This window comes from Monodelphis domestica, chromosome 6 (assembly GCF_027887165.1).
Source record: "Monodelphis domestica isolate mMonDom1 chromosome 6, mMonDom1.pri, whole genome shotgun sequence".
Lineage (NCBI taxonomy): Eukaryota > Metazoa > Chordata > Mammalia > Didelphimorphia > Didelphidae > Monodelphis > Monodelphis domestica.
The window spans coordinates 297,427,269-297,715,626 of NC_077232.1; the positions used below are offsets into that span (position 1 = coordinate 297,427,269).

The following is a 288,358-nucleotide window of genomic DNA, read 5'->3' on the forward strand; positions in this document are numbered from 1 at the left end:
TGCTTAGGGTGTGTTGGAGCACAAAAGACAACACGGCCATCCAATGCAGCTGAGGAAGTCTCTAGGTGTAACGATTTTTCATGCCAATGGACCCAGGCTTCCAACACTGAAAGAGTGGGACTGTCTCTGTGCATCAACTTTTCCACTTAAATCTCCTTCATGCACAAGTGTTTTTTGTGCACATTCATCTGCATCACAGATGAAAGCGCACAAAGACAAACATCATCCTTGGTTACCGAGAGACTACTACCACTGTTAATTTGGTTTTCTTCTTTCCTTTTTTATTAGATTAACCAGTACTTTATCTATTTTATTTCTTTTTTCAAAGTACCAACTACTAGTTTTATTTATTAGTTCAATAGTTCTTTTACTTTCAAGTTTTTCAATTCCTTCTTTAATTTTTATGATTTCCAATGTAGTTTTCATCTGGATATTTTTAATTTGTTCTCTTTCTAGTTTTGTAATTTGCATGCCCAATTCATTGACCTCTTCCTTCTCTGATTTGTTGATATATGCACTCAAGGATATAACTTTTCCTCTGAGTACTGCTTTGGCTGCATCCCATAGATTTTGATATGATGTCTCCTCATTGTCATTCTCTTCAATGAAATTGTTAATTATTTCTATTATTTGTTCTTTAACCAACCAGTTTTGGAGGATCATATTATTTAATTTCCAATTAATTTTTATTTGCCTTTCCATGTGTGCTTACTAATTATTATTTTTATTGCATTGTGATCTGAAAAGGTTGCATTTATTATTTCTGCTTTTTTGCATTTGTTTGCAATGTTTTTATGCCCTAGGGCATGGTCAATCTTTGTGACTATACCACATGCTACTGAGAAGTTGTATTCCTTTTTGTCCCTATTTATTTTTCTCCACATATCTATTAACTCAAAATTTTCTCTTAAGATTTCATTCACATCTCTTACCTCTTATTTATTTTTTGGTTTGATTTATCTAGATCTGATAGAGGAAGGTTCAAGTCTCCTACTAGTATAGTTTTACTATGTATTTCCTCCTTAAGCCCCAATAGTTTTTCCTTTAAAAATTTGACCAATATCATTTGGCACATAAATGTTGAGTTGGCACATAAATATTTCCTCATTATCTATACTGCCTTTTAATCAGGATGTAATTACATTCCCTATCTCTTTTAATCAGATTTATTTTTACTTTGGCTTTGTCAGATATCATGATTGCGACTCCTGCCTTTTTTTTTCTGTTGATGCTCAATAAATTTTGTTCCAGCCTCTTACCTTTACCCTGTGTGTGTCTACCTGCCTCATGTGTATTTCTTGTAGACAGCATATGGTAGGATTTTGGTTTCCAATCCACTCTGCTATTTGCTTCTTTTTTATGGGCGAGTTCATCCCATTAACATTCAGAGTTATGATTACTACCTGTGTATTCTCCATTGTTTTGATTTCCTCTTTTTAGTCCTGCCCTTTCTTCTTTCACTATTTCCTTCTACACCAGTGTTTTGCCTTTAATCAGCCCCCCCCCCATTCCCCACTCTTATTTTACTTCCCTTCCTACCCCCTTCCTTCTTATTCCTCTCCTATTTCTCTTTAAGGTCTTATTAAATTCCCTCCCCCTTCTCTTTCCCTTCCTTTTGATATGCCCTGCCCCACTCCCCTCTTTTATTTTCCCCTCTCAACTTCCCTTTGTGTAAAGGATAATTCTATAATTATGACTTAAAATCTAAATTAATTGGTCACCATGGGATATCCCAAATAATAAAATACTCAAGTCAGCTGGAAATTATGGTAATTTTAATTAATATATAGAGAAGGAATTAAGGAGAAGAGAGAGGGAGAGGAAAGAATTAATTTAAACTGCTCTAGCTCAGGCTGAGCCAGGCAGGAGTTAAAAGGCCTTGGCCAAAGGGGCCTCCCTGAGTCCAAGGGAAAAGGAAGTCAGTCTTATCACTCACCATGAGACCGTCTCAAGGAAGCTGTCTGAGTGAGCTCCTCCAGGCTGAGTTCCAGGACTGAACTGGAGCCCAGGCTGCTCACAGGAAGTGATCAGCCAGATCCACCTCTCCAGGGAAATAGAGTGTTCTCAATCAAGAACTTCTTGGAGACAGCAAGGGAACCAAATATATAGACCTTTCATCCTTGTGATTCCTCCTCTAAATTTTCACATCTACCAATCACATCAAAGTCTTTCTCCAGGACTGCCCATACTTTTACTTCTCACCTTCTTTGATTAGATTTTTGAGTTACTTAACACTTCTTTGTTAAGTTCACCTTTTGTTAGTTAATGGACATTATTTTTTTTATTTAACCTTTATAGTTACTTAACACCTTTTTGTATTAAGATCTAAAAATAGACTTAGCTTAACATTCTAGCTTCACTATAAGGTGAGAACTAAGTACCTTCATTGTTCAATCAGGAGATTACAACTTTATCTTCCCCTAAAGTAAGGTTTAAGTAGGGTGGAGCAATGTAAAGTTCCCAAGACATTCCTGATCAAGTATTTCCATTGTTTCAATCAGGAAATAGCTAAATCAAATCTTCTAAAGTATGGTCTGAGTAGGGTGGAGTAGTTTTAAAATTCACAAGGGTAAGATAGGATTCTATTCCCAAATGGATCTAGATGCTCTTCCCTCTCAGAATTGATTCATTGAAAATAAGGTTAAAGTATTACCTATTAGCACTCTCATCCTCTCCTTCTTATACTAATATTCTTCCCCTCTTCCTCATGTGCACCTCTTTATGTGGTATAATTTATCCTATTTTTCTTCTTCTTTGTTTCTCTTGGTGCCATCTTCTATCCCCCTTTTTACATATTATCATAACCTCAGCTTATGAATAATTTTTCTATCTACTATGATAGTGAAAACAATTTTTGAGATTTGCAAATATTATTTTTTCATATAGGAATATAAATAATTTAACCTTACTGAAGATCTTTAATAATTTTCCCCTCTCTTTTTTGTTTACCTTTTCATGTTTCTATTGAATTTTGTATTTGGACATCATATTTTCTCTTTAGTTCTGGTTTTTTCTTTAGTAATACTTGGAAATATTCTATTTTGTTAAATGCTTATACTTTCCCCTGTAAGTATATAGTCAGTTTTGATGGGTAGGTGATCCTTGCTGTAGAACCAATTCTCTTGCCTTTCTGAATATCATATTCCAAACCTTATGGTCCATTAGTGTGGAAGTTGCCAGATCCTGTGTAATCCTGACTGGGGCTCCTTGATATCTCAATTGTCTCTTTTTGGCTTCTTGCAATATTTCTTCCTTGGCCTGGAAGCTCTTGAATTTGTCTATTACATTGCTGGGGGTTATCTTGAAGATTTAATGTAGAGGGTGATCTATGGACTCTTTCAATGTCTATTTTGCCCTCTTGTTCAAGAATATCAGGGCAGTTTTCTTGGATAATTTCTTGTAATATAATATCAAGGCTCCTGTTTTTCCCCCTAGTTTTTCAGGTAGACCAATGATTCTCAAATTGTCTCTCCTAGACCTTTTTTTGCAGGTCAGTTATTGTTATAATGAGATATTTCATGTTTCCTTCTATTTTTTTCATTCTTTTGATTTTGCTTTATTAATTCTTGCTGTCTTGTGAGATTATCAGCTTCTACTTGCCCAATTCTAGTCTTTAAAGACTGTTTTTCAGCTAAGATCTTTTGATTTCCCTTTTTGGTTTGGTCTAACTTGCTTTTCATAGCTTCCAGCAGGTCAATTCTGATCTCCAATTTGCTTATTACTTCATGTGATTTCTGTGCTTCTTTTTATAACTAACAGATTCTGTCTTTTAAACTGTTATTTTCTTTTTTAATTACTTGCATTTCTATTTCCCACCTTTCTTCCCAAGTTTCTTTTATCTTTCTTACTTGGTTCTTGAACTCCATTTTGAGTCCCTTGAGAAATTTTTTTAAAAGTTTGGATGTATTTGCTTGTTTGTCACTCTTTGCTGTCACCTCTGTACTTTGCTCCTTATCTTGACAGAAGTTATCCAATGTCAAAGACTTTCTCTGTGGTATCTTATTTCTTTAGGTACTTGTGGATTGTAGTTCTTGGGTGTTGGTGGCCATTGCTGTGTTAGTTTTATCTTTCCTTCTCAGCCAGAAGCCTGTGTGAAGAAGGCTGGCAGCTCTTGGTGTAGTTAGCTCCAGAGCATTTTTTTTTACCTGAAGCTATCTTCCCCGTTTCCTTGCCATCTGTGGTGGGCAGCCTGTCTCTGTGCTATCTCTGCTCCCATGCTCTGAGCTCCTCAGCCTTGGGTCCCAAGTCTTGCTGCCAAGGTTTTGCACTCTCCTCGGGGTATGACTATGGTGCCCTCAGCCAGCCCCTGAAAGTTTAGAGATTGCCCCAGCCCTTGCTCTGACTCTGGCATGGTAGGTGATGTGGGGGAGGGGTGATCAGCTCTTGCTTTAGTAGGTATAATTTTACCCCCTTGTAGTGTGGAAATGCCCAAACCTGCCTACCTTCAAGGCTGAGCCCCTTGGCAGAGCCCCTTCCCTTATCTGATTTTGATTTTTGTCCTTTTGAAATGTTTGGTGCGATCGGTAATAGGGAGAGTGAAGTTCTTTTTACTTTTTACTCTGTGGCCATCTTAGCTCAGTAGTACAACAACATGTTTTTCTAATCAAAGTCAATGCCCCCTTTTTTTTCTCTTCTTTCTTTTGGTACAGGGTCTTGTGAGAACAAGCTCCATGTCTCCTCCAACAGGACCCCATTGCAGTATGAGCTCATCAAGGGCCAGGACTGTCTTTTGTATTTCTTGGTATCCATGCCTGGTACATGGTAGGGGTTTAATAAATGTTTCCTTATTTCTTTCTCTGTACGAGCCCCCCTCCCCCTCCCAATAGTTGCTACTAGATTCTGTTAGACTTTGTTACATGTGATGGTTTAATGTCATATTGGGCTGGCATATGTCCAGAATTAATTGGGATGTCTAAATTAAAGGCATTGATACAAACTGTTTTAAAAATAATTTGATGGGCAGCTAGGTGGCTCAGTGGATAGAGCCAGGCTTAGAAATGAGAGGTCCTGAGTTAAAATTAAAATGAAATAAAAAACATTTCCTCGCTGTGCGACCCTGGGCAAGTCACTTAATCCTTGTTGTCTAGCTGTTACTGCTCTTCTGCCTTGTGTAAAAGTTAAATTTGTTTCTAGTAACAGAAATACTATATTTTTATGAGTTTTATTAAGATTATTAGAAATCAAGGAATAAAGAAAATACAGAATAAGAAAAGTACATGCCTAGGGCTGATTAGCCCATTCACAATTCACTTACTACATCTTGCATGCTGAGTAGAGAGATGCGTGTGCTTAGAAGCAGAAGAAGAGAGTTTGGGAGGCAGAGAGTCCTTTAAATACTAAATTGTGTTCTTGCACTCAGGTCAGGACTCAGGTGAGATTATAGGGAATTCTGGGAAGTATCATGGACTTCTGGGGATTGAAGTCCAGGGTTCAAATCTCCATTTTAAAATCACCCCTGTGATCGTATTGGAAAACCAGTTTCCCCAAAAGGATCATGGAAACATAATCAACTTAAAGATTACAATAGTTTGAGGATAAGAGGAAAAGAGAACAAAACCAATGATTGCTAGGTGCATTGATAAAAAGCCAGTTAGGGGGCAGTCCCCTTTGGCATAAGAGTATACATACAAATTAAATGTTCAATCAACCACACCCAGCATTCATTCTTGATCTTTCTCATGCAGCTTGTGGTCTGTGGAGGCATTGTCATGGTGTCTTCTCCAAACAGTTCAGTTTCTGGATTTGGAGAGGTAGCATGTTTCTTAAACTAAAATTTCTCTCTCAAGGAATTTAAACTTTGCAATTTAAAATAATAATAATTATACATTCTCCCCCCTGAAGAGAGTGATTGAAAAACACAGGGCTCACTTAGGGATGAATGGCTGAGTTATGAGGTATATGAATCAATTGGTAAAAGAAATGAAAAACATTAAAATATCCAAATAAAAAAGATAATTTCTGGATGAAATATAGACTATCAAAGTCTTATGTGGAAAAATTCCAAGTAAAGGAAAAATAAATCTATAACAGGTCCTTGAATCAGGGTCCAATTAAAATGATTTGTTTATATATATTTATATATATATATATTTCATATATAATAAAAAAATAAATTAAGGAATTTAGCATTTACCAAGTCAGTAGCCAGGACTACAGAAAGCTGCCACATTATGAAAGACAGAAAAGGGACTAGATTATAGGAGCCAGGTAGGAGCCAAATTTGAGATACTTGTCTGTAAGCATTTTCACGAAGAGTGTGGCTAGAAGGAAGGCCTATGACTTAACATATGTCAAGAGTCCACATTAATATTTTCTGTGTGCTCTTTTTGGCACTATCCAGGTTTAGCTTTGGGCTTCTTTGGCCCTGTGCAATGACTCTTTTGTATATTTTGTCTTGGAATCGGACAGAATCATTTAAGCAAACTCCCATAATTTTTAAAAAACAATTAGTGGCATCATTTTTATAGTTTCAAGCTTTCAGGGCATGCATTGACATTATAGCAAATATATTTTAAACTTATATTATTGCTAAATCAAAAAAATAAAGAAATCTCAATACTGGTGACATGTGCTTCAAATATAAAAAGGAGAGAAAAAAAAACCTGAAATAGTATATTGCACATGCAAGAAAAATATAATAAGAGTTTTTAAATTCAAAAATAAAACTTATAATCCTTGACACACTTGTGTCAGCTAAGAAAATATATAATACAAGGCTTTCTCACCAAAAATGAGATCTATTTCCTCTTCATATCTGGCCATGATCCACTGTGAGTACAAGCAAATGAATTTTACAAGGTAACAGTTTTTTTAAAAATAAAGAACAGTAGTACAAATATGTAGGTATCAATGTCCCCAAAATTCTCAATAGCCCAATTAATTACAATAGCAAAAAAACCCACTATCCTATTTTACATAAGTTGTTGTATGACATTTAAAGAAAATGAATACTTGTCACACATTTTTCCAGGTGTAGCAATATTTCAACCTTGGCAAACATATTTTTAAACAAAGCAAAACTTATTTGGGTCTAGAACATCATTAAGAAATCTAGATATCATTACAAAAAATGTGGCAGAGGAGTTTAGGAAAAACCCAAACCCCTGTACTGTTGATGTTGGGTAAAGTGAGCTGAAGAGTTATAAATGAGAGATGCTCTTCTTTTGGGAGTCTTCTAGGGGCATAATGCCCTGGGATTAACTTCCCAGCTCCTTTGGTACGAGACTGTGATGTCCCATCCATTCACATTTTTATAAATGTTGGAGGTGGGGATTAAATTTGTATTTCACTTCAGCTACTAAAATGGATCTTACCTTCTGTTAGGGGCAGGCAAAATGACCAGAAATTGTTTTAAAAATTCTAAAAGTTATATCTAAAGGCCCATTATAATAAATTTGAGATATTTAGCTCATTAAATTTTCCAAAGGTTGTTATACAATTGTAATCAGTTCTGATGAAGTCCATATATCCTCTTTGTGACAATTTACAAAGTCAAAACAGAAAAAGCTGTTTTTATATATTAGCTTATTCAATAATATTTGTTCAGTATAGTTATAGAGGAAAAGCAACAGAATTTAACAGTATTTAAAACCCAGTACATTAAAATGATTCAGTGTAACAGAATAGTATTGAATATATTAATATATGAACTTAAAATGAACAAAATTAAATCTTAAACAAAACAATCAGCAAAATGCGATAAAATACAGAGATTTTTATAAAACATTGGAGTCTGAAATGCCTTAAAAATATAATCTCCAGTCTCTTTAAAGTTCCTTGATTTTTTTTATCCATTTAGATGCCTATTGTTAGAAGGCAGAAGATTGGTAAGGGGTAGGCAAAGTGGGTCAAGTGACTTGCCCTGGGTCACACAGCCAGGAAGTGTCTGAGGCCAGATTTTAACTCAGAACCTCCCGTCTCTAGGCCTGGCTCTCAATCCACTGAGCCACTGAGCTGCTCCCCCATAGTGAGGGTGGGTTTTTGGAATCTCAAATTGGGCCAAAGAATTGCAGGGAATTGAAATTCTCTCCTGAATCTCAGGTGAGATAAATAGAAGGACCAGTGAACTCAAAAGATACCCTTTGAAATAAGCCATGCTTGTAACTTCCTGTTTGGAAAAGTCTCTTCCTTCTCCTCTTTCTCTCCCCCTGTGGTCCCCTGCCATCACATGGAGGCAGCTGGTGTTTGATTCCGAAGACAGACACAAAGGGCAGCTACCGGCAGCCTGGGGTGATGAGCGATCTGGGTCAGAGGCCAGAGTTGCTGGGGCCGGGGATCAGCTGGGCTAGGTGAGCGAGAGAGAGGCCAGGAGCCTGAGCTGGAGCCAGAGCCAGAGCAGGGGCAGGAGCCAGAGCTGGAGCTGGAGCGGGGGGGGGGGGAGCAGGGCTGGGACCAGATGAGCTATCTTGGTCAAGAAGGTGTGAAGAGGCAATTAGGGAAAGCAGGAAGCAAGAGCAGGTAAGCAGGCAAGCAGGCTCGAGCTGATCAAGAGGCTTTTCTAAAAAGCTTTGGAGAAACGTGGCTTAAAAAATCATTATCTAGGCTATCTTTAAAAAAAAATTTTTTTTAGAAGTTCTCATCCAATCTAGTGGTTGCCATTATCTGTAAAAGTTAAATTAGTTTCTAGTAACAGAAATATTATATTTTATGAGGTTTATTAAGATTATTAGAAATCAAGGAATAAAGAAAATACAAAATAAGAAAAGCATGTGCCTAGGGCTAAGTAGCCCATTCACAATTCACTTACTACATCTTGCCTGTTGAGTAGAAAGACGTACTTAGAAGCAGAAGAAGAGAGCTTGGGAGGCAGAGAGCCCTTTAAATACTAAATTGTATTCTTGCACTCAGGTGAAGACTCAGGTGAGATTATAGGGAATTCTGGGAAGTACCAAGGACTTCTGGGGATTGAAGTCCAGGGTTCAAATCTCCATTTTACACTTGGAACCAATACACAGTATTGATTCAAAGATGGAAGGTAAGGGTTTAAAAATAACAATAATTATTATTTAAAAGAGAAGGGAGATATCACTTTCACCTTAGAGGGTCAGAGAAGACCTAATGAAAGAGGTAGCCTCTGAGCTCTCCATTGTCCAAAGGAGGGAGAAAAAAAATCAAGAAATGGAACTAAAGTGGAGTCCATTTCTGAGGTGAGGATGTAAAAATGTAAAAGTTGGTGAAGTACTAAGACCTGGGTTCAAAGCTTGGCTCTGCTGCTAACTGCTCTTTTTGAGATCATGTGTAAAATGAAAGCATTCTTCTTCAATCTCTCACTCTCTGAGATAGACATTCCCTGTTTCTTGAGAACGTGCCCCAGTCTTATTGCTTCTATTTCCTTTCCTCTCTTGTTTCAAACCACTGCATTCTGGTTTCTGACCTCAGAACTCAACTGAATCACCCTCTCCAAAGTTACCAATCAGTGTGTCAAAGTGAATTCTGGAAGCCCCACATTTTGCTCATTTCCCTTGGGAACTTGCCTTTAGGAAAGTCTCAAACAACCTTTGTCTTAGACTGAACATTGGATCTCCAAGCATCCAGAAAGTGTCATGAATAGAAGTAATAGAAATGCTCAAATCCTCAAGCACCCGTTTTGTCTCAGAAGTTTTCCCCATTGTATCAGAGATCCTTTCCCAAGAAGATCAACACCTGGCAGGAACCATCCTTTTTGTACCCATTGTAAATTAGACTACTCCTTGATATCCCATTCTCTAGCTACAGCTTCTTTCCCATGCCTGCTTGTAAACTATCAGTGTATGTTTGCTGTACTTAATTCTCTAGAAGGCATATAAGTCCCCAAGTTCTATTGTTCTTTGGAGAATTGTCTAATACAGTGATTCTCTCAGAGACACTGTTCCCAGAGTCCCAGAGCCTTTGACTGTGTGGTTTTTAAGCACTTGCTTCTGGTGGCAAAATATTGAGCACTGTCTCATCCTGATTAAAGATTTGATTTTATGACTACTTTAGTAGTTTTGTGTTTTTCCAAGTTGACAAGTGCTGAATCACCAACTCAAATGGCATCTATCTATCTTTCTTTTCCCTTCCTTCTTTCCCTCCCTCCTTCCTTTCTTTCTTCCTTCCTTCCCTTTACCTCCCATCTTAGAGTTGATACTAACTATTGATTCCAAGAGAGAATACTGGTAAGGCCTAGGCAATTGGGGCTAAGTGATGTTAAATTTTATATGATTGGACTCTGAATTATTTAAATTGGTGATCACCAGGGATTTAATTTCTAATTTCTAAATCCCAAATGAATTACTCAAGTAAATGGAATTTAGGTAGTTTATTTTACAATAGGGGGAAGATATTCAGGAATGAGAGAGAGAAAACTCCAGCTTCCTCTGAGCCAGATAGAAATTCTAAGGCCCTAATCAGGGAAAGGAGTCTCAATATGATGGTCCTTTTCTGGAGGTTCATACCTCCAGAAAGGACAAAGAAACTGTCAGCCTTTCACTCACCACGGTGACCGTCTCTAAGGAAAGCAATCTGAGGTCTCCTGCAGGAGTTCTTCCAAGGGTCCAGTTCCACAGCCAAGTCTGAGTGTCTGTCTTCCAGTCTCTCCTCAAGTAGCTATCTTCTAGTCTCTCATCCGAGTGACTCTTCTTCACTCCAAGCTCGAGAGAATGATCCTCTAGTCCAACTCTGAGTCAGAGTCCTTTGATTTATCTCCTGGCCTCCGTGGTCTTCTATTTAAAGATCTTTTTCTCTTGTTTCACCTCCCCTAAATTTCAGGTCTACCAATCACAGGATGCTCCTCTCCAGGACTGCCCACTCTTTCACACATGGGTCACAGACCTCCCACTGAATGCATGGAGTGGGTGTTTACACCTTTTTTGGTTAGTTCACACCTTTAGTAGTTAGTTCGCACCTCTAGTGGTTAGTTACTTTTTTGTAGACTAAAATGGATAGATCCACTTCAAATACTGAGTTAACACTTTTTGGGGATTAAAATCTAAAAACAGACTGGGGATTACAATTCAATCTTCCCAATAAAGGAAGAGCTAAGTACCTTCATTGTTACAATCAGGGGATTACAACTTAATCTTTTTTTTTTTTAAATCCTTACCTTCCATTTTGGAGTCAATACTGTGTATTAGCTCCAAGGCAGAATAGTGGTAAGGGCTAGGCAATGGGGGTCAAGTGACTTGCCCAGGGTCACACAGCTGGGAAGTGTCTCAGGCCAGATTTGAACCTAGGACCTCCTATCTCTAGGCCTGACTCTCAATCCACTGAGCTACCCAGCTGCCCCCTTGCAATTTAATCTTCACAATCAAGGAAGAGCTAAGTATCTTCATTGTTACACTGAGGGGAGAGCTAAATCCAATCTTCACAGTGACTTGCCCAGGGTCATGTGGCTAAGAAAGGGTCTGAGGCTAAATTTGAACCCAAGAACTCCTGCCTCTGGGTCTGACTATCTATCGATCCACCTAGCTGCCTCCAAATAGCATTTTCTTGACCCTCATCTTTGTTTACTTATCTGGAGTATTTGACAATATTGATCACCCTCTCCAACAGGATACTATTTCTGTTTTGGTTCTTATAACACTGCTCGTTCCAGGTTGTCCTACCTTTCTCACACTACTCAGTGTACTTTGTGGCTTCTTCCAGGTCACATTCATACTGGGTGTCTCTTGGGCTCTCTGTTGTCCTGGTCTGTCTATGGGACATTTCAAACTAGATGCCTCTTAAGTCATCAAATAGAAGTTGACCAAAACAGAACTCATTATTTTCCCTTTAAAGCTACCTATCTTCTGAACTTCCCCATAACGAACTCATCTTCAACTGTTTTCAGGTTTCCAAACTGAAGTATCTTCCTGACATCCTCCCTTTTTGTTCTACACTTGGGCACTGGAATCCTTAGACTTAAACTCAAGCTTTGGGGACCATGGAGGCTGGTTTCCTGGCCATATGTTCAGCAGGCCCAGCCAGCAAGGAAACCCTGAGAAGCCAGTGCCTGGGACTCAAGCCCTAGACAAGGCTTTAGACAGGAAGCTCAGTGGAACTGGGCAGTGTGGGAGCTGAGCTAAGCAGGGATCCTGAGCCCTTCCCCCTTCCCAGAAGAGGAGCTGCTGCAGGGGGGATTATCACTGTCCAGGTGTTGGGAGGAGGGATGCTTGCGTTTTTATTCTCGCTCTGCCTTTGAAGTCTTTATTCCTTTTCAAAAGCTAATATGACTATTAAGTGGTTAAACTGACATGCTAGCTGTTCCCAGTAACTGGGGGAACACCATTGGTTGGGGGTTAGAACCAAGGGTAGAGTAGACAGGTATCCCCAAAGTCCTTTAAGAGTATTGGAACCCCCTGAAGAGGGGTTGAGATGTTACATTTCTTTTAGGCAGTGAGGGTTACAGTAATCACTGTTATACTGGACCTAACAAGGGACCTCCTACAATTGGGAGAACCCTTCGGGTGGATCCTGGGGCTAATGGCAGAAAGATAGGACCCTTCACTTAAGTATACTGGAACAGCCTGGGGAGGTGGGGAAATGTAGCACATTGCCCTTCAGACAGTGGGCTCTGGGGTAGATCCTGGGAAGCAGCTACCCACTCACTTTGGCCAATTCTACCTTTGCATCTGTCCCCTTCCCTCCAGCTTAATTCTAACTTTTCCCATCTCCCACCTGGGTGATGACACCAGCCTCCTCACTGGTCTCTGGGCCCAAGTCTTTCCCCTTTCCAATTTGTTTTCCTAAGTTAGTTGATAGAATGACATTCCTCAAGTTTGGGTCTGACCATGTCACTCCCCTGCTCAATCAACTCCAGTGACTCCCTGTTAATTTTGGAATCATATACATGCCCCTCTCTTTGACTTTCCAAGTCCTTCCCAACATGCCTTCAAATCTACTTTCCATCCATATTCCCCCTTACACACTCTAACGGGGCATGCATAAACATTGGGTCTTCCATCCAGGGAATGCTCTTCCTCATCTCGTGTCTCTTAGTGTCTCTGGTTTCTTCCAAAGCTCAGCAACATGGTGCTTTCTACATGAGGCTTTTCTTGGGCTTTCCTGTTGCTAATGATTGGGGACTGTCTTGCCCAATTACCTTGTACGAATAAAAGGCTTTAGAGTTTGCTCTACGTATTATAGGGAAGCTAGGTTGGGCAGTAGAAAGTGCTGAGTCTAGAGTCAGGAAGACTAGAGTCCAAATTTGGCCTTAGATACGCCATAGCTGTGTAACCCTGTGCAAGTCACTTAATCCTGTCTGCCTCAGTTTCCTTATCTATAAATGAGAATGATAATTGCACCTACCTCCCAGGGTTGTTATGAGAATCAAATGCCATAATGCACGTAAAGAGCTATATATATGTTAAGATACCATGGAAATGATCATGTTTATTATTATTATTAACTTTCAGATCCACCTATTCCTTCCTATTTCGCTGTGGGCATAGTTATGAAGAGGCTGTCATAGACATAGCAGCCTGATACCTGTTAATTCTGAGAAGATGGTTATCCTCAGAAACAATGACATATTTTGGGGGTCACCTTCCATGGGCAAAACACAGTTTCAGTTGCACGGGGTGGGCACACAGATGTAATCTTGATCAGCACTGGACAGCAACTTGGGCAGTCAGTGCTGAGGGCCAATCTGAGATGGGCATGTGAGAAGATGAGAGGGGCTTAGGCCTGAAGAGAGACAGACAGATAGACAGAGAGAGAGAGAGAGAGAGAGAGAGAGAGAGAGAGACAGACAGACAGACAGACAGACAGACAGACAGACAGACAGACAGAGACAGACAGAGACAGAAACAAATAGAGACAAAGAAGAGAGAGAGATGGAGGAAGGGAAAGAGAGATAGGCAGAGAAGCGGAGAGACAGAGAGGTTAGAGTATGGTCATATGTGAGTGGGTGTGTGTTGTGTTATTCAACATTTAAAAGAGAAAGGACAATGAGTGCTGCCAAAATCTTTTTTTATCTGGGTTGGCCAAATGATACCTTCCACAGAATAAATGAAAGATCTAGGGGAACCTACAGGGAACTGGGAGGGCCAATTGCATCACCTCTGTTTCTCAAAGATAACCTTTGCAGGTATGGTCAGTCATGCGGGAGGTCATTTGTCCAGGCCTGACAAAAGTCCTGGCATTCTTCCAGGTTTTGTTGGGGCAGGTTCTGGAGGGGAGGCTGTAAGTTTCAGTAGGGATGGGGGGAAGGGAGTTTTGGTCCCATGATCTATTGCAGTTTTAATTGTTTGGAAGTTTTTCTTTATGTCACTCATGTTTTCAGAGATAGGGATCTGAGTTCACTCTTGGGGGCTGACCCCAAAGGGATCATTTTTTCCTCTTTGGCTCCTTGCTTCCATTTGGATTTGCTTCAGGAGAATCTCCTCAATAACTCCTAGTATATCATGTGTCTAGGCTTCCTTCCCTTTATGTAGAGAAATAAGGGATCCCCAGTCCTGATATAAGCATTCAAGGTATCACATGCATATCAGGTATAGGACAACCTTTATTTCCCTACACAGAAGATATAACTAATACACCTGTGCCTCCACTAAAGTCACCATCAACTGCTTCTGAGAGGAGGAGGAATTCTTTTTCTCAATTCTTCCTGCATTCAGGGTAAAGAGTGTCCTGAAAAAATGAGAGAGAGTAAAACCAATCAATGAACAGGTATTTCTCAGGGTCTTCTGGCTGTGGAGCCCTGGGTGAGGCCCTGGAGAGACAGAGACATCACAGGACATGATCCATGCTTGTCAAGAGGTGACATTCTAATGAAAGAAATAACAAGGATATATCTATATATACACACAGACATATCCATGCCTATACAAACATTGTATATATGCATATAAATGTATATATTGACTAAATATAGAGGGAACAAATAAAAGTACATACAAAATAATTTACAACAGAGACATGATGGGAGTGGTGTACTAGCAGTTGGGGAAGCCCCCTATAAAAGATGTTTGCTTGAGGGTTAGAAGAGCCTCTTTGAGATGGACTGGGGAGGGAGGGAGTACATTGCCAAATATAGGATCAGCCAAGGAAAAGGCACTGAAGTGGGAATGTCATGTCTGAGAAATAGAGTGAAGACTAACTGAGTAGAAGCACAGATTATGGATGGATGGATGGATGGATGGATGGATGGATGGATGGATGAATAAGTTGTATAGGGCTGTAAAGGTTAGAAAGAACAGTTGATGTTTTACCCCAGGGGCAACAGGGGACCACTAGAGTTTACTGAGCAGAAGGGTGACAGTAAAGTAGAAGGCTAGGCACTCAGCAGAGAGTGAGCAGGGAAGAAGAGAACAGGAAGGTTTTGGAGAAGCATCTGAAGATAGGGATGACATGCTCTATTTAGACTGTGCCCCTGTTGCTGAAGTTCTGTGTGTGACTTCCTCCACCTCCATTCAGCAGCTAGTGAGAAGTGGAAGTCAAATGATAGTGATACTCTAGAGCAAGAAAATAGTGGTGACAAGACCAGGACACAGGATTTCAGGGCTAAGGACAAGCTTGACCTAGTTTGCTATGGGGTAAGTAAGACTGGAAAGAGTGGAAAGCCAAGGGCAGAGGGATTGAAGGCTTCACAAAAGGAGCCAGGCACAGGAAGATATGGAACGCTGAGGAGATTAGACTCAGAGACAGGAGTATCTAATTACAGGAGTAATTAGAAAAAAAGGGAACATTTCTGGAAAATGGTGAGATCCTCTGTGTGTGTGTGCACGTGTGCGTGTGCACACACTTGCATGTATGTGTGAGTGACTAAGGTGGATGTGGAGTCATTCATAAGATTTAGAAGGTTGAAGGAGCCTAAGGGAGCACCAACATAGATGTCAAAATCTCCTAGTGGAAGGGCAGAGTTAAGGAGGGGGAAATGGTGAGCCCAATACTGAGCTTTTTGAGAAAAGGAGGGAGAATGACCTGAAGGCTAGGATGGTATACAACAGCTGGCTGGCATCAGAAGGAAAAAGAACCCAGGGGATTTTATAGCTTGTGTGTGGTTATCTCTCTCTCTCTCTCTTTCTCTCCATCCATCTATATTCATTAAAGAGATTGGTCTATCCATCTACCCATCTACCTACCTACCTATCTACCTATCTATCTATCTATCTATCTATCTATCTATCTATCTATCTATCTATCTATCCATCTCTCTCTCTCCCCCCCCCCCCAGGGATGGAATCCTACCATGAGAGTCTACCATGCTTAATTTCAGCTAATCTTGGGGCTTATCAACAAGACCATTAGTGGGGATGCCTCTACTGCATGGAGTGGATGGGTAGGAGTGCCAATGATAGTGGTGCCCCTTAGCTGCTTCGACAGGCTGCCCATCTCTCATCAGGTTGACTGGGAAACCCTAAGCTTCCCTAATCTGTGACATTATATTTACACTGCAGCCAAATCTACCTCCCTTTCATTATTAGAGTTATTCCTCTGGGGCCAAACAGAACAAATTAATCTCTTTTCCACATGAGAGTCCTTCAGATTCTTAAAAGCTAAGACATCTTTGATTGGATGGAGGAGGTGATTTTCCTGAAATTACACAGGTAATAAACTATAGACCCGGAATTTGAATCCAGATCCTAGAACTGAACACTCAGCCCAGCCTTCTCTCCAATGTGCCATACTCACCTGTTATTTACTCATGGGTGTCTACCCTCTCTTGGCCTTAGACACGTGTGAATAAGTGGGAGTGAGTAGGAGTCCCAGGCCTCTTGCATTCCAGAGACAAACACAAGTAACTCTGGCTTATTTGCTCTTTCTCTCAAGTGCCAACATTGAAAACTAACTATTACTGATGAAGGAAAGCACCAGGATGTTTGGAACCTAAATGAAATATTTCTCCTCCAAGACTAGCCTTGAGAGACAAGGAGCCGTAGAGCCAAGCTCTCTGACTCACACTCACATTTTTCTTCTGGTGCCCCTAGAATGGTTCCTACTGTCTTAGGATTTGTTTTTGTTTTGGGCTATTTCCTTCCTTGTCATCTGCTCTGAAAACAAGCCCAGGGCCTTGTGACTTTGCCCAATGACCATATATTAAGCATCTATTCTGCAAGGTCCCTTTGGTTGAAGAATTACAGCACAGATTGGGATTACCACAGATTGGGAGCTGAAGAGTCACAGAGACCTTTTTCTCCAACTCCCTCATTTTCCAGTGAGGAAACTGAGGCCCAGAGGAGTCAGGGAATTTTAGGGGCAGCTGGGTGGCTCAGTGGATAGAGAGCCAGGCCTGGAGGTCCTGTGTTAAAATCTGGATTCAGACCCTTCATAGCTGTGTGACCTTGGACAAGTCACTTTACCCCCATTGCCTACTTCTTACTGCCCTTTGGCCTTGGTCCCTATATGGAGTGTCAATTTTAAGCTATAAGGTAAGGTTTAAAAAAATCATATATTTTGACATGTATAGCCCACACTGAATCAACTGCCAGCATCAGGAGGGGGAAGGGAAGGAAGGGAGATAAGTTCAATCATGTAATTCAGGAAATTTGTTCTGACATGTAATTGGTAATACATAAATCAGATTGAGTAGAAAAATGATATATTTTATATATGTACCTACAGACAGCCACATCTATAGGTATGTGAGAGGCTCAGCAATTGGAGGTGTGCAAAACACCTGACTTCATTATCTCCTTCGATTCCCATACAGTGAGAGGGGACAGCCATGAAGCCCGAGAGCTTGTGTCCATTCCCTGGAGTCCCAGAACTATGGAGTACCAGACGCAGGATTTGAACCTGGGTCTTCCTGAGGCTGTCTGTGCTGGGTCTTTCTGCCCATCTGGCAGAATCCAAATGGAAAGCAAGGGGCAGCTGCAGCCCCTGGGAGAGAGGAAGTCCTGGAGCAACAGAAGGTTCAGAGATTCCCCCTTGGGGTCACAGTGCCAGGGGGTTCTGTGGGTGGTGGGCAGTTGGCCTGTGGCTCTATCCTCTTGGCTAAAGGGAGGGGGCAGGGCCCCTTGTGTCCAAGTGGCCCTGGCCAGCAGTTTCCTCCCTCTGGGCCTGGGCTTCTCTCAGTGCCTCCCTCGAGCTGAGGGATGAGGAGTAAGTAGGTTACTAGGGTAGAGGAGGAGGAGGGCTCCTAGCTGGGCCACCATGATTAGGGACAGATAGATGAGCAGGATAGTTCTGGACCCCAAAAGGCAGCCCCTCTGTCTCCTGACTCCACACCTTTGTCTTCCAGGCCTGCTAGAAATGCTCTCCTTCCTCCAGGTTTCCTTTAGATCTCAGCCTTCATCTTTCCTGGGTCTCCCTCAATTTCCCTTTGCTGTGGCATCTTGTTTGAACTCAGTTGTCTCCTGCATGTGTGGGGCAGGGGCTTTGAAGCTAGGGCCAGGGACCCCAGGGGCTCCCAACTCTATTCATAACAATACCAAGACATTTTCATTTCCAAAAGAGTAAAGCCCCACAGCCTGCATTTGGTGAGCCAGGCCCCCCATAAGGGCTGAGGATACAAGAAGGGCAGGGGGCTGTGCCCTCATGGATACACAGGGGTCAGCTCAGAGGGAGGGGATCAGGATCAGGATGTTAGCTGGGATCTGAAGGAGGGAGCACATCCCAGCCATGGGAGACAGCCAGGGAAAATGCCCTGCACCCGGAGACGAAGGCTCTTCTGTGAGGAGGCCAGTGGGGGTGGGGGTGTAAGAAGCCTGGAAACATAAGGGGGGCAGGAGGTTATGGACTTTAAAAGCTGGTAGGCATGACCCACGTAAAGGAAAGCTCTTTGGGAGAGATCCTCCACAAACTCTGGAGTTAAGCAGGGGGAACGGGAGGCCAAAGATGTTTTGCTAGTCCTGTTAAAGGAGGACCGGCAGTGCCTCGCTTCCTAGGTGACTGTGGCCCATGGCATCCCCTCTCTGGTCTGTGATGGAAAGTGAGGAGGGTGGGCTGGGCGGTGTCCAAAGTTTCTTCCAGCTCTAAGTCCTGATCTTTTGATGCTGACATGACAGGAGCTTCTTATCATAGGCTTTTTGGATCAATGATTGGGATCCTTCTGGGCACAGATGCTATCCTTGGTGGCAATGCCTCTTGACTTAATATGCCAAGATGATGACCCCTGATCTAGGGAAGACAATAAGTAGCTTAGGCTCCTGATCAGTTTTATAGTTTGAACATGCTTTCCTCACACAGCCTTAGGCTTTGGCATGCCCATTTCAGAGATGAAGAAACTGAGTTTTGGAGTATTTAAATGTCCCAATTCTCTTTGGTTCCTCAAAGAATTTCCTTGGCTTCAGATCAGCAGGCTCTCAATTGGCCACAAAAGGCCCACTTAATTGGATTAGTTTTGTTTTAGTCCCAAAGCTGCATTTATCACACAATCTCATAATATAGTGAGAGCATGAACAGTCTACTTTAAATAGCATTCATTGTGATCTCAAGAAAGCAGCAGAAGATAAACTACATTTCGTGTGGCCTGATGGTTAGTTGTCCTTCCCCAAGCCATCCTCCTATCTAGGACCTGGCTTAGTGTGGCATGAAGCCTTGTTTCCCTTGGCCTAGCACCTGGACAGAGGGGCTATCCAGGCCATCTCCCTGTGGTCCTTCTCCTGGCTCAAGTCTTCCTCCTTGTCCTGAAGCTCCATAATCTTTTGGGAAGGACCCAAGGATGGAGTACTTAAATATCCCAATTCTCTTTGGTTCCTCAAAGAATTTCCTTGAATTTCGATCTGCAGACTGAGGATGCCCCATAGCAGTCATTACTGTATGTTCAGTCAAATTTTGGCAGGGCAGCAGGAATTGGGAAGTTGGCAGGAAGGATGGAGCTTATACATGTCCCTAAATCTCCCTTGAAAATGATCCTTGACAGATTCATGGCAGATCTCAGCTAGTTGGGAATCACTGGGGCAGGGACTTGAACCCAGGTCTCCAGAGCCCATTGTTAGCATGCTAGACATTCTAGCCCCCCTGTCCACTCCAGATTTGGAGCCCCATCCTTTGAGTACAAGGTCTTGGAGAGAAGGAGACTGTTTCACTTCCTCTGTGACTACTCACAGAGATGCTATGGGACAGAGAGCTCTTAGGGAGTATCTGGAAACACCTACTCTGCCCATTCTGGATTTCTGAAACATGCATGTCTTGGACAAGAGAGATGGGAAAGTGGAGAGATGGAAGAGTCTCTTGGAGATACATTCAGGTCAGTTATTGGAAATTGGCATGTAACCAGGATTTGGGGGGACATGGATTTAAGTGGTCTTATGACAAGTCCTTTTTTTCCACGAGGAGTTGTCTTATAAAATGAGCTGCCTCCAGTCTACCTGAGGAGGTCCATCCCCTGGGCCAAGGGCCAAGGCATGACTCCCAGAATAAGAATTTCTGTCTATCTCATGCCCAACTTGTTGAGAAGATGAATGATCATAATCAAAGATTTGAGTGGAAATTCTGAATAATCTATTCTTGCATTGCCAGATTTTCTTTTTAAAATGGTGTTATTGAAGAACTTTTTCCTTCTATCTCCATTTCCCCATTCTTTCTCATGTTAGTGAATGGCTAAAGGGCCAAGAGATTTGAGAGTTGAGGGTAGTATGGGAAGAATAGGTTCACCAAAGGGCTGAAATCGAGGGCTGAAATGGTGGAGGTGATAGTCTGGGAAAGAACTGAGGGGTAGAGGGACTGGTGGATATATTCATAGGGCTAGGGGCTGTAAGGCAGAGGATAAACTGCAATGGTTAGGCAAAGGACAGAGGAGGAAGAAGCTAGGGCTAACCCTAGTTTGGGTTTGACAAAGTGTGATCCACAAGATAGAGATGAGAGACAGAAGGGCAGAACACAGTGTGATTGATGTTGGACTGAAGAAAGGCAAGTGAAGTGGGAGCAGGGGTGATGGTCGGGGAGGCAGAGAGTGGACACAAGAAGTTTGGCATGGATAAGCACCATTATTGTGCAAAGCAGTGCCTGATGCTTGAAGGGGAATTGGGAGCAGTTTTAGTGCCATGTTTGTGGCTGTAGTTTAAAGAGGCTGAGGTGGGGGATATGTGCCTTGGGACAGCTAATTATGAGGAAGTTTTTCCATGTTGTGAGTCTAAAACCATGTCTGTATCTTTCCCCACTTCTTGGGCTGCCCTCTAAGGCTTAGCCAAAGATGAGCCAAAGGAGGCTCATCTCCTTTTGATCTTCTTATTAGAAGAAGCTCTGTGGTCCTGCTATACCCTTCACCCCTTAGCCTTTCAGTCCCTTTCTTCAGCTGGTTCCCACATGGTGTGGGTGTCATTCCTTCCCCAATCGGGACTTCTTAGAACATCAGCTCCTCCCTAAAATAAGGACTCCTAAGGCCATTTCTCCTCTAGCATTCTACGAGTCTGAGACTCCCACTGAAGTGTCCCCCTCTTACTGACATAATAGCCTTAAGTCTTGAGAAGAGAGAGATAAAAGCATTTGGTAAGTGGTTACAGTGTGCCAGGCACTTGGCTAAATGCTAGGGATAGAATTCAGGCAAGCAAGATAGACCCTACTCTCAGGGAGTTTACTTTCTAATGGACCTGAGAAGGGAAAGGAGGAGAGAAAAGGGTACCTGAATTGGTGCAAGGAGACGGAGAGATAATGATAATATTCATGTAGCACTTACTGTGTGTCAGACACTGTGCCAAGTACTTAACTTATTCAATCCTCATAATACCCTAGGAGACAGATGTTGGTATCCCCATTTTATAGATGAGACAGAGGTTAAGTGATTTGTCCAGAGTCCCATAGCTAGTAAGTGCTTTGTGTAAATGTAGTGATTAGCTAGTAAGGGTAGATTTGAACTCAGGTCTTCCCAACTCCAGGGCTGAGGCTCTATCTACAGCACCATCCTTTGAAGAATGAGCTACCCAGGCAGAGAATCACCCCCACCCCCAACAGGAGAGCAGGGGTTCTGATGGAACGATGCCTGAAAATGCTGCTACTTCCTGCCTTGGGTGGCAGCCTCCCATTATCTTGCATCTCAAACATGGAACCCCCATCTCTGATCAGAACCTTGCTTGCAGGTGCCTTTCATCCATCCATCCAAGTGCTCTGATCTCCCTCCCACCCTAATCCTCCAATTTATTTAGACCATGAGCCTTCTTCTGAACTGGCAGCTGGAATGGTGCAGCTCACAGAGCACTGGGCCTGGACTCCAGAAGACTGCCTGCCTCAATTTCCCTGTCTATAAAATGAAGATAAGAAAACTCCTAATTCCCAGGGTTGTCATGAGGATCAAATGAGATTTTTGGAAAGTGTTTACCAAGCACAGGGCCTGGAGTATGGTAAGCACTTAAATGCTCATTTCCTTCTCTCTCTAAAGTCTAGAAGCCCTTTGAGTTGGTTCAGTGCAGCCCTAGTGTGCTAGGCTCCCTCACCCCCATCCATCAGGCAGGCCACCAGAGGGTGACGAACACCGCAGGCTCTGCAGTTAGGGCCATTGTCATTAGCCTGGCACCTGCCTGTCCTCAACCCAGGAAGCAGTCTCTAAAGCTGAGGATTAATGTTGGATTTATGGCATGCACCGAAAAGACCTTAAAGGCCCCACTTACCTCATGCTTCGGCTCTCCAAAGGAGCCAGAGGAGGCAAAGAATCTCTAAACCTGTATGGTCAAGGAATGAGAAGTGTGGCCGATGCGGTGGGACATGTCAGGGAGCCCACAGACGAACTGGGGAAGCCCTGGGACTGCCTTCTTCCTCCAGAAGAGGCTGTCAAAGTCCCTGGGTGGCCTGGCTTTGTCCCCAGACCTTGTGGCCCTCTGGCAAGTACCTGGCCAGTGTGTTGGCACCATGGGATGATGTCATTCTTACCCTCATGCTGGCTCATGAGATGATGCTGGAAAGGAGGCAGGAAGCCTTTCTCACTAGAGAAAGAAGGGGGACATGCCCTCCCTGCCACCACCTGATAATGAACTGAATTTCTTGGCAAGTTCTGTCCCTCCATCCTGTCCCTCCCCTTTCTCAGAGAGAAGCTGGGTTGTAAAGGAGCAACCTAGACCCATGCTTTGGTTGGGCCTGACACTTGTGGGGTGATATAGGCCCTTGAGGAAGGTGGAACCCACTGGAGAACATTAATATGAGTCCTTTGTGGCATTCTTGGGTTCCATTCCTATTATTTGATGTTCTGTTTGAGTGTTTTCATGGAAGCTGAGAGGCTTTTTCTTTCTTTTTTTTTTGGAGAGACCTACACAGGAGGAAATTCTGATTTCCCTGAGGGAAAGACTGAGTCAGGACACAAGGCACTGAGACACTCCAATGAGACTGAATCCAGCAGGCTTGAGCAGAGGGGCATGGTTCACACTTAAAAGTGAGCATCCGAGATCAGAAATTCCACTAATTATAGTTGAGATTGGGATGCAGCCTTCCAGATTATTTCCTTGAAAGATACTTTTATAAAAATATAAAATAAATGAACGACCCACATTGCTTGACTACACAAGTAAGCAAATTTATTGTGACAGGACAAATATTGTGAAGAACAAGAATAAGTGAATTTGGTTGACAGCAGGGGTAAATGATTCCATTTCAATTAGATACAAATCTGGATATATAGATAGCGATCTATATTGATTTAATTCCCCTCCCCCTGCCCAAAAGCAGCTCATGTGTTCTCCAATAACCCCTAGGAGCAGATTTGATGTTGCATTAAGGTGACCACCCACAATCTCTGTTTTTCATCTGGCTAGTGGAATTATCTTCTATAGGTAAGCTACAATTTTTTATCAGTCCTTTGATCTTCTATCATTGTGTATGTGTGCTTATATGCACTCTTGCACCCATGCTCAATGCTGATAAAACAGTGGAAATAAAATGCCTTTAGGAGGGTGATGATTAGACACTCTGGATTTCTCATTTTTAAAAGCCTGAGTCAGAGAAAGAAATCCATTGTTTCTCTTGATCTTTTCTGTTTTGATGCAAGTGGGCAGGCTCTTACTGGTTATGGCTCCTCACAGTTCTGTTTGTGGTTTTTTTAGACCACTCTAAGGAAAGGACTATAACACTTTGGGGATATGCTTTCCATGGATTTTCCTGACCAATTCTCTGCATTTTTATTTTGTTTTGGCTGTATCTGGTGCATCACTTAAATGTCAGTCCTCATTTTGTTCTGAAGATCACTCTGAGGTCAGGTGAAATGTTACAAGTCAGTGCACAAATCATTCCACCATCCCCTTGCTTATTTGGGGACTGCCCCTGCCTATAGTGTACCTGTGTGGGTGCTGCCACACCTAGGCATCCTGACCCTGTGGGTTTTTCTACACTGACATAAAATCTTCATGGGTCTTTCTTGGTTATTTTTCTTGCCATCTTTTAGATGGATCAACTTAGGGCATCCCTCATGTCAAAGAGCAATCACCTTGTGCTGCCACCCCAACAGAGGCCACTTTGGGGAAGGGTTCCTGCTGTTCCAAAGGCTTCAGATGTGCTCTTCTCTTCCCTAGCTTGTTTCCCAATCTGAAGGATCACTGTTCCAAGATTCAGGGGGTAAATCAGGTTGCACCCTTAAGGCCAATCAGACTAAAGGACTTTGCAAAGGGCTCACCCTGAAGTATTCTCAGGAAGAAGAAGGAACTCAAACCTGGGCCAATCTCTTGCTGAGATGAAGGCCCTACCTTTATATTGGATCTGAGCTGCTTTCTGAAAAAAGCAATCCAACCCTCCCAGATCTCTCTCTCTCTCTCTCTCTCTCTCTCTCTCTCTCTCTCTCTCTCTCTCTCTCTCTCTCTCTCTCTCTCTCTCTCTCTCTCTTTCACACACACACACACACACACACCCCACTGTATTTGATTGTCAATGATACGCTGAAACAAATTCAAGTTTGTCATTTTGTTTTACATCATACAAACAGATAAATGAGAGAATTTTAAATTTCAAGCTCTGTTCCACAAGTACACAGTTAGCATCCACAAAAGCACCATTGGGTATGGAAGGAGTAAATAGCACCACAGAGTTTGAGGACCTAACTGTTCACAAGCATCACTGAAACACGTAGACTAGGGAAATGGGGGCAGAACAATGTCTAGAGCCAAGTAAAAACAAGACAAGGCAACTGATGCATTTTCTATCTAGTACAACACAGTCACTGATCAAAGAGAACCTGGATTTATTGTATGTGAGAGCTGAGAACTGGCAACTAGAAGAATCCCAGGGTAGAGATGTCCCTTTCCAGACGGGATGCCTCAAATGATTTCATTCCTCTTTGGACTGTCAGGTCCTATATTTACAGACTTCTTCCATAAAGTGTTTTCATATCTGTATCCCTCTCTACCTCTGCACTGCTAGGTATCCATTTGAAAGCTGAAATATTTGGTAGGAAAACAAAAATGGAATAAAACAATTCCCTCTGGCCCAGGCTACTTTGGCATGGTAGACAAGGCCTGTGATCGGTGATCACGGCCAAACTCAATGTCAACAGAGCCAATCAACTTGCCTTTTCTTGGGGAAAACTATAGGCAAAGTTGGAATGGGGGTATAATCAACTTTGGTTCCTTTTTCTCATCGAAGGTCTTTAAAACTGAATAGTAAGAGACCTGAGCCAGGACACAGTTATTCTGCTGAGTTCTTCTTTTCTAGAAAGGCTGTGGTCATTTTATTCAGCTTAGAAACAGTGAGTTAAAGGAGGGTGTAGTATTTTAAAGAGAGTAATATAAATTAACAGCGGGCTCTGACAACTTATACTTAATTTTATTGATAAAATTTCTGCCAAGAAATCTTGTGTGAAGCCTTGACTTGGTACTTCTGTCCAGGCCAGTTTCAACATATTTTAAGATTGGAACTGATATAAGATCATAGATTTAGAGTTGGAAGGAACCTTAAAGGACACAGAAGCCCATTCTCTTACTTAGCAGATGTGGAAACTGAGACCTTGGGAGGTTCAGTGCCTTGCTTGAGGTCATAGCTAGTAAGTGGCAGCAACATGATTCAAACTCTTAGTCCAAATCCTGGGCTTTTTTCCCCATTGTAGCATGCTGCCTCTATGAGTACAGATGGGTATATACTCCAGTCACAAAGAAAAATGCCAAGCAGAATATATTTGCACACCAAGAGAGGACTGACTATACCTTAGGCAGGTATGTGTATGTGAATTCTGCATCTACACTATAATTTTTGGGACAGAACAGGACTTGTTGGGAAAGAGTGTGAAGTTACAGGGCAGATGCATTCTTAGGTCCTAACTACATAGTGAAATACATTGCATGAAAACAAAATCGACTTCATACCCAAGTTAACAATATTTCTTCATCGTTTCTCTAGCATAACACATCATTTGGTTCTTGTCATTATTTAAGTTCTTTTTGGACCCAAACCTTCACAACAAATAAACAATAGACAAAAGTTCCTAAGGAACATGGGAGCCATCACAGATGTCTGAGGAGTTTTGGTTAGCATCACAAAGAATTCCATAGGTTTACAATAAATATCGATCACGCTGTGGCTTTACACCTTTGGCTAGCCCCTCCAAAAGGAACCAGAAGCATTACACAAAGAATGTTGCTACCAAACAAAATGGAGCCAGAAGCCAATGAATTTGCCTTCTGGGTAATAGGCAGGCTCCTTTGTGATAAAATTGACTAATTTCAGTGTCATTTACTAAAGCCAGTGACTACAATATGGTTTTCCCTTTTAATAGTGGAGTGAAGAAGTGCTGAAAGATGACTACCAGATAAGGGAAGAGTCACAGGCAATGAATGTTGTTTTCTTAGCCATTAATGATAACTTTTTTTAAATGACCACAACCAGAGGAGAATCAAGGGACAATCAAATTTTGTTCTTTTGAGCCATTCTTCCAGCAAGAAAATTCTTGGCTAAAAGTTAACTGTTCCTTCTGGAAAGAAGAGGAGTTTTTATGGAAGGGGGAAGCAAACAAATGCCTCCATGTTCTCCTTGAATGAAGCCAATCTCATACAAATTCATCTCATGGGCACCTGCCTAATTTCCTTAGCATGACCTTGACAGAAACTGCCGCCCACTCGCTCCTGCTGTAGCTCAGCAGTGCTGGCTGGGAGTCTACAACTCAAAATGCGTGCCTGTTTTGGGCTTGGTGGAAAATACAGCTCAGTGGTTAATGCTTTAGGCTTAACACTGAAAGAAAACCTCAATGGGAGTGAAAATGTCATTAGGCTGGGCTAGTTTGACAGCCCTACTATTTGGTGAGCAGCTAAAGACAGGATATCATAATTTTTCCATTACTGAATTTATTTTTTCTTAGCAAACAATCTAAAAAGGGTTAAAGTGATGAGATGCCATTGAATTTTCAGCATTTTCCTCTCTGATAGTCAGTAAGTCCCCCCAAACTCCCATCTCTCTACTTGACACACACACTTCCAATAGCTACCTACAAAGGAAGGCCTACACAATCAATTTGTATTATACCTAGAAGTTTTAGCTGGCCATGTGCTTCTATAAAGTGGCTTTAGAAAAATAGAAAATATGATAAAGCTATCAAAGAATAAAGAATACCTCAGTCGAATCTAGATGTGTTCCAGGCCAAGAGAAAGTGCCTTTTCTTCCTGGTAATTCATTTCATTTTTTTTTTAAACTCGAAGAGCATTTTAAGGCTTAATAAGAAACTAAACAATCAAATTAGCAGTCTGGAGGGCATCTACATATCAGACTAGCATAGCTTTGGAGGTTCTTATTTCATTTGAACTTTTGGCCCACATTAAAGTTATGTAAAATACTGGACAGTTTAAAACCTGATGGGATTGTAACTCTCCAAGAGATTTCTGGAAGGATGAGGGTATCTAGAGGAGGAGCTCGCTCCATCCGTACCCTTGCATGGAAAAGCAAACGTTTTCTGCTGTTGCCATCTGGGCCATCATTCCATTCATTTGAATGAATGACCTGTGGGAATGTTTTATCATCTGAAATGAATGTATCATCTTAAATGAGAAAGCCCAGAGAAAAGCGACATTAAATGTCTAATTGCAGGCACGACGAATGCTTTTTATTGCAACGGTGTGTGCAGAATCTCAATGACGATCTCAGCCTTGCTTATTCAATACTGATACCAGTTTTCAGCATCATCAGCCATGGTATCACAACAAAGCCGTGCCCCCTCCCCCTCCAAAAAAATCTTCTATTTTAAAACTTAGATTTGTCATTTCCCACCATAAAACACAGGGCCTATTATCCATCACCCTAGACTGTTCCAGTTCCCACCAGGGTCTTTATGGTTCTTTGGTTTTACTGGGCTTTCCTTCTGAACCAGACCTGTGGGCTTGGTTGTCTTGATGGCCCCAGAGTTCAGGGTAAACTGAGGCTGACTAGTTACCATCCACTCAGTTACAACAAATAGAAGCTACAGAAATGCATGTTTGGAGATTCTCTTCCCAGCAAGTTATTCAAGTCAGACTCCAGGAAGCGACTATTCCAGATCTTTTCTCATGGCCAAAGGATGAATTTTAAATATCTGCCAGGGCAAATGCTAAAAAAATGGGATGAGAGTGAAGGTAGGGACATATAAAAAGGGAGAAACATCTTGGTGCTAACAGCAAAAGGATGTGCAATCTTTCAGGGAATGGAGAAGACTGGCCCCACAATGGGGCATACCCAGAACACATATACATACACACAGACTCCCCTCTCCACCACCACTACCACTACCATCACCCAAGGCCAGCCTTGATTGGGGGTTTGGGCAGAAGGGCTCCTGGGGAGGAAGGAAGAAACGGGAACAGCAATTACATGTTCCTTAACCAAGGTGCCACAGTGCTCATGCTACATTTCTCTTATATGTGCAATGACAAGTAGGTGGTTTACACATTCCTTTTTTAAACATCACTGAACTACAATTTTACAAATCTAGCATAAGATAAATTACCAGAAAATAATTACAACTTTCAAAAACCAACAGTTTTTCATAACATTTAAGGATCTTTGCTACTGTGATTATTCAATCCTTAATTTAGCTCCTGCATCCCTGTAAGGCCTGAAAAGCATCATTACGAGCTGTTTTGGCAAGCTTTTTGAATATTTTGACATAAGAGTTTCATGAAAGACCTCTTTTTTTCATAATGGCTTATAGCTAGCCAATTTTTAGCAATCTGATTATGCATTAAGCTAGCTTTTGTACTCTTGCTCTCTTTCAAACTCTAAGCAGATTAGATATAATAAATAAATAAAACAAGGGTGTAAGATGCAAGGTCAGCCCCTTAACTCTTAACAGTTCCTTCTTAAAATTGGAAATCAAGCCAATAGGTTTTTGAAGACATTGATTCTTAGTCTTCCTACACAAGCATTTACATAGACACAGTCTATGCAAGTTACGACGAGAATATAGTCATAGGACATCCGGGAATGAAGCCCAAGAATGGGAACAAAGGATGATAAAATGTCACTTCATTGAATGAATCTTAAAAACTAGGGAACAGGACAAAAACGAAAGGTCCCTTTTTCATCAAGTTCTTATTGGCATTAGTAAGTATTTTGCAAACAGAGGGTGTATGGGCAGGAGGCTTCACTGGATTTAAGTGAAGTCCATAGTTTTCAAGCCAGGCCTACTGATTCCATGGCTGGAGAGGGCTGCCATGTGCTGAGGATCGATCCAGCAGCATTCCTTCTGAGAACATACCAAAGATTACTTCTTTCACATGAGCAACATTTGGATTTGGTGGCAGACACACTAATAGTGCCTGCAAGGTTCTAGGCGCTTTGGATATACAATTAAAAAGTATAGTTTTTAATTTAAATCTGACTGAGTGGCAAGGCAGACACCACAAAGAATAAGTTAAGTTTGCATGACAGGGCAAAGGAGGCAGAGCTAATATGTAGGGATGGGGCTGGGAGAAGGAAGGAAGAAGGGCAGGCTTCATTGAGAAGATAGCATTTAAGCTGGTCTTTGAAGGATTAGAAGCCAGTCAACATTAACAGATGGGAGATGTGGAGAGTGCTCTCCAGGCATGGGGGTGCTTTGTACTGAGGAAGAAGAAGATCAGAGACCAGCTTAAGAGTTTGGTCAGCTGTAGCCCAGGATGAATGATTGAGTTTGGAGAGAAATAAGGCTGGAAAGAAAGGTCACAGCTGTGCTCCAGAGGGCCTTAGAGGAACATGTCAATGGGGAGGAATGGGACTAGAGATGTACATTAGAAAGATTGTTTTGGGGGTTCTATGAAACATGGACCAGAGAGGAGAGAAGCCAGAGTAGGCCAGTTTGAAGGCTGCTACTCTAATCAAGGCAAGAGATCATGAGGGGTGACAATATTCTTCTCTGAAGTGCAATACTTGTATAGAACAATAAAAGCAGTGCCTCATAACCTTGCGGCTTGGAGAATAGCTACACTGCCACAAAGGAATCAGGTTAAACTGGGCCTAATCAATCACTTTAGTATCTTAGAAAATAAAAATATAGACACAGGTGCCAGTTAAATAGTCTCATGCTACCGAATCTTCATGACATTTCAGAGGAAGTTACTGAGGTTGAGAATAGAATAGAACCCCTGGCCTGTGCAGAAGAAAGCAAATGGACTAATTTCAACATGATAGTACTCCAAGAGTAATTTCCCAAGTATTTCCTGTCCTTCCTTGACAAGCTTTTTCATGCCCCCCAATGCAGCCCCTGGCCAGGAAAGCAATCCTCACACCCAACGGAATCAGAGTCTGGGGAAAGTCTTCTATAGCACAGAGGGCTGTCTTCCTTGCACAGGAAAAGCATTTGTTGGTAGGGGTGTTTGATATGCTTGGGATGATTAGCAATGCCAGTGCCTGGCTCTAACACTGCAATGCTCATGACAAATAGCATCGATTTCCTATCTCTGAAGGCTAAAATGAGGCTAGGAATCTGCTCTGGTGAATAAAACCTGTTCTGTGGCAATGAGAAGGACTAGTGACATTGATATGTTTGATATGGAGGACCATAATATTCACAATGAAATTCTGTCTTTTTTAGTAGATTTAGCCAGGGTTTACCAGGGTTTCTCCTTTCTGTTAAAGAGATGTAAGGATAGAAGGAGGTACAATGAGACTGCAGATACATACATGGATCTAGTTAATGTCCATGCACTGTGTTATGAATGGGTGTCTCTGGGGATGTTGGCATTAGAACTGATGGACAACAGAAGCTTGTCAAAAGCAAACGGACTCCTGAAAACCATACATGTAGAATAGCCCACAGTACTTCTCTGGTCCCCTTTCTCCACAACAGTTTTGTGATCCTATCTGTGGGCTCTCCTGCCAGCCATCCAGGACAAGTTTTGTCCAAACTCTCCCGTGAATCTGCCCCAGGTGTCCATGTAATATGCTGGGCTCATTCCCCTACTTCTCGTGATGTGCCATGGAGACCAAGAGTGCATGTGGACGCCCCTGGGTTGCTTTGGATCTGTACGCATCCATCTCTTTTCCTGGCAAACATTTCTTCAATGGCAACATCAGAGTCACTCCTTTCAAACATGTTGGGTTTGTAATGTGTTACAGCTTGAGGAGCCTGGCCTTTTTTAAAAAACTCCTACCTTCAGTCTTAGAACATTGGTTCTAAGGTAGAAGAGTGGGAAGGGCTAGGCAATGGGGGTCAAGTGACTTGCCCAAGGTAACACAGCTGGGAAGTGTCTGAGGTCAGATTTGAACCTGGGATCTCCTATCTCTAGGCCTGGTTCATGGCCTTTTAAATGGTTTTCTATTTCAATTATTGGAAAGGGCAGGATTCCATGACATCCAATGTCACTGAGATAACCCTGGGCAAGTCACTTGACCCCCCGTTGTTTAGCCCTTATTGCTCTTTTTAAAAAAAAAAGAAATATAGCAACCCCCTTCCCCCAGGGCAAAGACTGCTTTTCGCTTCCTCTTTGATCCTGGGTCTTCCTGCTGTTCACCTGTAGAGTCTGCCGCACTTATGAACTCTAGAGGCTGTCCATTCAGTAGCATTTCCAAGTTGGGATAATGGACATTTTTCAACTGCTTGGTTTTTCTTTTTCCTATGTGGATATTTACCTCAAACTTCAAGTCTCCTTTGGGAGCTCTGTTGGGTTGGTAATCTTGATGGAGTCGGCACAATGTCACCCACCAAAAAGCTCCGAGATGGGAGGACCTCACGATCAGTTGGGAGAAGCTCTTTCATTTTCAGTGTTGGGAGGTTCTTAATGACAATGTTGAACACTGCTAGGAGGCATACATCCCCATTTTATCAATACACAGCTTCAAGAGGCAGCTTTGGATGCCTCTTTGCATTATTCTATTAGACAATTTAAAATATACCCATCATTTTGCCTGAATATCCCATTCATTTTCTTTATAGTGAAGAAAAATGGCAATCTAAATTGATGCTGGTGTATGGTGTGGCTGGTTCAGCATTGTAGACAGATTACAATGATTCCGGAGTTGGAAAGGGTCTTCACTGGTCTTTATTCTTTTTCTCTGTATACTTGTATGTGTATAAGTTGTTTCTCCTATAGGGTGGGAGCTCCTGAGGTCAGGACCCATTTCATGGCTGTCTCTTGTCTTCTTAGCGCTTAGCATAATGTTTGTCACCTCCACTTAGGTTCTTAATTATGCTTGTAAATTGACTGTGCATCCTTGGAGGCTCCACCAACAAAGTTAAGGCTGGTGGAAGGCCAAGGAGTGTGCATCACTGATTCTATCCTTAGATAGAAAGAGCCTTTCTGACAATAGATCAGTCTCAGTGGCTGTTATGTTCACTGGGGAAGGTGATGGGCTGTCTTTTCCCTTTACAGAGTGAGTGACATTTATTGTCTGTTTTCAACAAAGAGGTTTGCTTTGGGCTTCAGTAAGGAGAAAGGTTTTGAAGCCAATATTTGAGCCCAAGTCCTCTGATTTCAAAGCGACTTGCTATATCATAGAAATAAAATAGATGAAAAATCTCAGAAAAAAACTATGGATTGGACTGGTGACTTCATTGACATAGGGAACTCCCAGTGAGGATTCTCCCTCTACCAATGTAGGCTGTTACTTTCTCTGCCACTTAGATGCAGAGAATCTTAAGCTGAAGTCAGTGAACTAGTTTATCAATATTTTGATAACAGCTTTATTTAAAAATATTTGGTTTTCTTTTCTATGGATTTTATGCATTTAAAAATACTTTGAGAAGGGTTCATAGGTCTCACCGAATGCTTAGTATAGTGCTTGGTACATAGTAGGCATTTAATAAATCCAATTTGTTGACTTGACTGGCCTGCTAGAGGGAGCAGGACACAAAACTGGTTAAGAACCTCTTCTTAGGAGAGTTGCTTTCATGGCTAATATGGATGTGTTTTGCATGACTGCACATGTATAATTACAGCAAATTGCTTACCTTCTCAAGGAAGGTAGAGGGGACAAAGGGAGGGAGAAAATTTGGAATTCAAAATTATTTTTAAAAAGAATGTTTAAAATGTTTGTTTGCAAGCATGTGCGAAAACTCCCCCAAAATCCCAAAAGAAAGTTGGTTAAAATACAGACAAGTCAAGTCACTTGTCTAGGGGCATGTAGCTGGATTTGAACACAGGCCTTTCTGACTGAGGTTGTGTCTTTATATAGTATGCCACACTATGGATCTTGTTAGAAAGTATTGGAAACTAGTGAATTAATAATTAGTTGCAAAATTTTTATTTAGAGAAGTGTAATCCTTCATTTATTTGATTCCTTTTGCAATTCAAGTTTGACAATAGTACTGCCATGTTTCTGTATGCTTGCCCTAATGAAACATGTCCCATCCAGTATTGGCTGCCTTTATTAACAGGAAATTCAAACAAAAGAGTCTTCTTTGAGGGCTGAATTGTGGCCATTTATTTCACTGGGAAAAAATAGATGAGTGTTTCTATAGTACAAGAGGTCTTGTAAGCTAAATTTTGAATTAGGTGGCAGCTGGCATGATATTATATAGGTGTGACCAGCAGTAAAGATTTGAAGACTGCAGACTAAATATGGCGTTTATATAAAAAAGGATCACCATCATTTTGCACATCTTTTAGAATATGAAAAATGGGACCGTGTATAAATCTTGTGCCCAATCACAGAGTCATATACAGAGCACCCCAGGCAGTGCAGGAAGGAATTACAGTGACAGAATTGTGAACAATTGGAGAGGAGCAGAGCCCACTACTTCCTGAGGCAGCCCACCCCACTGCATTTTTGCAGGGCTTGAGTAGGGAAGGTTCTCTGCCTTGCTAGAGCCAGGAAGAGGGAGCTTGATTTCCTTCCCACCCCCATAACAGCCAGCTAGCTTGATCCCCCTATGCCTCTTCTTCTGTGGGCCCAAAGTTAGCATTTTTTCCCAGTGACCCTTGCATGCCTTGGTCTTCAGGTCCTTCATTACTCTGGTCACCTGTTTCTGGACATATTCACATCTGCCAACATCCTACAGTTGTCTAGTAAGGTCTGGAGTACACTGAGACTGCCACTTTCCTTTCTGGATTCTCTAAATATAACACTGTTTGGTCTTTATGGGTGTTGGGCTGCATCTAGATGCCACGGGATCTCTTTGTCCATTTAATCCCCCAGATTTTTTCATTAAACTGCTGTTCAGGCAAACCCTGCCTCCCATCCCTCCACCATCTTTTGACTGGTAGAATTTTTTCAAATCAAAAAATTCCAAACTACAACTCACATCTATCAGATTGGCCAATATGTCCATAAAGGAGAATGGTAAATGTTGGAGGGGATGTGGCAAAATGGGGACACTGATGCATTGTTGGTGGAGCTCTGAACTGATCCAACCATTCTGGAGGGCAATTTGGAATTATGCCCCAAAGGCTAAAAACAATGCATACTTTGATCTAGTAATACTACTACTGGGTCTGTATCCCAAAGAAATAAAAAATAATTTTTTAAATGGGGAAGGACCCACTTGTACAAAAACATTTATAGCTGCTCCTTTTGTGGTGGCAAAGAATGGAAATTGAGGGGACGTCTGTCCACTGAGGAATGGCTGAACAAATTGTGGTATATGATGGTGATGCAATACTATTGTGTTATGAGAAATGATGAACAGGATGTTTTCAAAAAGAGCTAGAAAGACCTATGTGAACTGATGCACAGTGAAATAAGCAGAACCAGGAAAACATTGTACACAGTAGCAGCAATATTTTGGAATGATCAAATGTTATGACTTTGCTACTAATAGCAGTACAATGATCCAGGACAATTCTGAGGGACTAATGAAGAAGAATGCTCTTCACATCTAGCGAAAGAATTGTTGGAGTTGGAATACAGATGAAAGCATAGGATTTATCATTTATTTATTTGGATATATGATTTGGGGTTTCTCTCTACAAGATTATTCACTTACAAAAATGAATATTATGGGAAAAATGCAAACTAATTCTAATGGAGTAACAAGTAGAATGTCTATACTTTCCACAAGACTCATCCATCAACAATCACTTATTAGGCACCTACAAGCATACAGCATACTAATTTGGAAATTGTTGGTAATAGCTGGCCTTTAGAGAATATTATATGTTCTCTCATTTGATTTGTTTAAAAAGAAAAAAAAAATGGAATACAGCAGAAATACTAATGTTTTTGGACAAACTACTTTGCCCAGCCTGGAAAGTTGGCTAAATTGGGAACAAGAGGACCTGGTCTTGGAACTTGCCTCTGTCACATCTCTCTGGGCCTCAGTTTTCTCATCTGTAAAATGAAGGGGTTTGCCGTGATAACTTCTAAGGTGCTTTTTAGTACCTTTACTACTTAGTACCTTAGGAATTTAGGGTTGTTTTTTTTTTTTCCGGAACCAAAGGATAATGAATTTGAAAAACAAATTGAACAAAGAAAGACCACCCACAGGAAAAATACCAGGATACTGATCTCATCCCCAAAGGAAAATGTCAGATTTACAGTATCTTAGAAAAACCACGAAGAATTTTTCAGAACTTGCAGATTTGGGGCAGAGCTGTGATTTCACACATTTTAAGAGATCCTAGGGAAGAATTCCCTCCACTCTTGCAGAACAGCAGCTCAGGCGCTTACAGACTCAAACACCAAGAAATGACCTGAGATTTGCCCAGGGAGGGTTACATACTAGGAGGTGTCAGAGGAAGGACCAGAATTTAATTCTTCTGGATGCTTAAGCCAGTTATCTAGCCCATAAGCCATGTTGCTGCCTTTTCTCATAGATTGTTTTAAATAAATTCCATACTATTTTCCTAGAAGGATTCGTGGAGTACTCAATGTTTTCATAATGTCTAAAACAGGAATTATCACAAATACTTTGAAACCCATGATAAACTGGTGGGATGGTTAATGACTCATTGAGCTGAAATCCAGTAAATAACTTTCAGGCTGGGCAACACGAGTTAACTGATTTAATAACAGTGGCTTCACTTTGCTGTCTTTGTGGAGTGAACATGGTTGGGCCCTCTGCCCCAACACTGTCACTAGGGCTTTCCTCATATGAAACATTAGGGGAAAAGTCTTGAAGATTTTACCTCCGATTGGGGGAGGTGGGGTTGTTTGGTGACACTTGGGAAATGCCATTTTTTATTTGTGATTGATAAGCCTTTTCTATGCAAAGCTTGAGCAGTATACTCCCCACAAAGCTGTATAAAGCTCAGTCTGATTCAGGAAGAAATTGTGGAAGAGTTCAGCAAACACGGGCCTATTAAATCGTAGAGAATCTATCAATTCCCTCCATAATATATTAGAAAAAAACCTGAACCCCGGACAATATATAGTCTTGAGGCATTCTGGAACACTGAGTCAAATGGTGACCACATTGCTAACCTGGGCCCATTTTGTGTTTTGTGTGTACAGCCCAGTAGAATCTCTGCTGATGGGATCCCATATCCATTTCAGAATTCCAAGTACTGTTGGGAGATGGAGAGCACCAAAATGACAGGAATCCAAGGGAATCTGGGATCTCTAGCAGCCTCCATCCTGATGACACCAGAATCACACCTCCTTTTATTATAGACAAATTCAATTTAAGTAAATGTAGTTACTTTGTAGTCCTAAGTTCACATTGAGACAGAAGAACATGTCCACAAAACATGAATGGATCAGCATCTTTAAGACTGGATGGCAGGGGAGGCAAACTGAGAAATATGACCAATGAGGCTGGGGAAGCTGAAATACTAAGAAGAGGAAAAATCACCCAAAACACTCAAATCAAGTGGGGTGGGTATGAAGCCAATGAAAAAGAAGACACTGAATACTGGGACTACAGGAGATGGAGTCCGGAGATGCTGGTCAAAAGCACCAGTGTTCAGGAGATGGACGGTCTCAGTACCTACTGTGTATGCACCAGGCACTGGCCTGAGGACTGGGGACGGGGTGGCTGAATGGCTGCCAGGGAAACCATTTCAACTTAAACTTGTGGGCTCAGTTAAGACCTGAATGTTCTGTCAGAAAACCTAGAAGAAAAGGGCATTATATTTGCTGAGTGGTTTCCTTGCCTAGGAAGGCTCCATCTGTATGCACTAACCTGTACATGGCACATACGGCTAAGGAAATGAAAAAGCCTTTATTAAAAACCAGCCATGTGGGAGCCATGGGGGATACTGCCCGGGCCGAGCTTTGCCTTTGGCTAATTCACCAAGAAGGGAAGTTAGAGGACAAAGAGGCCCATCCCTGTTTCCAAGTTAAACACTTTTCATTTCCTTCAACCTTCTGGTGGGGAAAGAAGAAGAGGGAAGGGGAAGGAGAAAGGGAACCAAATGAACTTGGACAGCCTGTCTGAGGGAGTAACAGCCCTGGTCCTCTGGCCTTCTGGGGTCAGAGCAGGGACATGATCTAAAAAGAGCCAGCTGAACTGGGGCAATACACCCGGGCTCTTAGCAGGGCTCTGAGCAAAAGGTATGATCTGCTTGCTGGAGGTCTGGGTAATGGGAAAGGAAGCTATTATGAGAGAGAACAAATGGAGTGGCTTCAAACCAACGCCTTGAGCTCAATTAGGGCAACCACCAGGTTGGCAGAGAGGGACACAGGCTTGTACAAGCAGGTCTCTGGTGCAGGCCCTGGGGCTGCCCCTCTGGCAGGATGATGTTGGGATTCGTGGCTCTACCAGCCTCGGTAGGCCCTCTTAAAGTCTACAGCATATCAAACCGCAGCCCCAAAACGGAGGATGCGCACAGGGAACTAAATTGCAATCAAGTGACCGCAGAGATGAAAGAAAAGTGGAAAAGAAAAGCAGTGCAGGCTGCCTCCTGTGGAGCAGAAATAGCTCTGGGCCTTCCTTCTGCACATGCTGTTGTTTCCCCCACCCCACACACTGATTTTATTCTGCTGTTGTGGGTACTTCAGTTTGTACTTTGGCTCACCAATCCAGCAAGGTCCACCCACATAATTATGTCCGTGCAAATATCAGACTTACAGAGCTTTTATCTGAATTGCCGCATCTAAATTAGAGTTATAATTTGTAGGTATGTTACTATGCTCGAGAAAAAAAGGTGAAAAGGATCACCCACAGAGAACTGGAAGAGACCTCCAGGCTGCCCCCTAATTATATCGATAAGGGGACTGGGGCCCAGAGCTGCTAAATGACTTGCCCAGGCCACATAGGCAGTAAGTTGCAAAGCCAGGAATTGAACCCAGGTCCTCTTATGCTGACGCAAGGGCTTTTTGCCACTGAGATAAGTTCTTTTAAAAGAATTACAGAACCTCGAGAGGGAAGGGCGTTTGGTGCCCACTTATCCGTCTGCACCCAGCCAGAAGTCTCCGACGAGGGGCCCTACATGAACGGCATTCAATGTGGTGAACAGGAGACTCCCTCTGGAAGGCACCTTTCATTACTCTCGGCAGAAACATGACATTTGAATCCTATGTCCTTTGAACCTTTTGGGTACAGAAAGTTTCCATTTACTTTTTTCTTTCTGGACGCCAGTTGGTCAATCAGTCAGGTTATATCTTAGCCATTAAGTCTTTTACCATAACAGAGTCTAACCGCTCCAAAGAATGAACACCCGCCATAAAACACGTGCTTGTATTTTAGCATACAGCCCGAATTGAACTCCATAGCGTAAAACAATGAGTCCTAATGAGTTACAGGTTTCCCTTGGTGGAGAAACAGCTTAAAACTACCGATAAATGTCAGCCTTCAAGACAGGTTATGAAAACCTTAGGTGCTGGGACAGCTCTGTAGCCCAGTGGAGACAGTCCCAACCCTGGAGCAGGAGGGGCCGGGTTCAATTCTGGCTCCAGACACTTCCTACCTGGGTGACCCTGAGCAGCTTACTTAACCCCCACTACCGAACCCTTATAGCTCTTCTGCTTTAAAACCAACACTTAGTAATACTTCTAAAACAGAAGGTTAGGGAAAAAAGAGAAAACCGTAGGGGTTTCTAGGTCCTCTGATATTTAGTATCCCCAGTGATGGGCAGATTCTTTAGTCTATGAAGTCTTTTTAAACCTAAAGACATCATTTGGAGTAGGAGGGTAACAGTCATACAGAGTAGCAGGCTCTGGGCTGGGGAGAGTTCATGAACACACTCAAATGTGGCATTTTCATGGATGGATGCATTTATTCATTTGGTCAGCTCTGACTCATCAGGAATATGCACAGACTTAAGAGAGTACCAACAAGGGTCAATGAAGATGTTGGAATATAATTTCTAACAACTAGATCCCAAAGAGCGTGTTGATACCATGCTTCTTAAATAAAAATATTAAGAATAGAAATATGGATTTTTGTAAGATGATAAAACTTAAATGGAACCTGCCCTGCCTTTGGGGAAGATGAGGTCCATTTCTTACCTTCTCATGTGAGGCTCTTAGAAGAGGGCTGAACTCAATTTTCTACACTGTGGCTGGCCTGTTCCTAAAGCTGACCCAACCCTTTCTAGAGCTGTTGTAGCCTCTTGATGGGCCAAGAGTCAAAGTATTAGAGGAGGATTCCATTTCTGAGGTCTCCATGACTCTACCATGATAATGATTATAGACATGAGTCCTTTAAAGTTGTCAAAGTGCTTTATATCTATTAACTCTTTTGAGCCTCAGTTATTATAACTGTTCCTACTATCTGAACAGAAAAGTTATTTATTAAAGTTATTTTTAAACCCTTACCTTCCATCTTAGAATCAGTACTATGTATTCCTTCGAAAGCAGAAGAACAGTAAGGGATAGGCAATGGAGGTTAAATGACTTGTCCAGGGCCATATGGTGAGGTATCCAAGGCTAGATGGGAACCCAGGACCTCCCATCTCTAGGCCTGGCTCTCAATCCACAGAGCCACCTAGTTGTCCCTAGAAAGGTTACTTAAATGCTTTTAAGATTTAGACCTGAATATAAAAGATTACATCATAAAAAAATGGCAGGAGAAAGAGAAAAGGCAGTCTTGTTTTACATCTATGGAAGGCTATGGAAAGAATCCTTAAATAAAAAAGGGGAGGGAGGATAGAAGAACTCACAAGAGGCAGAGCAAAATGTGGATGGATACAAAATTCAAGACTGAGCAGTATGAATCAAAAGCTATATCCAGGAGTCTGACAGGGAAGCCTGGCCTACCAGTTTTAAAATTGATGAGGACCTGTTTCAGGATGCTGTCAAAAAGAAAGGAGGGAGGAGAATGTTCAGCATCAGAGGAAAACATTTTATGAGCAAAAGAAAGAAGTATTCTGGAAATGTTATCTAAATGCGAATGTTTGTCCATATCTTTCTGACTTGGATGGTCCTTTAGAAGAGTGGTTTTCTTTAACCAGGATGGAGAAATGTCTTCAGGGTGGTTGCTGCTCCTCTACCCTGAGGCATATGAAGAACAATCCCAACATCCCAGGGGAAGTTCCTGCAAATGTTCCAAACCAAAATTGCTTTGTCTGCTAAAGATGGACAGCCTAGCCTGTAGGAGTAAGGGGAAGGAGAGGAAGTTGGATGGACAATGAAACTGAGAAGGGAGGGCATCAGTGCAAAATGGGGACTAACTCCCCCAAATAAATGGGTGACCCAGGGAGGCATTAAGAGAATGGGGAGAAAGATAAAGAAATACAAAAGCTCTTTTCCATCCTGTTGGGCTCCTCTGGATTATGAAGACTCTGCACAAACTATGGCTTCCAAAGCTGAACACAGAATTCCAGATGTGGTTAAGGTCACCTCCCTAATCCTGGGAGCTCTGTCCTTCTTAAGGCCACACAACATCTTGATCATTTTTGGTGGCCACAACCAAGAAGCGCTAATCTTAGCAGCTTGCTTTTTCAGATTTATGATATTATCCCAGTACAAAACCAACAGAGGTCATTTCCTTCCAGTCCTATTCAATTGGGAAGTTTTGATCCTAAATACCATTCAAACTCATTTTGCAGCATTATCTTCATTTCTATGTTTTCCCAGAGAACGATGAAAAATGAGAGCCAAGCTTGATGAGTGTTGAAGTAAGAAACAAAGACTGACCAATCTTGAACACCAAGTAGAGAACCTATAGAAGTTACTCCTATAGCCTATAGGAATGATTTTTTTGAGGAAATAATCAGCATATGAAGCATCAAAAAACCAATATCACTATGAAAAATCCTTCCAAATTAAGAAAGTAAGCATTCCCAGAAAGTTTCCACTGGCCTATATTTAAGTAGTTTTCCCATGAAAGTGAATTTTCCCTCTTTCATATAGCTCCTTTAGCAATGAGGAATCACCCACGTAGAGAATCTGTGAGTGGGAAGGAACATCAGTGACCCTGGTCCAACCTGCCTTGGATGGTTATATAAGGTCTTGGTTGGATATAAGGAATTGCCATAAGCTACCTGACAGGTTCAGCCTCCAAGGATAAGGAGTTCACCTTCTGAGACAACCCAAGCCACTTTGGACAGCTATCTGGGATAGGTTTGTCCAGACATTCAGCTTCATCTTCCCTTCACTGCTCCTGGGGCCAAGTGGGCCAAATTCTACCCTTCTTCCACACAATGGCCCTTCAGTGAGTGATCTCTTTGCATCTTCTCTTTTCCAAGCTAAATACCCCCAATGCCCTCAACTGTTCTTCATTTGACATGGACGCAGACCTTTCTCTATCCTGGATATCTTCCTTTGGAGACTCCCTAGCTTTTCAACATTTTTGTTAAACTGTGGTGCTCAGAAATGAATGTTTCGGGGGCATCTGGGTAGCTCTGTGGATTGAGAGCCAGGCCTAGAGACAGGAGGTCCTCGGTTCAAATCTGGCCTCAGACACTTCCCAGCTGTATGACCCTGGGCAAGTCACTTGACCCCCATTGCCTAGCCCTTACCACTCTTCTGCTTTGGAGCCAATACACAGTATTGACTCCAAGATGGAAGGTAAGGGTTTAAAAAAAAAAAGAAATGAATGTTTCAGGGCAGAGGGCAGAAGGACTGTCACCTTTCCATGTCTAAAAGTCCTGTCTCTCCTAAGGTAGGCTGAAGTCATATGGCTTTCTTTTGTGGCTATCTGGGCACATCCTAGTACTGCCTGGTTCTGAGCTGCTAGTCCTTCTAAGCTTCCAGACCCTTTCCGGAATAACCCATTGTCCATACGGAATTAATTTTTTGTATCCAAATGGAAGACTTGATCAAGTTCACTCCTGCTGAACAGCATTTTATGAGATTTGGGTCAATGGCCTCACCTGTTGGGATCCTTTTGGATCTTGACTTGTCTGCTTTATTGCCAAACACATGGCTTAGGTCGCTTGGGATTGTCTTATTTCCTCTACTTTCATCAAGTCTGAAGAACTTGGAGAGGTCATGGGACTACTGAATCAGAAAGCCCTCAGAATAGACATTACTCAGTGGAGCCAGGAGACACTTTATATAACATCTTGTTGAATTCTCAAGTTTTACAGAGGAGGAAACTCAGGCCTAGCAAAGCCAAAAGTCCCTCCCTTCCTTTTTTTGAGGATCAGTGACTTGCCTCAGGTCATACAGGGAATTGAGAGATCCAGGATTTGAACTCATATCCTAAGCCTCAAAATCTAGCATACTGATAACTATTCCATGGCTGCCTTTCTGGAAGTATTATTTGTCTTCTAACATGCTCTTATTTCACAAAAAAGGACATCTTGCTCATAACTACAGAAGTATTTTAACATCTTAAGGGGAAAAAAGGCATTTGCTTCCTTTCTTTAAATTATAAAGAGTTTGATAGATTTTTGTGAAATTTCGATGCCATTTCATTTTCTATGAATACGGTGATGTATTCTCAAATTCTAGGCCCACCTTACAGAGACGTTGTTCTGAATGGATGCTGGGATACTTATTTACTAGACCCAAGTACAGACCAGTAACTCTTCATCTATGTTGGACACAGGAAGTTAGCAAGGCCTAGAAGGAGTGAGAAGAGTGATCTGGATTTAGGTCCCGTCTCAGATTCTTACTCCCTGGGGGACTTGTTGACTAGTCCCTTATCTTCAAGGCTCCTGTTATCTATAAAAGAGGGGTGCTAATACTTGTAGCATGATATATATCACATCACAGGATTCTTGTGAACAAAGTGCTTAGGGGCTATGCAAATGTTTAGTATTGAAGAAATGACTGGAAAAAAATCGCAATGTCTAGAGTCCTTGTGTTGGTAAATTGAAAGCATCCAGGAAAGCCACCTGGATTGGCTTTTATAGATAGTAACAGTTGGCCTGGTGAGGCCTTCTGCTGGTGATGAAAGATAATTCTGACTTAGTAGTCTCAGTGATGGGGTAGCTAGGTGGTGTCAAAGTGCCCAGTGCTCCAGGCCTGGAGTTAGGAAGACTCCTCTTCCTCAGTTCAAAACTGACCGCAGATACGTCTTAGCTGTGGGACCCTGGGTGAGTCACTTAACCCTGCTGGCCTCATTTTCCTTATTTATAAAATGAGCTGGAAGGAAATGGCAAACCATTCCAGTATCTTTAATAAGAAAACCCCCAAGTGGGGTCATAAAGAATCAGAGAAGACTGAAATGTGTGAACAGTCTCAGTGATAAAAATGGAGAGTCTCTTAATATGATGTAAAGCCTACAGCATGGGGCTAATTACATGTAGAGATCTAAAGCAGGGGAGGGCTAAATTCTCTCTGATTCAGCCTCAACCATTTTCTGAGTGATATCATTTAGGGATGATGATAAAAAATGGTGAATGAGTGATTTGGGCAGAAATAACAAGATTCCTTGAGTACTTTTAAATGGAGAACACAAGTCCTGGTATTTATACAAGTACTTTTTCTAAATACTTTTATATACGTGCTTTTCTTTTGAAAAATTATTAGGAAAAAAATTAGGGAATACATAGCCAATTTCACACATGTGCAAAAGTACAGTGTAGACAGGATCAACATCTTAGCTATATTTCAACTATACCAATGATAAAAAAAATGGAAATGCTCCTGAAGATAGTGCATCTAAAATAGAGATGATTTCGATGGTAATAAAGCCCCATCAAATGAGAAGGAACAATTCTGTATCTTGTAGTCTAAGTCAGACGTAGGAATCAGGAATTGAGTAGATGCTGGGGATTGGCCCGTGTGTGCTCCTCTTTCCCTACACCAAAGGGGTCTCCTACACTATAATGACATAATAAGAGTGAGAGAGGGGAGAATCATTTCATCAAGAAATGTTCTGGCACCAAAGGATGTCCAGCACCAAGTCAGCATCCTCTCCATGTCCCCTTTCCCTCGCTCCCCAGCTCTGACATTCCTTCCTTGACATCTCTCTACAATCCAGATACTTGGATGCATTCTTTATCCCTACAGCCCTTTGGTTTCTCCTCACATATTCAAGTAATGTGTAAATATGCTTTGAAAAAGGGTGCAATTATTTTGTTCTGGCAGTGACAAACGGGGAATAGAACTTTCTTGGTTTTGTTGAATTGTGTAGGTATGAAGCCAGTTTAAAACTCTGGTTTATTTTGGATCTTGAAATGATTTTATCCTGCCAAATATTCACAGTTTTTTAGCATATAAATACAGACTTGGAACAGTGTGGGGAGCTACAGCAAACCCTCATTTATAAAGCTAGGAAAAGGGTTTTAAAACTGTATTTCCTATGAAAGATATGTGGAGATTTAGTTTTAAAAAAACTCACTAAAAATTGTTTTTAGAAAACCACTGGGTTCCTTTTTCCAAATGCCAAAAGGAGTCCTATTTCCTCCCCTCCCCCAAATTACAAATAAACTACAAAAGAATTTTAAAGAGATGGAAAATGACATATGCATGACCTTTAGTGATATAAAGCTGTTTCCCCCCCTAAAAATGAAGTATCTCTGTCTTTCTTCATCTTTAAATTGTGCAGCTCAGCTAAATTGATTGTTTCACTGAAAAATTTGCAAAACTACAATATAAACACATAGAAATAGAGTTGAAAATAGTATGCCTATTCATAAATATGTACTTATATACACACATATAACAAACATCAGCACTCCAAGAAGGAACACTGTTTCTTTCTTGGAAACATACATAGCTGTTGAGTTACAATTATTCCATATTTCAGTCATCCATCTCACACAGAAATCAAAATGGAAGGGTGCCCTGGGGTTTCCCAGTGCTGGGAGCTGAAGCAAGGTCCAACTTGTGCCAATTTATAACAATCTGGGATGGATTTTGGCCAATCAAAGGTCTGCTTTTTGGGCTTCTTGAACATGCCCACTCATTTCTTCAGTTTACTGAGTGAGAATCTATTTTCTGGACACTGCCAGGCTAGATGAACAAACTTTAAGATCCTAACAAAGCACCCAGAGTACCTTTCCACAATCCCCTCTGGTTATGATCAATAGTACCATTGCCATGGACTTTGCACTTTGCATGGACCAGAAGGGGGAAAAAGGACAGCCTGACTTGGAATTACCATCAGCACTAGGATGGCTTAAAGAAAACCACCAAAACGAATTTGGAGGGAATCCTTAATGAGCAATGTTATACTACTAAACCAAGTAAGAATTTGTTTTTATTGAATCTAGGCCTTGATGAATACAGATGTGAAGCTTACTTGAAAGTTCACTATAAATGATTCTGAGATTTCTAATTTTCTTTCTTTCTTTTTTTTCTGTTCTCCTCTATAACACCAATTCACTGGGTTCTAGTGAGTACAATATCTCTAAGAAAACATCTACATGCAAAAGAACACTCTACATAGATACTGACTAGATATATTTACCAAAGCACATTCCACCCATCAGGCAGCAGCAATGTACATATTATATACAAAAGGTAAAGTGCATTATCATCATTATTAAATTATTAAATTAGTGAACTGGCAAACATTTCTGCCTGGACCATACAGTTTCAAAATAGAGGTGGGGGTGCGAATGTGAAATTTTCCCAAAGAACCAATTTTTTCAAGAGGTTCCAATTCCTTGTCTCGACCCTGTCCTAGTTTTAATTTCATTTTTGGCCACATTCTTTAGTGCAAATAAGCTTGTGTTTTACTCAAGTTTAAGGGACACGGAAGTTTGGGGTTTAAACAATGAAAACAATTTGAAACCCACCTGAAGTGGAATACTTCTGGATATGGCAATGCTCCTCCTTCTGCAGGCAAGTGACCACTGGGAGCATGCCATTGCCATAAGTGGGTAGGAACTGTTTCCAAATTTAGTCCTATCCACTCATGTTTTTATTACATTTTGAATTTTTTCTCCTTGGATTCCAATGTGCAAATATCAAGTGCTTTAGGAATGCACAGAGAACAAGTGGTTTTGGTTTTGAAAAAGAGTAAATGCAGCAGGTTATAAACATAAATGCGCTTCTGTGCCCCTAAAATCCAGGCACCTTTAGAACTGACTGTCCGCAAGGCAGGGGTTCCCCTTCTTTTGCACAACTCCATGTAAAATGATAAATGACAATAAATAAAATGTGTATTGCACATGCAAAAATAATAGCTCGTTTTAGGAGATGCATGGCCATAGGTGCCTTAGTATCTAAATTCTGAGTTGGATTTTGTCAGCCTATGGCTAGTGACTTCCTGGATGTCTTCCTTACAAAAACACCATTTCCCTTCATTTTAAAAAGAAGTATAAGTCATGGGAAAAAGAAATAAAAGGGTTAAAGTTATACACATTATTTAGTTTACAGAATATTCAACAGGTTGGCTATAACTAGACCACAACAGTTAAAACTCATCAGTCCAACTGAAAGCTCTCAGATGATTTTTTTCTCGTATAGTATGTATCCATGTGAGAATGTTATTCGCTTAACTAATCCATTATATAATTATTCTAAAGAAAAACCTGGTGCAAAACGATGCCAACACGAACACTGGTTACAAGCATTTGCATTGGGGCACGGATGCTTCCTCTGTATCAGACTAAAAAAACCAAGAGAGGAAGCATTGACTATCGACTGACGCCACACGCTTTAGACTGGAACATTGAAAGAGACGACTTTAGGTAGGAATGCCCACTGGGCCAGGTCACCCCCAGCAGTGGGAGCTTGCAATGTAACATGGTGGTCGTCCCACCGGCAAGGGGCCTTGTGTAGCCAGGGGTCCAAGTGTACGGCACTGGACTTTAAGCAAAGTCACAGAATCTTTCTACTCACATTTGCGACTTCTTGAAAACAGCCTTGCTTCTTGGAGTGCCTCGACCCCTACCACATGTGTCAGGAGCCCAATGGGCTATTGTTACCCTCGAAGAGATCCAGATGGTCCAGTGACATGCAATGAGCTCAGGAAGGTTCCCTTGCAATAGACCATATCTGTCCCTAAGCCCTAGTGCCTAAAGTGCTGCTGGGTCACAGAAAGGAGCCATCACCCTCTGTAATCTCCTCTTTCCATCAGGACCGTGACATTTTCTGATCAATCTTACTGAAGTGCATTCTGGAGCAACTTTAGTGCAAAACTTTTTTTGTAAAATATTTTAGACTTTTAAAAACAACAGATGCTAAGGGCCATGCTCTGTCCTCAGCCCCTGTAAGCAGCTCTCACAAAGATCCCGGAGAGCAGCTTTTGGGGACTGAAATCAGTGTTTGACTCTTAGGCGATGTGGGAGCAGAATAAAGCCAAGATGAAGGGCAATCATTTCATTCACAGGAAAATGCAGTGCGAGAGATGAAATTTCATTCAATTAGAAGAAAGTTGGCTGGAGCACGCGTGTATTGTGCTCACTTGTTGGAAAAAAAAAACAACCAATTAGGTGATGAAAAATTGCTGGGGCTTTCTAGAAATTAATATTAAAAACAGATAAAAAGATAGATCTTCTGTAAAGAAAACCTTTTAGAAAAAGCACCTATTTTTTGTTTTGAAATGTGCCTACAACCAAGCTTTAAATAACTTTCTCCCACCATGACACAGTCTGGAAAATCCTCTTTCTGGCTGTAGCCAGTCTGTACATTACACGTTTCTATTGGAAGTGTTGAGACAGCCTTATCAGCTGAATCATAAAGGTGCTACTCAAGTCCGTAATTACGGTGTATTTCTGTATCTATCTGTTACAACCCTTAACTACTCTTTCTAAGGAGAAGCCTAAATGATCTTCACTTGCCACCGTTAATGTCAGCTAACATCTGAGAAGAAAAGCCTTAATCTTCTCAGGTCTGGAGAACATGCTCCATGACAACATTCCCACCGCAAAGCCACTAGATGGAGTCTCCCTCACCTTTTCCCCTCCCCCTCACTCAACAAGGATATAAAAATAGTTTTCAAAATTCAGAAAAACCATTAAAATATCCATCTCAAATTCCAGTCCCCACAGAAGGGCATCCTTCTATGACATCCGTCCTGTAACTAACTACTGGGCTGATCTCTACCCACTTGGATCCTACTTTATCCTTCTCCCATGGCTTTGTGGTGGTGCATGTCAAGGGCATGGAGGCTCTTCAATGATGTAATCACAAAACACCATGGCATTTTTACTCATCCAATTAGGGTATGTCAGTGATCTTCCTAAGGAGTTGGGTGGCTCCCAAGATTTCTACCCTTGTATGGTATGAACATTTCAGATTCAGTAGCCAATGAAATGTTTTAAGATTTCTACATTTGCTTGTGAGCATCAATGCAGACGACGGGTAGTCCAGTATTGTTCTGGTGGCAGATTCCCTACACTTGATCCTAGCAGCTTTTCACTAACTTCTCCTTTGGGAAACCTGTCAGGTAGAAAGTCCAGCCTTCTACAGTAGGCTCAGGTATCTTCTTGGGATTGGGTAATAGTGCAATCAACGCAAACCTCGCCTCTAATCCTAAAGGTTAGAATGTCACCACTGGGCTGACCTGCCTGGGTTAAGTCTTGAGTGCTTGAAGCTGCTAATGATGCAGCTTTAGGAAGGCTGGAATTCCCCCACGACCTCCCAGGGAGGCTTCTACTGGGTTCTATGTAGTGTAACTAGGACAACTGGATTCCTGAAAGTGAAGGGACCGGAGCTGTAATGGGAAAGGGGGGGCCTCAAAGGAAGGAATGCTTCTCTAAATCACAACAGACGGAGGACAGACAGATGGGTCACTGGGGCTCTAGTCGAGACCTTCTTGTTCTTCACCACTGTCCCTTCTGACATCCATCCTCTGTTCTTTATGGCTGTTGCAAATTCTCCTCATCTCCTCTTCGTACTTGATAAAATTCTCCCCAAACCTCGTCCATGCTTTGTATGGAACAGTGACTGTGTTACGGTAAGGGGGTCTCACTTCACTTACCTTGAGGAAAACCCCATAGCGATTGGAGCCCACATCAAAGTAGAACCTCTTGTTGTCCACCCTGAAGGATGTGCCCTCGGGGAGCTCCAGGGGTTCCTCTTCCCCACCTCTGTGTGGTTCTTCCAAGTCACCATTACCATAGTCTTCAATGAGTTGGACCAAGGCATCTCTGAACTCAATCATTCCTTGGGCTGGGAGGACGATTGTTTGTTCTTGGCCCAAGGTGTGACCAAAGTAACCCATGCCTCCAGGGCCTCGGGTCAGAGTCTGTCTTATCCTGAGGAAGCGGCCCCGCTGGTTTTCCTTCAGGTCTAGATAGTATTTCCTATTGTCTCTTTCAATGTAGTCTGTCTTGAGCACACTGTGAGGGTGTTCTTCGGATACTACAGAGGCTGGGGGGGATGGTGCTGAGGACTGTGGTCGCCTCCTGGCATCATGTTCTTGGTCGTGGCCATGTTCTGGCCGGTGGGCTTTCAGGCCCAGGTGGGCATAGTGCTCAATGAAATCCCCGAGGCACTCCTTCAGCTCTGCTGCCACAGACAGCGAGAGGGTCAGTTTGCTCTTACGGATATTGTCCTGACGTCCTCTGCCTATCCAGACCTCAGCAATCTTGAGGAACCTGCCACGGGGACTCTGCTTGACATCAAGGTAGAACCTCTTCTTTTGGATGTCTACCCGCTTTGAGGCCAGCTCCTGGATTTCCACAGTGGCCCCAGTTTGGCAGACAGCAGTGCCTGCAGGTGGTGGGTAGTGTGGACACTGGGACTGCTGCTGGGCCTGGGGATAAAGGCTGCTTCTGCTGACACCAGAACCCCCTCCTGCATTCCTGCCTCCTCCTCCTTTCCCAGCTCTTTCCATCTTTAGCTGCAAGACACAGAGAAGAGAGAAGAAAGCAAAGACTTAGGATGAGAAAAGACTTCTCTAACCTTCTTCTTTCTCAATTCTTCCTGGGTTCTGGAGGCCTACTGTCCCCTCCATTGTCAGGGTTGTCCCTTCAGTTTCCTTTTTACAGTCAAGACTAGCCCAGACTCCCCCTTCTCTGTCTTATTTATGCATCCTTCTCCGTTCTGACATTGCCTGACATCTGGACAAGGTCTCATCACCTGACAGCTGAACTGTTACACTAACTACTGTGGTGGGAGTTGGGGATAGCTTGTCATTCTGCCACCAAAGTACAGGTCAGCCCATTGCCTCTAGGAACAAATATGAAAAGTTCTGTTTGGCATTCAAAACCTTTCCTCACCTGTCCCCACCTACCTTCTCAGGCTTCTTATGCCCTACTCTCTTACATGTACTCTCCAACCAGTGACTCTGGCTTCCCTGGCTGTTCCCTGAACAAGACCCTCCATCTCCATTTTTTTTTAAACCCTTACCTTCCATTTTGGAATCCATACTGTGTATTGGTTCTAAGGCAGAAGAATGGTAAGGGCTAGGCAATGGGGTCAAGTGACTTGCCCAGGATCACATAGCTGGGAAGGCCAGATTTGAACCTAGGACCTTCTGTCTCTAGGGCTGGCTTTCAATCCAATCTCAATCCACTGAGCTACCCAGCTTCTCTCCAACTCCATGTTTTTCATGGGTGATTCACTATATTTGGAAAGCATTTACATCCTAGCCTGGCGTCTCCAGTCTCCTTCAGGTCTCAGCTCAAATCCTAACTTCTGAAGAAAGGCCTTTCCCTAAGCAACCCTTGCCTTCCCTCTGAGACTCTCCCCAACTTATCCTGTCTATCTTTGGTGGGTGTGTACAGAGCAGTTTGCACGTTGTCTCCTCCAGAGATTGAGCTCCATCTGGTTGGGGACCTTTTTTTTTTGCATTTTTCTTTGATCTCTAGTATTTAGCACAGTGACTGGAACACCTAGATTGTCCAATGGTCAGAGTTCTCTTCCTGGAGCCGGGAAGACCCGAGTTCAAATGCGGATCTCAGATACTCAGTAGTTGGGTGACTTTGGGTAAGTCTTCTCCTCACCCCGTGCCTCAGCTTCCCTATTTGTAAATTGGAAGCAGTAAGGGACCCTCCCTCCCAGGGGTGTTGGGAGGATCAAGGAGTCAGCACAGAGAAGGATTCCCTTCATAGATGGCCCTAGCCACAGTATATCTAAGGAAGGCCAGGTTGATGACCCCTACTCTTTACCCTCATTGACCACCACAGCCCTACTCCTTCCTCTCATTGGCTACACCCACTCCACAGTTCTCACCATTGGCCCTCCTCACGCCCCGCCCCACCCATGTTTAGCTTCAGCCACACCCAATATGGCCCCTCCCCGCCCTCTCATTGGTCATCTACTCCCGCCCCTTAATCTTATTGGCTATATCCATCCAGTCTGTTGTCACCTCTTTTCCTCACTGGCCCTCCCCTACCTCGAGCACTCCCTCCCAAGGGCCACACCCATCCAACCCGGTCCTACCCTTCCATTCATCAGGCCTCCCCTCCCCAATACCCCATCTCCTCCCCAGCCACACCCACCACCCTGGCCCCTCCCCTATTGGTCCTCCCATGACAGCCCCGCCCCATGACGGCCACACCCACCTCCTCAGCCCCGGCCCCTTTGCGTTAGTCCTCCCACTCCCCTCCCTTTTTCTTGGCCCCTCCCCTTCTCTCTCCCCCTTTCCCCCCTCCCCCCTTTGCAAGGTTTTACTCACGTCCGTGCTACCGCCATGCCCTCCTCTGCGCTGATGCCCTTGGCCGCCACCGCTCCTCCGCCTCCGGGCGAGAGCATCCCTCGCCGCTGCTCCGCCTCCTCCGCCGGGGATGGAGGGATGTCGGGCGGGCCGGGAGCCGCCTCAGCCCCGGAGGGAGGGAGGGCGGGGGCGCGCACAGAATCTGCGCCAGGGCGCGCACGCTTGCGTACGGGGGCGGGCGGCGGGCTGTTCCGAGAGAGCTCGGGCGGCAAGCGTAGGAGGGGGCCTGCGTATGACGTTATAGGGGCGGAGAAGGCTCCACACGATGAGAGCGTGCCCATGACGTCAGCCGTCCTAGGTTTGAGGCTTCGGCTTAGCAAACTCACGGTCGACCTGAGGGGCGCGCGCGTGTGCGTGTGACGTCAGGGAATCAGGCACGTGACGTCGGCTTTAGGCGCGCGGCATTAGGCGCGTGACATTCGGCGGCCTGTGTCTGGGGAACCCGTGAGGGGGAGGCGCGCGAGGACAAATATTAAGGTCAGGGTCGGGTGCTGCGATGGATCCTGGGGTGACGTGGGTACTTTTCTGGGCCCCTGGAGGAAGATGAAGGGCAGATGAAGTTAGGCTCAGGCAGCTGCAGGAAGCCAGTGAGGGCAAGGCGCTCGTGGCTTTGGGACTACAGCTCCCGTCAGCGCTCGCGGCGGACTGGCCCTCCCCTGCTCCTCGGGTGCGCGCCTATGATGTATCAGTGCGCGACTCCAAGACTGGCCCCTATTTAGGTTGCGCTGCCTCATGCCCCTCCTCTTTCCCCTGGGGCGGCTCCTTCATTTCCCTCCTTGGAGACATTGCCCGGGCCTCCAGCTTCTGGATGACAGACCCCAACATGGGCACAGGGATGGGCCAGACCAGACGACCCTTGTTTGCTTCTGGGGGAAGGGGACCGGAGGCCCTGGCGTGAAAAGATTTCACGCGGTTGGAGCAAGACAAGATGAGGCCCAGACATGAGGGCGATGCTTGCTAGGGAAGAGACCCGACGCCCCATTCCGGGTGTCTGGGATCCACTGGACGCTTGAGAGCAGAGCAGTGACAGGGCTTTTGTGGTTCAGCCATTTCTTGTCTGACTCCTCGTGACCCCATTTGAGGTTTTCCTGGCATGGACGCTGGGCTGTTTTCAGTTTCCTTCTACAGCTAATTTGATAAATGTCAGTAGAAAGGTGATAGATGTTTGCCTATCTGGAGGCAACAGGATGAAGTGACTTGTCCAAAGCTGCACTGTTAGTAAGCGTGCGAGACCAGACTGGAACTGGGGAAGATGAGTCTTCCTGATTTCAGGTCGGGCACTCTTATCTCCTGCACCACCTAGCTACCCTAGGAAAGGAGTAGCCCCCTCTATAAGGGAGATCAGTAGAGCCCAGGAATAGAACCAGATAGGCCAAAGGGAGCTGTACTCTGATATCAGCATTCTTAGAAAACTAATAGACCATATAGAAGAAAGAGTTTATTCCTGCACTACAGAAGATTTCCCCCAGACCTTCTGGGAGGATGTTTTCATATTTAATTGGTAGTTTTCTGAGTAACTGTATTTACTTTGCATGTACTGTATTTTGGGTTTTATGTGTATACATGTTTCCCTTGACAATATGTAGCTCTTTTTTTCTGCCTTTGAATCTCCAGAATATCAGTTGACAAACGTGTATTGAGTACCTGTTTCTTGCTAGGCACCATGCTAAGCACTTGGGATACAAAGGAAGGCAAAAACATCTAATAGACCCCTTTCTCCTGCTGCTCACTCCCTTATAAGTGAGACAGTATGTGAACAGTTACACAAGCAAATTATACAATGGTAAATTGGAGCAAAACCAAAGGGGGAAGGCCCCATCTTTGAAGGAGGCCCAGTGAGACTTTCTTTAGAAGCCAGGAAGGCCAGGAGGGATGGAGATGAAGAGGGTTGGAATTCCATCTCTGGAGTCAGGTAGTGGTGTCTTGTTTTGAGGGAGAGCAAGGAAGCCAGTGTCACTGAATTGCAGAGAAGGCGGTTGGGAAGGAAGAGTAAAGTATAAGAATGTTGGAAAGGTGGGAACAGATGAAGCCTTTGAATTTCAGATAGAGCTAATGAGCTCAATTTTGGACATGTTGAATTTAAGATGTCTGCAGGACATCTGGTCCAACATGTCATTTATAGGCAGCTGGAGATGTGAGTTGGGATCTCAGGCTCTCTGTTCAGAGTTGGGTTTGGAAAGAAATGAGTTACTCATACTCTGTTGTAGGCTAATTTAGGCTGGTCTGGTGCTTCAAGCTTAGTATTGGAATAATATGAGAAAATCATATAGCATTTGTTCACACTTGGTTCTGGTTTCCCTGCCACTGTCTTAGCCTGTTGCTGATCAGAAATCTGAAAATGGAGCTGATGGTCATTGCATTGGCATTTTAATTTTTGGTCCTCATGCAAATATGTTAAAGGCACAAATCATCAGTCTCCTGAACCAACTGAGCTTTGAGGACAGTTTCAATATCTTTTAAGGATTATTATTATTATTATTAATTAATATTATTAAATATTAGCTTAGACTGCATGACCCATAGTCCTCCTAAGAATAGCTATTTACATAGCACTTAAAGGCTTACAAAGAGATGTGCAAATGTTTCATTCTGTCCTCACAAAAAAAGTCTGGGAGGCAGGTGCTATTGTGGTTATTATTGGTTGTTATGGAGAAAGAATCACAGGCAAGCAGGCAGTGCATCAGGCCAGATCGGAACTGGGATCTTCCTAGCTCCAAATCTAGCATCTTCTCTCCTATATCAGTCCTTTCCATCTGTCTGCCTCTCATGATAGTGGCCCAGAAAGGATATTCACCAAAGGGGCAGCATTGGTGCAGCTGGACATTACTCCCCTACCTCCCCATTTCCTATATTGGTACATTTGGCTAGAAGTGTGTTGTGTTTGAGAACCCCATTCCCCACTCTTTTTGCTCAGGCCTAGCATATGGATTGGAACAAGATACTACTGAATGATTCAAACCCAGGTCTTTTGAATCTGAGTTTGTGCAGATCATTTCCCCTCTTTGGCAGGGACCTTGGTCAATGTTGCTTCTACCCTGATTCTGACAGAAAGAAATCGTGACTAGTGTTTTTATGTCAGATTTCTATATCCTTCTCATACCATACTGAATCTTCCCTTGTAACAATTAAAAAAGACAAAATAATAAAACAGTGCATCTGACAGTAAATGCCATATTCCAAATTATTCAAGGCATTCTTTATTTCTTTAAAAAGTGTTCTGTAACTTTAGTGTGTAGATTGATTACCATTTTATGCATTTAGTTATTTTAAATGGAATTTGCTTTTTTACTTAATTGAATTTTCTTACTGCTATATAGAACTATGATGAAGTTAATGTTTTTTGTTTTTTTTTTTTGGGAGGGGTATCCATTTTGTTAATAATTTCTTTGCAGATGCTTTTGAGTTTTGGTTTTGTTTTGTATTTTTGGATTACCCAGAGTTTATTCAGTTGACCCTGTTGGGGAAAGGCATCTGATGAGGCAAAGACTCCTGGAAGTTTCAAGGAGTGAGGCACAGGGTCCCGTATGGGACAAAAAGTTGATTGGTTAAGGTCCCATTGCTAAGGGCTCAAGTTTGATCTGGTATAATAACCCCATTCCTCAGTTTCAGGGTTAGGGATTTCTGTATAATAAGATGGGGAGGGGGTAGAGGACAGGCTATTTCTCAGAATAGGTTTCACAAACGGATTCCATGGCACATTCTATTTTGGCTTACTTGGATTGCTAGTACTACAAATGTGAACAATGGAACTACAAATGGATCCACATAGTCATATGGAAATGGAGATGCTGATAAATAAGATATCTTTGACACCTTTGACTTAAGGAAACACTTTTTCCTGGGGGGAAGGACTTCTTTCTCTTTGCTGCTCTCTGTACTTTCAGACTGCTTTTATTTGTTTGTTTGTTTGTTTACTTAAAAATCATCTTGCCCTTCCCAGATTGGATTCTTTTGATCTCTTTTGCCAGTATTTATGCTTTCTTTTTATCTCTAGCATTTCCAGAACTGCCAAAATTTGGTGGAGAGAGGGGATAAACATAGTTTATTACTGGGTTTATCAAGTTTCTAATACTTCCCCATTATAAATAGTTTTTACAAATGGATTTTTTTTGTACAAATAGATATTTTATTGAATTAAAATGAATCTTTTCTCATTGATTTTAGGTATAAATAAATACGTTTTGAAAAAGCCGTTTATGAATCTATTGTAATTGTGTTAAACCACACTAGTGTTTGAGATTAGTCCCAATTTTCTGGATATATTGTCCAATTCTTTTTAATAGGATTTTATTTCAAATGTTTGCTTCTCAATGTTCATTGTGTAAAAGTAAAAGGCAAACTGTAAAATTAATAAAGCAATGGATCAATTCGGTTAAAAACTGCTTACTCTGCTTGCTGTCCTTACAAATATCATCAGTTTATGTAAGCGAAGTAAAGCTCATGAGTGAACTTCTCTTCAGGGTCAGGCGCAAGGATGCTAAGGAGGCTCTTGTTATAAGAAATAAAATATTTATTGAAAATATAAGAATAAAAACGATTTCTAACTCCACCCAAATAAAACTCCCTGTTTCCACGAGGAACCATTTCACCTGTGTCCACAGACTACACTGATCCTTCCTGATCTAACTAGTCCAATTTTTTACTATTCTAAACAAACTTAACACTATTATCCTTATAATTCTTTTTTTTTAATTTTTAATTTTTTTTTAAAACCCTTACCTTCTGTCTTGGAGAATATTGTGTATTGGCTCCAAGGCAGAAGAGTGGTAAGGGCTAGGCAATGGGGGTCAAGTGACTTGCCCAGGGTCACACAGCTGGGAAGTGTCTGAGGCCAGGTTTGAACCTAGGACCTCCCGTCTCTAGGCCTGGCTCTCAATCCACTGAGCCACCCAGCTGCCCCCCTTATAATTCTTAACTTCATCTTCAATTTATAAAAATAATGAAGTCCTGTTGGTTGAGTCTCAGCAAGAACCAAGTTAGGACAGTAAGCCTTAACAGACTCAGAGTACAAACTAAAGACCAGGTCTTTCTGTGGACTTAGATATAAACAATCCATAAAAACAGTAATAGATCAGTAGTGTTTCCCAAGTTGGAAAAAGAAAACACTTAGCTCCCTTAGCTCTTTCCCTTCTTTCCTTCTACCTCAGACGAGAGAGAGAGAGAGAGAGAGAGAGAGAGAGAGAGAGAGAGAGAGAGAGAGAGAGAGAGAGAGAGAGAGAGAGAGAGAGAGAGGTGCAAAGATGTTACCTCCTCTTTTAACTCCACCAATTGCCAGACCAACTGCCACACAGAAAAAACGTTGGATTTGTAACTGACACTGTAACAAAACCTAATTTCTAATATCATCCTTATAATTTCCCCCCTTCAAGCAGATGGAGAGATAAAAAAATCTTTCCCATATGCTCTCTACTCTATGTAATTCTAAACCTATACTTAACCTTATTATTATTATCTATTAAAAGTCTTAATCTTACACTTATCCTATTCTTATTGCTACACCTTATCTATGCTTATCTATACTTGCACAAATGCAAGTGCAAAACATACAATTACAAAAATTCAAAATGCGAAATTCAAACTGCAAACTTTTGAAACAATAAAATAGTTACAAAAACCAATTTAACTTGTTTTACAAAGAGTAAAGTATCTAAAATAACTGCAAAACTCATGCAAACTGCATCTTACAAATCCTATTTGAACAATTCATAGGAAACTTTTACTATGCTAAGACCATATCCTATCACTAATATAGAAAACCAAAACTAACTACATTAAAAATCAAAATCAGCTTGCTATACTAATAAAAATAAAAACCTTGCAACAATTTAACTATATACACATCTATGAAATATACAGATCTATATAATTTCTGCACCTATGTATATGTTATGTACAAATTATGTTAAAGACTACACAGTATTTACAAACTATTTACATGTTGCAGTAGGAAAATATGCGTTCTCCATTAAGATAATCTAAGAAAACCTTAACAATTTTCTTTAGAAATACATTTTTGTTCTCCCGATGTTATCTCCTAGGAACATATAAAGTGTTTCTGTGAGATAAGATCTTATTAATTAAATGTGTACAATCATTATTATCTTCCCAAGGTGATTTATCTGTATATATTTATTTCCATGACTCCTCATCACTTGGTTATAGTGTTGCAGAGTTTGTGCGGAAATGTGTCCTATATGTGTATGTTATTTTGTAGTGAATACTTACTAAATCTCTAAAGTCACCTCCTCTGCTACTGTCTTCTTTCTTTGTGCTGTTACTATGTAATGTTTGTTTGCAACTATAGTGAAAGTGTGTAATGTTAGAATGGTGCAAAAAATCTTATCGTTCATGTCCATAATCAGTCTGTGTTCCTCTTCTTTGTGTTGATTTTTTCTGCAATGTCTTTGTTATAGTTCAATCATCCTTTCCGCTGTCATCTTCTCTATTTCTTCTGTGTTGTCTTCTCCTTTGTCTTGATCTTGATCTCTGTCTCTTTTATTCTTATTGAATAATTTTTTCTTCTGACATCTTTTTGACTGCACCCTAGTTGTCTGATGTAATAATCTCTTCTGCTGTTGTTGCTTTTTCACATGTGAGCAATGCAGCCACGCACGATTCTTTCTCTAATACATAAACAGCTGAAGGTATTGTCAAAAAATAATATGGAAAGGGCCTATCCATAATGGTTGGGTTGAGCTAGTTGTATTAAAGTTTTTGATGTAAACTGAATCTCCAGGTTTTATCAGATGGAGTGCATAATCAATGGACCCTTGCCACACCCACAATTTCCATTGAACCCACTGCTTTACACTCTTCAGGGGAGTTCAACACTGATTTGGCAGCACCTGTGTCTAAGAGACAATCTTAAACTTGGATTCCTATTTTTAGGGTTACATGGAGTTCTGTGCTATTTTCTGGAGAATGCACAGGTTTTACAGGAGCTAGTATTGGTTCTTTCTCTCTCCCTAATTTAGCTATTAGAACCCTATTTGCCTCCTAAAAGGGACTTATTACGGTGTTTTGATCAATTTTTCACAGTTGCTGAATCACTGGCCTTTAAGCTGACTTCTGTTTCAGTCTGTTTTTTCCATTATAGGTCAAATAATTTTCCTAAAGCAGAGATCTAACAGTGTCATTAATTTACTTAAAAAACAAAGAGTATGAATTTCCACAGCCTCTTTTTCCTTGGTTATATCTTGTGGGGTTTTTCTTTCAGGAACATTTTTTTTCCTTCTAGAGTTCAGTATGCTTTGAGTGATCTTGTTTTCATTGTTATTGAGTTGATTTCTCATTACTGCTTGTATTGTTCTGCATCAGTTTATGTGGACCTTCCCATTTTTCTCATTTGATACCAACCTTTTCTAGGTCTTTTTCATATGGGATCATAGATCTAGAGCTGGAGGGGACTCCAGCTTAATTAATTAATAGCATCTTGTGGTACCAAAGGCACTCGCTTTATTTCATGCTTGACTTTTGTTCTTGCTTTTTCTTTTCCCAATGATAGTTTTCTTCTTTCTCCTTGATGTACTTAAGATATTTTACCTCGATAGATTATCATTGTAAATGTACTGTCTCCTCCTTGTACTCATTAGGTAGATGTCTGATCATGGTCTGTTGGGTCACCTGCAACTTTGATTCGAAGGTAATTGTGTTACGAGTCTTATGGTATTGCTGTGTGAGCTTGAGTGTAAGAAAAGCTTGAGATTATGAGAATCAATGAACATTTGCTGGGAAGTCTATTCCAGCTAAGTACTCTTTCTTCTTCTTTGTTCTGGGCTCATATCCAGGTTCTTCTACAGGATCTGCCCCTATTGATTTTAGAATCAGGGGATTAGTGACCCAATTGCATTTTGGTATATTGTTCAATATGCATTGCCTTGCCTTTTCTTTTTCCTATTGGATGATTGGGCTTTTGAGTTACCTTGAATGAGTTGAGGAAGTCTTGGGCTTGGGGGCATTAGGAGCACAGTATTTGAAGAACCTTCCTTCCTTGTTCCATCTGGACATTGTCCATGGTAAATAAGCATGTTTATTTAGTATCTGTTTGTTTTCCAGCCTCATGCCTCACTGGATAGTCATAATTGTTGGACACTGATCTCTGGTTGTATTAAGGAAAGTTATATGACTTATTTTTTACTTTAAAAAATATTTTTCAATTCTCAACTTAGACATAAAAAATCTAACTGAATTATGATTCAGTATGAATTGAGTTCATATGCATAGTAGAACACAAAAAGGGAATTATAATATAAAATGATTCTAAGACCTTTCATTTTTAGTAGGAGTAGAGATTCCAAGGATTTTAAATTTCTTTCTGTGATGTGTTTTTTGGGACAATTTTTGATATCAAATATCTACATTTTCTTCTAGTTAATTAACCCCATTTTGTTCTATTTTTTTTGGACTCTAGTGTAGTTAATTTGATGTCTCTTTGGTCTATTTTAGTTTTCAGGGGGATCTAATCTTGTGCAAAGTTTACCACTTACCTAACTTTTAAGAAATATATATTTTTAATCAATAGAACACTATTTTCTTTCCTACCTACTCATTTCCTACCCCCCTTCCCTGCCCCTGCCTCATTTGGAGAAAAAAAGGGAAAAAAACCATATTCCTCATAACTAATACACATAGTCAAACAAAATAAGTTTTCTTATTGGCCATGCCCCAAAATTGCCTAATTTCATGCCTTGAGTCCTTTAATCCACAGGAAAAGATAAAGAAATTCCATTTGAAATAACTTTGGAATGTATAAAATCCTTAGGGGTCAAGAGACACACAACTAAATGTTGTAATAGAAGGACTGAGAGGGGAACAGGGGAAATGGAAGGAGAGAGGGAAATGGGGAGAGAGACTGAAGGGATTCTTGTTCTCCTCTCTTTTCTGAAAGGTAGCTAAGTTTTGTCCCCCTGACAGAGGGAATATGTCTCCTCAGAGAATAGTTCTGGGAGATGGAGGACAAGAACTGGAGAGATTAGCTTTGGTAAGAAGACCCACTGCCTCCCCTTTGGTCCCAGCTACTGCTTTTTTTTTTTTTAATTTTTAATTAAATTTTATTTTTTTGGTTATAATACTCACTTGATTTCCCTCCCTCCCCTCCACCCACCCTTCCTGCAGCCTGTGTGCAATTTCATTGGGTATTACGTGTGTCCTTGATCAGAACCTATTTCCATGTTGTTGTTTGTACTAGGATATTCATTTAGAGTCTACATCCCCAACCATATCCCCATTGACCCATGTGATCAAGCAGTTGTTTCCCTTGGGTGTTTTTACTCCCACTGTGTTTCCTCTGGATGTGGATAGTGGTTTTTCTGGTAGATTTCTCCAAGTTGTTCAGGGTCACTGCATTGCCACTAATGGAGAAGTCCATTACATTCAATTGTACCACAGTGTATCAGTCTCTGTGTACAATGTTTTCCTGGTTCTGCTCCTCTCACTCTCACAACCTGGAGGTTGTTCCAGTCCCCGTGGAATTCCTCCACCAGCTATTGTTGAGAGGCAAGATGGATTCTTCTGCCTCTGCTCTCCTTAACGATGCCCATTGTCACTTCCCTTCAGAAACCTGGGGTCACCCCACTATCAAGGAGAGATGTTGTTCTTTGGATTAGGCAGTTTGGATCCCTGGGATTCTGAGCTAACCTTCCCCTTTGGAGAGAGATGTGATTCTCCCCAAATGTTCAAACCCCTTTCCTAGTGTCAGAAACCAGCCAGACCTAATTCTAAAGTAGTAAACAATTTATTTGAGTTCACACAGGGAAGGAGAGGTAAGGGTGTCGGACAAGGAAAATGGGGAGTAGGAAACCCAAACACTTGTCCCCTCTGGCAGACTGGCCCCCCAAGTTCTCGGGGTTCAAGGCACTTGAACCCTCTTCCGACCAGCTGCTGGTCGATCTCTATCCCTTTGCTAACTTCAGGAGTCCAGGAACATGTCAGAAAGAAATGTAGGAGATCTTTCACAGGAGATTTCTTGGTATATGGCTTCCTTTCAAAGTCCTTCTCTACAGTATTCACAAATGACTCTGTGCTGTTCTTGAGAATGAGGAAGAGGTGTCCAGGGGTTCACAGGGAAAGCTGTTGATCCCTGGAGAGATCCAGCTTCTTCCCAGCTTGAGGTTTTGCCTCCTTCCTCTGGCTCTCAGCTGAAGAAGTGCTCGAGTGACAGTTGGAGTTCATCCATCCCCACCTCTGCTCATCGACTGGAATCCTGAGGTTCTGCATTTTTTTCTTCTGCTTTGCACCTCTCCAGTGCTTTTAATTAATTCCTCCCTTACAATCCATACAACTACAAACTATTGTTTGCAAACATATACCTAAATATTTGGAGAAATATTCATTGCTCATTGATAGGATGAGTCAATTTAATAAAAATGGCTATACTACTTAAATTTATTTATTTATTCATTGTCCAAATAATCAAATTACTAAATGGTTACTTTAAGGAATTAGAAAAAATAATAAAACTCATCTTGAGGCAAAAAAAGGTCAGGAAACTCAAAGAAAATAATGGAAAAAAATGGAAAAACCAAGGTTTCTTGCAGTACCTGATCTCAAACCATACTATAGAACAATAATTTAAAAAACAGTTTGGTACTGGTTGAAAAATAGATAAACCAAAAATATAAAAGGTACATAGCATCCAGAAATGCAAACATGGTAGCCTTAGTGTTTGGTAACCCATCTTCTGGCGAAAGGACTTATTATTTGACAAAACTTGCTGGGAAAATGAGATGGTGGTATGGAAGAAACTGGATTTTGACCAACACTTTACACCTAGAAGGTGTGGACTTGGATAAGCAAAAAGTCACTTTGGAAAGAAGAAAAACAAGAAAAAAAATAGGGTGTGATGTCACTTTCAACCCCACCTTGCCTCACTTGGGTGGTAAATAGTCTGATATAAATTATATCTGTTTACATACAACACATTTCCACATTCCCCATGTTGTGACAGAAGACATAAATCTCACATATAATAAAAAAACTCATGAAGTGGAAGATGGCATATTTTCATCTGCAACCATTCTTTCTTTGGCTGTGGGCAATGTAAAATTAATAAAATTTCCCACAAACACATCCACTTTGCCTTCTAGGCTGTTTGTTTTATTGACTCTTTCCTTCTTCATTTCCTTTAATATCTATTGCTTCACTTCTGCTAGTCCTTGTGGAGACCCTATTTTTATCCATGGAGTCTCTTGTTCACAGTTGTGAGAAGGCCCCTGTCTGTCTCTAGGTTGGATATTTGGGTCTTGTTGACTACTATACTCGGTCATTCCAAGTCTTCTTTCTTTTTCTCTTTAATAACTGGCATTTCTATAGGGCATCAAGGTTTGCAAAGTGCTTTATGTAACGTACCACATTTATCCTCACAGTAACCCTTTGAAAAGAAAATGCTATTATTTTTTTTTGTATATTATTTTTTTAAAATATATTTTATTTGATCATTTCCAAGCATTATTCGTTAAAGACATAGATCATTTTCTTTTCCTCCCCCCCACCCCCCATAGCCGACGCGTAAGTCCACTGGGCATTAGATGTTTTCTTGATTTGAACCCATTGCTTTGTTGATAGTATTTGCATTAGAGTGTTCATTTAGAGTCTCTCCTCTGTCATGTCCCCTCAACCTCTGTATTCAGGCAGTTGCTTTTCCTCGGTGTTTCCACTCCCATAGTTTATCCTTTGCTTATGAATGGTGTTTTTTTCTCCTGGATCCCTGCAAGTTGTTCAGGGACATTACACCGCCATTAATGGAGAAGTCCATTACGTTCGATTATACCACAGTGTATTAGTCTCTGTGTACAATGTTCTCCTGGTTCTGCTCCTCTCGCTCTGCATCACTTCCTGGAGGTTGTTCCAGTCTCCATGGAACTTCTCCACTTTATTATTCCTTTTAGCACAATAGTATTCCATCACCAACATATACCACAGTTTGTTCAGCCATTCCCCAATTGATGGGCATCCCCTCATTTTCCAGTTTTTGGCCACCACAAAGAGCGCAGCTATGAATATTTTTGTACAAGTCTTTTTGTCCATTATCTCTTTGGGGTACAGACCCAGCAGTGCTATGGCTGGGTCAAAGGGTAGATATTCTTTTGTCGCCCTTTGGGCATAGTTCCAAATTGCCCTCCAGAATGGTTGGATCAGTTCACAACTCCACCAGCAATGAATTAATGTCCCTACTTTGCCACATCCCCTCCAGCATTCATTACTTTCCTTTGCTGTTATGTTAGCCAATCTGCTAGGTGTGAGGTGATACATCAGAGTTGTTTTGATTTGCATCTCTCTGATTATAAGAGATTTAGAACACTTCTTCATGTGCTTGTTAATAGTTTTGATTTCTTTATCTGAGAACTGCCTATCCATTTCCCTTGCCCATTTATCAATTGGAGAATGGCTTGATTTTTTGTACAATTGATTTAGCTCATTATAAATATGAGTAATTAAACCTTTGTCAGAGGTTTCTATGAAGATTTTTTCCCAATTTGTTGTTTCCCTTCTGATTTTAGTTACATTGGTTTTGTTTGTACAAAAGCTTTTTAGTTTGATGTAGTCAAAATTATTTATTTTACATTTTGTGATTCTTTCTATATCTTGCTTGGTTTTAAAGCCTTTCCCCTCCCAAAGGTCTGACATGTATACTATTCTGTGTTTACCCAATTTACTTATGGTTTCCTTCTTTATGTTTAAGTCACTCACCCATTTTGAATTTATCTTGGTGTAGGGTGTGAGGTGTTGATCTATTCCTAGTCTCTCCCACACTGTCTTCCAATTTTCCCAACAGTTTTTATTGAATAGTGGATTTTTGTCCCAAAAGCTGGGATCTTTGGGTTTATCGTATACTGTCTTGCTGAGGTCGCTTTCCCCCAGTCTATTCCACTGATCTTCCTTTCTGTTTCTTAGCGAGTACCAAATTGTTTTGATGACTGCTGCTTTGTAATATAGTTTTAGGTCAGGGACTGCAAGGCCCCCATCATATGTGTTTTTTTTTCATTATTTCCCTGGATATCCTTGATCTTTTGTTCTTCCAAATGAACTTTGTTATGGTTTTTTCTAAATCAGTGAAGAAGTATTTTGGTAGTTCAATGGGTATGGCACTAAATAGATAAATAAGTTTGGGTAGGATGTTCATTTTTATTATATTGGCTCGTCCTATCCATGAGCAGTTAATGTTTTTCCATTTGCTCAAGTCTAGTTTTAGTTGTGGGGCGAGTGTTTTGTAGTTGTGTTCATATAGTTCCTGTGTTTGTCTTGGGAGGTAGATTCCTAGGTATTTTATTTTGTCTAAGGTGATTTTGAATGGGATTTCTCTTTCTAGTTCTTGCTGCTGAGCTGTGTTGGAGATATATAGAAAATCTGATGATTTATGTGGGTTTATTTTGTATCCTGCAACTTTGCTAAAGTTGTTGATTATTTCAATTAGCTTTTTGGTTGAATCTCTAGGATTCTTTAAGTAGACCATCATGTCATCCACAAAGAGTGATAACTTGATCTCCTCCTTGCCTATTTTGATGCCTTCAATTCCTTTATCTTCTCTAATTGCTACTGCTAGTGTTTCTAATACAATGTCAAATAGTAGAGGTGATAATGGGCATCCTTGTTTCACTCCTGATCTTATTGGGAATGCATCTAGTTTATCCCCATTGCAGATGATATTAGCTGTTGGTTTTAGATATATACTGTTTATTATTTTTAGGAATGACCCTTCTATTCCTATGCTTTCTAGTGTTTTTAATAGGAATGGGTGTTGTATTTTATCAAAGGATTTTTCTGCATCTATTGAGATAATCATATGATTTTTGTTGGTTTGCTTGTTGATGTGGTCAATTATGTGGATGGTTTTCCTAATGTTGAACCAGCCCTGCATCCCTGGTATGAATCCTACTTGATCATGGTGAATGACCCTTCTGATCACTTGCTGGAGTCTTTTTGCTAGTATCCTATTTAAGATTTTTGCATCTATATTCATTAGGGAGATTGGCCTATAGTTTTCTTTCTCTGTTTTTGACCTGCCTGGTTTTGGAAACAGTACCATGTTTGTGTTGTAAAAGGAGTTTGGTAGAACTCCCTCTTTGCTTATTATGTCAAATAGTTTGTATAGTAGTGGGATTAACTGTTCTCTGAATGTTTGATAGAATTCACAGGTGAATCCATCAGGCCCTGGGGATTTTTTCTTAGGAAGTTCTTTGATGGCTTGTTGGATTTCAATTTCTGATATGGGATTATTTAAGAATTCTATTTCCTCTTCTGTTAGTCTAGGCAGTTTGTATTTTTGTATATATTCATCCATTTCTCCTAAATTGGTGTATTTATTGCCATATAATTGGGCAAAGTAATTTCTAATGATTGCCTTAATTTCATCTTCATCGGAGGTGCTGTCCCCCTTTTCATCTTTAATGCTGTGAATTTGCTTTTCTTCCTTCCTTTTTTTAATTAGATTGACCAGTACTTTGTCTATTTTGTTTGTTTTTTCAAAGTACCAGCTTCTTGTCTTATTTATTAAAGCAATAGTTCTATCACTTTCGATTTTATTAATTTCTCCCTTAATTTTTAGGATTTCTAGTTTGGTTTTCTGCTGGGGAGTTTTAATTTGATAGCTTTCGAGTTTTTTCATTTGCATTTCCAATTGATTGATCTCTGCTCTCCCTTGTTTGTTAATATAAGCATTCAGGGATATGAATTTACCTCTGATTACCGCTTTGGCTGCATCCCAAAAGGTTTGAAAGGATGTTTCGCCATTGTCATTTTCCTCGATGAAATTATTAATTGTTTCTATGATTTCTTCTTTAACTAAACGGTTTTGGAGTATCATATTGTTTAATTTCCAATTGGTTTTAGATTTGGTTTTCCATGTACCATTACTAATCATTATTTTTATTGCCTTGTGATTTGAGAAGGCTGCATTCATTATTTCTGCTTTTCTGCATTTGTGTGCTATGTTTCTGTGACCTAATGTATGGTCAATTTTTGTGAATGTGCCATGTGGTGCTGAGAAGAAGGTGTATTCCTTTATATCCCTATTTATTTTTCTCCATATGTCTATTAATTCTAATTTTTCTAAGATTTCATTCTCTAAGGTGATTTTGAATGTGATCTCTCTTTCTAGTTCTTGCTGCTGAGCTGTGTTGGAAATATATAGAAATGCTGATGATTTGTGAGGGTTTATTTTGTATCTTGCTACTTTGCTAAAGTTGTTGATTATTTCAAGCTTTTTGATTCATTCTCTAGGATTCTTTAAGTAGACCATCATATCATCCGCAAGGAGCGATAACTTGGTCTCCTCCTTGCCTATTTTAATACCTTCAATTTCTTTTACTTCTCTATTTCCTATTGCTAGTGTTTCTAGTACAATGTTAAATAATAGAGGTGATAATGGGCATTCTTATTTCACTCCTGATCTTATTGGGAATGCATCTAGTTTATCCCCATTGCAGATGTTAGCTGATGGTTTTAGATATATACTGTTTATTGTTTTTAGGAATGACCTTCTATTCCTATGCTTTCTAGTGTTTTTAATAGGAATGGGTGTTGTATTTTATCAAAGGATTTTTCTGCATCTATTGAGATAATCATATGATTTTTGTTGGTTTGCTTGTTGATATGGTCAATTATGTGGATGGTTTTCCTAATATTGAACCAGCCCTGCATTCCTGGTATAAATCCTACTTGGTCATAGTGAATGACTCTCCGCATCACTTGTTGGAGTCTTTTTGTTAGTATCCTATTTAAGATTTTTGCATCTATGTTCATTAGGGAGATTGGTCTGTAGTTTTCTTTTTCCGTTTTTTACCTGCCTGGCTTTGTAATCAGTACCATATTTGTGTCATAAAAGGAATTTTGTAGAACTCCCTCTTTGCTTATTATTTCAAATAGTTTGTATAGTAGTGGGATTAGCTGTTCTTTGAATGTTTGATAGAATTCACAGGTGAATCCATCAGGCCCTGGGGATTTTTTCTTAGGGAGTTCTTTGATGGCTTGTTGGATTTCAATTTCTGATATGGGATTATTTAAGAATTTTATTTCTTCTTCCGTTCGTCTAGCAATTTATATTTTTGTAAATATTCGTCCATATCGCCTAGATTGGCATATTTATTGCCATATAATTGGGCAAAGTAGTATTTAATGATTGCCTTAATTTCCTCCTCATTGGAGGTGAGGTCCCCCTTTTCATCTATGATACTGTTAATTTCCTTTTCTTCTTTCCTTTTATTAATTAGATTGATCAGTACTTTGTCTGTTTTGTTTGTTTTTTCAAAGTACTAGCTTCTAGTCTTATTTATTAGTTCAATAGTCCTATCACTTTCGATTTTATTAATTTCTCCCTTAATTTTTAGGATCTTTAATTTAGTTTTCTTCTGGGGGTTTTTAATTTGTTTGCTTTCAAGTTTTTTTTTTATTTGATTGTACAATTCATTGACCTCTGCCATCCCTAATTTGTTAATATATGCTCTCAAGGATATGAATTTTCCTCTGAGTACTGCTTTGGCTGCATCCCTTAAGGTTTGAAAGGATGTCTCACCATTGTCATTTTCTTCAATGAAATTATTAATTGTTTTTATGATTTTTTTCTCTAAGCAACTGATTTTGGTGTATCGTATTTAATTTCCAATTAATTTTTGATTTGGCTGTCCATGTACCCTTACTGATCATTATTTTTATTGCCTTATGATCTGAAAAGGTTGCATTTATTATTTCTGCTTTTCTGTATTTGTATGCCATGGTTTTATAACCTAGTGTATGGTCAATCTTTGTGAATGTGCCATGTGTTGCTGAAAAGAAGGTGTAATCCTTTTTGTCCCTATTTATTTTTCTCCATATATCTATTAACTCTATTTTTTTCTAAGATTTCATTCACATCTTTTCCCTCTTTCTTATTTATTTTTTGATTTGATTTATCTAAATTTGATAGTGGTTCGTTCAGGTCTCCCACTAATATTGTTTTACTATCTATTTCCTTCTTTAATTCTCTTAGTTTCTCCATTAGAAATTTGGGTACTATACCATTTGGTTCTCACATGTTGAGTAGTGATATTTCCTCATTGTCTATACTCCTTTTTATCAGGATGTATTTACCTTCCCTATCCCTTTTAATCAGGTCTCTTTTTGCTTTTGCTTTGTCAGATATCATGATTGCAACTCCTGCCTTCTTTTTATCAGTTGAGGCCGAAAAGGTCTTACTCCAACCTTTAATTCTGACCTTGTGAGTATCTACCCGCCTCATGTGTGTTTCTTGAAAACAACATATGGTAGGGTTTTGGATTCTAATCCACTATGCTATTCATCTTCGTTTTATGGGTGAGTTCATCCCATTCACGTTCAAAGTTATTGTCACTTGTGAATTCCCTGGCATTTTGATATCTTCCCCTAATTCTTCCCTTTCTTCTTTTGCTATCACCTATTAAAGCAGTCATTTACTTTAAATCAGTCCCCCTAGTCTCCTCCCTTGATATGCTTCCCTTTCCAGCCCCTCCCTTTTTGTTCCCTTCTTGTTAGTTTGTTTGTTTTTTCTAGGCTCTGTTAATTTCCCTCCCCCCTCTCCTTCCCTCCATTTTTATACTCCCTCCCTCTTGTCCCCCCTTAATTTTCCCTTCTCCCTTACCCTGTTGGATAAGTAGAATTCAAGATCCCAATGGATCTAGATACTCTTCCCTCTTAGAGTTTGCATCTATATTCATTAAGGAGATTGGTCTATAGTTTTCTTTCTCTGTTTTTGACCTGCCTGGCTTTGAGATCAGTACCATGTTTGTGTCGTAAAATGAATTTTGTAGAACTCCTTCTTTGCTTATTCTGTCAAATAGTTTGTATAATATTGGGATTAGTTGTTCTTTGAATGTTTGATAGAATTCATTTGTGAATCCATCTGGACCTGGGAATTTTTTTTTAGGGAGTTCTTTGATGGCTTGTTCAATTTCTTTTTCTGATATGGGGTTGCTTAGGTAATTTATTTCTTCCTCTGTTAGTCTAGGCAATTTTTGTAAGTATTCATCCATATCACCTAGATTGCCATATTTTTTGCCATATAATTGGGCATAAGTGGTTTTTAATGATTACCTTAATTTCCTCTTTATTTGAGGTGAGGTCTCCCTTTTCATCTTGGATACTGTCAATTTGTTTTTTTTTCCTTTCCTTTTTTAATTAGACTGACTAATACTTGGTCTATTTTATTTGTTTTTTCAAAGTACCAGCTTATAGTCTTATTTATTAAATCAATACTTCTTTGACTTTCAATTTTATTAATTTCTCCTTTGATTTTTTGGATCTCTAATTTAGTCTTCATCTGAGGATTTTTAATTTGTTCATTTTCTAGTTTTTTAATTTGCCTGCCCAATTCATTGACCTCTGCCCTTCTTAATTTGTTAATATATGAACTCAAGGATATAAATTTTCTCAAGTACTGCTTTGGCTGCATCCCATAGGTTTTGAAAGGATGTCTCATCATTTTCATTTTCTTCAATGAAGTTATTGTTTCTACGATTTGTTCTTTAACCAACCGGTTTTGGAGAATTGTATTGTTTAATTTCCAATTAATTTTTGATTTACCTCTCCATGTACCCTTGCTAATTATTATTTTCATTGCATTGTGATCTGAGAAGGTTGCATTTATTATTTCTGCTCTTTTGCACTTGTTTGCAATGTTTTTATGCCCTAATACATGGTCAATTTTTGTGAATATACCATGTGCTGCTGAAAAGAAGGTATATTCCTTTTTGTCCCTATTTATTTTTCTCCACATATCTACTAACTCTAATTTTTCTAAGATTTCTTTCACTTCTCTTACTTCTTTCTTATTTATTTTTTGGTTTGATTTATCTAGTTCAGATAGAGGAAGGTTCAGTGTCTCCCACTATTATAGTTTTTTTATCTATTTCATTCTTGACCTCCACTAGTTTCTCCTTTAGAAATTTGGATGCTATGCCTTTTGGTGCATATATGTTGAGTACAGATATTTCCTCATTGTCTATACTGCCTTTTATCAGGATGTAATTAACTTATCTATCTCTTTTTACTAGATTTACTTTTACTTTGGCTTTGTTAGATATCATGATTGTGACTCCTGTCTTCTTTTTATCTGTTGATGCCCAATAGATTTGGCTCCGTCCTCTTACTTTCACCCTATGTGGATCTACCTTCCTCATGTGTGTTTCTTGTAGACAGCATATGATAGGGTTTTGGATTCTAATGCACTCTGCTATTTGCTTGCATTTTATGTGTGAGTTCATTCCATTCACATTCAGAGTTATGATTACTAGCTGTGTATTTCCCAGCATTTTGATTTCTACTCCTGATCCTGCCTTTTCTCCTTTCACTATTTCCTTCTACACCAATGTTTGTTTTTAATCAGTTCCCCTAATTTCCACCCTTATTTTACTTCCATTTCAACCCCCCTCCCGTCTTGTTCTTCCCCTTATTTTCCCTGTAGTCTTTCTAAAATTACCCCCCCCCCCTCCCTTGTACTGCTTCCCTTCCCACCAGTCCGTTTATTACCCTTCTACTCCCCTATAGGGTGCAAATCTAATCTCTGCCCCAATGGATTGGATTGTTCTTCCCTCTTTGGCTCAATTTCAAAGCATGTAAGAGTTGAGTATTTCCTATCTCCAACCTCTTTACCGTTCCAGTGAATTGATGTTCTTCCCCCTCCCGCCATGAGCTTCTTTGTGACATATAAATTTACCCCCATTTGTTTCTTTTCCCATTTCTTTTATTATTACCATCTTTTTAGCTCTAGTTATATATATATATATATATATATATATATATATATATATATATGACATGGTCTTCACAGTGAGGCAAATGCAGGAAAAATGCCTTGAGCAGAACCTGAGTCTCTAGATTGTCTTCATAGACCTGACAAAGGCATTCGAAACAGTGAACAGGGACGCATTGTGGGTGATCCTCAGCAAGCTCGGTTGCCCAGCAAAATTTGTCAAACTGATCCAGCTCTTTCATGTCGACATGACAGGGGAAGTCCTATCTGGTGGGGAGACTCCCGATCGCTTCAACATCTCCAATGGCGTGAAACAAGGATGTATCCTCGCTCCAGTACTCTTCAACATATTTTTCACCCAAGTATTATGACATGCTGTGATGGATCTAGACCTGAGCATCTACATCAAATACCCACTGGATGGCTCACTGTTCAACCTTTACCGCCTTACTGCAAAAACAAAGACAACAGAGAGACTCATCCTGGAAGCTCTTTTCGCAGATGACTGTGCTCTCATGGCCTACCAAGAAAATCATCTCCAAACCATTGTGGACAGGTTCTCCACTGCAACAAAACTGTTTGGCCTGACTATCAGCCTCAGCAAAACAGAGGTGCTGTACCAACCTGCACCAGGCAGACCAACGAACCAGCCGTGCATTACAATCGATGGCATGCAGCTTTCTAACATCAACACTTTCAAGTACCTGGGCAGCACCATCACCAACGACGGGTCCCTAGACCACGAGATTAATGCCAGGATCCAAAAGGCCAGCCAGGCACTCGGGCGGCTGTGCTCCAAACTCCTCCAACACAGCAGTGTAAGCACTGCGATTAAACTCAAGGTGTATAATGCAGTGGTCCTCAGCTCGTTCCTGTACGGTTGTGAGACATGGACACTGTACCAGAAGCACATGAAGCAGCTGGAGCAATTCCACCAACGCTCTCTCCGGTCAATCATGAGGATCCGATGGCAGGACCGAATCACCAACCAGGAAGTCCTCGACAGAGCCAACTCCACCAGCATCGAAGTCCTGGTTCTCAAAACCCAGCTACGATGGTCTGGACACGTCATCCTCATGGACCCACAGTGAATACCAAGACAGATATTCTATGGTGAACTGTCGGCTGGACTCAGGAAACAAGGCCGACCAAAGAAAAGTTTCAAGGATCAGCTAAAGTCCAACTTGAAGTGGGCTGGCAGGACACCAAAGCAACTAGAACTTGTTGCCTCTGACAGAAGCAGCTGGTGAACCCACATTCACTATGCCGCCACCACCTTTGAAGATGAGCGACGTCGACGTCTTGCCGCTGCGGGTGAACGCCGACACCAGGCCACAACCGCCCCTCCCGTAACAACTGGCGTCCCAGGCCCCATGTGCCACAAAGTTTGCGCCTTAGCCTTTGGACTCCAAAGCCACATGAGGGTACATGCATATGTATTTATGCATGCATATATCTATATACCTATTTATGTCTTGTCCTTTTATTCTATACAGTTTGTCACTGTTCCCTCTAATTCTTTTAGCTGCCCAGGTGATAACAACAGTTTTTAAGAGTTACCAATGACCTCTTTTCTTATAGGGATACATATTATTTAAACTTGTGTCTCTTGACAAATGCCTTGTTTTGTTTTGTTTTGTTTTTCTTTTTTTCCCTCTTTTTTAATTACCTTTTGATGGTTCTCTTGAGTTCTATGCTTGAAAGTCAAATTTTCTGGTTAGATCTGGTCTTTTCTTTGCAAATTTTTGGAATGAAGAAGGCCATTCTCAACAGCCTACTTGTACCCTTCTCTTCTGTAAAGGTGCATCATTCTTAGAAAGGTGTGAAAGTAATAATGAATATCATGGATGAACTCTTGGTGGCTTTCATCAGCTAATAATATATTAGATTGTGACTTTTATTCCTCTTTATTTTGTTGTCCTCCCTGGATTCTTTCTATATTCGGTGGCCTCCAGCATAGTTCTCCTCAGTGTGCCTTGTTAGTTTCAGCTGCTGACCTTTCCCTCTCCATCTGTCAGTTCAGTTCTCTTTCCACTTCCTTATGTAGGAAATTGAGGGACTGAGGATTACTCTTGGTTTGGCTGCTATTGTAAGTGATGTTGAGAGATTGTCCCAGAATTTGTGGGTTTCTTCATTGTCTATTGTCTGCCCACTGGCTGAAATCCAAAATCCCCTTGGGAAGATGTAGCTCATCTAAATCTCAAATGAGGCATTCTGTTTGTAGATTTATTTTATTTTGCTTGTTTTGTTTTTCTTCCCTATTTCTTGGCAGTACTGCTTGGAATATTCTGTTGCCCAACTCCATTGTGATGCATAGATCCATCTTTCATTTTATGTGTGGCTAAGAGGCTGTGTTGGTTGGTTCAGACAACTCCTGAGCTCTTTTGGCCTGCTAGATATCAGGGAATGTCCTCTTGAAGGAATTGTAATGACCAGCATTCATAGCTTTGTCTTTTTCTACTTTCCACTGTAGATGTTTTAAAATAAATTTAATTGAAATTGATTGAAGTATCCTTCCTCTTCTCACCTTTTCTCCCTCTTGCTGAGTCTCTGCCTGGGGTCCTCTTGACCCTTTCTAATCACTTTCATGGTGACCTTATCAGCTCTCATGGATCTGACATGGTTGACTTCCTGGTCAGTGGGTCTCATCCTGGCCTCTGTTCTACATCTGTTAGATGTTAAAACTGGATTTCCTGTAGGAATCTCAAACTCAGCCTATCCCAAATAGAATTTATCATCTCTGGTCCTTCCCAATAACCCATTTCACCTTCTGACCTTGCCTCTTTCCATCAAGTGCTCCTTTGTTTTTCTAGTTGCCCAGATTTTCCTTTGTGGAGTCATTATCCCAGACTTCTCTTGACTCCCCATGAGTCCTATCACTCACTTGTTGTCTTGTTGTCTTTAGTCCAGTTTGAAAAAAAAAATAAAATGTGAAATGTGTTTATTTCTTGGATACTGTTTGATACTTGATGTTCTTCATGCTGTTCAATCTTTAGCTAATTAAGCAAGTCTGTTACCATGACAGTAATGGAGCTTCATTGCCTTGGCATAGTGATCTGTAAGTCCTTTCATTGAAAGCCATGAAACACCTAAAGGGGTTTCTTCTTAACTTAGGTTCTCCAATTCTAATATTTCTTTAAACTCCTACCTTCTGTTCTAAAAATGAAACTAAGTATTGGTTCCAAGACAGAATAGTAAGGGCTAGGCAATGGGGGATTAAGTAACTTGCTCAGGGTCACAGCTAGGAAGTGTCTGAGGTCATATTTGAACCCAGTATCTCATTCTCCATCCACTGAACCATCTAGCAGCCCCTCAAGATCTAAATTTAGAGTGGATTTAGAAGACAGTTGTACCTGGCTGTGTTTTCAACTTTAGCAATAGCTGGGACCTCCCTACCTCTGACTGATACTGCCTCATAGTGGTAATTATCTCTCTTGTCCTTGGAATGGTCTTAGAGCTTGGAATGTTATATAGTAATATGTCTATACAATTGGGATCCCAGCAAGAAGCATCACCCAGATTTAGGTGAAGAGATGCCTTGCTTGGCTTCTAGATACCAAGACAGCACTCTGTCCCCTGGATTCTGTGCAGGCTAACTTTTGGATCTTGACTAGTTTTGGTTTTTCTAATGTAACCTTAATTTTTAATCTATCTTTAAGAAAACCTTTTAGTCCTTTAGAAAGCTTACCCTTAGAATATCTTGAGGGAACAAATTTCATCTATGGGTTAGGTTTATTCCACATTTTTGTGTCCATAAAATAAAATTGAGATGGGAGGAAATGTTTTTTATTTCAAAGTGAAATTATAACTAAATATTGACATACTTTGCCTTTCAACTGTCAATACTTTCATATTATTTCATTTTTCAAGAAGCTGTGGCTTTGGTTATAAGGGGTAAATTTTATGGTTGGATTTAATATATATTTTTTATTTGGTCACCAGGGATTTAAATTATAAATCCCAATGAAATACTGAAGTCAGAATGGAATTTTGTGGCAGTATATTTACAATAGAAGGAAGAAACTAAGAATTAGAGAGAGGAAAAAGGGAAGGATAGCTGCCCCAACCTGGTCTGAACCAGGCAGGAGTTTAGAGGCCTCAGCCAATGGGTCTGTCCAGAGGCTAGTGACTCTAGAAAGCCAAGGGAAAGGGAGTCCCAAGAGATGGGCCTTTCCAGAGGCTATTGTCTCTAGGAAAGCCAAGGAAAGTGGAGTCAGCCTTATCACTGACCATGTGATTGTCTAAGGGAAGTAGGTCTCATGAGCATTGTTTCAGGTCTCATGCTCAAGCTCCTCCAAGGCTGAATTCCATGGCGAAGTCCCAAAGGCAGTTCTTTCCGTAACTTCCTTTGTCTTACATGTACCAATGATGGCTTCAACCTGGCTTTTGACCGCCCAGGGGGTCAGTCATTTGTTTCCGATGTGTCACTTGCTTGCCCCACACTTAATCCTTAAGTGGGGGGTGTATACATTTCTGGTTGCTAAAATTTTAAAGACTAATAAGCAAGGTGTAGTAAATCTAAAATTCACAATCCCCCCCATGATGATTGGGGGACTAATCTCCCCAATTGATCACTTAACATAATCATCTTGTACCTCTAAAATCTTCTAACTGCAAGTGCATACAAAATTTCACCTTCTAAGAGGAAACTACAATATTTAGAGATAAAGGGGAAATAGAAGAGAGAGAAAGCAAAACCAATGTTTTGCTGGGTGCTTTGACAAAAACAAATTAGGGGGAAGTCTTTTGGCATAAGAGTATATATTCAAAATAAATGTTCAATTAACCTTCAGTTCAATCAACCACACCCAAAGTTCATTCTGGTTCTTCTTGATGGTAGTGTAGGTTTTGAAGGCATCTTTCTGCAAACAGTTAATTCTCTGGAATTTAGGAGTTAGGAAGCTTCTTTCCTTGAAGATTTTTTTTTTTCATTCAAAAATTTTAAATCTTAGATTTTAATGAAAATACAGGTGGTAGTATTCATGCTTCCTTGCTGTAGAAAGCACAATTTCCTCATTTCCTTAGTTGAGTCTGGTTTTCCTGGGTTGCTGTAACTGAAAATGATTTACCTGCTAGTGACTTTGTGGTGATAACTGCTCTCTGACCTTGACTGTTATGATCATCTACTGACCTGGCCTTGAATCTTTCTTTCCAGGCAAAGAGTTTGTCCTTTTCTACTCTCAGAGCCTGAAGGAGCCAGGGCCAATTCCCTTATTTGAACTCTTGTAATTTTGAGAGGTTTGAATTGATTCCTCTCAGGCTACCCTTATGAGCAAATATGAGAGACAGGATATGAGTGACTGTGTGATTACAAAGATTTAGAATAAGTGGGAAAACTGGCCTTGGAGTCCCTTCATAGCTTGAAGACATCTTGGGATGACAACACTAGTTGTGCCCCTCAGGGATTGGTATTTGGCCCCTGCTGTTTTAGGTTATTTTTCAGTAATTTGAATAATATCATAAAGGCCTGCTGATTATTGGCTTTTGAGTTTAAAGGGCTAGTAAGTGTGGATAGCAGTGAATTTCTAAAATGGGTTAGTATATTAAGGCTCAATAGGTAAGATGAAATTTTATTTATTTAAATGTGTTTGTTGTATTTTGTTTTGATATCACCTTCCTTTTCAAATATCTGTATAAAAAAGTCTAAAAAAACAAAAACAAAAAATAGTTCAGTAAAACCAATTAGCACCTGAAAGCAAGATTTATGCAGTGGTCTATCCCCTCTGCAGAGGAGGGGGGAGCTAATTATTGGGGGGGGCTCAATTGGGGTGATTCCTTTTTTCCTTTTTCCTTTACATTTTAGTAGTGATGGTGATTATTCTTCTGACTCTGCTTACCTCACTGAGTCAAGTCATGGAAATCTTAATCTTTTCTATAGTTTTTGCCTTCATCATTGTGTAGTAATATTCTATTACATTCATATACTACAAGGTGCTTAGCCATGGACATCTCTCTTCTAATCTTTTGTTACTACAAAAGGGCTGATATAAATATTTTGGGACTAAATGGGACCTCTCTGTCTTGGACTTCCTGGGGATCACATATGTAGTAGAGGGATTTCTGGGTCAGAGGGTGTAGACATTTTCAACACTATCTTGACATCATTCAAAATTGCTCTCCAGAGTGGGTGAAAGTTAATAGCTCCACTGATAGCATACAGGAAGACTTGTCATTTCATACCCCCTCTACCACAGACTAATCCTTTAATAGGGACCATTTCAGAAGCTTTATACTTGGGTTCAGAAGTCACCTTCACAAGGACAAGAGGAAGGAAGGCTAGGCAAACAGGACTTTAATAAGCTGTGGGGATCCCAATGGATTCTTATCTCCATATGCATCACCAGTGTGATATAGCAAGTCCTTATCTCTCATGTATCCAAGCTAATGATGTCTCTGGCAAGGGGGCAGGCACCTTGCTTGCTCAGACCACATGTGTTCTGAGGAGTGTGTTCAGTTCCGACTTCCCTGCTTAGAGAAAGCAGTCCCTGTTCATGGGAGGCGAGTATGTAACTTGCTTTCAAGTTCATTGGACAGACCTAGAGCACTGGGTAGATTTTTGAGAAAGACACAATTCAGCTCAATATAAGAAAGAGCTTCCTAAAAATTGGAGATGTCCAGATATGGAAGGGAGGCTGCCTGGGGTCCAGGGGTGGGTTTCTTCTCACTGGAGGGCTTCAAGTGGAGGCTGGCTGATTAGATTTCATAGAGTCTCAGAGCTACATTATTGGAACTACATTTTAAAATTACTATTTTATGTCCAGTGTGTTTTACTCTGGCCTGTCTAATTTGCCTGTACAAGTGAAATAGAGAATTGGAACAATGGCTTGAATATTCTAGACCTCATAAACTACTTGGATTCACATTTATTAAGCCTCTGTGGAGTGCCTGGAAGTATATAGATATAAGTATCCAAGCAGTCAGCCAACCAGCAAGCATTAATTAAATGCCTACTAATGTTCCAGGCACTTGGTTAGTACTGAAGATTCAGAGACAAAAAGTGAAATTATTACTGTCCCCCAAAAGCGGATGTTTAATTCAGGGAGACATCAAAGCATATGCAGAATCAGAACAAGGTGGTTTTGGGAGGCAGGATGCTCCTGAAATCTGGGAATGGAGACAGTCTGGAAAGGCTCGAGAAGGTGATGCTTGGATTGAATGGATCTGAGAAAACCAGAGGGGATAAGAAAGGATGCTTCAGGCAGGGATACAGCCATTGCCAAGGTACTAGGTGGGAGATAAAGTGCCTTGTGGGAGGAACAGCAGAACCCATTTTGGCTGGACTGAATGGGAAGTGAAAGAGGGGAAGAAGGGAGGAGAGAGGGAGGGCCAAGCCAGCTGGAGAAAGTCTTCCCAAAGCCAAGGAGGAAGTTAAATTTCTCTCCAGGCTGTTGCACTCCTGATGTTCTGCTTTCTCTACCTTGGCCAAACCATCTTCCCCATTCCCTTCTTTTCTGTGTTCTCTTCTCTCATTAGAAGCTTCTTGAGTGCCAGCATAACTTTCCTGCTACCTTAGTTTGTGTTCCCAGTACTTGGTTCAGAGTAAGTACTTACTCAGTGTTTGCTATTTTAGGCTAGAGGAAATAGAGAGCACTGGGGTCTAGTCTGCTGAATTTTAGACTTCTGTAGTCTAGACAGGGCCTTAGAAAGTTGACCTTGTCACTTGTGTTGAACGTGGATTGGAGAGAGAAAACATTGAGGGAGAGACACCGAGGATGAAGCTTGTACTGTAGTTCAAGTGAGATGATGAGTGGCTGGACTGGAGTGATGTGTGTGTGTGTGTGTGTGTGTGTGTGTGTGTGTGTGTGTGTGTATGAATATGTGTGAATGAGTGTGTTGGAACAAGTGTGAGAAAATGTGTGTGAGTGAGTGAATGTGACTGTATGAAAGTGCCTGAGTAAATGTGTGTGAGCATGAGTATGTGTGAGTGAGTGTGTGAATGTGAGTATATGAGTGTGAGAAAATGTGGGTGTATGTGTGTGAAAGTGAGTGTGCTAATGTGAGTATGAGTGTGATGCTGAGTGTGTATGGATGTGTGATGTGAGAAAATGAGTGTCTGAGAGTGTGAATGTGAGTGAATGTGTGAGTTTGTGTATGTGTAAGAAAATGAGTGTCAGTGATTGTGAGTGCAAGTGTGAGTGCAAATGATTGTGAGTGTGTATGAGTGTGAGAAATGAGTATAACTGTGTAGGAAAATGTGAGTGTGAGTGAATGAGTTTGAGTGTCTGAGTGAGTGAATGTGTCTGAGTGTGAATGTGAGTGAATGAGTGTGTCTTGACTGTGTGATTGTGTGTATGAGTGTATGTGTGATTGTGAGAATGTGAGAATGAGTGTGAGTGAGTGGATGTGTGTTTGAGTGATTGTGAAAATGTGTCTGAGTGTGAGAGTATGTGTGAATTTGTGTGTGGGAAAGTATCAGTGAGTGTGAGTGTGAGTGTGTGAATGTGATTGTGAGTTAGTGTGAGTTAATATGTGTGTGAGTAAATATGACAAAATGTTAGTGTGAGTATGAGTGCAATTGAATCTGAGTGTGTGATGCGAATATGAGTGAGCATGTATGAATGTGAGAAAATGTGTCTTTTGTGTGAGAAAATGAGTGTCTTCAAGTGTTACTGAGTGAATGTATCAAAATGTGAGTGTTGTGTATGAGTGTGGATATGAGTGTGTGAATGTAAGTGTATGTGGATGAGAGTGTGAGAAAATGTGAGGGTGTGTGTGAATGAGTGTGAAAAATGTGAGGGTGAATGTCTTGAGTGTGTGTATGAGTATGTGTGAATGAGTATGTGAGAAAAATGTATCTGTGTGTGTGTGAGTGTATGAGTGTGTGTGTGTGTGTGTGTGTGTGTGTGTGTGTGTTGTGCACCAGTGGATGGGATCGATGTCATAAAAGTAAAAACAAGAACACTTGGCAAGAGATTGCTCCTGTGAGTTGGGGGTGAGGGAGGAGCTGAAGATGACATTCACACACTCACATTCACACTCATACACAACACTCACATTTTGACACATTCACTCAGTAACACTTGAAGACACTCATTTTCTCACACAAAAGACACATTTTCTCACATTCATACATGCTCACTCATATTCGCATCACACACTCAGATTCAATTGCACTCATACACTAACATTTTGTCATATTTACTCACACACATATTAACTCACACTAACTCACAGTCACATTCACACACTCACACACACACACACACTGGGAGAATGGTGATACTTGGAGGAGTAGGTTTTTGGGGAATAATGCTGTGGATGATGCAAAATATCACTTGGAGGGGCAACTAGGTAGCACAGTGGATAGAGTGCCAGGCTTGGAATTGGGAGGACCTGGGTTCAAATGTGACCTCAAACACTTCCTACCTTGTATGACCCAGGCCAAGTTATTTAACCCCCATTTGCCTTGGACAGAAGTAAGAATTTTTTAAAAATCACTTAGGCATTTTAGATTCAGATGATTTTAGTTACAGAATATGCATATGGTTACCTCAGTTTACCACATTGTTATGTCTAGGGTTCATTTAATCCTGCAGTTGATACTGTGGGCTGAAAACTTAATTGAAGGTCTCCAGCTTTACTGGCATCTTGGTTTTGCCTTATTCCCATACTCTAACTGAGAATTGCCAAAAGCTGTTTATATTTTTGTGGTGTGAGTGTGTACCTACATATGTTTGTAGGTTAACAGTGTGCAGTGATTCATACCAGGCAGGCCCTCCCCCTCAGTGATGCTCATGTTCTGTACCTGGATGAGTCCATACTGGAATTCTTCATGGTGATGGAACCCTTTGTTTTTCCTTTCTCTCTGGATGTAGGGAAACTGAAAGTGCCACGCAGTGATGGTGGCATATAACCAGAAGTCAGTAAGGTTGGCAGGAATGATAGTGAAGGAAGTCTGGGGAATTGTATCCTTCCCACAGTGGGAAATTTCTGTCCTATTGCTTTGTACACAGTGGTATGGGAAGTCAGGAAATAAAATGCTCTTGGGACCCAAAGGATTTTTTTTTTAATTTAGCTTCCCCCCCTCCCCTTTTTTTAAACCCTTACCTTCCATCTTAGAAGGCAGAAGAGTGGTAAGGACTACGCAATGGGGGTTACTTGCCCAGGGTTACACTGCTAGGCAGTTTCTGAGGCCAGATTTGAAGTCAGGACCTCCCATGTCTAGGCCTGATCTCAATCCACTGAGCCACCCAGCTTCCCCCCAAATTTAGTTTTTTCAATTGCCAAAAAATTATTTTCTCTCCTACCACCGGCCCTGGTGGAAGGAATGAAAAAGGAAGAAAAGTCAAAGCCTTCTAGGAAATGTACATAATTAAAGAAAATTTCAGCTCTGGCCACATCCCAAAATAGATATCTCAGTCTGTATACCCTGAGACTATCATCTCTCTGTCAGAAGTTGTGAGTCCTCTGGAATCATGTTTGGTCATTGTACTAATTAGAATTCTTAGATCTTTCAAGAGTGTTTTGTTGGTGCCTTTTTGTTCCCTGTGATCCTCCTCAGAGATAGGCCCCTCTGCATTTGGGGTGCTACTCTAGGGGATTTGTTGCCACTTAGCAATGGGCAGGTACCCCCACCCAGATTCCATCTTCTACAGCTCAATGGAAATGGCCAATGAGAGGAGATAGCTCTGATGATGGAGTTTTTCCTAACATGAAGCCTTGGTCTCTTGGCAACACTCTCTCCCTCCTACTTTGTTGCTTTTGGTTCCCTTGAGGGCCTAGCAGAACAAGGCTCTCATCCATATAATAGCCCTTCTGATACTTGAAGACAGCCATGCTGGTCCTCTCTTGCCATTTGTCCAAGCTAAACGTCCTTGATTTCTTCAATGGAACCTCATGTAGCTTGGTTTTTGAAACTCAATCAGAAGCATCTTTCTGTTTCAGTGGAATTATACTAGTTCTGCTTTCCAGAAGTGGAAGTAAGTGTCTTGGAAATGGAGTGGATTCCCCCTACAATGGTGTGTTTTTTTTTTAACATTTAAAATTAAAAAAAAATTAATGTATTTGTTTTTCAAATTTATCTTCTTGTCTTCTTACCTCCCCTTCATCCCCTTTTCAAATGAGAAAGCAAGAAAAACAACCCCCTGGTAAAAACATGTACAGTCAAGCAAAACAAATTCTCTCATTGGACAAAGTTTTTAAAAAGTCTTTGTCTTCTGAATCCATCATCCCTCTGTGGGTGTATCATCATGAGTTCTTGGAACTGAGGTGGATTACTGTATTTCACAAATGTTGAACCTACCTGAATCACAATGCGGCTTCTGACCAGATCGCAGCACCATCGACATGGTCTTTATGGTGAGGCAAATGCAGGAAAAATGCTTTGAGCAGAACCTGAGTCTCTACATTGTCTTCATAGACCTGACAAAGGCGTTCGACACAGTGAAAAGGGATGCATTGTGGGTGATCCTCAGCAAGCTCGGTTGCCCAGCAAAATTCGTCAAACTGATCCAGCTCTTTCATGTCGACATGACAGGGGAAGTCCTATCTGGTGGAGAGACTTCCGATCGCTTCAACATCTTCAATGGCGTGAAACAAGGATGTATCCTCGCTCCAGTACTATTCAACCTATTTTTCACCCAAGTATTACGACATGCTGTGATGGATCTAGACCTGAGCGTCTGCTGTGATGGATCTAGACCTGAGCGTCTACATCAAATACCCACTGGATGGCTCACTGTTCAACCTTCGCCGCCTGACTGCAAAAGCAAAGACAACAGAGAGACTCATCCTGGAAGCTCTCTTCGCAGATGACTGTGCTCTCATGGCCCACCAAGAAAATCATCTCCAAACCATTGTGGACAGGTTCTCCACTGCAACAAATCTGTTTGGCCTGACTATCAGCCTCAGCAAAACAGAGGTGCTGTTCCAACCTGCACCAGGGAGGCCAACGAACCAGCCGTGCATTACAATCGACAGCACGCAGCTTTCTAATGTCAACACTTTCAAGTACCTGGGCAGCACCATCGCCAACGACGGGTCCCTAGACCACGAGATCAATGCCGGGATCCAAAAGGCCAGCCAGGCACTCGGGAGGCTGCGCTCCAAAGTCCTCCAACACAGCGGTGTAAGCACTGCGATGAAGCTCAAAGGGTATAACGCCGTGGTCCTCAGCTCGCTCCTGTACGGTTGTGAGACATGGACACTGTACCGGAAGCACATGAAGCAGCTGGAGCAATTCCACCAACGCTCCCTCCGGTCAATCGTGAGGATCTGATGGCAGGACCGAATCACCAACCAGGAAGTCCTCGACAGATCCAACTCCACCAGCATCGAAGTCCTGGTCCTCAAAACCCAACTACGATGGTCTGGACACGTCATCCGCATGGACCCACAGCGAACACCAAGACAGGTATTTTATGGTGAACTGTCAGCTGGACTCAGGAAATAAGGCCAGGAAATAAGATTCAAGGATCAGCTGAAGTCCAACTTGAAGTGGGCTGGCATTACACCAAAGCAACTAGAACTCGATGCCTCTGACAGAAGCAGCTGGCGAACCCACATTCACCATGCCGCCGCCACCTTTGAGGATGAGCGACGTGGACGTCTTGCCGCTGTGTGTGAACGCCGACACCAGGCCACAACCGCACCTCCCGTAACAACTGGCGTCCCAGGCCCCATGTGCCACAAACTGTGTGCCTCAGCCTTCAGACTCCAAAGCCACATGAGGGTACATCAATAGATGATAATGCACAAAGACAATAGTCATTCTCGGTTACCGAGAGACTACCACTATACTATACAAATGATAGACACAGAGAAGACTCGTCAAACCATGGCTATATGTAAATTATTTTTTGACGTAAGACACAACTGTACTGAGGCGTGGGCAGATAACCTGTCTGTGTTTTAGGTTTGGTACATTACGTGAATATGTGTCCATGAATATTTGTATATCTGTGGAGAGGTGTTAGTTGAGGGGGGGCGTTATTTCATTTTTTCCATTCCCCAACCAGGATGCAAAGGCCCTTGCTCCCTTTTCTCCTGGAAGCCTCTAATTTCATGGGTGCTGTTCCATGTGCAGGGTACCCTTGGGGGGGGGGTGTGCTTTCTCTAGTGTCTTCCCATTTTTCTGTTAAAGAGCAGCCTTTAGCTAGTTACTCCTCTCTTCCCTCTTCCACTGTCTCAGCAGCATCCTGTGTGTCACAGATATTAGAACATATTAGAGAAATAGGGCTATGTAGAGAAACAGTTTGCTTGAAACTTAGTTACAACTGAAATCTGGTTGAAATGATCACTAGTCAGGCCTGACAATCAGAGAGGCCCCATCACAGCTGGCAGGAGATTGGTACTGTTGTGTTTGTTGGGCTTCTGTTCCCTGACAGGCTCCAGGAGCTCTGACTGGACAACAGTTCACATGAAGAAGATCTTGGACAGATTAGTTTAGTGAGTGACCATCAACCTCTGCAGGGAGGTGTGGAATGAGGCATCCACTTGCAGACGAGGTCAATACGTTGATTTGTTTTGCTTGACTGTACTTGTTCCAAGGGAAGGTTCTGTTGGCAGGGGGGCATGGGTGGGTGGGAAGTCATCGAGAAGTGACTGATGTTAAAAAATAGCTTCAATAAAGCATTTTAAAAAAGCAAAAAAAAAATCAGAGTTACTAAGTCTTTCATAGTTGTTTGTCTTTACAGTTTTGTTGTGTTAGATTTAAAATAGTTTTGAGCATTAAATAGTTGTAGATAAGAGAGTGGAGCCATAAAATGTGATAATTAAAATGTTTGGGAGCAAGGGAAATATATAACAATTATGACCGCTGAAATATGTTTTCTACTGTGTCTTGGGTTTATATAAATATAAGATGGTCACCAGGGAATATATTCACAAAAATATAGACTATAATATAGAATATATAATATATAGAATATAGAATATAGTTAGACTGCATAAGTGGTTCTTTTGGTTCTGCTCTCTTCACTTTATGTCAGTTCATACAAATTTTCACGGGTTTCTCTAAAACTATACTCTTCCTCAATTCTTATAGTATTCTATCTGTGAAGGGTTAAAATTTTTGGGCAGGAGTTTGAAAAAAGTATGGAGAGTAGGTTGATAAAACATTAACACTTAGTTGATTCTGAGGAGAAGTTTGAATAGGAAATAGGAGGGAGGAAAGTGAGAGTATCACTCTAATATCTTATAACTATGCCTAAAATCCAAATCCTAACCAAAATTTCTAAGAAACCCTAAATCTAACTGCATTCATGGGCAAAAGCCTAGGCCATACCCACCTAAATACCTGCACTTTCTATATAAGAATTTACTACCTACCTACCTACCTAAGCTAATCAATAAGCATTAATCACTATCACCTCCTTAAATCAGTATTTCAATCCAAATTGTCAGAAAGTAACTGCCAGTTCCTCTTGACTGAGAGAGAAGACACAGAACTCCTCAGAACTCCTGCTCCCTAGGAAGCCAGAGAAAAGAAGCCCCTTCCCTTAACTGACTCTTCCTCATATACTTGGCCTTATCTTCTAGGTGATGGGATTGGTCAGCTCTTGACTAACTCTTACTTAGAAATTCTGTCTGTTACTGCCTCTTAAAGAGATAGAGGGAGAGATAAAGAAACTCCTTTTAACATATCCCTTTCATATCTCAACATATCCCAAAACATCCCATTGTTTAGCTATTCCCCAGTTAGTAGGCATCCCTTCAGTTTGCAAGTTTTTGAGACCACAAAAAGACCTGCTATCATTTTTTTTTGGTATTATATGGATCATTATACGCGTTTTTGTTTTATCTTTTAATCTCTTTGTGGTATAAACTTAATAGTGGAATCGCTGAGTGAAGGACCTGAAGTACAATGCCTGGTTTCCTTTTGGTTTGTAGAAGGATGATAACAGATGGTTTTTCTGAGCTTTTTGAGGATAGGTTAATGGAGCCAAACGATGAATGACTTGGTGATACTGAATTCCTAGAGACCATTGGCCATGTGTTTGCCTTCATCAGAGAAATTCTTTGTAAAGTCAACCGTTCTCATTGTTTATGAGTTGAATGCCATTTTTTGAAGGCAAACCTCTTACAAATTTAGACTTTTAGACCCGAAAGGGACCTTAGAGCTCATTTAGTCCTTTGTCTGGATGGAAATTTCTCATGTTACATTTTTGGAGACCCCCCCCCCCCCCCCCAACTCACGTTAACAGTATGTGGAGCAGGATGCAAGTGTTGGTTCTAGAGAGCTAGCATGATGGGTTCTGATTCCCTTCTTTCTGGGTCTGGCCACTCTTCTCTCAAACTCATGTTGGGAGTTTATTCCATGAATCACTGAATTTCAGCTCATAGATCAGGCAGAAATCTCTGAGTCCCATAGGGCAGATACTCAGCCTTCATCAGAAACCTCCAAAAGTGTCCCTTTGCTCTGTCCACACTAGTGGTTAGGGATTGTTTTTCTTCTGTTGTGCCCAGATGTTTCTTTTCTGATGCTGCTGACTGCTTGATCCATTTGGCCAGCCTCAGGGTTATAGAAAAGGGGTGTTCTCCCTTGTCCATGTAATTGTCCACCTGGATGCTGCTCCATATAGGCTAAGGTTCCCCAAGATTTCTGACTGAATTATTACTTTTTCTCATTTTAAGAACTAGAGATTTCTTAAGATGAATGAGAATGAGGTGTCGAAGACTCTCCAAGCACGAAAACTCCCTGAGTGGATGTCTGCACTGCAAAAGGAACCTGATCCAGAAAAAAAAAAGGTTTGTTACTTGTGGAGATTGACTTTCATGTGAAGTTGTCAAGGGCTTTTTTTCTGCTTGTATTTTCTCTTGTGAGTGTGCCATGTTCAGTCTGGACAACTTCTTTTTCAGTTTAACAAATTGCTGTTGACTTTTATCATTGTCATTGATAACCTAGGCTATCTGTTACCTAGGTGAACTGGGAGCATGAAAAATTTGTTTGATTATCCATCAAAACATCCATTTTATTAGCCATCATTCACTTGTAATAGTAGGATCATCTGTGTGATGACTGAGGAATGAAATTTAGCAAGGTGTAGTTTATAAAGAATTCTTTTTCCTCTTAATGTAGTCAATAATTATCCTTGTGATAGTGAAAGTGACCATGAATCACTTAAATTGGCCCTGATTGTGCTTACTGTTGGAGCGGTGAGTCCTAGGATGGGAGTGTGAAGATGGTGAGATCTTTCCGGCCTTCAGAGGCCTTAGATTCATTTTGTTTTTTGTTTTTCATCATCATCTTTTGTTTTATTTTACTTATTCAATATTATTTTCCCTGCTCCCACCTCCCACCCCTCCCTTTGTAACATAGAATAAAATAGAGGGGAAAAGCCTGTAGCCATTCAGCAGAACTCACCAAATGTCAATGGAATCCCAGCCCAGAGCTCCCCATCCTACCTAGAATAGAATGGAGGGAGGCAGGGAGAGAAGTTCATTTTCTTCTCTCCTCTTTGGGGCCAGGCTGGGTCATGATAATTCCACAGCATTCAGTGGAATCTTTTCTTTCCATTGTTTTGATTATTGTAGTCTTTGGAGTATGTTGTTTTCCTGGTTTTAGCACCAGGTCATGTAACTCTTCCTTTGCTTCTCTGTATTCTTTATGTTCTTTGCTGCTTTAATGTGAATTCTGTTTCATTTCTTGGTTCCCAAATTGTTAAGGCATTTATTTTGCTTCTGGTTCTTTGCTCTTACAAAAATGGGTTGCTCTGCTCTTTGGGCGAATAGAAGGCCTTTTTATTTTGATCTTTAAGTTCCTTGAATTGGGCTCCCCTGGTCAGAGGGTATGTGGACTTTAATAATTCTCTTAGTGGAATTCCAAATTACTTCCTAAAATAGCTGGGATAATTCACAACATTCTTCTGAGGAGATAAAAGAGAGAGTTAGCTAAATGTAGTATAAGGAAAATTAAGGAGTAGAAGGCATTATTAATGAGTGGAGAGGTCTAGGAAAGTGTCCAGGGAGCCCAAGTTAAATCTTGAGGGAAACAAGTTTCTTAGCTATCAAAGTGGAAAAACGTTTTGAGAACCACTTGTACAAATGCATGCAGATAGGAGATAAAAGATCAGGTTTGGGCAGGGGGTAATAGTGTATTTGACTTGAACTTGGTGTCTGTTGAAAGGTCCTATAAAAAAGGCTGCCAACATAGACCCGATCCTATTGTGGAGAGCCTTAAATTCTCAGGCAGAGTTTTAATTTTGTCCTCTAGACAGCCAGGAGTCAGTCAGTCAGTCAGCATTTGTTGTTCATTTATCTCCTTAAGGACTTTACACAGGGGAATCCTGGTGAAACTAAGATTATCCTGGCATTTCTGTGGAGGATGGATGGGGTCTCAGGGAGGCCAAGTAGGAGACTACTTGAGTAGATTAAGGAAGAGGATCTTTTGGAAGGCCTGGAGTCTGTGGTGGCCATTTGCCTGGAGAGAAGGGAAGGAAGACAGAGGGTCTGGGAGGCCCGGGGAGCAGCAGCCAGGACATGTTTGGGAGGCCCTGTGGTGTCCTGAAGGAAGGCAGGGTCTTAGCAGGGAAAGGGAAGAGGGGGAGGGGGCATCTGATCTGCTGTGGAATCCAGCAGGTGATTCATGACGCAGGACTAAGATTGAGGAGTGAAGTTAGGCCTTGTGGTAAGAAAATGGTGTTGTCTGTAGGGAGATGGTGCTGGATGAGGGAGGTGTTGTGTGCTGGAGGAGAAGAGTAGGGGCCCCAGGCTGAGAAGAAATTGAGGAGGGGTATTCCCTCCTTTCCTCCCCTCCCCCCTTCCCTTCTCTTTGAGTTAGTGGCACAGCAGGTCTATGAGGGCAGACCTTGATTTTTGTCTCTGAGCCTCCCTTGCCTGGCTTACTGGGATGTGTTTGGGCTGTGTTCAGAACGTGTGGGCTTAATTGTCTGTGTATGGTCAGAGCTGGCCAGAGGAAGTCAGCTGAGGAAATACATACTAGATGTTTGAAGCCCTTTTCTGATTTGCATTTCCCCCCACACTTTCTCTTCAGAGGAGTCTTCTGGAAGATAACCTTCCCTTACTGAAATTCCCCGGATCCATCGTTTACAGCTACGAAGCGAACGACTGTTCTTTCCTGGCAGAAGACATTCGGTAAGAGGCATGGGTGCCTTAAGGCAGCTACATCTCTGCTCCTGAAGGACAGCTGCTAATGGGCAGATAGAGGTAGGAACTGAGCCTGCAATTTCCTTGGTCAAGTCCTTGCTGTTGGTGGATGTTGGTCAGAACTTTCTTTTCTCTGGGGAGCAGAGGAAAGAGTCGAATCCAGGGCTTCCTGACTCCCAGGCTGGCCCTCTCCATTTGCCACACTGCATCTCAGGGTGTCTGAGAGAATCCCTTCTCACCTTCAGTGCAAGTGAGAGCCTCTTTTAAAGATTTTATCATATTTTAAGAATTAGAGTATAGTTTTTAAATAACCCAAATCAGAGAATGAAATTTGAAAGACTTTTCTTCAGAAGGTGATTGCTTCACGTTGGGCCCTTGTTTTGTCTTTATTGTTAACCCTTTGCTTAGAACTATTTGTCAGCCTGTTTCGAATTAATCAAGTTCAGGAAGAATAGTTGACTGTGCCCTAAATGGAGGGGTGACTGTGAAGGGAATAAGAAGGAGGCTGGCACTGAGGAGATCACGAGACCAAAAATGAAGCATCGAGGTTGCTGAGATCTCAGTTGATCTAGAAAGCCAGGTTAGAGGAACTCTGCAGGCTCAGAACTCAGTGAGGATGGGCTGTTCCCCGTGGGTGGGGCTGAGGCACCCCAAGCAGGGATCAAGAGTCCCTCCTGGGGTAAGGAGGGGAAGTGTGGGGGGCAGTGGGGAGTTACTCTCTGTCTCTGGGGGTATCTGTGAAGCCTTGGGAGGACTGGCAGCAGCAGGCGAGTGAGACACGGCTGGGGGGCTGGTGCTGCGGGTGCTGTGACTGTCAGGGCAGGGAATGTCCATTAGGATGGAAGCAGGCTCCTGTACCACCTCCAGGCTTAGAGACTCTCTCCAACCCCCAGAGATGGGCCAGCCTGCCTGGGGTTACCTGTACATCTAGTCTATGTGAAAGGCTATCTCAGGTCCCTGCCTCCAGGACTTCCCTGAGGTTTTGTCCGATCTTCTTGTGTCTACCAGGCCTGTGCATTGTGTCTAGTTAATGTATCAGTCTTGCTATTTTTTTTACATCTGTGCAAGATTATAGGTTCAGTCATAGATTGAGTGTGGTGAAGGTGCTCAGAGTCATTTTTTAGGTGAGGTACCTGAGACTGGGCCCAGGGATGGACCCTGCCCAGGGTCACCCAATTGAGGTTTGATTTGAACCCTCCTTTGCCTCAGTTCAAGGGTAGCTCCTTCCCCCTGCCATGCTGCCTTGGCCCAAGTGTCCCACAGAACACCAGGATGGGGAGACCCTGGGGGGCTGTCATTCCCAGTGTAGCCTGGGTCTCCACTTGCTTAGAGACCTTTTTAGAGTCAGTTTATTTGTCACCCTGTAAGCTGAGCCAGGGTTATGAGAAGGCTCGGCCCCAGCTGTTCCTCTTGGGTGCCATATCACACAAATTCTAGCTCAAGTTTGGGCATCTTCAAAGGTAGCTTGGGCATCTCTGTGACTGACTGGAGATTACTGAATTGAAAAACCTCTGCTTTCCTTGGAGTAACAGGGTGCAAATGTTGGGCTGCATCATGTGGCATTTTTTCCCCTTCAGAATGAGCTTATCTGATGGAGCTGTGATCGGCTTTGACATGGAGTGGCCACCACCATTTTGGAAGGGCAGGCCAGGCCGGGTTGCCCTCATCCAGTTATGTGTCTCTGAGAGCAAATGCTATTTATTTCACATTGCTTCTATGTCAGGTTGGTACTGCTGTGTGGAATCCTTTATACAGTGAGTTCTGTGGCCTTCCCTCTCCCCTGCCCGCCTGCCCACTCTCTTCTGTCCCATTTTCCTGCTGCCAATCCTATGCCCTGCCCCAGGGAGTCTGGCATGTTGACCTCTCACTTCTGGCCACCCCAGGTATCCTCGGGGGCTCCACCTAGTGTTGTTGCCCACGGGAGCCCTTTCCTGACTGCTCCCTGGCTGCTAGCCACCCATCCCTGCCAAACAACCTTGAATTTCCTCAAGGTCTGTCTCAGGTCTCCTTGTGGGCATGTAGTTTTTGCCCCAAGGGTGGGAACTGTTTCCTTTCTTGTTTTATATACACCCAGTACCTAGCAGAGTGCCTGGCCTGTTGGAGGTGCTTAATTAATGCCTGTTTAATGATAAGTGACCTATCATAAGGACCTCATGCCTCAGGGCAGTGTTCTCCTGGACCAGGTGATTGCTGGTCCAGCTGGGAGGCTGGGGAAGCATGGGGACTCAGGAAGCCAGGGGACCAACCCCCGAGTCTATTTCAGTTTTCCCCCGGGGACTGAAGATGTTACTGGAGAGTGAAACCATTCGGAAGGCTGGCCTGGGAACTGGCGACCAGTGGAAGCTCCTCAGAGACTTTGATGTCCATCTCAGGAGCTTTGTGGAGCTGGCCAGTCTGGCCAATGAGAAGGTACCTACACAGCTGGGCTTGGAGGTTCCTCCTTGTGGGGAACCAGAGAATGTCTGATCCTGGGGCCAGCACCTTTATAGGGAGAGCCGAGAAAAGATCTGGGCTTCAGAGGGCCTTGTAGAAACCTCTCTTCCCAGTATTCTCTCCTGACAGCTAATTCCAGCCACGACCTCCTCCTTCTTCTTAGTTACTTCCTTTTGGGGGGTTGTATATTATTTGGTGATTTTACAAAAATAATTCCTACGGGATATTTTTTTAGGGGTAGTTCACTTATTCTCATCTCTGTGTGGCCTGTCCCCTCCCAGTGTTATTTCAGGAAGTGTGCCACAAACCCCATAGCATCTAGTAGGCTTTGGATAAGCAGGCTGTAGACCTGTAGGGCTGTCATTCTGCCTCCTTATTCTCCACCAAATAGTTTATTGGAGAAAATGAACCACTTATGAATCTTTCCATCTCATTGTCATGAAAACCAAATTTTAATGCCTTCGAGAAATCTCAGAGTTAGAACTGGTGACAGTGGCTAAGGCCTGCATTTGAATCCCACCTCTCCTCTCTTCACTTCCCATGTGGTCTTAGGCAGATTCCTTCCCAGCTCTCAGGCTCCATTTCTCTCTCTGTAAAAGGATGTCCTAGGAGCTCCAAGCCTTGGCTCCTGGGCCTTGAGTGATTGGGTTGGGCTCTGGCTAGGATTATCTCTCTGGCTGGACTCTTGGAGGTGCCTCATGGACAGTTCCAGTCCAGGGCCTCTAGCAGGTATGGTCCTCATCAGATTAAATCTGTACATACTGTTTTGTGCTCCTTTTCTATGGCTTTCAGCTCAGGTGTAAAGAGAATTGGAGCTTGGATGGTTTGGTTAAGCATCTCTTCAGGAAGTGTCTTCTGAAGGAGCAGTCCATCCGCTGTGGGCGCTGGGAAGACTTCCCACTCACTGAGGACCAGAAGCAGTATGCTGCCATTGATGCTTACGTACGTATGACAGATGGGTGTAGGGGACACTTTCTGGTGACTTGTCTTAGAGCCAGCCACCCTGATCTCAAGTGGCAGCCCATCTCGGTGCTGATTAACCAAGTAATGCCCGTGCATAGATCGCTAAATTCCATTAATTGTTGTTGCCATAAAGTCAAGGGAAAGTTCAGTTGGAGCCTTAGTCTGTGGATCTTATCCTGTGATCTTGTGATGTGAACATATCCAACCAGCTTCCCCCCCCGGCTTGCCCTTGGGAGCCACACTCTTACAGCAGAAGCTCTCGCTACTACTGCTGGTGTATTCTGTAAGAGTCAGCCCAAAAGCAAAGATGTCTCCTGAACTAGGCTGTTACAAATGATGATAACAAAGGAAAAGAATAGGCACATATATATACAGAAAACTAGTGGAGATACATGAAAGGGACCTTTCTTTTCTTCCCTATATCCTCATACTTTTCCCTTGGACAGCCCTACCTGCTGGTCAGGTTTCTACTGGGCTCTGGGGGTCTACTTTTCTCGTCAGCTGGACTCTCCAGCCCCCTGCTATATATACTCTGGAAGAAATATGAGTGGAGACAGGAATTTCCTTTCAGGAGCTGGCTCTTCTACCTTTGCTAGCTTGCTTCTCACCTTCCAGGGGTGTCGGATTCCTCCTGGTCAAGTCAGTGGCTGCCTCTAGAATTCTATGACGTGGCCAGCCTTACAGACTGAAAAGGTACCCCCTTCTCTGTATATGTGGGCCACTTGGAGTCAGACGGGGGGCTCTGATGTCTCCTTGCCTGCTCTCTGCCTGTATATCCAGGTTACATCCTGCAATTTGGCACTAGTTAAAAAATAGATTGACTAGTGGAAGAAAATAGATATGTCGCATCCAGATGTGCAAACATACCTAAGGACACAACTTTTCATTGTCATTTCTCTAGTTGGAATGTTGGAAAAATTTGAATTTCTCTTAAATGCTCCGAGATACAATAGAAACTTTAGTGTTTCTCTGTGTTCATACTGTAATGTTTGCAAAGACATGCACTTTCTGCATGTGAGCAGTTCCTCCATTGACACTAGTGATACCTTTTCCTTGTCTGCATAGACGCAGGAGTACTTGTGTTCCTGGGTGACTGTTCCCTCTGAATGTTTTTAGAGTGGTCCTGGGGCATCACATTCTTTTTTTTTTTAAACCCTTAACTTCCATCTTGGAGTCAATACTGTGTATTGGCTCCAAGGCAGAAGAGTGGTAAGGGCTAGGCAATGGGGGTTAAGTGACTTGCCCAGGGTCACACAGCTGGGAAGTGTCTGAGGCCAGATTTGAACCTAGGACCTCCCATCTCTGGGCCTGGCTCTCAATCCACTGAGCCACCCAGCTGCCCCCCTGGGGTATCACATTCTGATTAGGTGTCTGATTAGGTGGTGCAGTAGTGGGTCTTGACCAACTTGGCTTAGAGTCTGGCTGAGCTCCTGTTCTGGCATAGCCTCTAAGAAGGCTGAAGAGAGGGGTCACACCTGGAATCTAGTGCAGCTGAGCTGGGGGGGGGGCGGCGAAGAGCAGGCTTGGACCCCTGGGCAGGACTTGCCTCTGAACCAGTTGGGGTTCCACTCGGATGACTCTCGTTAAGCCCCCTTCCTTTAGCAATGCCTTAGGACAGCCTGCAAGTTCCCTGAGCCATTGTAATGACAGCCGCAGTCCTTGTTTCTGTGTCCACATCCAAGGACATAGATGGGCCTATGTGCTGTTTCGGTGTCACAGAATTGGGAATTTTTTAAAAAGGTTTATTTCTTTATGGTAATTTCACTTTGTTTACCTTGTGGGTATCTGTCCTGGAGAAGATGATGTTCTTGAGCCAGGAAATAGGTCACTTCTTTTCCTGGGTGTCCTTTGTGGGAAATCCCAGGCCTTCTCAGTGATCCTTGAAGGACAGTACTTGGAGACCTGGGAGTGAAGTGGCCTGCTGTCATGGAAGCAGAGTTTTTGTCAAGTTGGAGTTAAGCATGGCCTGTTAGGAGATCCAACCAAGACAGAATATCGTGCTGCTGATGCTGGGCAGAGTACAGATCTGTGGTCTGATGGGACCCTAAGTAAAGGACCAGACAGAAAGAGAAAGATTTTGGAAGATTTCTGTAATTCTTTTTTGTTGTTCTTGTAGGCTAGTTTCATCATTCACCAACAATTGGAAACCTTGAGTGGAACTGACCAGATGCTTCCAACAAAAGCCAGTGAGTTGTTTGATGATATTCTGAAACTGGATACTGACAAGTCCACAATGGTGAGGGAAGACCCACCGGAAGTCCATGAGGCAGCTAGAGATAATGTCCTGCACATGGGACTCACCTCGTGCAAGATTGGAAGAAAGTGTTGCCGTCACATCAGTTAATTAGTCAGCAAGTAGTTATGGAGTCTTGCTCCATCCCAGCCTCTGGAGACACAAAGACCACCTGATGTCACAACCCCTGCTCCTGTGGAGCTTGAGGTCAGATGGGGAAGAAGCCAGGCCATTCGTGGTTAAAAACTCTGGCCTGACTGCTGGACAGGATCTTAGGGAAAATCCCCCAGAGCCACCGTGGAAGGTGCCTGCTTTTGACTTCATCCAATTTGGAATGATATACTTAGAAATCCATTCCTTCCATGTGCTAGGGACAGAGGTAATTGGTTCCATGTGGAATTTCTCCCTAAATCCTGATAGCTAAAATGTTAACCAGACTCAGAGGTTTGGCTGCCTAGACTTGAGCTATTCAGGCAGGCATCTGGTGTGACTGACCTGACTGAGATGTTGCTGGCATGGCACTGGGGTCCATGTACAGATTCTTCTTCTTCTTCTTTTTTTTTAAACCCTTACTTTCTGTCTTGGAATCAATACTGTGTATTGGTTCCAAGGAAGGAGAGTGATAAAGGCTAGGCAATGGGGGTTAAGTGACTTGTCCAGGGTCACACAGCTGGGAAGTGTCTGAGGCCAGATTTGAACCTAGGACCTCCCATCTCTAGGCCTGGCTCTCAATCCTTTGTCTCTTGTGTTCCTTGTTTTAAAGTGATATTTTCTCTTTATTTTGAAGACTATAATGTAGAGACAAAACTTAGAAAATGAGAACTTATTTAGATCCAACTTCTAACTTTTAAAACATGCATATTGACTCTTAAGAAGTAGATCATGACCAGGAAATTACATTAAATTAGCTGTAAACCTGAAGCTCTCATTGATTGGTCTTTCTGACCAAAATTATTAGACTTAAATTTGAGATGAATTGATAGAGGAGGATCCTTGGTTTAGTATTCTTTTTTGGTTTCGTGTCTGTGGAATTGACAGAAAGTTGGCTCTTTGTGTAAGGAAGACTTGGGTTCCATGTGAATGAAGTGTTGGGGATATAGTTACAGAGGAGTTCCTGCTCTCTGGCTGCTTTCAGTCTAAGAGGGATGATATCACATATATAGGGCAGGGTGGCCTTGGAAGGGTGAAGTCATAGGCAGGTGAATATAGGAAAATAGGAGCCGTGGTCCTATTGATCCATGAGGCCAGAGCCAGCATGGGGTCATTGGAATGCTGAGGTTAGAACGCCACTGAAGTGTGCTCATGCTGGGTGCCATGGTTAGTAAGCTTGGCCAGCCCCACAGGCTACACCCCCAGACTCAGGAAATCCCAAGCCTTGTCCAAAAGCCACTGACCCAAGCAATAGCCATCCCCATATGTCTCAGTAAGGATATCACAGAGGTTTGTCCAGTTGACTATATCATGGGACTCTGGTGACTGTTGTTGCATCTTGGGTCTTGGGGTCATTGCTGATTCTACAAAGATTTGAGCCAGGTTTGCTGGGACCTCTCTGAGAACATTCCTTCCCTTCAAATGAGATTGCCTAAGAACTGGGCTCCTCTTAAACTGCTACAGTCGTAGAATTTTTCTAGGTTAGTTGGTAGTCTAGGTGAATGAACAGTCCTTTAAGTTAAAAAAAAAATTGAATCATACGTTTTAAAGACTAAATTGCAGACAGTAAGAAGTATATCCTAAAATTGTATAAAAATCTATAGAGAGAATATTTTTTCTTGCTTCTGTCTTACACCTTTTGCACTCATCTTGTTCTGCCATCTTTACCATCCTTGCTGTTGTATTGGAGGGGGAAGAGGGCCATGAGCGTGGCTTGGATCAGTGCAGAGATACCATTTGTGGTGACAGTTGTGATGATGTTCTGGCTGGTGAGTGTAACCTTGATTTTTCCAGCGGAGGACCAATTTCCTGAGAAGGTAAAGAAGCAGTTGCTGTCACTCTCTGAAGAGATGGTGGATCTGACCAAGCGTTTTTCCCATCCTCGGAGACCCTCCCAAGAGCCACAGAGGCATGTCCTTTCTTTCCTACTTATCTTGCTCTCTTTGTGTTGGGCATGATTGTGCTGCTGACATAGGAGTATACTCATTATAAGTGTATGTAAGTTCAAAATGATATGCCGCTGAGCCTGCTCATTGGGCTCTGATTTCTGAGGAAATGAAAGATAGTCATCTCCTCATACATGTCTTTAATTGGTGAGGGTGCAGAACCTTAGTCTGTTCTAGAGGACTTCTAGGAAACATAGAGACTGGGAATGATTTCCTTAAGCTTTAAGGGTGCTAAGAAAGCTTATTGAAGATTTCTGTGTTCTGATCTAGAATAAGGAGCTTCTTGGTATCTGGTTTCTATTGTGTTTCGTATGCCATTTTTTTCCTAGAAGGAAAACAGAAAGCTGAGAATCTTTTTTAGCTTATTGCTATTTTATTTTTTCCCAGTTACATGTAAAAACAATTTTAAGTGTTTAAAAAAATTTTGAGTTTCAAATTCTCTCTTCCTTCTTCCCCTGCTGATATAAGCACTCTGATATAGATTTTACATGTGTAGTCATAGAAAGAATTTTTCCATGTTAATCTTTTTGTTGGAGTAAATGCAAACAAAAGAAATTAAGAAAAAGTGAAAAAAGTTTGCTATGTTTGGATTTAGAAGTCATCAATTCTTTTTCTAGAAGCAGATGATGTTTTTTTTTTATCATGAATCCTTTTTTGGATCATTGTATTGTTGAAAGTAGCTAAGTCGTTCACGGTTGTTCATCCTACAATAATGATGCTGCTGTGTACAATGTTCTCATGGTTTTGCTTACTTCACTAGGTATTAGTTGATTGAAGCCTTTCCAGGTTTTTCTGAAAACATCTTATCATTTCTTATGAAACAATGGCATTTCATCACAATCATGTAATCATCATTCCCCAATTGATGGATATCCCCTTACTTTCCAATTCTTTGCCCCCCCCCCCCAAAAGAACTGCTTTACATATTTTTATACACATTGATCAGTCTCCTTTTTTTTTATCTCTTTGGGATACAAACCTCGAAATGGTACTGCTGGATCAAAGGCTATGTACTGTTTTATGGCCCTTTAAGCATAGGTCCAAAATGCTCTCCAGAATGGTTGAATCGCTTCACAAATCCCCCAACAGTGCATTAGTGTCTCAATTTTCCAATATCCCCTACAAGGTTTGTCATTTCCCTTTTCTGTCATGATAGCCAATCTGCTAGGTGTGAGGTGGTGCCTCAGAGTTTTTTAAATTAGCATTTCTTTAATTAATTAATAGTAATTTAGAGCATTTTTTCATAGGACTATAGGGAGTTTTAATTAGTTTGTCTCAGAACTGCTTTGTGTGCTATTATTTGGTTATGATTATTATTAGAAGCTAAGTGGCCCTGGATCTGAATCCAGGAAAACCTGAAGTCAAATTCAGTCTTTTACACTGATTAGTTGTATGACCCTAGACAAGGCATATCACCTCCACCTATCTCACTTTTCTCATCTGTAAAATGGGGGTAGTAATAGTACTTGTTCTCAGGGTTGTTGGTGAGGATAGAATGAGATATTTATAAGACACTTTACAAACCTTTCTTATTTAAGAGAAAATACATTTAATTTTTATTTTTTCTCAATCACATGTAAACAAAAATGTTTGACATTCTTTAAAAAAAAATTTATATTCTATATTCTTTCCCTCCTTCCCCTCCCAGATCCTTGAGATGGCAGGCAGTTTCATATAGATTATACAGTTGCAGTCATGCATCTCCTCTCTTTATTCTGGTTGGCCCAGTGAGGAAATAGACTTTACTGTCCCTCTTGGCACTTTTTATGGGGCTCAGCAAAATAGAATGATTTCATATTCCTGGAGAGGATGGGATTCTTAGCAAAAGCTAAATTCTGTTCTCATTGTCCTGGACTTTGGATGAGCCAAGAGTCCCCTATCTGATCTGTGCCTCACGCTTTACCAGGGATCTGACCTCTGCTAGCCCAGGCAGCTCTCAATCCCTCAGGCTGTGTGGGAGGCCCATCTGCTTTCTGTTATGGCCTTGTGGCCTCCTCTCCATGCCAAAGTCTCATTCTTTTATCCATTCTTTCAGAAGCATGGGCTGGTTGGTGTCACTGGTTGAGAGAACTTAATGAAAAATACGGGGTATTCCTTTGTGGTCTTTGGGTTGGCACCTTAAATATTTAAAGAAGAAAACGTGGGGCAAGGAGAACTTTGACAGAGTCACTTGTTAGCACTGAACCATGTCAGTGACTATGGGGTTAATCTTGTGCCATTTATCTCTCCCCCACCCCCTTTAGGGTTATGGAGTTGCTAAAGAGCCTTTCAGAAGACCTGGACACGTTAAGGACCACGCTGCTTGGGGTTCCAAGTCCAGAGAGACACCTTGGGGCCCACAGTGGCTCACCCGCCCCTTCAGAGGCTCCCTCTGTGCCTGAGGAAGGGGCACAGGCTGCATCCAAACACAGTGGATGGGACTCAAAGTCTGGCAACTTACTTGGACCTGGAGGAGGAAATAGGATGGACAGTACAGTGGAGTTGACTGCGGCTAGGTATGAAGGGAGAAGGGAGGACCAAGGACCCCAGGAAGATGAGAGAAGAGTCTGCTTGATGTCGTTGGATGTGACTGAATATGAGCTTCAGATGTGGGAGCAACAAGAGCAGGAAGAAAGGAACAAAGCCACCTATGTGTCTGACCAGGTGCTTCTTACTCTCTTGAGGTCTTACTCTCCTTACTCACCCCTCTATTAGGGAAAGGGGAGAGGAGATGCAAGGCCCTTTCCCAGATGGATTCTTCTTGTCTGCCCACAGGAAGGGAGGGGATGGGGCATATTCCTTTTCCCTCCCGTTTCTGCCAGAGTCTAGTCATGCAAATGTAACAACCCCTGCTGGGACATGTTGTCTGTCTTCTTTGAATCTTTCTGATGTGATGAGCCTTGGATCATCTCCCATCCCTCCAGTGATATGAAAACACATCATCCCTGCAGAGACCCTTTGTGTCATCTACCTTTATTTGAGGTTCAGTCATTTCAGTTGTCTCGTGACTTCATGACCACTTTTGAGGTTTTCTTGGTAGAGATCCTGCAGTGGTTTGCTGTTTCCTTCCCCAGTTTATTTTACAGACAAGGAAGCTGAGGCAGACAGGGCTAAGTGACTTGCCCAGGGTCACATAGTGAGTAAGTGTCTGAGGCTGAATTTGAATTCAGATATTCCTGATGCCAAGCCCAGTGCTCTCATCTACTGGGCCATGTAGCTTCTTATAAGTATTTTGGCATTTCTTTTAACTCCAGTGTCTAGATTTCATAGTAGTTTCTCTCTTTTCCTTAGGAATGTCTCTGAGCAATGGGACTGTGGGGGTAGTGGTCCTGCAGCCCTGTGGGCTGCTCAGATGGGCAGCAGCTTCCCTGGCTTTTGAGCTCAGTTTATACAATGCACTTGATGTGACTATATCACTTAAAGATAGATTCTTTGTTTTAGTATTGGGAGACTTTTCTTGCACTGACCTTGGCTTTTTTAAAGTTTTAGATGAAACATTCTGGCTGCTTTGTCCTGAAAGCACACATGATTTCATAATTTAGTCTCATGGTAATTGCCACCTAGACTCCCCCCCTCTCCCCCCCAAGGAATTTAATTTTCTAGGTAATTTGGTTGATGAGATTTTTGCCTCCAGGGACCACAAGCCTATCTTGTGAAATTTGGGCTCTAGAAATCCCATTGTAAAGGCAATCTGATTTTCTATTTTTTCCTCCAGAAGTTTTTTATTCCTAGAGCTTCTATTTTCTTGGGTTTTTCCCCCTTCCTGCATATTTTGTCTATTAATATTTTCAGGGGTTTGGAAAATCAGTAGAATTTTTCTAGGTACTTTGTACTGTATTTTCCCCTTCAGTTTTCTATTAAAAACTTAAACTTCAGTGAGCTTAAACTCTATTATAAGTGGTTTGGTAACTACAGTAACATCTCCTATTTGTCATATTAAACTGCATGAGCTTTCTCTTATTTTCAAATTTTTCCCTTGGCAGAATTTCTACAATAGTTCTTTGGGAGCATTCACCTTTTAACAGAGTCCCTGCCTCTCTAGTTAACCATGTGTTTCTTATTTTAGGACAGATTTTAAAATGCCTCTCCACTGTGGTTTGTATAATTATTTATTGGCACTGATTATCAAAAAGTGCACTAAAAATTGCAAAGGAGCCTTCCTATTCTCTTGTAAAAATGCCTTTTATTTTTAATGGATCTTTTCAAGTCCATTCTGTCATCCTTCTGAATACGAGCCTCTCTAGATTTCTCTGGATCATATGGAGGATGTGATAAATGTGTGATTCTGACAGGTTCACTTTAATAAAACCTAATAAGGAATAATGAGGGATCTATTTAAGATGCCAAAGAGGGCAAGATATTGAATGCTTGGACTTGTTGCAAAAGAGATGATTAAGAGTTTCAGTAAATATTGACCCAGGTGCCAAATCTTTGTGAATGAGCTCCACACATCCATCAACAGGCATTTATGAAGTAGCTGTGTGCTCAGCTCTGTGCCAGCTACTGGAGATGAAGTATAGAAGTGAAGTCCTAGACTCATAGATTAGATCTGGAAGAGGCTTCAGAGGGCAAGAGCCTCCCCCTCAAGGAACTGAGGTCCAATGAGTACCAAAGCCAGGATATGAGCCCAAATCTTCAATCTCCAAAATTAGTACTCTTTAGACCTAAACAAGGTACATTTAATCTCAGGCCCTGAGTCAGTTTGCCCTCTTTCTTTTTACCTCATAGCTGAGGCAGAAAATTCAAAGATGCTAGTAACCCGAGGCCTCTTCTCTTTAGGAGGGTTCTTAGTCTGGGGTTCATGGAGATGTTCAAGAATAGATTTTAGGAGGTCCATGAACTTGGATGGGGGAAAAATTAGATCCTTGTTTTCACTAACTCCCAAATGGAAACTTAGCATTTCCTTCATTATTCTAAGAAAAGTTCCATAGGCTTCCTTGGCTTACCAAAGTGGATCTTAAATGGGTGAAGAACCCTTGGTCATATGTGTATGTGGGCCTCCCTTTTTACAATATTAAAAGGAAATTGGCAGCTTTTGGCTAGGGACATTTGACTGAGCAGAAGACGTCTGAGTTGTCAAACAAGTCCCTTAATGGTATGGAGAATATAAGCTCCTACTACTGTAACAACTGCTTCTTGATTAGGAAAAAGCACTTGTTTTGGGAGAAGGAATGGTGTCCTTTGAGGCTTTCCTCTTCTCATACATGTGTTGGGATCACTATCTTTCTTGTTTGTATTCTCCACTCACCTTCAAAATTTATTTGTATTTACTCTGTAGATATTGTGAATACCCTCACCTAAAACTCCTCAGTTTATTCAATCAGTTAATAAATTTAAAACTTTAATTCTGTGGCACTGTGTTAAGCACTGAGGATAAGAAAGGCAAAAGACAGACCCTGTCCTCAAGGAGCCCCAAGTCCAGTGAGATAGACCACAAGGAAACATATATGAATACCACACACAGGATAAAGAGGAATACAGGTTTGTGAGTGACTTGTCATACAGGGTTAGAAGAATGATAGCTTAGAGTAAGTAAATCCCCATCTTTTCTGGTTAAGACATAACTAGGCAGTATGCCTTTGTAATCACAGTAATGACAAAATACTTCCAGAGTTCATAGTTCCTCGGTTTTTAATGCCAAAGCTATCAAACTGCTTGTGTGTAGATTACCTGTGGCAGCTTGCAACATTAAAACAAACTTTGTTTTCTGTCCTTGTGTCCTCAGGAGAATCATCCTGGCCTGGAGAGGGCCAGCCTTTAGTCTCCACATCGGGAAGAACCGATGTCTAACCCTGGCTCTGGTGCTCAGAGATTCTGAGAGCCTGGGCAAGTTACTGAACACTGAGCATTGCTCTAGGCAATATTTTCACATCATGAGTTGCAGAGCTGTTGTCAGACCCCTTTGGGGGAGGAAATTTCCTCCTGTGGCCTTTTCTACATTAATGAAATTGCTCGTTCAGATCCATTTCATCTCTAGTGCCTAGCAAAGCGCCTGCATGGTAGAGTAAAGTGTTTGTGGAATGCAAGAGTTAGTCCCTTGTCATCCTGCTGACCCTTTAGTTACTGCTTTATGCTAAGGTATAAGACCATATGCATCTACATTTTTAAAGTAAAATCAGTAGTAAGTGGGTTTGGGTGGTAGAAAAGGAAGAGTGCTTTAAATTCAAACCAGTTATTGATTATTATTTCCCCCCAGGACCTAATTTCTGCAGTGGACACTCATGATCTTTCTTCTGTTATTGAAAGTGATGAAGATCTGGAGATGGAGATGCTCCAAGTAGGTTTGCGGTTCAGGAATTGTATCAGCAAAGTAAATAGATATTGTTGTGAAAGATGTTTGGCCATGGGGACGATTGTCTCCAAGAGGTCCTAAGAGGAGGCCAGCTGGCTTAGGAGAAGCTGTACCTCATTTTATCTCTGTCCTTATTCCAACATTTTCATCTACATTTTTTCCTTCTTTGAGGTAGTGTATTATTATTATTGTTTTCTGTTTTTTTAATTTTAAAATATTTTCCCACGTTCACATGATTCATTTTCTTTCCTTCCCCTCTTCTGTGCCCCCTCCTAGAGCTGACAAGCAATTCCATTGTGTTGTACAAGTGTTTTATCCTTTGATACCTATTTCTATATTCTTCATTTTTGCAATAGAGCAATCTTTTAAAACCAAAACCCCGACTCATGCACCTATATAAACAAGTGATCAATCATATGTTTTTCTTCTGTGTTTCTCCTCCCACACTTCTTTCTCTGGATGTGGATAGCATCCTTTCTCATAAGTTCCTCAGAAATGTCCTGGATCATTACATTGCCATTAGTAGCAAAGCCCATTACATTGGATTGTTCCACAGTGTTTCACCTTCTGTGTACAATGTTCTCTTGGTTCTGTTCATTTTACTCCACATCAATTCATGGAGGTCTTTCTAGTTCTTATAGAAATCAGGCAGTTCACAATAGTATTTCATCACCATCGTATACTAAAATTTGTTCAGACATTCCCCAGTTGAGGGAAATGCCCTCATTTTCCAATTTTTTGTCACCACAAAGAGTATGGCTATGAATATTTTTGTATAGCCCTTTTTTATTATCTCTTTGGGGTACAAACCTAGTAGTGGTATTGCTGGATCAAAATTGCTTTCCAGGATGGTTGGATCAATTAATAAATTATTTTTTAAAAGATGAATTGGAACAAACAAAATATTTTCCAGGTTCATCAAAAACAAAATTTAGTTTCAGAAAACCAGTATTTTAGCTTCCCTCCGGGGGTGTTATATAGTCATCATATTTTACTAGTCATTATCTATCATTTGTAGTTGGAATTATTCCTTCTTGGTGGCTCTGCCTTATAAAACTGACTGAAGTCTGTGATTGAGGGGTAGCCCAAGACTTTTAGGAGTCAGGGCTGGCTTGTGCAAATATCTTGGGACAAGCTCCTTTTGAGGTGTGAGTGAAAATGAGATGGCCACATGAGTGGTTTGCTTTGCCTTTTTCAGACTTTGGAAGAAGTAGACTGTGACAAGTTGGAGCAGAGTGTTTCAGAGTCACCAGAAACAGAAAGTGAGGTGCGGACTGACATGGCCGATGAGGGTGATGAAGAAGCTATTGAAGAAGAGGACGATGAATGGGGTAAAGGATAATGGGTGGGGCAGGAAGTATTATTCATGACATCTACTCCAGGTAGTGTCTGGGTGTGTGTGTGTGTTTGTCCATGTGCCCGTGTGTATGTGCCTTTGCCCATGCCATGCAGTAAGAGGGCAGGATTCCTACCTTAAATCTTGTGGTTTGAGAGTCAGTTGGAAGGTTCTCCATCTATAAATTCCATGATGTAAAATCTACTCAGCTACATTTTTTTTAGACAAAAAATAAAAGAGGAATATGGCAACAGGAGGAATCACCTTCCTGAGTGCCGAGTGCCCTCTATAACCATTCTGTGAGCCAGGCAGTACTGCTTTTGGCTCCAATATGGACCAAGTACAGGGACACCTGTATTCCAGCCTGGGATTGGAGCCTTGGTCCTTCTTCCTTGCTCTTTCTTCAAGGCCACACAGACCCTCTGAGCACTGAATGAGCGTGGCAGTCGGGGTGTAACCCACTGTTCTGTCTTACATATTTGTCTTCCTAATTATAGTCAGAAGAAAGATTTTATGCCCATTTCTCATATATATTTTAGGTGGTATAGAGAGGGAGTGAGTCTTGCTTTCCACAACCTTGCTTTGATCTCAGACATTGGCTGGGTGGAGTGGGGCACAAATCCATTTACATACTAGACTTGTGGGGAGCATGAGGGCTGCATTTGTAGTTCCCTTAGACTTCTAGCTTTCCCTTCCTTTTCTGTGGGTGACCTGGGCTGAGTTAATGCTCCTTTGGGGAACCCTGATCTTTCATCTGTAAAGGAATCACACTGATATTTCTCAGGTCCCTGGCAGCTTTAACATCTTGGGATTCTAGATGAGAAACCTTTCCTAATTCAGCTCCATGGACAGACTGTGCACAGGAGCCTAGGAAGTTGGAGGACAGAATCCCCAGGGCTCCTCACATTGTTTTCCTGAATGGTATGGGCTATACCAGATGCATGATCCATGTTCAGAGCCACAAGTTGGATGCCCATGCTGTCCTGTACCTCTCCTGAATGAGAATGAGCTTCTTGCTTCTGGGTTGGGGCCAAATGAAGCAGAAATTGTAGAAGAAGCTCCTACAGGTGCTCAGTAAGTTGAGGGGCTTGTTGCCTCTTTGGAGGCCTGGCTGTGAATCAGGTATCTAGAGATATCTGTTGATTCTTGAGTCACTTTACCAAAAAGGCATCTGCTCAGTGCTAAGCAGTGGGAGTTAGGGGGCATTCAGCGAGTTCCAAAGTGTTACCTGGACCTCAAGTTTCTCATCAAATTGGGGGACAAGCCACACAGAGTGAAGGATAAACTAGCAGAAAAGTAGCCTTTCGGTGTCTGGCTTCTGGCCTTGCTCTCCTGCTGGGTCTGGCCTCTTCCTCTACTTGATATGGAGGAATTATACTGTTTGTGCTACAGGTCCTAGACTTAATGGCCTAGTGAGAGGAAGAAGAGGAGGAGGAAAAGAGTGAGTGGGAAGGATTTTGAGGAGGCAGTCAGCATCATAAGTGTCAAGCAGCAAGTGTGGACCTGTGCCAGACACTGGACCATTGTTTGGGTCTGGAGATGGGTAGCAAGGAAGCCTTGAAGGTTTGATTGGTCTAGGGTCAGTAGGTGGTTCAAGGCCTCTAGCTGTGGTTGAGGAGGGATGAGAGGACTACTTAAGCTGCACCTGAACATTTTGGGGAAGGACAGTGGGAGAGATGACTGGAGAGTGGCCAGAACCCTATGGCAGAGGGCCTTAGAACATGGGGTCTTTGGCCTGAGGGCACTAGGGAGTGTCTGAAGAATTGGATTAGTTATGTGATCAGAGCAGAATTTGGTTTAAGTCATCCATTGGCCACTAGGGTGTCAGGTCCAGAAGGAAGAGGGACTTGAAGCAAGGAGGGAGATTTTTCTTTCCTTTAAAAAAAAGGGGGGGGGGATGTAATAGGGACAGCTAGTTACCAGGGAAAACTTGTTACCAGGGAAAAGGTGAAGGTTTAAAAAAAAAGGATATAAGATTCATTCCCTCTCCTCCCTCACATTAACATATTCTTCTGTTTGAACTTACATTCAAATATTTTGTTTTAAGACCCTTTGTTACCAGCACCTACTGCAGAGCATGTCATTTGCCTAAAGACCTACTTTGGACATTCCAGTTTTAAACCGTGAGTAATTTGTTGCTTAACAAAGTGAATTAGTTTTTCTTAGTGAGGAAAATGCAAAGACAAAACCTTAGCTATGGTTCTAACACTGTGATGCGACTGATTTCCTGGTTTTCTGGCATAGTTGGATTTTGGCAATGTGAATTACTGTTAATAAGAAGATAGGGTAGACACAGACACATTTAAATAGAGAAGTCATTTCACATCTCTTTTATATATACCCCGGATCACTCCAAAAATGTCTTTTTTGGAGCATCTGCTGCTGCTCTGAGTGGTGATTAGAGCCTGGACTTAGGAGTCAGGAAGGCCTGAGTTTAAATTCACCTCAGACACTCACTGGCTATGTGATGCTGCTGGCCAAGTTATTTTCTCTCTATGGACCTCCATTTCCCTCATCTGTAAATGGAGGGCATTGGACTGGATGGGCCCCACTCTAATATTAATATTAGATATATTCTGTCATCTTAAGCTGCTAAGCATACCAAACATACTGTCCCTGCCCCCACCCCCACAGCCTGCCTCTGTGACTTAGGAGAGAGGGCCTATTGCTTACCATACCCTGCTGTGGGGAAAGACTGTGTGAGGGCCCACTCTGGGCATTTGAGGGCTCTGTGTGCTGGCCACTCTCAGCATGTCCTGCTCTGGGAACAGTGACTGTTTCCCACTCTAGACTTGCACTTGTCTTTATTGTAGGGTTGTTCTTCCCAGGGGAGGTAGATGTGGGATGGCAGTCACCTCAGGGTGGGCTCAAAGGCTTACTGTCAAATACATTTATTTACTGTGCTTCTCTACCACTTCTTGCACATATTACGAGGGAAATTCCAGAGGATGTAAAAGTTTACCCTGAGGTTATGTATTGAGTTCTTTACAGGCTCCATTTTTCTCTATTGGGAGTGATTCCCAGAAAGTGATCCATGAATGAATTTTACAGAGAAAGACAGAAGATTCTCCACCCCAGTCTGTTTCCGTCTCAGCCCTGTCTATCTATTCTTACCTGGGCCTCAGAATCCTCAAGACTTCTTCCCTAAACTACAGCGGGATATTCAGTTGTCTTGAATTAAGATTTTGCTCAATGACAATCCAATAAAAAGAGCTTTCAATAAGAAAATCTCCTGATGATGAATCTTGCTTGGGTGTAATTGCTTTGCTAAATGAGCTAATTAGATAAGATCATCAATGACCTTTGAAAACACGTGGGGATGATGAGAAGTGACCTGGCTGTTAAGTGGTACCTTGAGGTTCTTATCTGTTAAAGTCTGCTTTCCTCATTTTTTTTCTCTCTCTCTCAAGGGTCCAGTGGAAAGTGATCCATTCTGTTTTACAAGAAAGAAGAGATAATCTTGTCGTTATGGCTACTGGTATGTGAGTGCTGAGCAGCATAGCTGTATTTAACTATTTTTTTTAAGTGCGGTAAGAACTCCTTCTCCATGAGGTCTTTAGACTTGAATGCTTAGAAACAGGGCATCTGCCCTGGGGAATAGGAGACTCAAATGCCAATGAGGGCGTTCCCTTAGCCTGGCCTCAAAGGGAGTTCTGGTTCTGGGTGACTGCTGGTAAAACATTGTGCATTGGATATCCATGTCTTTATGTGTCTCCGTATGCCATTTTCATCTAAAGGGTATGGCAAGAGTTTGTGCTTCCAGTTTCCTCCTGTGTTTGTTGGTGGAATTGGCATCGTTGTCTCTCCTCTGATTTCTCTGATGGAAGACCAGGTGCTTCAACTCGAGTAAGTTGGAAGTCGGCACTCAGCAGCCTTGTTTTCCTGCCCTTCTCAAGTTCTGTTTTCTTCCAGGAACTTAGCATCTGAACAGAATGAGTTGGCATTGAAATCCAGACCTTCCACAAAGGGCAGTCCTCTCCATTTACAGTAGAAAGACAGCTTTTGGGTGGACAGGCTCTCCTTGCTTCCCCAGGCCCTACACCTTGGGGCCTCTTTGAGGAGTATCTGGTCATTGCAGTTGTTTAGTTGTGTGTCAAAACGCATTTTAAGAACTGGATGTGCTAGGTTTTCCTCTTTCTCATTGGTCTTTTCCTTTGTACTCCAAAAGGTGGATAGAGAGTGAGTATTCACATAGTAAGGTTTTGGAAAGGGGAAAATGGCATCCTGGGTAAGTGCCTCTGAACTCTTTCTGTCAAGGCCTGTCTAAAGAGAACATAGATTCCTCTTCCTTTGTATCTTTAGTAAACATGGCAGAGAACAGGAGCCATTAGAGAACCAGTATAACAATCTGAGATTTCGGTTGTTATATAAAGATTTTCCTTGTGGGTTATAACTTGAGAAGGAGAAGGGAGCCGGAGGAAATTGGATGATACATGAAGACTCAAAGACAAGTTAAAAGTTATGGGGAGCGGCACTAGCTCCTTATAATGTTTTCCCTTGAAGATTAATTAAAGGAAAACATGAGAAATAAGAAGACACGTGGAAGTAAGAATTCCGAGATAGAAAGCATGTGGGCGACAGTGTCTTTAGGAAAGGTAAGGAGAGAAAAGAGGAAGAACTCCGAGGATGCAGAAATCAAGAGAGAGAATAGCGCTGCTTACCCCAGCATTTATTGTGGATTGAGAGGTGATCAATGAATACGTAACATAGCATAGGTCTTAACATTGGTTGAATAGATAATGACAAGATCAGAGGAGGTGGAGATTCACCTGACATACGCTTTTCAGAGGAATGCCGTTTGACCAAGTGAGAGCTAAGCGTCTGTGTCTTAGGCTCAGGAATTCTGTTGCCCTTTGGACTGTAACTTCTTATACAGAGATCATTAACTGATCTGACCAAGTATCTGATAAATGAATATATGTAATACAATATCAATACATTAACCATACTTCCCAGATGCCAGCATGCCTGGTATGCTACAACCAGGAAAGAATGTCAAACAAGATATCTTCCATCTTGCTGGTTGCCTTCCCTGTGGGTGGCTTGGAAATAGGATTCTGGTCATTTCAGGAAATGTTATCGCAACCTTCCTAGGCAATAGCACTGCAGAGGCAGACTCCAAAGTAAAACAGCCCCTGCCTTCATGGAGCTTCTTTTCTGTTGCAATAGATGGCAGTACATTTTTTAAAACTTATTTTTAGGTGAGCTATGGCATTTAAAAATGTTTCATCTTAAGAGTGTGTTCTTTTTTGAATACATAATCATTCTCTACCTAGCACCCTTTTTTGATCTGCCTTGCAGCTCAGAGGACTTTTTTGGGAAATGGATTGGGGGGAGGGGAGAGGCTCGGGTAAAATTAAAAAAAACAACAAACAAAGTAAACTTTGAGTCCAGGGCCCTGGCATATTTCCAGTTTCCTGTTCTTTCTATTGTAGTCCTCTTGGCGAACCTGCCTGCTTCCATGTCTCCAACCCTGAGCCCTCAGCTCTCCTGAGCCCCCATTCTGTCTGTCCTCTTGGTTCCTCAATTGCTACAGATTCAAAATGGAATGGATCTTCTTGCCCTTAACCCTGCCTCTCCTTCAGAGTTTGATTTCTATTAGAGTATGACATTTTCTCAATCACTCATCTTTGTGACCATGGAGGACAATGTTACCTGTCTTACCTCCAAAGAACCCCTTTTCCCTCCATTTATAGAGCAGAAATCCCAATTCATTTTCTGATCTTCTCTCCCTTGCCTATTGTAAGAGCTCGTGAATGGACTTTTTCTTAATTCTGGAGTCCATTTTTCAGGCAGCTGCCAAAATCATCTTTCTGAGGCATAGATCTGACTCTCCACATGATAGACTTTCACTGGCTCCTTATTACCTCTCTCATAAAACAGAAACTCCTCACTGACCTTTAAGGCTTGAATTAGCATTACTCTCAGTGACTCACTTGGTTGATATATTTTACCCAAATGAGACTGGCTTTTCCTGAAACTCACCACCAGTTCCATTTCCTGTTTCCATGCATGAGACCATGCTGTCCCCTTCCCTGGAATGTATTCATCCTCTTTCCTGTCAGTGAGAATTTTTTATGTCTCATGGCCAGTTCAGGTGCCCTGTCTGCTCTGATCTTTTTCCTCACCTTCCCCACTGTCACTAACTGTTAGTACTCTGTTCCTGTGAACATTGCTCCTCCTTTCTTTAGCTCATTGTTTCCTCTCTCTGGAGGACAGGGACTGTCTCCCTTTGTCTTGGTAGTCCCAGCACCTTATTCAATGAATGGCACAGGTAGAGCTCTTGACAAATGTAGGATTGAGAGAGTGAATGCACAACTCACCAGCTACTGCTTACATTTTTTTCTCTTGGTGCCCTTCCATAGAGAGGATCCCCCTGTGGACATCCCTGCAAGTAAACTCAGAATTTTCTTCTTTTTCAGAATGTCCAACATTAAGGCTTGTTTCCTTGGATCAGCTCAGTCAGAAAATGTCATCAGTCGTGTAAAAGTGTAAGTAGCCTGCCTTCTGTCCTGAGTTCTCGTATCTGAAAAATCATGAGAGTGTAGAATGTGCTCTGTGTTCCTAGACTGTTGAGAATAAGACCTCGTTAACTTTTGAAGTGCCCTATCCATGGGAGCAGAGCTTTAGCCCTTCAGCTGCCCCTTTTTTTGTCCCTATTTCCTTTGCTTTCAGGCACAGGGCTGCACCTCTCTGGAGCTGGTATGGTGAACATTGTTGGAACCCAGATAGTTCTTGAGGCCTTCCTGGCTTAGGAGCTGGGCTGTGGGAGCCTGGTAACCTGTGGGGTCCAGGGCACTGCCATAGAGAGATGCCAGTCTAGCATTGGGATGGCCCTTGTGTGATTTCTTCTTATTAGGGTTTTAGTCCAGCTCTGAATTCTTAAGAGTTTTAATATTTATGATATCAATTCTCATGACATCAACCCAGCCTCATTCTTTCACCCTCTATGAAGGTGAGAAACGACATCTCCAGACTTCTCATCCATTGTTAATTCTACTAAACCATCTCCCTAAAATTAATAAGGAAGATGATCAGAAATATGAGAGCCTTCCTATCACTAGTGAAACTGGAGAACCACCTTCTGGGTGATGGGATGGGGACAACTTATAATGTTCTTAATTGAGACTGCTTTCACTGACTTAAAAAACCAACCAACCAAACCAGGACAGAAGCCTACAGGGTGAGATGAGCACACGGATTGGAAAGATCAGAGTGACAGCCAAGTTAACTCAGTAGGTGTTTATTATGTGCCTGACTTTGTGCCAGGAGTGATCCCTGGGAATGTAGATGATATGTAGGGTGCTCTACTCTGAGAAGGCTGACATCTGAAGACGTTAGGGACCAAAGAGCTTGGGACTCCTGCCTTGCATGCATCTCTTGTATAGTTAATGCTACTTTGGCATCTTCATTCTTGTCCCTTCAGAAGACTGTGTCCATTGTCAGAGATTCCATCTAGTACTGTGTCCCCAGTGTTCCAGAATGTCCCACAATGTGACAAGGAAATCACTTTAAAAGACTGATATATATTAATTTAAGGTCGCCAAGGAATTCAGCTATGTAATTCCTAAATGAAAACTTAAGTCAGCCGTCAACCTTTTATAGAGTTTAATTACAAACAGGAGGAAGAAAGGAATTAGAGATAGAGAGAGAGAGGGAGAGAGAAAGGGGAGAGAAGGGAATAGGGCTTAAATACCCCTTCTGTTTAGGCTGGGCCAAAAGGCCCAAGCCCTTAGATAGCTGGGGCAAAGAAAGGAGATCAGTCCCTATTACTCACGTGACCAAAATGGAGAAACAGTCTCAGGGGCCTCCACCTCCAGCTTCCTTCAGAGCAGCACCACCTCTCAGAGCCAAAAAACTCTCCAACCAACCAACCTTCTAAGTCTCATCTGGCTCCTTGCACGTGCAGCTTTCTTACCAGTTAATGACTTCTCTGAGCATTTGTATTTAGATACTCTATGTCAGTCCTGCAGGCATTTACATAATATCTACTTCAAACAAGGCACCATTTCAGATCCGGGGTTTTATTGAGGGCTCCTTTTTTGAAATTGATTTTCTGCTTATTTTGCTGGTTGTCTTTTATTTTTCTTACTCAGTATCATTGAGGCTCTCTCTGCCTAATATACCACTCTTCTGTATTCTCAGTTATGAGCTAAAAAGAAAAACCTATCCTTAGACCCTTCCCAGTGGCCTGGTCTCTCCACATTCCCTCAAATTCAGGCATTTGTAGTGATGAAGATGTGTCCTAGGCTTTAGCCTAGGACTTTGTGACCCTTAGTGGCACTCTCTAGGCTCTTTCTGGGGCCATCTTTGTGCCCTTCTCAGGTAATCACCAGTTGGACCAGTTTTGAGAGGCTCTCAGTCTTTGCAGGGATCTATACCCAGGAAGATAATGGTTTGCCAGGCCAGCTGCAACCCAGAAGATCTAATTTCCTCTGTGGCTTCCTCCTTGCTGTTGATCTCCAACTCTCTCCTGGTTCCTCTCTGGATCCTTGGTCCCCCCTGGGGGATAAGGTATACTACCTGCCCAGCTCCCCATGGTTCCTGTCCACTGTTTGGAACCCATCCCTACTCAGGCTTTGGGGACTGTCTTATTTTTGCTTTTGTTCCTTCATATTTAGTTGTATTTTCAGCTCTGAATTCTCTCCCTCCCTGTCCTCATTGAGAGGTAAGAGAAAGAGAACTGGCTGTGAATCCATGTGGTCTGTGAGGCATCTCCTAGGGCAGAACCCTGTGATTCTGAGCACTAGATGACTTGTCTCAGTCAATTCAGCCTTGGCAGACTCTGCTCAGTTGTTGGGGCCAGATGGGGCCAGATGGGGAGAGACCCTGGCTGACAGAACTCGTCCTCCCAGGTTCCACTTTGTGGTCTGGCAGGTGCCTCGCTGGCTGAGTTGGGTTTGTTGCTTCCTTTCCGTCCCATCCTTAAACAAGGCGCTGTTGTGGTGCCCCTAGGGGTAGGGATTCCCAGATTCTTGGTAAAATTTTTTGACAAATACTCTCAAGAGTGAAAGATGTACTTACCAATGGTACCTTAATAAGTCAGTCACGGATGATGCGGTGAGGTGAATGCTTCTAGCTTCTTGTTCTCTTTTTCTCTTTTCTGTTCCAGGGGAGAGTTCAGGGTTGTGTATATGACCCCAGAGTTCTGCTTGGTGAGCTTGGACCTGCTTAAGCAGCTTGATGCCACTTTGGGTAAGTGACCGAGTTGGCCTGTGCCCTGGGGGCTTATGTCATTGCTGGGGGCTCAGGAGGTTAGGGCTTTCTAGGTAGGAGTCCAGGTGATGTGGATGCTTGGGTAATTTAGCAGTTGACACCTCACCATGAGAAAAAAGCCCACTAAGACACCATGTTTCTGAAAAATGGATTTCTTGGTGTGGATAAAATTGTTTAAAACCTCACATCTCTGTAGGCTCTTTTGGACTCCACAGTTTTCTCCCTCTCTTTTTTTTTCTTTCTTTTGGGCATTTTTGATCAAGTTCCCAACAAACTTTTCTGGTCAAGTCTCCCCATTGTTAGTTCCCATACTTCTGCGGTGATGGATGAAAGTTGACTGAACACCACATTTTCCAAACTTTGTGGATGTTTTCTGTGATTGTGAGGTCTTAGACCAGAAGGTAGAGGCTCCTCAAGGGCAACCTGCTCATCTTATGGATTAGGAATCTGAGGTTCAGGAGCTCAATCATTAGACCAAGTCACTGTGGCAATGTTACAGTAGCAGAGTTATAGTTCAGTCCTGGCTTTCCAGATGCAAATGTCTCCTGCTTTATCATCTTGTCCCTTGCTAGAGGAATTTTAGATGCAGAGAGAAGTCTGTCCAGAGGGGTCCACAGTTATGTAGCACTCATGGGGTGATGAGACCTTTTTCTCTTCAGCACATGCAGGAAGCATGGACCACATTATCAGTGGTCCCATTTTATATATGAGGAAAGGGAGGCCACAGGTGGCTTGCCATCTTGCTTCTACTAGGGCCCCTGTTGCCACTTGCCAACTTCTAGGTATTTGATGGTTTTCTGGGTATAAATTCTTTCTTTGATTCAGTAGTTCAAAGCCTCATGAGATATGACCTGGGACTCCATCTTCTGTGTGTCTTTAAGTGACCACTTTATGGATACGTATTGACTAATAAGAAGCATTCTTATTTTTGCATTGATAAAGTTTTAAAGAAGTTTTCACTAACTTTGATATGGAATAACATAATGTCCAATTAAAATAATTTTGAGGGACATATATAGGTAGCACAGTGGCTGTAGAGTTAGGCCTGGAATCAGGAGGTCCTGGGTTCAAAAGTGGCCTCAGACACTTCCTAGCTGTGTGTCCCTGGGGCAGTCACTTAACTCCAATTACCTCACTCTTGTCCCTTTCCTGTCTTAGAATTGATACTAAGACAGAAAGGGTTTCTCTTAGGAAAAAAAATGTATATATATATATATATGTATATATATATATTTTTTTCCAAGCTATAAAATGAATGCATTCCAAATATTCCATGTGTACTGCCCAAATATTTCATTAATTTATCATTTCAACGATATGCAAAATTATTTAAGTTCTCCAAGTGTTTGTAGTAGAAGTAACCCAAAAAACCCAGATAGAAATTTGTCAGAACTGAGCCTCCTGAAAATTTTATTTAGAATTTGAGTGGTTGAACATTTGTGAATATTAAAGATTAGGTGAAGCATTTTAGTGCTTCCTCAGTGCTACTTCTGTGCTGGGGACACTGATATAAGCAGCATCGAAGGCAGATGTGCCTTTGAGGAGTTTCTGTTCCAGTGGGGGAGGCAGCATGGGAAAGTGGTTGGGAAGCAGGGACTGGAGAGGTCTGGAGCAAGTTCCCCATCCTCCTCTATCAGTGGCTGGGGGGCTACCTGATGAGAGGATACTTGTCTGGGTCCTTGTAGCCTTTGAGGGCTCACCTGGAGGTCCCATGGAGGTTAGACCATTGTTGACCAAGAATAGTGAATGTCATCAGTAAATATTGGTTAAATTCTGACTGTGTGCCAGGCACTGGTCTCAGTGCTGGGATACAGAAAGAGGCCAAAGACAGGCCCTGCCCTTAGGGAGTTTGCAGTCTGCCAGGGGAGATGACATGCAAACAAATACATACAAACAAACTATAGTCAAGATAATTAGGAGAGGACCCAAACTTGATTGGATTTTCAGGTCCTTCCCCTGCCTCTCTGCTCCTCTGCCCTGTGTATTAGGAAAACTCATTCCTAGGCCTGGGGCTCCTTTCCTGCCTCTCAACCCAGCAGTCTCTCTGGATGTTTGGTTGTTACAAATGTAATGTTTGGAGGAAGGAGCTTCCATGTTAGGCCATAGGCCTCCTTTGCTACTCATTTATATGTAAATGTAAACTAATAAGGATTTCCACTTGTAATAAGAAAATTATTTTCTGGATCTCAGATCAAGAGCAGGAAAAGACCATTTATTCCAGCACCCTCAATTAATAGGAAACCGAGGTAGAGATTCCAATGGAGTTGGGATTTGAACCTAGGTCCTCAAATTCCAGATCCATTGTTCTTGTTGCCAGTAGTTTGTTATTACCCTGGCCCTCACTCTGACTGTCGAAGTAGGTGGTGTGGAGGAAGAGTGATCAGCTCCTGCTTTGATAGGTATAGTTTTACCCCCTTATAGTGTGGAAATGCCTCCAAACTTCCTACCTTCAAGGCTGTGCCCCATGGCAGAGTCTCTTTACTTGTCTGATTTTGATTTTTATCCTTTTGAGATACTTTATATTGGTCAATTATGAGGAGAGTATGCCCCTTCCTTCTACTCTGATGCCATCTTAGCCCAGAAGCATTACCAGTAGTTTGAGAATTTAATGTACAAGCTCATGGGGCCTCTGTTCTGAATTATCCAGTTTGCATTGGGTGGCTGCAGCCTGTCTGGTGGGTGCCCTCCTATCACCCCACTGCCCTGGCTGGCTTTGTGTTGGTCTCTCAGACCCACCTAGTGTCCCTAGAGGTGAATCCCATTGGGCTGTGTGGTGCTGTATGGAAGAGGCATCCCAGAGGCTGTCTAAATGCCAGGACCATGTTACCAAGCTGGGATCTAACAGCCTGATGGTGTGTGCAGAGGGTGAAGCTGGAAGAGTCCAAGAGTATAGGATAAAAGCTCCATTGGGGAAGGTTGGTGACTGTCCAGGCCAGCTCACCTTGCTGCCCTACTTCTTTCCCTCTTCTAGATCTGGGATCATGATTCTGTTTTGTCTGAAACTCCTTAGGCTTGAACTGTCTCCTTCTTCTTCCTGTCATGTTGATAGCCAAGACCCTGATTTTGGTTTTCATTTAATAGCTAAATGGCTGGCCCATTCTGTGTGGGGGTTCACTTATCGGAGGATTTCTCCCTTTCCCTAGGGATCACCTTGGTTGCTGTGGATGAGGCCCACTGTGTGTCAGAGTGGGGGCATGATTTCAGAAATGCATTCCGAAATTTGGGCTTACTGAAGACCACCCTGCCATCGGTAAGCTCCCCTCAGCCTTGTGACTGAGAAAGGGCCCTTCTGCCAGAGAGCATGTCTGAGGGAGACTCAGCCTATGGTGGGCTGGCTTCGATTTGAACACCTTCTCTGTCGCCCTTAATGGTTTTCTCAGGAATTGTTTTCTTTGGTCGTAGAGCCTGCAGTTTGGCTGCCTGGTGAGGTGCTGGTTTGCCAGTTTTGATGTTGGGCATGTAGGATGCTGTGGATTTTAACTCAATCACAAGGGTACAAGCCTGAGTGGTTGGAAGACTCACTGTCATTGCCACTCCTAAGGGGAGCAAATGAGTGGTGAAAACTGAACTTGACTCTCTCTAAAGGCAAATAGGAAATGGGTTTTGAATTTCAACCTAGGAAAAATGTTACTAATGATCTTTCTCTTTCTTTAAAAAAAAAAATCTCTTACCTTCCATCTTAGAATCAGTACTGGGTATTGGTTCCAAGGCAGAAGAGCAGTAAGGGTCAGGCAGTGGGGGTGAAGTGGCTTGCCCAGGGTCACACAGCTAGGAAGTATATGAGGCCAGATTTGGACGCAGGACTTTCTGTCTCGGCTCTCTATCCACTGAGCTGCTTAGTGTCAGGTAATTTTAGGGTTGTGACTTTAAATCTAGATTTAAATGGTTGCCAAATAAAATTCCCAAGTCAGTCTGGAAATTTATGGTAATTTAGTTAATATAGAGGGAAGGAATTTAAGGAGAAAGAAGATATAGGATTTCTCCTACTTGACCTATGCCTCTAGGTCACTGAAGAAGATTAGAGGCTTCTGAGAGGAAAAAGTTGGAAAGTAAAGGAGGAAAATTCAGCCAGAAACTCACCACCGAACTGGACAATAGCTTGTAGCCACGCTAAGATGCCGAAAGACTCAGCACACACCTCTCAGCTAACTCTCTGCCACCAATCAGGAAAAGAGAGAGAGAGTGTGTCCTTGAGGGACACAAAATCTCAAATATATAGACCTTTCATCCTTGTGTCTTGTCCTCTAAATTTTCACATCTACCAATCACATTAAAGGCTTTTTCTCCAGGACTGCCCATACTTTTGTTCTCACCTTCTTTAATTTGATTATATCTTTAGAGTTACTTAACACTTCTTTGTTAAGTTCACCTTTTGTGAGTTACTTGACCTTTTTGTGATTAATTTAACCTTTGTAGTTCCTTAACACCTTTTTGTATTAGATCTAAAAATAGACAGCTTAAAGTTCTAGCTTCACTATAAGGTGAGAACTAAGTACCTTCATTGTTCAATCAGCTTTATCTTCCCCTAAAGTACGGTCTAAGTAGGGTGGAGTAGTTTTTAAAGTTCACATTAGCTTCCCCCTAATGATCTCATATGTGTCAAATCTAATGGCCTTAAAAACATTCTCATCCTCCTTCTACCTCTCTGACCCATGATCTCTACCCTCTCCTCTTGGACGCTCTCCTCTGGGTTATCATGACGTGGCTCTCTTGTTTTTCCTCCTGACTTTCCTATTGTTCCTTTTCAGTCTTCATCAATCAGAGCACTCCATAAGACTCTGTCCTGGCTCCTCTCCTCCCATTTCATTATACGTTCAGCCTGTCTATCAGAATTTGCTCTTTTTGCCCTACCCTCTTCCCTACTTCCTCTTTCTGTCAAAGGTCCCACTATCCTTCTAGTCACTGATATCCTCAGTTGGTATGTGAACTGATTCTTACTCTCACTTGTAAGGAATTTTAGCTCCTGCTAAAATCTCTTAAAACACACTCACCCCCTATATGAATCTTGTTATTTCTGCTTCCACAGCTTCTCTCCCATCTGTCTCCTCATCACTGGTCCCACAGCTCCCTGCTGGGACAGGCTTCCCCCTCCCCCCCCCCCCCCCATTTCTCACTCCTCGCTGGATCACCTTGGACAAGTAGGTTCAGCTCCCTGAGACTGATTAGTCAGGCAAGGTGACAGCAGGCCTTGGTAGAGAGGCTTTCTTATCTGAGGGGGCTTTCTCTATTGGAGAAAGCCCAGACTTAACTTCTGTCTTAATGTTACATTGGACAGATGTGATATCTCCTCTGGCTAGTCTGGAAACTCCTTGAGGGAATGCCTGAGAGCACACTTGTCTTTTTTTGCCTAGGACTTGGCCCAGTGCCTGGTACTTGATGGGTGTTTAATCAGAGCTTGTGAACTAATGAAGTGTTAGGACTTGGCCTTCCCCTGGAAAGAAGGGTTGAATTTAGATAGACCAATTCAAGGAGAAGAGAGAGGGCACTGCAGGCCATCGGCAGGATAGCTGGAGCTGGGCAAAAGCAGTCTGGGACACTTAGGTGGGCTGGTTTCACATAAATTGGGGAGGATAATAGAAGGTGGTTGAAAACTGAACTTGGTGTAGACTGAGGCGCTGTTGGGGAGTATCTTCAGTGTTCAGTTCAGAAAGACCCAGGTGTCTTCTAAGTTAATTTTTAGTAATAATACCATATCTGTTGTTGTCTGATTGACTCTTGAACCCATACCACCTCCTTGGACCTACTCAAGTATCAAGTGCATTACTTCCCTTCCAAGTCATGGTTTCACCAGCACATGGGGCCTCCCTCCCCTGCTGGACACTGACTTAGGTGACTTGTGACTGCTAAAAGGTACTAACAGCCCACGTTGGGATGGTGAGCCTCAGGTCTGAATGCACTGGCTGGTTGTGGGACTGAAGAGTGCAGCCATGCCTCTTTCCTCATTTCTTCCCTCCTAGCCCCAGCCTCCCTGCCTCCAAAGAACCAGTGAAATCTTCATGGCTACATGTGATGCCCCTTCCTCACTCTTCATCCTTCTTGATGTCTTTGCAAACTTTGACAATGCTTCTTTCAATTAGCAAAGATTTATTATACACAGGCATAGAGAAAGAGGCAAAAGAGAGCCCCTCACAGAGCTAACGGGGAGAGAGCTCTCAGGCAGACACAGACATACACCTCTAGATGGGAATTAAACATAGAAGACAGAATATAGGCAGCTCTGTAGTAGGAAATAATGAAAGAGGGAAAGTGCTGGAATGGAGAGGACTGGGGAAGGCTGCCTGTTGAGGATGGGCTTAAAGGAAGCCAGAGAAGGGCAGGAGTATGAGTGAAGGAGAGAGAGGATTCCAGGCCTGGGGCACAGCTAGAAAACCCAGAGCTGTTCATGGAAAAGCCAGGAAATCACTTTCACTGAACAGAAAAGTATGTGTCAGGAGTAGTATATAAGAAGACTGAGGAGGTGGGAGGGGGAAGGTGGTGACGGAACATTTCGTATTTGATCCTAGAAGCACCAGGGAGCCACTGGAGGTTGTTGAGTGTAGGGATCATAGGATCAGACCTGTGCTTTAGGGAAATCTCTTTGTTGGCTGATTGGAGGACAGAGTAGAATGGAGGAAGACTACCCTATTCATCTCCCTGCTCCCACAGCTACCTAAAGTGCAGATCTGACCATGTTACCCTCCCCACATTAACCTCTAGAGGTTCCCAGGACCCTGTGGTATCAGGAATGGTCTGCTCCCAACAACCTGACCACTTCCTGCCTCCCCATCTCTCACACTTTCCTCCCCTTCCCATGCTTGGCAGCTTGACCACAGGGGCTTTCTTCGTCCTCTTGGACACTTCATCTCGTGACTCTGCCTTTGTCCCCTGACATGCCACCTCTTATCTCTCTGTGCCTTTGTTCTTGCCATCCTTCCTGCTGAGAATACCCTCTCTCTTCTCGTTCTGATCTCCTCACAGGCTTTGCGAAGCCCCTCCTTTCCCCGTGCCTGTGTCCTTCAGGGTCTTCTCTGTGAAAGTCAACCCTGGAGGGCCAGGTACATCTTAGGAATTGGTGATGCCATCTGCGTTTCTATCCAGGTGCCTATGCTGGCGCTGACAGCAACAGCGAGCTCCTCCATCCGAGCTGACATTGCACACTGTCTCTATCTGCGGGACCCTCAGGTCACCTGCACCAGCTTCGACCGGCCAAACCTCTACCTGGATGTTGGACCAAAGACGGGGAGTATCCTTCGGGATTTGGACAAGTTTCTTGTGAAAAAACCAGGGTGAGCAGCTGTCCTACTGAGTGTATGCATGTGGCTTGTGGGATGATCCATAGAGAAGCCGAATGACTTGCCCAGATTTGATCAGATTTTCAGCACAGGCTTGCTTGTGCATGTCCATCAATTCAGCATTCTGCCCCATAGCCACAGGAGAAAATGGCTGTCTGAGGCAAGGAGATAAGGATTCAGGGATCTCAGCAGTGGCCAGTGCCTCTTTGCTTGACCCAATCCTGATTTTGTGCTCAGCTGGACATATAGTATAGGTATCCTAATTCCTGAGAGACACTCAGCATGTTTGGCCGATTTGATGCTCACCCCAGTCCTGTGAGGCTCATGGTACAGATTGCATTCCATTTTACAGATAAGGATAATGAGACCCGAGGTGAGATTACTTAGCCAGAGTCTCAGTGTTAGATAGAGGCTGAGGTACAGTCTGAGCCCAGTCCTCTGACTGGGATGATACACAGCCTCTTTTGGCCAGTAGATATCTAGTCTGGATGAATTGAGAGGAACCTGGGAAACTTCCCCTGGGTCCCCCTCTAAACACCAGCTCACAAAGTGTGTGCCTTGCTCACTTGTTAGAAGAATAAAAAAGACCATTAGGTACCAGGGGCCATTTTTCTTGCCATATTCCCTGGTTTCTTGGCATGCCAAAGGCTCTAGAATTTTGAATGACTCAATCCTTACAAACTTTGAGAGATGTTACAATTCAGGGTCAGAGTGATTGTAATTTGCTTTCTCAAGTCATGTCTGTAATTTAGCTTTTACTTTGAAATGAACAGTCTGTCCCTAAGCAAGGAGGCAACAAAGTTCCTTGTACTGCAGCCCCCCCCAGTGCACTGCCCAGAGGAACTGGTTCCCTGCTTCCTTCTCATGCTTCTTAGATAGTGGTGGTGACCTGAAGGCTCTAACTGTCCTTTCAGGGAAGCTTTTCAGGTCTGTACTCTTCCATGTGAAGGCACAGCATGGCATGGGAGAATCCTACCAACAGGTGTGGGAACTGAGGAAAATACCGACTTTTTTGAGCCTCAAGGTCCTTCCAGTAAAATGAGGAAATTTGACGAGATGATGTCTGAGACCCTGTCTCAGGGATCTAAAGGGTTGTCTGCCCTTTAGACCTTCTCTGCTCATTGGCTTTTGTATTAGTGAAGGGGTCATGAGTATAGTAAGAAAATCAGAGCAGGTGTTTCTGTGACTTGTTAGTTTGAGGCTGAGCAGAAATGGAGGCTGACATTTCATTTCCTTTGCTAGAGTGAAATTTATTTTTGGTGCAAATGGAAGTTCTTTGGCTTTTTCAGCCATACTTCAGTCAAGGAGTTATATTTCAGAGCTTCTTTTTCAATGTTAGTTCAGATGTTTTATGGGATATGTGTGTGTCTGTTCCCTATTCATATATTTTTTCTTCCTTTATTTTAGATCGTGTTGGGAATTTGAAGGCCCCACTATCATCTATTGCCCTTCTAGGAAGATCTCTGAACAAGTGACTGTAGAACTCCGGAAACTGGACTTAGCATGTGGGACATACCATGCGGGCATGGGGATTAAGTCGAGGAGAGAGATCCATCATAAATTCATGCGAGATGAAATCCAGGTATGTGGATTGGATCCTTTTCCTCTGAGTAGGTTGGGGAATGTGGAACGTGAAATTCTTGGGGGTGCCTGAGGTTACCTTGGCCTTTCCTGACATCTCCAGTTAAAATTGAATGAGGCTTTAGACTGATGCCAGTGCTTTTTGGATAGGGAATCCAAATCCAGTGAGAAGTGTGGGGATTGGTTTTGTGGCCTTCTTGGACTGGCCTGTGGTCTTTGGTGAGTCTGCTCATTGCTGATGTCTTCCTGTCTGGAGTGTTTAGAAGAAGGAGCAAGAGGCAAGGGTCTCTGAGTAGGAATGGCCACTGTGGCCAGTCCCTCTATCCATTTCAAGTTTAGCCCACCCCACTGGCTCCTTATCTTACATGCCTCTCTGTCCCAGACCTGACCTGGAACCATTTTGAGAAAGGTGTTTTGGGCCAAGGATTCAGGTGAGGTCCTGGGGACAGGATAGAAGAGGTCTGGGTTAGGGAGAAGGCCTATACCTTTGGATAGCAGGACCCTTTATTCTTGTTGACCACATCAGATAGAGTCTGGCTTTTCCTCTGTCTTTATGGAGGGCTCATTTTAAAAGTGTTTTGGGGACAGCAGTAGTCTCCCAAAGGGCAGCTTTGTCCCAGGAGCTCTCAGCTGGAGCATACATAGCCTGAGACATGTGACAGAGCATTTGTGAGGTGAGGAATTGGGGGCCTTATGATTATGTTAGCTTCTCCCAGATAAAATAGTACTCAGCACCCTGGTAAGACATGGCAGGACCATGGACTTTGAGATTGGCTGCTAGTTTGCATAATTCTTGCTGGTGTTGGCCTCCCCCTTTTCATCTTTCTCCTCCTCTCCTGTTCATTTACATAGCATTGGGCTGGGTGTCCTTTCCCTTGGTTCCCTGCTCTTCTTTCACTAAAGGTCACTTAGGTTTGGAGTTTGTACCTCTTTTCCATCTGTCCCTGGTGGGCTCCAGCGTAGGGGGGCTGTCACAGATTAGCTGCTGAATGACCTGGGGTAGAGGATTCAGGGTCTCTGGCTGTCAGTCTTCCTTAGTAAAGTGAAAAGCTTTGGGGTATTTGGTCTCTCAAGTACCTTTTGGGTCTTGGCATGCCAAGGTGTCTTGGGATGGGTTTGAATCTGTCACCGAGGTCCTGGTATTTGGGTCCAACACCCCAGTTCATTTCTTCCTTAGACTTCTCTATAGATAATTTCTGCCTCTCTGATGGCTTCCCTTTGTGTTGGAATTGGGGGTTCTATCATTTTCCTCCAGGAGTTTGGGTTGGGCTTTTTGGGAGGTGCTAGACTTCCTGAGGGTGTCTTTCTTCAAAGCTTTGTCACCCCAATAGGAGAGTTACTTTTCCTCCTCCATTATTGAGCACAACCCCTCTGAAACAAGAATTTTGAGGAGGGAGCTCCTGTGGGGGAAGAATTCCTCAAGGGTAGCCCCCCTGGAGAGGAAGCCCTCTGGGCTGGGTCCTTGGACAGTAGATATCTAGCCTTCCCTGCATCTCTGGGTGAAGCCCTTCCAAGTCTTAGAAACAAATAAAAGTGGATTGGGGTATTGTGGGCAGGATAGCCTGTTGAGTCCTGTAGGTTCATCTTGGTGTTCTTTTCCCCTGTGCATGGACTTGGGTGGACTACCTATTCCTCCTGGGTTTGGCAGACAAGATCCACTGTTGGCCTGCAGAGAGCTCTGAGTGAAGAACATCTGGGTGGTAATTAAGGACTGGTTCTTTGTCTAGGGATATTTATGCTGCTGCTGCTGCTGCTGCAGACTCTAGAGGTCTGCCCCTGAGCTTTTGACATTTTCTTTGTCATTCAGGCTCTATTTCTCTAACAAAGCCAGAGAAGAGACTGGATGCTCAATGTCTTGTTTTAAATAGATGATGTGGACTCATCTTTTAATCATTAGCCATTAATGGCCAACCTGGCCAGTAATAACTTTTTCTCAAATAATTTCTTGTTCTGGCAGCTATTTAGCACCTCCATATTTTGTGTGTTACCTGGACCTGAAATCTGATGGTGATCAGGGTCCCCCAGTTTGCTTATGGCTATCCTTAATTGAAATGAAAGCTATAACAATGTTTCAGGGATGAACAAAAAAAAGCCTTTATTGAACTTTAGAGGCTAAGTGCTGTGCCAAGGGCCTGGGGATTCAAGGAGAAAAGCTAAATACCCTCTGTTCTCAGGGAGACTACATTCTGGTGCAGGGACACAAGCCATACAGTAGAGTTAGATGGGAAGGTCCTATGGTCCTGTGGTATGTGGTACCAGGGCTGGATGGTGGAAGGTGAATTTGCTGAAGAGAATGTCCTGAGGACTCAGCACTTAGCTGTTAACATAGAATGTATTTGGTTTAAGAAAGAAAGAGAGAGGAATTGGCCAAAAGTCATTTGTTCAATTCTCTTTGGCTTTCTCTAACCACATATGACTGTCTCTGTCTGAGGTACCCTGTGAGAATTATAGGTGAGACCACACATCCCTTTGTCCGTATAAGTCACTCCTGGTTCTTGGAACCTTTTCCAAAGCCTTTTCCCATCTTAATATGCCTTTTTTGGATCCATCTTTTCCCTTAGACAGTTTTTCCCCTTCCTACTAGATCTCATTTCCTGGTAGGTCTCTTGTAGGAACAACTTGTGTCATATTGCCTCATTATACATTTAATTTCAATTCCTGAAGGTCACAACTCCATCCCCAGAATCATGTGTGATTCAAGTCAATGAATAGGTAGCGTCCCCAGGGCTGTCCTAATCTAGACACAGTATCTGCATTCAAAGGAAGCAATCCACTTGCTATTCCTACATGGGGTGAGGGGCAGGGAGAGTGGAATCTCCTGTTGGCCTTTGATCTATCAGTTGGACAGAAACCTGTTTGGACACCTAGATACTTGGTTTAAATGAGTGATTTTAAGTTTACTTTGAACTCTTCCAACTCTACTCATGAACATGTTAACCAAGAAGCCTAGCTATATGATTTTAGAAAAATTCATCTCATTGCAACATTACTCTTACTCTCAGTGTGTCATAGCCACAGTCGCCTTTGGCATGGGGATTAACAAAGCAGATATCCGCAAAGTCATCCACTATGGTGCTCCTAAGGAGATGGAGTCTTACTACCAGGAGATTGGCAGGGCCGGTCGTGATGGCCTGCCCAGTGCTTGCCACGTGCTCTGGACCCCTGCGGACATTAACTTCAACAGGTAAAAGGGCAAGGTGGGAAGAGGTCTCTGTGAAAGCAATGTTTGTGTTTTTTTTCTTTTAAAAAAATTAATTAATTAATTTACAATATTTTTCTGTGGCTACATGATTCATGTTCTTTTCCTCCCCCCTCCCAGAGCTGACAAGCAATTCCGCTGGGTTATACATTGTATGATTGTTCAAAACCTATTTCCATATTATTAATATTTGCAATAGAGTGATCAGTTAAAGTCCAAATCCTTAATCATATACCCATTGAACCATGTGATTGATCATATATATTTTTATTCTTCGTTTCTGCTCCCACAGTTCTTTCTCTGGATGTGGGTAGTGTTCTTTCTCTTAAGTTCCTCTGGATTGTCCTGGATCATTGTATTGCTGCTAGTAGAGAAGTCCATTATATTCAATTGTGCCACAGAATATCAGTCTCTGTGTACAATGTTCTCCGCGTTCTGCTCCTTTTGCTCTGCATCAATTCCTGGAGGTCTTTCCAGTTCACATGGAATTCCTCCAGTTCATTATTCCTTTCAGCACAATAGTATTCCATCACCAACATATACTACATTTTACTCATTCATTCCCCAGTTGATGGATACCCCCTCGTTTTTTAATTTTTTGCCACTACAAAGAGCTCGGCTTTAAATATTTTTGTACACGTATTTTTCCTTATTATCTCTTTGTGGTACACCAGTGGTATTGCTGGATCAGAGGGTAGGCAATCTTTTAAAGTTCTTTGGGCATGGTTCCAAATTTCCCTCCAGAATGGTTTCAATTCGCAACTCCACTAGCAATGCATTAGTGTTCCAATTTTGCCCCATCCTCTCCAACATTTATTATTTTCCTTTACTGTCATATTGGCCAATCTCTTAGGTGAGAGGTGGTCCCTTAGAGTTGTTTTGATTTGCATTTCTCCAGTTGTGAGAGATTTAGAACACTTTTTTCATGTGTTTATTGATGGTTTTGATTTCTTTATTTGAGAACTGCCTATTCATATCCCTTGCACATTTGGGGAATGGCTTGATTTTTTGTAGAATTGACTTATTAGCTCCTTATAAATTTGAGAAATTAGACCTTTGTCAGAGGATTTTGTTATAAAGATTTCTTTTCTCAATTTGTTGCTTTCCTTCTAATTTTTTTTGTGTTGGTTTTGTTTGTGCAAATTCTTTTTAATTTAATGTAATCAAAATTATTCATTTTTTACATTTTGTGATATTCTCTATTTCTAGCTTAAATTCTTTTCTTTCCAGTAGATCTGACAGGTATACTATTCTATGTTCACCTAATTTACTTATAATTTCCTTCTTTATATTTAAGTCATTTACACATTCTGAATTTATCTTGGTATAGGATGTGAGATGTTGATCTAAAACTAATCTCTCCCATTCTATTTTCCAATTTTCCCAGCAGTTTTTGTCAAATAGTGGGTTCTTGTCCCAAACTCTGGGATCTGTGGGTTTATCATACACTATCTTGTTGAGGTCATATTCCCCAAGTCTATTTCATTGATCCACCCTTCTGTCTCTTAGCCAGTACCATATTGTTTTGATGATCACTGCTTTATAGTACAATTTAAGATATGGCAACTGCTAGGCCCCCATCCTTCACATTTTTTTCCCAATATTTCCCTTGATATTCTTGATCTTTTGTTCTTCCAAATGAAACTTGTTATAATTTTTTTTCTAATTCTATAAAAAGTTTTCTTGGTAGTTTGATAGGTATGACACTAAATAAATAAATTGATTTGGGTAGGATTGTAATTTTTATTGTTAGCTCATCCTACCCATGAGCAATTAATATTTTTCCAATTATTTAGATCTAGTTTTAATTGGGTGGAAAGTGTTTTGTAGTTGTGTGTTTGTCTTGGCAAATAGATTCCTAAATATTTTACATTGTGGAGGGTGATTTTAAATGGAGTTTCTCTTCTTAACTCTTGCTGCTGAGTTGTGTTGAAAATATATAGACATGCTGATAATTTATGTGGGTTTGTTTTGTATCATTTCCACTAGCTTTTTATTTGACTTCCTATTTCTCTCTCTCTCTCTCTCTCTCTCTCTCTCTCTCTCTCTCTCTCTCTCTCTCTCTCTCTCTCTCTCTCTCTCTCTCTCTCTCTCCCTCTCCCTCTCTCCCTCTCTCTCTCTCTCTCCCTCTCTCTCTTTCCCTCTCTCCCTCTCCCTCTCTTCCCCTCTTCCTCCATCCCTCCCTCCCTTACCTTCTGTCTTAGATTCAATACTATGCATTTAATTGGTTCCAACACAGAAGCATGGTAAGGGCTACACAATGAGGGTAAAGTGACTTGCCCAGGGTTACACAGCTGGGAAATCTCTGAGGTCAGATTGAATCCAGGTTCTCCTATTTCTAAGCCTGTCTCTCAATCCACTGAGCCACCTAGATGCCCCTTAAGTTGATTTTTTAGGATTCTTTAAGTAGACCATCATATCATCTACAAAGAGTGATAGTTTAGTCTCTTCATTGCCTACATTAATCCCTTAAGTTTCTTTTTCTCCTCTAACTGCTATCCCTATCATTTCTAGTACAATGTTAAATAATAGAGGTAATAATGGGCATCTTTGCTTCACTCCTGATCTTATTGGGAAGTCTTCTAACTTACCCCATTGTAAATGATGTTTGCTCATGGTTTTAAATATATATTATTTATTATTTTTAGGAAAGGCCCATCTATTCCTATACTTTGTAGTGTTTTCAATAGAAATGGGTGTTGTATTTTGTCAAAGACTTTTCTACATTTATTGAGATAATAATGTAATTTCTGTTGGTTGCTTATTGATATGACAAATTGTGGATGATTTTCCTAATATTAAACCATCCTTGCATTCCTGTTATAAATCCCACCTGGTCATAGAGGATTATAATCCTCATGATAACTTGTGTAGTCTTTTTGTTAGAATTTTACTTAAGATTTTTGCATATATATTCATTAAGGAGATTGGTATGTATTTTTCTTTCTCTGCTTTTGGTCTGCCTGGCTTTGGAATCAGTTGTGACATAAAAGGAATTTGTCAAAACTCCTTCTTTGCTCCTTTTGTCAAATATTTTATATAGTATTGGCATTAGTTGTTTAAATATTTGATAGAATTCACTTGTGAATCTATCTGGTCCTGAGGATTTTTTCTTAGGGAGTTCCTCTATGTCTTGTTCAATTTCTTTTTCTGAAATGGAATTGTTTAAGTATTTTATTTCCTTGTTTATTAATCTAGGCAGTTTATATTTTTTTAAGTATTCACCCATTTCACCTAGAATGTCATTTATTGCCATATAATTGGGCAAAATAGTTCTTAATAATTATTTTAATTTCCTCTTCATTAGAGATGAGGTCACCCTTTTGATTTTTGATACTATTAATTTGATTTTCTTCTTTCTTTTTTTCATTAGATTAACCACTACTTTATCTGTTATTTTTGTTTTTGTGAAATCAGTAATTGTTTCTTTGATTTGTTCTTTGACCCACCAGTTTTCAAGAATTAGATTATTTAGTTTCCAATTAATTTTAAATTTGCCTTTCCACAAGCCCTGATTGAGTATGATTTTTATTGCATTATGATCTGAAAAATTGCATTTATTATTTCTGCTTTCCTACATTTGTTTAGTGTTTTTATGCCCAAGTACATGGTCAATCTTTGTGTATATGCCATGTGCTACTGAAAATAAGGTATATTCCTTTTTATCACTATTTATTTTTCTCCAGATATCTATTAGCTCTAATTTTTCTAACATTTCATTTACTTCCCATGCTTCTTTCTGATTTATCTTTTGGTTTGATTATCTAGTTCTGATAGGGGAATGTTGAGGTCCCCCACTAGTATAGTTTTTCTATCTATTTCCTCCGTAAGCTCCTTTAGTTTCTCATTTAGAAATCTGAATACTAAACCATTTGGTGTATATCTGTTGAGTACTGATATTTCTTCATTATTTATACTCCCTTTCTTCAAGATGTAAATACTTTCCTTATCTCTTTTAACCTGATCTATTTTTGCTTTAGCTTTGTTTGAGAGCATAATTGCTACACCTACCTTCTTTGTCTCAGTTGTAGCCCAGTAAATTCTATTCCACCTTCTTTCCTTTACCCTGTGTAAGTGTGTTTTTTATAGATGATATATGGTAGGATTCTGGTTTTTAATCCATTTGTTATCCACTTCCTTTTTATGGGTGAGTTTATCCCATTTACATTCACAGTTATTACTGTCTGTGTATTCCCCTCCATTTTGACTTCCTCCTTTGATTCTACCTTTCCTTTAATCCCTCTTATCCTCCCCTTCAACTTTTCGCTTTAAGTCAGTCTCTCCCCTTTCCTCTCCCAAATGTTACTCCTCAACTCACCTCCTCCCTTTTTATTATTCCCCTCTTACTATGGTGCCTTTCAAAAGACCCCCCAACCTCTCCCTCCCTTGTATTGCTCCCCTTATTACCTGCCCATTTATTATTACCCTTCTACTTCTCTATAAGGCATGATACAATTCTCGGCCCCAATGGATCTGACTGTCCTTCCCTCTCTGAGCCAATTCCAGTGAGTGTATGATTTAAGTATTACCTGTAACTACCCTCTTCCTCCCTTCCATTGTATCGGTCTTCTCTCTGATGGGGTGTTCAGGGAGGGGTAGTATCTCTGGTATGGAGGGCTTGTTGTGCCCTCCTAGAGCAGCTCTCAGCCTCTGACCCCCACCTGACACCCAGCTCTCACTTGTGGCTCCCAGTAGCTGCTAGCATGCGGCAGCGGCCACACCCCGGGCAACGGCTTCGACAGGCCGGCTAAACCTTGTGAGGGTAGCCATCGGGTCGTCGACCCCTGGTGAACCAGGGCTTTGCTCACCCAGCATGTGAAGACTGCTTCGGCTGAATAGACAGAAGAAACCAATAAGAAGGTTCAAAGGCTGAGAGGGCGACGCAGCAAAGCACTGTGGAGTGCTGAGGGTGTATTAGAGCACAAAAGACAACACAGCCATCTAATGCAGCTGAGGAAGTCTCCAGGTGTAATGACTTTTCGTGCCACTGGACCCAGGCTTCCAATGCCGAGAGAGTGGGACTGTCTCTGTGCATCGACTTTTCCACTTAAATCTCTTTCACGCACAAGTATCTTTGTGCACACTCATCTATCCTAACCCCGTCCATCTTCTTCAAGACCTGCGGAGATGGGGGAGTGGCGACGCAACAGGTAGAGGTGACCACTGGCAGTTGTAGTCACGATCCTGCACGTAGGAGGCCCACGGACCAGTGGTCGCTCGGCTCTGTAGGGCAGCAGGGACATTCGGCAGCATCCTGGGCGAATGAGCAGCCCTCTCTAGGACAGCACTGCTCACCCTAATCAAGGACAGGGACTAGAAAAGGTGTCCCAAACATTGCCTGCTCTACAAACACCTGGTCAGCACACCGCAGCTGGCGGGTCATCCCTTTAAGTGGTCGAAATCAAAGAAAAAATACAAAGAAACTCCTACTAGGAGCATGGGACATCAGGACATTACTTGATAGAGAGAATACCCCAAGACTTGAGAGAAGAACCGTTCTAATCGGTAAAGAACTGGCGCGATATAACATCAACATTGCAGCCCTAAGCGAAACACGCTTACCAGAAGAGGGATCGCTCAGTGAACCCACCACTGGATACACCTTCTTCTGGAAAGGTAGAGCCACAAATGAAGACAGAATTCACGGTGTTGGCCTGGCCATCAAGACCAGTTTGCTCAAACAGCTGCCAGTCTTGCCTGTGGGCATCAGTGAGAGGCTCCTGAAGATCCGTTTGTCTCTCAGCAAAGACCGGTATGCCACAATCATCAGCGCATATGCCCCAACACTGACCAGCACAGAAGAGACCATTGAGCAGTTCTACTCTGACCTGAGTGCCATCCTGCACTCAGTGCCCACCAATGACAAGCTGATACTACTGGGAGACTTAAATGCCTGCGTTGGCCAGGACCATGAAAGATGGAAAGGAGTGCTCGGCAAACATGGTGTGGGCAAAATGAACAACAACGGCCTACTGCTACTCAGCAAATGCTCAGAGTTCGAACTCACCATCACCAACACTGTATTCAGAATGGCGAACAAATATAAAACAACATGGATGCACCCACGATCAAAACAGTGGCATCTCATTGACTACATCATTGTACGCCGGCGAGACATCCAGCATGTACAGATCACCAGAGCCATGAGAGGAGCTGAATGCTGGACAGACCACCCATTGGTTAGGGCGACTCTACAAATGCGCATTGCGCCCCGCCATCCAAAAGGCACCCAAACAGTTTGCGCATTTTACAATGTGAGTTGTCTTAGAGATCCATCTTATTTGCAAACATTCCAGTCCTGCCTAGACAACAAGCTGTCTGCCAAGGGACCACTCACTGGAAGCTCAACCAAGAAATTGAACCAGTTCTGAGATGCAGTGAAGGAAACATCAAAGGCAGTCCTAGGCCCCAAACAATGCAACCACCAGGACTGGTTCGATGAGAACAACACTGCTATTGAAGACCTATTGAGCAAAAAAAAACAAAGCCTTTATGGAGTGGCAAAATAACCCAAATTCTGCTCCTAAAAAGGACAGATTCAAGTCTCTCCAAGCCACTGCGCAGTGTGAGATCAGGAAGATGTAAGACTGATGGTGGGGAAAAAAGGCAGAAGAAATCCAGTGCTTTGCTGATACAAAAAACTACAGACAATTTTTCAGTGCCCTCAAGACCGTCTATGGGCCATTAAAACCCACCACCACTCCCTTGCTATCCTCTGACGGTGACACTCTCATAAAAGATAAAAAAGACATCAGCAACAGGTGGAAAGAATACTTCAGTCAGCTTCTCAACCGATCCTCTTCAGTTGACCAAAGCGCCCTTGACCAGATCCCCCAAAACCGCACCATTGAACAACTTGATGTCCCTCCTTCAATAGAGGAAGTCCAAAAAGCCATTAAACAAATGAGTGCAGGCAAGGCACCCGGTAAAGACGGGATCCCAACCGAGGTGTACAAGGTCTTAAATGGAAAAGTGCTCCAGGCATTCCACATAGTGCTGACCAGCATATGGGAAGAGGAAGACATGCCCCCAGAACTCAGAGATGCCTCCATCATAGCCCTGAACAAGAACAAAGGCGCACGAGCAGCCTGTGACAACGACAGAGGCATCTCACGCTCTACTGCCAGAAAGATCCTCACCCGTGTTATACTCAACATACTCCTATCATCTGTTTCAGAGCAGAACCTGCCTGAATCACAATGTGGCTTCCAACCAGATCGCAGCACCATCGACATGGTCTTTATGGTGAGGCAAATGCAGGAAAAATGCCTTGAGCAGAACCTGAGTCTCTACATTGTCTTCATAGACCTGACAAAGGCGTTCGACACAGTGAACAGGGATGCATTGTGGGTGATCCTCAGCAAGCTCGGTTGCCCAGCAAAATTCGTCAAACTGATCCAGCTCTTTCATGTCGACATGACAGGAGAAGTCCTATCTGGTGGAGAGATTTACGATCGCTTCAACATCTCCAATTACGACATGCTGTGATGGATCTAGACCTGAGCGTCTACATCAAATAACCACTGGATGGCTCACTCTTTGACCTTCGCCGCCTGACTGCAAAAACAAAGACAACAGAGAGACTCATCCTGGAAGTTCTCTTCGCAGATGACTGTGCTCTCATGGCCCACCGAGAAAAGCATCTTCAAACCATTGTGGACAGGTTCTCCACCGCAACAAAACTGTTTGGCCTGACTATCAGCCTCAGCAAAACAGAGGTGCTGTTCCAACCTGCACCAGGGAGGCCAACTAACCAGCCGTGCATTACAATCGATGGTACGCAGCTTTCTAAGGTCAACACTTTCAAGCACCTGGGCAGCACCATTGCCAATGATGGGTCCCTAGACCATGAGATCAATGCCAGGATCCAAAAGGCCAGCCAACTCAGGTGGCTACGCTGCAAAGTCCTCCAACACAGCGGTGTAAGTACTGCGACGAAGCTCAAAGTGTATAACACAGTGGTCCTCAGCTCGCTCCTGTACAGTTGTGAGACATGGACACTGTACCAGAAGCACATGAAACAACTGTAGCAATTCCACCAGAGCTCTCTCCGGTCAATCATGAGGATGCGATGGCAGGACCGAATCACCAACCAGGAAGTCCTCGACAGAGCCAACTCCACCAGCATCGAAGTCATGGTCCTCAAAACCCAGCTACGATGGTCTGGACACGTCATCTGCATGGACCCACAGCGAATACCAAGACAGGTATTCTATGGTGAACTGTCGGCTGGACTCAGGAAACAAGGCTGACCAAAGAAAAGATTCAAGGATCAGCTAAAGTCCAACTTGAAGTGGGCTGGCATGACACCAAAGCAACTAGAACTCGCTGCCTCTGACAGAAGCAGCTGGCGAACCAACATTCACCATGCCGCCGCCACCTTTGAAGATGAACGACATCGACATCTTGCCGTTGCGCGTGAACGCCAACACCAGGCCACAACCGCACCTCCCGTAACAACTGGTGTTCCATGCCCCATGTGCCACAAACTGTGAGCCTCAGCCTTTGGACTTCAAAACCATATGAGGCTACACTGTAGATGAAAACGCACAAAGACAATTGTCATTCTTGGTCACCGAGAGACTACCACTTACTTACTTAGTATTATCCTATTTTTTTACCCCTAATTTTTAATTTTTTTCAATATATCGTCCTATACAGTTTACTACTGTAACCTCTAAGTATACTTCTTCTAGCTACTCCAATGATGATAACAATTTTTAAGAGTTACCAATATCATCTTTTCATATAGGAATACAAATTATTTGAACTTATTGGGTCCCTTAAATTTTTTTTTCTTTCTTAATTACCTTTTGGTTATTCTCTTGAGTTCTATATTTTAGCATCAAGTTTTCTGTTTAAGTCTGGTCAGTTCTTCAGGAATGCTTGGAAATATTCCATTTTATTCAATGGTCATACTTTCCCCTGAAAGAATATAGTGAATTTTACTGGGTAGTTGATTCTTGGTTGTAGACCCAGTTCTCTTACTTTCTGGAATATCATATTTTATGCCTTCCCTTCCTTCAGTGTAGACACAGCCAGGTCCTGTGTAATCCTGACTGGGGTTCCATGATATCTGAATTGTTTCTTTTAAGCAGTTTGTAGTTTCTTTTCCTTGGTCTGAAAGTTCTTGAACTTTACTATAACATTCCTGGGCATTGTCAATTGGGGATTTAATACAAGAGATGATCTGTGTAGTCTTCCTATCTCTACTTTTCCCTCTTGTTCATGAATATCAAGGCAGTTTTCTTGGATAATTTCCTGTAGAGTGATGTCCAGGCTTTTTCTTTGGTCATGATTTTCAGATAGTCCAATAATTCTTAAATTTCTCTTCCATCCTTGGTCCTTCTCTATTCCATTTGTTCTTTGTTCATTACCTGAATAGAAGGTATCAGTTGTAATTTCTTTTTTCTTTTTCTGTTGTTTAACTCATATTTTTTCCTTCTTTCCCCCCTCTTTATTGGCTGTATTCTTGCTTCTCTGTTTATTCTCTGGATCTGTGAGTTTGAACTTTTCTGTCCTGAAGGAGCTTCTTCTCTGCTCTGCTGATTTAACTGAATTACACTGATGTAGCTGACCTGTTGTATTAATGTGCCCTGAGGCCAGATATTCCCCAGCTGCCAGCAGAGGCTCAAGGTAGTTATCCTTTGTCCTCCACTTTTCTCCTTTTTGCCAGCTTCCTCCCTGCCAGAGCTCTGAGCTTCCTGTGGTGATGGTATCAAGGTACTAACTATGGAGGTTGCAGCCTTCACCCTGGGATCCCAGTTAGCTGGAGTCCTACTGTGGGTCTCAGTGCAGTAGGTGGGGGAAGGATCTTTCCTTTATACTTGAGAATTCAACTTTATCTGCATACCTTTCAGGTTGAATGGAGTAGGAGAGACCTGTGGCTCTGTCTTGTTGAGTTTGATTTTCTGTCTATTTTGTAAACTTGCTCTTCTGGTTGTTTCCTAGCTCTCTTGGTTTGGCATTTTCTGCCCTCAGGATGCTTCTTCTCCACACTATTGATAAACTGGATTAGTCCAGTTGAGCTAATCTGGAAAGCTGAATGTGCCCTGAGGCCAAAATTTCTAGGGGCCTAGGCCTAAAATGGAGGTGTGGTGTCTGAAGACTGTGATCAGCCTGCCCTCTTTTCTTCTTCTATCTTTTAGCTGCCTCCTTGCCAGATGTGGTCAGAGCCCTGAGCTTTGCAAAGTTGTGGTAGCAAGGCACTCTGTCCAGGTTGGAGCCCTTGTCCTGAGATCCCACCGACCACCCAAGTCTCTGAAAAGTAGATGGGGAAGGGATTTTGGGACCTTTCTTCTTTTCCTTAAACCTGAGAATTCAACCTTGTCTGCATCCTTTTAAGTTGAATCAAGGAGGAGCTTTGTTTTGTTTTGTTGTTGCATTTGGTTTTCTGTTCCCCTTGAAGTGCTTTGTTTTCAATTGGTGTGGAAGGGTTTTCACTGAGGAATCTTTTGCGGCTTCTAAGCTACCATCTTGACTCTGCCTCTCCAATGTTTGTGTTTGGTGGATTTTATAATGTGTATTTTCCCAGAAGGATAGCTTACAAAGATAAACCTGTTTAGGGTGATAGGGTAATTAATGATAAGAATAAAAAGAAAACTACTTTCTAATGATCTAACCAGATGTGGTGATTATATTTGGAAAGAAACTGCCTTTTTTTCCTGATAAAATGCACCAAGTTCTCGAAATCAATGGTCAAGTTTGGTTCTTTTATTCTTTCCCTTTCTATTCTAACCAATAGGCTTCTACTTAGTGACATACAGAATGATAATTTTCGACAATACAAATTGAAGATGATGAGACAGTTAGAAAAATACCTTCAGTCCAGCAATTGCAGGCGAAAGTAAGTGGCTGGGGTTCTAGGGGAAGTTCTTGTGCCTGGTCTGTATGCATATGGAAGAGCCTTGGCAGGGAAGGGAGGGATGACCAGGCTCGAAGCTGTCTTGAATTAGAGTCTGATTATCACCATGATTCTGTGTGTATATCTGAATCTCTAAAAAACAAAAAGGCCACCTTGCTGGCTTCTGAATTCATTAGAGCCCAATAATAACCTCCCCTGTGAATCAGTTGGTGATGATTTCACTTCATTTTTAGTAATGAATTCAACATGTCAATTTCTGTTCATTTATTGAATTCTCCATTTTCTCTTGGGTAGAATCATCTTGTCTCATTTTGAAGACAAACAGCTCCGAAAGGCCTCCTTGGGCATCATGGGAACAGAACAGTGTTGTGATAACTGTCGGGCCAGGTGAGTGTATGCGTTTGGACCACTTTGGAAAGGGTATTCCAGGGGCAGCTAGGTGGTTCAGTTTATATAGCACTGGACCTGGAGTCAGGAGTCATCCTTTTGAATTCAAATCTGGCCTGGGACACTAGTGATGTGACCCTGGGCAAGTCATTTCACCCTGTTTGCCTCAGTTTCCTCATCTGCAAAATGAGTTGGAGAAGGAAATGGAAGTCTAGTATCTCTGCCAAGGAAATTCCAAATGGGGTCACAAAGAGTTAGACATGATTGAAGGGGCAGCTAGGTGGCTCAGGGGATGGAGAGCCAGGCCTAGAGGCAGGAAGTCCCGGATTCAAATTTGACCTCTGACAGTTCCTGACTGTGTGACCCTGGGCAAGTTGCTTAACCACCATTACCCAGTCCTTATTGCTCTTCTGCCTTAGACGGAAGGTAAGTTTAAAATAAGAAAATTTTCTTTTTAAAAGAAAGTGCCATCCCAATTTGGAACTATGCCCAAAGGGCGATGAAAGACTGTCTGCCCTTTGATCCAACCATAGCACTGCTGGGTTTGTATCCTAAAGAGATAATAAGGAAAAAGACTTGTACAAGAATATTCATAGCTGTGCTCTTTGTGGTGGCCAAAAATTGGAAAACGAGGGGATGTCCTTCAATTGGGGAATGGCTGAACAAATTGTGGTATATGTTGGTGATGGAATACTATTGTGCTAAAAGGAATAATAAAGTGGAGGAATTCCATGGGGACTGGAACAACCTCCAGGAAGTGATGCAGAGTGAGAGGAGCAGAACCAGGAAAACGTTGTACACAGAGACTGATGCACTGTGGTACAATTGAAGGTGATGGACTTCTCCATTAGTGGCTTTGCAATGTCCCTGAACAATCTGCAGGGATCTAGGAGAAAAAACACCATCCACAAGCAGAGGACAAACTGTGGGAGTGGAAAAAGCAACTGCTTGACTACAGGGTTTGAGGGGACATGTCTGAGGAGAGATTCTAAATGAACACTCTAGAGCAAATACCCACAATATGGAAATGGGTTCAAATCAAGAACACATGTGATACCCAGTGGAATCGCGTGTTGGCTATGGGATAGATGGTGGGGGGGGGGTAGGAAAATAAAATTATCTTTGCCTCCAATGAATAATGTTCGGAAATGACCAAATAAAATAATGTTTAAAAAAAAAAAGAAAGTGCCATCCCCATCCACCCAATAAGAAATGACTTGTTCATGTTTGGTGGTTGGTATCCTGGATTTCTTTAACAAAGTGTTAGTTTTGGGGCAACTGGGTAGTTCAGTGGATTGAGCGCCAGCCCTAGAGACAGGAGGTCCTAGATTCAACTCTGGCCTCAGACACTTCCTAGTTGTGTGACTCTGGGCAAGTCATTTAACCCCTATTGCCTAGCCCTCACCACTCTTCTGCCTTGGAACTGATACACGGTATTGATTCTAAGAGGGAAGGTAAGGTTTAAAAAAAAAAAGTCCAAGTAGTGTTAGTTTTCATTTCCTTAAAAACCATCTAAACTCCTCAAACTCAAAATAAGCAAACTTAGCATTTGAAAACAGATGCAATGACTATATTTTGCAAACCTTGGAGTGGTGGATAACTGCTCGCTATTTGAAAACCCAGAATTTCCTTCCTAAGCTCTTTCACTTTTTAAAAAACTTCACAAACACCAGATGTGATGTGAATTTTTTCCATATATATAGTAGATCAGAAGGGGGGGGGGTTGGATATGAAATCATGAATCTCTAGGATATAGCCTGCTTTCAAAAAAAGTGCACATCACTTGAAGTGCTGGCCTGCTTGGCCATGATTCCCTCTGCTCTTTTGGTTCCCTAAATGTTGGCCGTTGAACTCCTTTACCCTTTCAGTGCAAATTAAAATCTCCCATTGGTAATACAATTATGATTAGAAGGGAAGGGACCTGAGGAACATGGAACCTAATTCTTTTATTTGATAGATAAAAAATTTGCCCCAAAGAGAGGACTTGATTTCTCTGCATCACAAAGGAAGCAAATAGCAAAACTCACTCTAGCCCAGATCCTCTAATTACAAGCCTGCTGCCTTCATCTCTCATAAGGGAATGTGGTCAAAGGCAAATCAGAAGTAGTGATGGCCACAGGAATGAAAAATTGTTGGAAGAGGATGTTTTCTTTTTATTTTAACTTTCTTTGGTTCTTACCTTCATTCTCAAAAAGCTCTCTCTCCCTTCCCCAGAGAGCTGCCCCTTGTAACAATGGGAGAGGGGAAAAATAGCAGATCAGTCAAACCAAGAAGCCAGGTGGGCAGGGTCTGCAGTGCTCTTGCCAGGAAGGATAGGCAGAAGTGTGGGCACATTTTCTCATTACAACCTACTTGCCCATGGTATCAGATGCTGTGGGTGGGAACCAGAAAGTTGTCATTGAGGGCTTTTCAGAGCTGTCTCTGATCATGGAGACCAAGGACACCATAGCTGCCTTTGAAGGCCAGGTCTGTTTGGAGGCTTTTCTCTGAATCAGATTGTTTGAACCTTGACTTTCCTCATAAGAGCCTCACTGGTGGCAGGCCAGAGAGGGCAGGGGAATTTTGTCTCCTGATGAGGGGGGGCTTCAGCTGCCTAGGGGGAATCAGAGACACCTTATTTTTTGGAATGACAGTCCTGGGGCTACCTCTGTCCCAGGATGATTGTCTGGGAGGTGCTCTGCAAATCCAAGTCCTCTGTGAGGGAGAGTCACCATCATTCTCATTTGTCTGTCATATAACATGTGCTGCCATATTCCCTTGGCAGTCATTGGAGTTTCTATTGTCCTTCCTGATTCTGTTTGAATCTAGTTTTGCTCATTGACCGCTGCTGGGTTTGCTGTATAAATTCACAGAGCATGCTCATTTCTCTCTGCCTCTGTGTTTAGACTCAACAACCCTCATTCTGGTGATGACTCGGAAGAGAACTTAAAGGACTTCGGACCACAGGCCTATAAATTGTTGTCTGCAGTATGTGTCTTAGGACAGAAGTTTGGAATTGGAATGCCAGTTTTATTTCTTCGAGGATCGGTGAGTGTGCCTACCCTTTGGGCCACTGTCTCAGGGATCTTTTGCCCCATCTCAGCCTCTCCTAGTGAGACTTGGTTTGTTGTCACTGGCCTAAACTGTAGGATCCTATTCTTCTTCAGGGAGAACTCATATTTCTGGCCAGGCCCCTGCTTTCCCTTGGCTTCAACCCCTGGCCCTACCTACTTGGGGCCTGTTTGCCATCTTGATCTGTGACTGATGGAGAAATCCCCAGGCCTGGTCTCCTTGGGACCATTAAGAAAAGTTCACTTTCAGGATGTCAGAGGACAGGAGACAGTCTATGAGGTCAGCTGGAGAACTGCTAAAAAGGCTTAATTTGTGGTCTCTCATTAGTCAGTTTATCTGGAAACATTTATTAAGTGCCTACTACATGCCAGTCACTTTTTTAAGGAAAAATTTGATTCCATTGTAAGGAATTAAGATTAAGGGTTTGACTAAATATATGAGAATTCTAAGATATTACTGTGGTCACCAATTTAAAAAATATTATAGCTCAAGTCAAATTGACTTTCAGTAGCTTTATTTACAAAGAGATGGAGAGAGTGAAAGTAGAGAAATGTGAAAGAGGATAGAGTAAGAAGTCTAGCCTATTACCCCAAATGTTGCTCAGGTCTGGCTCAACCCATGCAGGGCTCGTTAACCCCTCAGCTGGAGGACTCGGTGGTGAATTAAACAAGTATTCAACACACAAAGCCTCCTCCAAGAAGGGGAAGCCCTCTCCCAAATTAATCTCTCCAGAAGCCAGGAAAAGAGGGTCAGATTCTCACTCACCCAAGCTGAAGTTCCAAAGGAAAAGATCCAGGAGCAGTCTTACCAGAAGTAGTCCAAGAGCCAGGTCCAAGTTTCAAGTCATAGCTCCAAACCAGAGTTCCAGTCCAAGATCCTCCAAGCCCAAGATTCAGGCTGAAGACCCCCTTGAACAGGAGGTTCAGGACTTTTATAGTTCTTTTTCCATGTCACTTCCTGTCCCTTCCCTACTTTACGGGAGCCAATTGCAGTCTTTAAATTTGCTTAGCACTGCCTAGGGCGTGGTCAGTTGCTTCTGGAGTTGACACACACTTTTAGCAAGTGGTTTGTGGACCTCCCCTACTTAGTGTTAGGTAGAGTGTTTTCAGTTTTTGTTGAGTAATTTCAAAATAGGTTAGAGGAGAGTTAATCCTATCTTCACACCATCAAATATGGTTTTGCCATTGTTGGCATCTCTGAGGCTGTTTTTCTCCTTAATATGTTATTCCTTGCTATGCCTGGTCTGATGGTTTGATTGCTTCTCCTATGAAGTGTTCAGACTCTTAAAGAGAGGACTGTATGCTTTTCATTTTTAGTAAGTGAACGTTTTGTGGGAACATTTGTGGGACAAATAGACTACAGCCATTTGTAGAGTACAGCTCGACAAATTATTTGTGGGTCATGGAATGGGATAAGAGAAATGAGATTGGGATCAGGAGGGTCAAAAGAGATTTACAGATAGACACAAGGGTCTCAGGCTGATCAATGACAAAGTTTAATGATTTGGGGTAACATACTTATAGAGAAAATGACGTAGGCTAAGGGATTAGTTAAGCCTTTTGCAATGACAGTGGTTAGTAATGATTTACGAGATAGAGATAATGGATGTAGATTACTTCAGTGGCTCTAAAGAGTTTTCTATAGGTGATAATTCAATATGTCAATGTGTAACCATCTAACAGTTTCTCATAGAATTCCTGCACAGTAATTTTTTGTAAGGACATTTAGTATTTGGTGAGGAGTTGGATTGAGTTCTCATGCTGGGGTGGCAAGCTACGTGTCTGACTACTTGTAAACTATGGCTGTGATTTTACTGAGACCTATTCTCACTACTGGGAACTACATCTGCTCCTTTTTTTAATATAAATTAAACAAATGAAAGCAAGGTAAGTGAGTGTATGATTTGTATGAATTGTGTAAGGCTAGAAAACTAAATTCCATTTGCTTGGAAATGGAGCTTTTGAACCTTGGACTTCTTACCTTATTTTGATTGGGTCAGTGCTAGGCAACCAGATGGTCGTGTGGAGAGAATGCTGGGATTGGAGTCAGGAAGTCCTGGATTCAAATGCAATTTTAGACACTTACTGGCTCTGTCTGCTTCAGTTTCCTTTTCTATAAAAGGGGGATAATAATAGCACCCACTCCCAGAGTTATTGTGAGGACCAGATGAGATAATAATTGTAAAGCACTTCGCACAGTGTCTGGCGCATGGGAAACACTACATAAATGTTAGCTATTATCATCACCATTATTGTCATCATCTCCAGAATCCCAGGATATCATGAAGCCAGATGACATGAAATGCCACTGCCTCATGCACCTTCCAGATCTAGAAACGTGAAGTGCTGGTTTGGCTGTTCCTCACTGGTGTCAGGGGAAAGCAGGCAGGGAGGGGTTTTAGGGACCATCGAAAACCATCCTTCATGGTGCAGAGGAGGTAACAAGTTCAGAGAAGAGATGGGACTTGTTTCTGGTCCCAGAAGGTAGCCACATGGTACAGTGATAGATCAGTGGATAGTCAGGAGGACCTGAGTTTAAATATGGTCTCAGACACTGCCCAACTCTGTGACTCTGAGCAAGTCACCTAGTCCTGTTTGCCTCAGTTTCCTCATCTGTAATATGTAGATCCTAACTGCCATGTTTTGTGAGGATCATGTAAAATGAAAATTGTAAAGCCTGGCTGTAGGGGCTTACTACATGCTTATTCCTCTCTCCTTTCCTTCCCATAGAAAGTGAAAAAGAGAACTTAAGATGAGGTGGTGCAAGGCAACATATGTGGGAAATACAAAGATAGTTTTAAAAAATAAACTATTTTAAAGCCCTTGCTTTGATGTAATACTTTCTTTTTAAATGTTTGGGTAAGGATTTCTGTGAATTTGTAGATTCCTTAATGTGACTGACTAGATGTCAGAGTTTTCTCTCCTTAGAGTCCACAAAAATGGGGAGCATGCCATCCCAAGCCGAGTCTGTTTGGGTACTGGTCCAGGGAGCTCTGTGAGGTGTTGGGCAGTGTAAGAGGGTCAGATTTGTAGCTTTTCAGTTTTCACTTTACTTGTTTAATGTAAAATCCATCATCTCCCCCCTCCCCTTTCCAACTACCAATGTCATTAAGATGCCTGAAAATTTTGAATGTCTCCGAAAAACCCTCTTAAATGGCTCACTTACTCTTCCCACCCTTAGAGCCTGTGGAGCCCAGTTAGAGGCATGACATGTTAAATTATCTTGGTTTAATTTGGTATAATCTGGTCATGTCCTTGATGAACATAAGTGGGCTCCTAGACAGAACTGAAGGGACTCCCAGGAGAGATCAGATTTCACCTGTTATTTGAAAACTGAGTCAGACAAGTCCTTTGGGGAGTCTTCAATTTAAAAAGTTATCTTTCATGAAATTTTATACCACCCTTGATAGACAAAGATTTAGAACCTAAAAAAATCCTCTTATTAACTAAGGCAGATAGCATACCAGTAAGGCACTGCCTGTAGCAAAACCACAGCAACTTGAATTTCTGTATGAAGAAGTGTCAAGAGCTTGGATGATTTTAAAATCATAACTTTTAACTCTGGGAATTCACTAAGTTGTCCACCTCATTGGAATAAATACAAATGTGTAATATTTATGTATTTTGATAGACAAGATCACATCTGTCTTTGTGGCTCTCAATAGGGGAACTTAGGTTAGTTGTCAAGCCTTTTATATTTATAGCATAACAATGGCACCAGATGTTCATTGTTTTGCTAGTGGTGTACATTCCACTTCCTTAGTTTACACAAAGATGTTTTATGTTGGGAACTCTATTGGCCTTTAATCCCAGGATTTAATTAATTTGCCAACTGTGTGAATCTCTTTTCTTTCTGATATTCTTTCAGGATTATCTGTTTATTTTTTGACTTGTTTAAGAAATCTTTATTAGTACAGTTAAATTGAATCAAATCTGCTTCATATACTGATCCCACAAAATAGTAGGAAACTTTTTTTGTAGGGCAGGAGTTCTTAACCTTATTCTGTGTCTCCTGGATCCCTTTTGTCATCATCTGGTTAAGTCTCCAAATCATGTTTTTAGTGCATAAATCAAAATGCATAGGTTTATAAGGAAAACCAATTATACATATTGAAATGCTGTTTGAAAAACAAAATAAAATTCATGAGTCCTAGGCCAAGAACCCCTGTTCTGATGAATTGCTGCAAACCTCTGTCCTTGGTTCTCTGTTTGGTTTAGTCTTGTCATTGGTCAAATGGATAGATGACCCAAGTCTTGGAAGAATCACTAATAAGCCGGATGACAGAATCAGGATTTAGAAAGAACTCAGTAGGTGCAAAGAGTGGACTGATTCTAAAGGTGATATTCAAGAGGGGTTTGTTTCAGTTTCTACCTTTAGGGAGTTTTGTGCTCTAGAATCATATGCTTTTTCATAATACACAAATAATTAGCTGAGGGGATTCTTCTATTCTTAGACTGCTTTCATATAATTGTGAAGTGGTCAAGTTGTAACTTTTGTTGAATATTGCTTGGGAATGCCTTCTTGCTCCTGGTGGCTATTGTGTCTACATGAGAAGGTAGTCATGTAAGTCACGTGGGTATTGGGAGAGTTTGAGGTACATCATTGCCTTCTTTATGATGGATGATGAGACTTGCCCAGAGAAGTTTAGGCACATGCTAATAGTCACACAGCTAGTTAGCATCTGGGCTGGAACTCCAGCCTATATCATCTGACTCAAGAGTCCAGCGCTCTTTTCTTTGTTTGATGTTCACCCCGTTGATGACCCCTGATGTCTGTGTGCCATAGCACAGAGCACAAGTTGAAGGTAAAGTGATATCTTCAAAGTAGTCCGCCTGGATGCTTGGCAGTACACTCATTTGGTGGGTCAAGGTGGTACTAATAGGAGAGGGAGAAGTGACGACCACTGCATGAGACCCAGAGATGGAGCTGGGCCAAGCATTTAGAAATAAAGATAATAGGAGAACTTCCAGGCCTAGGAATCCCCAAGGCCTTTCCTTCAGGTGGTCTGTCATCCACAGTGTTTTGGCAGTGCTGGGACTCATGTGCTAGAGGGGGAACTCTGCAGGAGAGTACCCATTCTGGAACCAGAGGCCTTGTTCTTGAGGAATGCACGGGTCAACTAGGCATGTGGCAGAGCACTAACATGAGCTGAGGTGATAAGAAAAGGCTTTCTAGTAGGAGCTGGAGCTGAACCCAAAGGAAGATCATAACAGGCAGAGGTGAGGAGTTATTGCAAGCAGGGGAGGGGAATGGGGTCTTCTTGCACATAAAAGTCATGGAAGCAGGAGGTGCAGTACCAGGGTTAGGAAAGCTGTGAGATAGGCTTCGGAGAATGCCCAGCATAGGAAGGGGAGGAATATGAATGGGGAAAGAGAGGATGAGGCCAACTTTGAAGGGTTTTCAATACCAGAAGGAGCATGTATTATTAACTAGAGGCAAAGGGAAGTTGCTGGGTCTTTCTGAGTAGGAGAATGACCTAGTTAGATCCACAAATTAGTGAAGGAAGGAGAGCAAGTGGTAGGCTTGCTAATAGTGTAGGCAAGAGGCAGCAAGGGCCTGTAGGAGGGTGGGGGCCAGATGAGGGTGTGGGAAGGGTCTAAACCGTAACCCTAAATTCGTGCTAGGGGCAGATTTTAAGGCCCTGGTCATGCTTGATGGGGAAAGTAGATGAAGGCAAAGTTTTGGGGACAACATTTTGCTTTTTGAGTTCTCTTTCCTGGATCTTTTCAAGATCATTGACTACTAGTGGTTCAGCACTCACGGCTTTGCTGTCTGAGGCTGATGACTTGGTTTCATGCAGGGCATCAAAGTGCTCTTGTTTGTTATATCTCCTTACTTCCTCTTGTTCAGCCCTTTTTGTTTGTAGTCCAAAGAGTATTCTCCTTGGCAGGGAAGATAGAAGAAAAGCAGGAATTTGGTCATTCTGCTTTGTCTTTGCTTTCCTTGGTCATTGTCCCAACCTAATACATTTTGGATCCACCTTCTTGGGGGACAGCTTAGAGCCCTGTTGGTTTGATCTTGGCATTTTATGATCAGCTCTGCTGAGCTTCTTCTTGTGTAGTTCTCACAGATCTTAGGCCTTGGTCAGATTGCCCATTTACCCTCTAAAGACAAGAAAAAAGGAAATGTAATGTTGTAGGTGAGAACTTTAGACTTCTTGGCCTGGGCCACATGGTGGGTTTGCATCATTTCCTTTGTGTGTCCCAAAATGGGCCTAATGGTGAGATGCAGTAGTGTTGGGTTGTGGGGTTATGCTCCTGGTGATGGGATCTGCTGTCTACGTGTCATAGATTTATTTTAGGAGGAACAGCTGCTTGCTGGAGGCCCAATGGAATCTTAACTTGTTTCTATGGTTTCTTCAGTGAAAAGAGTACTTTGTCCACTTTTAAGTAAGGAATGACTTGTAGATAATGGCTTTTTCCTTGCTTCCAGAATTCTCAACGTCTTCCTGATAAATTCCGCCGTCATTGTCTCTTTGGTGGTGGCAAGGACCATTTGGAGAGCTGGTGGAAGGCTTTGGCTCGACAGCTTATTTTGGAGGGATTTTTAGAAGAAATGCCAGGATACAATAAATTTGCCAAATTTTGTGTTCTTTCAGAGAAGGTAAGAAGTGAACTTTTCTGTTATGTTTATATTCTTTTCACATGCAGAATGTATTAGATAGACCTCTTCTCTCATTAGATGTGAGCTCTTGAGGGAAGACTGTCCTTACCATTATTTTAATCAGTATTAGGACAAGACATTGCATGCAGTAGGCACATAATAAATGTTTATTATCTGATTAAAGATCTTGTGTTTTATAGGGTAGAAACTGGCTGGATCAAGCCACTGACGAGTCAGCCCGAACTCTCCTCCTTCATGCCAGTGAAGACTTGTGTCCAAGGAAGTTACTAAATCTAAGGTTTAAAAATTTTTTTATTGGTTTTCTGTTTAATAAGTCTTTTGAATATTATTGCTTCTCAGCCAGGATATTTATAAAATTTCTGCTTAATGTTTTAATCAGTACACTTGTTAGACTCTTGTAGATGGGGGCAGCAGGATGTGGGTCAGGACAGGCAGCTGGATGAAGTAGATGCTGGAGAACATCTTTTCTTTTCTTTTTTTGATTATTTATTTATTTTTATTTAGAAAAGAAGTCCATTACATTCAATTGTGCCACAGTGTATCAGTCTCTGTGTACAATGTTCTCCTGGTTCTGCTTCTTTTGCTCTGCCTCACTTCCTGGAGGTTGTTCCAGTTCCCATGGAATTCCTCCACTTTATTATTCCTTTGAGCACAATAGTATTCCATCATCAACGTATACCACAATTTGTTCAGCCATTCCCCCAATCGATGGACATTCCCTCATTTTCTGATTTGTTGACATCACAAAGAGCACAGCTATGAATATTTTTGCACAAATTTTTTTCCTTATTATCTCTTTGGGTTACAAAAACAGAAGTGGCATGGCCGGGTCAAAGGGCAGACATTAATTTAAAGGACTTTACACATAGTTCCAAATTGTCCTTGGGAACATCTCTTCTGGGGACAACTGACTGAGCTCAGTTCTTACACCAGCTTCTTTCTGTTGGAGAAGCAGAAGGTAGGGGCAGTTAGATGGTGCAGAGTGGTACACACTGAGCCTAAACTAGGAGTTCAGATGCAGTCTTAGATACTTACTGGCTTGTGTGATCCTGGGCAAGTCACTTAACCCTGTTTGCTTAAAAAATAAATAAAAATAAAGAAGTAGGGAGTAGAGAAGCTGCAAATGGTGAGTAAGCCATATCTCTCCTCTTTTTGTTCCATAGGGTGAAAATTAATACATTTATTACTATCTTTTAGCATTTTTGCCAGTTCTAATCATTTGTTCACTTCCTTCTATAAACTCCTTGAGTTCTTCAGAGATCTGGATGAATAGGCTTTTCAAAAGAAAACCAAAATGGCAAAATATCTTTCTTCATTGAAATCTATAAGCTGTCATCTAAGGAGCTGACATTGAGGTTTGGGGCTCTACTGAATTTGTGAAGATATCAAGGTTGAAATCAGAGAACTATTTTAACACTTCATGTAACTTATTTTATTTTTTGGACAGTCTTCATAGAATGTACATAAATTCAGAGAACAGTGTTTCTCTATTAGGATGCTGACTATCAAAAAAATGTAGATGGGGAGGTCTTTCTCTTTTTTGCTTTTTCCATGTGATTAGCTATTGTGAATCTTAAAAACTGCTCAGACTGTACCTTAGAAGATTTGGTTAAACTATTCCCCTATTGTAACAAATGGAGGTACTTGGTCAGGAATGTATTGAGAACTTTAAAATTACTCCATCCTGCTCAGACAGTGCCTTAGGGGAAGATAAAGTTGTAAAATTCCTGATTGAACAATGAAAAGACCCCAACTCATATTTATAGTAAAGCTAGAACCTTAAGCTAGGTCTATTTTTAGATATAATACAAAAGGGTGCTAAGTACCTATAAAGGTTAAATTAATCACTAAAAGGTCAAGCAACTTACAAAGGGCAAGTTTAGCAAAGAGATGTGAAATACTCAGAAGATATAATCTAATCAGAGAAGGTGATAACAAAAGAAGATGTGAACTAAGAATGGTCAGTCCTGGGGAAAATGTCTACTGTGATTGGTAGATGTGAAAATTTAGGGGAGGTGACATAAGAGAAATTTCTCTTTAAAAGGAGCTCTCTGAACTGAGTTTGGGGAGTTTGCCATGGAGGTTGGAGTTTGAAGTTAGTTTGGAGGAGCTGGGTCTCTGAACTTAGTTGGAGTTTGGAGTTAGTTGGAGGAGCTGGGTCTTTGAACTCAGTTCAGGAGTTGAGGATTTCAGTGAAGAACTAGAATTTGCTTGGGATGATCTTGTGGTGAGTAGGCCATTCGGCCTAGGCCCTTCCTACTATTTTCTCTCTTCTTTCTCTCTCTCTCTCTTCCCTTAATTCCTTCATTTGTATTAATTAAAATCTCCATAAAGCCCAGCTAACTTGGGTATTTTCATATTTGGGAATTTTCCCATGGCAGCCACTTATTTTTGATTTAAATCAAGACACTAAAAATTATCTTTACAGTTTTGGCAATTCACAGTTTTGAAAACCATATTTTTGTGGTTACACTATAGAACAAAATGTGTAACTTTTCTTGGCTGGAGAAGGGTAACATGAAATACCTAAACACTAACTGAAGGGAGAACTCTCCAAATTTGGGTTTCTGTGGCTCGGTATCTTCCCTAAGAAAGTGGAGGATATGGTAGTGATTTGAGGCAAGGTGCTTTAAGGGTTTGGCTTCTACTTACCTTAGAGTCTGGGAGAGTCTCTGTGGCCCATTATTTCCTGAGTGTTATGATTATTCAGGGCAGAAGAGAGCCTTGGGATTGGAGGAAGGTTCAGCCTGACTTGACTTCTTGCTTCTTGTCCAACCTTCTGTAATTTTCCTTCCCTCTCTGTTCTGTGCTTCCATATATATAATGTAAAGTGTGAGGTGATCTCTAAAGACCCTTCTAACCCTAAATTCTATTATCAGAGATTTATGGGGTGAATAAAACTTTAGAAGTCCCTCAGTTAATGAGAACTGAAATTGCTTTAAAACTTCACCCTACATGCTGAAAAGCTGTAGGCAGGTGTTATTAGATTTACAATTAATTTAAAGTTATACAGATTAGATTTTTAGATTTTTCTGGGAAAAGCCATTTTGCCAATCAGCATTGTGTTTCTATTGTAACTTTTAGAACTTAATTTAATAATAATGATAATTATTTATAATTATTCTATATTTAAGTATAGAGCTTAATTTAATTATAGCCTTGATTAACTTGAGTGTGAGACCAGTGAATTCTTGTGGTCAGTTGAATTTTCTGCTTAATTTATTCTTCACTAGAACTTTTATTTTTTTCCTCTCCTTTGCAATTCTTTCCATAGTGTAGTAGCAGATTTTGATTAATTGAACTCATGTGCTTGGCTTGACTCTTGTACCCATGGCTGGTGGTGTCAGTTTTCATGATTAGGCCAGTCTTGGAGAGAGGTTCGGCTGAGAGGAGCTGTCCTGAGTGAGGTGCTAATCCTATTGCTCTCTCCTTACCTAGAAAGTTGAGACTACAAAGAGAGTTTGTCTAATGGGAGATGGCCTGAGGTGGGTAGGGAAAAATTATCTAACTGATTATATTCTTTTAAAAAGTTAAAAAGTGGTATTTTCTTCAAATTTTGTAATTTATGTTTTTAGTGCAATTTGTATATATTTAAACCAGGAAAATTTGCAGAAGATGTATTCATATAAACTCACTGATAAAATTTATTCTGGGAATAATAGCTCTAATAAAAGATATAGTCTTTTAAAATAAATCCTTACTTTCTGCCTTGGAATCAATACTAAGAGCTAGGTATTTGGAATTAAGTGACTTGCCCAAGATCACATAACTAAAAAGTATCTGTGGCTAGATTTGAACTGAGGACCTACCTCTAGGCCTGGTATTCTATTTTCTGAGCCACCTCATTTCCTCCTAAAATAGGGTTTGTGTTATAGTATGGGTTCCCTTCTCTCCCTCCTTGGCATTTATTTCTTTTTCTTTTTAAGAAGAAATGAGGGTTTTCATATGGCAGATATATATCATACAATGGAGCGTCCAATTCTAGGGTTAGTAAAGTGGTCAGTGTACTTAGGAAATAGGAGAATGGACATACAGGGTGTTCAGAGTCGTTTTAGCTCATAGTTGGTTTGTTGATGGAAACACTGCTTGGTAGAGTTCATAAGATAGGAAATTGATTGGCAAGCCAGAAAATAGGACCAATTTAATTCAAAAGGTCTTTGATGAAAGGTTTTCCTTGTTCAGGTTAGGCACCTAAGCATCAGTGGCTGCCCCTCCTATCTGGACACTTGGTGAATGGAGGTTGCAAATTCATGGGTGAGGAGAGCACTTTTTTCAGGCAATCAGGCAGGTTCCCTTGATGGGGTAAAGCATTGGGACTAGGAACCATGAATTGAATCTTCATTGCCCATGCTGACCAAATGCCCCAGAGGGTAGAGGGCTGGCTGCTGAGGCAGAACCCCCCAGAGGCAGCTTTAGTCTAGGGAGGAAAAGCCTCCAAACTTTGTTTCTCTGGGCCCTTGGCATGTGTTTTGGCCTTACCACACAGTGACTGTGTTCAAGGACTGAGAGAAAGGAAATGGAAGCCCAGTGATATTGGGCCTGGCCTCCAACCCTGCAGGGCCTGTGACAGCACTAAGGTGACATTAGCTTTGGCATCTGGGCTTCTCCCTGTGAGAGTGGAGATGATGGGGAGGTGGAGCCTGGTGTTATGGTCAGAAGGATTGCCAGAGAGTGTCCAGGCCAGTACTGAGTTCTCCTTCGTTGCTTATCACATCACCTCATCCTGTGCGGAGGAGGATGAGGTGGACTGAGGAGATGAGCCATTAATTTGAGAAGGAGGGAATCTGACTGTGGATAGGTCTGGGCTGTGATGGGGATATTTGTGTGTGGGAGGTAGGGAGGGTGGGAGGTCAGGGACCACCAAACTGAGGGGGGAGGAGCAGGGAGAGAGAGGGGTCAGCAGGTGTTTGTTTATATTCACAGTTTCAGACGCTGGGCCTCAGAAGGCATCCCCTGCTGTGATGGACCCTACTATATCTGTGCACCCTAACCTCCAGTCTCGCTACTCCAACTGTCTCTTTGACATCTCAAACAACATGTCCAGTAACTTAAACTAAGCTCTGAGATTGAGCTCATTATCTTTTCCCAAAACTCCCCTTCTTCATAATTTGTCTGTTACTGTAGAGGAAACCACCATCTTCCCAGTTCCTGGGGCTACTGGACTTTATGTGAGAGTCATGTTTTGTCCATTTGCTGAGGCCTGCTACATTCACCTCTGCAGCATCTCTCCAATATGCCTCCTTCTCTCCTCTGACACCATTACACCTGGAGAGCCCCAGACCATTGTAATAGCAGCTGGGGTGCTCCTGCCTGCCTCATGTCTCCCCACTTGAGTCCATCTCTGCTTGGCTGTGTTATGGGGATTTTAGGAAAGGGGAAAGAGTTTATACACAAGGGAAAAATCACATTTAAATAATTTGAGTTTATTAACAGAGATGGGGAAGATGTTGGGGAAGGAATAGCATCTGACTTTTACACACTATATTTGATTTTCTAAGCTTACACTGTCTAACTATCTTAACTAAAGACTATTAAGAATAGTAAATCCTATAGTAAATCTCACACACACAGAGTCAGTGGTTGGTCAGATATCAGGAATCCCAGTTGTGGTGTCCTCAGATGGTCCCAGCAAGATAGAGGTCTTTTCCCTAGTCAATCTGTCCACCAGGAAGATTGGAGGTTTTCCTCTCACCTCAAAGGTCAGTTGCTTGATAAGTGGTTTGTTCAGCAGTCTCAGCTATACACTGTCCTTCACTTTTAGCACCAGACTCGGTCAGTTGGAGACTGCTCCTTTGGAACTCTGACCCAACCAGCTCATGAAAGAGTCTAAGTCTTAAGACCTGTCAATCATTCTTGCAACTTCTACCTTCCCTTGCTACAGCTGTCAGATTAATCTTTACTGAAGCCAAGCTCTGGCTGGGTCATATTGCCCTCTCCCCCAACTCAGCTCCATATGCCTACCTCTAGGATCAAATATGAAATCTCCTTTGGTTTTTAAAGCTTTTCATAGCCTGGCCCCCACCTTGCTGTTTCACTTTTCTTGTACCATCCCCTCCCCTGCCCCCATATACTCTGGGATCCAGTAATACTGACCTCCTTATAATTTGTCTCAAATTCCAGCTCTGGAGCCCAGGTCTTTTGTCTGGCTTTCCCCTACCCTGGAGATGCTCTCCTTCCTCATCTCTGCCCCAGCTAAACTTGCACCTTTTACAGGAAGCTTTTCTTTATGGAAGCCCTAGTTCTAAAGCCTTCCCTCTGGGAATGATTTCCATGTTCTGCCATCTGTATCTTGTCTGTGCAAGTTGTTTCCCTCATTAGAGCGAGAGCTCCTTGAGGGCAGAGACTGACTAGGACATTTCCTTGTCTTCGTAGACTTTAGCCAGAGCTTGGCACAGAGTAGACACTTAATAAATGCTTGTCAACTTGATATTAAGGGTCGACAGTCTCACAGATCACTCTTTGCTTAGCTATAACTTTTATTTGCTTTAGCACCAAGTTCTATAGAATGTTTTCTTCTTCATTATCAGTCTCTTCTTCTGTCCTTCTAGTGTGAACCCCTCAGAAGTCAAGATGGGGGGGGGTGAGATCTTCCCCTGACTTTATTTCTTCCATGGAGAGGCCTAACACTGAATTGGGAACCAGAGGATTTGGTTTCAAGCCCTAACTTTATCCCTTTTGTCACCCCTGTGATCTTGGGCAGGACACCTAGGTCTCAATTTCCTCATCTGTAAAATGAAGGGGTTAGATTAGATGGCCTTGGAGGCACCTTTATGCTGTGTCTGTGATTCTATGAACAGCATCTCATAGACTAAGGACTCTCTAATTCAGGAGCTGAGTCCTCTCTGTTTGACAAACTAATTTGGATAGAAATGATAAAATATTTTTTATGTTGATTGGTCAAATCCTATTTCAGTGAAAACCATTATACTTTGCTATTTCTGATCTTGAGACCACTGATGTGCCTCAGTTGAGAGCCTGATCCTATTATGACTGACTCAGCCCTGTTCAATTTCCTAGAAGATTGCCAGAAATTGTGAAAATGAAACTTTCTGATCCCTTAATGAACTTACAGCTTAGCATGGGCTGTTGGGGGATGAAGGGGATGCAGGATGACAGGTCAGGACTAGCATGAATACAAGGCTGAAAGAGAGAGATCAGGAAACGAGTTAGGATTGGCAGGAGAGAAAGCCTGGAGGTGGGAGATGGAGTATTCCTTTCAAGGAACAGCAAAGGGGCCAGTATCACTGGGTAGAGTATGTGTGGAAGAGAAAAAGGTACAAGAAGACTGAGAAGATAGGCAGGAGCCAGGATAGTCCAAGGGAGGATTTTTATTTGCTCCTGGAGGTAATAGGGAGCCACTGGAGTTAATGAGTAGAGGGTGCCATAGCCAGGAGATCACTGAATGATGTACTGAAATGCCCAGAGACTTGAGACAGGGAGCCCAGCCAGTAGGCTCTATAAGGAAGGCTTGCACCAGGGGGAGGCAGTGTTGGGGCTTGGCTAACAATGTGGGGGCAAAATCAGGTGAGAGGCTGGTGGAGGCAGAATTGTAGGAAACCCCTGATGGTCCTGGGAGAGAGGATGATCCAATGGCTGGCCTAAGCAGCCAGGAGTATTCTTTTCTTGAAGCTGCTTCCCTCCAGATGCAGAAGGCTTGGGTGAGGCATGAACAGAGAGGATGGATTATAAGTAGGAGAAGTGAGAGCCAGGGACATCACTTAGGTTCTCAGAGTCATCCAGGAAGAGCAGATAAGGCCTGAAGTTGTGCTGTGGCGACTGACTGGAGTTTGAGTGAAGGAGGAATCAAAGATCTTGTGTGACCTCTCTTCTTTCCCCCTTTTAAGCTATAGTACCTAAAGAAGAGTGTTAGTTCCCTCAGTATCAGGGAGGAAGGCGAGAGGAGGCTGGCTCAGGGGATTCACTGTGGACCATGTGGTGTGAGGCAGGGGTGGGAGTCCAGTTAGAGAAGTCTAGTCCACCAGGCAGTGAAAGCTGTGAGAAGGACATCTGGGAGAAGGTGGGGATAGGAAGAGAAGTTGGAGACTGATTGAGAGAGGAGATAATTGAAGTGATGGGAGTGAACATAATTACCAAGAGAGGTTAGACAAGGAGCCCAAAGGCCATCTCTTGGGGTGTGGCCACATTTAGACCACAGGAGAGATATTAGTGAAGGAGATGAAGGAGGGAGAAGAGTTGGGGAGTGAGCAGTGTCCCTGAGGCCTAAGGAAACAAGTCTCTAGAGGTCAAGAACTGTGAGTACAGCCACCTTCTGTGTAATGATGGAGCAGAATACTTGGAAAAGGATGAAACCTTCTTGGCCAGGCTGCGTGTACATTGGGGCCTGATGCAATACCTTGTCAAGTAGGCTACACAGATCTAGAAAAAAAGAATAAAATTCATCTTGAGAGACAGGCTAGACTCTCAAGGGAAATGATTTGGGGAGAGGATGGGGGAAGAAGGAAGGTCTACCACAACCCAATTTCAGACTATATAAAATAACCATATCAATTAGTATTTAGTCGTCTGTAGGTTTCTCTAAGAAGACCATGATAGTGTCTGGAAAAAAGCAACATTTTGTTTTCCTATTCACCCTAGAATTCCTTTAATGCTATAAATCTTAAATTTAAAGTTCATAGACCATATTTTGGGCTTGCTATACTTGGTATTAGAGGTGCGAGTCAGCACTTCCCAACTACATCTAACATAAGGCATGCCCGACACTCTTCCTCCTTTATAAAATGTAGACCAGTAATTGCTGTAGAGGCTTCTTCCCAGGGACTTTTGGAAGGGCAAGTGGACTGGAGTGCTTAGTAAGCTGCTTGATACACAGCAGTCTAGAGGATGATTCAAGAATATGAACCTTGTTTAAATACCAGCGTCAGCCTCTCCTTCCTCTTGTCCTGATCACTTTGTGACCCACGTTTCTCTGCTCCTCCCTGGTTTTGTTAAGACATTTTCTTTGCTCTTTGGGGGAGCCGACAAGCTTGCGTTTTGGAGATGGGTGATCTTGAATATCAGCCACATGCCTGCCTGCTGGATTTCCCCAGGCCTAAAGAGGCAGTGATGTCTAATCAGGGCGTCCTGGTGAATGGAATTGATGGGACACTGAAGGCCTTCCCTCACTCTCACATCAAGTCTGTTTCTCTTTGAATTGTGTAGTGTTTTGCCAATGTCTCCAGTGAAGCCTCTTCCTGCACCCCTCAACTCCCCAGCATCTGTGTCATCCAAAGAGCAGGAGTTGCAGGTAAATTGGGGAGAAGGAAGTGGGGGTTGTTCCTTGAGACAAAATATTTGGGTCCCAATCTGGTTTCTCTTACTGACTGGCTTGATGAAACTGGACCCATCACCCTTCTGAGCCTGTTGGATAATCTGTCAAAAAGGGGTGATTGTGTTTGCACTCCTATTTTCTTTCATTAAGTCTTAAGGTCATGAGAGTCAGACCATCATTCATTGAGCATTTTAAGGGCATCTAGGCCCAGAGAGGTTAAAGGATGCTGTCATATTGGAAAATGTGCACTATTTTATTGTTTTCAGAGTGTGTAGGTAGTGATGTACACGTTGACATTTGCATTTCTATAGTTCAAAAGTGTCAGCCCATGATGAGGTTGGCCTCTTGGCTAGAGGTCTTTGGGCAAAGGCTGGGTGACCTTTTTTCAGGTGTGAAGTGGGGGGAGGTTGTTGGGATTCTTGCTCTGGTGGGTTGGCTCAGAGGTACCCTCTGAGGTGCCATCCCACCCTGAGAGTGGAAGCTTCTAGGACTGTGGCTTATCTCTAAACAGGCTGGGATCATGTGCTATCTGAGGCCCCAAGTCTATGCATGGGCTCTTTTTTAAATTTAAATTTAAATATCTCTTCTGATTTTCTTTGGCCCAGACTATGTTGTATTGTAAACTGGTAGAAGAGAGGCAGAAGCAGGCCAGTGAGAAGGACATCCCTCCAGCTTTATTAGCTACCAACAAGGTGCTGGTGGATATGGCCAAGATGAGGTGAGTGTGAATTTCACAGCATGGGCAGGGGTGTGTCCACACACGCTGGCTCCTTTCCCTCCCAGGCTGTAGTACATGGCACTCTTTATCTCTTGCCTGATCCTCTGGTTTCCCTGATCAACCTGTGATTCCCACAGTTGGGTCTCTAGCCTGCCTGCCAGAGATCCTTCGAGTACCCCATGGTTTCCAGGTCAAAAACAGGATTCATTTTCTACCTGAGATCATACTACCTACCATCCACGATTCTGATCTCTTTAGTGCCTTGTTGTGCCACCAGCCTCCCAATCTCCAGCTGGAAACCCTAGTAGGGCCTTGGATGTCTCCTTTTGCTGTTGTACCCATTTATTGCAAAGCCCTGCTCTTTGCTTCACCTCCAACTCTCTCTGCCATTTCTCCCTGTCTTAAGTATGCCCACCCAGCAAGGCCCCACAAATTCAGTCACCCCCCTCACTCACCTATCCAGATTAAAAAACAGAAATAAAATAGTTTGTTCCTGCATAAGGAGAAAAAAAATGTTGAATGTATTCAACCCTTCTTCCCATCATCTCTGATTGTTTCCTAGACCCAGGCAGGGCTCCAAGAGGTGAGTACTTCTTCCTCTCTGGGCCTGCTTTGCCTCTTTCTAAAATGAGGTATTTAGAGGAATGGCTGAAATGGACCATACCAGACAGCTCCCTTTGCCACTTGGTTTGGAGGCCACTTGGGGTGGGTGCCCAGGTCCACTCTCCTTGCTCATTCTTGCCCAGAAATCACCTTGTCCAGCTCTTTCCCTTCTGGCTGAGTGAGCCCCACACCTAGAATTGTGTAATGCAGTATTTGGCTCATCCCTGGTAGAGAAACACTTCTTAGACTGATGATCTGTAGTGGTAAACTATTTTTTTTAATTTAGAATATTTTATTTAATTAATTAATTTAGGATATTTTTCCATGGTTACAAGATTCATGTTCTTTCCCTCTCTTCCTCTCTTCCCCCCACCCCCTCCCGTAGGTGAGGCACAATTCTACTGGGTTTTACATGTGTCATCAATCAAGACCCATTTCCATATTATTAATATTTGCACTAGGGTGATCATTTAGAGTCTACATCCCCAGTCATATCCCCAAAGACCCTTGTGATCAAGCAGTTGTTTTTCTTCTGTGTTTCTGCTCCCACAATTCTTCCTCTGGATGTGGAGAGTGTTTTTTCTCAGAAGTCCCTCAGAATTGTCCTGGGTCATTGCATTGCTGCTAGTAGAGAAGTCCATTGCATTCAATTGTGCCACAGTGTATCCGTCTCTGTTTACAATCTTCTCCTGGTTTTGCTCCTTTCACTCTGCATCAATTTCTGGAGGTCATTCCAGTTCACGTGGAATTCCTCCAGTTCATTATTCCTTTGAGCACAATAGTATTCCATCACCAACATACACCACAATTTCTTCAGCCATTCCCCAATCAAAAGGCATTCCCTCATTTTCCAGTGTTTTGCCACCACAAACAGTGCAGCTATGAATATTCTTGTACAAGTCTTTTTCCTTATTATCTCTTTGGGGTACAAACCCAGGAGTGGTATGGCAGCTATGAATATTCTTGTACAAGTCTTTTTCCTTATTATCTCTTTGGGGTACAAACCCAGGAGTGGTATGGTTGGGTCAAAGGGCAGATAGTCTTTTAGTGCCCTTTGGGCATAGTTTCAAATTGCCCTCCAGAATGGTTGGATAAATTCACAACTCCATGTACTGGTCAACTATTAATTTGTTCCATCAAAACTGCCTTGTGTTCTCTGTGGAGGTTAATTAATAGTAACAATAATAATAATTGCTGGCACTTATATAGTACTTTATGGTTTGCAAAGTGCTTTACAGATGTTACTATCACAACCCTGGGAGGTGGGTGCCATTATCCTCATTTTACAGAAGAACAGACTTGCACAATGTGTGAGGCTACATTTGAATTCATGTTTGTCTGACTTTGGTCCCAGCATCACCCACTGTTCCTCCTCATAGCCCTGAAATGTTAGTAGAGTGACAACAGAGCCCAGGGTTATTAAACTCCCCCCCCCAACCCCCCAGAGGGACATTTCATCAGTTGGGGCTATTTTTTTTTAATTTAACAAGGATCAGCATGGAGCCCAGAGTCAGGGCTGCCTTTTTCATGGTTGTCTCATCTTTTTAATAGGCCAAGTACCCTGGAAAGTCTGAAAAACATCGATGGTGTTTCAGAAGCAAAGTGTACAATGCTGTCCCCTCTCCTAGAGGTCATCTGTAAATTTAGCCAGATGAACAACCTTCTGGTAAGATGCCCCTCTAGGCCTGTTCTTTGGCCCAGCCTCTCTCTGCCACCTGGCAAGTGTTCTTGGAGTCAGGTGGGCTTGTCTGGCAGAACTTAGACCAGAAAGAGCTTTCAGTACCTGGGATGTGGGCACTGAGTTCCTCATGCTTTGACAGATCTGTGCTGGGCTTCTCGGGGAGGCTTATTTCCTCTCCAAGGACAGATCACCAACTGCTCATTCTGTTGCCCTGCCCAAGTCACCTCTGCACGTTAAATACTGTCCCCTCTTTCCTCGGATGCTGCCCCCAGCCTAGTGCAGGCCCTCACCACCTCACATCTGCACTATTACAATAGCCACTGGTTGGGGAGAGGGGTCAGTTCTCTCTCTGCTCCAGTCCATCCTCCAGTTAGCCACCAAAGGGATTTTCCTAAAGCACATCCAGGTCTCACCTTATCACCCCTTATTCAATAACCTCCAAGGAATCCTACTATTTCCAGGATCAAATACAAAATGCTCAGTTTGCCATTCAAGGCTCTTCATCATCTAACTCTTCTCTGCTTTTCCAGTCTTCTTATACCTTCCTCTTCATCCAGTGATGATGACCTCCTGACCCCCCCTACCCTGCTCCAGCCTAGAACACTCCCCTGCACTTAGCCTCTTTGTCTTCCTTTAAGTTGCAAATCAAACCCCACCTTCTACAGGAAGTTTCTTCACTGCCTCTAATTCCAGTGCCTTCCTTCTGTTCATTATTACCTGTTTATTCTGTCTAGAGCCCATTTGTACATACTTGTTGTCTGATTGTCTTCCCCATTAGATTGGGAGCTCCTTGAGGACTCTTTTGCCTGTTACTGTATCCCTAGCATTTAGCACAGTGCCTGTCACATAGTAGGTGCTTAATAAATGTTTATTTACTTACTCAAGAATTCAATGGGTCATCTCCCTCTCCTCCAAAGGTTCCTTACCAGGCTTCATTTTTCCATGAACTTGATTTTTTAATATTTTGATAACATTGTTTCACTATCATAATTGATTTCCTCTGGGAATCTTCTGCATTTTACTTTTGTTTCCATTTAAAAGTCTTCTTCTGGGTAGAGTCCGTAAGCTTCATTGGCCTGCACTCCAGGGATCTGTGGTACTAGAAAGGCAAAGAAACCCTGCTCTGAGCTCTAACTTGGGGGAACCTCATCAGCTCCCTTGATTGTCCAAGTTTGTCTCCAGTGACTTCTGGGGCAGAGTATATTCAGCCCATCTCTCTCCTCACTATAGCTATCTGTTGGGCTTTTAGAACTATCTGTCCTCAATCCACCTCTGCTGATCAGAGGTGCCACTGACCTTCCTTCCAGTCTCCCAGGTTCCCAACCTCTAAATCTCCTGACTCCTTATACTCCCTCTCTGTCCTATCACCTGCCAAATCTTGGTTTTTCCTGTTTTTCCTTTTTCCTGTTTTCCTTTTTCCAAGTCAGTGTTTTTCCTGGTTCAGGACCACATCACCATTCTTCTGGACTATTAATATAATGAGACTCCTTGCCTCTAGGCTCCTTTTCAGACCAGTTTCTTTGCAGTCACCAAATGGATTTTCCAAAATCTTCAGAGTGGTGACCTCCCATACTCAATAAATGTTAGACTCCCTATTGCTTCTTAGATCAGAAATAAGTTCCCTAATTGTGCATATTTTTTCATATTCATAATTCATAGCTTGTACTCATCCTGCCTTTTCGGGGTTCTTACTTATTACTAACTCTTCACACACTGTTGTCCACCTATTGTGGCCTATTTGCTGTACCCTTACAGCTGCCTCCATCTCTGTGCCTTTGCCTTGCAGTGATATCCCCTTCCTTGCCACTTCTAGGATTCCCTGGTGTCCCTCAAAAGTTGGTTCTTCTGCAGCTTCTGCAGGAGGTTTGTCCAATTCTGCCATATGTGAGTACTGTTGGTTGATGTTGGCTCTTTTCAGGGCAGGGATTGATTTACTTTTGTCTTTGTCTCCCTGCCCTTAATACAATGCTTGCCCCTTCTGGGTACTTGATAAATGCATCCTGATGGATGTAGTTTGAGAATAGATAGGGCCCATGTTATATGTTCATGGTTTTTTTGTTTTTTGTTTGTTTTTTGTTTTAAGAAAAGCAAATCTTTATCCTCTCCCTTCCCACTTGCTAATCTTTCAGTTTCATTTCAGAAACTTGAAATTATGAATAATGCCAGGAGAAACACCTTATTTAGTCCCAGGGACTTCTGGGAGAATCCTTCCTTCAAAGCCTCTCTCACCTTGTAGAGGAATAGGGCTTGTCCACTTGCAAAGGATCATGGACAGCTGACTTAAGATTAATTTTTCTGCAAAGGTTTAGGACCGTATATATCCAGGAACCTAAACTATTTTCTATTTTGGAACATTTTTAAAGTAACTGTAAGTGATATTTCATTGTTTGTCCAAATTTCTTTTATGGAAGGAGAAAAAAAAGGGACAGAGTCTGCCAAATATAGAGAGAAACCTCAAGACAATGTTTATGCTCATACTACTAATCAGAATTCTGTAGCTGAGGATATGTTCCAAAGATTGGGGGAATTAGGGGGAATGGTTTACTGAATTTAATGAATGTAAATGGTAAGACTCTTTTAAAGTGTTCTCCAACTCGGGAGGCAGATTCTGTACTTCAAGGGGTCTCAGTGAGCTTCCTGTGAGGCAGAAATAGCACTTCTCATTGTGTGTGGAGCTCATTGAAATGCAGATGTTCAAACAGAATGAAGCCTGACAGACTTATTGAATGTTTGGGAGAGAAACATATTATTTCTGACCAGAACCCTGAGGAGCCTGAGGACAGAGTTATTTTTAACTCATAAGATTGTCAGAATGACATGATTCTATTGCTGTTCCCTAAACAGAAATGTTAACTATTGTTTGACTCATAAAATGCCATAGATCTAGTAAGCATTTTTTTCAAGCTTGAACTTCTTCCTCATAATTTGTTGGACTATCAGAGATAGCCATTTTTGGGGCCTGAGGTCTGGGATCTAGCTGGGCAGGGAACGGCTAGACCCAGCAGGACATAATAGTAATGGATTGTAATTGGACTGTCGGTGTTGACAAATGGAGCAGAGTAAACATGGCAAAGGAATGTTTAGGATGTAATGCAAGTCAAGAAAGGGAAATTGCCCAAAAGGCAAGGAACAAACACTTATTAAGTGCCAGGCACTGTGCTATACACACTTTATAAGCATTAATCTCATTGATTCTCACCACCATTCTGGCAGATAGGTACTGTCATGGTCCCCATTTTAGAGATGGAGATCATTGAGTCAGGGAGAGGTAACATGGTTTATCAGGGGTTATACCTATATTCAGAAGGTGTCTGAGACCAGAGTTGAAGGTAGGTCTTCCTGACTACAGGCCTGGTGCTCTAACCACTCTGTATTAGGTTTGAATACTGCCTCTGCCATGCCACCAGCTATAACCTAGGGCAAGTACTTTCATTTCTCTGGGCCTCTGTTTTCCATTCTGTAAAATATTGACCTAGATGACTTCCAAACTGCCTTTCTGCTCATAAACTATGATCCTTTGAGGGGAAAAGAATAAAAATAAAAAAGATGAGCCAAAGGAGATGTAAGCACCAAGGTACTTGTGTTCTCCTTCCCATTCCACAAGTTTCTTCCTTTTTAAAAACTTACAATAGAAGTAGTAGTGGGTTGGGATTGTTTGGCCTTCTAAAATCATTGCTTTTTAGTATTTGGAATAAAAGTAAGTGGAACCACTACCACTCCTTTGTCATGCCATCTTCACAGCTAAAGGGGAGGCTTAGACTTAGACTGGAGAGGCAGTATTGTCTACTGTAGATACTGGCTTTGGAGTCTTAGGGCCCGCATTAAAATTCTACCACTATCCCTTAAATCTTTTGTGACCTTGGCACAGTCACTTCCCCTCTTGAGGCCTCTATTTTCTCATCATGAGAGGGTTGGACCAGATGTCCAGCTCTCCTTTGTGAGCCTGCGTCCTTGCCTCCAAATCCACTTGCAACATGAGAAATTGTACATGCATATGCTAGCTTGATCCATCCCTTTCTTGTATGGTCCAACTTCCTAGAATCTTTTTGCCGTAAAGAATGTTGTCTATTTCTGGACACATGAAACTCAGTTCTCTCTTCATCTCTTGTAGACAGACTTGTTTTCCAGCCCTTCACCTGGATTGGAAGAGAAGAAATGTTGTCTCAGCCAACTGCCTGCATCAGTCTCCATCACTTACTCTTTGTTCCAGGAAAAGAACTTGTCTTTGGTGAGTCCAAAGGCTTTGTCCGCTTTGAGTCAGAAGGAAATTGTGCAGTGCTTAGGGTCAGTTATGTCACAAGGATGTTGAAGGAAGCCTTTGAGGTGTCATTCAGACAGCAGTTCCTTCAGCCATGCTCATCCTTGTCCTTTATATCCCTGATCTTTGCTCAGTGTTTGGCCGTGGGTCCCTATATAATTCAGTAGGGGCTGTCACAGGCCTCACTGACTACTGGTTAGGGCAAGTAGGTTTTTACAAGAAGGCTGCCAAGAGGCTGCATTGTCCAGATCCTTGTTCTAAACAGAGATTTATGGAAACTCAGACATTAGTGCATTAGATGCAATTTGAGAATCCTTCACCCTGCAAAGACTTCCACTGCTCATTGCTGACTTCTCAGTTTGCCCAGAGAATATCAGGCTTTCATGGGTATGTGTCTCCCCAAAAGAAATATTTATTTTTCTGACTTTCTTTTGGAAGGGGGCAAGATCTGAAATGAGGGCATCACCTTTGAGGGATTTCCTAATTGACCCCAGCCTGACTGTCTGGCTTCAGACTCTGCATGTTGGTGAGCCCAGTAAAAACAAGGCTGAACAGGCTCATAATGTATGTAAAGATTCTGTGCAGTCATCTTTCTGGTTGATTATTCCTACCTAGCATTTACATAGCACTTTATGGAGGGAAGTGCTGTTATTTTTCCTGATGTCAAGTGAGGAAACTGAGGTAGTCAGAGGTTGTACGAGTCACCCAGCTAAGAAACGTCTGAGGCTGGATCTGAATTCGGCATCTCCAAGTTCAGCCCTTTATCCAGTGTGCCTCTAGTAGTCAGTTATAAGGGATGACATCTTTTAAAACTCTAAAACACCATTGAAAATCTTTGTGGCCTTGAGAGCTATTGTGGTACATGTGGCCTATGCTGGTAAATGTCTTCTTTCACTTGACAGTAACAGCCTGAACCCCTCAGGGGTGACTTGGAGGTTTTCAGAGCACTTTCCCCTTATAGACCTGTGAGGTTAATGTTCACACAGGTCCTGTACCCTCTCAGAGGTCTCTTCCCAGCTCCTTTCTCTATGCAGTGCTCTCTGGCCTGGACTTTGAGGGTTGGGAGGCAGGCGTCTGTGCTCCATGGGGTATGGCCTTCCTCACAAGGGCCCCTTGCTATTATTTTTGGTGTATTTGGTTGTGTAATTAGCTTCCTTTCCCAAGAGGTTGAAATAGGGGGACTTGTCAGTTAACCACAAAATTAAAAATGTCCAAGGACTGATTACTGAGGAGCAGTGGTGCAATTAGTGGAAGGTAACTTGATGCCCCATATCAAATAACCCTGGTATTATTACTCACACACATGGTGCCCTGTCTAGCAGGGAAGGGTGAAAAGTTTATGGAAGTAATTTAAAACCTCCCTTTAAAGGTTTACTTTGCCTCTTCTGGGAGTAGAATGGCTTTCCTCTGAGCAGTAGGCCCACTAGAGACTTTGTATGGCCTTGAGAGGTTAGCAGGTCAAGGTGGGGTGAAAGAAACTACAAGAGAGAAGCTGTCACCCAATAACCTTGTCTAAAGAATGTTCTCCTAATCTCGTGACCCGAGCACCTAAGGTAATATGTTCAGTTACAGACCTGTATGTGTAACCAAGGACCACTAGGGAGGCCAGTGTGTAATAACTCCATTCATTTTCGTGTGGGGTGATGTGCTTTCTAAGATGGGCAGTGACTGTTACTGGCTTCCCCAATGAAACCAGTTTTCAGTTTCTCTGTCTCTGATGTCATCAAAGAGGACTTTTCATAATCTCTTCGGGTGGAATCTTGCACACCTCAAGACTGCTTAGAGACAGAGGCTGGGCTGATCATTTGCCCATGCTCTCCTTAGAGAGCCAGAGACGAGGTCCAAGGGAGAGAAGACATGAATGCATGTGGGCCTGTTTGTTCTTCAACCTTGACCAGTATTGAACCCTACCGTCCCAGTATCATTATTTTGAATAATAGTCCTAAGATTGCCCAGAAAATGAGGCTTGAGGCCTGCCTTCAGCAGCCACTTGCATCTAGCACTCTTCTTCTGTGTCTTGGCCACAGCTCATCTTTGTTGCTTTCTTCCCAGCGGAGCATTGCTGAGAGCAGGACAATGCCTCTCCCCGTGGTTGGCACTCACTTATCCCAGGCAGTGAAGGCGGGCTACCCTGTGGACTTGGAACGCGCAGGCCTGACTCCACACATCCAGAAGATAATCACCGATGTGATCCAGAAACCTCCTATCAGCTCCGGTGAGCAGCCCAGCCTCGGCTGCCTACCTGTCACCATAGGGGCCAAGGGAGCAGCCAGCCAGACCTGTCTTGCCCTCTGTGGGCAGCATCAGCCTTTGGTGCTTTGAGAAAAGGCAGTGACAACTCCCTGTAGCATGGAGGGAGATCCCTTCACTGCCTTCCTCTGTGCCCCCTTTCTGATGCCCTGAATAGGGCAAAGCTTGTTCCCCCAGGCACTTCCTGCTTCTCCTGGATGGATGCCCACCCATTTCACTGACAGATGTGTAGAATTTAGACTAAGAAGACAGCTCCTGTTCTTCCCTCTGTGTTTTCATGTTTCATCAGCTTGGTGCTGTGGTTTGTCCCTGAGTGACTTCTGTGTAGTGGGTATATCCTCAGTGTATATGAAGTACAGTGTAGAGGGGAGTGAGCCTCACAGGAAGGTCTAGGAGGAGATCTGGGCCTGGGGTCTGCCTCTGGATCCTTCTGGCTGGAGGACCCAAGTGACCCGCCCTGGGCTTATTGGGTCATGTGGGCAGTTCAGGCAGGGGCTACAGGTCTCTTGGGGAGGGTAGGCTCATGCTGGAAGGCTTCAGGCTAGATAGCCTGGATCCTCTCCTCCTAGTGCCTGGTCCTGATTGTGCAAGTCCTTGGAGCAGAGCCGAACTCCATGAGGCTAAGCTCAGAACTGTGTGCATTCCTTCTGCTGGAGGCCTCGGTCCTGTCAGCGTTCTTAGTGCTGGTGCTGGAACTCTCTGCTCCTCCCTGCCAAACCCTTCCTCTTGAGATCCGAGGTTGTCGGCCACTCCCTCACTGGTGTGATGCTGACCAGAGCCCTTCATGTCTTCTTTTTCCCAAGCCTTCTTTGGTGACCTCCTCCTCTGCGTCTGGAGGCCCCTTCTTATCGGGTGATCAAGGAACGCCCCCTTTCCTTCCTGATAGGGACTTGGCTCACCTTCTTTGTGGGCACTTCTGTCCTTGATGGTAGGTAACTCTTGCTGCAACTCTTGAGCCAGGTTCCCTGCTGGCCAGTGCTGGGAACTTGCCCCAGGAATGGCGGCACTCCTGCTTAGGAAGCCTTGGTATACACTTGGCGTTTTTGGCTCATAGACTCAGTAGGTGCTGCCCGCAGGGAGTCAGTAGCCTGGCAGGGCTGAGGCTCAGGCCCTGGGACCAGAGGCACATATTTGCAGAGTGACCTAGGGGGTCCTGGGAGATCTGAATGGGGGCAGATGGCTGGTACTTTTCCGGCATACACTCTCCCTCTGCTCGAGTAGTCTCAGCTTCCTGTGGACTTTGCTGAGTGTCCAAACAAAACTCCACTGACTTCAGGCAGAGACAGTGGTGTGCATGAGAGGCTGGGCTGTGTTCAGGGGAGCCTCATTGGTGGAGAAGAAGAGGGAGGGCAGTAGGGTGCTGCTGAATGTTTTGGAACAGTAGGGCTGTGGCCATGAGAAAGCTTGTTTTGCCACCAAACGTGCTCAAGGGAATCCTTGCCTTGTGTAGTCTTTCATTGAAGAACCCATTGCCTGGGCCTGGACTTATCAGACTGAGTTGGCATTATTCCGCTGATGTTAACATGATGATGTTCATACACGTTGGAGTCATTAGGTGTTACTTGTGAACAGAGTTGGTTAATGCTTATAGCATCACCTCATTGGGTAAGGAGGCTTACATGTCAGTCACTTTTACAGCTTTGGGGCCATCTTCATAGTCTCTGAAATCTGTCTTTCCAAGATCAGGAAGTTCTTTGCTTAACAAAGTGGCCAGGCCTTTCCCATGTGGCATTTGGAGATCTTGCTTCGCTTTTCCTTTTGTTCTTGCGACTTGAAAGCTGAGGGACCCCCTTCCAAAGGAAGGGTAATGGGCAGAGAGAGCAGAGAGCAGCCCTGGCTGTCTGCTTCATTCTCGCTTCCCTCTCATTTAGTTAGTTAAACTTTCATTCATACAAAGAGAGTCCTTTTTATTACACCTTTCACATAGTCACGTTCCTCTGCTTCCTGACCCCCAGCATGTGGTTCTCAATCAGGGAGCTGTGATTTCAACTTCTCAGAGATTGTCTTTTTCTTTGTTTGCTCATCTACAAAATGGGGGCAGTGGTAGCATCTACTTCCCAGGCCTATTGTGCATGGATATAAATTACAATGTTATAGGTATGCTAGCTATTGCAGGGAAGTAGCCCAATGGTTATTCCATAAGCAGGAGCATTTGGAGCCCCCTCCTCCCCCTTTCCACTTTCCCAAACTCCATGGGGAATCTGCTTTGCCCCAAGTACCTCCCCCGACAGCAACAGGTTCCTCTGCCCTTATTTTATGCCTTAATGTAATTTCACCAGCCAGGATCATCCTGTTAGTGCCTTCAAAGTACTGTTTGGTGAGCTTCAGGTGCACCCGAGAGATTCCTTGAAAGGGAGAGCCTTGAGGGCAGTATATTCTTCTGTCAAGGCAAGTGGATTTATATTTTCTTTTTTTTTTAAACCCTTACCTTCTGTCCTGGAGTCAATACTGTGTATTGGCTCCAAGGCAGAAGAGTGGTAAGGGCTAGGCAATGGGGGCCAAGTGACTTGCCCAGGGTCACACAGCTGGGAAGTGTCTGAGGCCAGATTTGAACCTAGGATCTCCCATCTCTAGGCCTGGCTCTCAATCCACTAAGCTACCCAGCTGCCCCATGGATTTATATTTTCAACAAACAGTAATTCAATATTATGTTGTCTTCTTGAGTTTGATCCTCCTCGAACCTCCCCATACACATCTAAGTGAAGATAGCTAAAGTCAGTGAGTTTAATTTTCTGGGTCACTCAAGATAATGAACTTTGCCAGGAGCCTATTTGCATCTTGAAAGGGGGCTTAGGAGTTCCTTCCTCTTGACATGGGCACCAGGTTGGCATGAACCAGAAGAGGACAGAAAAAACTTAGTTTTCCCTTTGCCCAAGCAGAGTTTTGCTTGACTGGCTGGTTCCTAAAAATAGGCTTTTAGGGCATTTTTAGGGCATAATTTAATTTGCCAGTTCCTTAGACAATACTACTGTTGTTTATGTTGTTTAAGAAAGCTTTGCAGATAGTTCTAAGAACCCAGTGAAGCAAGCCATTGAGGTTCAGTGCTCCTTTAACAGGCACATGATGTTCTCTGGGAGACCCTGTTGGATCAAGAGGCCCTGAAGAGACCCAGTGCAGGAAGGGGACATGCATTTTAGTTGCAGTTTTACACAGAACTTTGGACAAAGGCTCTGATGCTGTTCTTGAGAGATGGACAGGACAGACATAGATATGGGCCATGACCCAGACAGACTGACCACCTCCTACCTTGGGGTAGTATTCAAGAACTGTGGGGTTAGGGGGGTTGAGGAAAGTGTTGGGACCCAGCAACTGGGTGTTCTTGATCAGCAGCCCAGACAGAAGAATAGATCGTAATCTTAGCAGCTTAGCTGATGATACAGGACAGAGGGCTGAGAGGGGTGGCCAGGAGGCCAGGTGATGGGCTGGGAGAACTTAGGATGTTTAGGCAGAAGCAAAAAAAGCTACAAGGGGAATATGGTGACTATCTTCCAGCAATGTACAAAGACAAAAATGAAATAGTACTTGCCCTCAAAGAACTCACACTCATTTGTATTTGTTTTGTATGTACATGTACAAGCTCATCTGGCAGGTGAAGTGCCATCAGCTGAGGGCATAAGAGAGACCTCATGTCAGCAGAGTGAGCAAACAGCTTTGAAGGGAAGGAGAAAGAATATTACTAGGTAGCACATAATCTAGATTTTAAGGTTTGCCAAGAGCTTTTCTTTTATCTGGACAATAACCCTGGGGTGTTATGATTATTTTTTAAAATTAAGTTTTATTTTTATTGTCATGCAAAACACATTTCCATATTGGTCATTGTTGTAAGAGCAAACTCTTACATAACAAAAACCCCAAAATAGAATCATAAATATGCTGGTGTGAAAAATCATATGCTTTGATCTACATTCATCCAACTTCAATAGTTCTTTCTGTGGAGGTGGAGAGCATTCTTTGTCCTAAGTCCCTCAGAATTGTCCTGGATCATTGTATTCCCGAGAATAGCCAAGTTTTCACAGCTGATAATTATACAGCATTGCTGTTACTGTGTACAATGTTCTCCTGGTTCTGCTTATTTCACTCTGCATCAGTTCATGCAGATCTTTGCAGCTTTTTCTGCAGTCATTTTGCTTATTATCTCTCATAGCACAATAGTATTTCAGCACCAGCTTATACTGTGGACAAGAGAAATACAATATATTACAAACACTGGATTTTACAATGAGATCTCATGCACGAAGGAAATAGAACTTTGACTGCCAATGGGGGATGGGACTGGAATCTCCAGCTAAGAAAAGTAGGTGAACAGTTGAGAATATACTTCTTGTCCTTCTGAACTGAGGAGAAAAGGAACAAATCTCACTGATCTTATCTGATGACAAATCCCTTATTGATCTGAAGAGACCCAGGTTAACCATCTTTCTTTATAAGTGGTGGATAGAGACTTTTTCCAACCCAAAGAATTTCCTTCAAAGCTGTATCTCTGTCTCGGGAAATTACATCAACCTGAATCCACAAAGATCCTAAGGTCTTCTGGGACTTAGGTCCCTAGACCTGAGCCTCAACCCAGGAAGAAACTTTAGGTGGAAATAGATTAGGGACTTCCTGTTTCCCTCTTCCCTATCTGACCATTCTAGACCTATCAACTAATACATAGATCTTATAATTTACCGAAGAATTAGACATTGTTTCTTCAATGTACTAAGGGGATCACAGATAACAAATCATCCAAAGAAGAGAATAGAAACCAGAGATTGAAGGGGATTTCCCCTTACCTTTTAGCTCTGGGCATAGATTAACTTCAACTTCTCTGGGACAGCTCTGCCTCGGAGAGAAGTGGTGTTTCTCTTTATCTGTTCCCTACCTCTCAGTTACCTGTCAAACTTTGGTTCCTGATATTCCCCCCCCCCCCCCGCCCCTGTTACAGACAAAAGAGTGGTTGATATAAACTGTGACCACAAAAATATGGTTTCAAGACTTTGGATTGCCAAAACTGTAAAGATAATTTTTAGTGTCTTGATTTTATATTAAAAATAAAAGTGGTCGCCATGGGAAAATTCCCAAAATATGAAATACCCAAGTCAGCTGGGTTTTATGGAGATTTTAATTAATACAAATTAAGGAATTAATGAAAGAGAGAGAGAAAGTAAGAGGAAATAATGAGAAAAGGGTTAGGCCAGCCTAGCCCTAAGCCTTAAGAGAGAGATCAGTCAGTCTTTAATCACTCACCACAAGATTTGTCCCAAGTAAGATTCTAGTGTTCAGAGACCCTCCAGTTCAGTTCAGGAAGCTGAACTACGTTCAGCCACCGAGAGACAGAGAGAGAGACCCAGCAGCCTCCTCTGACTCCTGACCTCCAATTCAGCTTTGGCAAGCTGAACTTTTTCAGAGGCCTTTCTGTCCTCCTTTTAAAGAGAATTTTTTCCTATGTCACCTCCCCTAAGTTCTCACATCTACTAATCACAGTAGACGTTTTCACAGGACTGACCATTCTTAATTCACATCTTCTTTAGTTCTCAACTTCTCTGAGTAGACTAAAATCTCACACCTCTTGCTAAGCTTGCTTGAACTTTTAGTGATTAATTTGACCTTCATAGGTACTTAGCACCTTTTTGTATTAGATCTAAAAATAGACCCAGCTTAAAGGTTTTAGCTTTACTTTAAGTATGGGTTAAGTACTTTTCATTGTTTAAGAAGTTTACAACTTTATATTCCCCTAAAGTATGCCCAAGTATGGGTGGAGTAGTGTAAAGTTCTCACATTCCTCATCAAGTACCTTCATTGTTTAAAATGGGGAATGGTCTTAACCAAATGTTCTAAGGTATAGAGTCTGAGAATTTTTAAGATTCACAAGTCTGATAAATTTTAAGATTCACCCCCACACCTCCCAGTACAGCACCACAGTTTATTCAAGCCATTCCCCAATTGATGGACATCCCTGGGGTGATATTATTAACCCATTTACATACATGAGAAAACTGAGGCAAACAAATTATGCAATTTTCCCAGAGGCACCCAACTAGTAAGTGCCTTAGGCAAGATTTGAATTCAGGTCTTCCTGACTCTAGGCCCAGTGTTCTATCCACTGCACCACTCCCCATCCCCAGCTGCACCCGAAGCCAGACAAGAGTTCCAGCTGTGAAAGAGGGAAATGTCAAAAATGAATGGAAAAGACTGGATTTGAAAAGCTGTCTCAGAAAAAGATGAGATGGAATCCTGCTGCCATTGGGTGGATGGTATGCAACATTCCATCCAAGTTAAAGCTGGAGCAGTTGACAACTGCTTAGTTCTTTGCTCTCCTTAGCTTGAAGAGAGAAGGAATAAAACCCTTACTGAGAAGACAGCATATATCCATTAATCCTTTGCTGAGAAATAAAAGATCCAGCTTATTCATTGATGATATTATTAGGTTAGAGACTTTTCCCTTAGGGGAAAACAAGAGCCTATCCTGAAGAAGATTTTTACCAACCATATCTCTGAGACAAGAAATACCAACATCTTGAGCTCACCAAGATATTAAATATTGTCTGTGCCCAGAGTCCTGATTCAAACCCCTAAAACCATCTGTAGAAGGGAAATAGTCAGGGACTTCCTGTTTCCTCTACCCTTGTTTATACCTCAACCCTTTTACCCAATAACTAGATATTTTTGGTTCTACTGAAGACTTAATAATCTTCAATATGCTAGAGGGGGAATTACAAAATACATCAAATAAGAAGAAAGAGACTGAAGGAGATTTTTCACTTACCCTTCGGCTCTGGTCAGATCTGACTCCATAGTCAAACAGTTTTGCCTGGGGAAAGGGAGGAAGAAGTGGTGCCACCTTTTATCTATTCCCGCTTTTCCAAGTATCTGTCAATACTTTGGTTCCTTCTTCATTTCCATTAGTACACAGCCTGTCAGAGGCCACCCATATGGGTAATAGAGTTTTTGTGTGGCTGGACCAGAGAAAGATTGCAGAGGAGTGATAGAGGGTGGGAAGGGCAGTTGGAGACAAGTTGTGAAATGTTTTAAATGTCTTAGTAAGGAAGATGTGTTTGTTTTTTGAGGTGATAGAGACCTCTAGTGTTCAAAATTAAAGTAAAATAAAGAACCACCACCACCAAAGGCTTTGAAAGCCCCTCACCACCAGCCCTTATTCTTCACCTGCCATATTACTGGATATACATCCTCCCTTTTTATTCATTCTTTGGTGGCTGAAGTACTCCCATAGAACTCCAGCTGGGATTTAATTAGGAACCTTTTCTTTTGCCCTGACATTCTGCTCATCTACCCTTATTGATTCTTCTTTCCCACACTGACTTCCAAATCTTTCTTCCTTGCTTGTCAAAGCCAACAAGCATTTATGAAGTGACTTCATCGTTCCAGAGCCTATGCTAAGCACTGGCCCCTGGTGTCCCAGGAATGGCCTGACCATTAACCTGGGGCTATTTAGTTGATGGGACATAAGAGAAGCATGGATTCAGTATTGGAAGGGTGTCTAGGGGTGCCCAGCCCAAAGCCAGAGGACCAGGAATGCCTTGTCAGTGGCCTGGGAATGTGTAGAAGTATATTAGTTGTGTCACACAGAAATCATCAGCAGTCTAGTAGAGGATGAATGAAAGTACTCTTATTATTTCTGTGTGCTAAATCTGGATTTTATAAAAAAGGAAATGATCCCTGCCTTCAAGGGCTTTCTCTTTTGATAGAAAAGACTCTACATGATGGAAAGTGGTGGTCGTAGAGGAGAGCTTTTTTTATGTGGGGAGTGGAGTGATATTCCCAGTGACATGTCCTTTCCAGAAGTGGTGGTACTCTAGATTTGATGACTGTGACCTGGGCAGAAGGCTGGATAGATTGTGCAGGGAAAACTTGTCTCTCTTAGTCTGGTTTAGGCCAGGCAAGAGATAGATTGGCCAAGACGACTTGTTGGCCTCCATAGCCACCCACTGGGAGCAGGTTCAAAGATCAGTGGATTCACTTCCCAGGGACTTTGGGTAGAGCAGAGGAGACAAGAGAAGAAGAGAAGGTAGGGTGGTTAGGGTGGGACAGCTGATTGGCTGGTGAAGGAGGAAGCTTAGTCTAAGGAAAAGATAAGATCGCTAAACTTGGAGACAAGGTTCATGTTCTGGCTCTGATAACTAGTTCTGCAAACATTGACAAGTCACTTAAACTCCAAGTCTTCTACCACTCAGAAACTCTAAAAAAATTTCATTTATTTATTTAATTAATTTAGAATATTTTTCCATGGTTACATGATTCATATTCTTTCTCACCCCTTATCCCTTTCCCCTCCCAGAGCCAAAGAGCAATTCCACTGGGTTTTACATGTATCCTTCTTCAAAACCTAGTTCTATATTATTAATATTTGCAATAGAACGATCATTTAAAATCAACATCCCCAATCATATCCCCATTGAACCATGTGATTATTCATCTTTCTCTGGATGTGGATAGCATTCTTTTTCATAAGTCCCTCAGAATTGTCCTGGATCATTTCATTGTCGTTAGTAGAGAAGTCCATTACATTTGATTGTGCCACAGTGTCTCAGTCTCTGTGTACAATATTCTCCTGGTTCTGCTCCTTTCGCTCTGCATCACTTCCTGGAGATCTTTCAGGTTAAGATGGAACCCCTCCAGTTCATTATTCCTTTCAGCATAATAGTATTCCATCACCATCAGATACCACAATTCAGAGTTGTTTTGATTTGCATTTCTCTAATTATGAGAGATTTAGAACACTTTTTCATGCGCTTATTGATAGTTTTGATTTCTTTATCTGAAAACTGCCTATTCATGTCCCTTGCCCATTTATCAATTGGGGAATGGCTTGATTTTTTTGTACAATTGATTTAGCTTTTGTTGCCAACCTCTTCCACTCTCCCATTGTATTGGTCTTTTTCCTCCCTCCCCTGTGCGCTTCTTTAAGAAATATATTTACCTCATTTTTTCTATTTTCACATTTCTTTTACTACTATCCTCTTTTTTACCCCTAGTTTTTTATATTTTTTTGACATATCATCCTATGCAGCATGTCACTGTACCCTCTAAGTATACTTCTTCTAGCTATCCTGATGATAATAACAATTTTTAAGAGTTACCAATATCATCTTTTCATATAGGAATACATATCATTTGAACTTATTGGGTCGGGCCTTCTTCTGCCCTCTCTTCCCCTCGCAGGCCAGCTCAGTTAGGCTGGCAGTATCGGGTTACAGGAGTCACTGCTGCATCCTAGGCACCAGGGGGTGGGGCAGAGGGGTGGTAGAGCAATAGGCACTAGGGCTGGGCACGCACTCGGCCAGGCAGTGGCAGATGCACCGTGCGGACACAGTTTTGGTGAACCATGGCTGATGACTTCGGCTTATTCTCTTCAGCGGAGGGGGAGGAGGGGGGCAGTGCCAGCTGAGGAAGACCTAGCAGCAGCCTTCCTGGCCCAGCAGGAGAGTGAAAACTATGATGAAGGTTTCGGAGGTGCTGAAGGAGCCCTGCAGCAACCAGTGGCTGAAAATGAGACTGGTATTGTGGACACGGGGGACTACAGTCAATGGAGACATGTTCCAAGAAGCCAGTGGTCCTTAAGATGTCTATGCTGCTATGGCCCAGGCAGATAGACTGAGTCAGGAACCAGAGAGCATCAGAAAATGGAGAGAGGAGCAGAAGAAATGGCTACAAGAACTGGATACAGCTTTGAAAGTGACTGAGCAAGAGTGGCGGGAGAAGGCAAAGAAGGATCTGGAAGAATGGAATGTGAGACAGAATGAGCAGATGGAGAAAAACAAAGTCAGCAACAGAGCATCAGAAGAAGCTTTCCTGAAGGAGTCTTAAGGAAGAGGTACCTGGCACAGAGTGGGAGAAAGTGGCCCAGCTGTGTGACTTCAATCCCAAGAGCAGCAGGCAGTGCAAGGATGTGTCCCGCATGTGTTCTGTGGTCATCGTCCTGAAACAAACCTGTCCAGGGTTACCAAAGAACAGAGGATGAGGAGGCTGGGGCAGAGGGCTAAGAAAAAAAGAGAGGAGATTAGGAGAAGCAAATTTGTTTGCTCTGGAAACTACTATCAAGTTCTCCTCCAAAAGCCACAGCACAAAATGTTGATTAGTTCTCTCCCATCCTTTGGGGGGCAAAGGAGCCTCCTCCCTGGTTTCTTCCTTCCTTCTCAAACCCACTTTCTTAGGTGTCATTTGCCACATCATGACCATCAAGTCTTTTATTTTTCTTGACTTAAAGGATGTAATATTAACTCTTTTTACACTTATTTATTATCATTCTTGTATCTTTGGATACAATCTGTGTCAGGCTGCCATTTGTATTAGCTACAACCTCTGTGACCTTTGCAAAGTCCTTTCCTTTCTCTAGGCTTCCCTTTACTCATTTATAAGACAAGCAGGTGCTCTAAATCATATTAATCTTACCCAGCTCCATTACCATCAAGTACAGCAGAATCCAAGGGCAGATACCATTTAAAATCTGTGGGCACCCCAAACAGAGCCTTCTCCAGCCTTTGCTGTTATCCTCAGGCATCTTCTCTAACTCTCTCCAGTTTTCTGTGTGCATTTCAATGGTCAGAGTCCATTTTAATGGGAAATGCTGGAGCATGTCTGAAGGTAACTCTTCTGGACCCATTTTGTGAAAATGGAGAAATAATCAACCAAGAAAAGGTGACTAATCAATCCATCAACCAACCAGTGAGAATTTAATTGCCAGATGCTGTGTTAGACAATGGAGATACAAATATAAAAATAACAGTCCTTGCCCTCAAGGAAATTCTGTTCCTTGAGGGAGATACGCCATTTTCACAGATAAGCAAAAAAATAAAAAAATTAATAAATGCAAAAGTGAACTTATTGGGTCTCTTAAAGAAAGCCCGCCAGTGGTCTCTCAAAGCCAAGGGTCCCTTCTGCCTAGGTGTGGCGGTTCAGGTGAATAATGATGAAATGGGAGACAACTGAGTGCTCAGACCTGGAGCTCAGGAGTCACAAAACTGTTCCATCTGGCGCAGGGTTCATGTTTATTATATAGTTCAGTGAGTACATGCTTTTCTGGCACACAGTCATTTTTAATATACATGATCTACAGATAATTGGATATGTCACATTAACAAATTGCTTAATCAACATTCTATAATCATATACCATGTTTTACAACAGAAAAATTACATGATAGAGATAAATGACATAGGTAGGGTAGCCAGGGAATCAGTTCCCCCTGACCTGTGGGATAACCAGCTAAGAGAATCATTGTAGCTTTTGATTAGCTTTCACAATCAATCAGAATTACTTAGGAGATGGGTAACAAAACATTTCGCAGCTAGGTACAGGGTTAAAGAGTAATTTAATACAGACGAGAATCAGGTATCTTTATAATTTCTAAGTTGCATTTTTCTTTATGTTTCACTAAGTCACTTAGTGATGTTGCTCTGGTTATTGTAAACATAACAAACCAGTGAAGCGTGTCCCATTGGACCGTGCTTTAGAGGTGATTGATGTGTCTGTGTGTTTGGCTTGCAGTTGGTGTGGGGAAATTGAGTGTAACTCTGCTGAGAGAGAGAGAAGGGAGGGGTAATGGGTAATGATCTTTGGGTTTTAATTCTGTGAATGTAATTTTTTGAGGGTAATGATCTTGGGGGATTAAAGTGGGATATATATGTGTTAACCCTATAAGTATTTGTTCTCATATTATTTCTCCTGTATTGGGTAGAGAACAATAGTCATAACAATTTCATTTGTAAGGGAAATTAGAGGGAGAAATCACATAGAGTGGGTATGAGTGGGTGCCTCATCTTTTATGAAGGCTGCTGCGACTCCGTCAATCAGCGTGGGTATGATGGCTATCCACAATTACCTTTTGGTGATTCTCTTGAGTTCTGTATTTGGGCATTAAATTTTCTGTTTAAATCTGGTCTTTTCTTCAGGAATGCTTGGGAATATTCTATTTTATTAAATGACCATATTTTCCCCTGACAGAATATAGTCAATTTTGCTGGGTAGTTGATTCTTGGTTGTAGACCCAGTTCTCTTACTTTCTGGAATATTACATTCCATGCCTTCTGGTCCTTCAGCGTGGGTGCAGCCAGGTCCTGTGTAAATCTGACTGGGGTTCCATGATATCTGAATTGTTTCTTTTAAGCAGTTTGTAGTTTCTTTTCCTTGGTCTGAAAATTCTTGAACTTTACTATAACATTCCTGGGCATTGTCAATTGGGGATTTAATACAAGAGATGATCTGTGTAGTCTTCCTATCTCCACTTTACTCTCTTGTTCATGAATATCAGGGCAGTTTTCTTGAATAATTTCCTATAGAATGATGTCCAGGCTTTTTCTTTTGTCATGATTTTCCAGTAGTCCAATAATAATTCTTAAATTGTCTTTCCTGTATCTTTTTCCCAGGTCTGTTGTTTTATCAGTGATATGTTTTATATTTTCCTCAATTTTTTCACTTTTGATTTTTTTTTTATAGATTCTTGCTTCCTTGCGAAGTCATTTGCTTCTAGTTGTTCAATTTTAATTTTTAAAGTCTGAATTTCATCCCTGGCTTTTTGAGCCTCCTTTTCATTTTGATCTATTTTTCTTTGTAGGTCATTGTGTTCATCTATTTCATTTTCTTTGCCTCGTTTTTGAGCTGGTCAGTTCTGATTTGTGAGACACTATTTTCTTGTTTTTTAGTTCATGTGTTGCTGTTTCCAGATGACCTATTTTGCTTTTTAAGTTCTTTTCCCAACTTTCTTCAGCCTTTCTTAATTGTGTTTTGAGTTTTTCCAAAGCCCAAGTCCAATTCTCTGGAGTTCCTGAGTTTTTGCTTGGTGTTCCTTGGTCCTTTTCAGTTCCATTTGTTCTTTGTTCATTGCCTGAATAGAAACTCTTATCAATTGTAATTTCTTTTTTTCTTTTTCTGTTGTTTACTCATATTTTTTCCTTCTTTCCCTCTCCTTATTGAATGTATTCTTACTTCTCTGTTTATTTTCTGGATCTGTGAGTTTGGGCTTTTCTGCCCTGAAGGGACTTCTTCTCTGCTCTGCTGATTAACTGAATTAGACTGATGAAGCTGATTTGTTGTATTAATGTGCTCTGAGGCCAGATATTCCCCAGCTGCCAGCAGAAGCTGAAGGCGAAAGTGAAGATGTGGAGGCTTAAGGTAGTTACCCTTGGTCCTCCTCTCTTCCTTTCTGCCAGCCACCTCCCTGCCAGCTGCCAGGTCAGAGCCCTGAGCTTCCCATGATGGTACCAAGGTTGCAGCATAAAAGGTAGGGGAGAGGTGTTGGAGATTACACTTTTCTGCCCCCTGGAGTCTTCTTATCTGCACTATTGCTAAACAAGATTAAACTATCTGAGCTGACTTCAGAGGGGAATGTGTCCTAAGGCCAAAACTTCCAGAGTCAGAGGCTCAAGATGGAGGCATGGGGGCTGAAGGCTGCAACCAGGCTTTCCTCCTCTCTGCCCCTCTCCTTCAGCTGCCTCCCTGACAGTTATGAATAGAGCCATGAGCCTGAAGCAACTGTGGTAGCAAGGCATTCCCTCTGGGTTGGAGCCCTCACCTCAAGATCCCAGCAACCGCCAGTCACAGCACAGTAGATGGGGGAGGGACCCTGGAACTTTTCTTTTCCTTAAACCTGAGAATTCAACCTTCTCTGTGTACCTTTTAAGTTGAGTTGAGCACAAGGGTCCCTGGGCTCTGTCCTGTTGTTGTATTTTTTTTTTGTCCCCCTTGAAGCTCTTTGTTTTTGATGGGTGTGGAAAGGTTTTCACAGAAGAGTTGACATTTGCTGCTTCTAAGCCACCGTCTTGACTCTGCTCCTCAAACTACCACTTGGGCTCTTGCAAGTATTTTCCCAGTGGTCCAGGAGAAGTTAGAAATGACAGGGTGCTGCAGTGCTGGGGGGAATAGGGACAGATTCTTTGGAACAGCAGAAATTGGGAGGGGGTGCTCCTGTGATTTCTTCATACTTTATATTAAGTAAACATTGTGATAAATTTTTCTACTACCTGTAAACAAAGGGTATTGGTGAGCCCCAAGATGATACTGGGTACTTTTTTTGTCCTGTGCCTCATGGGCTCTTTCTAGTCTGAAGTGACTGTCTCTCTGGGGGATGCTCATGTCTAGTGCTCTGTTGCATTTTTCTCACAACTTGGATATTTTCTTCCAGTTTCACTTGGTAACATCTATTTTCAGATATTTCCAAAATGAAGGCCATCAGGACTCTGGTTCCTTCAGATATTGAGACCTACCTCATCCAGATAGTAGTGGCGCTGGTGGAAAAGGAGAGGAAGCAGAACGTCGCACTATCTGACCCATTTCCAAAGGAATCCAATGTGGAGAGTGGAGTGCCCAGCACTTCAGGGCCCTGCTCAAGTACCAACAAGGTAGGCAGTCAGCATGTAGGGGGTGGGTCCTACAGCCTCCTCTTAAAAGGTTGTCGGATGCAGTCCTAACTCATTTGTATTAGTGGGACTCTCGGCCTTTGCCCTGGGATCCCAAGCAGCATGTCAGTGGACAAGGAAATGGTGGGACAGGGTCATTTCCAAGGTCCCTTTCTAATGTTTGTCAGTTCTTTAGTTAGTTCTAAATTACTGTTTGATGACTAGTACGGTTGAGTTTTAATCATGAGGAGCTGTGAATTCTGATATAAAGTGACTTTATCAGCACACTAGCTATCCTTTGTTATGTGAAGATGGGATTAACTCTCCCCTCTGACCACTTTTAGATTGAATCACCAGAAGCAGTATACATCCCACTTATCATTAAGTATGGGGAGGTCTGTGTCCCAGTGTGCTATAGTAGGTGACAAATTAAAACCCACTGGGGCAGTCCTAAGCAAAGCTAAAGCTGCAATTGGTCCATGTAAAGTGGAAGGAAGGCACAGGAAGTGACAAAGGGAATGATCTTTAAAAGTGGGAAAAACTTCCTGTGGAGAGGTCTTTGGCATTCAAACTTGACCTTTAAGGAGCTCTGGCTTGGGACCTCGGACTGCTCTTAGATCTTCCTCTAGGACTACCACATGGGTGAGTGAAAGGACTGACTCCTTTTCCTGGCTTTTCTGGACATACTAGCCTCCAGAGAGGCCCCTCCTTTTGGAGGAGGCCTTGTGGCTAGAACCCTTGTTTAATTTATCTCTGGGTTCCCCTTTGCTGGGGCCTCTGAAGCTGTGCCTGGTTAGGACCCAGCCAGTGTAATTATCTATTTTCTTTCTCTCTGTCTCTCTCTGTCTCTCTCTGTCTGTCTGTCTGTCTGTCTGTCTGTCTCTCTCCCTTATTTTCACTCCTTCTCCTTTTGTAAATAAAATATCATAAAAAGTCATTCTGAATTGAGTAATGTATATTCAGTGACTACATTTTTATACATTTAGTCCAACCTTTAATTTTTAGCCCTTACTTTCAATAGGAGGAAATTTGTTAAAAGTCTTTTTAAAAAAATTAGTTCATTTAGTCAATTTAGAACATTATTCCTTGGTTATAAGAATCACATTATTTCCCTCCCTCCCTTCCCCCCACCTTCATGTAGCCGATGTGAAATTCTACAGAGTATTACATGTGTCCTTGATCAGAACCTATTTCCACGTTGATGTTTGCATTAGGATGTTCACTTAGAGTCCACATCCCCAATCATATCCCCTCGACCCATGATTCAGGCAGTTGTTTTTCTTTTGTGTTCCTACTCCCAGTTTTTCCTCTGCATGTGGATAGTGGTTTTTCTCATAGATCCCTCCAAGTTGTTCAGGGTCACTGCATTGCCACTAATGGAGAAGTCCATTACATTCGATTGTACCACAGTGTATCGGTCTCTGTGTATAATGTTTTCCTGGTTCTGTTCCTCTCGCTTTGCTTCATTAAATTAAAGTGTCTTGACATGCATTTTGGCTTCTCTCAGGGAACTGAAGTTCAATAGGCCTTTTGCCTGCCTCTCTTGAAAAGGTGGTTACCACCTTCATGCATAGAAGCTCTGCTCCCTTGGCTCTGGTTCCCTGTAGAATTGAATAACCCGATTAAGGGATCCTATAATGTCTGTATAATAAGTGACCCTGTGACGTTGTGAACCTTAAAAATTCTCAGACCCTACTTCATAAGACTTGGTTAAGACCATTCCCCATTTTAAACAATGAAGGAACTTAGATCACGAATGTGAGACCTCTACTTAGATCAGGAATGTGAGATCTCTACTCCACCCCTACTTAAGCCTGCTTTAGGGGAAGAGACTCCTTGCTGAACAATGAAAAATACTTAAACCCATACTTATAGTAAGGCAAAAGTTCTTAAGCTGTGCCTATTTTTAGATCTAATACAAAAGGGTGCTAAGTATCTATAAAGGTCAGGCAACTTGTGAATTTACAAGGAGCAAAAAGGTGAGAAACTTACTCATAGGTTTTCTGGTGTGAACTTAATCAAAAGTTCAAGCCTTCTTAGGTGTGAATTAAGAATGGTCTGTCCTTTGGAAAACATCTACTGTGATTGGTAGATGTGAGAACTTAGGGGAGGTGACATAGGAGAAAATTCCCTTTAAAAGGAGATGAGAAACTGAGAAGAGGGACTCTCGCTGGAGCTCCCTCTGAGGAGACTCTGTCCCTCTGGGGTCTCTCTCTCGGGAAAGTCAGCTAGGAAAGCGGAATTGGAGGAAGCTGAACTGGTGTCTCTCTGAACACTAGAATCCTTGCTTGGACAAATCTTGTGGTGAGTGGATAAAGGACTGACTGATTTTTCTCTTAGGGCTTGGGCCTAGATTGGCCAGGGCTGGCCTGGGCCGGCCTCTCTTTTTCTCATTATTTCCTTTCTCTCTCTCTCTCTCCCTTTCTTTAATTCCTCATTTGTATGAATTACAATCTCTATAAAACCCAGCTGACTTGGGTATATTTAATAATTGGGAATTTTTCCCTGGCGACCACCTTATATTTGATTTAAAAACAAGACACAGTCTTGAAACCATATTTTCTGCGGTCACAATTTAAGCCAATCACTCTTATATCTGCCACAATTTAAGTCTTCCACTATTTTAATTATCACAACGTTCTCAACTGGCCTATTGAGCTCTGAGTTCTGCCAAGGGTATCTCAGCTCATTTAAAAATAATTCACCAGAGTTGCATTCTTGGGACATCCTAGGGACAGCAGCAGGATTAGGGGCCTCATTTCCATTCCAATTCAAGGCTGTGTGTGATGTCCAGGCAATGAAACCATGCAAGAGAAACTTTAAGGTGGTCAGAGAATTTCCCTTTCTTTCTAAGCAGGGGTTCTTATTGTGGGGTCCATGAGCTTTATAAAAAATATTTTGATAACCATGTTTTAGGATAATTGGCTCTCTGTGGAATCCTTTGGGTTTTATTTTATGCATTTAGAAACATGATTCTAGCTTCATCAGAATGACTACTACCCATGGGTCTATGGCCCCTCAAAGGTGGAAAGCCCTAACTCTGAAGCCTATTCAATCTAAAAACCCAGTTAGTTTAGCTCTACCTGCTGGAGAGAAGTACTTCTATAATTTAGCCCAAAGAATGCCATTCCCCCAAATTCTGCAGTTCAGCTAGGCAATGGAGCTGGCCAGCAGGTGTTCTTTGGACTACAGGTTTCATATGAAGCCTTGAGAATCTGGCTTCCTGGCTCCTTCTTTGCCCTTCTTCCTCTTGGGGCTTGGTTCCTCTGTCTAGGTTCCTTGCACCCTCTTTCTCTTTGCCATATGAGGAAGGAAGGATGAGCCTTGTCCTTAAATGATGCAGTAAAGAGTGAAGAAGTTATTACCAAGGGTGACTGCCATGTGGCTTCAGGGTTTACTGACTTATTTGTTCAGCCATTCCCCAATTGAGGGACATCCCTTTAATTTCCAATTCTTTGCCATCACAAAAAGAGCAGCTATAAATATATATATATATATATATTTTTTTTTTTTTTACCAGTGGATCCTCCCTTTTTAAAAAGTCTCTCCAGGATATAGCCCTCATAGTGGCATTACCAAATCAAAGGGTATGCACCGTTTTATAGCTTTTTGAGCATAGTTCCAAATTGTTGTTCAGAAAGATTGGATCAGTTTACAGCTCCACCAACAATGCATTAGTGTCTCAATTTTGCCACATCCCCTCCAACATTTACCACTTTCCTTTACTGGCATATTGGCCAATCTGATAGATATGAAGTGGTACCTTGAGCTTGTTTTAATTTGCATTTCTCTCATCCAGAGGAATTTAGAAAATTTTTTCCTATGATTATTGATAGCTTTGATTTCTTCATCTGGAAACTACCTATTCCTATCTGGTTTTTTTTTTTTTTAAACCTTACCTTCCGTCTTGGAGTCAATACTGGCTACAAGGTAGAAGAGTGGCAATGGGGATCAAGTGACTTTCCCAGGGTCACACAGCTGGGACGTGTCTGAGGCTAGATTTGAACCTAGGACCTCTCATCTCTAGGCCTGGCTCTCAAACCACTGAGCTACTTAGCCCCCCCCGCCCTCCCCCCTCCTATCTTTTGACCATTTATCAATTGGGGATTGACTTGGACACTTATCCATTTGACTTAGTTCTTTATATATTTGAGAAATGAGACCTTTATCAGAGAAATTTTTTACAAATTTTTTTCCCAGTTTATTGTTTCAGGGTTTTCTGACGTAGCCAGCTCTGGGGCTTGACCTCAAAGTTGCTGCCTCCTCTTCTTGCCATGTAGGTGCTGCTTGGGCTGCATCCTTATGACTGGGACCATTACCTTCCATCCTGGGACTTCTCTTGAAAATGGGGAATAGAAGAAAGGGCTGGAGTGAGCAGGGAGAGTCCAGGAGTGCTTCCTTCCCCCACCCCCACCCCCATTGCTGTTGCTGGCTCTAATTGGGTGTGCTTTTCCTTAGTGCTATATACTTCCATTTTGGGAAAGACTCCACCTCTCAGGACACCATTCCAGCCCCTTCCCCTCAATGGTTCCACTTTAATCTCCCATGGCTTCCCTTCTTGCTGAGGTTTTAGGAATCATATCTTCATTTTCCCTCTGTTGATTTGGTAGAGGTCTTTCTCCCTGTCCCATTGGTTTCCCCCTATCCCTGTTCTCATTTGTCTAGCCTTCCCCTATGCTGTTTCTACCATATTGATTCATCTGATCCACTACAACAGAATTACTATGTATCCCTTCAAATCAATGCATTCTTCCTTTTTTGTTTTTGATTCATTCTATTCCTTGGGTCATGGGCTGGCTTTGATTCTGGTGGGCTCCCCTGGTGGTTTTTGGTACAGTAGTGGGATGAAACAGGACAGTGATGTTGACAAAGGAAGGGAAGGATGGCAGGCCACATTGAATGAGCCAAGCACAGCTTCTCCCAGTTGATTGTACTCTTGGTCTTCAGTGAAAAGAAATATAAAGCTGCTTCTCTGGGCCAGGCACTAGGTACACTGGTACCAAGAAAGCAAGACGCCTCACTCAAAGGAGCCAACATGTGAGTGGGGGTGATGAGGACCTAGGAAAGGACCTGTGGCCTCAGTTCGAGGGGAATGAGTACAGATGCCCCCAAGCCCCTCTTAAGGAGAGTTTCAGAACTAGTCTGGCTTGGGGGGGACTGGCCTTGGACAGACCAGATGAGCCTCGGTGGCCACCAGCTGATCAGCCAGCCCTGGCTCAAACTTCTCTCAGCAAACCCAGGCTCTAGCCCCTTTATCTCATTGTTGCCTGTGGTGGGCTTTCTTTTTTCATTCTTTTATCCTATAGGTCTCTGATGTTCCCTTTTAAATTCTGATCTACCTGTAGGAGAGATCTTATTTGTGTTTCTTTGCCTTGGCCTGGCTGCTGTTCTCCTCAGAGACTTCCTCCCAATTACAGACCAAACCGGATACTGGCTGGGCTTTTCACCCTCCTCTCCCAGGCACACCCTCACTCAGAGCTCAGACTCATAGGTGCAGGCAGGGGGAGTGGCCATGCTCACATTCTCACAGTGTTTCTGTTAAACACATGGTTTACACTTTTAAAAAAGCATTCAGACTACATTTATTTGGTTAACTAGAATAGAAGTAGTTAAAAATATTTCCCTTGTTTAACATTAATTATTCATATTACATTAAATGATGTTGAACTTAGGGAGACTCCCAGGTATTGGAAATGACTTTTATATACACGTTTGAGCTGCAGAACTCTGGACCTTTGAGATAGCAAGTGGATGACACAATGGGTGGAGTTGACCAGATCTGAGTTCAAATACTGCCTCAGGCACTCATCAGTTCTGTGACCCTAGACAAGTCATCACACCTGTTTGCCTCAGTTTCCTCATCTCTAAGAGCCTCAGCTTCCCCAGATTAGTTCTGAGGACCAAATCAGGTTAATACAGGGAGTCCTCTGCAAACTACCAGGGGTTTTCTTGAGCTCCATTGGCAATGTGCCTCTTCAGACCCTGTGCTCTGTGCATTATGAGGGCTAACACTAGCACCTGTGTGCATGCATGTGTGTAGCATGTGTTGTGCATGTGCTCCTGGAGGCCCCCTGTACTCAGCCCCATCTCTCCCTGTCTGCCCTTCCCTTTCTTCTCTTCCACAGCCTTCAGCAGAGACCTCCAAGAGGAAGTTCCCAGAATGGTTCTCTTCGGCCAAGGGGTGCGCACCTCCACCAGGCAGCTCCAAGAAAACGAAAGCCAGGAAGGGGCTTTTCACTTGAGTTGGGGCAGTCTCAGGAGCTGTGCACCCTCATCTCCCTCTGACCTTTGTCACTTTACTTTGATGGTTTGGGGGAAGAGTTGTCATCGGACAAGTGGGATGTTTCCCAGAATGTCCAGGTTGTCCCAATTCCTTTCCAGATTGCCTTCAGAAGAGAAGGCTCTTAGAGTGATTTCCCAAGGCCTCTATGCTGTGGCCTCAAACCCACTGGGGTGTGGAAAGGGCTCTTGTCCTCCTCTTAATTAGGGACAGACCCTCACCTGCCTTGCCTGCCTCCTGAGCCAGTCTAGAAGCTGCCTCTGGCTATACTGGGAGGGGGCACACACACATTCTCTTTTGGAGCCAACGTGTCCAAGAGGTTTCATTTTTAAAGTAATGGACCCTTTGGGCCTGACGTATTTTCCTCGTTTTCTCTGAGGCTGCCTTCCTGCCTGCTGCTGCAGGTACAGAGGGATGGGGGACTATCCCCTGTGACTTCTGTTAGCTTTTAGGTGTGGGCTATACACACCATCAAAGGAATGACACAGCTCATGATGACTGGCCAGTCTCATTCCTTCATGAGGCACTTTGTACTTAGGCTGTTGGATAGTTTTTCATGTTCTCGAGTGTTACAATGGGTGAGAGCTGGTGTGGGGCTGCCCTTAGGGAATTGGTGGCTTGTGCTGCCCCTGTCTCAGACTTCCCAGACCCCAGCTGCCTCTGCGCCCCACAGCCTCTTTGTCTAGTCCTCCTTGGCCATGTGCTTCTCACTGATTTACTGGGTGTCCCTGGAGTGTGAGGTAGTTGATTTGGATTCCCCCATGTCTCCTGGTACCAAGATTATTTTTAGTTCAATAAATTAGTGCCTAAATTGCTTTAAAGTTTATTATGCATTTCTCTGTGTTGTTCATAAATATCATGGCTACCATCAGGAGCTCTCACTCAACTTGTTTGGTGCAACAGTATGGACAACAAGGGGGTAAAAGTTAGCCTGTCTACAAAATGGGTAAGATGATATCCATGCTCATGTGATGTAAATGCTAATGATTATTCCTTTTAACCTGGAGGTGCCATGGCTGCTTGGGGTGGTAGTAGGGAGGACCCTAACTCCCCCAAAGTCGAACTGGAAAGGTATGCAATGAGAAGAGCTCACATTTTAACCTTTACCAAACTTCCCTTACAGCAGCCAGGGGGAGAGGGAGGGAAAGGTTTTTGTTTTTTTTGGGGGGGGGGATTCAGTGAGATAACATGGAAAACACTTTGCAGACTTTGAAGCTTAATGTTGCTAAAAACTAGATATTGTTATTATTGTTCATACTTTTGTTATCTCTGTTTTACCACATGGTGGGGAGAATGTGCCAGTGCAGTCACAATCCCAGACCAATCTTGCTTCCCCACTACACTTCTCAGAGCAGGTCCCAAGGCTCAGGGGGCTCTGTTCTGCCCATTCTCCCTGGCCTGCCCCTGTCAGGGCCCTGTGCTGGAATTCCTGCTTGACTCCGTGTCCATCAAGCCCTCCTATATTGCTTGCTTCATTAGCCTCCTTACACTATAGACACTTTTCTCTCCTTTAATTGCTCTTCTTTAGAAATCAATTCCGTTTTTGAGAAACAAGGATTTGCAGCCACTGAGAAGTGCTTAAAGACTTACCTCTCCGAAGCCATTTTCGGTGTCAGGGAAGTGGGCAGCTTTGATGGTGGTCTCCAGCCTTCTCTGGCTGTATGGTTCTGGGCTAGTCATCATACCCCTCAGGGAAGCAGTGTGGTAGTAGCATGGAGAACATACTGGATTTGGGATCAGTAAACCTTAGTTTGGATCAGCCTGGCCCTTCCACTTGGTGCCTGTGTGTAATAGGAAGAGGACATTTGCAAAAGAACTTTGCAATGTAAACTTTCAAGTGATTGACAGGAGCATGTGACTGGAGTCACATGGGAGCCTAAGGGTCAAGATGTGGATAAAGATTTTAAGGCCCCAACAGAAAACTCACTTCTCTTCTGAAGGACCTTGGATTGGAGGTTTTACATCAGATTTTTGGCCTTTTGGTGATGCCAGCTGAAGAGAGAGGAATCCTGCTTGGACTGGCTGCTGGCAGCTAAAACAGAGAACTAAAGACTCACTTCTCCACTGGACCTGCTTTGGACAGTTTTCATCTGAAGATCCTGGCCTATTGATTGGACTCCATTTGTGAGATTTTGTGTTGGGGAAACTTAATGTTTTTAGTTTAGATAAGTTAGGTTTAAGATATGTTTATAGAAATTAGGGTTTAAGATAAATTATAATTTTCCTTACCCTTTTCCCTTTCCCCAAAATAAACCTGATTTTTATGTTTTTTTCTTGTTCTTTCCCCTAACAAAATCACTTGAAAGTTTGCATTGCAAAGTTCTTTTGCAAACATCCTCTTCCTATTACATGTGTGACCTTGGGCTGCTCACTGGCCCTCTCTGGGCTTCCAGAAGAAGCTGGACTTTATGACTCCTCCGGTGCCTGCCCATTATGGTCCTAAGGGCTAAGGTGACACTCCAAAAAACATGTTCTAAGCAAATGAAAAGCCTCCCACAATGAACTTGAAAGGCATCAGCATTCATTTGTGTTAGTTGGAGAGGCAGATTCTTAGCTTGATGTTGAGTTCCTCAACTCTTTCCTTTCAGTTTAAACCATCCAAAAATGCAGTAGCTTGCCTTTGTGAGCAGGGAGTTCTGCATTGCTTGAGGCCTGTTTTAGGAGGAAGTTCAGGGCCCAGTTGGGCAGAAATGTGTGTAGCAGAAGGGATTCCTTTTCAGGTATGGGTGTCCTGGATGGGCCTTTTCCAACACAGAGACCCTGGATGAAGGGTAAGGACCTCTCCAAAAACATGCTGCCTGGGCTATAGCATAGGGGACCAGCTGTGCCTGCAGCTGCATTCTCCTGCTAACCCCAAGATGTTCACATTTCAAGGACCACAACTTTTAGAAAATGTCACTACTTTGATGAAAATATTCCTAAAAACATCCATAATCTCTATATTTTCTTTACCTCAAAAGAACCAAATAAACAGAATTGTCAACTTTTTCCTAATAGTTTAAGAGCCCATCAAGAGTATTGGGAAGAGCTGGGTTCCAGTCTCACCCCAGCTACCATATTGCCAACTGATCTTGAGCTGCAAGACCTATCCCCACTTGGTGCTTCCTCAGTTTCCTCATCTTGCAAAATGAGGCAGTTGGATGAGATGGCCCCTAAAGTGTAAACTCCTGTGATTCCGTTTGATCCTGCTGAAGTAACATAATGATGTGTATGAGCACCAAAAGGCTCTGGTCACTTCACACTCTAGAAAGGGGTGTGTGTGTGTGTTTGCTGTAACTAACCCACTGTTTTCTGGGGTTCTGTGGCTTTGGGGACATATTTTGGCAACTCTGAGACCTTTGCTGCTTTCTTGGTTCTCAAAATCATTGGATATGAAGCCAAAAGAGACCTCAGAGTTCCCTCAGATCTGAGGCTTCTGGACCTGGGGCCCATAAAGTTCTCTTAAAAATATGTGGCTCTCATAGTGTTGGTTTCCTATGAAATCCCATGGGTTTTCTTCCTGACTTACAAACATCGTTCTTAGAGGGGTGGTCTGGGACACAGGACCAACTTGTTCAGGACTGAGGTCTTTATGCTATAGATGAGGGAACTTGGACCCAAGTGATTAACCCAATCCATAGGTAGCTTTGGAGGGGGGGTTGAATCTGGGTCATCCCACTCCAAGCCTTTACATACTGCCTTCCAGGACTTTATATTCTATACAAAGGAAATAAAGGTCATTTTAGGCAGCTCCCCCTGCGGTTAGGAGATGGTGTATGAGTCTAGTTATGTAGGAGATGGATTCTAAGAGGCAGATGGGAGGAGGGCAGCAAGGCCAGGCATAGGCTAAGGCTGGGCCAGAAGCCTATGCAATGGGCTCAAAAGTGGGGCCTAGGGTGTGAGGAGCAGCAAGCTGGTCAGTGTGGCAGGTGGGAAAAGAAGTTTGATGGGGAAATGATGGCAATAATGAATTATATAAATGATGCAAGGAAAAGATCAGACAGGGAAAAAACATGGAATAAATGCCTCTTGCTCTCAAAGTGATTGCACTGTAAAGTGCACAAGCATTCATTCTACTCCTACACTGTGCCAGGCCCTGGACTGGGGATACCAAGAAGGGCACAAGACAGCCCCTGCCCTCCCACAGCTCCCAGTCTGATGGGCGAGAAAGCACAACAACAGCTGGGCGCAGACACCATAACTGGAGGTCGTCTCAGACGGTGAACCACCAACTTTGTAAAGCGGCAGCTGCTTTGCCCAGTGTCACTTAGTCTACCTTGCTAGTCCAAACAGAACAGTTCAACTCATTCGAATACTGAATCATAGTAAATGGCTTTTCTGTAGGATGTTAAAGATACTGACACACAACAAATTGGGAGAACATTTTTTATAACAAAACTCACTGACAAAGGTTTAATTTCCCAAATATATAAGGAACACAGAAGAAAAACTTATGTAGTACGATGGGGATATGATTAGGATTTTGATGTTAAAAGATCACTACTACAAATATGAATAACATGGAAATAGGTTTTGAACAATGATACATGTATAACCCAGTGGAAATGCTTGTCGGCTTTGGGAGGGGGGGAGGAGAGAGCAGGGGGTGGAGGGAAATAATCCTGTAACCATGGAAAAATATTCTAAATAAGAAAAGGAAAAAAATTAAATTGGAAGAGCTCCTTGAAGCCAGTTAGACCCATCTGCACCTAGATGAGGTGACCTTTTACACTGAAGATTTACAGTTCAGAGAGAACATGTGGAGGTGAAAGCCACCTCCTGCCTAGGTAGCATGTCCCACTTTAGGACAACTCTCATTGTGAGCAATTTTTTTTCCCCATTTATAGTTTATAGTTATAGTATAGTAGTAGTCTCTCGGTAACCGAGAATGACGATTGTCTTTGTGCGTTTTCATCTATGGTGTATAGATGAGTGTGCACAAAGACACTTGTGCGTGAAGGAGATTTAAGTGGAAAAGTCGAGACAGAGACAGTCCCACTCTCTCGGCGTTGGAAGCCTGGGTCCAGTGGCACGAAAAATCGTTACACCTGGAGACTTCCTCAGCTGCATTGGATGGCCGTGTTGTCTTTTGTGCTCCAACACGCCCTGAGCACTCCACAGTGCTTTGCTGCGTCGCCCTCTCAGCCGTTGAACCTTCTTATTGGTTTCTTCTGTCTGTTCAGCCGAAGCAGTTTTCACATGCTGGGTGAGCAAAGCCCTGGTTCACCAGGGGTCTACGACCCGATGGCTACCCTCACAAGGTTTAGCTGGCCTGTCAAAGCCGTTGCCTGGAGTGTGGCTGCTGCCTCATGCTAGCAGCTACTGGGAGCCATAAGTGAGAGCTGGGTGGATTTTATATGATTATTCCCTTATAAAAATGAAAAATATGGAAATATGTTTTGTATGATAATACATTTATAACCCATATCAAATTGTTTGCCAGCTCCAGGACAGAGGAGGGAAGGGAAGGAGTGAGACAATTTGAATCATATAACTTTGGAAAACATATATGGAAATGTAATTTTGCAGGTAATTGGTAAAATTGGGGTGTATGGGGTGCTCAGGGAGGGGTAGTATCTCTGGTATGGAGGGCTTGTCGTGCCCTCTTAGGGCAGCTCTCCAGCCTCTGACCCTCACTTGAATAAGTTTATTTAGTCAATTTAGAACATTATTCCTTGGTTACAGTAATCACATTATTTCCCTCACTTCGCTCCACCCACTCTTCCCGTAGCCAACTCGCAATTTCATTGGATATTCTTTGTGTCCTTGTTCAGGACCTATTTCCATGTTGTTGCTTACACTAGGATGTTCATTTAGAGTCTACATCCCGAACTGTATCCCTTCAACTCATTTATTCAAGCAGTTGTTTTTCTTTGGTGTTTCTACTCCCACAGTGTTTCCTCTGAATGTGGATAGTGGTTTTTCTCTTAGGTTTCTCCAAGTTGTTCAGGGTCACTGCATTGCCACTAATGGAGAAGTCCATTATGTTCGATTGTACCACAGTGTATACAATCTCTGTGTTGTAAACCTCAAAATTCCTTAGACTTATAAATGTTGGAAATTTCACCATTGGGATATTTCATACTTGGAAAATTTCTTACTGATAGTCTATTGGAATGGGAATCCCATTGGCATGGGGAGGTTCCTTCTCTTCCCTTCTTAAGATTACTTTAGGACAGAAACCTTTTGCTGAACAATGGAAAGGACTTTGACCTATGCTTAAGCATAGAACAGGAATTTCTTTGAGTCTTGATTGATTTTAGAATTGATACAATGGAGATACTCCACCCTATTCAGTCCTAATAGGATTGAGTAAGGGCTGCAGCCTAGATCAAAATTTAATTATTCCAATCTCTACCATACTCAAGTTAACAGGATTTAGAAAGGGCTGTAGCAAAGGAGTAAAGATTTAATCATTTGAAAAATATGACCTTCAACAAACATGTGCAAAAGCCAGAAACCTCTGGGTGGTCCTGGGTTAAGCAAGAGCCTCCATTGACAGGGAAATTGATGAAGAGTGATTGGTAGATGTGAGGACTGAGGGGAGGCAACTTGGATGGTTTTCCTTAAAGATAGGAGGGTCTGGAGACTGAGGGAGAGGTTGAGGTTTTGGTCGGTGTGGTTCCTGGGCTCTGGGAAGGCTTGCTCTGAAGGAAGCTGAAGGTGGGGGCCCCTGAGACTGTTTCTCCATTTTGGACACGTGAGTAATAGAGACTGGTCTCTTTTCTTTGCTCCAGCTATCTAAGGGCTTGGGCCTTTTGGCCCAGCCTAAACAGAAGGGGTATTTAAGCCCTATTCCCTTTTCTCCCCTTTCTCTCTCTCTCTCTATCTCTAATTCCTTTCTTACTCCTATTGTAATTAAACTCCAAAAAGGCTGACGGCTGACTTGAGTTTTTCATTTAGGAATTACATAGCTGATTCCTTGGCGACCTTAAATTAATATATATCAGTCTTTTAAAGTGTTTCCTTGTTACAGTGTACAACGTTTTCCTGGTTCTGCTCCTCTCACTCTGCATCAATTCCTGGAGGTTGTTCCAGTTCAAATGGAATTCCTCCACTTTATTATACCTTTGAGCACAATAATATTCCATCACCAACATATACCACAATTTGTTCAGCCATTCCCCAATTGAAGGGCATCCCCTCATTTTCCAATTTTTTTGCCGCCATAAAGAGCGCAGCTATGAATATTTTTGTACATGAATTTTTCCTTATTATCTCTTTGGGGGTACAAACCCAGCAGTGCTATGGCTGGATCAAAGGGCAGACAGTCTTTTATCTCCCTTTGGGCATAGTTCCAAATTGCCCTCCAGAATGGTTGGATCAATTCACAACTCCACCAGCAATAAATTAATGTCCAAACTTTGCCACATCCCCTCTAGCATTCATTACTTTCCTTTGTGTCATGTTAGCCAATCTGGTAGGTGTGAGGTGATACCTCAGAGTTGTTTTGATTTGCATTTCTCTGATTATAAGAGATTTAGAACACTTTTTCATGTGCTTATTAATTGTTTTGATTTCTTTAACTGAAAATTGCCCATTCATATCCCTTGTCCATTTTTCAAGTGGAGAATGACTTGATTTTTTTGAACCACTGGTTTAGCTCTTTATAAATTTGAGTAATTAGACCTTTGTCAGAGGTTTTTGTAATGAAGATTGTTTCCTAATTTGTTGCTTCCTTTCTAATTTTGGATGCATTTGATTTGTTTGTACAAAACCTTTTTAATTTGATATAATAAAAGATATTGATTTTACATTTTGTGGTTTTTTTCTAGCTCTTGCTTGGTTTTAAAGTCTTTCCTTTCCCAAAGATCTGACAAGTGTACTATTCTGTGTTCACCTAATTTGCTTAGAGTTTCCTTCTTTATATTCAGGTCATTCACCCATTCTGAGTTTATCTTTGTGTAGAGTGTGAGGTGTTGATCCAAACCTAATCTCTTCCATACTGTCTTCCAATTTTCCCAGCAGTTTTTATCAAAAAGTGGGTTTTGGTCATAAAAACTGGGATCTTTGGGCTTATCATTGACTGTCTTGCTGAGTTCATTTACCCCAAGTCTATTTCACTGATCCTCTTTTCTGTCTCTTAGCCAGTACCAAATTGTTTTGATGACCACTGCTTTATAGTATAGTTTGAGATCTTGGACTGCAAGTCCTTCTTCCTTTGCATTTTTTTTTCATGATTTCTCTGGATATCCTTGATCTTTTGTTCTTCCAAATGAAGTTTGTTATGTTTTTTTCTAATTCAGTAAAAAAGTTTTTTGGTAGTTCAATGGATATGGCACTAAATAAGTAGATTAATTTGGGTAGGATTGTCATTTTTATTATGATAGCTCATCCCACCCATGAGCAATCATTTTTTTCCAATTGTTTAGATCTAGTTTTAATTGTGTGGAGAGTGTTTTGTAGTTGTGTTTGTATAGTTCTTGTTTTTGTCTCCACAGATAGATTCCTAAATATTTTATGTTGTCTAGGGTGATTTTAAATGGAATTTCTCTTTCTAATTCTTGCTGCTGAAATGGGTTGGAGATATATAGAAATGCTGATGACTTATGTCGGTTTGTTTTGTATCCTGCAACTTTGCTAAAATTGTTGATTGTTTCGACTAGCTTTTTAGTTGATTCTCTAGGATTCTTTAAATAAACCATTATATCATCTGCAGAGTGATAGCTTGGTCTCCTCATTGCCAATTTTAATACCTTCAATTTCTTTTTCTTCTCTAATTACTACTGCTAGTGTTTCTAGTATAATGTTAAATAATAGGGGTAATAATGGGCATCCTTATTTCTCTCCTGATCTTATTGGGAAGTTTAGTCCCATTGCAGATGATGTTTGCTGATGGTTTTAGATATATACTGTTTATTATTTTTAGGAAATGCCCTTTTATTCCTATAATTTCTAGTGTTTTCAATAGGAATGGGTGTTGTATTTTATCAAAGGGTTTTTCTGCATCTATTGAGATAATCATGTGATTTTTGTCAGTTTGCTTGTTAATATGGTCAATTATGTGGATGGTTTTCCTAATATTGAACCATCCTTGCATTCCTGGTATAAATCCTACCTGGTCATAGTGAATAACCCTCATCGTCACTTGCTGGAGTCTTTTTGCTAGTATCGTATTTATGATTTTTGCATCTGAATTCATTAAGGAGATTGGTCTATGGTTTTCTTTCTCTGTTTTTGACCTGCCTGGCTTTTGGATCAGTACCATGTTTGTGTCATAAAATGAATTTGGTAGAACTCCTTCTTTGCTTATTCTGTCAAATAGTTTGCATAATATTGGGATTAGTTGTTCTTTGAATGTTTGATAGAATTCATTTGTGAATCCATCTGGACCTGGGGATTTTTTCTTAGGAAGTTCTTTGATGGCTTGTTCAATTTCTTTTTCTGATATGGGGTTGTTTAGGTAATTTACTTCTTCCTCTGTTAGTCTAGGCAATTTATATTTTTGTAAATATTCATCCATTTCACCTAGATTGCCATATTTGTTGCCATATAATTGGGCATAGTAGTTTTTAATGGTTGCCTTAATTTCCTCTTCATTTGAGATGAGGTCTCCCTTTTCATCTTGGATACTGTCAATTTTTTTTTCTTTCCTTTTTTTTAATTAGACCAACTAGTACTTTGTCTGTTTTATTTGTTTTTTCAAAGTACCAGCTTCTAGTCTTATTTATTAAATCAATAGTTCTTTGACTTTCAATTTTATTAATTTCCCTTTTGATTTTTTTGGATCTCTAATTTAGTCTTCATATGAGGATTTTTAATTTGTTTTCTTTCTAGTTTTTTAATTTGCATGCCCAATTCATTGACCTCTGCCTCTCTTAATTTGTTAATATATGAACTCAAGGATATAAATTTCCCCCTGAGTACTGCTTTGGCTGCATCCCATAGGTTTTGAAAGATGTCTCATCATTGTCATTTTCTTCAATGGAGTTATTAATTGTTTCTACGATTTGTTCTTTAATCGGTTTTGGAGAATTTTATTGTTTAATTTCCAATTAATTTTTGATTTACCTCTCCATGTACCCTTACTAATTATTATTTTCATTGAGTTGTGATCTGAGGAGGTTGCATTTATTTTTTCTGCTCTTTGAGGAATTATTTTTTTAAAAACTACATTAAACCTATATTGGTCTTTTGCAACTTCCCTATCCCTTCCCCCAACACTTGTAATAATTAAAATAGTTGAGGCCATAAAGTGTAGTGATTAAAATAGTGTGAGACTTAAATTGTAGTAGATATAAGAGTGGATGAGTAAGTTGTGACTGCAGGAAATATGTTTTCACTACAGTGTTTTGTTTTTAAATCAAATATAAGGCGGTCGCCAGGGAAATATTCCCAATTATTCAAATATACCCAAGTCAGCTGGGTTTTATAGAGATTTTAATTAAAGAAATGAGGAATTAAAGAAAAGAGAGAAAGAGTAAGAAAGGAATAAGTATGAAGGGCCTTGAGCCAACATTGCCTAGACCTGAGTCTTAAGAGAAAGATCAGTCAGTCCTTAATCACTCACCATAAGATCTGTTCAAGCAAGGATTCAGACACCAGTTCAGCCAGCCATCCTTCTCCAGAGAGGGATTCTTCTGACTGTCTTCAAAAGATTGTCCTCAAGAGCCTTTCCCAAGAGGTCTCTCCCAACAGCCTCCTTCGAGACTCCTTTCTCAGATTTCTCATCTCCTTATATAGGGAATTTTCTCCTATGTCACCTCCCCTAAGTTCTCCCATCTACCAATCACAGTAGATGTTTTTGAAAGGACAGACCATTCTTTGTTCACACCTAAAAAGGTGTATGGGTTTAAGTACTTTTCATTGTTCAGAAAAAAGTTTACAACTTTATCTTCCCCTAGGTCAGACTTAAGTAGATGAAGTAGAGTTCTCACATTCCTGATCTAAGTAGAGTTCACTGCCCAAATGGGGAATGGTCTTAATCCAATCTTATGAAGTAGGGTCTGGCAATTTTTAAGGTTCACACAGTGCTCCTGATTCCAACCTCTGGGACCCAAGAGAACATGTCTAATTTCCCTTTCATGAGATAACCCTTCAGATGCCGAAAGATAAACTTCCTGGCCCTCTGTGGTCTTCTCTGGGTAGGCCATTCTCAGTTTCCTCAACTGATCTTTATATAACATAAACTTGGCCTTCCCAACCCAGTAGTCCCCAAAACAATACTCTGGATGTAGGTTGACCAGGGCAAAGTACAGAGGGGTTATTATTGTCTTATTTCTGGGAGCTTTGCATTTAGATAGGCAGATAATGTGCATGTATATAGCTAACATTCTTATATAGGTTTTACTAGGTATTAAGTACATTTATTTAATTCTCATTGAGGAACCAAGCAGGTTAAGTGACTTGCCTACCGAGGCCGAATTTGAACTCGTGTCTTCCTGATTCCAGGCTTAGTGCTATATCCACTATCACCTAGATTCCTCAATATAGGCCAACATCCTATTTTTTATGGCCCTTTCCATCAAATCTTTTCCCCCATTCTATACTTATGAAGTTGATCTTTGAGCCGTCATATAAGACTGTGCATTTGTCATTGAATTTCAGTCCACTGAAGTTCAAATTGTATTTTGACCCTGTTAACCTATTGTTAGACTTGGAAGTGTGGATGGAGGCAAGGGAAGAGAGAGACAGAGAGAGGTGGATAGAGAGATAGAGACTGAGTCAGAGAGAGATTGGACAGACACAGAATGAGACAGAGTCAAAGACAGTGGAGATAGAAAGATGGGGGTGGGAGTGTGAGAGAGTGCTAGTTTGTGTCTTCTTTCTCCTGGCTTGAGGGACTCCTTTAGACTAGTTGCCCCATCATCATTTCTATCTCTTGCTGATGTTTCTGTCCTTCCTTGGTTCCCCTGACACAGAATCAACTGAAGCTGATTGGCTCTGCTTCAAGTTCAGCAATAGATTGGGAAACTTCTGCTCTCTCCAAGGTCAGGTATAGATTAAATTACTGTACCACCTTCCTCTTTTTTTTCTCATCCCAGTTTCTCCTTGTCCTTTCTTATTCAAGTAAAAATACAGCCTTACCTGGCTAATTGAGGAATACTGTCAACCTGTATATCAAGTGTATAATTGAAAATCTGTTACCCTAAAAAGGAACTACATATCCCAAGAGCCCACTGACTTCCTGTCATTACATGCTTCCTATAGACAGAGGAAAAAGGGAGTGGACTTGAGGCTCTTCCTTTTTGGCATGATGTATGAATCAGCAGTGATGGCGGTAAGGTGGAGATTTTGAAATGACTAATCAGCCACAGGCACGTGGTTTTTATTTTGTATCCTTTTTATTCCTTGATTTCTAATGATCATTTAATAAACCTCATAAAATAGAATATTTTTATTATTAAGATATAATTCTAAATTATACATGAGAAACCTCTACCTGATCTTGCCCCAAGGTATGGTAGTTCTACCATAACAGGGGAAACCTACCCAACTTCTAACTGGTGTCTATAACATCCCTAGATCTATTGGGGAGGGAGGGAACTTCTGGGATCTTGAACTCATGAAATTACTACAATTTTGCTCTAGAAAGAGAAGTATTTAATAGGATCACAAAAATAGAGATCATGGCAACATCCAAACTTGTGTAAGTTGAAATACTAACCACAATAGACCATGAACCTCCAGGGATTCAACAGCTTGTGAATATGTTAATGACTTCTAGATATTAAAAATAAAATCCTTAAAAGCAAATTTTTTTTTTCCTAACAAACCAATTATAGTGATAAGGGTTTCTAGTTGACAAATGGTTGGGAAAGCAAGAAAGTGGTATGGCAGAATTTAGGTTTACACGAGTCCTCAAACCACATACCAAGAGAAACTTCAAATGGATATTTGGTCACATGATTAAAAAATTAGAGGAGCATATAAGGAAGTATTTTTCACAGCTTTGGATAGAGGGAAAGTTCATTAGCAGATGAGGGACATAGAGGTTCATAGAACATAAGATAAACACTTTAGATGATGTGAAATTGAAAACATTTTGCACAAACTAAATGTGGTTAAAATTAGAAGGAAGACAGTTAACTGGCGGTTTAGGAGGAAGAATCTTTGCAGCAAGTTTCTGTGATAAAAAGTGATATCCAAGACATATAAAGAACTGATTTCTCATAACATACTCTTTGATCTAGTGACACTTGGCTTCCTGGCTGTTCCTGGAACAAGATATTCCAGCTCTGATTCCAGGCATGTTCTCTGGCAGCCTCCCATGCTTGGAATGCTCTCCCTCCTAAGCTCTGACCACTGACCTCCCTAGCTTCCTTTTAGTGTTAATGAACATCTCCTAAATTAGAAAGGCTTCTCTAACCTCATAATTTCAGTGCTACTCCTCTGTTAATTATTCCCCATTTCTCTTGTATAGAACTAGTTTCTGTTTGCACATTGTTTCTTCCATTAGATTGTGTACTTCTTGAGGATAGGGACTGCCATTTGCCATTTTTGCATCCCCGGTGCTTAGCACAGTGCCCGGCTCACAGTAGGTCCTTAATAAATGTTTATTGACTTGTCAGAACAAGATGTTTTTTTTTTTTTTTGGATATGGTGCAAATGTCTAAAATGTCAAACATTATAGAAAGAGGAGGTGGAAGAGGCTTTTAAAAAATGCACAGGAGAGGAAGAGGATTGTATAAAGATGGTGCAGTAGATTCGGAAATGACCTTTCTTTTCCAAATCCCTCCTTCCCAAATAATTAAAGCAATGCCTTGAAATGAACTTTAAAGCAGAAATAGTTAAAAGGCAAGGTAAAGCAGTAGTCCAGCTAAGACAACTTGGGAGGACTAGAAAACTGTGAACTTCTGGAGTAGTGGGCTGGCCTGAGTGAAGTACAGACATTTCCAGGCAGATTCTTTTGAATCAAAAAACAAGGGCAATTGTGTAGGCAGCAGCAGCTGTAGTAGTTTTCACTGCCCCCAACCGTATTGGGGTTTGCAGGCTGATCAGGTGAAGATTGTGAGAGGTCCCTCTGCGGGGGCTGAATGGCTAACCAGACGATTTCAGGCTATGGCTATGGGCAGAGTAGTGAAAATCACACCCCTGTAAGTGCAGTCAAAGAGGGGGTCCCCCCTATCCCATCCCCTTGGCTGTGGTCTCTTCTAGGAGAACTGAGTAGTATCTGATTTTGATTCCAGGACAGAGGGATCAGCTAATTCTGAGCTAAGGGTGGTGGGAGGGGATACAGTGTACAAGAATATTTAGAATGGCAGTGTTGTTGGGGAGCCTGTGTGGGACTCAGGGGTGGAGAGAGGACCATTGAGTACCTGAGGCAGGAGCTAGGGGAGAAGGGAGCACAGCTGGCCTTAGATTATAGAACACTGGAGGAAACATGAGGCAGAGCTCAGAAAACAGCAGGAAAAATCTGAAGCCTGAGACATTATCCTTCACAGCACTGAAATATCCCTGCAGAGCTCAACCCTGACATGTAGTTTAATCACAAAGAAATAGACTGGAGAGAAAATGAGTAAATAATAGAGAAAGAATCTGATCACAGATAGATAGAAGATCAGGGTTAAAACTCTGAAGAAGAAAGTGAAGTTAAAATTCCTACTTCTGAAACTTCAAAAAGACATGTAAAATGGTCATGAACCTAAAAAGAGTTCTTAGAAGAGCTTAAAAAAGACTTTAAAGCTGAATAATGGAGGTTGAGGAAACATTAGGGGGAAAAATCATTAATGCAAGAATATAAAAATTATGAAAAAAAAAATGGAAAAAGATCCAAAAACTCATGGAAGAAAATAAATTCTTAAAAATTAGGATCTGGCAAAGGGAAACTAATGTCTTCATAAGACACCAAGAAATAAATTTAAATGAAAAGAATGAACAAATAGAAGATAATTTGGTACATTACAAAGGCAACTGACTTAGAAAACAGATCAAGGAAAATATAAGAATTGCTGGACTACCCAGAAGGTATAATTTTTTTTTAAGTGTCTACACACTATACTTCAAGAAATAATTAAGGGAAATTGCCCTGAGGTTTTAGAACAGAAGGTAAAGTAGAAATGGAAAAAAAAAATCCACCTATTACTACTTGAAAGAAATCCCAAGATGAAAACCCATAGGAACATTAATCAATAAGTTTTGAAGCTCCTACATTGAGAGGAAAATACTACAAACAACTAGAGAGAAAATAATTTAAATATTGTGGAGCAACAGTCAGGATAACATAAGATTTAATAGCTTTAAAAGATCAAAGGGTATAGAACATGACATTTTGAAAAACAAAGGAGCTGGGTTTTCAAACAAGAATAACCTAACTAGCAAAGCTGAGTGTAACTGAAAAAAAAAGTCAATATTTAATCAATCAAAAGACTTCTGAGTATTCTTGAAGAAAAGACCAGAATGGAAGAGAAAAATTGACCTCCAAGAATCAGGAGAAACATAAGGCAAACATGAAAGACAAGTTATGAGATTTAATAAGATCAAACTATTTACTTCTTTTATGGGGAAATGTTATCTGTAACTCTTAAGAATGTTATCATTACTAGGGGAATTTGAAAGAGGTAGAGGTTTGGGATTGAGATGAATATGATGAGATGGTTCTAAAAAATAAAACTATAGGGAGAGGTAAAATGGAGCAACTGTCTTATGCAAAAAAAAATGTGAATAGAACTGTTACAAGGGAGGGAAGGATGGGATGGAGGTATGGTGATGCTAGAATGTAATTCTCATCAGAATTGTATTAAAGAGAACGTACATCTGAAAAGGTATAAATCACTTCTTAACTTACAGAGAAATAGGAGGATGAGGGTCTATGATAAGGGAAGGACTCAGAAGGGTATGCAGATTAAGAAATAAAAGGGCAAGGGAATAAGCTAAGAGAGAAATTTGTAGAATGGGCATTAGATAGGGGGGGGATCAAGCCAATAAGCATTTATTAAACACCTACTATGTACCAGGTAAAAGGAAGGTAAGTGGCACAGTGTTGGCACAGTGTTGGGACTAGAGCCAGGAAAACTCATCTTCTTGAATTAAAATCTGGTCTCTAACACCTACTTGTTATGTGCCCCTGTTTGCCTCACTCTCCTCATCCATAAAATGAGCTAGAGAAGGAAATGGCAAGCCATTTCAATATTTTTCCAAGAAAACTCCAAACAGGGTTGTGAAGAGTCAGATACAATTGAAAATGACTGGACCACCACAACAATAAATATGCCAGGCATTGTCTTTCATCCTGGGGAGAGAATACTTATTGATTATAGGGATCAGGGAAGACTTCCCAGCAAAGATAAAAAAATCAGAATATTTTAAGAGTCTACTCTGTATTAGGTACTGTGCTAAGCCCTAGGCACATAAACAAAGGCAAGAAATAGTCTCTGCTCTCAATGACCTCCTGGAGTGGGGAGTTAGGAGGAAAGAGGAAGAGAATAAGCATTTATAGAGTGCCTATTATGTGTCAGGCCCTGTCCTGAGCATTTACAAATATTATCTCATTTGATCTTCACAACAAACCTGGGAAGTAGGTGCTGTTATTATTCTAATTTTACAGTTAAGGAAACTGAGGCTAACAGAAGTGAATTGATTTGCCCAGGGTCACATAGCTAGGGAGGGTCTGAGATGAAATTTGAACCCAGGTTTTCCTTGCTACTTAGTTATCTCTTGGAGGGGAGACAATATGCAAACAGCTATATACAAAGAATATCTAAACTAGGTAAATGAGAAGTAATCTCAGAGGGAAAGCACCAATATTTCAGCAGGACTGGGAAGGTCTCCTCACAGAAGGCAGGATTTAGTGGAGACATGAAAGGATTCAGGGAAGCCAGGAGGTAGAGATGAGGAGGGGAAGTGTTCCAGTCATGGGAAATAGCCAGAAAAAATACAGAGATTGGAGAAGGAGGGTCTTTTGAGAAGGGAACAAGGAGGCCAGTGCCACTGATATCACAGTGGACATGGGCACAAAGTATAAGTAGACTGGAAAGATGGTGAGGGGCAGGTCATGAAAGGCTTTGAATGTCCAAAAGAGGCTTTTATATTTGATTCTTGAAGCAATAGGAAGCCACAGGAGTTTATTGAGGTGGAAAGGTGTGTATATGTGAAATGATCAGATCTGTGTTTTAGTTAGGCCAATTTGATGACTGAGTTCAGGGTGGCCTAGAGTGGGGAGTAAGGAGAGACTTTAAGTCAGAGGTGTAAATCAAGTTTGGATTGTTGAGAGAGCAGGAAGTATTCAACAAACCAAGAAGCAACAGAAGGGCAGCTTAGGTTCATGGGAAAGATAGAGAAAAATTGCCCAAGTGCATAGGTATCACTCTGGGGTATAGGCACGTCAGATGGATCTGGAAGGGTAAAGTAGCATTTGACTGGGAAGGAAGGGCCTAGAACCCTCCCCTCCTCCCCCCTTAACTCAGTAGGGTCTGTTGGCTGTATTGGAAAGATCTGGCCAGGATCCAACTCTTGGAGAAGCTATGCCTTTTCCTGGTGCCTTTGAGGAGTTGTATAGAGAAGACAGAGCTGGCCTGGGGAATTTCAGGAGCCCTTTCAACCTGTGATCTCTGATTTCTATCCTACTCCCACCATCAGTAGCTTGTTTCTGAGAGGGACTTGTAACCATTTCTGGTCTCTTCTCCCTCTTGTGGAGGCTCCAGGGACGAATTTCCTGCTATGAGGGATCCTCAACAAAAAGAACTCCAAAAGTTTCCTCTTGGCAGTAACCACAGAAAGAATCTTTTCTGCTTCTGAACTTTTGAACTTATACCATAAGAAAACTCAATGTCACTTATTTCTGAGGGCTGCTCTATTCACCAATGTGCAAACCCCATGGCAGGTTACCATTGCTCATCAGTGTAATAACAGTATTATGTTGAGTGGGCCAAAGAAACTATATCCGTGAAGGACCAAGGGATTCTTGTGTCTTTGCCAAGTTTCATGGAAGCAGAGAGGTATGCTAAAGGGATATATATGCCTTTATGCCAAGAGATGCTAAAGGGAAAGAAAAGTTGTGTTTTGGCCTTGTTGAATTTAAGTTGCCTTCAAGTCAGTCAGTTTGAGATGCCAAAAGGGTTACTGGAGATCTGTAGAGATACTGAGGTAAGAGAAATAGATTTGGGAGTCATTATAAAAAAGATGATAATTAAACCATGGGAGCTGATGTGATTACCAAGGGAAATGGCATAGAGGGAAAAGAGAAGAGTCAGGGCAACCTCGATGGATACAGTTAGAAGGTTTTGAAGACATGATAATTCAGCAAAAAAGACTGAGGAGTTGTCAGACAAGTGACGTCAACCACTAAGGAGTTGCAGTAAAGAAAGACTGGAACATTATCAAAGCAGGGATAATGAACGTTTATTGTGTGCAGCCACACAGGTTTTAAAGCTCTCCTAGAGAGAAACAATCTATCCTCCCCAACCCTCCTCAGAATGTGAACAGGGGAGTTGGCCAGTTCTCAGCACTTCTTGGAATTGTTTATGCAGTCTTATTTTGAAAATTCTATGTTTTTGCATACTCAGCAGGAATAGTATGTCACAAACACCTGGGAAGAGGAACTCTTTCTCATGGGTTCATGGAAGGTTCACTACAAAGTAGAAGGAGGGATAGTGTCATGCCAACAAAGAGAGGAACATATCTCCAGGAGAGTGGCTAGTAGTAACAAATGCAAGAGAAATGTTTTAAAAAGCATGAGAAAAGGCCACCAGATTTGGTGATTGAAATATCATTGGTGACTTTGGGGAGAGCAATTTTAACTGTTAAGCCAGATTGCAAAGTGGTAAGAAGGAAGAATGAAGGAAGTAGAGGCTGTATCAGGATTTTTCTAGAGTTTTTCCTGGGAAAGATAGAGACATATTGAATGATAGCTTGAGGTGTGGCTGGGATCTAACCCTCTTTGGGTATAGTTCCAGATTGCCCTACACAATGGTTGGATCAATTCACAACTCCATCAGCAATGCATTAATGTCCCAACTTTGCCACATCCCCTCCAGGATCCATTACTTTCCATTGCTGTCATGTTAGCCAATCTGCTAGGTGTGAGGTGAAGAATGGCTTGATTTTTTTTTGTACAATTGATTTAGCTCTTTATAAATTTGAGTAATTACACCTTTTTTCAGAGGTTTTTGTTATGAAGATTGCTTCCCAATTTGTTATTTCCCTTCTAATTTTGGTTGCATTGGTTTTCTTTGTACAAAACCTTTTTAATTTGATGTAGTCAAAATTATTTATTTTATATTTTGTGATTTTTTTTCTAACTCTTGCTTAGTTTTAAAATCTTTCCTTTACCAAGATCTGACATGCATACTATTCTGTGTTCACCTAATTTACTTATAGTTTCCTTCTTTATATTCAGGTCATTCACCCATTCTGAGTTTATCTTGGTATAGGGTGTGAGATGTTGATTCAAGCCTAATCTCTCCCATACTGTCTTCCAATTTTCCCAGCAATTTTTATCAAATAGTGGATTTTATTCCCAAAATCTGGGATCTTTGGGCTTATCATAGACTGTCTTGCTAAGTCACTTACCCCAAGTCTATTCCACTGATACTTCTTTCTGTCTCTTAGCTAGTACCATATTTTTTTTAACATTATTTTTTTATTTAGTCAATTTCAAACATTATTTCTTGGTTACAAACATCATTTTCTGTTCCTCCTTCCTCCGCCCCTCCCATAGCTGATGTGCAATTCCACTGGGTATTACATGTGTCCTTGATCAGAACCCATTTCCATGTTGTTAGTATTTGTACTAGGATGTTCATTTAGAGGCTACATCCTCAATCATATCCCCTTTGACCCATGTCATCAAGCAGTTGTTTTTCTTTGGTGTTTTTACTCCCACAGTTTTTCCTGTGAAAGTGGATAGTGTTCTTTCTCATAGATCCCTCCAGGTTGTTCAGGGACATTGCATTGACACTAATGGAGAAGTCCATTACATTCGATTGTACCACAGTGTATCCATCTCTGTGTACAATGTTTTCCTGGTTCTGCTCCTTTCGCTCTGCATCACTTCCTGGAGGTTGTTCCAGTCTCCATGGAATTCCTCCACTTTATTATTCCTTTTTGCACAATAGTATTCCATCACCAACATATACCACAATTTGTTCAGCCATTCCCCAATTGAAGGGCATCCCCTCATTTTCCAATTTTTGGCCACCACAAAGAGTGCAGCTCTGAATATTCTTGCACAAGTCTTTTCCCTTATTATCTCTTTGGGATACAAACCCAGCAGTGCTGTGGCTGGATCAAAGGGAAGACAGTCTTTTAGCAACTTTTGGGCATAGTTCCAAATTCTCCTCCAGAATGGTTGGATCAATTCACAACTCCACCAGCAATGCATTAATGCCCCAACTTTGCCACATCCCCTCCAGCATTCATTACTTAACTTTGCTGTCATGTTAGCCAATCCGCTAGGTGTGAGGTGATACCTCAGAGTTGTTTTGATTTGCATCTCTCTGATTATAAGAGATGTAGAACACTTTTTCATGTGCTTATTAATAGTTTTTTAAAAAATAATATTTTATTTGATCATTTCCAAGCATTATTCATTAAAGACAAAGATCATTTTCTTTTCCTACCCCCTACCCCCCATAGCCGACGCGTGTTTCCACTGGGTGTCACATGTATTCTTGATTTGAACCCATTTCTATGTTGTCAATATTTGCATTAGAGTTTCGTTTAGAGTCTCTCCTCTGTCATGTCTCCTCAACCGCTGTATTCAGGCAGTTGCTTTTCCTCGGTGTTTCCACTCCCATAGTTTATCCTTTGCTTATGAATAGTGTTTTTTCTCCTAGATCCCTGCAGATTGTTCCGGGCCATTACACCACCACCAATGGAGAAGTCCATTACATTTGATTATACCACAGTGTATTAGTCTCTGTGTACAATGTTCTCCTGGTTCTGCTTCTTTCGCTCTGCATCACTTCCTGGAGGTTGTTCCAGTCTCCATGGAACTCCTCCACTTTGTTATTCCTTTTAGCACAATAGTATTCCATCACCAACATATACCACAATTTGCTCAGCCATTCCCCAATTGATGGGCATACCCTCGCTTTCCAGTTTTTGGCCACCACAAAGAGCGGAGCTATGAATATTTTTATACAAGTCTTTTTGTCCATTATCTCTTTTGGGGGTATAGACCCAGCAGTGCTATGGCTGGCTCAAAGGGTAGATATTCTTTTGTCACCCTTTGGGCATAGTTCCAGCTTATTAATAGTTTTGATTTCTTTGGCTGAGAACTGCCTGTTCATGTCCCTTGCCCATTTCTCAATTGGAGAATGGCTTGATTTTTTGTATAATTGATTTAGCTCTTTATAAATTTGAGTAATTAGACCTTCATCAGAGGTTTTTGTTATGAAGATTGTTTCTCAGTTTGTTATTTCCCTTCTGATTTTGGTTACATTGGTTTTGTTTGTACAAAACTTTTTTAATTCGATGTAGTCAAAATTATTTATTTTATATTTTGTGATTTTTTCCTAACTCTTGCTTGGTTTTAAAATCTTTCCCTTCTCAAAGGTCTGACATGTATACTATTCTGTGTTCACCTAATTTACTTATAGTTTCCTTCTTTATGTTCAAGTCATTCACCCATTCTGAGTTTCTCTTGGTGTAGGGTGTGAGGTGTTGATCTCCCACACTGCCTTCCAGTTTTCCCAGCAGTTTTTATCAAATAGTGGATTTTTGTCCCCAAAGCTGGAATCTTAGGGCTTGTGATAGACTGTTTTGCTGTGGTCACTTACCCCAAGTCTTTTCCACTGATCCTCCTTTCTGTCTCTTAGCCAGTACCATATTGTTTTGATGACTGCTGCTTTATAATATAGTTTGAGATCTGGGACTGCCTTCCTTTGCCACCTTCCTTTGCATTTTTTTTCATTATTTCCCTGGATATCCTTGATCTTTTGTTCGTCCAAATGAAGATTGTTATGTTTTTTTCTAATTCAGTAAAAAGGTTTTTTTTGGTAGTTCAATGGGTATGGCACTAAATAAGTAAATTAATTTAGGTAGGATTGTCATTTTTATTATGGTAACTCATCCTACCTGTAATGTGCTGACCAGCAGCCGTTACACTAAAAAGAAGGTTTACCTAATTATTCTTTGAGGAGAGAGCTGAAGCAGGAGGGATGAACAAAGAATCAGAGGCAAACACTTATGCAGACCAAACAATAGAGAAGCTGCACAGAAGAGCTTTGGTTATCTTTCTTTGCAGGGAGACATGGCAGAAAGATAACATTAATCAACAATTTGTGAGTCAGGAATGAGGATAGAGATCAGTTGAGAGAGTAACCTGTGATAGCTTCAGAGCTTGCGCTCTAAGTGCAGATCACACTGCCTTGAGGTTAAGAGAGAAGGAAAAAAGGTTAGAGAAGGAAGATTTACAGAGAACAAAGAAGCTCCATTAAAGGATAGGTTCCTGGCTTGAGGCCAAGTTCTAGGTAGGAGAGATAAAGGTAAAAGAGGAAGTTCCCTGGGGGCTTCTCAGTATTTATTGGGATAATGAGGTAAGAGATACATACATATTTATCAGGATACAGTGGATTGCTATTGGTTCAAATGTAAAATTACAACAAGTTTGAGGTGTGGATTACCTCAACCAGGTGAACACAAAGAAATCTAGATTTGCACCAGAATCTTAAAAATGCTGGGATCAAAGGTCAATACATTTACTGCCATGCGCAGGTCTGACCATGCGTTTCCCAATACAATTCTATAGATCAAACATCTACCTTATACATACACATGTGTGGACTGTTACACTACCCATGAGCAATCAATTTTTCCCCCATTGTTTAGATCTAGTTTTAATTGTGTGGAGAATGTTTTGTAGTTGTTTCCATATAGTTTCAGTGTTTGTCTCAGCAGATAGATTCCTAAGTATTTTATGTTGTCTAGGGTGATTTTAAATGGAATTTCTCTTTCTAATTCTTGCTGCTGAGATGTGTTGGAAATATATAGAAATGGTGATGACTTATGTGGGTTTATTTTGTATCCTGCAACTTTGCTAAAGTTGTTGATTATTTCCACTAGCTTTTTAGTTGATTCTCTAGGATTCATTAAGTAGGCCATCATGCCATCTGCAAAGAGTGATAACTTGGTCTCCTCATTGCCAATTTTAATCCCCTCAATTTCTCTTTCTTCTCTAATTGCTACTGCTAGTGTTTCTAGTACAATGTTAAGTAATAGAGGTGATAATGGGCACCCTTGTTTCACTCCTGATCTTATTGGGAAGGCTTCTAGTTTGTCCCCATTGCAGATGATGTTTGCTGATGGTTTTAGATATATGCTGTTTATTATTTTTTAGGAAAGGACCTCCTATTCCTATGCTTTCTGGTGTTTTCAATAGGAATGTGTAGTGTATTTTTTCAAAGGCTTTTTCTGCATCTATTGAGATAATCGTGTGATTTTTGTTGGTTTGCTTGTTAATTTGGTCAATGGTTTTCCTAATATTGAACCATCCTTGCATTCCTGGTATAAATCCTACCTGGTCATAGTGAATAACCCTCATCGTCACTTGCTGGAGTCTTTTTGCTAGTATCGTATTTATGATTTTTGCATCTGAATTCATTAAGGAGATTGGTCTATGGTTTTCTTTCTCTGTTTTTGACCTGCCTGGCTTTTGGATCAGTACCATGTTTGTGTCATAAAATGAATTTGGTCGAACTCCTTTGCTTATTCTGTCAAATAGTTTGTATAATATTGGGATTAGTTGTTCTTTGAATGTTTTATAGAATTCACTTCTGAATCCATCTGGATCTGGGGATTTTTTCTTAGGAAGTTCTTTGATGGCTTGTTCAATATCTTTTTCTGATATGGGGTTGTTTAGGTATTCTATTTCTTCCTCTGTTAGTCTAGGCAATTCATATGTTTGTAAATATTCATCCATATCACCTAGATTGCCATATTTATTGCCATATAATTGGGCATAATAGTTTTTAATGATTGCCTTAATTTCCTCTTCATTAGAGGTGAGGTCTCCTTTCTCATCTTGGATACTGTCAATTTGGTTTTTTTCACTTTTTAAAATTAGATTGACTAGTACTTTGTCTATTTTATTTGTTTTTTCAAAGTACCAGCTTCTAGTCTTATTTATTAAATCAATAGTTCTTTGACTTTCAATTTTATTTATTTCTTTGATTTTTAGGACCTCTAATTTAGTTTTCATCTGAGGATTTTTAATTTGTTCACTTTCTAGTTTTTTATTTTGCATGTACAATTCTGCCCTTGCATTAGAGGGATGGTTAAATCAGTATATATATATATATATATATATATATATATATATATATATATATATATATATATATATATATATATATAGAGAGAGAGAGAGAGAGAGAGAGAGAGAGAGAGAGAGAGAGAGAAAGAGAGAAAGAGAGGAGACCCCCCTTCACTACTCAAGACCAAATGGTCTCCCCTTAATCTGTTCACTCACAGTTGATTCCCAGATTGGGGAAAAGATAACTATTTAATGTCAATTTAATTCAATCAGAATAATACAAAGGAAAAACTAACAGGGAAATAATGGGAAAGGAAAGTGGGAAAAGGGGTCCTTGTCTCTATCTAAAACCCTTTTTCCTCCATCCTCAAGTTTGAGGGGAACTCAGGCTTTGGCAGCCTGAGCCCCCTGAGAGAAAGTTAGATTGACTCACCTTGGGTTTGGCCCCTTGGCCACAGTTCAGATTGAGGGCAACAGGAGCTGAAGTAAAGCTGGACAGAGATTTAAAATGTCTTTCTCGGGTTTCTTCTTCAATAGTCTTTTCAATTGGGAAGTGCTGGGAGAAAAGATTTCCAATGACCAGCAGGAAAAGTGGGTAACCCTCAGGAGAAAGTCTTTTTCCAAATTCTCTGTTTGGCTTCTCAAGACTGAGAGACCAACTTTTCTACCAGCCAGAATCGTCTCCTCCTTAAGATTCCAATCCCTTGGGGCCCCTCCCCTGTAGAGGTAATCAGTTTCACATACTCTTCAGCCTGGCACTTTTTCTTTAGTGCCAGCCTCTGTCACACCCTCCCCAGTTTTTTAATATATGAACTCAAGGATATAAATTTCTCCCTGAGTACTGCTTTGGCTGCATCCCATAGCTTTTGAAAGGATGTCTCATCATTGTCATTTTCTTCAGTGAAATTATTAATTGTTTATATGGTTTGTTTTTTAACCAATTTTGGAGAATTGTATTGTTTAATTTCCAATTAATTTTTGTGTCTCTCCATGTACCCTTACTAATTATTATTTTCATCTCATTGTAGTCTGAGAAGGTTGCATTTATTATTTTTGCTCTTTTGCACTTGTTTGCACTGTTTTTATGCCCCAAAGTGATTTTTCTAAAGCACAGAATCAACCATGCCACCCCCTTACTCAATAAACTATAGTGGCTCCCTATTGCCTCCAGGAACAAAAATACACAATGCTCTATTTAGCACACAAAGCCTTTCACATCCTGCTCTCTGCAACGTTTCTAGCCTTTTAATACCTTACTTCCCCACATGTCCAGTGACCCTGACCTACTGGCTAATCCACAAACAAGACCCTCCATTTCTCAACTCTATCAGCTGACCTCCCTGACTTCCTTTAAGTGCCACTAAAACCTCATCTTCTTCAGGAAGCCTTTCCCAGCCCCTCAATTCCAGTGTCTTCCCTCTGTTCATCATTTCCTACTAGGGGAGTCAAGATGGCAGCTTAGTAGCAACAAAAGCCTAAACTGCTCTGACAATTCTTCTAAACCAATTTTTTAAAACCACCTCAAAATTACAGGACTCAAAAATGAACATCAAGAAAATGCAAAGGGGCTGTCCCTCTGAACCCAATATTATTTCCTACTTACCTTGTATGCAGTTTGTTTGTGATATATTTATTTCCATGATGTTTTTCCCATTAAGTGGTAGCCTCCTTGAGAGCAGAGACTATTTTGCCTCTTTTTTTTATATCCTCAGCATTTAGCACAGTGCTTGGTATATAGTAGGTGCTTAAATGTGGATCGATTGATTCTAAAGTTCCTTCTCTAGTTCCATGATCCCTGTGAGGCCTCAATTTCCTTTTCTTTAAAATGAGGTTAGATGATATGATCTCTAAGGTCTTTCCTAGCTCTCAATTTATGTTTCCTTGAGTTTGGGTTCTTGCTTCATCCTCAGGCTGTCACTGTTCTGCTAAAATTAATCATCTTTTAATCCTGGCTTGGATTGTAGCTGCATTCTCCACTCTGGCCACAAGATGGCGGGGCAGGTTCACAGTCAAGATCAATGTTGGTCAGAACTGGTCAGATGCCTAGAGGGAAGAGACTGGGTGTAAGCTGGGGAGACCCCAAATGAGAATCTGCTTCCTAGCCCTTCCTGTCCAGGTATGAGATACTAGCTGCTGTATGACCTCAGCCAGTCACTCTAACTCTGTCTGCCTCTGTTTTCTCATCTGTACAATGGGTAGAATAATGGCCCCAAGGATCAAATCTGATATCATGTGGAAAGTGCCTGACAAACTTTTAAGTGGAATAGAAATGCTAGTGCTGGGGGCAGCTAGGTAGCTCAGTGGATTGAGAGCCAGGCCTAGAGACGGGAGGTCCTAGGTTCAAATCTGGCCTCAGACACTTCCCAGCTGTGTGACCTGGGCAAGTCACTTAACCCCCATTGCCTAGCCCTTACCACTCTTCTGCCTTGGAGCCAATACACAGTATTGAATCCAAGACGGAAAGTAAGGGTTTATACAAAAGAAATCCTAGTGCTAATAATAGTAGTGATTATTACAACAGACATGATGGTTCTGAGCCACTAAATTTCTCTATTGTTTATAGAGATGAAATGAAAAATGAAAGTTGCAAGTATAGCAGATCACAGGGTATAGTCAATTCAGTCCCACAAATATATTAAGTACCTCCTATGTCAATGTATATGTCAATAAACATTTCTTAAGCACCTGCTATGATTGAGGCACTGCAGTAGGCACTGGGGATGTGACAAAAAGTAAATGACAATCTTTGTCCTCAAAGAGCTCCCAGGCTAATGTGTCAAGCACTAGGGATACTGAGGCAAACCTGACCTATTCTCTATACCTTAGAATAAAAAAGGACCCTGGAGGTCATCTGTCCAATGTTCTCATTTTACAAAGCAGGAGAGTGACAGGTTCACACACCTGGTCAGTGTTTGAAGCTAGCCTTGAAGTCAGGTCTTCCTGACTCCAGTTCTTGTACTCTCTCCATGGTGCCAATGAGTTGCCAAATATATATATATCTGCAAAAGTATGTGCCCAGGGTCACATAGCTGAGAGAGCTTGGATTTGAATTCAGTTCTTCCTTCCTCCAAGCCCAGCATTCCATCTACTGCTTTATGTAATCAAAGTTGTCCATTTTATCTTGTTACTCCTTCTATCCCTTGTTTGGTCATGAATGCCTCCCCTATCTATACATGTGAGACGTATTTTCTTCTCTACTCCTTTCATTTGCTTATGATATGACCTTTGGTATCTAATCATTGGATTGGATTTAGTTCAAGGGGTCATGTTTTGAGAAGGACATTGATAAAATGGGGAGAATTCAGATAAGAGCAGCCAGGATGGTGAATGGCTTGAAATTCAAGGAAGGATATAAAATGATCAGTTGAAGGAACTGGACACTTTTAGGCTAAAGAATAGAAGAGATGAGATTTGACAGTTATATTCAAGTATTTGTCATGTGGAGGCGGATTGGACTTGTTAAGTTAGCCCTAAAGGGTAGACTGATAGTGTGGGGACTGGGAAAAGTTGTAGAGACCAATTTTGTCTTACAGTTTGTAAAAACTTCCTAAAAATGGGAGCTATCTGAAAGTAGTATGGGCTGCCTGAGACAGTGGAACACGTTTTCCCTCCTTACAAAATTTTAAACCACACCTGGATGACCTCTAGTTGGGCATGTTATAGTGGGGATTCCTTTTATCTGCGAGTTGAACTAGATGGCTACAGATACTGCTTCTTACTCTCATCTTCTGTGAACCTGCAGGTCACTAAGGTTAACAACCCGAGTGCCATCCTTTACCCCTGCTTCAATCACACAATATGTCTAATTGGTTACCTATTCTTGTTGTTTCTACCTCCACAACATTCCATCTTCTTTTTTTTTAAAAGCATTATTTTATTTGGTCATTTCCAAACATTATTCATTGGAAACAAAGATCATTTTCTTTTCCTACCCCCCCTCCCACCACCTTTCCCATAGCTGATGCGCGATTCCACTGGGTATCATATGTGTCCTTGATTCGAAACCATTTCCATGTTGTTGGTATTTGCACTGGAGTGTTCATTTAGAGTCTCTCCTCAGTCATATCCCCTCAACCCCTGTAGTCAAGCAGTTGCTTTTATCAGTGTTTTAACTCCCACAGTTTATCCTCTGCTTGTGGATAGTGTTTTTTAGATCCCTGCAGAGTGTTTAGGGACATTGCATTGACATTAATGGAGAAGTCCATTATGTTCGATTGTACCACAGTGTATAAGTCTCTGTGTACAATGTTTTCCTGGTTCTGCTCCTTTCGCTCTGCATCACTTCCTGGAGGTTGTTCCAGTCTCCATGGAATTCCTCCACTTTATTATTCCTTTTTGCACAATAGTATTCCATCATCAACATATACCACAATTTGTTCAGCCATTCCCCAATTGAAGGGCATCCCCTCGTTTTCCAATTTTGGGCCACCACAAAGAGTGCAGCTCTGAATATTCTTGCACAAGTCTTTTCCCTTATTATTTCTTTGGGGTATAAACCAAGCAGTGCTGTGGCTGAATCAAAGGGAAGACAGTCTTTTAGCAACCTTTGGGCATAGTTCCAAATTCCCCTCCAGAATGGTTAGATAAATTCACAACTCCACCAGCAATGCATTAATGCCCCAACTTTGCCACATCCCCTCCAGCATTCATTACTTAACTTTGCTGTCATGTTAGCCAATCTGCTAGGTGTGAGGTGATATCTCAGAGTTGTTTTGATTTGCATCTCTCTGATTATAAGAGATGTAGAACACTTTTTCATGTGCTTATTAATAGTTTTGATTTCTTTAACTGAAAACTGCCTGTTCATGTCCCTTGCCTATTTATCAATTGGAGAAAGGCTTGATTTTTTGTACAATTGATTTAGCTTTTTGTAAATTTGAGTAATTAAACCTTTGTCAGAGGTTTTTATGAAGATTGTTTCCCAATTTGTTGCTTCCCTTCTGATTTTAGTTACATTGTTTTTGTCTGTACAAAAACTTTTTAATTTGATGTAGTCAAAATTATTTATTTTATATTTTGCGACTCTTTCTAAGTCATGCTTGGTTTTAAAATCTTTCTCTTCCCAAAGGTCTGACATGTATACTATTCTGTGTTCACCTAATTTACTTATAGTTTCCTTCTTTATGTTCAAGTCATTCACCCATTCTGAATTTATCTTGGTGGAGGGTGTGAGGTGTTGATCCAAACCTAATCTCTCCCACACTGTCTTCCAATTTTCCCAGCAGTTTTTATCAAATAATGGATTTTTGTCCCAAAAGCTGGGATCTTTGGGTTTGTCATAAACTGTCTTGCTGAGGTCATTTATGCCAAGTCTATTCCACTGATCCTCCTTTCTGTCTCAGCCAGTACCAAATTGTTTTGATGACCATTGCTTTATAGTATAGTTTGAGATCTGGGACTACAAGTCCTCCTTCCTTGCATTTTTTTCCCATGATTTCCCTGGATATCCTTGATCTTTTGTTCTTCCAAATGAACTTAGTTATGGCTTTTTCTAATTCAGTAAAGAAGTTTCTTGGTAGTTCTGGAAGTTTTGTTAGTTCAATGGGTATGGCACTATATAAGTAAATTAATTTGGGTAGGATTGTCATTTTTATTATGTTAGCTCATTCCACCCATGAGCAATCAATGTTTTTCCAATTGTTTAGATCTAGTTTTAACTGTGTGGAAAGTGTTTTGTAGTTGTGTTCATATAGTTCCTGTGTTTGTTTCAGCAGATAGATTCCTAAGTATTTTATATTGTCTAGGGTGATTTTAAATGGTATTTCTCTTTCTAATTCTTGCTGCTGAAATAGATTGGAGATATATAGAAATGCTGATGACTTATACAGGTTTGTTTTGTATCCTGCACCTTTGCTAAAGTTGTTGATTATTTCGAGTAACTTTTTGGTTGCTTCTTTAGGACTAAGTAGACCATCATATCATCCGCAAAGAGTGATAGCTTGGTCTCCTCGTTGCCAATTTTAATACCTTCAATTTCTTTTTCTTCTGTAATTGCTACTGCCAGTGTTTCTAGTACAATGTTAAATAATAGAGGTGATAATGGGTATCCTTGTTTCACTCCTGATCTTATTGAGAAGGCTTCTAGTTTATCCCCATTGCAGATGATGCTTGCTGATGGTTTTAGATATATACTGTTTATTATTTTTAGGAAAGGCCCTTCTATTCCTATACTTTCTAGTGTTTTCAATAGGAATGGGTGTTGTATTTTATCAAAGGCTTTTTCTGCATCTATTCATCTTCTTCTCAACCAGATTTCATCTAGATTTATCCTTTTCTATTCACAGCACCCTAGTTTGGTTCCTTCTCACCTCTGTCTTGGATTGTATGTATCCTTCTAGCAGGTCTCTCTGTCTGAAGTTTCTTCATTAAAAAAAAACAAAACCTTACATTCCATCTTAGAATCAATACTGTATATTGGTTTCAAGGCAGAAGAATAAGGAGTACGCCATGGAGATTAAATGACTTGCCCAGGGTCACATAGCCAGGAAGTATCTGAATTCAGATTTGAACCCAGAACTTCCCTTCTCCAGGCATGGCTTTAAAATTACTGAGCCATAAAAAGCACCAACATTCTCTTAAACATTACATTCTGAGTGATTGTAGTTCAATATCATCAGGCAATAAATGACGAGAATGACAAGACATAGCCACTTCTGGCTGCATATTTCTGATATAAGCCTTGTTTATACAACCTTTCCTGCAAAGTACGATTAAACCAATAACCAAAATAATAAAGATTATAATATTGCCAATGTCTGTTAAATTAATTCTGCCAAACCAATTACTAGGATCCATGGAAGTTAAAGTTGCTTCCCATTTGGAGACAATTTTTACATCTTCTTGTTCATATACAATTTGGCCTAACTTATTAATTCCTTGTTGTAAATGTATAATATCCAATGTGCTTTTTCTACAAGCTTATTAGTGCCAATTGTTTTTCAATTTTTAAGTATACACCCCAAAGGGGAATCTTGGGGTGCACTTTGCCTCTGTCCCATGTAGATGTGGAATGTGCAATTCCACACAGGAGGGTCAAAAACTGTGTGTCCACAGAGGTTGCCCAACCTAGAGCACTGAGCTTAACACTGAGGCGAGACTTCCCATACATCAGAACATCTTCCAGTATCAGAAGGGGAAGCTGATAGACCCCAAATCCAGCGGCCTGCCTGACCTCTGGGGCCGGTGGGAGAGAGCATGAAAGAGTTCCCATAAAGATATCACCCCCAAAAATGGGGGTTTCAGGAGTAATGATTGAAAATGATCTGTTAATAAAATTGTACAGTTGGAGTAAATGCTCATGTCTGTAAGATTAACATGTAACCACACCAATGGTGGTTGGTACATAATAGCTATATAGGTATTGTCATGAATAGAATCTCTATATAGATGTAGATGACAGTTTAAGTAATCTAGATTCCCAATTAAAATTTTCAAAGTGTATTCTACCTGACATTTCATCCTTTCTAGGAGTTTGACCAGGACAATCTGTCCAATATAAATCCCTGTGCAGTCTCTTCCTGCTTTAAACATAATTTTTGTTGTTAGGTTTACTAGGTCTATGTTGTGGTAGATAAATTCTATCCCCTGTTCCTATGAGAGCCATACCAATGCCTATATAATTGTTAATAGTAGCATTTTTTACAATACAAGTTTGAAATTTACAATGTATACAAAATAAATTCCTTTTGACAGTATATAGCATAGACATACAAAATGAAGGGCATACAGTAGAGTCTGAACAATTGTAGCTTTCCCCTTCAGGTTCCATAGGAATGTCTTTGGCTAAAATTGGGTATGGTAGCCATTTAGTGTCATTAACATACACAAGTGGGGGCTTGTCCATCCAAGTTAACATTCTTAATATAGGAGGTTTAGGTATAATAGACCAATAGATGTAAGCATGTCCATCCGGGTAATGATAGTGAACATAATTAAGAGAAGTGTAATGTCAGTCTTTGGTGTGTGTGTGTGTGTGTGTGTGTAGTCACCAATGATGGTTTCTTTAGGGGTGTCCTGGAGTGTGGCTGGTGTGCAGCTAACTGATGTCATCAGTGTTGTTTGTCTGCTTCTCTTCTTGGTCTCGTGTCACATGGCATGATGTGCTTTGTGGGTGACCAGATGTTTTCACTATCTATAGAAATACAAGCAAACCCTCAGCCCAATTTTATCATCCTGTTGGGTCCCCTATAGTTTTTATCCCCTGGTAATATTCAACCAAATCCAGGGATACCATACAGTATAATCTTTATCATTACATTCAAAATGTTATTGAATATGATTAAGTCCTTCTGGGATGGAGAAGTGATTGATGGTTAGGAGTACCATTATATCCCTTTTTTCATTTAAAAGCTTAAATTCGATTTTGAGCAAAATTGATTTTTAAATAAGTTTGATTCTAATAAAGACATACTTTTTTTGCAAATATAAAATGAACTGTTTAAGACAATTATCATACATACATTTTGGATTATATAAACAATTTCTGCTGCAACTGAACAGTATCCAATGTACTGTTATAACATTTCCAATTGCATGATTTGTTATTTGATCAAATTTGGGTAACATGGAACAATTCCAATAAAATAAATGCAAGTTACATATTGTACAAATACCATTTGAAATATTCAGGTACATGATAAACATTGATCTTACAACAAATACCCATATACTTTTAGAATAGAATACCTGTAAGCAAATTAATGATATTCTTCTGGAGGTAAACTGACTCTCAGAAAAAGTACATTTGTGTGGATAGTGCAATAGACCTGTCCCTAAGGCAGTGCTTTTGCCTTGTTTGTTTTTCTGCTGTTTTTTTTTTCTGGTGTCTGGCCTCTGTGCTGTGCTGTGGTTGGTGCTAGACAGATATCTGCTTTCTCCTCTCTCTGGGCTGACTTTCTTTGGAAGTGCTGGATGACTTTGGTTTTCCTCCATGGACTTCTGATATCTGTGAAAATAGAAACAAATCTCGACCCCTCATTGGGTCTTATTGGGTCTTATTCAGTAAGAAAGTGACTGAAAATGTATCCTTATTGTTTTTGAATTTGAGCTATTAAATTTCTTTGAGCCCTTTCTCCAATTGCTTGTAATTAAGAATTTTCTTGAATACCAGTCTTATGAGATAAGTTCCATGATTTATCCAATTTAGTCCATCTATTGCTGGTAGAAGTACTGTTATTCTAGTTTTGTCTATTCAAGCTATTTTGGAATGGCCAAATGTGCAAGATTATTTAAAAGATGTGCAATAACTTTACATACTTTTTAATTTTGAGTTTTAGCTCTTACATCATGAAAGTATTTCCAATCATATTATTTTACAACTTTTACCATTAATGTTTTGAAAAGTTTGTTATATGCTAATATATTTGCTATGCTTTCGCTATGAATATTGACCATCTAATATTAGGCATAGAAGATGCATTTTGGAAGATGTATTCTTCCTATTATAATATGGATTAATTGACACATTGCCACTTGGCATATAAAAAAATAACTATTTTTTCTCAAGAATGTTATTCTATTCATATTTTTAATTAGATATTTTTGGCTATACTTTTTATTATTCATTTTGCTATATATTCTTTTCTGGATATTTTAAGTATATTCAAAATAATAGTAATACTCTGATCCTGAACTATGAATTAACTATTAATCTGAACCTTTATTTTGTACATACCCAAAAGCTTGAGACTGTAGGAACGTGACAACATTTGTTAAACTTCCTGGGACTATTCTGAGTTATTGTGTCTGATTGCATAAAAAGGGATTGCAATGGATACCTTATACTTGGTCAGACAGCCTAAGCCACAGACAGATGTGTATTCTATATGAAATGGATATATGTTGGTTGCTAAGGTTGGAGGTAAAAGGATGCAGTGTTTTGACACCCTCATTCACAAGTCGGCCTGGTACCAAAGTTCCAACCATATATATGTGGCAGGCATCTTGGCTTATATATCCCTAAGACTATGCATAATCAGAACAAGGGAAAGAAAAGAATTCCCTCTCATTCCAAGATATAGTCCTTTTCTTTAACTTTAAAGGTCTGACAACTTCTTATATTGCTGGCTGTACATGGGAAAGATGATATGTTACTGTACCTGTCCTATGGACTATGGGACTGATATCACATTAATTCAGGATCACTAGAGAGTTAAGATCATATTGTTATTATTTATTATTATTGGTATTTTATAAACTTTTTTACCTTTGATTTTGCTAGTGGATATGAAAGTCATTCTTTCTTCTCATTTTTATAGGATTATTACTAAGTTAAGATAATTTTTATCATTATTATTGGTCTTAAATAATTTTTGAATTTAATTTTTCTATTTCATTTAGAATTCATTTTGATTTGTTATTTTTGCTATACTCTACTATTTTTAATTTTGATTTAGTCTATAATCTTTTTTTACTTTATTTTTTAACATTATACACTGTATTTTAATTTGAAATATAAGAATTTTTGAATTTTTTTGTTTGAGATTGTATTTTTATAAAAATCCAAGAATTTTGATTTTGTTTGAGAAAAGATCTTCAAAAAAGAAGCTTGAAACTTTTATATCCAGAGAATGAACTGTTGCAGAAAGATGCCGGAAAACCTACACTTCATCAAGAAGATCAAGAATGAACTTTGTATATGATTGATTGAACTGAACTTTGATTGAACATTTATTGTAAATGTACACATTTATGCCAAAAGGGACTGCCCCTAATTTGGCTTCCTGTCAATGCACCTAGCAAAACATTGGTTTTGTTTTCTTTTCTTTTCTATTTCCTCCCTTACTATTCTAATTCTTCTTAGAAATTTGAATATCGTGTATATCTATAGTTAGAAGTGCATTTAGGATTACAAATTGATTATGTTAAATGATCAATGGGGAGACTAGTCTCCCAATGATCATCATTTGATGATCTTGATGTTTTGATTGATTGATGACTTGAAATTTCTCAGACTTGTGAATGTTAAAAATTTCCACATTGAGGAATCCTCCATTGGAACAAATTCCCTACTGGGAAACATTCCCCATTTTGATGTGAGAACTCACCAGGATCAGAAATGGGAGGACCTCTACTCCACCCGTACTTAAGACTGCTTTAGGAGAGAAAACTCCTTGCTATGGGAGGACCTCTACTCCACCCGTACTTAAGACTGCTTTAGGGGAGAAAACTCCTTGCTATGGGAGGACCTCTACTCCACCCATACTTAAGACTGCTTTAGGGAAAAAAAACTCCTTGCTAAACAATGAAAGTACTTAAAAAACCATACTTATAAAGTCAAGGAGTTCTTTGAGCCATGCCTGTTTTTAGAATTGATACAATGTGATACTAGGTACCTAAAAAGGTTGGGCAGTTTTTCTCTTAATGAGATTAGTCTACTCAGCTGTGTTTTCTCTGGTTCAGATTTACTGAGGGGATTAGTCGACACAGCAGCATTTTCTCTGGTTCAGACTTACTGAGGAGATTAGTCGACTTAGCTGGAATTCAGATGGGCTGTCTTTTAGAAAACATCTACGGTGATTGGTAGATATTGATTCCTCCAATTCAAACACCTCTGTTTCCTTTCACACTTCTTCCTTGGCTCCTCCTTCTCACCCTACACAATCCACTTTAAGTTCACATTCCAACCTAAATTCACACCCTACCTCTGAATTTTCTGGCACCATGGGACAACAACAAACCCTTCCTTTTAATGTGCCCAACTCTTCTATTTCACAGACTTACCCAATTGAAAATGGAGCAAGAAGCCTAGAAACAGGAGTACCAAATAATTCAGATAGCTTATTTCCTTTAAGGGAAGTACCCACTTTTAATAAGAATGGAAACTTGGTATCTGTAAGACATCATACACCTTTTACCCCTGAGGATTTAAAAAAAAATTGAAGGAAGATATGCCATCATTTGAGGACGAACCAATATTAATTATAAAAAAATTAGAGAACATATTCAGAACTTTTGACCCCACTTGGTTGGATATTGAGAATATATTAGAAGCATTATTAACAAAGAGAGAGAAAAATAATATCGTCTCTCTGACTAATCAAAAACAAGGTAAAAAAGGAAGTTATTGGCCAACTGAAGATCCACATTGGAACCCCAATGTAGAACTAGATTACACAAAACTAAACCAGGCCAGAGAACCATTATTGACAGCCATGAGAGCTTTCTCCGAGAGACCTTTGAATTTGAAAAAAAAAAACCCTATATAAGAAAAGGAATCTCTGGAGGCTTGGAGATCCTTAAATCCTTGGAGATAGATCCTTTTGGAGGAGGCCCTTTGAAGATCTCTTGAGAAAAAGTCCCTTGGGAGGCTGACTCTGGCTGGAACTCCCTCTGGGGAGACTCTGTTCCCAGACATCCTTGCTTAAGATAAATCTTGTGGTGAGTGATAAAAAACTGACTGATTCTCTCTCTCTTAAGACTCAGGTCTAGGTCATGTTGGCTTAAGGCCCCTCATACTTAAACTTTTTTTTTCTCTCTCTCTCCTTCTTTGATTGCTCATTGTATTATTAATTAAAATCTCTATAAAACCCAGTTGACTTGGGTATATTCATAATTGGGAATATATTCCCTGGTGACCACCTTATATTTGATTAAACAAGACACTGTAGTGAAAACATTTTCTGCGGTCACAATTTACTCACCCACTCTTATATCTAGCATAATTTATATCTCCCACTATTTTAACTCACTACAGTTTACAACACCAACCATTTTAATTATAACAGTTTATCGCTCCCACTCTTTCAACTGCCACAGTTTATGGCAGACAACTATATTTAAATCTTACAACACTTGTGTTTTAATTTTTAAACAAAAAGGGGGATATGTAGCATACCAGGCTTGTTAGCATCTTGGAAGTATGATTGATGTATTGATATTGTATCCTATATATTCATTTACCAGACACATGGTCAGATCACTTAATGTTCATTGTATGGAAAGGGATAATCCAAAGGACTAGCGCAAAGGACTAACAAATTCCTGGGCTGGGCGTTGCCAGCTACAGTGCCCTGGCTTGGACTATATTCCTTTACAAAGCACAGGTTCAATTAATCTCCTCCTATTTGATTTCATCATTGTCAATTCAACCAATGTCAAATTGTCAATGTCAATGTCAAATGTCAGTGTCAAACAAATATCATGTCATGTATTCATTAATCACCTCCCACTTGACATTCCTAAAGTCTCCAATAAAAAGCTGGGGAACATGCGCGAGCCTCCTCTTCTCTTACTTCTCTTGCTCTCACAGTCCTTGCTCTTGCCCTTGCTCTTGCTCCTTGCACCTCTTAATCATGCTATGGCCTATAATGTTCCTCATGTCTAACTGATGTACGCAGCACAGCTGCCCTGCATATCTCCCATGAATCTCTTGGCCATTTGGCCCAGAGTTCTCAGCTCCATGCATATTCTCTTGTTTCTCATACTTATAATTTCTCCACTTGCTTTTTTTTTTTCTAGTGAGGTAATTATGGAGCTCATGACTCCCCATGTGTTTAAAAAATAATAAATAAATTCACTGAGTCACCTAGCTGCTCCCTCAAGTCTCTTGTAATTTGAATCTTTACTCTTCTTAACTGTCAAAGAGCATCTAAAGTCTAATCATGTCACTATTGGTTTGAAGATCAAATAAAGATCGACATCGCAGCCTTAAGTGAAACACTTTTACCAGAAGAGGGATCACTCAGCGAACCCACCACTGGATACACCTACTTCTGGAAAGGTAGAGCCTCAAATGAAGACAGAATCCACAGTATTGGCCTGGATATCAAGACCAGTTTGCTCAAACAGCTGCCAAACTTGCCTGTGGGCATCAGCGAGAGGCTCATGAAGATCTGTTTGCCTCTCAGCAAAGACCAGTATGCCACAATCATCAGTGCATACGCCCCAACACTGACCAGCACAGAGGAGACCATCGAGCAGTTCTACTCTGATCTGAGTGCCGTCCTGCACTCAGTGCCCACCAATGACAAGCTGATACTACTGGGAGACTTCAATACTCATGTTGGCCAGGACCATGAAAGATGGAAAGGAGTGCTCAGCAAACACGGCGTGGGCAAAATGAACAACGGCCTACTACTACTGAGCAAGTGCTCAGAGTTTGAACTCACTATCACCAACACTGTATTCAGAATGGCGAACAAATATAAAACAACATGGATGCACTCACGATCAAAACAGTGGCATCTCATTGACTACATCATTGTAAGCTGGTGAGATATCCAGAATGTACAGATCACCAGAGCCATGAGAGGAGCTGAATGCTGGACAGACCACCGATTGGTTAGAGCGACTCTTCAAATGCATATTGTGCCTCGCCATCCAAAATGCGCCCAGACAGTTTGCGCATTTTACAACGTGAGTCATCTTAGAGATCCATCTTATTTGCAAACATTCCAGTCCTGCCTGGACAACAAGCTGTCTGCCAAGGGACCACTCACTGGAAGCTCAACCGAGAAATGGAACCAGTTCAGAGATGCAGTGAAGGAAACATCAAAGGCAGTTCTAGGCCCCAAACAACGCAAGCACCAGGACTGGTTCGATGAGAACAACACTGCTATTGAAGACCTATTGAGCAAAAAGAACAAAGCCTTTATGGAGTGGCAAAATAACCCAAACTCTGCTCCTAAAAAGGACAGATTCAAGTCTCTCCAGAGATCAGGAAGATGCAAGATCAATGGTGGGAAAAAAAAGGCAGAAGAAATCCAGCGCTTTGCTGATACAAAAAACTACAAACAATTTTTCAGTGCCCTCAAGACTGTCTATGGGCCATTAAAACCCACCACCACTCCCTTGCTATCCTCTGACGGTGACACTCTCATAAAAGATAAGAAAGGCATCAGAAACGAGTGGAAAGAACACTTCAGTCAGCTTCTCAACTGACCCTCTTCAGTCCACCAAAGCGCCCTTGACTAGATCCCCCAAAACCGCACCATTGAACAACTTGATGTCCCTCCTTCAATAGAGGAAGTCCAAAAAGCCATTAAACAAATGAGTGCAGGCAAGGCACCCGGTAAAGACGGGATCCCAACCGAGGTGTACAAGGCCTTAAATGGAAAAGTGCTCCAGACATTCCATATAGTGCTGACCAGCATATGGGAAGAGGAAGGCATGCCCTCAGAACTCAGAGATGCCTCTATCGTAGTCCTATACAAGAACAAAGGCTCACGAGCAGCCTGTGACAACTACAGAGGCATCTCACTGCTCTTCTCTGCTGGAAAGATCCTCACTCGTGTTATACTCAACAGACTCCTGTCATCTGTTTCAGAGCAGAACCTGCCTGAATCACAATGTGGCTTCCGACCAGATTGTAGCACCATCGACATGGTCTTCATGGTGAGGCAAATGCAGGAAAAATGTCTTGAGCAGAACCTGAGTCTCTACATTGTCTTCATAGGCCTGACAAAGGAGTTTGACACAGTGAACAGGGACGCATTGTGGGTGATCCTTAGCAAGCTCAGTTGCCCAGCAAAATTCGTCAAACTGATCCAGCTCTTTCATGTCGACATGACAGGGGAAGTCCTATCTGGTGGAGAGACTTCCAATCGCTTCAACATCTCCAATGGCGTGAAACAAGACTGTGTCCTCGATCCGGTACTATTCAACCTATACTTCACCCAAGTATTATGACATGCTGTTATGGATCTAGACCTGGGCGTCTACATCAAATACCGACTGAATGGCTCATTATTCGACCTTTGCCACCTGACTGCAAAAACAAAGACAACAGAGAGATTCATCCTGGAAGCTCTCTTCGCAGATGACTGTGCTCTCGTGGCCCACCAAGAAAATCATCTCCAAACCATTGTGGACAGGTTCTCTACAGCAACAAAACTGTTTGGTCTGACTATCAGCCTCAGCAAAACAGAGGTGCTGTTCCAACCTGCACCAGGGAGGCCAACGAACCAGCTGTGCATTACAATCGATGGCACGCAACTTTCTAAAACTTTCAAGTACCTGGGCAGCACCATTGCCAACGACGGGTCCCTAGACCATGAGATTAATACCAGGATCCAAAAGGTCAGCCAGGTACTCGGGCGGCTGCGTTCCAAAGCCCTCCAACACAGTGGTGTAAGCACTGTGACAAAGCTCAAAGTGTATAACACCGTGGTCCTCAGCTCGCTCCTGTACGGTTGTGAGACATGGACACTGTACTGGAAGCACATGTAGCAGTTGGAACAATTCCACCAACACTCTCTCCGGTCAATCATGAGGATCTGATGGTAGGACTGAATCACCAACCAGGAAGTCCTCGACAGAGCCAACTCCACCAGCATCGAAGTCATGGTCCTCAAAACCAGCTATGATGGTCTGGACACATCATCCGCATGGACCCACAGCAAATACGAAGACAGGTATTCTATGGTGAACTGTCAGCTGGACTAGGAAACAAGGCCGACCAAGGAAAAGATTCAAGGATCAGCTAAAGTCCAACTTGAAGTGGGCTGGCATGACACCAAAGCAACTAGAACTCGCTGCCTCTGTCAGAAGCAGCTGGTGAACCCACATTCACCAGGCTGCCACTACCTTTGAAGATGAACGACGTTGATGTCTTGCCGCTGCGCATGAATGCCGACACCAGGCCACAACCGCACCTCCCGTAACAACTGGCGTCCCATGCCCCATGTGCCACAAACTCTGCGCCTCAGTCTTAGGACTTCAAAGCCACATGAGGGTACATCAATAGATGATAATGCACAAAGACAATTGTCATTCTCGGTCACCGAGAGACTACCACTACTAGGTCTTATTATTATATTATTATATATATTATTATCATAGCTATTATATATTATAATATATATAATGTATTATGTATAATAATATAACATATTATTATAGTTAAGGGAAAGATGGCTTTCCCTTAACATTCTTGTTTCCTTACCCATTACTTCCCTTCATGAATGGTGGTAGTCAGTTGCATTGGTTTACTTGATGTTGCTCACGTGAGGTACTCCATCTCTCATCTCTGAGCATTTTCTTCAGCTGTGGCTCATGCTCTGTCTTCTCATCGCCATCTAGATTCCTTTGAGAAGAGTATTTTCTTCCATACTCCTTTCATTTGCTTAGGAAATGACTTTTGATATCTAAATCATGTTTCCATTCGAAGCTTATCTTGGTATATGGTGTGAAATATTTGCCTAAACCTAGTCTCTGTCCATATCCCCAGCAGTTTTTGGTGAATCTTGAGTTCTTATACCAGGAGTTGGGGTATCTTTCTGTTTTTCAACCACTTTGCTATCATGAATATTTGTTTCTGTTATGTTGTATACCTGATCCATTTTATTGATTGATAACTGTTTTTTAACCAAATACCAGGTTGTTTTGATGATTATTGCTTTGCAGTATAGTTATGAAATCTGGCACTGTTAGACTCTGTTACTTCCCACTTAAAAAAATTATTTCCCTTGAGATTCTTGGCCTTTTTGTTCCTCCAGAGAAATTTTACTATATTTTTCTTGCTCTTTAAATAATCCTTGGGTAGTTTGATTGGCATGGTCCCAAATAAATAAATAAATAAATAAATTTAGGGAATATTGCCATTTGTATTATGTTGGCATGGCTAACTGTTTACTTTTCCTTTGTGTCCTTAACACAGTTCCTAGCATGTTGTAATAAATACTTGTTAATTAATAGTTTCACCCCTTTTCATGGTCTTTAGCACTCTGAGTGCAACAAGGAGATGAAGACTGGCTTCTGCTGGTAGATGAAAGTCCTCAATGGCTACATGAGCCACTGGGAGGCACAGAAGTTGGATAAACCTTAAAAAGACAGGGGAGGGAGAGAAAGGGAAGGATGGGGAAGGGAGAGACAGACAGAGACAGACAGACAGACACACAGAGACTCCTACATGTCTTGTTTGTAAATAGCTGTTTGTATATTTTCTCCCTCATTAAACTGGGAGTTCTTGGAGAGCAGACACCATCTTATAGCCTTCTTTTGTATCCTAAATGTTTAGTGGAGTTCCTGGAACATAGCAAGCACTTAAAAGATCCCAGGAGTGGTGAGCAGTGGAGATAGAACTGCCTTTCAAGTCTTTTAATTCAGAATTGGGCTCATCTGCTGACAAAAAGAAAGGCAAGGGTTTTCCAGGAGACAAGGGGGCAATTGAGAAGGACTCCAGTGTGGAGATGGAAGGGATTGTGCCAGTTTGGTCCAAGACTGGGCAGGGGATATGACGCAGGACCTACAGGTAATAATAAACAGTCATAGTTTGGAAGGGACTTCAGAGGCCATCTAATCCAACCCCCTCATTTTACAGAAAAGGAAACAGGCCCAAAGAGGGAAAGATATTTGCCCCAGGTCGCAGAAATGATAACTATCAAAGAGGGGTAGGGTAGGGGGAGATTAACATGTAGGTCTTTGATTTCAGAGACAGAATTATTTCCATTATGCCTTTCTGGACAAAGGGAAGAAAATATGTAAATAGGTACAGGAGAAGATGAGGATCCAAGCCCTTCTCTTAACCTTTTCTTTTTTAATTAAAAAAAATTAAAATTTATTTTTTTGAGAAACAAAAATCTTCCTTTTCCCCCTCCTACCGTTCCTCCAATTCCCATTGAGAAAGAAAAACATCACCTCTGCAACAAACATGTATAGTCAAGCAAAACAAATTCCTGTGTCTCTCTGCACTGAATATATCATCTTTCTCTCAGGAGATGGGTAACATGTTACAACATGAGCTCTCTGGAATCCTGGTGGGTCCTTTGTTTATTAGTGCTCATAAGACTTTCAAAGTTGTTTGTTCTTACATTACTGTTATTATAGAAATTGTTCTTCTGGTTCTGCTTACTTGACTCTGTATCAATTCATTTAAGTCCCAAGTTTCTCTGAAACTATTCTTTTCATCATATATTATAGTACAATAGCATTCTTTCATATCTGTATACCATACTATGTTTAGCTCTTCCCTCATTGCTAGTCATTCTCTCAGTTTCCAATTCTTTACCACCACAAAAAAGAGCTGCTATAAATATTTTCATACCTATGAGCTCTTTTTTTCTTTCTTTGATCTCTTTGAGTTATAGATCTAGTAGTAGCATTAATGGGGGTCATCATTTAATAGCATTTTGGGTGTAGTTCTGACTTGCTTTCTAGAATGTTTAGGCCAGTTCTCAGTTCCACCAATAATACATCAATGTATCTGTTTTCCCACAGCCCCTCCAGAATTAATCTTTTTCATCAGTTTCTATTTTGCCAATTGGATGAGTTAACCTCAAAGTTGGTTTAATTTATATTGCTCTAAGTGTATTGGAACATTTTTAATATGGCTATTGATAACTTGTATTTCTTTCTTTGAAAATTGCCTGTTCATATGCTCAGAGTATTTATTAATTACAGGATGGTTCTTATTCTTTTAATTTTGAATCAGTTCATGACATGGTTTTAGTTGTTTGTTTGTCTTAATAGCCAGCAGTAACACCTTGCTCCTGCCTTCCCCAGTCCAATCAGTTTTATCACACTGGGTACTAGCACTTTGTTCCTTGTTTAATCTTGAAAATGGTCAACCTTTTTTTTTTTTTAATAACATTAAATTACATATAACTATAGATGGAGAATATTAAATCAGAGACCCTTTTGATGTGAAACAAATAATTTTAAGTGTAGTAGAAAGACTCAGAATGAAAGGATGGCTGGATGAATGAATGAATGATTACTCTGGAAGCAGAAGTATGATGGAATTAGAATCAATAGATATATATTTCGGTCCTACTTACTCTCTGTGTGACCTTCAACAAGTCCCCTCACCTCTGGACATGTAGAAAATGTAGCTAGAATAAAGAGATTGGACAAGAGAGTCTGAAGTATCTCTAATATTCTGACTTCACCATAACCGAGGAGCCTATGGCTAAGGTAGCAACTTCTGCCTGCCTAAAATTAGAACCTGGGAATATAGGTGGCTCTGAGGACCAATCATATGTCAGAGAGATGTGGTATCAGGTTGAGAGGAAGATGGAAAATGGGAATATGAACATTTTTCTCAACCCATTTTGTGACCTTTGACAAGTGTCTGAAACTTTTTGTGTGATGTTCATACAAGGGAGTTCAGTTCTTGGCATTTCCTCCCTCCTGGTGTTTGAGTTTTCTTTAAACTCAGGCCATTGTTCCAATTAGGTAACCATGGATGCATCATCCATCCATCCATCCATCCATCCATCCATCCATCCACTCAACACATTTATTAGGCATTGTCCATGTGCCTAGCACTGTGGTTGGTTGACCCTGGGGGAGGTATAACATTCAGATAAACCCTAGTTCTTCTAAAGCTCACAGTCAGACTCATCTTTAATGGTCCTGGGAAGGTTTTGTGTATGAAGATAGAGTTTTGCTTGGTCTTTAAAGGGCTTTCAAGGAGTTCCTCAAGGCTAAAGATGGACAATCAGGCAATAGTTAGACAATGGACAGACAAAAGCAATGGATAGACAGCCTGCTCAGAAGCAGAGATGAAGAATCAGGCAAATGATACCCATGATTGGGTGCCAACATGGTCTCTTTTGGTTTATTATATTTTATATTATATATTATTATATATAAATAATTATATTTATTATTTATTACCTGATTATAAGTATATGGAGGGGAGGAATATGTGCTATAACTAGAAAAGTAGGTAGGGTAGTGCTAAATTGCAGAGGATCTGGAGCACAAGGCAGTGGAATATGAAATTGACTCTTGGATACTAGGGAGCCATTTGAACAGAGAAGTTCTATGACCAGAAGTACATCTAAGACTATGTTGGTGCAGTTTGTAGCCATCCAAAGTGGAGTGGGAGTGGGGACAGAATGTCCTTTTAGGAGTTATTGGGATCAGAAGAGAGGTGACTAATGTGAGAATTGCTCCTGAAGTGAAAACAAATATGCTCATTATTGGAGCATTGATGGGCTCTCTCACTGCAGTTTTGGGGTAAAAAGACAAAAGATCCATGGTATTAGGGTGATTCTAGGGGGGTCCTCTATATATACTGATGGCATTTACTCAGCAGTGGCTATTTCTTCCCTTTAACTCCTTCCAAAAGCATTGATAATTATCTTGAAGCAGAGAGGCCATGGGAGACAGATGGGTGACTATTTTGAGTCTGTGAGTGGGATGCTCTAAGGAAGGAAATATGAGATCTTTCTAAGATAAATTTCATGTCCTGCTCCTCCTGCAATCAAAGTGGATTAGTCACTTGAGCATTAGGAATTTCCAAGACCATTTGGGCATATATTTATTCTCCTTGTTAGGGAGGCAGAAAGGCATGAATTGGTGGAGTGAGAAGATAGTAGCTGTAGCCAATAATCAGAGAGATGGTGCAGCTTTCCCCTGCTCTAAGGCTTCATTGATGCTTGCTAGCCCAGACTCTAGGTTAAATATACCTAAAGTATCCATCTTCCTGGAGAGTCGATTGAGTCCCCAGGAAGGAGAGCCAGAGAGCCAGATGAAATCTTTACATAGTGCATATCGGGGCTGTGGAGCTCTGGGGAGTCAGTTTGCTAAGGTGGCTTTAGCTCTGCTGTTGACTTACGTGAAAAGTCATGTCTATTGGCTGGCTGAGGCTTGGTATACAACAAAAGGTTGTTGTCAAAGAGTGCAACATCAGATGTACTTCCAGAGCTTGAGGTCCTTTGTTCTCTTCCATTTACTCTCTCATCCAGTATCATGGGTAGAGTTTAGGACTGGAACCTGTACTCACAAACTCATCATGCTCCAGGGTATCATGCTTCCAGGGGAGGTTTCCACATGCTCCAAGTTCAAATTTTAGGATTCTTTTTGAAAGAATTATAAGATTGTTTGTAACAAAAATTGTGATTTATTAGCACTCAGGGAGATCTTTTTAACTTCCCACCCTAGAACTACAGAGTCTTAGCCTAGATAGTCTATGAAATATGATACCTCTTGGGGTCATACTTCCATATAGACTCTGATCTCAAATTAGACACTCCTGTGAACAAACTAACTTGTAAAAAAAGAATCAGGTTTACAGAATAATATCAACAGAGTTGGATAATAAAAGAAGGCATAGTTAGTGGTTCCCCAACTTCCCCAACTCACCTAAACTGGAAAAGAAGAAAGAAGTTGCTTCCTGGCTACTGCACTATATGGCTGAGATGTGCACAGTCTACTACTAGTCATATCCTTCTTCACATTTGGCTGCTGTCATGCAGTCTATTGCAATGGATGGTGATATTGGCCTTCCTGGTATTGTTCTCTTATTAAATCATATCCTCTAAGTTTCAGGCTTTCTGGAACCAATTTTCAACCTCAATCCTCATCCACTTCTCTCCCTGCTTTTGGTATCTCAAATTTCCTGCCTTTGTAAGATCTCATTCCTTCTGGATCCAAATTCTAGGAAGACCTAGATATTGTCCTCCCCCAGGGAGCTACCTCACTGGCCCATGAAGGTTCACAGGTATGGTTACAATGAGATTTATACTACCTGTGTGTCCTTGATATCTCTTTCTGAGCCTTTCTCATCCTCTCTAGCTTGCCTGTGCCAGGGGCTGTGGAATCCTGATAGTCCTTGATTCTTGGCAGGTAGAGACTGTCTCAATGCCCTCCCCTACCCCATGCTTTAATTAAATGGTAACATGGTTCAATTTAGTTCTTGTTAATGATAGATATGGAGCATTCTGTTCTACAAATAGCCTCCTAATGCCTCATCAGGGCCAGAGGTGACCCTTCATCCTCACAGGCTCTGATAAGTCAAGTCCAATATCTTGAAGCTTCTCTTGGGCTGGAAATTCTTTCAGTTTAGTCTGGGCAAAGAGATTGAATGTGAAGGAGAAGAAATGACAAATGAGAGCTTTAGGGGATATCAAGGTCAAATGAAGGTATTTTGATAATGGCAGAGATCTGAACTTGCTTATTGACATCATAGAAGATGCCAATGGATAAGAAGGGAATAAGGAGAAGAGAGACAGAGGCCTTTAAAGTATGTAAATGAAGAAGCAAGCTTTAAGAATACCGGGGGCAGGGCAGATAGGTGGCTCCTTGGATTGAAATCCAGGCCTAGAGATGGGAGAGCTTAAGGTCAAATATAACCTTAAGATACATCCTACCTGTGGAGCCCTCAGCAAACTTGGGCAATGGGGGATAACCTAGTCCAGTGATAGTGAACCTAAGGCATGAGTGCCAAAGATGGCATGTGGAGCACTCTCTGTAGGCATATGGCCAGCCTTACTCCTTCCAACCCCCTTCCCCCCCAAGAGTTAATTACTAGAAAGGCAAAGGGACTCGGGCAGAGCTGTTCCCTTCCTCCTCTCCAATGTGTCTGACAACATTTTTTTCACATCACTCATCACTCTGCCTTAGCAGCCCAATGGGACTACTCAGTGAGTAAGGTGGGCAATTCATAGGCAGCAGAGCTGGAAGGGTGAAGAGCACCTGAGCTATTCCTGTCCCCCTCCCTATGCTAGCCTGAGGACATTTTTTCAATTTACTTGCCCTTCTGCCCAGCAGCCTAATAAGAGCACTTCCCTCTCCTGTCTGGGGCAAGAGGGAAGGTGGGGCATGGCACTCCCTTTCTGGTGGGGGGCTGACATGGCACTTGGTCTGGGGGGTGGGTCCTGGCACTCCCTCTCTAAAAGGTTCACCATCATTGGCCTAGCCCTTACCACCTTTCTGCTTTGGAACCAATACACAATATCAACACTAGGATGGAAGGTAAGGGTTTAAAAAAATAAGACTCCTGGCAGGTAGCAAGTACAAGAATTATCTATTCAAGTCAACAGGCATTTATTAAGTACCTACTATGTATCAGGAACTGTCCAAAGGATTCAAAGAAAGCCCAAAACAAATCTCTGCCTTCAAGGATCTCTAGGTATAATAGGGAAGACAACATGCAAAAATAAGCAGACAGAATAAATGAGAAATAATCTCAGAGAGAAGACACTAGTGTTAAGGGGGACAAAGAAAAGTTTCTTGCAAAGGGTGAGATTTTAGCTGAGGCTGGAAGAAAGATAGGAAGGAGGGAATTCTAGGCTCAAGGGACAGTATTGAAAATGCATCAAGTTGGGAGTTGGAATATGTTTAAGAACTAGCAAGGAGGCCAGTGGTTGAGTCCCCTTTCAGCTCAAGATATAGACTCCCATGATGCTATTACTAGCTTAGAATCTAAGTAGAAAGCACTACAATACTTCTAAATCTGTGATGGCGAACCTATGACCTGCATGCCAAATATGGCCTGCAGAGACCTCTCTGTGGGCAAGAGTTCTGGGCCACCCTGGTAGAGTTGCTCCCTTCCCCTTCTCCATTGTATCTCCCCACCCCTATGTACTTGCTCTCTCCCCTGAGAGGGATTCCCCCCCCCTTTCTTTATCCCTTGCCTATCTAGGACTAGGGGCTGCAGGGAGGCGAGAGGAAGGGGTTCTTCTCTCCTGTCACTGGGCCAGGTCCCACCCCCTAAAAGGTCTCCACTTTTTTCCTTACTTTCCTGCCAGCCTCTAATCTGGGGGGTAGCCCCACCTCCAAAGGCTAACTGCGCTCCCTCCACCCCCTGCTCCCACATCTATGTGGGTCATAGACAATAGGTAGGTGGGGCTGGATTCAGGGATAGTCCCATGGCAGAAGGAGGTGACTTCCTTCCAAGATGGGATCCTGTTGGGACTCTGACCCCCACCTCTGAACCCCAAAACTCAGGGTGTGGGGAAATTGGTCTCTGAGCCACCTTCCCTCAGTCTTCCCCTACCTTTCCAATCCTAGTGTTCTCCAACCCAGTGAAGCCTGGAAGCAGCCCCCTCACTCCAGATCCCCATGGTGGCAGGAGGCAACTTCTCCCCAGGCCCTAGCCAGCTGGGAGCCCAGCCACTGTCCCCCATCCCCTTCCCAATATGCATGGGGTGGCATTGCATGTGGGGGGTGGGGCATGACAGGCAGTCTGGGGGGGTAGGTGGGGCACTGCATGGTGTCCCTAAAAAGTTCTAAAAGGTTCACCATCACTGCTCTAGATGAAGTGAAGTTCTCTTTGCAGATGAAATTGTGTCAATGGTATCAGACCTCACAATACCAGAGGGTCTCCTTGATGAGATCCAAGGGCATTCAAACAAGATTAACTGAGTAATTCTGGAAAAAGGAAATAAATGAAAGGTTGGCATTGACCAGCATATGACATGAGTTTGGATGAATAGCCTATAGAGCTGACCCATCATTCCACTGGGTATACATTATATCTGGATAATAAATTGGTCCCAGAATTGTGTAAGAACAAGGAAGAGGGCTGAGTGTTCTGTCTTTGACACTGAACATTGAGAGCCTTTCCCATGACTCCAAGTTGCTCCCTGACCAAATGCATTCTTAGATGTCTGATGACTTCAAGTGGCTTCCTAATCTTGATACAGAGGAATCTCTGAAGAATTGATGGAGACCTGTCGGGTGACTCACATCAGCAGGCAACAGTATATAACAAGGCTGACTTGTATGAGAGAGGTGGTAAAAAGGATTTCATCTGAGAAGTGTGTAATTGGAGAGTAGTTAAGTCAATCTATGGTGAGATGGAAGGATGAAAAGGGGACAATTCAGGCTGTAGAAGTGCCCAGAGCATGTTAAAAGACTTGGAGGGACACGTGGTATCTGGGATAGGCCTTCTAGGAAGGATTTATGGGCAGAAAGGGACAAGAATCACAGAAGGTGAGAAGACATAGAGCAGTTGCCTTCTGCATCAAAAGAAGGCGTACCCACAAAAAGATAGCCTGCAGTCATTGAAATTTCAAAGGACATTGAGGCATCTGAGTCCAGGAACCCCTTGATGTGGCTCCTTCCTCATTTTGAACATATCATGAACCCTTTGCACCATTTTCTTCCTGTGCAATTTTTGGAGACCAGAGAAACCTCTGTTTGAATCTTACTGCAGACATTTACTGGCTATACTGTCACTGGCCCTGTGCTTACTCTTTCTGAGCTTTAGCTCTATCATCTGTGAAATGGGAACAATGGTCATTGTAGCTATCTTTGTCACAGGGTGGTTGAGAGACTCAAATGAGAAAATGGACATCAAGTGTTATGTGAAGCATTGAGAAATGCTGGCTCTGTGGAAAATGGTCATGGTTGTCCAGTGTTCTATGGGCCCTGTCCAGATGAGCTGACCATCACCATGCTGGAAGCCTAATCCTTGGTCTATCTGAGTCATGAGAGCACCAGCTGGATATCATGGGGCTGGCTGTCATTATCTCTCATTTGCTGCCTCTTCTGCTTCTCTCCTTCTAAAGGCACTAAAGGAGGATGATAGCTTTGTTCTAAATCAGAAGACCTGGAGTTTTAATCCTGTCTCTGTCTCTATTACTAAGAATATTTGACATGGGGGTTTTCCCCAGGGACTCATTTTCCTCCTCTAAACAATGGGGATGCTGAACTTGATGGCCTCCAAGCTATCTTCAGTTCTTGAGTCCCTTGCTGTTTCTATGTTTTCTGCTGGTTTCTTTCACCACTGGTGATAGGCTATAGTTTGCACAGGTTGCATGCCTTTTTTCCATTGCTCTTGAGTCACCTATAGTTTTTATTCTTCTGGAAACTTGATGTTCTCTGATTCATGGCTCCATTCCCTTTTTGGAAGAACAGGACCTTCCTTGGTCTTTCCAGTCAATTAGGGTGGCTTCATAGCATTTGCACCCACTCTTCCCTCAGCCAATGTGCAATTTCCTTGGGTATTACTTGTGTCCTTGATCAGGACCTATTTCCATGTTGTTGTTTACACTAGGATAGTCATTTAGAGTCTACATCCCCAACCATATCCCCTCGACCCATGTATTCAAGCAGTTGTTTTTCTTTGGTGTTTTTATCCTGCAGTGTTTCCTCTGAATGTGGATAGTGGTTTTTCTCGTAGGTTCCTCCAAGTTGTTCAGGGTCACTACATTGTCACTAATGGAGAGGTCCATTACATTTAATTGTGTACATTGTTCTCCTGGTTCTGATCCTTTTGCTCTGCATCACTTCCTGGAGGTTGTTCCAGTTCCCATGGAATCCCTCTATTTCTTTATTCCTTTTAGCACAATAATATTCCATCACCAACATATACCACAATTTGTTCAGCCATTCCCCAATTGAAGGGCATCCCCTCATTTTCCAATTTTTTTTGCCACCACAAAAAGTGCAGCTATGAATATTATATATAGGTCTTTTTCCTTATTATCTCTTTGGGTTACAATCCCAGCAGTGCTATGCTGGATCAAAGGGTAGACAGTCTTTTATCGCCCTTTGAGCATAGTTCCAAATTGCCCTCCAGAATGGTTGGATCAATTCACAACTCCACCAACAATGAATTAATATCCCAATTTTGCCAGCACTCCAGCATTCATTACTTTCAATAGCTGTCATGTTAGCCAATCTTCTAGGTGTGAGTTGGTATCTCAGAGTTGTTTTGATTTGCGTTTCTCTGATTATAAGAGATTTAGGACACTTTTTCATGTGCTTATTAATAATTTCGATTTCTTCTCTTTTCTGTCCCTTATCCAGTACCAAATTGTTTTGATAACCACTGCTTTATAGTATATTTTGAGATCTGGGACTTCAAGTCCTCCTTCCTTTGCATTTTTTTTTTCATGATTTCCCTGGATATCCTTGATCTTTTGTTCTTCTCAGTGGTTTGCTTTTAATCAACCCACCAATCCCCTCTCTTAATATACTTCCCTTTCTGGTCCCTCCCTTTTTGTTCCCTTCTTTTTTTTTAGGGTCTGTCAAGTTCCCTCCCCCTCTCTTTCCCTCCCTTTTTGTACTCCCTCCTCCCTACCCCCCTTAGTTTTTCCTTCTCACTTTCCCTGTAGGATAAGATAGAATTCAAGACCCCAATGGATCTAGATGCTCTTCCCTCTCAGAACTGATTTCACTGAGAGTAAGGTTTATATATTATCTATTAGCACTCTCTCTTCTTCTTATAAGAGTATTCTTCCCCTCCCCTTCCCATGTGTATCTTTGTGTGATAAACATTATTCTATTTATTTTTTCTTCAAGTATCTCTTGGTGCCATCTTCAATTCACCCCTTCCCTTTTCCCTTTTTTGCATATCATCTTATAGCCCTTATTAGCCGAATCTCTTCCTGTGAATGATTCTTATAAGTACTATAATAGTGAACACAAATAACATTTTCCCCAAATATTAATATAAATAATTTAATCTTATTGTAGCCCTTAAAGAAGAAAGTGTGTATAAAAATTTCCCCCCTTTCTCTCTTTCTTATTTACCTTTTCATGTTTCTCTTGATCTTTGTGTTTGGATATCAGACTTTCCACTTATTCCTGGTCTTTTCTTTAAAAATACTTGAAAATCTTCTATTTTGTTGAATTCCCATACTTTCCCCAGGAAGTATATAGTCAGTTTTGATGGATAGGTGATCCTTGGTTGAAGACCCAATTCGCTTGCCTTTCTGAATATCATGTTCCAGGCCTTGCCGTCATTTAGTGTGGAAGCTGCCAGGTCTTGTACGATCCTGATTGGTGCTCCTTGGTATCTGAATTGTCTCTTTTTTGGCTTCTTCTAGAATTTTCTCCTTAGCTTGAAAGCTCTTGAATTTGGCAATTACATTCCTTGGAGTTGTCTTTTAAGGATTAATGTAGGGTGTTTTCCATGAACTCTTTCAATGTCGATTCTGCCCCCTTGTTTCAAGAACATCAGGGAAGTTTTCTTGGATGATTTCTTGTACTATGAAGTCAAGATTTCTGTTTATTTCTGTTTTTTTCAGGTAGACCAATGATTCTCAAATTTCTCTCCTTCCTCTGTTTTCCTTATCTGTCACCTTATCAGTGAGATATTTTATGTTTCCTTCTAATTTGTCAGTCTTTTGACTTTGCTTTATTAATTCTTTCTGTTTTGCAAGATCATTGCCTTCCAGTTGTCTAATTCTGGTCTTTAAGGTCTGGTTTTTCTTTTTGGTTTGGTCTATCCTGCTTTTCATGGCTTCCAGTTGTTTCTCCAATTGGGAGTTCTTGTCCTTTAAACTGCTATTTTCTTTTTGAACGATTTCCCACTTTTCTTGCCAGAAGGCTTCCATCTTTGTGATAAGCTCCAATTTAAATTCTTCCAGAGCTTGTGGACAATTTCCATTTTGGGGGGAAGGTTTTGGTGTATTTATTTGGATTTCCTACTGTATTTCCTCTGTAGCCTGGGTTTTTCCTCTGTAAAATTTTCCAGGCCTTCTTTCTGTTTTTCTTGGTTGAGGGAGGTTGTTGTTCCTGGGCATCATTTGCCATCACTGTGGAAGTTTTTCTTTCCCTTTTTAGTCAGAAATCTGAGTGAGATGGGCAGGCTCTCTGTGTATGGAGCTAAGGAGCAAGGATTTTGCCTGAGGCAAGCTCTCAAATATCCATAGCTTCTGCTGTTTGCTGCCCTTCTCTGTGCTATTTTCCTGCAAGCACCCATGGTCTGCACTCTTCAGCCTGATGGGGTTTCAGGTAGAGCTGCTCTCAGGGGTAGGCCTTTGATGGTCTTAGTGCCCAAAGACCTAGAGGTGCTCTTTACTCACTCTAGAAATGCCCCTCCCTCCCTCACTGCTTCTGGCATGTGCTGCCTTTGACTCTGGCTCCAACTCTGGCTCCGTAGATGGGGTGGGAGAAGGTAGATCACATCGTGTTTTGGTGGGAGTTTTTTCATCCCCTTATAGTGTGGAAATGCATAAATCTCTTGTACCTTCAATGCTCACCCTACTGTAGAGTCCCTTTGTTCATATGAATTTGGGTTTTTTGGTCTTTTGAGGTAGTCTGTATTGGTGGGTGCTGAGGAGAGGAAGAGTCCTGAGTCTAGACTGCCACCGTGTTTACCTGGAAGTCCCAATGTCTTTTTAAGATGCTAACATTAGACTGTGAGTTCCCTGAGGGAGGGACCTTTCTTTGTGTTCCTCCCAGTGCTTACCATTGTGCCTGACATATATTAGACATAATAAATATTTATATACAGATTGACTGATGAGGCAGGTAGGTCTGAACACTCACTGTAGGTGAAGCAACTGCCTACTTGGGGGAGTAAAGCAGGCCCTTTGAACTCCTTTTAAACTGCTTTCAGATCATTGATTCAATCACTAATTAGGCCCTGAGGTGGATGGATCCTCCTAGGCATTATTGTATTAGGATTGGACTGCTGTCCAGCCAGTCTTGAAGTTAGTGGTGGGTGACCCTTTGAGGCTTACTTGTGTGATTGACCCATCCAGACTCTAAGGGTTGTGTTACTGGAAGAGGCTTAGGACTTCTAGAGGTGATTGGAAAGGAAGCCCTTGGGCCTGAATGGGTGTCTCTTCTAGGAGAGTAGGACCCTGCTGGGTAAGGACTAGGTAATTGCTGTTGGCCGGTGGTTGTGGAATCTGTTTCTTGTACTAGCAACAAGTCCTTTTACCCAAAACCATGTCCAGGCAGATAAAACCCTCCCACATTGCTTCAGATGGACATAGTTGAAGTAAAATATTCATTGAAAGAATAGGACTCTTTCCTTTCATCTCCTCAAGTATGTAAATTGTTTACTTCCACTGAGAATGGGGCTTGGACAGCTCTCAGATCTATTTAAGCTTTTTAATGTGCTCAACCCCCAAACATTTTTCTTTCCAAACTCACACACACCCAGCATGCTCCCCACTTGCAGGAAGATGGGAGAAGTATTCAGAGCTTTCAATCTTGAACCCTGCTTTTTTCACACCTATTTGACAAAGATGTGTTTTTGTGATGCTTACTCTGATTTTAAGGGCTTAGCAGTTCAAGAGTTTTACTGACTACTTAAATTTATTTTTCTTAAGCCCTTACTTTATATATTAGTAGCAACTCTAAGACAGACAGGTAAAGGCTAGACAAATAGAGTTAAATGACTTGCCCAGGGTCACACATCTGGGAAGTATCCAAGGTAAGATTTGAACCTAGGTCCTCCCAACTCCAGGTCTGGTGCTCTCTCTACTGTGCCACCTAGCTGTCCTTCACTGACTAGTTTTATTTATTTTTAAAAGTCCTATAAAGAAGGAAACTATAAGTAAATTAGGTGAACACAGAATAGTATACATGTCAGACCTTTGGGAAGGGAAGGATTTTAAAACCAAGCAAGACTTAGAAAGAGTCACAAAATGTAAAATCAATAATTTTGATTATATAAAATTAAAAAATGTTTGTACAAACAAAACCAATGGAACTAAAATCAGAAGGGTAGCAACAAATTGGGAAACAATTTTCATAAAAACCTCTGACAAAGGTTTAATTACTCAAATTTACAAAGAGCTAAATCAATTCTACAAAAAATCAAGCCATTCTCCAATTGATAAATGGGCAAGGGACATGAACAGGCAGTTCTCAGCCAAAGAAATCAAAACTATTAATAAGCACATGAAAAAGTGTTCTACATCTCTTATAATCAGAGAGATGCAAATCAAAACAACTCTGAGGTATCACCTCAGATTGGCTAGCAGATTGGCTAACATGACAGCAAAGTTAAGTAATGAATGCTGGAGGGGATGTGGCAAAGTAGGGACACTAATTCATTGCTGGTGGAGTTGTGAATTGACCCAACCATTCTGGAGGGGAATTTGGAACTATGCCCAAAGGTTGCTAAAAGACTGTCTTCCCTTTGATCCAGCCATAGCACTGCTGGGCTTGTACCCCAAAAAGATAATAAGGAAAAAGACTTGTACAAGAATATTCATAACTGCACTCTTTGTGGTGGCGAAAAATTGGAAAATGAGGGGATGCCCTTCAATTGGGGAATGGCTGAAGAAATTGTGGTATATGTTGGTGATGGAATATTATTGTGCTAAAAGGAATGAATAATAAAGTGGAGGAATTCCATGGAGACTGGAACAACCTCCAGGAAGCGATGCAGAGCGAAAGGAGCAGAACCAGGAAAACATGGTACACAGAGACTGATACACTGTGGTACAATCGAATGTAATGGACTTCTCCATTAGTGGCAAGGCAATGTCCCTGAACAATCTGCAGGGATCTAAAAAACACTATCCATAAGCAGAAGATAAACTGTGGGAGTGTAAAGATTAAAATTTAGGAATATGGGGAGACTGAGGCAGGTAGAAATTAGTTTCTCTCTGCAAGGAGTATTATATTTTTTAAGAGGTTTATTAAAGGTTAAAGATTAAAGAAAATACAGAATAAGAAAAAACATGAGGCCCAGAGGCCTAGGCCAGATAACCTCACATCACAGAAGAGATGCATCTGCTCCAAAACGGAAGTCCAAAAGAAGACCCAAAAACCTTTGCCACCAGCTTAAATCCTTCCTTGATCTCGGCCCACCTCAGAATTCCCGTGAGATTACAAAGCATTTTGGGGAAGTGGAGCAAAGGCTTGTGGGGATTGTAGTCCTGTATTCGAGTCTATTTTTTACATATTCCCGTTTGATTGTTGTTGGGGAGCAAAGTTTCCCCAAAAAGGATCATGAGAACATAATCAACTTAAACATTATAATAATTTGAGGATAAGAGAAAGAAAAAAAATTAAAAAAAAATTGCTGAAACGCATTGATAAAAAGCCAGTTAGGGGGCAGTCCCCTTTGGCATAAAAGTATACATACAAATAAATGTTCAATCAACCACACCCAAAGTTCAATTTTGTGCAACTTGTGGTCTGGGGATATCTTCATGGTGCCTTCTCCAACAGGTCAGTTCTGGATTCAGGGAAGTAGCATCTTCTTTACCTAATATTCTTCTCAAAAGGAATTTAAACTTTGCAATTTAAATAATAATATTTTTTACATTCCCCTCATTAAGAGGGTGATTGACAAATACAGGATCACTTAGGGATGCATGGCTGAGGTATGAGGTATATGAATCAATTGACAAGAGATATTAAAAGACATCAGAAAAATCTAAAAAAGAAAAAAAAAAGAAAAATTTCTGGATGAAAATATAGACTATCAAAGTCTTATGTGTAAAAATTCTGAGTAAAAGAAAAATAAATCTATAACAGGTCCTTCAATCAGGGCCCAATCAAAATGCTCTAAGCAATGATGCATTTACCCAGTCAATAGCCAGGACTACAGAAAGGTACCACACTATGAGAGGCAGAAAAGAAAGGGACCAGATCATAGAAGCCAAGTAGGAGCCAAGTTTGGGGATACTCATCTGTGAGTATCTTCAGAGTGAGTGTGGATACAAGGAAAGCCTATGTCTAGCAATGATAAACATAGTAACCTTGAGCCTTCACACTAGGTTCAAGACCTTTGTATTGGCCTAGAAGTGCACCAATCCATCCTGGATTGGCCTATCTTTGGCTCTGAGCAATGGGTCTTGTGTGTATATCTTGTCCTGGAATCAGACAGAATTATTAAGCAAAGTCCCATAATTTATTTAAATAATTAGTGGCATCATTTTTATAGTCACAAGCTTTTTAGGGCATGCATTAGCAAATGTATTTCAAACTTGTAGCACTGAAAAGTCAAAAAGTTAAAGAAAATCTTAATGCTGGTGACGTGCTTCAAATATAAAAAGGAGAGAAAAAATAATTAAAAAAACTGAAAAAGTATAATGCACATGTAAGAAAAATATAATAAAAGAGCTTTAAAAATTCAAAAATATAGCTTATAATCATTGACAATCTGTGTCAGCTAAGAAAATATAAAATGCAAGGCTTTCTCACCAAAAATGAGATCCATTTCCTCTTAATATCTGGCCATGATCACTGTGACTAGAAGGCAAATGAATTGAACAAGGTTAACAATGTTTTCATTTTTAAAAATACAGTAGTACAAATATGTAGATATCAATATCCCCAAAAGTCTCAATAGCCCAATTAATTACAATAGCAAACAAACACACTTTCATATTTCACATAAGTTGCTGTATGGCATTTTTAAAACCTATGAATTGATGGGACATTTATCACAATTTTTACAAACATAGCAATCTTTCAACCTTGGTATTTAAACATATTTTTTTAAACAAAGTAAAACTCATCTTGGGTTAAGAACATAATCAAGAAATCTAGATATCATTCTGGTGCAAGTAAAGTAGTGAGCTGAAGAGTATAAATAAAGGGATGCTCCTTTTTCTTGGAGGCTTATAGGGATACAAATGCCCTGAGATTAACAGCCCAACTTCCATTCACATATTTAGAAATGCGGGAAGGTTGGGGGTTATAAAATGTATTTCACTTCAGCTACTGTAATGGGCCTTACCTTGTGGTAGGGGCAGGCAAAAATAACCAGATTGTTAAAAAAAATTCCAAAAATCATATTTAAAAAACCCTTAAAATCAAATCATTTGAGGTATTTAGCACATTAAATTTTCCAAGGTTGTTAATACAATTATAACCAGTTCTGAAGTCCATCTATCCTCGGCAAAATAGAAAAAAGCTTTTTTTTTCATATATGGGCTTATTCACAATAATATTTGTTTAACACAGTTATAGGGGAAAACCAACAGAATTTCAAAACTCAGTACATTCAAAATAAATTCAATCAACCTTCAGTTCAAGCAGAATAATATTGAATCCAGTAATATATGAACTTAAAATCACAAAGTTAAACCATAACAAAAAATGCAATTGAATACAGAGATTTTTATAAACCATTGGAGTCTGAAATGCCTTAGAATATAGCCTGTATTCTTTAAATTTCCTTAGGTGTGTTTATCCATTTAAATGTCTATTGTCCGAAGGCAAAGTAGTAAGGGCTAGGCAATGGGGGTTAAGGGATCTGCTCAGGGCCCCACAGCTGGGAAGTATCTGAGGCCAGATTTTAACCCAGGACCGCATGTCTTTATGTCTGGCTATCAGTTTGCTGAGCCACCCATTTGACTCCCCAAAGTTGAATCTTTGGGCTGAATCTTTCTTCTGACACGCAGGTGAAATCAATGAAATTACCAGAACAGTCAAAAAGTATCCTTTTAAACAGCCCATTGCTATTAAGTTTCTGTTTGAAAAATCTGTTTCTTCTCTTCTCCCTTTTCTCTCTCCCCTGCTCTGATACCTCCTCCTGCCCCAGTCCACGTGGAGCCCAGGCCGCCCACGTGGCGTCAATACACCCCCCACCCCACCCCCATTTTGTTACCCACAAAGGATCTGGGTTTGTTGGGCAGGCAGGTCTATTTAAGGAAACCATCCAAGTTCCCTCCCCTCAGTTCTCACATCTACCAATCACTGTCCATGTCTTCCCTGTGCCAATGGTGGCTCTAGCTTAACCCAGGACCTCCCAGAGGTCTGTGGCTTTGCACGTGTCTGTTGAAGGTCATATTCTCAAATAATTAAATTTTGATCTATACTGCAGCCCTTCCTAAATCCTGTTAGGACTGAGTAGGGTGGAGATTGTATCAATTCTAAAATCAATCATGACTCAAAGAACTTTCTGTTCTATGCTTAAGCATAGGTCAAAGCCCTTTCCATTGTTTAGCAAAAGGTTTCTGTCCTAAAGTAATCTTAAGTAGGGAGGAGAAAGACCCTCCCATGCCAAGGGGGGGGGGTTCACATTCCAATAGACTATCAGTAGGAAATTTTTCAAGTATGAAATTTCCCAATGGTGAAATTTCCAACATTTATAAGTCTAAGAAATTTTAAGGTTTACAAGGGCTACAATTAGATCAAATTATATATATTAATATGTGGGTAAATGTTATTTGTAACTCTCAAAAATTGTATTCATTACTAAAGTACTTAGAAGAATCACTCATAGGAAAAGATTGGGGCATTAAGGGCTATAAGATGATATAAAAAAAGAAAAAGGGTTGGGGGGAATCAATGATGGTACTAAGAGGTACTTGAAGAAATAGAAATAAAATAAATAGAATAATCTTTTTCACACAAAGATACACATGGGAAGGGGAGGGGAAGAATACTCTTCTAAGAAGGAGAGGAAGAGAGTGCGAATAGGTAATACTTAAACCTTATTCTCAGTGAAATCAACTCTGAGAGGGAAGAGCATCTAGACCAATTGGGATCTTGAATTCTATCTTAACCAACAGGGTAAGGGAGAAAAAACTAAGGGGGGTAGGGAGGAGGGAGTACAAAAAGGGAGGGAAGGAGAGGGGGAGGGAAGTTAATAGACCCTAAAAAAACAAGAAGTGAAAAAAGGGAGGGTCCAGAAAGGGAAGCATATTAAGGAAGGGGATTAGGGGGATTGATTAAAAGTAAACCACTGGTTTAAAAGGATATAGCAAAAGAAGAAAGGACAGAACTAGGGGAGGATATCAAAATACTAGGGAATTCACAAATGACAATCATAACTTTGAACGTGAATGGAATGAACTCACCCATAAAACGTAGATGAATAGGAGAGTGGATTAGAATTCAAAATCCTACCATATCTTGCCTATAAGAAACACACTTGAGGCAGGTAAATACTCACAAGGTCAGAATTAAAGATTGGAGTAAGACCTATTGGGCCTCAACTGACAGAAAGAAGGCAGGAGTTGCAATCATGATATCTGACAAAGCCAAAACAAAAACAGACCTGCTTAAAAGGGATAGGGAAGGTAAATACATCCTGATAAAAGGGAGTATAGACAATGAGGAAATATCACTAATAAACATGTATTCACCAAATGGTATAGCACCCAAATTTCTAATGGAGAAACTAGTAGAATTGAAGGAGGAAATAGATAGTAAAACTAAACTAGTGGGAGACCTGAACCTACCCCTCTCAAATTTAGATAAATCAAATTAAAAAATAAATAAGAAAGAGGTAAAAGAGGTGAATGAAATCTTGTAAAAATTAGAGTTAATAGATGTATGGAGAAAAATAAATAGGGACAAAAAGGACTACACTTTCTTCTCAGAAGCACATCGTATATTCACAAAGATTGAAAATATAATAAGGCATAAAAACATGTCAAACAAATGCAGAAAAGCAGAAATAATAAATGCAATCTTTTCAGAGCATAAGATATTAAAAATAATGATCAGTAAGGGTACATGGAGAACCAAATCAAAAATTAATTGGAAGTTAAATAATATGATTCTCCAAAATCAGTTAGAGAACAAATCATAGAATCAATTAATAATATCATCAAAGAAAATGACAGTGATGAGACTCCCTTCAAACTCTATGTGATGAAGCCAAAGCAGCACTCAGGTTAAAATTTATATCCTTGAGTTCATATATTAACAAATTAGGGAGGGCATAGGGCAATGAATGTACATTGTACATTGTACATTGAATTGTACAATCAAATAAAAAAAACACTTGAAAGTGAACAAATTAACCCCCCGCCCCAGAAGAATACTAAATTAGAGATCTTAAAATGAAGGGAGAAATTAATAAAATTGAAAATGATAGAACTATTGAACTAATAAATAAGACTAGAAACTGGTATTTTGAAAAAACAAACAAAATAGACAAAGTACTGGTCAATCTTATCAAAAAAAAAGGAAAGAAGAAAACCAAATTAACAGTATCATAGATGAAAAGGGAGAGCTCACTTCCAATGAAGAGAAAGTTAAGGCAATCATTAGAAACTATTTTGCCCAATTATATGGCACTAAATATGCCAATCTAAGTGATATGGATGAACATTTACAAAAATATAAATTGCCTAGATTAACAGAAGAAGAAATAGAATTCTTAAATAATCCCATATCAGAAAAAGAAGTTGAACAGGCCATCAAAGAACTCCCTAAGAAAAAATCCCCAGGTCCAGATGGATTCACAAGTGAATTCTATCAAACATTGAAAGAACAGCTAATCCCAATACCATACAAACTATTTGACATAATAAGCAAAGAGGGAGTTCTACCAAATTCCTTTTATGACACAAATATGGTACTGATCCCAAAGTCAGGCAGGTCAAAAACAGAAAAAGAAAACTATAGACCAATCTCTTTAATTAACATAGATGCAAAAATCTTAAATAGGGTACTTGCAAAAAGACTACAGCAAGTGATCATGAGGGTTATTCACTAGGATCAGGTAGGATTTATACCAGGAATGCAAGGATGGTTCAATATCAGGAAAACCATCCACTTAATTGACCATATCAACAAGCAAACCAACAAAAATCACATGATAATCTCAATAGATGCAGAAAATGCCTTTGACAAAATGCAACACTCATTCCTATTGAAAACACTAGAAAGTATAGGAATAGAAGAGTCTCTCCAAAATTCATAAACAGTATCTATCTAAAACCATCAGCCAACATCATCTGCAATGGGGATAAACTAGATGCATTCCCAATAAGATCAGGAGTGAAAAAAGAATGCCCATTGTCACCTCTATTATTTAACATTGAACTAGACACTAGCAGTAGTAATTAGAGAAGAAAAGAAATTGAAGGTATTAAAATTGGCAAAGAGGAGACCAAGCTATTACTCTTTGCAGATGATATGATGGTCTACCGAAAGAATCCTAGAAAATCAACTAAAAAACTAGTGGAAATAATCAACAACTTTAGCAAAGTTGCAGGATACAAAATAAACCCACATAAGTCATCAGCATTTCTATGTATCTCCAACACATCTCAGCAGCAGGAATTAGAGAAATTCCATTCAAAATCACCTTAGACAAAATAAAATACCTAGGAATCTACCTCCTGAGACAAACACAGGAACTATATGAACACAACTACAAAACACTCTCCACACAACTAAAAGTAGATCTGAGCAATTGGAAAAACATTAACTGCTCATGGGTAGGATGAGCTTACATAATAAAAATGACCATCCTACCCAAACTTATGTATTTATTTAGTGCCATACCCATCGAACTTCCAAAAAACTTTTTTACTGAATTAGAAAAAATCATAACAAAGTACATTTGGAAGAACAAAAGATCAAGTATATCCAGGGAAATAATGAAAAAAATGCAAAGGAAGGAGGACTTGCAGTCCCAGATCTCAAACTATACTATAAAGCAGTGGTCATCAAAACATTTTGGTACTAGCTAAGAGACAAAAAGGAGGATCTGTGGAATAGACTTAGGGTAAGTGAATTCAGCCAGACAGTCTATGACAAATCAAAAGATCCCAGCTTTTGGGACAAATATCCACTATTTGATAAAAACTGCTGGGAAAATTGGAAGATGGTGTGGGAGAGACTAGGCTTGGATCAAAACCTCACACCCTACAAGAAGATAAACTCAGAATAGGTGAATGACTTAAACATAAAGAAGGGAAATATAAGTAAACTATGTGAACACTGAATAACATACATGTCAGACCTTTGGGAAGGGAAAGATTTTAAAACCAAGGAAGAGTTAGAAAGAGTCACAAAATGTAAAATCAATAATTTTGATTACATCAAATTAAAAAATGTTTTGTACAAACAAAACCAATGTAACCAAAATTAGAAGGGAAATAAACTGGGAACAATTTCCATAACAAAAGCTTCTGACAAAGGTCTAATTACTCAAGTTTACAAAGAGCTAAATCAATTATACAAAAAAATCAAGCCATTCTCCAATTAATAAATGGGCAAGGGACATGAACAGGCAGTTTTCAGTTAAAGAAATCAAAACTATTAATAAGCACATGAAAAAGTGTTCTAAATCTCTGATAATCAGAGAGATGCAAATCAAAACAACTCTGAGGTACCACCTCATACCTAGCAGATTGGCTAACATGACAGCTATGGAAAGTAATGAATGCTGGAGGGGATGTTGCAAAGTTGGGACATTAATTCATTGCTGGTGGAGTTGTGAATTGATCCAACCATTCTGGAAGGCAGTTTGGAACTATGCCCAATGGGCGCTAAAAGACTGCCTACCTTTTGACCTAGCCATAGCACTGCTGGGTTTTTACCCCAAAGAGATAATAAGGAAAAAGACATGTACAAGAATATTCATAGCTGTGCTCTTTGTGGTGGCCAAAAATTGGAAAACGAGGGGATGCCCTTCAATTGGAGAATGGCTGAACAAATTTTGGTATATGTTGGTGATGGAATACTATTGTGCTAAAAGGAATAATAAAGTGGAGGAATTCCATGGAGACTGGAACGACTTCCAGGAATTGGTGCAGAGTGAGAGGAGCAGAACCAGGAGAACATTGTACACAGAGACTAATACACTGTGGTATAATCGAATGTAATGGAATTCTCCATTAGGGGCAGTGTAATGTCCCTGAACAATCTGCAGGGATCTAGGAGAAAAAAACACTATTCATAAGCAGAGGATAAACTGTGGGAGTAGAAACACTGCAGTAAAACAACTACTTGACTCCATGGGTTGAGGGGTATGTGACTGGGGATGTAAACTCTAAATGAACATCCTAGTGCAAACAACAACAACATGGAAATAGGTTCTGAACAAGGACACATGTAATACGCAATGGAATCGCACATCGGCTATGGGAGAGGTAGAGAGAGGAGAGAGAGGAACAGAAAATGATTTTTGTAACCAAGGAATAATGTTTGAAATTGACCAAATAAAAAAATAATGTTTAAAAAAATGAAGTATTTTCCATTCCTTAGAATGCTCTATAAATATCAGCTATCATTATTTTAGTGGGCATTTAATAATTTTTGTAGATTAAATTGTTTGTGATTGTGTGAATTTATTGAGATCATTTAGCAATAGGCATTGTGCTGGCATCAGCTAGAAATTGTCATTCTTCTATTGTTTGGCTGAGGAGGATGAGAAGTGAAAGGCATTAACTTTGCATCCCTGTTTCCAAACATGACATCATCCTAGATGAGAGAGCCAATGGGGTCTGGGATAACAAGAGGAAGGAGAGAGGGAAGGAGGGAGGGAGAGAGATGATGTAAGAGAGAGGGTTGGCAAAAAATGAGCAATGGAGGGGGAAAGTCACAGAAGGGAAGAGAAGAAAAAGAAAGGAGGAAATGGAAAAAAAGGAGAAATGGACATTGGAAAGACAGAAAGAGAGAAGGTTGAAAGGACAGAGCCAGAAACTAAGGGAGGTAGAGGTAAAGGGACAGAGAGAGGAATGGAAGAACAGAGGGTGGCACTACAGGCAGGATATAAGGCAGATCCATCTGCAGAAGAGCATAACTGTAAATGTCTAAAAGTTATCCCATCTCAGCCGGTTCAAGACAGATTATTGTTGCAGAAGTCAATTTCTTTTTCTGTTTGTCAAGTGAACAAACATTTATTAAGCCCCTACAGTGTGCCAGGCACTGGTGTTAAGCACTGGAAATAGAAATAAAGATAAAAAACAGAGGCCTTGCTTTTAAAAAGCTCACAGTCTAATGATGGGGGAGGCCACAGACAAACAGCTATGAACCAACAAGACATATACAGGACAAAGTTTTGATAATCACAGAAGGCATTAGCTTTAGGAAGAATCTGAAAAGGCTTCTTAGAGAATATAAATTTTAGTTGAAATTTAAAGGGAGTCAGGGAAGCCAGGAAGCAGAGAGAAGGAGGGAGAAAATTCTGGGCATGGAGACAGGCATAGAAAATGCCCAGAGTCAGGAGACAGAGTCACATGTGAAAGGAATAGCCAGGAGGCCAGTGTCACTGGATCCCAGAGGACACTGGAGGAATCAAGTGTAAGGAGACTGGAGAGGGAAGAAGAGCTCAAATAACAAAGAGCTTTAAAGGTCCTGAAAAGGGTTGGATTCCAGAAGTAACTGGGAACCACTGGGGTACACTGAGTGAGTGGTGGAGTGGGGAATTGGGGTTGACATGGTCAGAGTTGAAGTATAAGAAGATCATCTGAGCAGTTTCCAGAGTAGAGTAGTGCAGGACACCATGAAGAAGATTCTAACACCTGAGCCCAGTGCCTGCTTAGCTAGAAGAATTAGCAAAAACAAAAACTGCCAGTAGCTCTTGGTAGCTACTTTTCTTTCTTTGGCAACCACATGCTAGGTGAGTTCCTCCTAGTCCTGATTGATTCACACAACCTCCTGAGGTCTCCTCACCATGTGGCACTGGCCTGGGATCGCTCTCTGTCTCTCTTTCTCTGTCTTTCTCTGTCTCTCTCTCTCCCTCCATATCTCTCTCTGTCTCTCCCCCATTATCTTGTCTCCACTCCTTCCTTCTTATTCTCCCTCATTCTCTTCTCATTCTCATTTTCTTTCCCTCTCTTCTTCCCCCCCTTATCTCTCTCCTCTACATCCTCCCACCATATGAACCAGAGGTTGGCAACCTCTTTTCCAGGATGATACAAAACTGTCTAGAGGCATATATAGGCACATTAGAATGAAACATCAAATCTAATAATATGAAAATGAAAAGCAATAAATATAAACTTCTACATGAGGGTTTAAAAAATCACCTTCACAAGTTCAAGATGGGGACAACACAGCTTAACAAGAGTCCACAAATAAAACAGCTATATAAATATAAACAACTATATAAATATAGAGACAAAATAAAATAATCACTAAAAAGATCTATGGGGATCTTAAGCTCCATTACTAGACACAAAGCATGTTTGGGGTGGGGGAGAACGAGGGAAATGACAGTCTGTTTGTTGTATTCTGCCTTTTTCAGACCATAAACAAGTTGACATGTTTCTTTCTAGGGGCTACATGGTCAGATGATTGATATCAATGATATCAAGATGATGCCTTTCCAGAGGAAGACAGTTAGAATGGTAAACGGTTTGGATTTATACCACTTGAGAATTGATTGAAGGAACTAGGGTTATTTAACTAGGATATAGGACTAAGAATACAGGAACTAGGGATATTTATGCCACTTTTTTCTCTTTTAATAGATTAACAGCTCAATATAAGGACTCAAGGACCCCTGACCATCATAAAGTCAGGGCAACTAGGTGGGGGTAGTGGACAGAGCACCAGGCCTGGAGTTAAAAAGAGCTGCATGAAATCCAGACTCAGATATATCCTAGCTTCTGTCTACTTCAGTTCTCTCATCTGTAAAATGGGACTAATAATAGCACTTCCATCCTAGGCTTGTTTTGAGGATCAATGAGATTATAATTGTAAAGCTCTGAGCCCAGTGTCTGGAACATAGTAGGTGCTATATAAATGTTAGCTTACTATTATTATTAAGGACCTAGCCATAGAAAGTCAGGCTCAAAAGTGTCATCCTGAGGAATATGTGACAACAAAATTAAAGATGGAGTTTAGAGAGAAGGCAAGTCTAAATATCTTTAAGAAAATTATTTCTCTGTGGCCCCAGGTGACCAGGACATACATGACTGGGCTAGGCCTGGGTTCAGACTTTCCAAGAGGCTACCCAGTCTTTGCTTCCTTAGAAAGGAAGTAGAGCATGGGCAAGTAGGGTTACAGCTCCATCTCTCTTGAAGTTATATGTGAAGACCCTCTGTTTTCTTTGGGGTGGAATAACTTACAATTCATCCATAAGGATGGATGCTCAGGAAGTTACCTGGGGCTTGGGGAGGTAAAAGGACTCTGAGATTTGAACCCCCATTTTTTTCATCCCTAACCCAGATTCTAGTCTCTGTGCTGCAGTTATCTCCATCATTTTAAGAAAATGCTTTCAATTAACTTTTCCATCTGAAACCCTGTACAATGAAGTGATTTTCTATCTCATTCCATAGCTAAATGAGTTGGCAGGCTTCATGTGATTGTCAGGACATCCATCCTGAGGTGGAGTCCATTGACTTTAGATTCAATAGCACTCAAAAAGACAGGAGTGCTTTCCCTTCTTCCTAAAGCTATTCTGCCCAGCCAAGCAATTTTAAATCCATCAAATACTATCCCATCATCAGTTGGACACTTGGAAACAATAGAACTGGTGGTTGTCATTTTAAAGCGGGTTTTCCCCCCTGAAGTTTGTGAATTGCTGGATCTCAAAGACCACCTTGTTAAGTCTGCATTTGATTGAGAATCCCAATATAGCATCTGGAACAAGAACTCATTTGTATTCTACTTGAATATTTCCAATTATAAGGAACTCACTATCAGTCAAAACAGATCATTCCACATTTGAATAGCTCTTATTGTGACTTCTAGCCTCTTCTTATCTTCAACCCCCTCCCTATTATTCCTATCCCCTGCAATGACAGAGAATAAATCTGATCCCTCTTTCCCATGACAGCTCTTCAAATAATAGTAGAAGGCAAGGTCTGGAACATGCCCAGACCACTTGAGATGGAGGCAAGCCATTGACTCATTTATTTATTTATTTATTTATTTATTTATTTATTTATTTTTTAATATATATTTTTTAATTTTATAGTATTTTATTTGATCATTTCCATACATTTTTCATTAAAGACAAAGATCATTTTCTTTTCCTCCCTCCCACCCCCCATGGCCGACGCGTGATTCCACTGGTATCATATGTGTTCTTGACTTGAACCCATTGCCATGTTGTTAGTATTTGCATCATAGTGTTCGCTCAGAGCATTGACTCATTTATTGGCAAGGTAACATGCTCCAGTTAATAAATGCCATTTTGTGACCCTGGGTAAGTCACTTCACCCCCATTGCCTAGCCCTTACTACTCTTCAAGTAAATTAACCCCCATTGCCTAATCCTTACTACTCTTAAAAATGGAAGATATAAATAAATACCATGTTGCTTGGAGATCTTCCTCAATTTACCCTTTTGTTTAAATTCTACTATAACATTCTGTTCATGGAGAACTGTAACAAAGTGAAAGACCTCTATAATATTAGACCCAGGTTATCTTAGGTATCTTTTCCCTTGGGAGATTTATAGGAACAGGCCAATCACAACCACCTAGGTCCCTGTCATATTCCTGAGAAAGAGGAATTAACTCTAAAGTGATAAAGTGAAAAAGAGTTAAAATTGAGTCAGAATGTGGAGTTTTCTAGAAGCCTCAAATACGAGGGGTGAGATTTTAGTATTTGCCCAATAATCCAGGAACCTTGATACTTGAGATTTTCCTTATGGTTCAACCTGGTGGAAATCTGTGTTCTATCTGAGCTTTACAGCATAGAATGGGAAGAATTCTTCCATTAGCCATGTAAATTCAGATAAAGGAAGGAAAGGAGGAAGGGAGGAAGGAGGAAAGAGGAAGGGAAGAAGGAACATTTCTTCAGTTTATCATGATCACAAAGTTCTGGAAATACACATAAAAAAGTGAAACCACTTCTTTCCTCAGGGAGATTACACTCTCCTAGAGCCAGACACCACATTTAGTGTAGCCATGATCAGAGAGAGGAATGTCTAGAGAGTCCAGGGGATGAGTTGATTCATGAGAAAGTCAACTAACTCACCCTTTCCAGGAACAATGAGAGTGTGTCATTATAGATTTGATTTCTGAGCCCAGATGATGAATTGAAAGATGTCTAGGGAGTGTGGCTAATGGATCGTGTAAAATGTAAATTAAGATAAATATCAATAGCTCCAGGTTCTTATTTTTCCATAGAGTATTATTAATAATCACTTGAAATAGAAAAAGCAGATATATAGAAATTTAAGCCTAATCTAACCTAACTCTGGCCATGTAGTTCTCCACATGGCTGGCTGATGCAGCCATGATGCTCCACTGCTGCCTCCAAGGGAATAGAGAGACCCTGTGCATCTCCCAACACAGTGATTCTTTTTTCTTGAACCTGGACCCGTAACCTTTAGTTCTAGGTCATGTACCTAGGGCTCTTGACCTGTGTCCTCTGTTTGGAGCATTCATGTGACATCCAGCCATGCAGTGAGATAGGAAAAGCTGGGGGGAGGGGAGCAAATTCTATCTATACAATCATCCCCTCTGATTTCAATGGAAGGTGGGCATGTTGAAATCTCCCAGATTTACATACCTAGTCTCCCTAATAAATCATTTTACATAACCATCCTATATCTCTAAATATTGCTTACTAGAGGTGCATACAATATTGTACTTTCTAAGAAGAAATTACAATAATTTGGGAATAAGAGAGAAATAAAAAAGGAAGAGAACAAACTTGATAATTGGTAGTGTAGTAGAAAATGAATTATAGTGGTGGGGAAATTTATAGAAGTTGCCAAGAAGAAGCCAAGGAAGAGACTGAATCTTCTTGAGCCCTTCCCCTATATTACTTCCTATTTCTTTCAACTGTTTGGTTAATGATCTTCTCATAGATGGTAAGTTGAAGATTCTCCCCCTAATAACCAAACCCCATAACCAGTCATTTAACTAAAGGGTCTTTTATTCTTTGGGGAGAGGGGATAAGAAAAGGTTAGGGGAAAAGAGGGAATTTAGGGTTTCCCTAATTTCTATGTTATCTTGTTGATTAAATATTTGAAATATAGCCAGTTCAGAAAACTAAATTATCTTCCCCTAAGGGTATCAATAGCACTGCTGACAAGTCTCTTTTGGACTAAACCAAATTTCTCTTCAGCTCATAGTCTAGGTAGAAGGCAATGGTTAGAGAGGAGGTGAAGGGGTCTCTCTTTCACCTTCAGGTAGAAACAGTCAAGAAAGAATCAAGTCTTAGGCAACTGGAGCCTCTTAACTGCTTTTTCCAAGGTTCTATTGGAACCATCTCCCCTTCTCTGTTAATTGATGTCCCAAAAGTTCTGAACTCCTTTGCATTTTGCAGATGCATTTTTCTTTGCTCAAATAATTTTTATTTACAGTAGTTACAGTGACAAAAAGACCATTAGGGGGCAATCCCCTTTGGTACAAGAGCTTACATTCAAAATAAATGCATTCAATCCCCCACAGTTCAAATCACTACATCCCAAAGTTCATTCTGGATCTTTTGATGCAGTGTATGATTTTTACAGGCATATTTATGGTGCCTTCTCCAAACAGTTCACTTTCTTGATTCATGGAGTTAATGAGCTTCTGTTGCTGAAATTATTCTCTCAAACAAGAAATTTTTTTTAATCTTGAATTTATGACCCCCCCCCAAGACGGGTATTGACCAATACCAGAATCATCCTGGGATACATGGCTAAATTATGGGGGTATATAAATATAAAATTATAATTAATCAAGAATAAACCCATAACAGGTCCTTGAATCAGGGCCCAATAAAAGTGAATTATGTCCTACAAGCCTGTAGGACAATTGTAACAATGTAGCACTTACCCACTGGCAGCCAGGACTTCAGAAAATTGCCATACTATAAAGAGAGAAAAAGGGACTAGATTTTGAAGTAAAAGGGAAGTATCATTTGCTTGTCTGATTTTACCTTCACTCTCAGGGAGAGGGGAGCCAAAATGGCAGCCAAGTTGAGGTATTTGTCAGAAATGTGGCACAGGGAAATCCTGCATCTGATGTTGCCAAACAGTCACTTCCTCGAACTTCAAAACATGTCCTCTGTCTTGGCACAGACTCTCATCAGGGATTGGTTGGTCTCCTTGACCTTGTGCTTTTGGGCACTCTATACAGTGCCTTTTTTGTGATTCCTTCTTCTGAAATCAAACAATTATTATTCAAAGTCCCATAACACTTAACAATTAATGACACGTTTCTATAGTCTAAAACTTTTGGTATGCAGTGATATTAGGGCTAGTGGATATTTTAAACATCCTTCAAAATCAAAAAAGCATTAATACTAATTCCATGACAATGTGTCAGCCAAAACAGTGTCCAACTTGTCTATGGACTTATATCTCCAGTCCAATCATAGGAAGAGTATAAATTTTTAAGAATTGAATTACAGGATACAGTTATTTAGTGTCTATAGAAGGTGCTTGTTTTATATGTGAGCAATGAATCCAAGAGTCTTTTTCTCTAATTTTAATAGCTGTTAGAGTGGTTAACAGGACTTGGATTGGACCTTCCCAGGCAGGCTGAGTTCCTCCGGTGTGCTGAAAGTTCTTTATGTACACCTTGTATTTTAAACTGTATTACAGAGACTTCTTTACTATTGAGAGGAGAACAAACTGAAACAGTTAATATCAATAAGGCAATGAAGTCTGAAAAGGCTTAAAATTCACTTCCAGACTGCCATAATTCATCTAGATTCCTTTGATCACACCTCTGGGATCCCCAATACTGAGGGAGATTTTCATACTGAATATAGTGTGGATGAATCCCATATTGTATGTTTTGAAGAGATTGGGTAGGTAAGAGGGTGTAGGGGGATCAATCTCCCTTCTGAATCTTGAGATTACTCAAGCTGTATTTCCATTGTTTTTTCTTGGGAGGAATGGATAAACAGCAAAGTATCTTATTGGTACAAGTACACCCAGGAACAGTAGTAAGAAAAGACATTTTAAAACTGTGAGCTATGAGAGCTTGGTAATTGGATCTTGAGATTACTCAAGCTGTCTTTCTGTTTTTTTTTCCTTAGGGAGGAATAGATAAACAGCAAGGTATCCTATTGGTACAGTACATTCAGGAACAGTAGTAAGAAAAAACATTTTAAAACTGTGAACTATGAGAGCTTGTTAATGCATTATGTTAAAAGTATATATAATTTGGATAGGAGGAAAAAAGTAATACAGAGGGAAAAACATATAAATATTGAATTTGTTTAACATAGAAGAGATGAAGGAAAGGGAAATGGAAAAGGGTGAAATCTGAATTCTTTTACCCACTAAATAAACAATATCTCACTTACACTAGACTAAACCCAAGTTATCTAAAGGCAAGTCCAACAGTGGATCAGTATCTCACAAAGAGAAAAAGTACCAGGCTTAAGAGTGTATGACATTGATCACCTCAATGGGGGAGGGGCCCCAGGAGTTTGGAATCTTGGAGGAGGAAAAGACTCTGGCTGGTAGAGGAGCTGGTAGTCTCTCAGTCTTGAGAAGCCAAAGACAGAAGTTGGGAAAAACTTTCTCCTGAGGGTTATCCACTTTTCCTGCTGGTGATTGGAAATCTTTCCCCTCAACATTTCCCAATTGAAGGGACTTTCTGAAGAGAAACCTAAGCAGACTTTACCTCAGCTCCTGTTGCCCAGGGGTGAGTCAACCTGACTTTCTTTCAGGGGGCTGAGGCTGCCAATGCCCGAGTTTGCCCCAAACTCAAGGAGGGAGGGGAAAGAGTTTAGATAGAGACAGGGACCCCCTTTCCCCACTTTCCTTTCCTGTTCTTCCCTTCCTGTTATTCCTTTTGTATTACCTGATTGAGTTGACATTAAAAGTTAGCTGTTCCACAAGCTGAATATGAGTAAACAGATCAAGGGGATACCCTTTGGTCTCGAGTAGTGGAGGGGGGACAAGAGGGACAAGAGCGAATTGTGGAGAGCAGCTTTAGCTAAGGAGGGAAAGTAGAAAAGGAAAATCTTCAATCGCCCTCTCCTCTTTCTGAGCTAAACATCAGCTGTCTCCTCTGAACCCTGCTTTGTGGAAGGGGGGGTTCTCCACTCTTTCCCCCTCTCTATACTGAAAGTCTTGATTCAGGATGTTGGCAAGTTTCTTTTCCTGAAATTTCTCCAAAAAATTTTAAACCTTTCATTTTAGGATAATTACACAATCCCTCTTGAGGAGGGTGTTGGTCAACACCAGAATCACACTGGGATACATGACTGAGTTATGAGGTATGAAACAGTTGTCAAAAGAAAAACAAAAAAAAACATCCAAAAAATCCCAAATAAAATCATAAAAACTAAATTCTGTATAAAAATAAGAAATACAGAAATGATAAAAAAAATAAAACAAAAATCTTACATGTATAAAATTCTGACTAAAAAAAATAAACCATAACAGGTTCTTTAATCACAGCAAGGACCAATTAAAGTGACTTATGTCCCACAAGCCTGTAGGACAACAATAGCAATACAGCACTGTACCCTTTTGCAGCCAGGACTACAGAAAATTGCAAAACTATAAGAGAGAAAGGACTAAGTTTCAACAGCAAATGGGAAAATCATTCCCTGGTCTGATTGTACTATCACTATCAGAGATAGGGGGAGCCAAGATGATAGCCAACCTGAGGCACTTGACTCAAAGAATTGCATGTGTAGTGTGGTTCAAGGAAGTCCTGCATCTTAACATATGTCAAGTACCACAACCTTGATTTGCACACTAGGTTAAAGTCCTTTTGTATTGGCATAGAAGTTCAACAATCCTCCCTGGATTGGGTTTGGTCCTCGTGCCACTTGGCACTGTATATTGGCTCTTTTGTTCCCTTCTCCTGGAATCAGACATAATCTTAAGCAAAGTCCCATAACATTTATCAATAAATGGCAGGTTTCCATAGTCGAAAGCCTTTTGGGTATGCATATTACTAGGGCAAATAGATACTGTAAACTTATACTTTAAACTTTATCCTCCAAGTAAAAATAAACATTAATATTGATTTCATGTGTTTCAAGTATCACCAAGGACAGGAAAAAGAGAAAGAAAATAAATCAAATATCCTATTACAAACATAAAGAGAGAAAAAATATAATTAAAAAACATAATTTCATAGTTCAAATTCCATGTGACAATGTGTTAGCTGAGACAGAGGCACAACACAAAAGGTGCTCACTCAAAAATGAAATGTATATCACTCCTAACTTGGTCAGGATCCACAGTGTAAGTGTACATATTTTTTTTCACTAGGTAAAAACCTTTTAAAAACAGTAGTACAACAACTAATGCAGATTTTAAAAAGTACCAAAATCCCCAAAATTATGAGTCCATTAACGACAATAAACAAACAAACCCACTATCATTAGGATTCACATGATTTGCTCTATGACATGTAAAAACCTTATGAACACATGAATACTTGTCACAAGTTCTACAAATTTAGCCAATCTTTCAGCTTTGACAAAGATATTTTTAACAAAGTCTATTATTACCATCATTCCAAAATTTGGTGGGAGAGGAAACCCAGAAAAACCTCTGTAAAATTGATGAAGAATTACAAATACAAGAAATTCATGTTGAAGCTACTAGGCTTCACAGGAAAAATCATTCCCACCTACTGGATGAGATTATAATACATCACAGGTTAACTAAGCTACTTTGGCACCTCCCTCCCTCTTGGTATGAGACTGTAACAGTGTAACAGAACTTTCTCAATTGTTTCACTCATTCACATAGCAAATCAATGTAACCTAATCATGTTTATGTATTTGTGTTTATGTTTTATGTTGTTATTTTTGCTTTTGTTATGTTGTTTTGCTAATGTCATGTTAGTGTTACTGTTATGTTAATGTAATATTACTTTTACATGTAATATACTTGCCACTGCTTCAGATTTTCTTTCTCTTCTCATTTCATTTTGCTTGAAGAATTTTTCTTCTCCAAACTCCATGGTAGTCAATTTGTGAATACGTATTATGTTGTTTTGTGTTATAATACATTACCCAACATTTTCTTAATTCATTAATCCATTAATCTTGTGATCCTCTTCATTGCAAATTTCTCAAAGTCTTTAAATTTATACGTTTTTGGGGGCAGCTGGGTAGCTCAGTGGATTGAGAGCTAGGCCTATAGATGGGAGGTCCTAGGTTCAAATTTGGCCTCAGACACTTCCCAGCTGTGTGACCCTGGGCAAGTCACTTGACCCCCATTGCCTAGCCCTTACCACTCTTCTGCCTTGGAGCCAATACACAGTATTGACTCCAAGATGGAAGGTAAGGGTTTTTATAAAAAAAAAAAAATTATATGTTTTCAGTCTTTTAACAATGTCGGGGGGGGGGGCAGTTGGGTAGCTCAGTGGATTGATAGCCAGGCTTAGAGATGGGAGGTCCTAGGTTCAAATCTGGCCTTAGACACTTCCCAGCTGTGTGACCCTGGGAAACACACTTGACCCACATTACCTAGCCCTTACCACTCTTCTGCCTTGAAGCCAATACACAGTATTGGTTCCAAGAGGGAAGGTAAGGGTTTAAAAAGACACCAATACCCATTAATTTCCTATATTCTCCTCTTGATCTGCATCATCCTCTTCCAAATGTCTTCTTCCACTGGAATGGTCGTCTCCTTACTGATATTTCTGACAGTAGACTCAATTTGACTGATGATTCTCACTTTCTACTATTTATTCTTCTTCAATTTCTTCTTGTTCAATAATTTATACATTTTCATTATTTAAACCATGACCTAATTTTATATGTGAACAACAATACCAAGAATCTCTACCCAAAACTTTTACTGAAGATGGAGATACTAACATAATGGTATAAGGACCTAACTAACTATCTTGTGTTGCTAATATTTTAGCAAAAATTTTAACATATACCATATCTCCTTGTTTGAAATTATGGAGAGAATAATTCAATGGACCAGCTTGGATCAATACTCTCATATCATGTAATTCTTTTTTTTAATTCTTTTTTTAAATTTGGTCAATTTCAAACATAATTCCTTGGTTACAAAAATCATTTTCTATTCCTCCCTCCCCTCCTCCCACCCCACCCATAGTCAACATGTGGGAGGGATTAGGTTTGGATCAACATCTCACACCCTACACCAAGATAAACTCAGAATGGTTGAATGACTTGAACATAAAGAAGGAAACTATAAGTAAATTAGGTGAACACAGAATAGTATACATGTTAGGCCTTTGGGAAAGGAAGGATTTTATTTTTTAAAATTAATTTATTTAGTCAATTTAGAACATTATTCCGTGGTTACAATAATTACATTATTTCCCACCCACCCTTCCTGCAGCCAACTTGCAATTTCCTTGGGTATTACTTGTGTCCTTGATCAGAATCTTTTTCCATGTTGTTGGTATTTGCATTAAGATGTTCACTTAGAGTCTACCTCCCCAGTCACATCCCCTCGACATATGTATTCAAGCAGTTGTTTTTCTTCTGTGTTCCTACTCCCACAGTTTTCCCTCTGAATGTGGATAGTGTTCTTTCTCATAGATCCCTCGAGGTTGTTCAGGATCATTGCATTGCCACTAATGGAGAAGTGCATTACATTCTATTGTACCACAGTGTAACAGTCTCTGTGTACAATGTTCTCCTGGTTTTGCTCCTTTCACTCTGTATCACTTCCTGGAGGTTGTTCCAGTTCCCATGGAATTCCTCCACTTTATTATTCCTTTAAGTACAATAGTATTCCATGACCAACATATAACACAATTTGTTCAGCCATTTCCCAATTGAAGGACATCCCCTCATTTTCCAATTTTTTTTGCCACCACAAAGAGGAAAGGAAGGATTTTAAAGTCAAGCAAGATCTAGAAAAAAATCACAAAATGTAAAATAAATAATTCTAATTACATCAAATTAAAATATTTTGTACAAATAAAATGAATGTAACCAAAATTAGAAGGGAAGTAACAACTTGGGAAACAATCTTCATAACAAAAACCCCTGACAAAGGCCAAATTACTGAAATTTACAAAGAGCTAAATCAATTGTACAAAAAAATTAAGCCATTCTTCAATTGATTAATATAAGCAAGGGATATGAATAGGCAACTTTCAGTCAAAGAAATCAAAACTATTAATAAGCACAGGAAAAAGTGTTCTAAATCTCTTATAATCAGAGAGATGCAAATGAAAACAACTCTGAGGTATCACCTCACACCTAGCAGATTGGCTAACATGACAGCAATGGAAAGTAATGAATGCTGGAGGGGATGTGGCAAAGTAGGGACATTAATGCATTGCTGGTTGAGTTGTGAATTGATCCAACCATTCTGGAGGGGAATTTGGAACTATGCCCAAAGGTTGCTAAAAGACTGTCTTCCCTTTGATCCAGCCATGGCACTGCTGGGTTTGTACCCCAAAGAGATAATAAGGATTTAGTGTAGAGTGTGTTCTATGAACTCTTTCAATGTTTATTTTCCCCCTTGTTCAAGAACATCACAGCAGTTTTCTTGAATGATTTTTTTGTAGCATGATGTCAAGATTTCTGTTCATTTCAGGCTTTTCAGGTAGGCCAATGATTCTCAAATTGTATCATCGTGATCTGTTTTACTGATCTGTCATCTCGTCAGTGAGATATTTTATGTTTTCTTCTATTTTGTCAGTCTTTTGACTTTGCTTTATTAATTCTTGCTGTTTTGCAAGATCATTGTCTTCCAGTTTCCAAAATCTGGTCTTTAAGGACTGATTTCACACTATAATCTTTTGATTTTCCTTTTGGGTTTGGTCTATCCTGCTTTTCATGGCTTCCACATGTTTCTCCAATTGGGAGTTCTTGTTCTTTCAACTATTATTTTCTCTTTGAATTATTTTCCACTTTTCTCGCCAGAAGACTTCCATCTTTTTGATAACCTCCGATTTAAATTCTTCAAGAGCTTGTGGACAATTTACTTTTTTTTGAAAGGTTTTGGGTTTATTTGAATTCCCTCCTGTATTTCCTCTGTAGCCTGGGTTTTTCCTCCGTAAAAATTTTCCAGAGTCAATTCCATCTTCCTGTCTTTCTTGGAGGGATGTTGTTGCTCCTGGGCAGAATTTGCCATCACTGTGGAAGTTTTTCCTTCCCTTTTTAATCTGAGTGAGATGGACAGGCTCTATGTGTATGGAGCTAAGGAGCAAGGATTTTGCCTGAGGCAAGCTCTCAAGTCTCCACAGCTTCTGCTATTTGTTGCCCTTCTCTGTGCTATTTTCCTGCGAGCACCCAAGGTCTGTGCTCTTCAGCCTGCTGGGGTTTCAGGTGTAGCTCCTCTCAGGGGTAAGACTTTGGTAGTCTTAGTCAGTTCCCAGGGACTTAAAGGTGCTCCTTACTCGCTCTAGAGGTACCCCTTACTTCCTCACTGATTCTGGCATGCATTAGTTCTGACTCTGGCTCCATAGGTGGGATGGGGGTGGGTAGATCAGCTCGCAGTTTTGGTGGGGTTTTTTTCCCCCCTTTATAGTGTGGAAATGCCCAAATCCCACATACTTACTCCACTTTTCCCTCTTGTTCTAGAATACCAGAGCAGTTTTCTTGGATAATTTCCTGTAGTATGATGTCCAGGCTTTTTATTTTGTCATGGTCTTCTGGTAGACCAATGATTCCTAAGTTGTCTCTCCTGCAATGATTTTCTAAATCTTCTGTTTTGTGAATGAGGTGCTTAATATTTTCCTCAATCTTTCCATTCTTTTGATTTTGTTTTATAGTGTCCTGCTGACTTGTGAAGTCACTTGTTTCTAGTTGTATTTTGGTTCTTAGAAACTGGATTTCAACCCTGGCTTTTTGCTCATCTTCCTTCTGGTCTTATTTTCTTTGGAGGTTATCTTTCATCTTCTTTGCTTCATCTTTCATTTTCTTTGCCTCATCTTTCATCTCCTTTGCCTCATTTTCAAGCTGATTGATTTTGGCTTTAAAGACACAATTTTCTGGTTCCAGATGACTTATCTTAGTTTTTAAGATCCTTTCTCAGTTGTCTTCAGCCTCTCTTAATTGTGTTTTGAAATGTATTTTGAGTTTTTACAGATCCTGTATCCAATTCGCTGGGGTTTCTTTTTTGTTGTTGTTGTTGTTGTTTTTACAGATGTTTCCTCATTCTTCTCTGTTCCATTTGCAGTTTGTTCATTGCTTGTATATAAGCTGTTGATTGTAATTTCTTTTTTCTTTTTCTGTTGTTTGCTTATATTCACCCCTTCTTTACTCCCTGAAGTTGATTGTACTCTTGCTCTTATCATTTTTTTTGGTTTTGGGCTTTTCTTTCTGCCCTCACCCTTGGAGATTTGTCAGTAAATATCTCAGTGCAGTCTGTAGGGTAGGGGTGTTGGAGCTTGAGCTTCCCTGGCTTCTGGAGGCTTTGATGGGATTAAGTCCAGCAGTCTGTGGGTGAGAGGTGTTGGAGCTTGAGTTTCCCTGCCCTCTGGAGACTTTGATGGGATTACTTCCAGCTGGTTTGCTGATTATTTCCACTAGCTTTTTAGTTGATTCTCTAGGATTCATTAAGTAGACCATCACGTCATCCACAAAGAGTAATAGCTTGGTCTCCTCATTGCCAATTTTAATCCCCTCAATTTCTCTTTCTTCTCTAATTGCTACTGTTAGTGTTTCTAGTACAATGTTGAATAATAAAGGTAATAAGGGGCATCCTTGTTTCACTCCTGATCTTATTGGGAATGCATCTAGTTAATCCCTATTGCGGATGATGTTGGCTGATGGTTTTAGATAGAGACTGTTTATTATTTTTAGGAAAGAACCTTGTATTTCTATACTTTCTAGTGTTTTCAATAGGAATGAGTGTTGTATTTTGGCAAAGGCCTTTTCTGTATCTATTAAGATAATCATGTGATTTTTGTTGGTTTGTTTGTTGATATGGTCAATTATGTGGATGATTTTCCTAATATTGAACCATCCTTGCATTCCTGGTATAAATTTCACCTGATCAAAGTGAATAACCTTCATGATGACTTGCTGGAGTCTTTTTGCTAGTATCCTGTTTAAAATTTTTGCATCTGTGTTCATTAAGGAGATTGGTCTATAGTTTTCTTTCTCCATTTTTGGCCTGCCTGGCTTTGGGATCAGTACATATTTTTGTTGTAAAATGAATTTAGTAGAACTCCCTCTTTGCTTCTTATCTCAAATAATTTGTATAGTGTTGGGATTAGCTGTTCTTTGAATGTTTGATAGAATTCACTTGTGAATCCATCTGGACCTGGGGATTTTTTCATAGGGAGTTCTTTGATGGCCTGTTCAATTTCTTTTTTTGATATGGGATTGTTTAAGAATTCTATTTCTTACATAAAAGCATAGAGACAATAAACAGTCTATGCATAGCCAAGCAACCCAAATGGTTGCATTTTTACATATTTTGCAAACTACATTATAGTACCTAAACTGTTTTACCTAATTAATTCTCATTAAAAAGGTCAGTGTGCCTCTTTTTGGTCCAACAATAACTAGAAAGACAAGATGTTTTTAGTTAGTTAAATACAGTTATCTAAATCATATTTGGCATTTCAAAGTGAGAAACCGCTTAAAAAACTAGATGTAGCTGATGAAAAAGAAATGACTTTTTCAGAACCCATTTCTCATTTACCAAATATCAACAACTAGAGGCAGTGTTAAAAAAAACAACTTATGTTGATGAAATTGGCTCATTTTTATGAGTCTTGATTAATCATATTTTAAGAGGTGCTGGTGGGCCAAATATTACCAATTTTAGACAGCAAAAATAGCTTGACAACTTTGAAATCCATATTAATAAGAATTCTGACCAAGCAATGATCAACCCTGATTTCAGAGGAAAGATGATGAAGCCTGATACCTATCTACAAACAGGGGAGGGAATGGATTCACTATGAGTAGGAGACATATATATCTGAACTCAGAGGACAAGGCAAGGACTTGTTTGCTTTGCTAGGCATATTTGTTATAAGGGCTTTGCTTTAGACAGCTAGGTGGCCAGTGCAAAGAGAGCTAGGCCTGGAGAAAAGAGGTCCTGGCTTCAAATCCAGCCTCACACACTTCCTAGCTATGACACTGGGAACGTCATTTCATTACAATTGCCTAGCCCCAGATACAGTGCTGTGCCATGCCACCCACCCCATTTATCCCACACAGAGGAGGGAGGAAGCACTCCCATTGGGCTGCTAGGTGGAGGGGCTGTGGAAAGGGGGAGGGGAGAAGCTCCACCTGAGCCCCTCTGCCTTTCTAGTAATGAACTGGGATGGGAGGGGCAATCAATTGCCATCTTTGGCATCCGTGCCATAGGTTCACCATCACTGGCCTAGACCATACCACTCTTCTATTGGTTCTAAGACAGAAGATAAGGGTTTGGGGGGGGGGGGTCCAAGGGTTTTGTTTTAAATAGGAGGATGAAGTGAGGACAAATCAATTTTTGTTACTTGGAGAAAAAAGTACTATTCTCAGCAAAAAAAAAAGAATTCTATTTCTTCTTCTGTTAATTTCTAGGCAATTTATATTTTTGTAAATATTCATCCATATCACCTAGATTGGCATATTTATTGCCATACAATTGGGTAAAATATTTTTTAATGATTGCCTTAATTTTCTCTTCATTGGAGGTGAGTTCTCTCTTTGAATCCCTAATACTGCTAATCTGATTTTCTTCTTTCCTCTTTTTTATTAGATTGACCAATATTTGGTCTATTTTGTTTGTTTTTTCAAAATATCAGCTTCTAGTCTTATTTACTAGTCCAATAGCTCTATCACATTCCATTTTATTAATTTCTCCCTTAATTTTTAGGATCTCTAATTTGGGTTATCTTCTGGGGTTTTTTAATTTGTTCTCTTTCATGTTTTTTGATTTGCATGTCTAATTCATTGATCTCTGCCATTCCTCATTTGTTAATATATGAACTCAAGGATATAAATTTCCCCCTAAGTACTGCTTTGGCTGCATGCCATAGAGATTGAAAGGATGTCTCATTATTGTCATTTTCTTCAATGAAATTATTGTTTCTATGATTTGTTCTCCAACCGATTTTGGAGAATCATATTATTTAATTTCTAATTAATTTTTGATTTGGCTCTCCATGTACCCTTACTGATCATTATTTTTATTGCCTTATAATCTGAAAAGGTTGCATTTATTATTTCTGCTTTTCTGCAGTTGTATGCCATATTTTTATGCCCTAGTATGTGGTCAATCTTTGTGAATGTGCAATGTGCTGCTGAAAAGAGGGTGTATTCTTTTGTGTTCCTATTTATTTTTCTCCATATATCTACTAATATTTTCTAAGATTTCATTCATCTCTTTTACCTTTTTCTTATTTATTTTTTTATTTGAGTTATCTAAATTTGATAATAGTAGGTTCAGGTCTCCCACTAGTATAATTTTACTATCTATTTCCTCCTTCAATTATCCTAGTTTCTCCATTAGAAATTTGGATGCTATACTATTTGGTGCATACATGTTGATTAGTTATATTTCCTCATTATCTATACTCCCTTTTATGAGGATGTATTCACCTTCCCTATCCTTTTTAATAAGGTCTATTTTTACTTTGGCTTTGTCAGATATCATGATTGCATCTCCTGCCTTCTTTCTGTTAGTTGAGGTGAGTTCATCCCATTCATGTTCAAAGTTATGATTGTCACTTTTGAATCCCCTAGTATTTTAATATCCTTTCTTGGTTCTGACCTTTCTTCTTTTTGTATATCCTTTTAAACCAGTGGTTTACTTTTAGCCAATCCTCCTAATCCCCTCCCTTTATATGCTTCCCTTTCTGGCCCCTACATTTTTATTCCCTTCTTGTTTTTTTAGGGTCTATTAAGTTCCCTCCTCCATCTCCTTCCCTCCCCTTTTTTAGCTCCCTACTCCTACCCCCTTAGTTTTCCTTTCTTCCTTATCCTGTAGGATAAGATAGTCTTGAAGATCCCAATGGATCTAGATGCTCTTCTCTCTCAGAGTTGGTTTCACTGAGAGTAATATTCAAGTATTACTTATTAGCACTCTCTTCCTTTCCCTCTTAATAAGAGTATTCTTCCCCTCCCCTTCCCATGTGTTTCTTAGTGTGACAAAGATTATTCTATTTATTTTATTTCTTCAGGTATCTCTTAGTACCATTATTGATTCCTCCTTGCCCTTTTGTTTTCATATCATTTTATATCCTTTAATGCCCCAATCTTTTCCTATGAATGAGTATTCTATTTAATATAAGGAAAACATTTTTGAGAGTTACAAATAAAATTTCCCCCATATATTAATATATATAATTTGATCTAATTTTATCCCTTAAAGAAGAGAGTTTGAATAAAAAAAGAAAAAAAACATTTTTCTCCTTTTAACTCTCTTTCATATTTACCTTTTCATGTTTCTCTTAATCTTTGTGTTTGGATGTCAAACTTTCCACTTAGTTCTGGTCTTTTCTTTACAAATACTTGGAAATTTTCTATTTTGTTGAATTCCCATACTTTCCTTCAGAGGTATATAGTCAGTTTTGATGGATAAGTGATTCTTGATTGAAGAACCAGTTGTCTTGCCTTTCTGAATATCATGTTCCAGGCCTTGCAGTCTTTTAGTGTGGAAGCTGTCAGGTCTTGTGTGATCCTGATTGGTGCTCCTTTGTATCTAAGTTGTTCCTTTTTGGCTTTTTGTAGGATTTTCTCCTTAGCTTGAAAGCTCTGGAATTTGGCAATTACATTTCTGGGAGTTGTTTTTTGAGGGGTTAGTGTAGAGGGTGTTCTATGAACTCTTTCATTATCTATTTCCCCCCCTTGTTCAAGAACATGAGGACAGTTTTCTTGGCTGATCTCTTGTAGTATGATGTCAAGGTTTCTGTTTATTTCTGGCTTTTCAGGTAGACCAATGATTCTCAAATTTCTCTCCTTCCTCTGTTTTCCTGATCTGTCACCTTGTCAGTGAGATATTTTATGGTTTCCTCTATTTTGTCAGTCTTTTGACTTTGCTTCATTAATTCTTGCTGTTTTGCAACATCATTGGTTTCCAGTTACTCAATTCTGGTCCCTAAGGCCTGGTTTTCTGTTATAACCTTTTGGTATTCAGCTAGGATTTCTTCATTTTTTTAAACCATTTCCCACTTCTCTTTCCAAAAGGCTTCCATCTTTTTGATAAGCTCCATTTGATGGATTTCAGGTCTTGTGGACAATTTCTGTTGAGTATTTTTTTTGCCTTTGTTTGAGTTTTGTTCAGTATTTACTCCGTAACCTAGGATTTTCCTCCATAAAAATTCTCGAGTGTCACAGCCTTCTTTTTAGTTTTTTTTTGGAAAGCTTTTGAGGCTCCTGTGCATGATTAGCAAATTTTCTGGATGCTTTCCCTTCCCTCTTTAGTCAGAAAGCTGAGTCAGCTGGGCAGGTTTTCTATGTATGGAGTTAAGGGGCAAGGATTTTGCCTGAGGAAGGTTCTCAGTTCTCCACAGTACTTTCCAGCTCTTCTCGCTGCCACCCTCCCATGGATGCTCGTGGTCTGTGCTCTCCTCCCCCCCCCTGGGTTTCTGGTCTAGCTGCTTTCAGGGGTAAGTCCCCAGGCGATCCTAGTCAGCTCCCAAGGACCCAGAAGTGCCCCCTGCTCATTCCAGAAGCACTTCTCGCTCACTCCCTGGCTCAGGCGGGCGAGCTGGCTCTGGGCACCTAAGGTCTGTGCTCTCTTGCGCTGGGGTTTTCCACCTAACTGCCTTCAAGGGTGGGTCCCCTGTTGTCCTAGTCAGCTCTCAAGGACCCAGAGGTGCCCCCTACTCACTTCAGAGGCACCCCTTGCTCATTCTTCTTGGTGTGCACTGGCTCTGGTTCTGTAGTTGGGGGTGAGAGAGGCTGAATCAGCTCGAGTTTGGGTGGAAACCCTTTCACCCTCTTATAGAGTGGAAAAGCCTCAATTCCATGCACCTTCAATGCTGCACCCCAGTTTACAGCTCCTCCACTCCTCTGAAAGTGATTCTTAAGGTCTTTTGTGGTAGTCCTTGTTGGTCTGTGCTGGGGAGAATAAGTACGCCGCATTTAGATTGCCGCCATGCTTACCCGTAAATCAGTCCAATAATTTTTCAATTATCTCTCCCGGATAGATTTTCCAGGTCAGTTGCTTTTTCAATGAGATATTTCATTTTTTTTTTACTTTTAATTTGATTTTATTGTTTTTGATGTCTCATGAAGTCATTAGCTTCTAGTTGCCCAATTATAATTTTTAAGGAATGGATTTTCTTCTATCAGCTTTTGAGCTGTCCATTTCTTCTTGTATTGCTTTCATTTCTCTTCTGCATTTTTCCTCTGCATCTCTTAATTGATTTTTAAGTACTTTTTGAGCTCTTTCAGAGTTTGAATCTAATTCATATTTTTCTTTTGGACTTGGAATGTGCTTGCTTTGATTTCCCCCTTTGTGTCTGTGTCTTATTCTTTGTCTCCATAAAAATTCTCTATAGTTAGGTGGTTTTTTTGGGGGGGATGTTTGTTCATTTTCCTAGCCTTTTAAAAAGTAAGTTCTATTCTTAAGTGGGTTAGGCACCCTCTTAAACTTCAGGCCTTCCTCGATGCTACCCTTAGCCTTATTTCTAGGTTTCTGCAAGTTTAACTTCTTCTAAGATGGTATGATTGCCTATGGGCTGGGTGGGTTCTGAGAGACACTACCCAGTATTGATTCAATTATGCCCTGAGACTGCTGACAACTCAAATTCTAGCCCCAAGCTTGGGTGTTAGCTTTTGGAGTTACTCTGGGCTTGATCATATCAGTCACACAGCACACAGCAGACTGTCTTGCCCTGTAGCTCCACCTTGAACTTTTGGCAAGGGTCATCCTGCATCAAGTCAGCACCCTGGGGATTGCCCCTGTCAGGGATCAGGAGACCCAGCTCCAAGTCTACCAACTGCCTCAAACTGGAATCTATGTCCTTATTACAAGCCTGGGCTGAGACTCCTGTCCTTGCTCTGGGCCCACACAGATCATGCTGTGCATCAAAGTTTGCCTTGGGCAGGAGTTTTGAATCTCACTGTAGATTTGCTTTGAACTTTTAAGGAGCGTGTGTTGTGGTCTCAGTGTCTGGATATTGGCATGGGCTCAGGTTCAGAACCTGGCACAGTAGATTCATCACAATAGTTGCTTCACTCTGTCTCCTTATTGGTTCTTTCACTCCTCCATTCATTCTGTGGCATTATTTTAAGATTGGTTGAAGAGGATTCTCTTGGTGATTTTGAATTTCTCTGCTTCTACTCCACAATCTTAGCTCTGGAACTAGAAATCTCCTTGATATCATTTAGAGAATTAGTTTTATAAAGGTATAATAATTAATAATACATTCTAAGAACAAAATCAACAGAACCTTTCACCCATTAGAAGGTCTCCATGGTCCTTGGTGATGATTGGGTTCAAACTTTAAGCAGTTGTTACATAATATTTTCCTTACCATGTTCCATTCTGAATGCAAGAGTGCTCACAGATGGAATCATTCTCTTACTTCACAGAATATTTGCATTTATCCACTATGTATAATTGAAAATCTGTTACCCTAAAAAAGAACTACATTTCCCAGGAGTCCACTGACTTCCTGTCATTACATACTTCCTATAGATAGGGGATGTTAGGCAGGGATATGGAAGGTCCCTCCTCTTTACTTCCTGTCCTTAGCTTGGTGGTGGTAAGGCAATTGTTTGAACTGGCTTATCAGTCATGGGCATGTGGTCTTTATTTTGTATCTTCTTTATTCCTTGATTTCTAATGATCATTAATAAATCTCCTTATAATATTTTTATTAGAGATTTAATTTTTATAATTTATGGGTTGGATTCTGCAGCTTAGTCATTCCTTCCTGGAATTGGCTACCCACAAACTATCCAATGGACATTGGTTGCTGGAACTCAGGCAGGCTGCTCGTCTGCTTTCTCAAAGTCCATGAGGTCAACATCACCAATATAGTTATCTCTTCCACATCACAATTTTCACCACCACTTTTTTGATATACTGTGGGTTAGCATAAGAAATTAAATAAGATTTTTTGGGGAAATTGCAGAGAATAAACAAAGGCCATCAGGCAAAACAGAAAAAGTTTAGAAACTCAGAAATGCATAAAATTTACATATTGAATATCAATATATTTAATCTTATAATACATAAATATATAATATTTCTCATCTAATGTTAAAATAAGTAAAAAGTTAAAATTTCCAAAGAGAATGCAAAAGCCAGCAGATGACATAAAAAGGCTAGAAATATGCAGATATCTTTAAAAAGTTTAGTAATATAAATGCATATAGGGTACAGTAAACATCCTATAAAAGAAGAAAAATTCAGACTTCTTCTCTGATTAGAAGGGCTAGCCAAAAAACTTCATGTGGATTTTCCAGATGGATGCCACTCCCCTAACACCTGCAGTTTGGAAGGGATATCTGTACTTTTTTTGCCTAAAAGCTGTAAAAGCTAGATACACAAGGAAGATAAACAGATGGGCCAAGCATCAGTCTTGGCAGGGAGAGGAGACTACTAAGACTACCTCTTTTTCTCCATGCTCAGAAGTTTATAGTCATCTTCTCCTCAATAGCTATCAGAAAAAAATTAGCCAATTAATCTTCTTTGTGAATAACTACTTTGGGCTAAATAGCAGCAATCACTGAAACCAGAAAAACATGATTCTCTTCTAGAAAGTAAGTGAGGGAGGGCAATAAAGAAATTCCAAGACAGAGCCAGAAATTATAGTGTGGCTGAAGATATACCACTGTGGATTGGAAATTCCTGAGATGCAGATTTGGTTTAATAGAAAATCAGATTTCTCACTATATAAGGTAGTTGGAAATATGGACTCAATAAATCATTAAAATATCCAATTTAATGAAAAGTACACAGACTTAAGGGATAAAACTGAGAATGGAAAATAGAACAACAAACTCAGATTTACTTTGATATCATGGAATGTTGAGAAGAAAAGAATCTGACCACTGTTTTCCTACAAATTGTTAAAGAAATCACTCTACTGAATTCTTCCTTTGAGAAAAGAAACCAGGAAAAATAAAGGAGAGAAAGATAATAGTGATGCTAAAATATTAATCAAAATATTGTACAAAAATCTATGGTACTAGTTTTAAACCATTATTAATTATGTCCATGTTAAATTGATACTAAGGATGCAAGGCTAAGTAAATAGGTAGCATGAAAAATAATTTTTAACAATATGCAATGCAAATCATATGATTATATAAATACTTATAGAATATCATTTTATGAAATAAGGCACCACACTAATTTTCATTTAAGAAAACCATTTGGATACTGTTTGGAATACATGTGAAAGGTTCTCTTAAATACAATTTAAAAGAAATCTCTCTGAAATCAAGAGCTATCCTTATTCGTAATAGAGAAATTCTGGAAGCTTTCCAAAGTAGGTCATAGAGAAAGGATATTCACTATTACCATGATAATTTACCAAAGTACTAGAACTTCTAGCTACGGTAATGAGACCAAAAAAAAAAATTAGGGATAAGCATTGGCAAAGAGGAAGTAAAAAAAAATCTCTTTAGTTTGCTGACAATATGATGATTTACTTAGAAAAGATCTAGATTCAAGAAAACAATCAAGATAATAAATTGCTTTTGCAAAGTAGCAGGATATAAAATAAATGCATAAAATAAGCAGCATTTCTACTTATTCCTAACAAAACTTTGAAACTGGTTAGAAAAAAACATAGTTTAGAATATAAAGAAGGAAACTATAAGCAAATTAGGTGAACACAGAATAGTATACTTGTCAGATCTTTGGGAAAGGAAAGATTGTAAAACCAAGCAAGAGCTAGAAAAAGTCACAAAATGTAAAATCAATAATTTTGATTACATCAAATCAAAAAGTTTTTGTACAAACAACCAATGCAACCAAAATTAGAAGGGAAGGAACAAATTGAGAAACAATCTTCATAACAAAATACCTCTGACAAAAGTCTAATTACTGACTTCAGGTCAAGATGGTGGCTTAGAAGCTGTGAAAGTTCAGACCTCAGAAACCCTTCCTTACCAATCGCAAACTGAGAGCTCCTAGGACACCACAATTCAAGCTGAACAATAGGACAGACCTGGGGAACCCTCCTCCCAGACTTGGATCAAAAGGTATGGCCCCCCAAAAGCCAAAATCCTAGATCACTCGGATCTAAGGGTCAGGCAGAAGGAAGGTCCCAGGACTCATCCCCCCAACCCAGAGTGCTGAGCCCACGACAGCAGTGGGAATTTCAGGGTCGGCAAAAGGGCCCCAGGGCTGGCTATTTTGAAGGACTCACCTTGAAAGAAACCTGAGCCAGTCTCCGGGACACCCAACACAGATGGCAGGGTAACATAGAGAGAAGGGGGAAGCCTGTAGCCCCCTGGCTGGGTCCTTCCAACTGAGTCTCAAGGGAGGTCCCAGCTTTAGGGCACCAGCTGAACCCAATCCCATCAGGAGCCCTTAGAACTACTGAAAGGAGAGAGACCTTAGGGCTGGCAAAGGGGTTGCTCAGAAGAGCTTACCTTGAAAGTAACCTGGGCCAGTCTCCGGGCATTCAACACAGATTGCGGAGGAGGAGGTTGGTTTTTTTTCTTTCTCTTTTTTTTTGGGCTCAGGGATCATTCAGCCCACACCAGCTGAACCTAATCCCATCAGGAGCCCTCAGAGCTTCTGAAAGAACAGAAACAGGGCAGGTGAAGGGCTTACCTTGAAAGCAACCTGGGCCAGTCTCTGGGCATTCAACACAGATGGTGGAGGGGGAGGTTTTTTGCTTTAGGGCTCATTCAGTACAAACAAGCTGAACCTAATCCCATCAGGTGCCCTCAGAGCCCAGGGAGGCAACAACCCCTCCCCCTTTAGAGAGCAGAGTCTTCTGAAAGAACCAGCTGAATCTAATCCCATCAAAAGTCTCCAGAATGCAGGGAAGCTCAGGATCCCCAACCATCATCATTGACTGCTGGAATTTAAGCCAATCAAAAGCCTCCAGAGGACAGGGAAGCTCAAACTCCCAACAACCCTCCCCCAGAGATTACACCAAGAGATCTGTTAAAGTTCCAAGAGGGGAGACTGATAGAAGTCCCCCAAAACAAAGAAAATGAGAGGAACAAGAGCACAGACAAATATGGGGAGTAAAGAAGGGGTGAATTTGAGCAAACAACAGAAAAAGAAGAAAGAAACTACAATAGACAGCTACTACTCAGCAAATGGAACAGAGGGGGAGAGATCAGCAAACAATAAACCAGAAATCCCAGCGAATTGGATACAGGCTGTGGAAGAACTCAAAACACAACTAAGAGAGGCTAAAGACAATTGGGAAAAGAACTTAAAAATTAAGATAAGTCATCTGGAAACAGAGGCACTTGAACTAAAGAAAAAAGTGTCTTGAAAGCCAAAACCAACCAGCTGGAAAATGAGGCAAAGGAGATGAAAGATGAGGTAAAGAGGATGAAAGACGATCTTCAAAGAAAATCAGACCAGAAGGAAAAAGATGACCAAAAAGTCAGAGATGAAATCCAATCTTTAAGAACCAGAATACAACAACTAGAATCAAGTGACCTCACAAGGCAGCAGGACACTATAAAACAAAACAAAAAGAATGAAAAATTGAGGAAATTGTGAAACATCTCATTCAGAAAACAGATGATTTAGAAAATCGTTAAAGAAGAGACAATTTAAGAATAATTGGACTACCAGAAGACCACGACAAAAGAAAAAGCCTGGACATATAGAGGAAATTATCCAGGAAAACTGTCCCGAGATCCTAGAACAAAGGGGAAAGTGGAGATTGAAAGAATCCACAGATCACCCCTGTATTTAATCCCCAACTGACAACACCAAGAAATGTTATAGCCAAATTAAAAAACAATCAGATGAAAGAAAAGATATTACAAGCTGACAAGAAGAAGCCATTCAGATACCATGGAAACACGGTAAGGTTAACACAGGATCTGGCTGCATCCACACTGAAGGACCAAAAGGCATGGAATACGATATTCCAGAAAGCAAGGGAACTAGGTCTACAACCAAGAATAAAATACCCATCAAAACCGACTATATTCTTACAGGGGAAAGTATGGTCATTCAACACAACAGAAGAGTTCCAAGCATTCATAAATAAAAGACCAGACCTAAACAGAAAATTTGATGTCCAACCACAGAACTCAAGAGAATCATCAAAAGGTAATTAAAAAAGAGGGGAAAAAACAAACAAAACAACAACAAAAATTTTATAAGAGACTCAATAAGTTAAAATGATATGTATCCCTATAAGAAAAGAGGTCATTCGTAACTCTTAAAAACTGTTGCTATCACCTGAGCAGCTAGAAGAATTACACTTAGAGGGAACAGTGACAAACTATAGGATGAAAGGACAAGACATAAATAGGTATAAAGGTATATGCATACATAAATACATATACATGTGTATGTATATATATATACATGACTAGAGCTAAAAAAGAAAAGAGGTTATGACTAAAAGAAAGGGGAAAAGAAACAATGGGAGTAAATTTATATGTCACAAAGAAGTTCATGGCAGGAGTGGGGAGAACATCAATACACTGGAAGGGTAAAGAGGTTGGAGATAGGAAATACTCAACTCTTACATACTTTGAAACTGACCCAAAGAGGGAAGAACAATCCAATCCATTGGGGAAGAGAATAGATTTGTGCCCTATAGGGGAGTAGAAGGGTAAAAAATGGACTGGTGGGGAGGGAAACAGTACAAGGGAGGGAGAGGGTGAGGGGGAAATTTTTAAAAGACTACAGGGGAAAATAAGGGAGGGAATAAGAAGGGAGGGGGGTAGAAAGGGAATTAAAATAAGGGGGTGGGAACTAGGGGGACTGACTATAAACAAACATTGGTATAGAAGGAAATAGTGAAAGAAGAAAAGGCAGGACCAGGAGTAGAAATCAAAATGCTGGGAAATACACAGCTAGTAATCATAACTCTGAATGTGAATGGAATGAACTCACCCATAAAACGCAAGTGAATAGCAGAGTGGATTAGAATCCAAAACCCTGCCATATGCTGTCTGCAAGAAACACACATGAGGAAGGAAAATATGCATAGGGTGAAAGTAAGAGGATGGAGCCAAATCTATTGGGCATCAAATTATAAAAAGAAGGCAGGAGTAGCAATCATGATATTGGACGAAGCCAAAGTAAAAATAAATCTAGTTAAAAGAGATAGGGAAGGTAATTATATCCTGATAAAAGGCAGTATAGACAATGAGGAAATATCTGTACTCAATATGTATGCAACAAATGGCAGAACATCCAAATTTTTAAAGGAGAAACTAGAGGAGCTCAAGGATGAAATAGATAGAAAAACTATACTACTGGGAGATCTGAACCTTCCCGTATCCGAACTAGATAAATCAAATAAAAAAATAAATAAGAAAGAGATGAGAGAAGCAAATGAAATCTTAGAAAAATTAGAGTTAGTAGACATATGGAGAAAAATAAATAGGGACAAAAAGGAATACACATTCTTTTCAGCAACACATGGTACATTCACAAAAATTGAGCATGTACTAGGGCACAAAATCATTGCAAACAAGTGCAAAAGGGCAGAAATAATAAATGCAACCTTCTCAGACCACAATGCAATAAAGATAATAATTAGTAAGGGTACATGGATAATAAAATAATTAATAAATAAAATAAATAATTAATTGGAAATAATAATTAAATATAAAATAAAAATAAATAAAATTATTGGAAATTAAACAATATGATTCTCCAAAACCAGCTAGTTAAAGAACAAATCTTAGAAACAATTAATAACTTCATTGAAGAAAATGACAATGGTGAGACATCCTTTCAAAACCTATGGGATGCAGCCAAAGTAGTACTCAGGAGGAAATTTATATCCTTGAGTTCATATATATAAACAAATTAAGAAGGGCAGAGGTCAATGAATTGGGCATGCAAATTAAAAAACTAGAAAGTGAACAAATTAAAAATTCTCAGATGAAGACTAAATTAGAGATCCTAAAAATCAAAGGAGAAATTAATAAAATTGAAAGTCAAAGAAGTATTGATTTAATAAATAAGACTAGATGCTGGTACTTTGAAAAAACAAATAAAGTTGACAAAGTACTAGTCATTCTAATTAAAAAAAGGAAAGTAAAAAACCAAATTGACAGTATACAAGATGAAAAGGGAGATCTTACCTCTAATGAAGAGGAAATCAAGGCAATCATTAAAAACTACTATGCCCAATTATATGGCAAAAAAATATGGAAATCTAAGTGATATGGATGAATACTTACAAAAATATAAATTGCCTAGACTAAAAGAAGAAGAAATAAATTACCTAAACAATCCCATATCAGAAAAAGAAATTGAACAAGCCATCAAAGAACTCCCTAAGAAAAAATCCCCAGGTCCAGATGGATTCACAAATGAATTCTATCAAACATTCAAAGAACAGCTAACCCCAATACTATACAAACTATTTGACAGAATAAGCCAAGAAGGGGTTCTACCAAATTCTTTTTACAACACAAACATGGTACTGATCCCAAAGCCAGGCAGGTTAAAAACAGAGAAAGAAAACAATAGGCCAATCTCCCTAATGAATATAGATGCAAAAATCTTAAATAGGATACTAGCAAAAAGACTCCAACAAGTCATCACAAGGGTTATCCACTACGATCAGGTAGGATTCATTCCAGAAATGCAAGGATGGTTCAATATTAGGAAAACCATCCACATAATTGACCATATAAACAAGAAAACTGACAAAAATCACATGATTATTTCAATAGATGCAGAAAAAGCCTTTGACAAAATACAACACCCATACCTATTGAAAACACTAGAAAGTATAGGAATAGAAGGGCCTTTCCTAAAAAGAATAAAAAGTATATACCTAAAACCATCAGCAAACATCATCTGCCGTGGGGAAAAACTCAAAGCTTTCCCAATACGACCAGGAGTCAAACAAGGATGCCCATTATCACCTCTACTATTTGACACTGTACTAGAAACACTAGCAGTAGCAATTAGAGAAGAAAAAGAAATTGAAGGTATTAAAATTGGCAATGAAGAGACCAAGCTGTCACTCTTTGTGGATGATATGATGATTTACTTAAAGAATCCTAGGGAATCAACCAAAAAGCTAATCGAAATAATCAACAACTTTAGCAAAGTTGAAGGATACAAAATAAACCCACATAAGTCATCAGCATTTCTGTATATCTCCAACCCAGTTCAGCAGCAAGAATTAGAAAGAGAAATTCCATTCAAAATCACCCTAGACAATATAAAATACTTAGGAATCTATCTGCAGAGACAAACACAGGAACTATATGAACACAACTACAAAACACTCTCCACACAATTAAAACTAGATCTAAAGAATTGGAAAAACATTGATTGCTCATTGGTGGGACGAGTTAACATAATAAAAATGACCATCCTACCCAAACTTGTCTATCTATTTAGTGCCATACCCATTGAACCACCAAAAAACTATTTTACTGAATTAGAGAAAACCATAACAAAGTTCATTTGGAAGAATAAAGGGTCAAGGATATACAGGGAAATAATGAAAAAAATGTAAAGGAAGGTGGCCTTGCAGTCCCAGATCTCAAACTATATTACAAAGCAGCGGTCATCAAAACAATTTGGTAATGGCTAAGAGACAGAAAGGAGGATCAGTGGAATAGACTTGGGGTAAATGACCTCAGTAAGACAGTCTTTGACAAACCCCAAAACCCTAGCTTTTGGGACAAAAATCCTGTATTTGATAAAAACTGCTGGGAAAATTTGAAGACAGTGTGGGATAGATTAGGGTTGGGTCAACACCTCACACCCTACACCAAGATAAACTCTGAATGGATGAATGATTTGAATATAAAGAAGGAAACTATAAGTAAATTAGGTGAACACAGAATAGTATACATGTCAGACCTTTGGGAAGGGAAAGATTTTAAAACCAAGCAAGATTTAGAAAGGGTCACAAAATGCAAAATAAATAATTTTGACTACATCAAATTAAAAAGTTTTTGTACAAACAAAACCAATGTAACTAAAATTAGAAGGAAAGCAACAAATTGGGAAACAATCTTCATAAAAAAACCTCTGACAAATGTCTAATTAATCAAATCTATAAAGAGCTAAACAGTTGTACAAATAATCAAGCCATTCTCCAATTGAAATATGGCAAGGGACATGAATAGGCAATTTTCAGATAAAGAAATTAAAACTATTAATAAGCACATGAAAAAGTGTTCTAGGTCTCTTATAATCAGAGAGATGCAAATCAAAACAACTCTGAGGTTTCACCTCACACCTAGCAGATTGTTCAACATGACTGCAAAGGAAAGTAGTGAATGCTGGAGGGGATGTGGCAAAGTAGGGACATTAATGCAATCCTGGTGGAGTTGTGAATTGATCCAACCATTCTGGAGGGCAATTTGGAACTATACCCAAAGGGCGCTAAAAGACTGTCTGCCCTTTGATCCATCCATAGCACTGCTGGGTCTGTACCCCAAAGAGATAATAAGGAAAAAGACTTGTGCAAGAATATTCATAGTTGAGCTCTTTGTGGTGGCCAAAAATTGGAAAATGAGGGGATGCCCTTCAATTGGAGAATTGCTGAACAAATTTTGGTATATGTTGGTGATGGAATACTATTGTGCTAAAAGGAATAATAAAGTGGAGGAATTCCATGGAGACTGGAACGACCTCCAGGAAGTGATGCAGAGCAAGAGGAGCAGAACCAGGAGAACATTGTATACAGAGACTGACACACTGTGGTACAATCGAACTTAATGGACTTCTCCAGTAATGGCTTTACAATGTTTCTGAACAACCTGCAGCGATCTACGAGAAAAAAAAGAAAAAAACTATCCTCAAGCAGAGGACAAACTGAGGGAGTAAAAACACCAAGGAAAAGCAACTGCTTGACTACAGAGGCTGAGGGGACATGATCGAGGAGAGACACTAAACAAGTGCCCTAATGCACATACCAACAACAAGGAAATGGATTCAGAGCATGGACACATGGGATACCCAGAAGAATGGCTTGTAGGCTAGGGAAGGGGTGGGGGCTTTGGGGGAGGAGGAAAAGAAAATGATCTGCTTCCAATGAACAATGTATGAAAATGACCAAATAAAATAATTAAAAAAAAAAAGAAAAATAAATCCCATGGGCAATCAGAGCTCTTTAATTGAAAAAAAAAAGTCTACTCAAATTTATAAAGAGCTAAACCAATTGTACAAAAAACCAAGCCATTCTCCAATTGATAAATGGACAAGGGACATGAATAGGCAATTTTCAGATAAAGAAATTAAAACTATTAATAAGCACATGAAAAAGTGTTCTACATCTCTTATAATCAGAGAAATACAAATCAAAACAACTCTGAGGTATCACCTCACATCTAGCAGATTGTCTAACATGAAAGCAATAGAAAGTAATGAATGATGGAGAGGATGCAGCAAAGTCAGGACATTAATGCATTACTGGTGGAGTTGTGAATTAATCCAATCATTCTGGAGGACAATTTGGAACTATGCCCAAAGGGCACTAAAAGACTGCCCTTTGATTCAGCCATAGCACTGTTGGGTTTGTACCCCAAAGAGGTAATAAGGAAAAAGACTTGTGCAAGAATATTCATAGCTGAGCTCTTTGTGGTGGCAAAAAATTGGAAAATGAGGGGATGCCCTTCAATTGGAGAATTGCTGAACAAATTGTGGTATATGTTGGTGATGGAATAAAATACTATTGTGCTAAAAGGAATAATAAAGTGGAGGAATTCCATGGGAACTGGAATGACCTCCAGGAATTGGTGCAGAGCGAAAAGAGCAGAACATTGTACACAGAGACCGACACATTGTGGTACAATTGAATGTAATGGACTTCTCCATTAGTGGCAATGCAGTGATCCTGAAGAACTTGGAGGGATCTATGAGAAAAAACACTATCCACACTCAGAGGAAAAGCTGTGGGAATAGAAACACAGAAGAAAAACAACTGCTTGAATACATGGGTCGAGGGGATATGGTTGGGGATGTAGACTTTAAATGAACATCCTAATGCAAACACCAATAATATGGAAATAGGTTTTGATCAAGGACACATGTAATACCCAGTGAAATTGTGCATCTACTATGGGAGAGGTAGGGAGAGGAGAGAGAGGAATAGAAAATGATTTTTGTAACCAAGGAATAATGCTATAAATTGACTAAATATATTGATAAGAAAAGAAAAAAAGAAAAAATATAGTTAAAAATAATAAAATACATCAAATATAGGAGGTTCATATAAAAAGATATGCTTCCTGAATATTTTTATGTATCTGTAATGTTATAAACATGCTTACTCCCTCTGAAAGTTCGTTGATGCTTTCTTATCTGGTTTGATCCTTGTCTGTGTCTGTGCAGAAATCCTCCAAGGGTAGAGATACCCAGTAGACTTTTTATAGGTTCCCTTTTAGTTTTAAAAAATATTTTGTCTTTTGTTTTTACATGGCCTACATTTCCCCCTGTAACTTTCTCTCTCCCCCTTCCAGATATAATCCATCCTTTATTTAAAAAATCAAAATAAAAGAAAGGGAAAAATCAGTAAAACCAATCAACATATTTTGAAATACCTAACTTTAATGAAAAGTTTCACACCCATAGACCAGCTCCTCTGGAAATGAGCAGAGTGAAGTATCTTTCCATATCTCTCAGGTAAGGCCAAACTTTCTATAATTTTGTAATACACAATTTTATTTTTTTTCTTGCTCATTTTCATTTTTGTAGTCATTGTCTATGTAGTTTTCCTCTTTTTTTCTTATTTCACTTTGCATCATTTCATATAAGGCTTCCCATGTCTCATCATATTTTTTCCATATTATTTATGGTTTCCTACAACAAAGTAAAATTCCATTGTGTTTCCTTCTTAATTTTTCTCTGATCTCAACTCTTGACTCTCTGGACTTCTTTTTTTCTGCCATGACCCAACAGCATCCTCATTTTGGAAGATTAGTCAGTTCTACTGCCCTCAAGACTCCTTAATCCAGGAACCACCATTTTAAAGAAAATGCCTAGGTCAGTCTTGTTCATGGCTACATTTTCTGTAGGATCCTCTCTGTCCCTGTGGGTACTTCCTCTATCCTCCACACCACCATCCCCAATCTACTCTTCAGTTTCTTTTTTTTTTCTGTTTTCTCAGTTTGAATATAAGCTTCTTGAGGGCAGAGATTATCTTTCTGCTTGCATTTGTATTCCCAATGCCTATCACAATGCCTAGCACATAACTTAATAAAGGCATGTTGCCTGGACCATACTATGTTTAGCCACCACCCCCATGGAAGTTTCTTAAGATTATAAGGGTGATTATTCTACACTTAGCTGTCCATCTGTTACCTCTATCTTCTTGTGTTCATGGCTCAATTTTTACCCCAGTTACAGATCTCTCTGATAATATCTTCTATTCTGTTTCTTGTATGAGGTTCATTGTTGGTGAAATGCTGCCACATCATCACATCCACCACAAGGCTCTCCATTTCTTTGGGTGAATCACAATTTTGTTTCTTTGAAGGGTGTGCTAGTCCATGATTCATAGCCATATGTCAGGACTAGTATACTCTGGTGTTAAAAATATGTTGTTGTTGTTGTTTTTATATTACACTGAAAATCTTGGGGTGCCTGAAAGCATAGAACAATTTCCTAAATGAAATCCAGACCAATTTTCCTCCTGTTCCATTCTGTGTCCAGCATTTTATTAATCTTCAGCCTTTCTCCAAAATCTGTTGACTGATAAATTAGCTCAATGCGCTATCTGACCACTTGCATTTCTTAGTCTGGATGGATGGTATTCTTTATTCCCCTTTCTTCCCCCCCCCATTAGAATTGTTATTATAAACACTTTGGTGTGATTATGGATCTTATTTGTGAGGAACTATTCTGTACTTAAGATAAAATCAGTATAATATCAGTTCTAAACAAGGGCCTGGAGAAGATCTCATCAGCTCTGGGGGACATACCTCTTCCATAATGGGCTCCTTTCAGGCCACCCTTCATGACTGCAGTGTAAAATAACTATATTGAAATGGTATATATAAATATAACTATAACTAAAATAATACTTAATTTTAAGATATGGGAAGAAAGGAAAGGGAATTGGGATGACCTATCTAAAACCAAAATCAAGTGGTTAGCCTACACTATTTAATACTTCACTACCTACAAATCTACTTCCTACAATTAGTTAAATTAAACTGCCTTAGTTAATATATAAAAGTGGGAAGGAATTGAAGGTAGAAGGAATAGGGTTCAATGGAAAGGTCTCACTGTCAGTTGTCCTCTGGGGTCTTATCACTCTCAGCATCCACAGGATTCACAGCTGGATCACAAGGAAAGTCACAGGATAGAGAATATCTAGCTCTCTAGGTCCACCCCAGAAGAACTAGACTCAAACTCAACTCCGGCAACTCCTGGCTGTCTCTCTCAGAAGATGCAAACTGCCCTCTCACTTCTCCAGAGTTCTAGAACCTTGCTCTTCTGCCATGCAGGACCTCTTGCTCCTGCTTTGTAGCAATGCTCTTGCTAATTCCATATAAAAGTTCCCTCCTTTGCACAAAGCCAAAATAGTTTTGAAAACAATATTTTGGTATTTGTGCACTAACCAACTTATACCCCACTTAAACTAAAATCATTACCTAAAATAACAAACAACTTACACTCATCTATCTTATATTATTTTACTGTAGGGATTTAATTAAGAAAAGGAAAAAGGGAAATTATACAATAAACAATCACAAAGTTCAAAATATATGCAAAAGCAAAACAAGCAAATAACATCAAAATAAAAATAACACATTTAATGCAAAACATAAAAATCATAAAGTGCAACTCTTATCAACTAATACAGAAAATTCTACTATTGCAATGTAAAAATAGCAGAGAAAAATTTTTTGAAAAAAATATAATGAACACAACATTGCATAAGTTAAAAAATTAAATCAAGCCATCAAACTTATGCAAAATACATTTAAAAATAGATGAAAATTAAACATAATCTTATTCTATGTTGAGAACTTAGCAAATATGATTGATGTACATATTTACATACATACACATATACATATAATACAGACAATACATGTATGCTATACATATACACATGCACTTCATATTCATATATGTTAAATACATAAATATACACACTATAATACAATTCTACAATCCTAACTATAATTCAAACTATTTATATATTTACATATATTTACATTTTTGTGTGATATGTGATTTGTTCTATGTCATATGTACTATGTAATGTATGTTGTTATGTATGTTGCAATATATTTTGTAATATAATTCAGTATCTTATGTTATCTTATCAACCTTAAACTCCAATATATCAAACTACAGTCCTATCTTAATAAAATCTTTTAAAACTTATCCTATATACCTATATTATTACTATTCTAAGTAGCTAACTATTTTTTGTTAGTAACTCACTACTTTATAACTAATTGTAACATTGTTAGTACCTAGCTATACATTGTTCCACTCATGCAACTAGTGAATCAATGTATCATAATCATGTTTATATGTTTGTGTATGTGTTTGTTATGTTGTTATTTATGCTGTTATGTTGTATTGCTATATTCTGTTATGTTAGTGTCACTGTTGCATGCCATATACTTAACAAAACTTCAGATTTTCATTCTTTTCATCTTGTTTGAAGAATTCTTCTTCTCCAAAATCCATGGTAGTAATATGCATTGGTGAATCCTTATGAATATATGTTATGTTGCTATATTACATTACCCAAATTCCTTAGAACCATTAGTCCATCAATCACTTGATCCTCATCATTGAAAATTCTCTTCATAGTCATTATTTGCTTAATATCTATAAGTCTTTCAGTCTTTGTACAATGTCCATCAATTTTCTGAATCTTCCTCTTCAACAGCAATGTCCTCTTCCATCTGAATGTCCTCTTCCACTGGAATAGACCACTCCTTACTGATCTGTTTGACTGCAGACTCTATTTGACTGGTGAATTTCAGCTTTCCATGAACTCTTCTTCTTTTTCTTCTTCAACAATTTCTACATTTTCATTATGAGCTAATTTAACATGTGAACAATGATACCACAAATCTGTTCCTAATACTTTTACTAAAGATGGTGAAATTAATACAGTTGTATAAAGACTTACCCAACTCTCTTGTGTTGCCAATGGTTTTTGCAAAATTTTTCACATTCACCATATCACCTGGTTGAAAATTATGAAGAGAATAATCCAATGGACCAGATTGGATCAATACTCCCATATCATGCACTTCTCTAAGCTGTTGTAATGAACTTAAATATGAAGCAATTTGACAACCTCCTTCTAGGAGAGATGTATAAACAGCCTTACTTTGGCTTTTTAATTGGAAGAATAGGAATATTAAATTCTGAGAAGCAAGGTATTATGATCCCTTGTTGGATTAAGTATTCAATGATTGGTCTTATACCCTCAATTGCTTCTTTAGTCAAGGGATATTGAGGTACACAAGGAACTGGTCCTTCTTTAGTCCTCACCCTGACTGAAGTAGTTGATTTCATTAAATCCACATCCATGGAAGACTTTGACCAAAGATCCTTAGGGATATCCTCAGGTATTGGATAGACTAAACCTAAGAAACCCGATGTACTGACTGAATCTAAGAACAGCAATGAAAATACTTTCAGAGATTCTTCTGGTACATTACATCTAGTAGATGTAATGAGATATCACCAGTTTCAGTACAGTGAATCATTGCCCTCAATTTACATATTAAATCTCTACCTAAGAGATTCAATGGGCATTCTGGCAGACAGTGGACCTAAAGTAATCATTTTAAGGTGTAATTTTGCTAC

General features: G+C 41.0%; 2 protein-coding genes and 1 pseudogene across 3 annotated transcripts; 2 read left to right on the forward strand and 1 right to left on the reverse strand.

The window, feature by feature from the left end:
* Positions 1-14,425: 14,425 nt before the first annotated feature.
* PURG (purine rich element binding protein G) lies at positions 14,426-52,282 on the reverse strand. Of its 2 annotated transcripts, XM_007495568.3 has the most exons (3): positions 51,893-52,222; positions 49,250-50,113; positions 14,426-14,565 (listed from the first exon to the last, which is right to left on the reverse strand). In XM_007495568.3, the coding sequence occupies exons 2-3, from the start codon at positions 50,105-50,107 to the stop codon at positions 14,533-14,535; spliced, it is 891 nt and encodes a 296-aa protein (XP_007495630.2). In that variant the 5' UTR covers positions 50,108-50,113; positions 51,893-52,222; the 3' UTR covers positions 14,426-14,532. The 2 variants fall into 2 exon arrangements, with proteins under 2 accessions (XP_007495630.2, XP_007495629.1); XM_007495567.3 differs by lacking the exon at positions 14,426-14,565 and having other exon boundaries at positions 23,300-50,113; positions 51,893-52,282.
* Positions 52,277-188,854, forward strand: WRN (WRN RecQ like helicase). The gene is made up of 32 exons (XM_007495569.3): positions 52,277-52,408; positions 87,201-87,314; positions 89,560-89,660; positions 91,250-91,395; positions 91,936-92,081; positions 92,898-93,047; positions 95,185-95,254; positions 97,246-97,360; positions 99,641-100,040; positions 103,573-103,653; positions 104,867-104,999; positions 107,052-107,127; positions 108,415-108,482; positions 108,742-108,850; positions 111,427-111,495; positions 114,117-114,199; positions 117,364-117,470; positions 121,298-121,485; positions 122,899-123,073; positions 126,075-126,256; positions 137,016-137,117; positions 137,430-137,522; positions 140,408-140,549; positions 147,006-147,176; positions 147,377-147,474; positions 156,357-156,441; positions 157,071-157,183; positions 159,338-159,452; positions 163,579-163,695; positions 165,778-165,940; positions 180,118-180,308; positions 186,431-188,854. Exons 2-32 carry the CDS (start codon positions 87,219-87,221, stop codon positions 186,545-186,547), a joined length of 4,002 nt encoding a protein of 1,333 aa, XP_007495631.2. The 5' UTR covers positions 52,277-52,408; positions 87,201-87,218; the 3' UTR covers positions 186,548-188,854.
* Positions 175,298-178,985, forward strand: LOC103092645 (clathrin light chain B-like; annotated as a pseudogene).
* Positions 188,855-288,358: the final 99,504 nt, after the last annotated feature.

Coding starts and splice junctions, on each gene's coding strand:
- PURG (XM_007495567.3), bottom strand. CDS start 50,107: ATGGAAAGAGCTGGGAAAGGAGGAGGAGGCAGGAATGCAGGAGGGGGT.
- WRN (XM_007495569.3), top strand. CDS start 87,219: ATGAATGAGAATGAGGTGTCGAAGACTCTCCAAGCACGAAAACTCCCT. Junction 111,496..114,116: donor GTCATCAGTCGTGTAAAAGT/GTAAGTAGCCTG, acceptor TTTCTGTTCCAG/GGGAGAGTTCAGGGTTGTGT. Junction 121,486..122,898: donor TTTCTTGTGAAAAAACCAGG/GTGAGCAGCTGT, acceptor CCTTTATTTTAG/ATCGTGTTGGGAATTTGAAG.